The sequence below is a fragment of the Colias eurytheme genome, chromosome 20, assembly GCF_061535395.1.
Source record: "Colias eurytheme isolate Ceu_HAF_F1 chromosome 20, ilColEury1 Martin Lab GWU primary, whole genome shotgun sequence".
NCBI lineage: Eukaryota > Metazoa > Arthropoda > Insecta > Lepidoptera > Pieridae > Colias > Colias eurytheme.
Genome location: NC_142999.1, coordinates 1,036,822 through 1,289,680, shown reverse-complemented (window position 1 = coordinate 1,289,680; position 252,859 = coordinate 1,036,822). Strand labels below are relative to the sequence as shown.

At 34.4% G+C, this 252,859-nt stretch overlaps 15 protein-coding genes and 1 long non-coding RNA gene across 18 annotated transcripts; 6 read left to right on the top strand and 10 right to left on the bottom strand.

Annotated features, from left to right (window-relative positions):
- Positions 1 to 11,798: 11,798 nt before the first annotated feature.
- On the top strand, positions 11,799 to 17,035 carry BBS5 (Bardet-Biedl syndrome 5 protein). The gene is made up of 7 exons (XM_090113990.1): positions 11,799 to 11,921; positions 12,566 to 12,714; positions 14,465 to 14,642; positions 14,890 to 14,980; positions 15,146 to 15,292; positions 15,937 to 16,128; positions 16,817 to 17,035. Exons 1-7 carry the CDS (start codon positions 11,857 to 11,859, stop codon positions 17,033 to 17,035), a joined length of 1,041 nt encoding a protein of 346 aa, XP_089970116.1. The 5' UTR covers positions 11,799 to 11,856.
- A 434-nt stretch (positions 17,036 to 17,469) lies between these two features.
- LOC149899468 (uncharacterized) lies at positions 17,470 to 27,588 on the top strand. Its single transcript, XM_090113870.1, has 10 exons — positions 17,470 to 17,735; positions 17,930 to 18,073; positions 18,593 to 18,776; positions 21,292 to 21,461; positions 21,784 to 22,102; positions 22,378 to 22,503; positions 22,867 to 23,033; positions 24,329 to 24,735; positions 26,074 to 26,209; positions 26,388 to 27,588. The coding sequence occupies exons 1-10, from the start codon at positions 17,700 to 17,702 to the stop codon at positions 26,694 to 26,696; spliced, it is 1,998 nt and encodes a 665-aa protein (XP_089969996.1). The 5' UTR covers positions 17,470 to 17,699; the 3' UTR covers positions 26,697 to 27,588.
- An 8,438-nt stretch (positions 27,589 to 36,026) lies between these two features.
- Positions 36,027 to 38,243, bottom strand: LOC149899467 (THAP domain-containing protein 1 B-like). Its single transcript, XM_090113872.1, has 5 exons — positions 37,902 to 38,243; positions 37,428 to 37,602; positions 37,200 to 37,262; positions 36,919 to 36,978; positions 36,027 to 36,599 (listed from the first exon to the last, which is right to left on the bottom strand). Exons 1-5 carry the CDS (start codon positions 37,970 to 37,972, stop codon positions 36,483 to 36,485), a joined length of 486 nt encoding a protein of 161 aa, XP_089969998.1. The 5' UTR covers positions 37,973 to 38,243; the 3' UTR covers positions 36,027 to 36,482.
- A 29,775-nt stretch (positions 38,244 to 68,018) lies between these two features.
- On the bottom strand, positions 68,019 to 79,563 carry kra (basic leucine zipper and W2 domain-containing protein kra). Its single transcript, XM_090113702.1, has 11 exons — positions 79,408 to 79,563; positions 78,993 to 79,064; positions 75,589 to 75,765; positions 75,126 to 75,226; positions 74,493 to 74,558; positions 74,308 to 74,380; positions 72,748 to 72,913; positions 71,257 to 71,500; positions 70,052 to 70,198; positions 68,875 to 69,070; positions 68,019 to 68,338 (listed from the first exon to the last, which is right to left on the bottom strand). Exons 2-11 carry the CDS (start codon positions 79,051 to 79,053, stop codon positions 68,310 to 68,312), a joined length of 1,260 nt encoding a protein of 419 aa, XP_089969828.1. The 5' UTR covers positions 79,054 to 79,064; positions 79,408 to 79,563; the 3' UTR covers positions 68,019 to 68,309.
- Positions 79,564 to 81,195: 1,632 nt separating this feature from the next.
- Positions 81,196 to 87,409, top strand: mRpL45 (mitochondrial ribosomal protein L45). The gene is made up of 4 exons (XM_090113733.1): positions 81,196 to 81,382; positions 81,463 to 81,706; positions 85,751 to 86,139; positions 87,091 to 87,409. The coding sequence occupies exons 1-4, from the start codon at positions 81,359 to 81,361 to the stop codon at positions 87,382 to 87,384; spliced, it is 951 nt and encodes a 316-aa protein (XP_089969859.1). The 5' UTR covers positions 81,196 to 81,358; the 3' UTR covers positions 87,385 to 87,409.
- Positions 87,410 to 89,301: 1,892 nt separating this feature from the next.
- LOC149899464 (regulator of G protein signaling loco-like) lies at positions 89,302 to 167,008 on the bottom strand. The gene is made up of 14 exons (XM_090113471.1): positions 166,408 to 167,008; positions 162,709 to 164,219; positions 162,329 to 162,505; positions 100,503 to 100,595; positions 99,854 to 100,008; positions 98,523 to 98,727; positions 97,822 to 97,950; positions 96,469 to 96,579; positions 93,826 to 93,999; positions 93,300 to 93,542; positions 92,268 to 92,330; positions 92,127 to 92,198; positions 91,589 to 91,751; positions 89,302 to 90,880 (listed from the first exon to the last, which is right to left on the bottom strand). Exons 1-14 carry the CDS (start codon positions 166,811 to 166,813, stop codon positions 90,774 to 90,776), a joined length of 3,609 nt encoding a protein of 1,202 aa, XP_089969597.1. The 5' UTR covers positions 166,814 to 167,008; the 3' UTR covers positions 89,302 to 90,773.
- Positions 167,009 to 167,253: 245 nt separating this feature from the next.
- On the top strand, positions 167,254 to 184,936 carry Noc3 (Nucleolar complex protein 3). Its single transcript, XM_090113473.1, is given in 14 exon segments — positions 167,254 to 167,416; positions 167,492 to 167,772; positions 168,040 to 168,233; positions 168,770 to 168,987; positions 170,402 to 170,567; positions 171,507 to 171,627; positions 174,581 to 174,794; positions 181,327 to 181,515; positions 181,851 to 182,032; positions 182,729 to 182,934; positions 183,269 to 183,441; positions 183,865 to 184,082; positions 184,731 to 184,801; positions 184,804 to 184,936. Coding segments are annotated over 14 exon segments (2,352 nt in total). The 5' UTR covers positions 167,254 to 167,410; the 3' UTR covers positions 184,917 to 184,936.
- A 1,395-nt stretch (positions 184,937 to 186,331) lies between these two features.
- On the bottom strand, positions 186,332 to 204,684 carry LOC149899462 (uncharacterized). Its single transcript, XM_090113470.1, has 14 exons — positions 204,525 to 204,684; positions 204,177 to 204,360; positions 203,597 to 203,698; positions 202,731 to 202,816; positions 201,651 to 201,834; positions 200,240 to 200,374; positions 199,473 to 199,561; positions 198,654 to 198,769; positions 197,077 to 197,287; positions 192,245 to 192,383; positions 190,826 to 190,959; positions 189,745 to 189,886; positions 188,380 to 188,594; positions 186,332 to 186,695 (listed from the first exon to the last, which is right to left on the bottom strand). The coding sequence occupies exons 1-14, from the start codon at positions 204,575 to 204,577 to the stop codon at positions 186,548 to 186,550; spliced, it is 1,938 nt and encodes a 645-aa protein (XP_089969596.1). The 5' UTR covers positions 204,578 to 204,684; the 3' UTR covers positions 186,332 to 186,547.
- Positions 204,685 to 206,307: 1,623 nt separating this feature from the next.
- On the bottom strand, positions 206,308 to 212,507 carry LOC149899461 (calcineurin-binding protein cabin-1-like). Its single transcript, XM_090113675.1, has one exon. The coding sequence runs from the start codon at positions 212,422 to 212,424 to the stop codon at positions 206,398 to 206,400; it is 6,027 nt and encodes a 2,008-aa protein (XP_089969801.1). The 5' UTR covers positions 212,425 to 212,507; the 3' UTR covers positions 206,308 to 206,397.
- A 1,600-nt stretch (positions 212,508 to 214,107) lies between these two features.
- On the top strand, positions 214,108 to 215,400 carry mRpS26 (mitochondrial ribosomal protein S26). The gene is made up of 2 exons (XM_090113834.1): positions 214,108 to 214,630; positions 215,084 to 215,400. Exons 1-2 carry the CDS (start codon positions 214,163 to 214,165, stop codon positions 215,255 to 215,257), a joined length of 642 nt encoding a protein of 213 aa, XP_089969960.1. The 5' UTR covers positions 214,108 to 214,162; the 3' UTR covers positions 215,258 to 215,400.
- Positions 215,401 to 215,571: 171 nt separating this feature from the next.
- On the bottom strand, positions 215,572 to 219,225 carry Polr3D (RNA polymerase III subunit C53). 2 transcript variants are annotated; one of them, XM_090113832.1, is made up of 9 exons: positions 218,947 to 219,225; positions 218,677 to 218,804; positions 218,475 to 218,587; positions 218,124 to 218,256; positions 217,562 to 217,645; positions 216,971 to 217,077; positions 216,771 to 216,869; positions 216,216 to 216,323; positions 215,572 to 215,814 (listed from the first exon to the last, which is right to left on the bottom strand). In XM_090113832.1, exons 1-9 carry the CDS (start codon positions 219,102 to 219,104, stop codon positions 215,656 to 215,658), a joined length of 1,089 nt encoding a protein of 362 aa, XP_089969958.1. In that variant the 5' UTR covers positions 219,105 to 219,225; the 3' UTR covers positions 215,572 to 215,655. The 2 variants fall into 2 exon arrangements, with proteins under 2 accessions (XP_089969958.1, XP_089969959.1); XM_090113833.1 differs by lacking the exon at positions 217,562 to 217,645.
- A 269-nt stretch (positions 219,226 to 219,494) lies between these two features.
- Positions 219,495 to 221,934, top strand: LOC149899458 (uncharacterized). The gene is made up of 4 exons (XM_090113524.1): positions 219,495 to 219,736; positions 219,818 to 220,069; positions 221,137 to 221,286; positions 221,645 to 221,934. Exons 1-4 carry the CDS (start codon positions 219,649 to 219,651, stop codon positions 221,701 to 221,703), a joined length of 549 nt encoding a protein of 182 aa, XP_089969650.1. The 5' UTR covers positions 219,495 to 219,648; the 3' UTR covers positions 221,704 to 221,934.
- A 760-nt stretch (positions 221,935 to 222,694) lies between these two features.
- Positions 222,695 to 224,322, bottom strand: Trs20 (trafficking protein particle complex subunit 2). Its single transcript, XM_090113525.1, has 3 exons — positions 224,138 to 224,322; positions 223,845 to 223,994; positions 222,695 to 223,246 (listed from the first exon to the last, which is right to left on the bottom strand). The coding sequence occupies exons 1-3, from the start codon at positions 224,225 to 224,227 to the stop codon at positions 223,067 to 223,069; spliced, it is 420 nt and encodes a 139-aa protein (XP_089969651.1). The 5' UTR covers positions 224,228 to 224,322; the 3' UTR covers positions 222,695 to 223,066.
- A 6,765-nt stretch (positions 224,323 to 231,087) lies between these two features.
- On the bottom strand, positions 231,088 to 235,971 carry Unc50 (Unc50 RNA binding protein). The gene is made up of 6 exons (XM_090113740.1): positions 235,584 to 235,971; positions 235,216 to 235,281; positions 234,790 to 234,910; positions 234,258 to 234,394; positions 233,349 to 233,450; positions 231,088 to 231,390 (listed from the first exon to the last, which is right to left on the bottom strand). The coding sequence occupies exons 1-6, from the start codon at positions 235,813 to 235,815 to the stop codon at positions 231,254 to 231,256; spliced, it is 795 nt and encodes a 264-aa protein (XP_089969866.1). The 5' UTR covers positions 235,816 to 235,971; the 3' UTR covers positions 231,088 to 231,253.
- A 1,760-nt stretch (positions 235,972 to 237,731) lies between these two features.
- On the bottom strand, positions 237,732 to 252,651 carry LOC149899454 (proclotting enzyme). 2 transcript variants are annotated; one of them, XM_090113580.1, is made up of 7 exons: positions 252,329 to 252,651; positions 242,169 to 242,226; positions 240,914 to 241,903; positions 240,567 to 240,759; positions 239,700 to 239,860; positions 238,949 to 239,205; positions 237,732 to 238,249 (listed from the first exon to the last, which is right to left on the bottom strand). In XM_090113580.1, exons 3-7 carry the CDS (start codon positions 241,746 to 241,748, stop codon positions 238,094 to 238,096), a joined length of 1,602 nt encoding a protein of 533 aa, XP_089969706.1. In that variant the 5' UTR covers positions 241,749 to 241,903; positions 242,169 to 242,226; positions 252,329 to 252,651; the 3' UTR covers positions 237,732 to 238,093. The 2 variants fall into 2 exon arrangements, with proteins under 2 accessions (XP_089969706.1, XP_089969705.1); XM_090113579.1 differs by having other exon boundaries at positions 242,173 to 242,226.
- Positions 244,132 to 245,645, bottom strand: LOC149899455 (uncharacterized). The gene is made up of 2 exons (XR_016457912.1): positions 244,886 to 245,645; positions 244,132 to 244,811 (listed from the first exon to the last, which is right to left on the bottom strand). It is a non-coding gene; the product is annotated as an uncharacterized LOC149899455 (long non-coding RNA).
- Positions 252,652 to 252,859: the final 208 nt, after the last annotated feature.

The window sequence follows — 252,859 nt, the reverse complement described above, 5'->3', positions numbered from 1 at the left end:
AACATGCAGAGCGCAGGTGGCTAATCAATCGTATAGTTAAGTTCAATTCTTTAGGCTATTGTTCCGCTGAATAGAGGATATAGGCCAATCACCCTTTGTTAGCTATTAACCAGGCTTTTGTTGATTCTACATTCTAAAGTGGTTTAATTAGGAAAAGGAAAGCCTTTTATATTTTGTTGTGAACACTGAATAGGTTATAAAGAAAAAATTAAGGACTTCCCACCGACTTTGGCAATATTTGCACATCTAGTGGTTCAGAAATAAAATCATAAACTCATGACGAACTAAAATCCATTAATTCGTGAACGCTATTAACTTGGCAAAGAAACTAACATACTACCTTTAAAAAGAATAAAAAAACATAATCGAACCTATTCGTATCTTTAGAAATCCGTTCGATATATTTGTTCAATTCAGGAAGGCATCAAACTTTAACACCTCCACATGTATGGGTTAGGTAAACTGAATAGATATCGATTATTTCTATAAATACACACACTTTATAACCTTGGTATTGGTGAACGTATCGTTACAATCGATTTGCAGTTCTTGCTTAACCTTTATGTAGGTAAACCTAGAAAATTTAGGACATGGTGAAAGCTCGATATTTTTAACACATACCTATTTGAATCGATCTTTATTATTATAATATACAATGTGTAATTCTTTATGTGTACTACACAATTCTAAGCACAATTTAATCAATAACATCTGTATACTGTTTTTTAAATAAACTTAACACTCATATTTTAATAGCTTTAACACTAATCAGGAAACCACTTAAATAGGAAGGCATATGAAGGTGTACCTCCTAATTTTGACTCTTTATATGTCAGTCACATCTTTATTATTCATTTTATGTACAGTCTACATCGTCTGTTATTTCGCCTGTATATTGTGTAGAACTACAGTCAGTACCAAAATACGACTTACCAAAACAATTCGCAAACAAAATCGAATTTAGTCGACAATTGAAATCGTTTTTGCTGACGCTAACGGACCACAAATCCGCGCCCCGATATGGGGTATCGTCCTAACCCATCTAGGAGCAATATGTCCAGATGGTTCATAAATTGTGGGCCGTGGGACAAAAATGATCGAATTATTTTCGCCGACATTCCGCTAGAAAGGGATGCTAATAAAAGATATTGATATAAAATATTGCGTTATGAACGAGCTTTTTCGGTTTAAATGTTTCTTCAAGGTTTTCGTGGATCTGGCTTTTGGGTTGAGTTATTTCAAACTATTCGTTATATTCTTCGGTTGTAATTTATTGTACAATATTTATAGATGAATATTAGAAATACTTTAACGTACAACTGGAGTTGAGAGCTTCGGCCACGGTGCTATTTAATTATTTAGGTACCGTAGCACCTATTAGTTCCATGGTGAATTGGGATTCCCAAAGGTAAGCCGAGGCAGCATTTCTTGTATTATTAAAAGCCTTTTTTCATTATAAATATGACGTTCTTATATATTTTTATTTTATTGTTTAACAGCATGTCCTCAATTTTCTTCAAATGCTATTTAAAACTAAAATAAAACACTATCAACTGCTCTATATCTTTTATTATTCACATACCTAATTGTTCCGTCCTTACCCCATTTGCTACGCTTGATTAACCGAAGCAATGCAAGTAAAACCGCAGCACATCGCTAGTATCGCAATCCCACTAGTGTTACTGCTAATTGGCATTGTTACTGTTGTGCTTGGGACACGGTTTATCGTCCTGTTTGGGGTTCCTTGGGCTAGTTAGTCAGTTTCTTGTACAAGATTAACTATAAGCCCTCTTTCAAACTCAAACTCAAATTCAAACTCAAACTCAAACATTTATTTATTCAATTAGATTTCTTATAAAATCACCACAATCACATTTTTAATTTAATTAAGGTTGAATGTCGATGGTGACCACTAGTATTGAAAATAATAAAATAAGTATTGCAATGAACCTTCACGATAATCATTTTTCCGTGAAATTACTTTTAGAAGTGCCAACAAGTTTCTTGACGACTCCTCTAAGAAGGACCAACATTCCGAAAAGGAGGAATTGATATAAAATATTAATCCTTTAATAAACACTTATATACATAGTTTTCTAGAAACTTTTTCGTAATTAATACAGTTAGAATTACGCAAAAGTTTTGTTATAAAAGATTTCAGGACAATTTTCACACACGGCACGATACTAAGCTGTCCATGCTGGTCCCATACTAAGCTTTGGCTTGTGTTATGGAAACCAGATGGCTGATAAACATAGATAATTAACACCCAGACACAGAGCAAACATCTATGTTCATCACATAAATATTTTCCCTGGGTGGGAATCGAACCCACGACCTCTTACTTGGAAGGCAGGGTCACTACCAAGCCAACCGGTCAGTCAAGACGAAAGAAAATATGTAATTTCAAGGAAATTCGTGAAAATATACGGAACCAAAGTTCCCAGAGGGTTTTCTTAAAATTACTGCTTAGTTTTATTCAGAGAAAGGACTTTGATAGAACACTTTAGTTTCGCACTTCTGCAACCCACTTAAGACGAACCGCCTTTAGGTATTTTGACGATTTACTCGTCATTTGGACATTGTGTTCAAATGTATATGTTATTAACTGCTTATCTGGGTTAGCCAGGATAAAATATGGCCAATATTACGCGGTAGTGTTCTAGCTTTCAAATGCCGTAAGAATATTAAAAATCGGCCAAATAGTTTTTGAGTTATAAACAAACAAACAGAACATCAAATCTACTGCTAAATACTTGAAACTAATAAAAATGAAAATTCGTTTATTATGGACACAAAATTATAAAAAAATATACATTAGAGATTTATAGAACACACATTTTTAATCATTCCATGGTGTGCATTCCTTTGTGTTTTGCTATCATAATAATTTATTTAATAAAATATTTTAGCGTTCAATATTTTTGTCTGCTGATGTTTTCCATGTACTTACATTAATTTCTCTTTGCAAAAGTGTATCCAGAATCAATTCCCGTAACAGAATGTCGAATAAACTGCGTTTCCTTTATAAAAATGATATTAAACATCAAACATGTGTGTTCCTTGATCATTTCCCTTCAAAAGAAATCACATCATGGATTTTGTGTTATTTGCAAAACGTATTTCTGAGATATTAGGCTGTCTACACACCTGCGATCGCACAATGCTTGTCTTGTCATTGCAATGCCTTTATTTGGGGAATTAATTCGGTTGTTGAAATGTGTTTCATATCGTATTTCATTATATATTTTCTGCAGCATTTTCTGTTTGAAACGTTTTTATTATTATTATAAAGTAGGTGACGCGGGTGATTTCGATTGCCTTTAATTTTTTCTTAGCGGAAATTACCAATTCGACGCATAGGTTACTCTTCAAGCTTCAAACTAGTTATTTTAGTACATACAGCGTTTTTAAGGTTATTTATTAACTAGCTTTTCACCCGCGGCATCGCCCGCGCAGACAAAGAAAAACCCGCATAGTTCCCGTTCCCGTGGGATTTCCGGGATAAAACCTATCCTATGTTCTTTCTCGGGTATCAAAATATCTCTATACCAAATTTCATGAAAATTGGTTCAGTAGTTTAGGCGTGATTGAGTAACAGCAGACAGACAGAGTTACTTTCGCATTTATAATATTACTGTGGATAGTATGGATTTATTTTTCAGTATAAATAGACCGTGACCATATTAATTGTCGCCGACATCTGGTTGAATCATGAAAAAATAACTAGAAGGCTAGTCATTCAATCAAATAGCAAATTAAACCATTAGACCACAGATATTCATTGTCTAACAATATTACTTCATAAAGTCTATTCAGTATTAATAATTACAGACAAACGACAATAAATAGTAATTGATTGTAGCGTGTTGTAGTGAACATCAAACTGCATAATCTAGTTCTATTCTTGGCCTAAATAAAGTTAGGTGTGTAGATTCAACATCATTCGCTTGATTTGATTGAAGTTTTATAAATAGGTTATATAGGTTTTATACACGTCAACTATTTATATATTTTAGGCTATTTAAGGTATGAAAAAGTATAGAAATACATATTTCGCGTTGCTTTTACAAATTCATTGAATCGTAGGGTTCGTATGTTTTCACTAATTAGGATAACATTAGGTATATCAAAAACTACTTAGCCATAATACCCATCTACTTACACAGTAATTTACCTACCGAAACTAACAAGTCTAAACCTAAACACCTAAACACATTCATAAATCTTAACCACACGTTACGCCACATTAGCTCGATAATGGCGTCAAAAAATTCCAAAGTTTCCAGAAGTTTCCATTGTTACAGCTAACTGCTGGTTTTAAGAATAAACGTATAATAATTACGTTGGTCGCCATCAATCACCGCGCCATCTGTAGGCGGTGGGGAAAACAACGGGCAAGTGTATTTATAGACCAGGTTAGAAAAAATAAAGTGGAAAATTTATTTATGAAATTACATTATAAATAACAAAATTGTATACCCGTTAACAAATATCTTATTATACTGTTTTGTTTTATGATCATAAACGGAGTACTTAACTGAGTTTTTTTAATCCTTTCCTCTTGCCCTCCAGTTCTTTTCAAAAGTTGATTAGGTCTGTTTCTTAAGTTATATAAAAACAATAGATAAAAACAAAGATTCTGAAAACATGCCAACAATCAATTTATTCAGTCTCACAAGCATCTACATTCTCCATCATGAAGATTATAATATGACAATGTTATCTAATTCGATAATACAAACAAATATAAATAAAATATGGTGCATTGATTTTTAATCATAAAATTATATTTCAACTTTTATGTTTAAATATCTAATAATTTTAAGTAAATTATAAGAATAGTGATTGATAGATTTTGATATTGTCATAATAATTGATACTGTATGTTATGTAACCTAATTTTAATCTTCGTATGCTGCTAAGTCCATCAATTAATATGATTAACTAAACTAATTCAGTCCGTGTCTATAAATAAGAACTGAAAGGCAAACAACGTACTCAAAGGTAACTTTTGTTAGGCGTATTCGTATAATTGATTGTTCCCGTGAATTTTAAGCGTTCAATTATTTAGTCGTGTTATTCGTAAGCTCTATAAAACTTAATCTTTAGACAAAAATAGGCTATTTTATATGGTGTACCTTTATCCAGGTATTATTCCACAAATTAAAGAGTTAATTTACTAAAATAAAAAGCTAATAGTTAAGCGTTTTCAGGTTAATATCATCATCGTCATCAGTCCATATACTTTCCCACTGCTGGGGTGTCCCAGGGCCCTGCAGGGCCTCGTATGAGGGCAGGTTAATATAAAATTCTTTTACTCCGGAGTAAAATCATTTATACGTATTTTATTGAATCTAATAAACACTTACAGTCTATTGATACCTACATAAAATTATAAAATAAATATTGTAGCATCATACAAAAAAAATATATTAATTTTCTTATTAGTACTTACAATTTACGAAATTATCGTTTAAGAACTACACAATTTTAAGTTTTAATTTATTATTAAGAATTATAGTAGAGCCATTTTAATAGGCAACATTTGACAGTTCAACAAAATTCAAGAACGTAACCTAGTAACGACGACATAGAATATCATATTTCGTTTTGTTAGAACTGCACATTTGCTTGACTTTTTTCAATTACGACTACATATTTATAATAACAATGACCGATACAAGTAATTTTAAGATTTCATTTTACTGATAAACCATTTTAAACATAATAAACAATTTCTGAATTGAAGAACTGACGTCACTACAATTTTGTGTCAATAAACCTTTTTTCTTTTTAAATACCAGAGACGTTACTCTAAAAATCGAAATCTGACATCTAGAATCGAATGCATTGATTACTTGTGAATAAAAATTATCATAATCAATAAATTCGATTGACAAATGTTTCAAATCCGTATCGATTAATTCACTTTAATCGATGTTTTTAAGCAGGTTACCTCTCTTCGAAGATAAAATTGATAGACGTCAAATGTTGCCTATTAAATTGGCTCGACAATAGTCTCAGTATTAAAAAAATATAACAATAGCATAATGATTACGGCGTACGTTTTTAAATTCCCAAGCAGATCCAAAAATATAAGGGAATTTCTTAGAACAATTCTAAAATATTAATAAAATCCAAATGAAAGTTTTAATTGCGTTCAATATTAGGGTACATAATCGAGTCCGAATTAACTCAAGGGACGGCAGATGCGTGAAATTACTCAATTAAAAGTATTAAAGAAATTTCCATTTAGCCCTTTCTATTGCTAAGAAATGTTGGCTAAAATAATTATTAGTTACTTTCGCGTAGATTCGAAACATTGTAGAGTAAGGATTATTTCAACGTCTTTTGAAATATTGCTGTTTTCTCTATGCTTAGATAATAAACTAACAAACAATAAAACATTAAGAAATTAAATTATTTTTCCTGAAACAAAAAATTCATATTATTTGTGAATTGGAATTCTAATAATTCAAAGCCAGAAAATAATTCCTAATTTCAAAGTAAATCTTACTAGAAATTATAATTAAGTAGTTTCGCCATATAAAATCCAAAATGTCGCCCACATAACACAATTTATTTTATCTAGCTCATTTCTTTGCGAAGTTGTGTATTAAATTTTGAACTTATGTCTCACAAGTAATGTATTATGTACTAATAAGTTGGTAAAGTTATACCACAGATAATATTATTATTATACCATACCAGTAGTAATACCACAATATAGAGATATAACCAGTAGGGAATCAATGTTCGAACCGGTACAAGCAAGCGTGTTTACGAGAATCCTAAGCGGTATGCAGTAATAGTGTTGTGGGGGGATTTTTTGGCTGTCAGAAGAGTAGTGTCTTCCGAGTTCCAGAGGACAAAAAACACCGTATCCTCGTGTTATTTTAGGTACCTACCTATCTTATAACACGCCACTGTTTGCCCTTTGTCATAAAAATTCATCTATTAACAACAGAACAAAGATTGTATATTGAAAATTAAAAATGCACAGCTCGCGTGTAGCACACACACAAACCTAATTGTTATTTATTACAAACGTAAACGGAAGTTGGAATTATGGAACCGATGTGGCTGAAATTGGTTTATTTTTTATTAAAAACTGAAAGAAGTTATAATAACTAAAGAGGCATAAGGCATTTAAATTAGAAATATTGTTTACTAGCTGCGCTTCGCATGGCTCCGCTCCTGTTGGTCTTACCGTGATGATATGCCTATAGCCTCGATATATGGGCTATCTATAATCTAACACCGAAAGAATTATGCAAATCGGGCCAGTAGTTCCTGAGATTAGCGCGTTCAAACAAATTCTTCAGCTTTATAATATTAGTATATAGATTACTTGTTTCCTGCTCAAAATTAGTAACCCATAGTCATAGGTATATTTACCAAAAAATTATAGATAGATATACGTCATTGTCGAATAACTTCAACTTGCACATACCTAACTGCATGCAAATGCATGTGTTATATTGCATGCATATTTATAAACTTTGTATCAATCAAGGAAAGCTACATTAGTAAATAATTAGAGTAATGTAAATATTGTAATTAAACACCTTTAACCTTTTTTTTTAAAGTGGGGAAATCTTCCTAAGATACCCACGGCCCCCGGGGAAGGAGCCGTGGGTTATGTCGGATTCTTACCGACTAAAACCCCACTGTGTTCCGTCGAGCCGCTTTAATGATGGGGCCGCGGGTATTGGTTAGAATTCTTCCGTGACAAACACCTTTAACCTATAACCTAAAATGTACTAATTCTGCAACTAAAACATGGCAGCTAAATTATGACAAAATGATAAAACTCTCATGTTTTGATTTCTGAAATTTAATAAGGGGCTTATCCATTCTTATTACTCGTCGTAATTTCTATGAAATTTTAGCAACAAAAGCTTAACTATTTCACCCAGACGAACTACTTCCTACTTATAACACTCGTAGTTAATTTAACGTAGATTCGAGACTACTTTAACTACTTGACTCTAAATAAAAAATCCACTTACTATTTAACAAATTTTAATGATATTAAAGGTTCAGGAACATGAATATCGAATGCAATACAAGGTGAATGGGATACAAATAATTAGGGGGTTAATGTTGGTTCGTAAACGGAGCACTTATGTGAAGAGCCTGCAGCGGCCGAGCCTTAAAATGTAGGAAGCGCGTACACTGAACGTTGCAGTTGTAGGGAAATTAGTAGAAATAATCCATACTAATATTATAAATGCGAAAGTAACTCTGTCTGTCTGTTTGTTACTCAATCACGCCTTAACTACTGAACCAATTTGCATGAAATTTGGTATAGAGATATTTTGATACCCGAGAAAGGACATAGGCTACTTTTTACCCCGGGAAATAGGATAGGTTTTATCCCGGAAATCCCAAGGGAATCGGAACTATGCGGGTTTTTCTTTGACTGCGCGGGCGAAGCTGCGGGTGGAAAGCTAGTATATAATAATATAATGAATAATTGAAATGTTTTTGTTTGTATTTGGTGTTAACAAAAATGTTATAACTTGTGTGATGTGTATAGATTTACATCTTTTATCATTCATAGTGGATAACGTCAGCAGAAAAAGAACATGCTTTTATGCTTTACTAGCTGCGCTTCGCGGCTTTTCCCGCGTGGCTTCGCTCCTGTTGGTTTAAGCGTAATGATATATAGCCTTCCTCGATAAATGAGCTATCTAACACTGAAAGAATTTTTCAAATCGGACCAGTAGTTCCTGAGATTAGCGCGTTCAAACAAACAAACAAACTCTTCAGCTTTATAACATGAAGTAGGTATAGATGACGCACGTAGCACACGCTCCATTTGATTAAAAAAAATTATTCACTTATATCATTGAACAAGCTGATTTTGTCAATTATAATGAAGAGCAGAAGACCATCTCAGTGTCTGTCCATCCTATAATTACAAGCACTTGAGCTTGCACGGTTGTTATCCATTGGAGAGGCAATCACCAGGTCTTATGGCGTATTCACAGATAGGTACGAGCACAGTACGAGTATCAATGCAAAATATCGCTTCATTCATTGCTTTAAATTCCTTGTTGTTTGGAAGTGCCGCAGCCTGCGTAATTATGAATGACAAATTAAATTAGTATTATATTGGAATAAACACTTTAAACTTTTTTTTTTAATTGTACTTTGCATTGCTGGCACATACAAAGCATGTTTGACTTCAATAAAATAAAATAAAATTCAATTTCAATCAGCTTCTATTTAAAGTTTTAGGTGGTCTGTAACATGTATACCTAATAACTATCACGTACCTTCTGTTTTTTTATGAATTTTTGCTAAGGTTATCTGCGTTAGCATGTACATGTTAATAGACATTGGCATCTGTAGATTTATTGTGGATAGTCCCTTTGTTATTATTACATGTTATTACTAATGATAAGCTTTGCAATTATGTACCTATTATCAATCTACCCCGAGTTAACAATTAATGACGTTTATGTTGTAGGTACGTTTCATAGGATACTCCTTTACCTCCATATCACAAATCCTTATTTGACAACTTTGAAATTACGTCTTAACAACAAGGTATAGCAGGCAATATTAGAATGTGTTGAATTTAATATCACACAATTAAGCAGGAACTATGCAATAATGCTATATCTGAGGACGATGTTAATGTACACGAGATTTTAGGCCATATATCAAAGGACTAAGGTTTCCTTTACCATGCAAGAATAGGTCTACTAGGAGATGTAGGTAATGATATCCCAGACTTGTTAAAAAAGCTTAACGTAGTGATATCAAAGTACAAATTACGTTTCTCAAAAGAAAATAATGCACACTAATATTATGTATAGTGTATACCTACCTAAGTATGACTTAATTTCTGCGTCGTTATTAAGCCCAATCCAACAATTTGAATAGAATCTTTATTACAAAATTAAACACTACATAAAACTTACGATAAAGCAACCGCAATATTCGAGTTTTCAGCTTTAGATTTATACTGATTAAGATTGGAGCTAAAATAAATAATAAATATCCATCCAAAATTCGGAAAACAAACTGTATTCTCTACAGCATTATAGCAACATTAACCTCGCTAAAATTCATATTTTATGCAGTGGCAACATATTTATGCGAAACTCCTAACCTCAAAAGTACATTTAAAATGTAGGAGTAACGCGAACTTTACGAGGACTGTAATCGTTCGTAATCATGATAAACCCGACAGTAAAAACATTTTTACGTTCAGCCATATTTAATATTTGTACTTCGTAATATTTAATTGTTTTCCTTATAACTTTAGGTCAAAGTTATTCCGCCCACTTGCATGATTATTTTTTTGTGATCGATCATTTTCCATTTTGAATAATGTACATAAATAATTAGAGTAAATGTTAGGAAATGTTATTTTAATCACTTTAATGTGAAATACCATCTATGAAAATGAAAATAATGATAATTAATAATATGTACTTAAAATCTATTTCATTCATTGATGAAAAGATCGAAGAAGAAAAGATGCTACGAACACAGACCTTGATACATGTCTGTGGCTACGAACTATCATAGTTCGTAGCATCTTTTTATTTTCGATAGAGGTTCATAAAGAACCTCTATCGCTTTTGGGATTGAGAGGCAGTTAATAATGGATCAAAAGACAATTGAGTGAACACATAAATTATACAATAAAGGCGTTAATTAAACCTTAGGAGCATACAAAGGATATTGTAACAATGACTTTCATTACAATTCTATATTGAAGAAGCCAAAGGTAACCCATCAACCCGTTGACTGCGCCTTCGCTTACTTTACCTACAAATCATTTACTACTGTTTGTCCAGTCAGAAGTACCTACTATCCACTGAATCCTGCCTTCTAAATTTTGTTACTAGATATTTTATTCGGAAAATTTCCATTCTAATTTCCCTACAAACACAATATACGACTGTGTTATTGTACCTACTGCTAAAATAATAACCAAGTTAATCTTGTACTTTATGTCCTTACTTTGAACATCAATGACAAATATATTTCAACACACTCCACGTTTGACGAAAATTACCATACCAAAGACCGTAATTAAACTTGCCAACTTTAAATGTAGCATTTCCTCATAAAACGTCAAAGGAACAATAAACTCCCCTCCCCTGTACAAAGAAGTTGCCAGTTGTCAAAACAATTACCATTAATTCGGGCAAAATGAAATCCTTTGAGACACTCACTACGGGAGATGACAAATCCGATAATGTTTTGATAAGGCTTTTAAGATATTTTAGGCGCCAATAAATCTGTCAGAAACTTTGACCGATCTGACATCGTTGAGAGCTGAATGACTATTTAATTATTCCATTAGAAAGAGATGGAAATTAAATGTAAAAGCTTTTGAAAGTGTTACTCATTTTATTGTTCAAGTTAGAACTAAAAGAATTTGTGTATAAAATAATAACAAATCAATAAACTATTCTTTTATCGTAGAAGTAGACAGAGTGAATTAAAATATGTACTTCTGAAGCTCTGAAGTAATAATTATAAATAAAAATAGTCGAATTTACTGCATTCATTTATTTTCATAGCTAAAGGAAATTAGAAATCTTATAGGTTATCTAGTATTAGAAATTTTCTTATTGGTTGCTTCAAGAAAATAATCTTTACAACCTTAGCCATACATAAAACCTATTATAAAAACAGAACGAATATAATATTATTAAAAAATTACGCTATATAGTAACAACTAACAAGACATTAAACCGTATTTTATTTACCCTTCCACATAGCCAAGCACATAGCGATACCTTTCGCTCGAGACTTCAAACACTGGTTGCCATAGCAACCGATATAATAACAAGAATATAACCTCTTTAGTGTCTGAATAAAATGTCCAAAAATAAGAAAGGTATAATGTGGGAAGACAGAGAAGTGCTATTTGATTTGCCGTTTGAGTATGTACATATGTTTTTTTACCTTATATTGAAATATCTGTTCCCCATTTTATAAAAGAGCTACCTACTCACGACAGTTAGGTATACTTACTCCAGTAGGTATAACTGGGATGAAAAATATAAAAAGTTGAATTTAAATATAAATAGTAATTTTTCTCTTTAAAGTATTGTTGTAGAAATAGATACATGTTTATTGTTTTAATTAAATTATTAATTACATCTACCTACTGATTTAATACTCTATGGTAATTAATTTTAATAATTAGGTAATATATTTTTGTTTCGAACGTTTTATTTTAATCACTTGCCTCACAATAGGTAAATCCTTACTAATATTATAAATGCGAAAGTAACTTTGTCTGTCTGTTACTCAATCACGCCTAAACTACTGAACCAATTTGCATGAAATTTGGTATGGAGATATTTTGATACCCGAGAAAGGACATAGGCTACCTTTTATTGCGAAATATGTACCACGGGCGAAGCCGGGGCGGACCACTAGTGTGAAATAAAAGTGAAAATTAAAAAAAAATACTCATTTCTTGCCAGTTCGTCTCTACATTAATTCCAAACTTTCTTTAATATTACCAAATTAAACCTATATTTAAACAAACTCTCTTTAAAAAAATAGTTCAATTTCTCAGATACCTAAAACTGCGTTCCGGCGAAAAGATTTTCGACAGAATCGAACCCATAGAAGATACAAAAGGAAACTGCGGGGTTAAAGGTCGAATGGTGGTAACTAACCTGAGGGTAATATGGCATTCTTTGTCGTCACCTAGGATTAATCTATGTGAGTATTAACAGAAAAACTATATTGGAAATTTTGACAAAAGTTTTTTTTTCTTTTAGCGAAGATAATAAAAGTGCTAGGTAATAAAAGTTTAACATTCGGATCAATAATATTATATATTACTGAATATAAATAGTATCTACCTATTCATTTACATAATTGCAAAAATGTGTTTTCTCTCAATAATTTTATATTATTAAATCAATATAAAACGTTTTCTTCGTCGTAGCGTAGTCTTCTGTCTTATATTATAGTCAATATCCTGCTCATCAATGCATTATTATAATAATATGAAGTACCCATATTATATACATTTTTTTAAGAATATAAAAAATGAAGTATATTACTTACGCTGTGTTAGTTAAATGACGTGTTTTTTCACCGTAAAATAGATGTAACCTAGATGAACTAACTCCATTGTTTTCTTTGAAACAATAATTCCTAAGACTAGCTTCTTCACGTCTTAATTCTTACAAAGAAACAAATTCTACAGCTTCTCAATATTTAGTATACATGTCTCCAATATCGAAGTATCCCCATGCCCCACTAGTATACAGTATTCATGCTATGATTGCCCCACGGGATTACGGGGGATTGAACTAATTTCACATCCCATGTAATTGTCTCTTCATAATTAATTCATAGAGATTATTAATTTCATGTATGAATAAGATTACTGTTTGCACAAGTATATTATTATTAGTCTGTGCTGTTTGAAACTAGTTTATAGCCGTGCGTTGCTCGGTTCTCCTTGACTCTATTGATTTATGTACTGCGTAATAAATTATATATTAAAGTAATTTACTTAGTTAATTAAAAACTGATTGCCCACAATTGTACAGATGTTTAAAAATTTATAATAAAGAGAAACAATATCCTTCTTCATAAGCTTGTTTAAAAAGTTTGTAAGTTTATCCATCACTACAAGAGCATGCGAAGATATATTAGACAACAATAATTAACAAAAACAATTATGTAATAAGAAAGTTGTAGCATATATACGTTCGTTAATTTAGTCCAGATATCCAAGTTTATATTTTAGAAATTATTATTCCAAAAACCTTAAATAACGCACTCAAAGTCGCTTTAGCTAATGCTATACCATTCTTGGAAATATTCCTTGCCTATGAAACGGCCTTAGGCGTTTATAAATGAATCCCCAAAGGCACAAACATTCGGTATAATTTCAGTAATTTGATCCGAATAGATGTCATGTGAGTCAAAACCGATTTATGTGATATGGGCTTACCGGGCTTACGATATGCAACGGTAAAATAGGGTTCTTCTCTAATTTTGAAAGGTAATATTTTATTCTCTTGTTTTTTTTTCATGATGAAATAGGTACCTAACTTCGCTAACAACAATCGATGAATATATTTAAGAAATGAAAAAATTGAAAACGGGGTATCAATTTAACGAATATATGCATCATCCACCTTAGAAAGAACCTGAGAAAATAGTTATATGATATAGGTAATATTGTGAAAAAAGAGAGCTTTTATTTTTTAGTATCATGCGCTGCCGCACTTTTTATCACATACTTTAATACCACAACCTATTGCTTATTCTTTGAAAGTAATGTTTAAGTTCTGATATATATTTTATAGACTGTCATACAGTGCTAAGTATAGTACTTTAGACTAAATTATAGTACCTAAATCTAAAGAAAATGGAATAAAGGATACTTCCAAAATATTTCTTCAACAAAATTAACCCCAGTAAAAGTAAAATGAATATTTTCTTCTTCCAGCAATAGGTTTCAACTGCTTCATAACAACCAGTACTAAAACTGTAACCTCTGGTCTCCGAGGCAGTACACAGGCGCTGCACGTTCAAGCGGGGTTCAAGAGGAACAGATATGAGTTTGTTTTCACCAATTTGTCGCCGAACTGCGTCCGCCATTACACCACTGTGACTGCTGTTCATAAGTTAGAGGTTTTTCTTTATGCCTTCTACCTAATAATGTTGAAAATTCAAACATTTTAAAAGTTAATTTATGATTACAAATACCTAGTCTTCTTTTGGAAGTCATCTAGGATCTCATTTTTAGTCGCTTCAGATAGATTGACAAGACTATTTCAATTCATATGAATTTTTAAAAAATTAAAATGGTCCTTGTTAAAATTAAGACTCATTAATAGATGTTTGTTACGCTAGTTGTTTTCCTAACTTCAGAGCTTATGCGGGGTCAAGGCTGTACAGGGACTTAAAACTACGAAGCGCTATAATTCATAACAAACAATTACGCATTCTACCCTTAGAAAAGGTAGGTTTTTAACCATAAATTATACCTAACTAAAAACTATACTATGATCGTTTAGTAAATTAATAAAAAAAATATATTTCCCTCCAAAATAAATGTCATAATTGGATACACGTACTTGCATTTTTTAACGATGAATAATCTAGATAAGTAATCATTTAATTTCAGATATGCCTAAGTGAGTCTGGAATTTGGAATTTATCAAGTGAATCAGGCAATTTGGGTACAATGGTGGTAAGCAATGTTCGGATAGTGTGGTACGCGGATATCAATGAAGCTTTTAATGTTTCTATGCCGTACATAACTATTGACAGTGTAAGTTTTTTCATCTTTTTTGAATAGAATTTTGTTGGTCTAACTATTACTAAACCAAAAACCTTCTAACTTCTGATCTTGAAAACTTTTAACCGACATATTTAAGTCGTTCCAGATACATGTTAATGTAAATAAATAGATTTGAAAATTGCAATATATTATGATAAATGAATACAATTAGAGCAGCGGTGGCTCAGTGGTGAGACCTCGGACTTCGAATCGATAAGTCCGGGGTTCGAGACCAGGCGAGCGCGCAGGAAATAAATTGATTTTTCAATTTATCTGCGCATGTTGTAACATCACCACTGCTCGAACGGTGAAGGAAAACATCGTGAGGAAACCGACATGTCGAAGAATCAAAAGTTCGACGACATGTGTCATCCGCCAACCCGCACTTGGCCAGCGTGGTGGATTATGGCCTGTACCCTCATAGGAGGCCCGTGTCCCAGCAGTGGGAACGTATATGGGCTGATGATGATGATGATGATGATGATGATGAATACAATTTTTTTTTATATACTATATCCTCAAAACTAGTTACCTACATAGATTTGTTTAAATTTTTTTTATTAATTTAAAAGAAGATAATTTAGTAGCTTCATTAAACGCAGACCAATTAAAATAACATCATAAAACATTTTTAGATTTCAATCCGTGATTCAAAGTTCGGCGATGCCTTAGTTATCCATGTGCGTCCTACATCTGGTGGTTATGTACTCGGCTTCAGAGCAGATCCTAAGGAACGACTGCCAGCTCTTCTATCAGAACTGCAGGCTTTACATCAAGCGTATAGTGAAAAGCCGGTCATTGGTGTTGAAATGAATTGGAATCATGAGGTATTTTTACGCATTTCATTGAATTAAGAAGAGTAACCAACCGACACTTTTCTTGAATAAATGTAATATTCAAATTTGAAATTACGTTACGATACTATTTTACTGCATTTTTGGGAACATCCATTATAAAATATAAAGTATATTATGTCAATTTTAACAAAAATTATTAGGTACGCATGTCTAGAATTTTTTTTAACTGATATTTCTATAAATGTTTTTGATCTGCAAAAAATATTCCATGTTTCCAATATGGACAATAACCCAATAAACCGAGTAAAATCGGCCATAGTTTAAAATTCAACCTGTTTTCTAACAATTCCCACTTGGGTTACGTTCCACTTCACATAACACGATGTAGGTAACGTACATTCGAAATGCATTGAAGGTAATACGAAAACAAAAATATCATCGCGATAGTGAAAACATAAAAATATGTACGAGAAAACTATCTACTGCATAATATGTTTATTTATATTTTATACTTATATATTATAATAAAACTGTAGAAAACTTGTCTGTTTACCAGATTTTCCGTAAAATTACTGAACAGATTTTGACGAAACTTTTTTGTTATAGGTACTCCTCGGCAGTATATTTTTGAGAATTTAATTTGAATTCGATTTTGCGCGAACGATGTCGCGGGCACGGCTACACTCACTATAGTCATACATTTTTTATCTGTTTTAAGGAGCCACGACCCTTGAATGAAGATATTGACGAATTGGAAGAAATAGGAGAACCGCGTGGAGAAATGGGACCAACTCTCTATCTAGCTTCACATTTAGCTCAGAACAATGAAGATTCCAGTGTTCAACCAGTGTATAGTCCTTATTTGGGGCTTGCTATCGAACCATTGAAAGAAGGAATTACTTTGAAAAGCTTATTTGAAGTTCAAACTACCACATGAATACTAAAATTATTATATTAATGAGAATAAACTGTAGACTAAATAAGTTTATTTTGTTTATTCGTCTTCTTATGACCCTACCTAATCTCCATAATATTATATAATACATAGGTACAATGTGGGTACAATCAATATTTCATGATACCGCATAGAATAAGTTCTCTTTTACTGGAGAAAATAAGAAAACCTGATTCCTTGATCATGATAAAAGTAAGCAAAAAGTCGAAATTCGAAAAGTATTACTTTTTACCAATGTTTAATTTGGTTTAAACCGTAATGAATAAACAATTATCTTGCAGTATTCGCACCAAGTTCGCACGTATTAGCTTGCCATGTAAAAAATTTAAATGTCAGAATCAGTAGTTATTTTAAGTAAGTATGTAATGTCAATGTAAACTTCAAACGTCACTACACAATTCACAAATCCCTACGATCTACATTCTACAATATGTTCAGCTTGCAAGTTTAAACTTGAAAATAAACAAGTTATTGTTTATTTTGTGGTTTTACAATCTGGAACAGCATTAAATAATACATTTATCTTGATATGTTGCTTAATTATAACAAGATTTGCATGTACAATACGTCCAAAATCTTATAAATTTTTGAGAATAGTGTTGTGTTGACTTTTGTGTATAAGATACAAATTAATCGCTTTGCCAATATGAATAAAGAAAATAATAGGAGTGCTGCTGGATTGGTAAGTATATTATTTATTGTTTCACAAACTTACACAGAGGTCATAATTTACTGGTCATAAAATACTGGAATGTTAAAAACGAAACAGAAACTAAGATTAGATCATATCTACTGACTAGACTAGACTAGACTTTGTTACTATTCATCTATTTTGTCCAAGGAAAGCCTTTATACTCAAAAAATTTAAATTTTCAGAGACGCTCAGCCATCGCTGAAAGGTTAAGACTCAGAGAAGAATGGCTTGCTTTAAAGGGTGTGGATGATAACAATAAGCAAAATAAATTCTTGACCAAGAAACCAATGAATGTGCGGACAAATAAACAACCTCATACAAGTAAAGTAAGTAATAATTTTAGTTGAGATTCTTCTTGTGTATATTATTTCATACTTTTCCTTACAAAATGCTAGTTAATGAGCTATTGTAAATAGCCTAATATCTTCATTTTTATTGACCATATTAAATCTTGAATATCAAATCACTAGCTTTCCACACGCGGCTTCGCCCGCGTTTTCAAAGAAAAACCCGCATAGTTCCCGTTCCCGTGGGATTTCTGGGATAAAACCTATCCTATGTGTTATTCTGATGTATAAGCTATATTGTGGTAAAGTTTCATTCAAATCCATTCAGTAGTTTTTACGTGAAAGAGTAACAAACATCCATACATCCATACTTACAAACTTTCGCCTTTAGTAGTAGGATCACACACAATCATGTTAAGTTTAAAATTAAAACTTTTTGTTTTTGAAACTGAATACAATAATAAAATTACAATCAGTCTCAATAAATCCTACATACTCGACACAATCACCTAAAATCTAAAATTTTCATCAACATTATCATCTCAACATTTATTTCAGTTGCCATCAAAACCCCTGAAATATACGAACACAATAACGAGTGAAGCGCTACGCGGTGTGGTTGCGTACGTCGATGTGGGGGCGGAGTCTCGAGCGCTATCGCTAAGGGCTGCTCTAATGGCGCTCGGCGCGTCTGTGGTGCCGGCATGGAGCCCCCTTGTTACGCATCTTATTTGGACACAGGGTGAGATAGCTGTTTAATTTATGAACTTGACAGAGACTTAAAAATAATGATGATTTTTTTTTTGCTAAGTTATCCAATTTTTTGATAAATGTTTTAAAATAAATTAAAAATTCCCATACTTTAAATTTTGAAATAGGGATGTAACGATACCGATACCGATACCGATATATCGGCCGATATAATCGGCAAGCCGATATATCGGTATCGCCGATTATAAAACAACCGATACCGATATCAAACAATTCAAAAAACCGCGCCCAAATAACGATGCGGGAGGCCGCCCGCGCGTGCGCACTTTGTTTCCTGAAAAAACTCTACCAAAAGTAAACTTTTATTAGGTACTGATTGTATGTGTATAACTTAAAGTTTAACTGACTTTGTAAAATAATAATACTTAAATAAATGGTTTACTTTTTTTTGATTCGGCATTGTTATTTAAAAGAATACGATTTACAGTTGAGTCTCTGTTAAATGTTAGTAACTTTTATGCATAATTCACTATTTATTTTTCTGCCAAGCCATCAATATCGGTATCGGTATCGGTATCGCCGATATTTTATTACAAATATCGGTATCGGTATCGTATCGGCAAAATCATGTATCGTTACATCCCTATTTTGAACACTATGAATACAAGATGTCGAATATTGTTCAGAAGCTATTTAAAGAAAAAAATTAAAATAATGCTTATGAGCTATAATTAAAAATTTGTATAAAAATGATAAATAACTAGATAAAGTACATTTTTGTTTCTTGTCTTGTTTGCTTGCATCTAGGACTCCTTTATAAAATAAAAAATAATACAACAATTTATCTTATAACACACCCTCTTTGCTCACACATTGTACGCATAATATAACAAATAACTTAGTCAATGATATTTTATGTATAGATACGTTATATACTCACAATATATCCAAAAAAAATGCTTCATATGCAGTGTCAGGCACACACAAATACAATTTTCATTTTACTTAATTTATTACATTGACAGACTGTATAAGAGAGATGGCTCTAATAAAATGATATAAATAAAAAGGACAAAGATAGTTTGTCACTTCCGCGCAGGTGTAAGCAAAAGTCATAAGAATTCACCAATTAAATATAAATAAACAAATAGTTGCCATGGTAATTGGCATAGATAAACGACACAGAAGGTTCAATGTTATATATGTTAGGTTTCCTGCACAAGTAAATAAATGTGACAATTTCATTTACTATTTTATGATTATTATGATGTCGTATTAAAATGATAAAAAAAAAAATAAAAAACTTTTTTGGAGATATAACTGTATTAAGTATTTATTACTAGCTGTGGTGTTCGTTTAAGTCATCATCATTTCACCCGATAATCACCCACTGCTGAGCATACTGCATATAGTCCTCCTTATAGAACTCCATAAGGACCGATCTTACGCTATTCGTTTCAAGGCAGTTCCCGAAACCCGTACAAGGTCATCACTCCAACTTGTAAGATAATTATAATAATAGTGGTGCCTAGATGAAAAAAAAAGGATGAAATAAAAGAAAGGAATTAGTATAAGCCTTTTTTTATCTAAAACACAAATAAAATTTATGTTCAATAGCTATTTACAGAAAAGCAAATAGCCTTTTTCGTCAGTAGCGATAATCTTTTCTTCAATGTATATTCAACATCATTTTTGCAAACAAACATTTTTGCCATCACGATTTCATTGTATGTAATAAATAGATATATTTGTTAATTATATGCACTGTGTGGATTTAAATATAAAATTAATCAAGTATTTACCCAAATCGAAATTAATAAACTAACCGTTCTATTTTCAATAATCGTATCTACATGATAATCTTTGAACACAGTGTACGCTAGCTTTGTCACACTAGTGATTGAAGCAATGTTTTATCCCTTTCATTATTTCAATACACGTGTCAAGCAAGTGTCATTAATAAAGAATTGTAAATTGTTATTCTTACTCTTAAACTGTAATAATTTAATATATTTTGCTGTGATATGATATTCCTTTATCTTTCTTTATTTTTTTGCACGAATACGTGCACTTTCTGAACACACAGGAAGGCATTTTCGACAACTTTAATGTACCTATAGGCACATGCGCTCACTGGGACCGGTGACAATCTGACTGATTGCATTGGTCTCAAATAGGACCAATTCACGGAATCAGTTTTGGTGCGTTGATGACGTATCTACCTCTTGTTTCTATATATAATATCATTGAACTTAGTACAATAATTTTACTTATTATCATCTCATATGTGATATCTCTCTTCTATATCTTACTAGATTTCCTCCCCCGGCTTCGCCCGCGTTTTCAAGGAAAAACCCGCATAGTTCCCGTTCCCGTGGGATTTCCGGGATAAAACCTATCCTATGTGTTAATCCAAGCTACCCTCTATATGTGTGCTAAATTTCATTGTAATCGGTTCAGTAGTATTTGCGTGAAAGAGTAACAAACATCCATACATCCATACTTACAAACTTTCTCCTTTATAATATTAAATGCCCTTATTTCAGGTGGTTGTCGCAAGGTCCGTGCACGGGGCAGAGCCCTAGCCTGCCAGCTCGTTTCCCCACTATGGGTGGAGGCCTGCGCGGCGGAGGCCCGGCGCTTACCTGAAAGATTGTTCCCTGCACCCACTAGGCCTTCGGACTTACCATCGCCGGCTACATTACGGCAATTATTGGTTAGTAGTTTTTAAGTTGGCAAATGAAAAACTTATGATTATTATAATTTTATTAAAAATTATCTCTATATATTTTTTTTTATTAATATTTTATCTCCGCTACTTCGTTGCGTGTGAGTAGACTACATGGCGTTGTGGAGATGATATACATATTTGAATATACATAAATATACCTATTTTTTGTTGCTTTGAATATTTTATAATCAACACACAGATGAACTTTGTTGTTGAAGTAAATGATATAACAAACAAATCGGGTTAAAAATCCATTAAAAAGTATATTTTTAAATTATTTACACACTTCTACGCATTAATTTTCCAGAAAAAAGCCGAACATGACAACATACCATTGGCAGATCTTCTCTCAGATAGTAGAGATAGTGACGAAGGAAGACCCGCACGATTAAGGATATCTAGTGAAACTGAAAATAGTCTTGAAATTCGCAAAAAGCCAAACAAGCCCAAAGACAAGTCTTTCGATAAGTCGACGGATAGGTCGCGAGATAAATCGACGGATCAATCGCACGATAAGTCCACGGATCAATCGCACGATAAATCGACGGATGGATCGCATGATAAATCCACGGATCAGTCGCACGATAAGACCAACGCATCTATTGAATCTCCAAATGAAACGGCTAGTATGTATTATTTATTTATGTTATTCAGTACAAATTATTATAATGTTCAAGTGTGTTTGTTTTTCGTTCACGTCGCAACGGAGCGATTCTATGATATAATTTTTCTGTATTTTTTCTTTGACTACTCTTGACGACAGACGAAGCTACGTACACGGCCTTTTTTATATTTCTTTTATGATGTATCATAAAGTTAAAAAACTTTTTAAAATTTTAATTGTTGTTTAGGATAAAAATCATAAAAATGAACTCATTAAAATGATAACAAAAACCCACAGATCGCGTAAACACAGCGCCCCGTAGAGCCCTCCCTGTCACACCCACCTCCCCGCCACGGACTAAATCTAGAAGGAAATTGTTCACCCACAAGGAAGCTGAACTGATCACTGATGATGATGATAAAGGTATTTTTAAAGTGAAACTTTTATTACATCGTCTCAAACTTTTTGGTCTGTGTAGCGCATGTCGCGTGACGGTCGGCTGCCGGGTAGGTTTAGGTTTTAGGTAAGTTTCACTTTTACCGTGGTTTCATAAAACCACACAACATTTTTTTAAAACATATATCATCTTGTAAGTGGAGTGAAATATTATAGCAAACAAAAAATCTACTTCTTGAGTTGTTATGTACCTAACTAAGCTACTCAATATTGAAGTAGTTTTATTGGATAATTTGAATAACATATAACTAATATTCTCGCTTATTCTACATCACACAATATTAAAGTACAAAATTTCAATAAAACATTTTTTTTTTCAACTTCCAACAGAAACCCCAGCACCCGCTAGACCGAAAGCGATGCAACTTACGCAGCGAGGTAGGCAGGAACTCGCGCGCGCTGAGAGAATCGCAAGGAAGCTGGTGACGTCATTCAGCAAACAGACACAGATACAGACACACAGACAAGTGCGGACACACAAATTTGTGCCGAGGATTGTGAGTGTTGAAGTTAAATATTAATTTTGCTAGCTGTGACCCGCGGTTTTACGCAGAGCTCCGCTCCTGTTGGTCTTAGCGTGATGATATATAGCCTTCCTCGTTAAATGGGCTATCTAACACCAAAATCATTTTTCAAATCGGACCAGTAGTTCCTGAGATTAGAATGTTCAAACAAACGAACTCTTTATTTTCTTCCCTACCATTGAAATATATGTTAATATGTTAATTGTGCATTAACATTTAAAAAGGCGAAAAGCTATTTATTTATTACTATCAGCATGGACAATGTTTAATTATTTCTAAAAAGTAGGGATGAAACGATACCGATACCGATATATCGGCCGATATAATCGGCAAGCCGATATATCGGTATCGCCGATTATAAAACAACCGATACCGATATCAAACAATTCAAAAAACCGCGCCCAATGAACGATGCGGGAGGCCGCCCGCGCGTGCGCACTTTGTTTTTTGAAAAAACTCTACCAATAGTAAACTTTTATTAGGAACTGATTGTATGTGTATAACTTAAAGTTTAACTGACTTTGCAAAATAATAAAACTAAAATAAATGGTTTTCTTGTTTTTTGATTTGGCATTGTTACTGTGGGACTAGGTCGATTTGTGTAATAATGTCCTATAATAATATTTATTGTTATTTAAAAGAATACGATTTACAGTTGAGTCTCTGTTTAATGTTGGTAACTTTTATGCATAATTCACTATTTATTTTTCTACCAAGCCATCGATATCGGTATCGGTATCGGTATCGCCAATATTTGATTACAAATGTCGGTATCGGTATCGTATCGGCAAAATCATGTATCGTTACATCCCTACTAAAAAGTTTAACTATGTTCATTGTCTACCAAAACAATATTATGTTAAACTACATACCAAAGTTTAAATATGTTCATTAGTTGTCACTATACGTTATAATTTACAGCTTATAAACATTGAGATGATATTACTACGTTTGGAGAAGACACCAAGAACAAAATCTGTGCGCCATTTTTTGCTCTAACTAAGTTTTAAAAATTATTATCTAGTTAGGTACTTACCGATGAAAAGTTATGTTAGTCACTTTTCCGTATTATTTGTGCAATATTGTAACACACACGAAGGCATATTTGATGCGTTTCACTTTAAAACAAATAAAAAATGAGCGTGCAGTTAAGCCATATGGCTTATGTTGAGCGGAACATAAGTGATGTAGGCGGTGTCGTCTCCATATGTATTATGTATATCTCAATGCTTATAAATGTTTGATAACATAATAATTCGAAATTTCAGGTACTAACAGGCATGTCGAAATCCGAAAGGCACGAAGCTTGCAATGCCCTAAGAAAACTCAACGCGAAAATACAATCAAAAGTGAACAGAAAAACTACCCATGTATTACTTGGTTCTTGTAAAGAAGCTGTTGAAAATAACCAAGATGTATCTATGTGTAATCAATGTAATAAACCAGAGGATATATTGGAAAAAATGTTTTCAAATATAAACGTTTTGGTCGACGATCATTGTAATAATGTATGTAATAAAATAAATGTGCCGACTGGAACTAAAGTGGTTTGCAAGAATATAAGTGGTGTTAGTGTGTTGTGTAATAGTGATTTAGTTATTAATAATGTGAGTGCGAATAATGGAGAAGGGAACAGTGTTATGTGTAGCGCTGATGCTGTTAATACTAAACCAAGGTAATTATGTTTATTTTTTATTTATTTTTGTCTAGTGGTTAGCGTATGAGTTTTTCAATTGGATTAATACAAGATTCTTCCATTTAATCTATAAAAGTATGTGGTCCCATTCTGCATGGATGTGAAAATTAACTTTTTTTCGATATTGTTATACAAATTCTCCATTCCATTCAAATAGCACACAAATTTCATGTCATACGCAGACAACGCGCATGTGAAACTAAGCACAAAGATTTGTAAAAAAAAAATGTTGTGTGGTTTTATGAAACCACGGTAAAAGTGAAACTTAGGCAGTGAAACTTAAAAATTATCGTATTTGTACGATAATGACTCCGAACACTGCTTTATACCTACTCGGCAGCCGACCGTCACGCGACATGCGCTACACAGACCAAAAAGTTTGAGACGATGTAATAAAAGTTTCACTTTAAAAAAAATGTTTTATCTGTTTTTGAGTGAAAATTTTCGTTCGGAGTGAGTTTCTAAAGTGTAGGGGTAATAAGAGTTGCTTCTATAAGAAATATTTCTTTTTTTACCTAAATGTTGGCAAGGTTTGGTCGCTTGATGGTAAGCGACTAACACCGCCCATAACAATTGCAAATAATTTGGAAAATCCAAAAGTGCACGCCTCATAATTTTTTTTTAATAAATATTTATTAATTATTATTTTTGTTTATTTAATAACAATTAAACCACATCGAATCAGACCCTGAAAAATGAAAGGGTTCTATTCCTGAGCATACTCAAGCGTAAGAGAAAAAAAAAGACTTGATTAGTAAAGTATTTCGGTCGCTATCGTGTTAACAAGAAAAAGGATCCGCACATACAGACACACGGACGTCCAAGACAGAACTTTTTTAAACTGTTTTTTAACTAGTTTAAATAACAAAAATGACATCAAAAATATCATGAACGTTAAAAATAGTGTTTTTTCTTAATATGTGTGTGTATGTATTATCTTACAAGTGCAATGTATGATACATAAAGACAGTTTGAAAAATCAGATGTTTTGCGCGAAGTGACAGTAGTTAGTACCCACCTCAACGCTTCGCTTATGAGGCGTGCAATTTACCTTTTGTCTCATGATAATATAATTATGACGTCGTATATGTAATTTATTCACTTTATATAGAACTAGCGGTCCGCCCCGGCTTCGCCCGTGGTAGGTACATATTGCGCAATAAAAAGTAGCCTATGTCCTTTCTCGGGTATCAAAATATCTCCATACCAAATTTCATGCAAATTGGTTCAGTAGTTTAGGCGTGATTGAGTAACAGACAGACAGAGTTACTTTCGCATTTATAATATTATATAGTATGGATTTTCTATTATCTTCAGGACGGTAAACGCACTGTTAGGCGCGGCGCGTGGTTGCAGAGTGTTGTATGGACAGTGGGCGCTCGATTCAGCTAAAGAGGGGAGATTGTTACCGCACTTTGGTTATGAAGTGCCACATTTGTTGAAGATTGCACAGGTTTGTTCAGTTGTTGTTAAAATCATTAAAATGGAAGATTACTTTTCGGTATTTGTATATGTTGCTTTTGCATTGAAATTAAGATATTTTAACTTCATCACAATAAATATTTACTAAGTATCAGTATTACCTACCTACTTCTTAAAATTGTATATCTTTATTCTTATTAATCTTCCAGAAAGCCCGCGTAGAACGTTCAGCATTAGGTCGGATGCGTTCAGAATACGCGTACGACGTATTTAGCGGCATAAAAGTACGCGTACAACCGAACGCGTTTCAAAAACCCGCCATAATTCAACTTTTAACACTCTGTGGCGCGATAATACAAGATGGCGGCTGTGACGTCACGATAGGAATGGCGGAGGGCGAAGTCAGCTCGAAATGGGTTTTCGATAGTGTTGCCGCGGGCAGAATGAGGACAACTCGACGATATTTAAATAAAAATATTCCGACCGAGGTTGTTAATTTGACACAAGAAAGCGTTTAGAGTTTGACAGTTGTTTTTTTTCAAACCCGCCATTTTGTTGTCGTTCGTTTTGACATGTACATCATTCAATATGGCCGCTGTTATGTCAACGCTAAAAAATATTTCTGTTTACATGTAAACTGTAAAGTAATTTAAATTATGGATCTGATTATTTATATTGTACAACGATAATGAACTTTATTTATTTTGTTTTAGAAGTTTGTTTTCACGGTATATTTTTTGTTACTTTAGTAAGTGATCTCTTTTACAATCAATCTTTCTTGTATCCACTACTTACTGCACTTCCTTTTCAATTTCTTTGTAATAATTTTTGGAGCAAACTGTAACAATCTAGAGATACTGTTTATAGTAATTTATCTATCATATACTAATATTATAAATGCGAAAGTTTGTGAGGATGTGTGTGTGTGTTTGTTACTCTTTCACGCAAATACTACTGAAGCGATTACAATGAAATTAAGCACACATATAGAGGGTTACTTGGATTAGCACATAGGATAGGTTTTATCCCGGAAATCCCACGGGAACGGGAACTATGCGGCTTTTCTTTGAAAACGCGGGCGAAGCCGCGGACCGAAAGCTAGTCTATCATATTCATTTAATAATAAAGGTAATGTGTTTTTAATTTTCATATTATAAATAGATACTTATATATTATGTTATACTTATTGTGCATGCACCTTAGTAACCAATTTGTAATAAATAATGAAATGAAACATATACATTGTTTTTACAATGTATATTTTAATTTGTTTGAAAGAAGTGTTGTATAGCTTCAATAGAAATGTTATGTCGAACAGAGCATTATCATTTCAATGAATTGTACCAAAATTACCAAATTATTTTTGTATGCATTTTTGTATAAAATTCTACAATAAATATTTATGAATAATTTTTGTTTTATTACTTAATTCCTTTGAACCATTTGGATGGCTATATTTATTAATAACTAGCGGTCCGCCCCGGCTTCGCCCGTGGTACATGTTTACGTTTTCTCTACATAAGAACCATCCTCGTACTTCAAGGAATATAATAAAAAAAGAATTATCGAAATCGGTTCAGCCGTTCTCGAGTTATGCGCTTACCAACACATTTTGCGATTCATTTTTATATATATAAGAATAACATGGAATATTATACTAATCTTGAGGCGAAATTTTGTAATAATAAGCCATAGTTCTTCGAAATTCGAATACGTGTTTACTTTGATTTACTACTAACTATTGCCGTACGGTAATCTTTACTAATATTATAAAGCTGAAGAGTTTGATTGTTTGCGCTAATCTCAGGAACTACTGGTCCGATTTGAGAAATTCCTTCGGTGTTTGATAGCCTTATTATCCGGAGCCACGCGGGTGAAACCGCGAGGCTTCTCCGCTTCAGCCTATTAGCCTGTGTTCAAATATAAATGCACGACCTTAGAATACATATATATACGGATTTAATTTAAACCGTTCCGTTTCCTGTTTGTTGTGTACTTAAAATACTTATACAGGGTGTCCCACTATTGGTATACTAAACGCGAAGGAACTTGTAGTTTTGCATACACTGATCACGAAAAAAATACTTAAACAACAAAATTACGTCAAAAATGTTTTGTTAAATTTTTCCTGAAAATCCATGTTTTCTTCTCTAGCTTCGCGCAGCCGGCATATACCGCTTCGCTAATATGAGCATTTTGTCTATGAAAACATAATCCTAAATTCCTAAACGATAGATCACGTGCTGGTGGCAAAGTTGGGCGGGTTGCTTGTTATGGGTGTACACATAGAGTTTTTAGAATTATTCATCTTTTTGAAAAAAAATGCGTCTGGAATTTTATAAGTATTTTTTACGAACTCAGCGTATGCAAAACTATAACCTACTTTGAGCTTAGTATACCAACTTGATACCAACAGTGGGACACCCTGTATAAACTCAGTTTAACAACAGGAAACGGAAAAAGAAAACAAAACAAGTGCTTGCAAAATGGCTGCCAGCCTGCCACTCGGCACATTTTTCACGTAGATTTCCACATCAGCTGCTTCTCATATATTTATTTTTAAATAACCTCTCGACAGTGGCAGGGTCTTAGATTCGGATAAATCTATCAGTAAAAGGGATTGGAACTGTGCATCTTTCCATGGAAACAGTACCTAGGTCTCCACTTTCTATCTTATTGTTTTTTTTAATCCAACTTAAAGTTTCAGGGGCTAAGATCGAACCTAAGCAATAATATTAAAAAAATAAGGAAATAATAAAAAATAATTTGGAAAATCCAAAAGTGCACGCCTCATAATTTTTTTTTAATAAATATTTATTAATTATTATTTTTGTTTATTTAATAACAATTAAACCACATCGAATCAGACCCTGAAAAATGAAAGGGTTCTATTCCTGAGCATACTCAAGCGTAAGAGAAAAAAAAAGACTCGATTAGTAAAGTATTTCGGTCGCTATCGTGTTAACAAGAAAAAGGATCCGCACATACAGACACACGGACGTCCAAGACAGAACTTTTTTAAACTGTTTTTTAACTAGTTTAAATAACAAAAATGACATCAAAAATATCATGAACGTTAAAAATAGTGTTTTTTCTTAATATGAGTGTGTATGTATTATCTTACAAGTGCAATGTATGATACATAAAGACATTTTAAGTTTGAAAAATCAGATGTTTTGCGCGAAGTGACAGTAGTACTTGTATACGTAGTATATTATTATTAGTCTGTGGTAGTACCCACCTCAACGCTTCGCTTATGAGACGTGCAATAGATACGAGTATTTTCCTGAAAACAATAATGGAAGCCTGGAAGAGATCACTCTTTAGTCTTTAGTGATAAGGCCGCCCTCTGTGCTAGTTTAGCTATAAGTTTTAGTTTTAAGTAATTTGTATAACTAGCATAGTAAAGTGTTATAAATAAATAAATAATGCATTTCAAGTAAAATGTTCCAAGTGTCACTAGATGGCGTGCAGTGTCCCTTTATAAAGCCGTTACAGAGAAAGGACCTTAGGAAAGGACAGATCACAGAATATAATGTATTAATATTAAACACATCATTTCACTTATCAATGTGATAGAAGAAAGTTTATATTTCGTACGTATATAACTACTTTATCGATTTTGAAAAAAACTTGCACTAGTAGATACGCATCACTGAGGCTATTTCCTCTTGAGCCACCGCATATAATTCCATTGCGTAGTTTTAAAGATACATACGTAAAGACAGACAGCGGTGTAGGTAATCATAATCTATACATATAATAAAATCGTAGGAAAGTCAAAACTGTACATTGAATATTTTTTTAAAAGAATACATAATCCATGATCTATAATCGATATAGAAGCCAAAAATATAGTTTTTAGAATTTTTGTCTGTTTGTCTGTTTGTCGGTTTGTCTGTTTGTCTGTATGTTTGTCCAGGCTAATCTCAGAAAGTACTGCACGGATTTACTTCAAATTTTGCATGAATATTACTAACAGGTCGGGTCAGGCTGTTATATACATATTATCATGCTATCACCTTCGGGGGAGGAGCTGTGAACCTTTATTTTTCTTACGTATTCCGTGTACTACGACAGCGTACAATATAAAGACTCATGTTTAAATGTTGTTTTTGAGTAAGCCATGCTATTGTCTACCTTTACACTATAAAAACTACATCATTTAAGTAATTTTGGCAGAGAAACAGTATAATGAATCTTAGTAGTATAAAGACAAATTTAAAACAGCGCCATCTATGAGATTTCATTAAAATTAAATCAATTTACATAATATTAACGCTCCTTGGAAATTCATAATTTAAATATTATGATGTTGGTGAGTTTGTTTTTTTTTTAAAGTTAAATAAATAATTCATATCTTCCCAGAGTAAATTTCAGGTGCGCTTATATTTCATGTGAATATACTAAATTTTTATAAGTGAGGGTAGATGTTTATTATTTGATGTTAGTTACAGTTATATAGGTAATAGACGTAGTATTTGTATTCTCTTTGGGTAATAGTAGATAACAGTGATTGTGTTCATTGGTTACATTTTTAAAAATCTTCGGCTTTTTTTTAATTTTCGCCTTCTTGCGTTCCCACAAAAGGTAAGTTGTAGCTTTTATATTTATTGTTTATTATAATTATATAGTTAGACTCATGTTTTTAAGTTATGACAAAATAAGAAAATGATGAAATTTTATTTTTATCATGTATAACTTTTACAAGACTATATTATACGCCCAAAGAAGGTCACTTTAGTTCTTGATAAAACTTTATTTGTTAGTAGCTTTTTATTAAAATTAGGTACACTTATCTTTTGATTTTTTTTTATTTACAGATTCAATGTTCATAAAAATTGACGATTTGCGTGAGGATGTAGTGGAAATTAGTAACCTTGCGCGTGGTCAATCATCAATCATCAATCATCAATACTTACATTGGGTAATAGTAGATAACAGTGATTGTGTTCATTGGTTACATTTTTAAAAATCTTCGGCTTTTTTTTAATTTTCGCCTTCTTGCGTTCCCACAAAAGGTAAGTTGTAGCTTTTATATTTATTGTTTATTATAATTATATAGTTAGACTCATGTTTTTAAGTTATGACAAAATAAGAAAATGATGAAATTTTATTTTTATCATGTATAACTTTTACAAGACTATATTATACGCCCAAAGAAGGTCACTTTAGTTCTTGATAAAACTTTATTTGTTAGTAGCTTTTTATTAAAATTAGGTACACTTATCTTTTGATTTTTTTTTATTTACAGATTCAATGTTCATAAAAATTGACGATTTGCGTGAGGATGTAGTGGAAATTAGTAACCTTGCGCGTGGTCAATCATCAATCATCAATCATCAATACTTACATATAATAAAATTCTAGAAAAGTGATGTCTGTACAATGAAAATATGTAAAAAAAAATAGCAGGGGTTATTATTAAATTGATCTCAAACCCAAAACTGTAGTTATAGTTTTTTTGTCTGTTTGTCTGTATGTTTGTGCACGCTAATCTCAGAAACGGCTTATCCGATTTAGATGCGGTTTTCACTAATATATTGTGGTAATCTTCATTTAACATTAAGTGTTTATTTCATGTTAATCGGTTTGTAAATAAAAAAGTTATGACCATTTAAGTATTCACGGCGAACATTTGAAAAGGCATTCTATTGTACACTATACAGTGTACGATAAAACGTAAGTTATCTGTTATACGCTACAGTAATTATTCCTGTAAGCTGAGGTAGTAGGGGGGGAAGGGGTCAAATTAGAATTATGCTTACTTCTAGGTAAATTTTATACATAAAATGTCCTTTAAATTATGTCGTATTATATTTTTAACCCCTTTTAACCATTTTTAACCATCAAAAAGATGGGTGATAAGTGTTTGACCGCTATGTTTGTCTGTTTGTGCCACCGTAGCTCGCTAACAGGTAATACGAATTAGATGCGTGTTAGGCAGCATATTTTCCGACGCTGGTTCTTAGATAAAGTGTATCAAAATCGGTTCATCCATTTATTATACCTTAGTTATATTTTTATCCAATTCGGTTTATCCATTTATTAGATTACAGCGGTGAAAGTGGGAATGAACAATAATCGAATGTGGTCAAATAATATACTCAAGCGGCATATCAAAATATAAAAGAGCAACGTGTTTTATCGAAATCGGTTCATCCGTTTATTACATTTAGGGGTGACAGTGGTTAGATAAATAAACCAAATGGAGCATCAAACGACAGGATATGACGTGTACATATAGGTATAATTAGATAATATGGTTTACATCAAAATCGGTTCTGCCATTTACTAGGTGTGGAAAGAGAAGGGTTGAAAGTCTGTGAAAGAAGAGGGGGATATGGGAGCGAGAGGATAGCCACATCCTGGAAATTTTGAACTCTACTCAAAGCCACATAGGCCTGGCTCTTGGCAATTTTTTTTCCTAAAGATACCACTTCTTTTGCCACTGTGATCCATTACAATTTGTGCACGGTTACGGCCCAACTTAAAAGATGTCAAGGAGCAACAAACTTATAGATATCAATATGATGTAGGAATGTAATATGGAGGTAGAGGTAGGTCTCGCTCACTTGAAAATATCACATGAAAATAAGAAACCGAAGTTAAAAATTTAAAAATTAAAAAGAAAAACCCAACGCAACGAAGGAAAAGGAATAAATAATAATTTTACAAACTTCCCGACGATCTTTAAAATTAAGTACCATTATAAAAAAAATATATTTGTATATGATAATATGATAATGATGGTATGGCAGCCCCGATGACTTTGTTTTTTTATTTTTATAAATATTTAAAATGGTATTTATTTTTAAAGATCTTCGGGAAGTTTGTAAAATTAGTGAAACTTTTATTACATCGTCTCAAACTTTTTGGTCTGTGTAGCGCATGTCGCGTGACGGTCGGCTGCCGAGTAGGTATAAAGCAGTATCGGAGTCATTATCGTACAAATACGATAATTTTGTGCCTAAGTTTCACTTTTACCGTGGTTTCATAAAACCACACAACATTTTTTCCTTTTTCTATGCACTTTTCTTCGTTGCGTTGAGTTTTTTTTTTATTTAATTTTTATTGCACGGTCTAAACGGTTTAGTTACTACGGCGTGAGACAGGAAAGATCTGAGCGCTGAGACAAACGTCAAAACGCAAAGGAATAGAATCCGCTATCGATACTAATAATTATTGTCTTAAGGATAAGGATTTGTTCACCTTACCAACGACGACGACGACCACGAACAAAATTTTCATCCAGTCGTAATTTAACAAAATTGTGCAAAACACAATTAAAAATAAATTATTAAAATTTCCTGTCGTTCTGGTGATTGGAATTTTTATTTTTGAGATCAACGAATGAAAAAATAGATTTTTCGTAGAAACGGTTATATATATTGTCAAAAACATCCATACAAGGAAGGAATTTATTTTTATTTTTTAGCTCAGTTTAGTAATAAATTTTACTAACAGTTCGTTTAATTATTTAAGGTAGTACGTGTTTATTCAATAAAAGTTAAGTAGTAACTACCTACTATGCAGTCACTATTCCACGCGGACGAAGTCGCGGGCACAGCTAGTATGTACATATATAAAAAAATAATATGTAAGTAAGTACAATAATACATAATATTTCTTGAAATAAAACAAGCAAGCAATTTAAAATTTTTATCACTCAATTTACTAGAACGCTGTCAACAGCACATTGTTCTATATTAGTAACTTGTAAATGATAATGCTATTGTGTTGCATAATAACATCACTTGAATCCATACTAATATTATAAATGCGAAAGTAACTCTGTCTGTCTGTCTGTTACTCAATCACGCCTAAACTACTGAACCAATTTGCATGAAATTTGGTATGGAGATATTTTGATACCCGAGAAAGGACATAGGCTACCTTTTATTGCGAAATATGTACCACGGGCGAAGCCGGGGCGGACCTCTAGTTATTTATATATCTATTAAATTATAATTTGTGACGTGTTTTATTAGATTTGGTTCTATCATTGACATAAGTCTGAAATCTTGTAATTAATGTCTGGCGGTCATTTTAAAGTATGGTACATATTTCATAAGGTATATTGAAATAAACAAAAAATAATTTATATCACATTTAATACAATTTTTTTTTTCCAACCAACGGGAATCGAACCCATACCCTCTGGCGCAATTCACTTACCAATATACTTACGAATTGTTTTCGTTCCGTTGTTTTATTTATTTTTATAATTTATAAATAAACAACTATAGCTTCTTAGTACTTCCCCGATGACTGTCAACTGAATCATAAGAGCTTATCATAGTACCTACATAATCAAGTTTAATCTACGCGTTTTCATACGTAAACATTATTTCAATAAAAATTAATCGTGATCTTATTTCACATTTTTAACAAACTCAAAAGGAAAATATTAAATATTGTGAGTATGTATATGCCCTTATACTCATAGCAAAATGCAAGGTTATTTTATGTAACATACTTGTAATAAATACCTAGTGACAACAATTCATACAAAATTGGTTCGGTATAATTTTGAGAAAGGTTCATAATAATATATATATAATATATATAATTATATACCTATATTATTTATCTATACTATCTATACTAATATTATAAAGAGGAAAGGTTTACAAGTATGTATGTATGTATGGTTTTCACGCATAAACTACTGGACCGATTTTGATGAAATTTGGCACAGATAATCTTTAGATCCTGAGGAAGAACATAGGCGGTAGCGAAATACATATGTACCACGGGCCAAGCCGGGGCGGACGGCGCGGCGGACCGCTAGTATTTTATATGTTAATATTGTGGTTAATCGTAGAGGGAGAATGTACTAGAGATCACATCGGCGTATACCCGAACGAGATGGCGAATCCTTACGTCAATGTTGCCAACTATTACAAAAACTTTTTATCCGAAAAACTGGCAAAATATCTATAAATGTTTGGGTATTTTTTTGTAAGATAGGTTTATGAAGAAAAAGACAGATTTGAAAAGATTTTGTTATTTATTAACTTAACTAGCGACCCGCCCCGGCTTCGCACGGGTGCAATGCTGATACTAAATACACTACAGAAAAATTATGAACGTTGTATATAAAAACATAGCGGCCCGCTCCGGCTTCGCACGGGTATAAAATATATAGCCGGGCGGCTGGCCGGTACCGCGGCAAACGCTACGTCCCGCAATTTTTAAATCTATACTAATATTATAAAGAGGAAAGGTTTGTATGTATGTATGTATGTATGGTTTTCACGCATAAACTACTGGGCCGATTTTGATGAAATTTGGCACAACCTTTTATTGCGAAATATGTACCACGGGCGAAGCCGGGGCGGACCGCTAGTATATATATATATATTCACTGTTGTATTGTATTGGTTCTTTTTCCACACCACCTGTGAGGTAAGAACCTTAGGTGCGTTTTTTTTAAAGAGGTATCCCCAGTAGGCCTAGTCCTCCTTTTTGGCATGCATCAATATCTGGAATAAATCGGACATAAGGTAGTTTATATTATATCTTATTATATAATTATTATATATAATTATAATATCTATTTATATTATATAGAAAAAAATTTGGACTTTGTATGGAAATCTGTCAGCTGATTAGCGAAGTTTCCTTACAAAGTCCAATTTTTTTTTACAAATTCAGCAAAGTTGTAGAACAAAAGTTGTTCAGTTTCATGAGTAGAAGCTCCTGTCTAAATTTTTCAAATGTCTTACCTTTCACCTTGTATATCTATATCAAATGAACAATGTATTCAAGGTATTTAATTGGTTAAGTATTAATGCTGTATTGGTTAAAATCGCTTCGAAAAAGTATTAAAATAATACAGTTTATATATTTGGGGAAATTAAAGCATGTATTAGTTCAAACTTCAAAACTATGTTACAGGCTTTAGATTCCCCTCACAATTATAGTAGATTTGATTCCTTTTCCAACTTAAATAATTTTACAATTTTAAAAAATATAAGACCACACAGATGTACCTAAATAAGACAAAATATACTACTTATACAAATAACTCTAAACAGTTACAGTGCTCCCACGGTAACTCTTCAAAATATATTTTTTGGTCACGCTATAAAACCACGCTGTGGCAACATTTCCTATACGCCATTAAAGATATCACTTCGGCTGTTCTTTAACATTTGCTACGGTTTTAGTTATTGCGCGAGCACTATATAGTTTCACAACGGCGGCTCCTGCTCCTGGCCCCGTGATCGGCCACAAGCGCTGTCACCATGCGCTGGCACCGGCGTGATGAAATTATTACTATACTCTACTTCATTGTTTCAGAAATAAATGTATTCATTCATTAATTTATTGTTGTATATGAAATAATGATATACCTCAAAACTTGGTTCAGGGGCTTTCGACTGTTTGCTAGTACTAGGTAGCTCAATAATATCCTGTAAAGATAAAGTTTAACTTCGGTAAACCAGAAAATTCAAATAACATAAATGTACAAAATGTACCCAAATGAAATTATTACTAACTAGCTATGTCCCGCGGTTTCACCCGCATTGCTCCGCTCCTGTTGGTCTGTTGAGATAATATATAGCCTAAAGCCTTCCTCGATAAATGGGCTATCTAACACCGAAAGAAATTCTCAAATTGGACCAGTAGTTCCTGAGATTAGTGCGTTGAAACAAACAAACAAACTCTTCAGCTTTATAATATTAGTATAGATATATATTTCACCATAATTTTATAATATAATCAATTTACCTCAAGACTTGGTTCAGGGGTTTTCGCCTGTTCTCTTGTATTAGGTAGCTCAACAACATCCTGAAAAGATTAAGTTAGTTGAATCAGATAATACTAAGAACATCCATGTACAAAATAAAAGGTGTAAAAAACCGGTGACTAATCCAGGCTTCACACATTCATATGAGCCGTGTACATACACAACAACACCTCATAAACTTCCTCTCCACGGTATGTCGTGCAGTTCTAAAATAGTGCAGTGTTGTTGCTCGTGGGAAAGTGCAATGGAATTATTAATTTACCTTAAGACCTGGTCCATGGACTTTTGATTGTTGGGCAGTACTCAGTCGCTCAACAATAATATCCTAAAAAAATAAAATTTGATTTAGTATAAATAGAAAATATACCCCTATAAAAATAAATTAATAACTTGTTTTGTTTATTATGTAGACGTAGCAACAAAATCGGTCTATGAATATTTAAACTACAACATTTAAATCCAAACTAAATGCATCACAAAAATTACTCACTGTTGTAAAAAGTGTTGGAATTGCATTGGGCATCAAATAGGTTTTTTTTTTCGTTTTTCGAAAATAACGCGACTCAAAATGTATAGAACATATTCTGTGACTTTTTCCTGGTAACCAGTTCTTCCTTCCGGTAGCTCGAATCCATCTGTTTAATGTACTTGTTTCTTTTGGAAACCTAAAAAACATATTTAATATTAAAAAAACATTTCACGATTTTGGGGAAAATTTTACCCTGTACTGGTATCCCTAATGTTAATCACATGATTATACCATAAATTTGAAACTACGTAAAAACAAATGGCGTCCTGAACAACAAGAACACTTCGTAATTTAGTCGGATAACACAAAAAAATGTTTACGTCTATTTCGATGAAAATATTATATATTTGTAGATAATTTCACATTAGAGTTAATGAAAATGTATCAACTATATCCAGTTCTATAAAACAATATACTTCAAATAAGTTTACTTACGTGTGAAAGGTAATATTTGGTAATCTTCGTTCCGGCCGATTTTTACAACCAATCACACTACAACGCACCATATTTTCACTTAAAGTCGGATTAAAACAGATCACTGTCAACGTTTATTAAACTTTGAAGTCACTTAACAGCGAGAAAAAACAGAAAACTAGCAAAACAATGGACTGTAGCCGCTTGTTTGGGACAAACTGCCTTTGTCCCCAACAAAAGAAATCGCATAACATGAGAGAAACAAAAAACAATGTTTCTGTCTCGCTTGCTCTTAGCTTTATAGTCATAAGTGTATTTCTCTCACGCATTACTTGTCATTTTAGTGCCTCCTCTATGGTTCATTCTCACTCTACGTGGTTAATATATTGTTATGAAAAACCAAAACAAACATCTTTTTATTTTTTCAAATCGTGATAAACACAATAATTTTAAGAAATAAATTCTTTATTCTTTCGGCTGTAGATTGATTCTTATTTCTTAATTCTTACCTTCGTCTCCAAGTTCTCCAACCGCCATCATCAGCTCAGACCGATGGAATCATATCGTAACTTTAGGAACTTAGAAGCATACGAATTAGAAATAGATGAAAATAAATAAATATATGCACTTATTTCTCATAAAAATTTTATTATTTAGCTACAATTATTATTATATGTAGTTAGTACAGCAAAGAATAAAAATTACATAAGTAGTAAGTTTTAATTTGTGTCATAAAGAATAAAATTAAAAGTTAAACAATCATATCATTTTCTTAACATTAGCACGAAAGGTTGGGTCATCCCGATCATACAAAAAAGTATTTGAGCATTTTAAATAATTATTTCTAATCACACAATACTTATTAGATAGTTAGGTCCCTCAATTAGATCTCAAACGACGAAAACGACCCTAAAGACAACACATGCGCCATTGCCGCCAAGCGCGAGCGCCTATGTTCGCTGTGCGCAGCCTTGACACCGAACCAGCGAACCGGAGACACTTCACTTTTATCCTGTAAATGCTTATTAACATTTTATATGGAACAGTTCACTTAACTGGCCGTAGAAAAAGAAATGTTATGTTTTCACCTTTCTCCGTCTAGAAAACGATAATAAATTATACATGTGACAACTGTGTCGTTACATTTAAATTTTAAATATTTCTATTTGTATTGAATGAATTAGGATTATTTTTGACACATTATAGACTAGCCTTGAACTTGAAGCAGCCCTGGATAAATAAAAAAAGTAAAAAACCCTGTAAAATGGTAACTTTATTTTGGTAGAATTATTTTTAAAATGAATCGAGGTGTTTTCCTGTTTAAACATAAAAACATAAATAACCTAATAAAAAATCATCTTTTTGCAATATTATAAAGAACGTGGGTCTATTACCTTAAGTATCTAATAAATTATTTTTTCATCTAGGAGCAAAAAGTTTTGACATATTGTGACATTTCGCAACTCGCACTTTTCCAGAGAGGGAGTGGCCGATCCGGCCATTCGTACGAGTCCCGCTCTTCCTTCGCTCAAGTTGATGATTATGATGATGATCTGAAAAAATGTGATTATTATAGAAGTTACACAACCAAAAACTGGATACATAATACATGTTATATTTATATACTAAATTTCATCATGTATATTATATGCAGTCTCGTATGCAGTTGAATGAAAATGATTATAGATAATATACAATACCACGGACACGTAAACGATACATAGACGACAAACCACAGATTATTAATAGTTACATTTCAATTACCAAGAAGTTTGATATAATTACTAGCGAACCGATTACAGTGAAATTTAGCACACATATATATAGAAAGTAACTAGGATAGGTAATAGGTTTTATCCAGGAAATCCCACGGGAACAGGAACTGCGGGTTTTTCTTTGAAAACGCGGGCAAAGCCGAGGGCGGAAAGCTAGTTTAATATAACACAATTCTTAATAAATATTTAAATACATACATATAAGCATACATAATAAGAATTTGAAAAAGAAATGGAACACTGAGGGGTTCTTGCTTCGAACCCAGGTGGTCAGATAATATTATTCTGTGTTGATAAGAAACCAAACTCCTTTTAGTGTTTATCACACGTTTATCAACATATAAATAAACAAAATAAGAATCGTAACAATAAAATGAAAACAAAGTTGCACATAAAACAAAAAAAAAATATTTTGTATCTTCACTGTAAAAAATGAAATTATAGGTTTTACACAAATACATCTGATTAACACATTTAAATATCGTTTTATTATGTATAAGTATGTATTTACATTTTATAATTATTTATTTATGTACATATAATTGTACACAACATTTACTAAACTTTCTTCACTCTTAACACCAAATAAATTAATGTGTGCACTGAATTTTATCAAAACGCATGCAGCCGTTTCTTTATAATATGTAAGCTGTGTCGCTGCATGGTTCCATCCGCGGGTAAAAGAGAATTTCTATAACTTAAGTGTTATTCTGATACATAAGCTACATCACTGCTTATTATCATTAAGGGGATTACAAGAGCTAGCTGAAATTGAGTGACTCGCGCACACATTAACACAATCGACGACGGTTAGTGGTTAACAGGCCTCGGCCGGTAGTGTCGGTACACAGGCGGTTCACGCACACATGCGTACGTTTTTGGTTTGGGAATAAGAATTTGCGATTTACACGAAATCTATTGATTGGACTAAAAAAATAAAACGAAGTTTTTTTAGTATGTTGCTTGTAGAATTATTTGCCATAAAAACAGAATGATTGCATGTAGTTTAGTATGGTTTTTAAGTATCAAAAGATTTTTTTAGAGGTACCTTTGTGATTTTTTTCTATCGAGTAAAATAAGTTGTATTGTGTTTTCAGCACGATATCTAACTAGTATATATCCTGAAGAATATCATATATTTGTCTGAGATTTTTTACTACAGTTAATCATATACTTTACAGCATTATAAAACTCGAGTTTTGCCTCGTTTAGCTCTTCTAAGCCCCTTGTTCAGTTAATTTCCCAACAAATATGTAACAAACATCCATTTGCATTCTTGCCATTGCAAAATATACATATCTACCTAATCGATATTTTTATTTTTTAGTGCCCAATTACGCAACTGTCCAAAAATCAAACTATTTATGTACATAAAATATTATTTACGATTAATCTAGCTCTTTAATTTTGAAGGAATGAATGTAAAAAATAACTTTCCTGTAAAATAAAATAAGCATTTGATTGTGATTTTTATTTATTATTTATTACATTATTTAAAAAAAATGAAAAAAGCATATAATATACCTAAATACTTGGTATTCAAAAATCAAAACCTACGGAACCCTTAGTTTCGCGATCCCGACTCGCACATTTACCACGTCACATTGCATTGGTAGAAAATACATAAAACACACGCTTTTAGATTTGAATATCGTTTATGAATAATTGGGTCACATAATGGTTTCCTTAGTGGCAATAGGTATAATTAATTATACCTATTGTAGTGGCCGAATACCTAACTAAGTATGTAGTATGTTTTTAATTTTTAATTGAGTGCGTGAGTTCGTAAAGATTGTGTTTATTGTTTTGACTAAAAATTGAAATATTATTAGTAATGGTTGTATTATACATGGTAAATACTAAATATGTATGTAGTTGGCATAAAATAAAGTCCCTCCGTGCCATACGCAGTCAGCAGCCTGTCTTTATCTGTCCGTACTCCTTCTGTATGTAGATCATGATGTAGATATGCTTAGTATTCGGCTGTAGAGGTAATATTTTAATTTTTTAAATAGGTAGGTATGCCTAGATAGTAACTAGTAAGTAAGTATCGTTCTCGAGAAAGTTTTCATAAGAGCAAACAAAAAATAGAATCAATATTGCAAAAAAAAAGGTTTGTTCTAAAGCTAGTTTTAAGTTTATGGTTTATGTGAAATCCTGCAAAGATTGTCACATAACACATTGTATTGTCGAAATTAAGTAATATTAGATTGAAACTAGGGATGTAACGATACCGATACCGATATATCGGCCGATATAATCGGCAAGCCGATATATCGGTATCGCCGATTATAAAACAACCGATACCGATATCAAACAATTAAAAAAACCGCGCCCAATGAACGATGCGGGAGGCCGCCCGCGCGTGCGCACTTTGTTTTTTGAAAAAAAACTCTACCAATAGTAAACTTTTATTAGGAACTGATTGTATGTGTATAACTTAAAGTTTAACTGACTTTGCAAAATAATAATACTAAAATAAATGGTTTTCTTGTTTTTTGATTTGGCATTGTTATTTAAAAGAATACGATTTACAGTTGAGTCTCTGTTAACTGTTGGTAACTTTTATGCATAATTCACTATTTATTTTTCTACCAAGCCATCGATATCGGTATCGCCGATATTTAATTACAAATATCGGTATCGGTATCGTATCGGCAAAATCATGTATCGTTACATCCCTAATTGAAATTTATCCAATAATGTACCTACGTATTATTATGGCCTATGTTTCTTACATAATATTTTGACACCATGAATAGTTTCGCGACATTCCGGCTAAACTGTGGCAATTAAAAAAAACTTTTGTTTAAAATTAACATGGATAAAAAAGTTTATGAGTTAAAAGCCTGAATCGTAAACCATTTTATTTTCTTTTTTTCTGTGAAAATATCCATATTCCACATGTTTTAGTCTATAGTCTATACCTATACGGAGAAAACACCACGTTCTAAAGTAATCCATCTGTCATACTTGACACTAGCAAATAGACATCTTCTTGCCATGAAGAAAGAAAAAAAAAGCATCTGTCATAACTCATAATGCACATCTCACAAGTTCTTCACTTTTCCATCATAATAAAAATACAATTAGCATCGCCGAATACCGTTCCTGCTGTCATTTATTTAGTACATGTATAACTATAGAACCAGTTACTCGACCTTATAATATTACTGTTACATGATTTTCGCGTATTTACCGACAAGCCGACTAACCAGCGCATTGAACTTGGACAAAGAATAAAAAATGACAATTGCGCGCAATTTCAAAAAGGGAATGTCAAATATTGAAAAGAAAAACCGATGAAATATTTAAATACGTGAGTACAACAGCTTTTATCAAGATAGCCAGTGACAAAACGCAATCTAAAATCAACAACAATATCTAGGTACCTATATGCTATAGGTAAACGCCTTGAAAAGCAAGGAAATGTGAGTATTCAACGCACCTACATAAATAGACATTTTCCTTTGTTTAAGATTTTGAATCGTAACTGCCATTAGCAAAAAATATTTTAACAACAATGAATGCAGGTAGATTTAAAACAATGCATGTTTTTACAAATCTTGAAAACACCACGTGCTTGTGGAATAATTAAAAAATTGGTGAGCTTGTAACAATCTACACAATTGAAGGTTTAATTTTCAAAGAATTTTCAGAACAGCGTTGCGCGAACAATAACCATTCACTCATGCTTGCTTAAAAATGGAAAGATTGAACATCGCCGACAATTTATTAAGTTAAAATATGCATTACTCATAATGGCAGCGCAACAAGTTTCATAATACCGTTTTGGCGCCAAGATCGTCGATCTTTGGATAAGGTAGTTATGTAGGTACCGCAATTCGTGCTATGACAGCTGTAGTAATTTAAATCATAACGGTTGTACACTTCTTAGTCCGCGATGAATCATATTTCCGCCCGATTCAGGATGCCTTATGGCTTATACTCAGATATTACGATAATATATGTACACATTGCGACAATGAAGAAAGAATTTGCTAATTCCACCATTGAATACAAATTGGGGTAAAACTGTACATTATAGGGCGTGGAATTTGGGGGTAGTGGGGGGTGGAGAGAGGGGGGGTGGGTACTAGGAACTTCCCCTGTAAAGGGGGGGGCGCGAAAATTAATAGTTTTCGAGATATTTACAAATTAAGTTTTGGTCCGCCTAAAGCAAAGGGGGCGCAAAGTAAGGACTTAGAAAATTTTTGATCTAAAGTGAAAATTGTATAGGTATCATAAAATACATAATTTTTATTCAAAACGCTAAAATAAGCATGTTTTATAAAAAAAAAACTTTTTCTCCAAAATAAAAAATGGCCGAGATATTCGCCCTCAAAGATTGATGATAAAACCTAACCTAACCCTTTCCCTATCTCCTCATGTCTTTTTTATATTGTCTCAGACACTGCCTTAGCTCCGGCGCTACGGGAAGTGCAGCCCTTCCGCCCTTGCGTGACAAAGCACGGTCGCCCGTACTCCACTTCGCAGCTTCAGCTTTTTGGTCGCCTTCGGCGACCAGCCTCAGCCGCTCCGCTCCGCACGGCTCCCGAGCTTTGTCACGGCGGGCGAGGGCTGCTCTCCCTCCGCGCCTCCGGCTTTTTACATACACTCTAGGGGTAGGGCAGACAAGACCACGTGGAATTCGGGGTTGACAGCTTCGGTTCTGTGGCAAGTCTTATGATAATGCAATGCTTAGGCGCTGACTCCACGAGCGAGTGAATCGCGGCGATATTATCGTCGTGCCACGTATTTCTATACACTCTCTATGGAACCGTCTCCACACGGCGATATTATCGCCGCGATGCGACGAGTGGCAATGAGCGCGCGAAACGTCATTACATCGTCGCTAGCCCGCCGCGACCAGCAGCGGGCTAGCGACGAGCGCGCGGCGGGCCCGCTGTCAAACGCAGCGTCATTTCAGCGTTGCCTCTGGTCTTCTCGTAGTTCTCTTCAAGGAAACGTGGCGATACCGTTACGAGTCGCCGCGGAAACGCTGCGATTCCGTTACGACACGCGACGATACGCGGCGGAATTATCGCTCGTTCGTGGAGATTGTCCGACGATATAAGGGCAGACTCGTCGCGATTCTCTCGCTCGTGGAGTCAGCCCCTTATTTTAGCGTAACGTTTTTTAGCTAGATTCGGACTTTCGCAGCTTAATATTGAATACATAATATTCCATCATTGAAAAAATTTACATTTTACAATCCGTCATGTATCTTGGTAATTATCAAGTTTAGAGAAAAGTTGCCCCAACAAAACATGCTTTTATTAGCGTAATCTTTACGATAAAACAATAATAAATAGGTGTTATAATGATACCAACTCCATCAAAAATTTTCTAAGTCCTGCGCCCCCTTTGCTTTAGGTATTTTTTTCCAGTTCCACATTGATCTGAAGCAATTAATATTAATTATTACTTTACAATAATATTTTTCAATACTAGTAATATTGCATTAGCTCTTTGATTTGAAATATGACAGATTTAATGTAATAGACATTAGTATGACCTGTAGTTTTTTTTTGTTTGAGTGGGAATCGCCCTAAAGTCGCTTCTGGCACTCGCCGGCCGCTGCCGCGGGGCCGCTGCCGCGGGGCCGCTTCGCGGGCCGCTTCGCGGGGCTCCTATTTCTGTGTAGTTTTTTTTTAAAGAAACCTAACCTAACCTAACCTAACAGCTAACCTAACCTAAACTAGATTTTTTTTTGCGCGTCGACGGAGCCCCGCTTCGCGGGGCTCCTATTTCTGTGTAGTTTTTTTTTTAAGAAACCTAACCTAACCTAACCTAACGGCTAACCTAACCTAACTTGATTTTTTTTTGCGCGTCGACGGAGCCCCGCTTCGCGGGGCTCCTATTTCTGTGTAGTTTTTTTTTTAAGAAACCTAACCTAACCTAACCTAACGGCTAACCTAACCTAACTTGATTTTTTTTTGCGCGTCGACGGAGCCCCGCTTCGCGGGGCTCCTATTTCTGTGTAGTTTTTTTTTTAAGAAACCTAACCTAACCTAACCTAACGGCTAACCTAACCTAACTTGATTTTTTTTTGCGCGTCGACGGAGCCCCGCTTCGCGGGGCTCCTATTTCTGTGTAGTTTTTTTTTTAAGAAACCTAACCTAACCTAACCTAACGGCTAACCTAACCTAACTTGATTTTTTTTTGCGCGTCGACGGAGCCCCTATTTCTGTGTAGTTTTTTTTTAAGAAACCTAACCTAACCTAACCTAACCTAAAGGCTAACCTAACCTAAACCTAACCTAACGAATTGAGGGTGAATATCTCCGCCATTTTTGATTTTATAGAAAAGTTGTTCCTATAAAACATGCTTATATTAGCGTTATCTTTACGATAAAACAATAATAAATAGGTGTTAAAATGACATCTATTTTACAAAAACTATACTTAATAATAATTATTTTTAATGTTGTTGTTAAAAAATATACAAATATCATAAATAAAATTTAAATTATAATATTTTTTTTGTTAGATAGAAATGTTTTACCTGAAATGAAACGCGTTTGACAATCGCTGTAGGTCAATTTGACACTGTCATAACAGTAAGTTCGCGTTTCAAAGATAAAATGGAGTAAAATTTTCCGATTTTCAAAAATTCGTGACTCAAAAACAAAAAGTTTTCGCGCTGTGAAATTTCAGATTTAGGTTCCATAGGACAATAGCTAACCACAAAAAAAATTACGACTCTCAACTCCACGCCCTATAATGTACAGTTTAGCCCAAATTGGTCGTATTGTACTGTGTGCGTTGCGAATATTTTATTAACGAAACGCTTTGCTGCATTTCATCAAACAAAGGAATCAGCTGTTAAATCATTAAATTACATTCAACTTTTAGATCTAAATCGTGTCCTTCATTTCGGCAGTATGAGCTACATATATCGAGCTATATGTGATACAATTTACGATGGAAACCGGTCCGTGCCGTCTACTTCGATTCAGTCAACCTGAACCAAATTCACATAAAATGTTAAATGAATCGTTAAAACGAACTTTCCATCGACTATTTCGTTCTACCTTCTAATTTTGAATTTTCTTTTCGAACGGCGATAACTTCGTACTGGCCTAAATTATTGGAGTCGACAACACAAAGAGATGTTACCTGTGTCACAAAATGCCACGTGCAAACTTGATCTAGCACAACACTCGGGACCGCATGCAGGCCGGGATTGGTGCAATTTGATAAAGGCACAAACATTTACACCGAATCACGTCCTAAGCGTGGCCACCGCTGTGAACGACCGGCCGGGTAACGGGATCGCGCGCCTCGGATGCTGAGTAGCGGTCTTCGAAGGCCGGGCCCGCTTGGATAGGCCGGGACTGGTGCAATATCGCTCAACAGAATATAGCACCGGTCACCGCCCAGCCACACGGGCCTCGTACGAGCTGCTGGGTTTTCCTCGGTGATCGCGGTTTCGTGTGAACTGAGAGAACTCGCGCACGACCGAGTCGCGTTGTAAGCGCGCACTGCACTAGTTGCCCGCGCGGCGGTCGACGGCCGAGTGCGGCGGCGCGGGGAGAGAGTCGCGCGCGCAGCTGTCGCGCCACACCGCCTCCCCGCGCACCCCTAGCCCCGGCCCTTTATCGTTCTGGGAAGTGGTTCCTCTTCCCCACTGTTTTGTCCTTAAAAAATCTCCCCGACACGTGGGAAAATCGACGCGATACATTATTGGAACGAAAGTTGTAAACCTTGACATGTAGCCGACGTAGAGATGACGTGCGCTCGAGTGAGCTTTTCGTACGAATACGATGGTACCTCCGTGGTGATTACGTGAGGTCGCTCTCAATGAATCAATGACTTGACTCGATATGTATTCTAAACATAGCTAGTTTAGACTAATCAGATCTGATAATGCTAATGTATGTATGAATAGTTACAGAATAACAATTAATCTATTGATACGACTGTTAAATTGAAAACTTGTATAAAAAATTAGACAACGCGAACGATACGCATATAAATGTTGTGTTGACTATTTTCAGTAATTGGGTATCATTACAAGTTGTACATAGGTACCTATTGAATTAAATAAGAACTAACTTAAAAGTTTATAATATGTAGGTAAATAATAATAATAATAGATTCATCCCTCTTAATTAACCTTTAACGTACATGATACTAATAAGTTAAGACCAATAATTCTACTAATACATACGAAAAATTAAATATCTTACCACCTTATTAATAAAACAATCAGTTCAATTTTAAAAATCCACGGCTGGCAACACTGATGTTCGAAATTCGAACGAGCTTGGATGAATCTTCCATCCCGCCCGTTCCTACCTGCGGTCACAGACTATACACCTCAACAGACCCTCAATCATCTATAAAATACCACGTGACAAATTTTTATTTAATTTGACATTCAGTAGGTACTAGCATCTGCGATGATGGAATTTATGTCTGTATGCATTATCGAATAAATTATTCACAATAAATTATACAATTATGAACGGACGTTTTTATTATAACGTAATATTGAGAAAGTTGTGAATAACAGTTATTATTGCCTATTGCTATTAAAACACAGTTATCATATTGACCTATCGCAGCCTATACTTGTAGAGCGACAGATTGAGATTCCTCCATATTTTTTTATTTACAAATCTAGCCAGGGAGTCGATTCTTAAATAAATATAATATGATCTACCTACGTAAAATTTTAATTTGTTATATTAGGCCATTTTTCAGACAGTAACAGATTAATTCTAATTTAGTTGTAATTAAATGTAGCCTGGGTCGCTCTAATTTGTAAAAAAAAATAAGTGAAATAAATGATTTATTTATTTATAATTATAAATAACAACTTGAGTTAAATGCTAGGTAAATCATCGATTGATTTGTAAAGTAACATTACATAATATTATGCAAAATTATAAACGAAATTTTGACGTGAATTAATTTGTTTTTAATATACTTAACTACAAAAGTGGAATATAAAACGAATATTTCAGGTATTAAAAGATATGAGTTATTAAAGGGGGTAATAATATTTAGTTTATTATTGTACTTGATATAGCCCGCGGCTTCGCCTATATGGCTATAATTTTTAGTAATAACTTTTAAGTTATTGGTGACATTTATGTTGTCTTTCACCATATTCATTCATTTAATATTGTGTGACTGAACGTTCATAATGCAGGAGCGGCTGAACCAATTTGAATGCAACTTTGTAAACGCGGACTTTATATTAAACCTACCTTGTTATGTTATTATTTTAACACCATTTAAGTTTTTTTGTATATTTTTTTTATTTTAATAATACTAAGTAGTTAGTTATATATTTTTTATTCAAAAGAATAAAAAATTCGAGGCTTGATTCGAGCAAATCCAATTAATGCAAAATCCATTTGTATATAAACATGTCAGCTTAGCAGTTCCTGTGTGATCGAGTGACAAACATACGAAATTTGGTTTTATTGAGATGCATGTTCTTTGACGCGAAGCTATTACGCAATTTTTATTTGTATCAAATTCTTTGGATCAAACCAAAGGCGTAACCTTGAATCCTTAAAATACAATAGCTTAAACATATAGCATAACTTAGGTATAAGCTTTGTCTTAGCAAACTTAGACATTTATCATGTTTATAAATTATAGGATAGGTACTAGCGGTTCGCCCCGGCTTCGCCCGTAGTACATATTTCGCAATAAAAGATAGCCTATGTTCTTTCTCAGGGTCTAAAGATTATCTCTGCCAAATTTCATCAAAATCGGTCCAGTAATTTATGCGTGAAAACCATACATACATACATACAAACCTTTCCTCGTTATAATATTAGCACAGTAGGTATTACCATATTGTAATACTGTGATATTAGTATAGATAGATAACAAAGTGATAAATTTACTGAATATTTTAAAACTTTATTTAATATTTTCAACCCACTACTTTGACTGGCCGGTTGGCTTGGTTGGTAGTGACCCTGCCTTCCAAGCCACTGGTCGTGGGATCGATTCCCATCCGGGGCAAATATTTGTGTGATGAACATAGATGTTTGCTCTGTGTTTGCTCTGTCTTGGTGTTAATTATCATTATATGTATGTTTATCAGCCGTCTGGTTTCCATAACACAAGCGAAAGCTTAGTATGGGATCAGATCGTGCCATGTGTGAAAATTGTCCTGAAATATTAATTATATTAACCACCAAAAAGTAAGAAGTTAATTCGATGTTTTTTTTTGGTTTGATATCTCAGAACTTTCGATTCGGTGAACCAATTTTGATGATTCTTTTGTTTGAAAGCTGGTGCCTTCCGGTTGAACCCATTTAAATTTTGTGTAGGTCTGATAAATTGAAAGCGGTTTAAGTAGTTTTTATTCAAAAATAATTACATACCTACTGATTTTGTTACGAATCTACTAGACGGATTTAAAATATTTATTGCGTTAAATCCGTGCGATTAGGAAAAAACAGAATTAAATTATTAAATGAAAATGTTTTCTCATTGACCACTAGGTACATCTTTATCGAATGACTAGCTGTGCTCCGCGGTTTTACCCGCAGTGCTCAGCTCCTGTTGGTCTTAGCGTGATGATATATAGCCAATAACTTTCCTCGATAAATGGGCTATCTGACACCGAAATCATTTTTCAAATCGGACCAGTAGTTCCTGAGATTTAAAAATTTTGTATCGTGGGATAATCCGCACGAACACCGGAAAAGCGGCATGTTTATATAATACTAGCTGCACGCCCCGACTCCGCCCTGTTGGTTCTATCGTAATAATTGACTTATATCCTATCCACTAGGTAATACTTACAAAATACGAGAACATATTTGATATTATAATGTAGCCTGTATGTGTTTATTATGAGTACAATATATTACTGAGTATTACTTACTCACTGGCTAGCTCGATCCTTTGGCTTCACTTGGATGGTGTCGGGAAAAAAAGCCCATGTGCTTATCTATCTCTGTACCCAATATACAGGTAGGTACGATCAGCTGCTTTTGTGTGCAAGAGTTACAAACATTCATACACTCTTACCTTACCTCAGTTTATTAATAGGAAGAAGCCAGTAGGATTAGTAAAAGCACAGATAATATAATAGGTTGCCTGGCAGAGATTGCTGTGTAGCAATAAGGCCGACTTTTGTGCAAAATTTTTGTACCTCATTAATTTGTACCACGTTTCCTACATTGTTTTGTACAATGAAGTGTTATATAAATAAATAAATAATATACAAGTAGTAAAAGTATCAAAAGTCAGTTCCCACTCAATTTTTGCAAATTTTCACGATCCCATGTTATAAACTTTACTGATATCTGTTCAGCAGTTCTTGCGAAGCTATTCCATGCAATAAATCACCACAAGAAACCTGTTGCTCATTTTTTAAGTCGGTTAACCAAATCCAACTTATAAGCAATACAGCTTGCATATTTGAAGTTCAATCACCTCGCATACAAACTCGTTCCGACCGAAATCGATACGTTCGATTGTTTGTTCGTGCGTCACGTGTGAAATGATGTATCGTTTTTGATGTGATGTTGCGAAAAGATGTCCTACTTGTTTTTTATTGATATCTACCAATTTGCATGTTTGTTTGTCACACTAAAATGAATGCATACCTACCTATGCAAAAATAATCTGTTAACAAACAATAAAAAATATCATTTAATTATTATCTTTATCCTAAGGCATTGTTCTATTATCCCCGGTTAAATAAAAAAAAAAAACAAAATTGCCTATATTATTTCGAGTGAAACTATTCATGTTATCAGTCTTTTTTTTCTTCCCTCCTTCTAATCGGCCATAAATATTACCTGACCCCTTTTGGTAAAAAGTAAAGTAAAGTATAGGTACACTGAACATAAACTTTAAAATAATCAATAGAATTTAAGAGTTTACCCACCTTACTTCCAGGAAAAAAAACACGGAATAGAATTCATAATAATGACTAACTTTCTGCCCCTTCATAGAATGTGTCTTATCAGGATAAAATTTTTCGCAGTTCAAAATTTCATCAAAATTGTTTTAGCAGTTTACGCGCTAAAGCGCAACGGACATGAGGAACTCTTGAGCAAGTACATTCACTTATGTATTTTATTTTTTAATTTGAATAACATAACAATTCTAAAGCCCTTTACAAATTTTCACAAACTCGTCCAAAAGGGACATGTACAGTTCTTTCTTGGAAGTCACAAGGCCACAATAAGTGTTTTATTTTAAACTTTATTACAAACGAAAAAAGTTCAAAATGCAACAAACGATCCCTTTTGTATGGAAGTATCAAACCCGATTAGTAGCAAAAAGATGGTCGAAAATAGAGACACCACGGAATTTCGCATAGCTATAGAAAACATTTTTAATTTTATTCGTATATAGAGGAAAAGCTCCATACAATTAAGATAATTCCTATCACCTTTGTTCTTAACAAATTAAACATTCATTTAATATTTATGTTATTTTCTGTTTTGACGTTTCAGTAAAAGCTGGAATTTACAAGCTTTCGAAATTATAACCTACTAGCTTTCCGCCCGCGGCTTCACCCGCGTTTTCAAAGAAAAACCCGCATAGTTCCCGTTCCCGTGGGATTTGTGTTAATCCAAGTTACTGTGTGCTAAATTTCATTGTAATCGGTTCAGTAGTATTTGCGTAAAGAACAAACACACACACACACACACATCCTCACAAACTTTCGCATTTATAATAATAATATGTAGTAGTAGATAGGATAGGATATTTCCTACTTAATTATTCGATCTACAACTAGCATCAAATATATATATATTCTTTATGACTATAATAATACTAAGGGCCGATTTTTCAATGCTTGGATAAAACTTATTTGTCGAATAATGTATAAAACCACCATTTTAAAAACGTATTCTAATTGCCCGTAATTGACAGTTTACGTGACAGTTTAATATTATTGTGTAATACTTTATTGGACGGATAAGTTTTATCCAAGCATTGAAAAATCGGCCCTAATACTTATAACTTTTTGACCATAAAACAAAATAAATAAATTTATTTTAGGGTTGATGTACCACTAGTTGACCATTTAAGCGGTTTTATCTTTAGCTATATAATAAAAACGGGTTATTTGTTTTACGTTCAATGTTATTTTTGGGACACAGATAATTGAATAGTCACTGCAACTATTGTTCTTAGTATCAATTTGATAACCTTTAAAGGTTTTATGAAAACTACTCTGAAAGTTACTTCTGCTAAAAACACCATTACCTGACCACTGATCACCAATATCTGACCATCATTGCTCTAAAAGTTGACCATTTTCAAAATGGACAAAATGTCCTTCTTCGAACATTAGTTTTGTTTAATAAATAAAAAAAGGCTGTATTTAAATTGAAGTTTTTTTTATTAAATGTTATATTCTATCAATAAAAGGATCTCTACGCCAACTTCAGTCTCCAATGTAGGTAGATTGCATGACAGGCGCAACTTTTCTAGTTTCGTGGTCCATACATCTCATAAAGTCTATTGCAGAAATGTTAAATGGATAAATTCCACACTGCCATGCGTTAAAGATCTTCAGGTCTGTAGATAGGTTGATGAAATCAAACCACTTGGTCACGGAAATCAAGGGGACAACTCAAGGTTAATAATATTCTCGGTCCCGAAACCTGACCAACTAAGTTCGGTACAAAATCTTACGGTGTTCAGCTTTTGGAAATATGCAACATAAAGCTATGACTTAACTACGGCTTATATGGTTTGTTAAATTAGGTATAAGCACAAACCAAAGCAAGTCTTTCTTAGCAAAATATAAAGAACCAAGAGCTGACCATACTGGTCAACAATAGGCGAAAAGTTGTTTTCGTTGCTCCAAAAGATAACCAGGCCGCTAAAAATCATGAAAAACTGTTCATGCCAAAAATGAAGCCGAAAGTCTATAACAGAATGGTTTAACATTATGCCTATATCAAGAGATATAAAAAGTAATCGATTGCATTCAAGATTAATTTCGATTTTCCAATCAACTCCCGATAAAAATCTCTTAGTAAAAAATGTGATAACTTACGGGGCGCCACCTTCGTGTTGAAAAAATGTCAATATTTCTGACCAATGGCAGCAAGATTTGTTTTTTTTTTATAGATGATGTTGCTATACAGAAAAAAACAACAAACTATCATCTGGGGCTGCCGTATTTTCTTAATTGGCGCGTATATTTCAATTTCGGTCATGTATTGGCGCTTGGTCAGCTAGTGGTACACTGACCCTACAATATCTACCATACAATTTTATAATATGTTTTACTAACACAGGTACAATTTTACAATTCTGTCGAAAGTCAATTATTATTTATTACTTCCCGTACCTCAAGTTTTAAGAAATCCTAATCTATTCACAAAGCCAGACCGCTTGTCGCTTCACTTGCAAATTTTTTGCAAAACTTATTATAATATAAAACCTTTGTTAAATAAATTAAGTATTGAATTCAAGCTCCATTGTTCCGTTTAGCTATTGTAGTTTTTTTTGGGTTTACCTGAATTCAGTGAAAATTACCACGTCGTATATTTAGAAAATTAATTAGTTTGACTGCAGTTTTAGAGATTCAAAACTTCAATAAAACAGAAAAAATAGGCTTTTTAGGAAAAGGAAAGTAAAATTGGCGACTTTCTTAGTTATAACTTGAGGCAATCATATTGCGTACTGTATAATCCCATATTAAACTTTATTACACCTTGTCTTACTTATAAAATAATAATTGACCCATCCATACTGACAAACATAACTATATTTCTTTCTGATGGATTATACATTAATCGAGGAAGGTTCATCACGCTACGACCTGCAATAGGTAGGAATGGAGCACCAATGAAAAATGTTACATACATATTCCTTACTAGCTGCGCTCCGCGGTTTCACCCTCGTGGCTCCACTTAGCGTGATGATATAATATTGCCTTGATAAATGGACTATCTAACACGAAAATAATTTTTCAAATCGGACCAGTAGTTCCTGAGATTAGCGCGTTCAAACAAACAAACAATTAATTAGTACAGATATTGTATAGATGAATGCAGACAAAGTTGCATGGGTCAGTTAGTATTATAAAATAGTTTATACATCCGTTAGACCAAACATCCTGACGCGATTCAGCATTTTTGAGCATATCAGTTACGGTACCTAGTGATAATATTGGCGTGGGCCGCGGAGTATGCATTACTGTGAACTTAATGATTTCACCTTTATTATAATTAAACTAAATATTCCCCCTGGCTTTGCGTGTGTACAACGATTGATAGTCAATCAGGTTATAAACTAATGCGCTAAATTTTATATGTACTGCTTTACTCTTATCACGGGGTAAATAGATATTCGCCGATTGTCAGACCTTCCCGATATGCACAGATTTCATGAGAATTTGTCCAGTTTTGGTTTGGAGGAGTATGGTAACTAACATTGTGACACGGGAATTTTATATATGTATTAGATTTTTTTAAAGACGTGTCCTTATGTAACAGCGATAAGATGTTGCATTCTATTCATTCTTCCAAATATATGTAAGATAAAAATGTCTTAGTATTAACATTAAAAATAGACGAAGTATACCTAGATGTAAAATAAAATCAAAATAACTTTTACTTGTAATAAAAACATATTACAGATCCAATTCCATCTTACAATAATTCAAAAGTTACATTTCGCACCCTTACCAATTCCTTCGAACGCACCATCAGCATACTTATAATAATAGGGTTGAAAATAAATTGTAATCGATTAGATCTCGATTGCCGTCTCTCACGATAGACACACGATTAACCTGTCAGCTGCATCTGTTATTTTTGGGGTTCCGTAGGTGAAAACTACATGCGAAGGATGTAACTTAATCTGTTAACTACAACTTGTTTGAACCAATCTTATCGAAAAATGAAGAATTTTCTATGCAGATTTTTTTAAATATAAAACACACATACCGAATTTCGAATTGAAAAACCTGAAATATTTATGCGATAACTATTTATTTATATTATTTACTATTTATTAAAAAAGAACTACGGAACCCTCACCACGGAAGACCAACTCGCGCTAAAACAACTTGACCATCAGCATGTGCGGTTTTTCGCGCTTTTTTAAGGCGCATCCTTTGGACGTGTGGTTAGTGGTTTGCTTTATATGAGGTACCGGGTTCAATGTCTGATATAGAAGTTCATGTCGAATTTAATTGGTAGGTTTTATCAATAAAACATATAAATTTGATTGTTTAATTATTTATTTTTGTATACTATTCTAAATACTCCAAAAAATAGATAGAATATCATAAAGATTATAATTTGTAACTTAATTTACTATTCTAACATTTACATGATACATTTTTTTAATTTATTCATCTAGATTCTTGATTATCTCATTATAACATGTACTGCGCCATAAATTAAAAGACTTCAATAAATAGGTAGCTCATTTCCGCCGTCTAGCGTAGCACCTGGATAATATGAAGGCTGTATTTACTAATCTATACACTAGTCTGCATACTAAAAATAAACCAAATCCGTTCCATAATATTATAGAACTAGCGGTCCGCCCCGGCTTCGCCCGTGGTACATGTTTACGTTTTCTCTACATAAGAACCATCCTCGTACTTCAAGGAATATAATAAAAAAAGAATTAACGAAATCGGTTCAGCCGTTCTCGAGTTATGCGCTTACCAACACATTTTGCGATTCATTTTTATATATAAGATAGTTTAAACGCCAAAGAGTAAAAACATCTGCATGCACAACCTTTAAAATAGAAAATCTTGTCCCCATGTAGATAAGAATAAAAAGTCAACCAAGGGATGACCAAGGGTAGGTATATATATAAAAGTACAGGAGAAGGTGTGAATCTTTATCTGAATCGATTAGCTGCAAAATAGCAATAATGTGAATAAACATCCTACTACTATTATAAAGGCGAAAGTTTGTAACTTGTATGGATGTATGGATGTTTGTTACTCTTTCACGTAAAAACTACTGAATGGATTTGAATGAAACTTTACCACAATATAGCTTATACATCAGAATAACACATAGGATAGGTTTTATCCCGGAAATCCTACGGGAACGAGAACTATGCGGGTTTTTCTTTGAAAACGCGGGCGAAGCCGCGGGTGGAAAGCTATTAACAGATAAAAAGGTCCTGTCGCCATAACCTAACACTATCACACTAAAACAATGTAGGTACCTTAATAGTCTATAAGAAATGAGCTTATACCATCCAAGGCTACAGATACTTAATAATTGGATGTAAAACTTGGGACAGCTGGCAGATGTCATGGCAGCTGCGCGCGTGCCAACATGGCCGCCTTCCCGCCTTTTTTCTCTTTGTTCAAAGATTGATTCGTTGGGAAATGCGCATCTGCAAGACAATTTCTTATTTACTTACCTGAATAAACATTTATTGTTAATTACGCAGCAATAAGCAAATAATTATATCGATATTGTGTCAACAGTTTTGCATTGGAATTTGATGTTCACAGCTGACTGCTATTTATGGTATATCTGGTCAATTAATTTTATCTTTGAATAAATTATTATAGAAATACAATTGTGTACCTGGGTAGGTATAATTTATAGGGAGTTTGGAAATTTATTCAATGTTGTATTGAACTGTAAAACTAAAGTACAATCAATCAAAAGCAATTGTGTTTTATCAGTCATTAACATTTACTTAGTGTAATCATTTTGAAAGGAATCTTTTCGTATTTCATATTTTCTCAAATTTTAGTAACTACATAGAATATATATTCTTAGAGCTTATTAATAAGTTGTGATAAAAGAACATAAATCCTTACTCATATTATAAAATGTTAAAGTGTGATTGTTTCTTTGTTATTCTTTCATATCGCAACATAGCCATTTTATAATATATTTTTTGTGTTTTGATTTTCTTAGGAATCTAGAAAGTGACATTTGGCTTCATATCTTCTTGATCCTTCACTAGAGAATTTCCTATTCATTTGAATACGCGGATGCGGACCAAGCCTGGGCGGAAATCTAGTTATACTAGCTTCTTTGAAGAATTAACGAAATAGACTTCATGTAAATATTGCCTGAGTATACAGTATTAGTAATATGTATTTCAAAATAGTTAAAATAACTAAACTCGAAAGCTAACGTTTATTTTTAAAAAGTAAGTGCGTATTTCATATTTTAAAATGCAATTAAATATTTAAAAAGTAAATTATTTTAAGAACTGAAAACAAATTATTGCTTTTCACTCGTATATTCTTATTAAATAAGTAACTTAATTATAATCGTTATCAGAACCGCCTTATTTTATTTATTTTATTCATCTTTTCGATTTATCATCGGCTACTGTCCACAGATCACCTGTCACCTAATTCGAACAGCATGAATCCATCATTTTCAGTGTTCGACTAATAAATGTCAATTTAAATACAATAAACCCGGGGCCAGGTAAGCGGGTGCATACCGCCATGCACCAGATGGCGCGACATCTGCCAGATTGGACATCTGACCAACTTTGCCGCGCTATTTGTGGCCAATCGACGGGCTGTTATCTTTCTTAATATAATCTGTATAATATAGCCTATATTTACAATGGATTAGCTTTGTCTGTAGCGTCACGCGTGCACTATAAACTGAAACATACATATACCTTGGCATTCTTATACTGAAAAAACCTCACTCTCCTCTCTGCAAAGTTGGATAAATTAACCAACTTATGAATGAATTGCCAATGCAGCTATACAACATATTAGGTATAGGCTTTATAATAGAGCCTTTCGCGATAATACGCCAAATAACCGTTCTTATTTGTGATCCGTTACAATCGTGAGCGACCTCTTTGGTCGAGTGTTGCTACATATTTATAACTAGCTGTGATCCGCGGTTTTACCCACAGTGCTCCGCTCCTGTTGGTCTTAGCGAGATGATATCATATTATAGCCTATACCTATAGCCTTCCTCGATAAATGGGCTATCTAACACCGAAAGAATTTTTCAAATCTGATCAGTAGTTCCAGAGTTATCAGGAGTGGAGCCACGGGGGTGAAGCCGCGCGGAGCAGCTAGTGTAAAATAAGAGTCATCAACTCGCCTTATTACTTTGCACAATAATACCTACACATATACATGTCAGCTTAAATCAGGCTTTCAAGAAAATATACAACATAAGCTATCTTTTTGGATAGTGTATTTGTAAATTAATAACAATAATAATAAAATATTAAAATCAATTCAGTAGTACCAGACTTTACGTGCTACGTAATCATTTCTAAGTTCTAAGTATTGAGTTTGTACGTTTGTCTTCCTGTAGCTAAGAAACAACTGTTGACAGAAACATAATACGGTGAACCAATTATGATGTTTACATTAAGCCCAGTGTTCATTGTATAGGCACAGGTATAGGTGTCTAATGTCACAGGCGGCAATATTGACAGTTATAAACAAATGTAAAAAAATGTTACACAAATAAAAGCCGACTTTGTAGCGTACTAAATATAGTGAATAACAACATATGCACACATAAAATGAATGTTAAATAATGTTTTAAGTAATATAGTATTATATTATCTGTGGTAATACGAAAAATCTAAAAAATAATTAGTCATATCACCGTAAAACATGTGAAACCGAAACCGTGAAATCCCCTACTCTCTTGAAAAAAAAATATTTTAACAACTTGATTCGCTTACCTATATCAGTTTATTAGTAACGAATAATTTATTCTTTGCTTTGTTTATTTATGTATCCTACATCTAGGTGATAATTGTCTTCTGTGCTTTGATAAACGGACGAAAGCTCTTGTTTTAAATAGAGTATTCAAGAGGAAGGTTTACTTTATATTTTTCTGTTTTCTAAGTGGGCGAAACCGCGCGCGGGGTGCTAGTTAAGTAATAAAAAATTATAAATTTGGTACCTAATATTTTTGAAACATCTACTTATCCATACAAAATAGAATAACCGCACCCAAACCAGAGTACTCCAATTAACAAAATTAATTTCTCTAAACTCGTGTAAAAATCATTATAATAAGGAAATATGCGTCTAAGCCGATGGCTAACCGGTCTGAAGCGGGGCGACCGTTACCCACCATACCAGTGTGGCCATTCGGCTTCGTTTGTGCTTTATTTTTATTTACATATGCGAGCTAATCGCGGAATTCGAGCGTGATGTATTATAAACTATCCTTATAGATAACTATAAACATTAAACCTATAGATGCAGTAATTTAGGAGGATTAATACGTGCCTAATTTCTCGTAAGTTTTGATTTTAAAACTACGAATTGCTTGGAACTTGGAAGAGATCGCTGACTTGCAAAAGACCACTCTATACATCCATTATTTTAATATTTTCAAATACATTGTATTTTTGGTGTTCATAAAATGTTTATTTATCACTACATAAAGATATTTAAAACTCATCATTCATGCATTCCTTTCCTATCCCATATCTAAATATTGATACAAGAGCATGGTTTTAATAAGGGCCGATTTTTCAATCTTTGTTTCAATCCTTGGATAAAACTTACCCGTCCAATAAAGTAGGTATTACACGATAATATTAAAATGTCACCTGTAAACTGTCAAATACGGGCAATAAGAATACATTTTTGAAATGGTAGTTTAATACGTTATTCGACGAATAAATTTTAACCTCGAATTGAAAAATCAGCCCTAAACCTAATTTTTTATGTCATTTAAGTGTCAAAATAAAATATCTCTATCCTATTAATATTATATTTGTAGAATGTATGAATTTCTTCTACTCTTCTTTCACGCGAAATCAGCTGATCGGATATGTATGAAATTCGGTACTCAATTAATAATAATTATGATTGCAGTCTGGATTAGCGCGTGTGAAGCCGCGGGCTCTACCTAGTTTACGTATACAATTACTTATTAGTAAATGTAACCTCTCCTCTTTACGATTGAGTATTAAAAATTTTCACATCTATAGAATATTCCATTTAGGTAGCCTAGCTACTATAGTTATTATTCTGTGATATAGGTAACATGCTATCTTCAGTCCTGAGTCCACGACTCCACTCGCGTGCTCCCGAGACTAAAAGTAGCCTATGTGCCATGTGGTAATCCAGACTGTAATCCATCTATACGCCAAATTTCATACAAATTCGATCAACTTCTGAGTAATGTAATCCAAATACATCGTCTTTATAATATTAGTAGTATAATCAAATAAACTCATCTGCCCTAGATAAGATTAAAATCAATTAACTTTTTAAACATATTATAACTGTAGCATACTATAAATTATTTATTTACGTTCGGAACGCGTTCAAAGTTGGCCATAGACACACCAAAGAACATACTTTGTGACCCAATTCTAGTGTCTATGATTTGATGACTCATTGAAGTTTGTTTACAAACTACGGTACTTTTAGGGTCAAATATTTTACGAGGCCCTGCCGTTGTGTTTTGATGGTATTGATAAGGTACTTAATATCATAAAATATATGTTATTGTTGTAATAACTATGACGCTTTATCTTGTTTTTAACGTGATAATACTTTGACTGCAAATGTTGATGTTATAGGCTGAGCCCACAGACATAGATACATGTCTTGATACATGTCTTGATACATGTCTGTGGCTGAGCCTCTTGTTCTCGATTTTAAGAATAAGTATTAAACTTTTAAGTACTAATTAAAACTTTAATAAATTTTTCATGAAAGTTAGAGATCTGAACGATACCACTTTTTAACCAACTTATAAAAAGGATTTCGGATTATTTGGGTTTGTTGCCTCTAAACTTTCGCCTGGCTGAACGGATTTTGATGATTCTGTTTTATTTGAAAGCTGGTGACTTCCGGCCCTTTGTAAATTTAATGTTGTCGTTGGCGGTTGAGTTTTTTGTTAAAAAATAATTATTACTACCTGTAACTGAGTACTTTAGTCATAAAATAAATAAAATAATACAAGTACCCAAGTAATCAAACCTAGGGTTTGGTAACGACAATCTATATTAGTGCGCACAATAACGAACCAACAGGCGGAAATCTAGTTTATTCTCCACGTCCCCTCTTTACAGGCTCCCTTCACCTTGATCTTGAAGGGTTTATACATTTTTCAATCACAAGTACACTTTGAGTACAGTGTGATTATCGAACAATATGTAAACAGAACTCGTTTTGTATAAGAGTCGGATAAAATCTGTGCGACTCCAATGATATTCAAATTAGTTTGTCGTATTCGTATAGATATAAAATTGTAGGAAAACCTACAATGTTGCCAGTTGCATTTAATAATATGTAGGAACATAATCTATATCTATACTAATATTATAAAGAGGAAAGGTTTGTATGGTTTTCACGCATAAACTACTGGACCGATTTTGATGAAATTTGGCACAGATAATCTTTAGACCCTGAGAAAGAACATAGGCTACCTTTTATTGCAAAATATGTACCATGGGCGAAGCCGGTGCGGACCGCTAGTGTGAAATAAAATTAATTATATTTTAGAAGAAAATAAAACAGGTGTTTTTAAAAGCATATATTTTATTTATATTATATGTACTAGAGGTCCGCCCCGGCTTCGCCCGTGGTACATATTTCGCAATAAAAGGTAGCCTATACCCTTTCTCGGGTATCAAAATATCTCCATACCAAATTTCATGCAAATTGGTTCAGTAGTTTAGGCGTGATTGAGTAACAGAACTAACAGACAGACAGACAGAGTTACTTTCGCATTTATAATATTAGTATGGATTGAACTTTCAGACCTATGGATGTAGTTACGTACCTAAGTAGGTAACTAAGCATAATTTCAGTTATTTTTTCGTGATGAAGAAATAAAGATAAAGACTATATCTAATTTATACTAATACATATTATAAAACCGAAGAGTTTGTTTGTTTGCTTGAACGCGCTAATCTCAAGAACTACTGCGCCGATTTGAATACTTCTTTCAATGTTAGATAGCCCATTTATTAATATTAGTTGTTTAATAATCGGAAACGTTTCTACACAATATGGTAGGTTCATACCTATATTGAAATTATGTACCTACCTACTTATACCTTGACATTAAACATCCTATAGTTATTTTATAAATATTCAAAAGCTCCAACTAGCGGTTATTCGAATTTCGTAGTGACAACAAAAAAAGAACCTATCTATTCACAAAATTGTCTTTGGGGAAAGTACATTTCGAAGCTGCACAAAGAGCTTTAATTCCGAGAACCTCAGGTACAGACAGACGGACAATGCATTTTTGTTATATTTTATGATTTATTCGTGTTTCCTTCGAGAAAGTTGTCAATGGTAACCGTAGTATAGTTAATTAGTTATGGTACCTACGTATTTAATACTAGCTAATCGCCCGTGTTTTCAAAGGAAAACCCGCATAGTTCCCGTTCCCGTGGAATTTCCGGGATAATACCTATCCTATGTGTTAATCCAAGTTACCCTCTATATGTGTCCTAAATTTCAGTATAAACGTACTTATACTTGTAAACGTGCTATTTTTATATAATATTATGGTGGCATAACAAACTATCTAAACCTTATGTTTCAAATTCAAATTCAAATTCAAATATTTTTATTCATGAATATGGGTACAATTCAGATCATATAGAAACATAAGTCCCGCTATAATATCCTGCCTGTTAGGCATATGAAATTACAAATACAATGTTTAAAACAAACAGTTCTTAAGTATTTTTAATGACAACAAAATTTAATAACAACTGGTAATTTTATAATGTTATTAATTCATACTAGAAATATAAGGAACTATAAAGAAAATTATTAGAGGCATAAAATATGAAATTTAAACTGTGGAGGCGTAGCTCAGCCAGGTCATAGGTGTGCCTAGATCTAGGAACGGTACTATGTGGCTATATTACCTCACAGTAACCGTCGTTTAGGAAATAATACCGTTTTACTAAAAGTGTAGGCTGCTATTCAATATGGACTCTTCATTTCAAATACGCTTGCGTGGTTCTTGTATTTTGTAGATTGTATAGCAAGTCGCTTTACAAAATTTTACATTATTATGCAATTTATAAACAAAAATATGTAGAGAAAGAGTTTTTGTAACTGATGATGACTCTATTTTAACTTCCCAGGATAAAATTTGTTTAAAGACAAGAATTATAATTAAATTACTGGTTTTAAGTAAAAAAATTGGCTAATAATATTTAAATAAACATTTCCGAGTTGAATGAATACTCAACATATTTAACTTCTAAAAATCCATTTGACCAGAATAAACACAACATTTAACAAGCATGAAATCTGTTGCTAGTCATAGCCATAGCCCATAGTACATTCGCGAATTTAAAAAAAGAATCGTTGTAAAGACAGCTGCGTAGGAAATCTTTGAGCAAGGAGGCGTACATCGCATGAAAAGAGTGCGCACCTGGCTCTTTGTAGCGCTCAATACGACACACACATACATACCTTCACTTATCCCAGAATACAATGAGGGATAAAGATTTACTCGTGATATAATATACCTGAGAGCAAAAAACTGAGGATAAGCTTCGGTCTAATGATCGATGTCTGTGCTTTTTGGTAAAAAAAGTACCTAATTCAAATATGGTATCCCGTTCGCGCCAATGCTTCTGTTCGAAATTAAGGTTTTGGATTTCGAAATTTGAAGCATTATGGATATGTTGTTACTTTTAAGATTGGCTGTAATTTGTTCAGGTAAAAAATTCATCCGATTTTAAATAAAGAGTTCAATTAAATTATTGGTATAGCGATAGGGCGGAACATAAATTCATAGAATTTCACTCGTAATTTGCCATAATATTTCTTTTATTTACTTAATACTGTTTTCTGAATAATTATTAAAATGCAATGTAAGAGAAGGAGAAAAAAAGTTTCCTTATTATGTAGTAGTTGTTTATTTCTTTGTAAGTAATAAGGGGGCCTATCGACTTATCAACATAATATTCATACGTCTTCTTATTCCCGATATTCTATAAAAGAATATAATTATAAGTAATCATATTCATAACTTATAATCCCATAACGAGTAATGTAAATGGTTATTCATTATATTGTATTCATTTCCTAATCATTCAAATGCAAAAAACGTCACACGGCACTTAAATTTGTATTTCATTCGAAGGTAACCATTCTGATAATTTGTCCCTTTGATAAGTAAAGCTGGTCACTCTTAATCCACTTGTGTTATTATAAAAAGAAATAATGGTGTTATAAGGTGTTATAATAAAGAAATACATCTAATACATAATTCATCATTTATATATTGCATTTTTTTGAAGAAAAACATTCACGAGGAAAATTATGTCGTCAATCATTTACAGTCATACATATTACGCAAAAAACACATCATTTTTAATTTAACTTTTTGCAATTGAACCTTTTCAACGGAGTCGACACGATGACAGCTAGAGCAACAATGTTGCAGAAGCTCAATGACATAAAAAGTAATCAACTGCATGATGCCTTTGCCTATTTTATTTAAAAAAGTTGCGTAAGAAATTGGCGGGCACCTGACAACTGACAGCTCTGACCTTGGCAGCGCAGTCCCGCGGCCTTGAATCGCGAGGGGTCTCACAAAAGCCACAATAGCTAGCCGTTAAACCCGTCCGATGAATACTCCGGAAACCCTCCCCTTGCCGTATTATGCGTGTGCGAAATTCACGACGGTTAACGATTTTACTATTTATGTTATTAATTCGTTTATAGTCTATTTTGGAACTATTTCGTATGGGGTGGGCTATTCGAATGCCGTTAATGTCATCTCGATGGCTATTGGCGGCTTGTTTGATATCGATTTCGAAAGGTCGAAAATTTATGACTGGAGAGGTAGGTACTTTATAGAATGTGGATTATGTAACTATATTTTTGATGATTAAGTAAGTACAGAAGTAGTCTTTAGATTCGACGTTTGCCTTATTTCGAAATTCGATGATACACAAACATATTTGAATCACTTATTGATAAAATTTTATTTATGGTACCACACAATACTTTCTCTAGGTATTTTGTGATAAAGCTATTTGACAAAAATCGAGATTCTCAGTTTTATTAATTTTAATAAATTATTTTAATTCTGTTCTTCTTTATCCCGAAACTTAAGAATTATTAGCATGAAAATGAAATCACGGTTCGCTGATGTATGAAATCTACAATTGAAATTTGTAGGTCTAGAAACTCAATCGCGGCAGTGCTTTAGGTTTATAGCCTAAACTCTAAAGCGGAAAGCCTTCCTACTTTCCTCAATTCCTCAAATATCTTGGTACCGGTATGATACGATAAAATAAACTCAAATAAATTGATGTGCAAAAATAAAGATCTCTATCAAATTGTTTGGGCAATAACGTATACGAATATAGTTTGTATTTAATGGTCCATGATAAAACTTAACTGATTTAATTATAAAAATACTGGAATTTCTTCTTAGATAGCTATGCAGTATGCTCCAAAGTAAACTTAGCATTTCAACTACATCATTATTAAGCTGTTTAGAATCCAAAAATGTAGACTTACATAACAACAAAGCAACATTTTTTCCGCAATAAGGTTTAGGGTCCTAGGGACCTTTTGTTCGAGAGAGGACTATGAAACTTAATAGCACATAAAGGTAGGTATAACCTTTTGACTAAAATACAAAGCGCACGTTTTCTATTCATTTTTAAAACGAGTGTTTATTGTGAAGCCTAGGCAAGCAGATGGATTAGGGTTGATTTTCCATATGTAATTAGTTTCTAGAGGTTTTGGACTATTTATAAACAATTAGTGCTCTGTACACAGATAACAGGCTCTGTATATATAACATCTGCTCATTATTCTTTATGGTATCTCATATGCCCGTTTCTATTCCGTAGTATGCGTAGATGTAGCCTACAGCGGTCTATAAATATGTAAAAATATACCTAGATCATTTTTACTCAAGCCATATTGTTACCTATACAAGTATTCCTGTGCTTATTCTGCGAACAGCCGTAGTTTGAATGGCCGAACGGATTTTTTTTTTGTTATTAGAAAAGTGTATTTGATAGAACACCATAACCTCGGGAACTTGTGGTTAGATACTAGATTTTATAATAATATTCCTTTCGAGAACAGGCGAAGTAACGTGGATCAAATAGTAGAGAATGAAATGCATACAAAAAGCTTAATTATATTATACTTTCGCACTAGTGTCCTACTAAGTAAATAATGTATTTTTTAATTTCATTTGAAAAGAAGCCTACAGTACATATTTCGTACTACTTTCTGTGATATAACCATTTGATTTTCTCCCTTTCCACCAGGTTCGAATTTATTCGACAATACTAAAAAAATACAGTTAAAAATCTTTGAATGAAATAGGTATTTCACTAATCATTATGTACAATGTATGTACCTACTACGAATAAATTGGTAATTTGTTAGTTCTACTTAATATTTGTGTCCATGCATGATAGCTTCTGCTTTCCGAAACTATTAAAACGTTAAGTTAGGTATAACAGGGGATGAAAATTCTTGCTCGTGTTTTCCCCCAAGCTCACCGTGCTCATAATTTTGCTAGTGAAAATATTGTTATATCCAAGTCCAACCCACCAACCGTTCGATTCTGCAAGTACATTTTTTGATGGAAATTATTTTAAACGGTACCTATCTTAAATGAATGTTGGGAGGTATTTGAAATAACGTATAGTATATTCAATTTGCTAATATACATTGTAGTTATTTTCTATTATTGATAAACTTTTACGTCATTTTATCAGAAATCGTTGCCAGTGTTTATTACCTAGTATTATTTTTTCAAAACTATATCTACCTGTTAATCTTCGGTTGATTGCCATTGGCCATTGCATTACTCTCTCAATTTTCGCTACAATTTTATAAAAAAAAAGAAGCTTGCAAATTCAAGGAATGGGATATTGTATACAGGGTGTCCCACTGTTGGTATACTAAGCTCAAAGGAGGTTATAGTTTTGCATACGCTGAACGTAAAAATACTTATAAAATTCCAGACACATTTTTTTTTCAAATAGATGAATTCTTAAAACTCTAGTGTACACCCATAACAAGCAACCCGCCCAACTTTGCCACCAGCACGTGAGCTATCGTTTAAGATTATGTTTTCATAGACAAAATGCTCACATTAGAGAAGCGGTATATGCCGGCTGCGCGAAGCTAGAGAAGAAAACATGAAAAATTTAGCAAAAAATTTTTGATGTACCGTTGTTTTAAGTATTTTTTTACGTGATCAGTGTATGCAAAACTACAAGTCCCTTCGCGCTTAGTATACCAATAGTATATTTTTAGACTAGATCTTTTCGTTTTCACAAATAAACTACATTTCTGGTTGCTGTTAATACATTTTTTCAAAATCGGCTAAAATTCAAAATCAAATCAAAACTAAGTTTGTAAAATCTGCTCTGATGTAGTTTCTGTCCAAGTATGATATAGGGAAGGCCGCAAATAAAAAAACCGCTGATGTGTCACCACATTTATTTGAAATTTTACTAAAAAAATTGAATAAAAAATATTGTATTTCATCAACATGTTACTTTAGAAATGAATAATATACAGTTGTAGAAAAGTTCGCTCGCTCCACGCGTTAGATTATTTGTATTATGCGTGTGGAGCGGCGGTTGTCTGTTGACGCCGTCCTGTTGCTATTGTTGCTATTTGTTGCTATTGTTGCTATTGTTGTTGTGTTGTTCGGTTGTTGATTATGCATTGTTGTGGAACGGCGCTGTCAGTCTCACTCGCTGCGCTTAAATTAATCCTCCTCCTCACCGCTCTCAGACTCTGTTGAGAATAGAAACAAAATTAAAAATATTGTTGCAAATAAACAAAATCAGCAAGACTCAAAATTTAAAAATGGTTAACAATATTATTACAAAATATATTCTCAGTATTCTGCGTAAATTCCTACATTTCAAGTAAATAAACTATGTGTAAGGGGTAATCTTGCTTATTATAAACAATCTGCAAGTCTATTTGATCATAATAAAAATTACCTGGTGAACATGTGGTTGACCAAGGGAATTTTTTTATATTTTTTTGAATCAAAGCGCTTCTAAAGACAGTCTAGCTCAATAAAGAAACATTTAAATTCATAACTGTAGGTGCAAAATAAACCTTTCTATGTTCTTGCATGCACATATAACCGGGCAATCAATTTGTCTGTACGTATGTACGTACCCTCCTCCGCACTCTGCAGCCATGCGACAAACTTCTTCATCTGCTCGAGGAACATCAGCTTGCCCTTCGACGAGTTGGGGTCTCTGTACCAACGGAGTATCACCTTCCAACATGCAGTTTGTGAGTCTGTCTGTACGTACCCTCCTCCGCACTCTGCAGCCACTCGACAAACTTCTTCATCTGCTCGAGGAACATCAGCTTGCCCTTCGACGAGTTGGGGTCTCTGTACCAACGGAGTATCACCTCCTCCGAGAGCACGTTGCTCTTGTACAGCATCACCACTAGTTTGCTGAACGCTCGCATAAAGTTCATGTTCTCGTAGCAGAACTCTTGCACCTGGAGACGATCATATATATTAGTTATTTATATGAAAAATGCCAAATTGAATCACTAATAGCTTGTTTCACAACTTGTGAATAAACTAAATTTTTTAAATAACTTATGTTTAACATTTTATAGTAGTACTAGCGGTTCGCCCCGGCTTCGCACGTGGTACCTACATGTTTACGTTTTTTTTCATAAAAACTATCCTGTCTCTCAAGTTGGATCGAACTGCACATGGTGTGCGAATTTTATTATAATCGGTTAAGTAGTTTAGGAGTCCATTGAGGACAAACATTGTGACACGAGATTTATATATATTAAGATGTTTATGATAATATACGTCAAATGTGTTAAATCTTGATTGTATGATCTAGTTTCAATGAACAATTTACAAATTGAAAAATTAAATATGTATGTTAGTGCGATAGAGATTAAACTATCATGTATGTATATTCTAGTAACAATATGCCTCAATATGTCTTTATGAAATTCATAAAAGGAATGTATAGATTTCATAACAAAAATGTAGTGTTTGCATGTCGATTCCAGCGATATACTGAAGCAAGTGACAATCCACGCATTCATGCTTTAGCACAGTTTCCACACCGACGCGACTTTGTTTTATTCGTGACGGTTCTACTTGTGTGCAAATCTTTATTTATTATTTATTTAACAGTTTTATGTACCATTACAAATTCTTTTATCCTACTACTATTATAAAGGCGAAAGTTTGTAAGTATGGATGTTTGTAACTCTTTCACGTAAAAACTACTGAACCGATTACAATGAAATTAAGCACACATATAGAGGGTTACTTGGATTAACACATAGGATAGGTTTTATCCCGGAAATCTCACGGGAACGGAAACTATGCGGGTTTTTCGTTGAAAACGCGGGCGAAGCCGCGGGCGTAAAGCTAGTCTCACATAAAATCTTGTTCCACTTCCTACCCAACATCACGCAGGAAGACATCTAAAAGCAAGGAATACGAACCTTATGTAACAGAGCAATCTCCGCCTTGGCAGAATGCGCAAACGCAGCCAATAGTGGTGTATACTGGCGCAAATGTTTCGCCGCTTGTTCCGCAAGTAATTCCTCCTTCTTGTTCCATTCGCCGCGCGACATAACGCACTGCCATATCTGAAAGTTTTGGAACGCTATATATTTTGTGGAGGAAATGTTTTTTTGGAGTATTTCGTGTGATGTGGACTATTGTTTAGGGGTAAAAGCTTGTAGGACGTTGTTGAAAAATCATCAAGTTGTAATGACAAGTTACAATTTTTGGCATCAACAAAACTATTTTCTAAATTGAAAGTTAAGTTTTTTCATTTTTTAAGTGAAAACTTCTTTAGCGGCGTTGAGCACTTTTTCTGTAATGGGTATAAAATCTTAAACTCGCGTCAGGACACGTGACCTGATCGAAAAAGCGTAAGACGGATACCATTCCAAAATATCAAACATGCTCAACGTTAATAATCAAGTTTTCACTTCTGCCGGCACTCCCCCAGTGCAACCCGTCTTTTTTTTTTACAACAAAGAAAACATTTTAGATGTTTTCTAGCGAACAAAGCAAAGAGAGCCTTACAAAACATGACTAACAATAACATCGTACAAGCGTTTACCACAATAGTTCACTAAATCAGACTGCCATATCGACACGGCAGCACAACCGCTGTGCTGCAGCTGTGTAGCGCCCGAAAGACTCAGTAGCCACCAGCCGCAGACACTTGGTTGTGCCACTCTGACTCGTCATCAAGTTTCATCATTTGGTATCGTCGGTTTGGGTTGTGTGTGAAGCGGTAAAATGTTTGACTAGGTGTATGGATTGTATTATTTGCAAATTGTGTTTTAATTTTTTTCTTATTTTTTGCACTGTCTGGAAGTAACAGCAGTATAATTATGGTCATTTTAAGTTTGTTTCTTGTATGTTGATTGATATTTTTTCAAATACAACTAGACTACATACATACTTTTTGCAACTATTTTTTTTTAAACATGACAAGATACAACAAGAAAAATATAAATATAGGCATTTGACAGCATCCTACTTAATGACAAGTAGTGACAGTCTATGCCTGCCAGATAGAGCCTATTCATTTGTGCGAGTTAATATGCTGTGTATCTAGTGTCTATATATTATGTAGTGTGTGTTGTGTATATGAACAGCAGTTCACTACATCTGTATCTAGTATACTCACAATAGCGACCACCTCGTGGTCAGGTATATCGTTCTTCAGTGCCATATCCCTCAACTCCGGTATGATATCCCGCACCGCTTTCTCATCAGCCAGTTCATCGTCCAGTACCCGAGTGAGTTCCCTCCGAGCTTCCTGCGAAGCTTGTGCCCGGTGCAATCGGACCACTTCACCGAGACCACGGGCACCGAACGCTGCAGCTAACGATTCTTCTGAACGACGGTTTAGTGGGAGGAACTCGAGTAGTCTGTTGAAAAAAAATTTAATTGTCTGTAAAGTCGGTTTACTGACGATAGTTGAACGTGACAACGTCCGATTGTGCTTCTTTGTCGTTCGTTCCGCGCTCTCGCTCGCACTTCAAGCCTTACATGGAACGCCTCAGAGCGAGGTAACGCCGCATGAGTCATGTTTTTTCGTGTGTGCAGGCGGCTCTATCGAATTATAAGACGTTGTCACGTCAATAATGGACAATATGCAACATGACTCTATTAGGTACTTTGGCCGCATAAATTGTTACATTAACAGCTAGTATGCAATGGTAGGAGTATAATATGTAAAGCACGCTCAATGTTCGACATTTATTTGCAGCAGACATAACTTTATAAATATTATGTACATGTATAGATAAAATGAGATTAGAATAGTTCATCAAGCAACTATAGCAAAAATCCGCAAACAAATCATTTTTTCATTATGGAATACACAATAACTTTTATTCCTTCATTCTAATTCTAACCCATTTGGTAATAATTAATGAAATCAAATTTATCTGTAGCCACACTTATGACGCCATTGCAATAATACAATGAGCCAGTACATGTCGCATTTATCTACCCTGAAGTCTTTTACTTGATCTTTACAATAAAATCATGCAAATTAAATAACCTCAGGATATTATTATTAAAACAAGATTAGAAGTTGTGGCTTTCATAAAGTCCAAATTCAAAGTAGCACAACTATAATATGTTTTACCAAGTTATTATCTACATGCTAATTGGAAACAACAGGAAAAACGACACCTAACACCATGAAACTATTCGTAAAACCTATTCATACCAAATACACAAAAAAAAAAAATAACGTAAAAATTCAACCATTTCCCAGAAGTTTAGTAACAAACATTGAGTTTTATTTAATAAAACCATATTATAAACCATAATGCCCCCTTTTCTACATTCCTTAGTTGCTTCTATGTTAATTGTCTTGTATTTTTACTTTTTAGTAAACATTTGATGGTTATTGAACTGTGAATACATTTCAGCTGTTTCTATATATATTTTTTACATCACTACATAGTATAAAACAAAGTCGCTTTCTCGGTCCCAATGTCCCTATTTCCCTTTGTACGCTTAAATCTTTAAAACTACGCTACGGATTTTGATGCGGTTTTTTTAAATAGATAGAGTGATTCAAGAGGAAGGTTTTAGTATAAAATTTATTAGGTTTTAGACAAAGCGGGGGGAAAACTAGTTATCATATAAAATAATAGCGCACCTGCCCTCCAGCTGGCCCTTCTTCAGCGATGTGACCAGCGAGGCCACCCCTCGCTCAGCCTTCATGGTCACAAACACTTCGAGCACAAACTCAAGTGCTACATTCTCCTTGAGCAGGTGCTCGTTCACGAGAACAAGTAGAACCGATGGTGGGACACAGCCGTTGCCTGAGGAACGGGTTGGTTAAAATATTGTATAGTTGGAAAATTTCTATGGTATTGCCAAGTGACAATGTGTTAACAAAAGTGTTTTCACTTGTTAGGGCATTATTTTTCTATTTTGAAGTGAAAACTTCTTTAGCGGCGTTGAGATCTTTTTCTGTAATGGGTATAAAATCTTAAACTCGCGTCAGGACACGTGACCTGATCGAAAAAGCGTAAGACGGATACCATTCCAAAATATCAAACATGCTCAACGTTAATAATCAAGTTTTCACTTCTGCCGGCACTCCCGGAGTGCAACCCGTCTTTTTTTATTGTAAAGCTTGGTCTCAATCGAAAAAGGCCTTGTTTGGACAATTCAATAAAGTAAACTACATATATTTATTTGTCATAACGAGATAATGTAAATTGTAATTAATCCAGTGTATATTGACTATTAACTTAGCTAATTATATCTTCACATCTACGCAAAATTAAATATAATAGATGCTATAGACTCTAATATTATCCTTTTAAATATAAATCGATAATAATTTATAAAAAAAGACGGGTTGCACTCCGGGAGTGCCGACAGAAGTGAAAACTTGATTATTAACGTTGAGATGTTTGATATTTTGGAATGGTATACGTCTTACGCTTTTTCGATCAGGTCACGTGTCCTGACGCGAGTTTAAGATTTTATACCCATTACAGAAAAAGTGCTCAACGCCGCTAAAGAAGTTTTCACTTCAAAATATAAAAAACTTACTAGGAGGGCCCTACTACTCCAAATTTTGTAAAATTTAGAAACGAAATAAACTATTCTTTTTTTTTATAAAAAAATGTACCACCGCCAGTGTAACGAGCCTCGCAAAGGCGAGGTCCGAGAATAATCGGCGCACTTCAATATTGCACACTTCGACACCGACTCGACTAGAGACAGTCGAGCCGGCTCTAATCGTGTGCCAACAAGTATAATATTTGAATAAGGGCCGATTTTTCAATCCTTGGTTAAAATTTATCCGTCCAATAAAGTATTACACGAACATTTTAAAATGTCACCTGTAAACTGTCATATACGGACAATGAGAACACATTTTTGAAATGGTAGTTTAATATGTTAATCGATGAATAAGTTTTAACCAAGGATTGAAAAATCAGCCCTAACATTTTTTAATTGTAAACAACAAAATCAAAGTGTATTTTTTTCTCAAATATAATATGAAATTATAAGTACTCAAATATAAGATAAACTTTGAGATAGATAAAGGCTTTTTCAAGGAAGTCTATTTGCATTAAAAATTTTTTTTAAGTCCGTAAAAACATGGATTCATTGAAAAACTTTGTGTTGAGTTACATAAAATATATTGTCAAAATAATCATTTTTTTTTTAATTTTATTAATTCATACATTATACTTACAGAGCCAAAGGGCCGTCATCCTAGCAAGCTTGATGCGCTGCTCTGCATCAAAGCCCTTTATGTAAACGAGCACCTGCAGAATAAATAAATGTATTAATAATTTATTTTTCCATATTAAATGAAAAAAAATCTAATTGTGTTGAAATTGAGTAAAAAAAAGTCATGCAATTACCATAATAATTTACCTTTTTCATTTCCTCTTCAAACATTTTCTCCAGATATTTATAACGTCGCATCAATTTCACGAATACCTGCACAAAAATGTTATTTTAAATGGTGTATAAATTACACGGAAATTAATATAATATTGCTTCATATCATTAAAACTAAACTTAGTGTAAGTAACTATCTTTTTGAATTTAAATTAAAAATGGCTTGCAATCGAAATTCAATATTTCAATCTACAAAAAAATAAAAATATACAAATGAAATAAAATAGGTATGTATATTCCAAGTAGAATAAAAAATAACGATATACACAGTAAAACCTCACAGACATATTAACAAACAAAAACACTACATTTTGTTAAACCATAAAAACATTCTAGAAAATTCTAGAATGTTCCAGAACATACCTGAATTTATATTTTTGGTTTTATGGCATTCAAATGCTTTATAAATATATTAAATTTATAAAGAATAGAAAAAATTCGATCACGAGGCGAGACTCGAACCCGCATCCTTTCGATTGCTCTGGCGGGTCACGAGTGGCTGAGTTGGTCAGGCATCCGCCCCGGAATGGCGCGAAAGGATGCGGGTTCGAGTCCTGCTGAGTGATCGAATTTTTTCTATTCTTTATAAATTTATACAGAACACACCTGTTCAAAGTTGCGCATCGTCTCCATATCCTCGCTCGCGCTGAAGATACAAGTGTTGGTCTTCGGTGTCTCCCCGTCCATCGACACCGAGCCGCCGGGGACTGGCGGACAAACACACACATTTTATATATATTTCCTATATAGACAGGTTATTTTTGAAGGTAATGATGTGTTGATCAGCAGAAAAACGAACGAGTGAGGAGTTCTCATCAGATGTCAGGACTCTAGCCAGTTTTTTCATCATGTCAAATGTACCGTTTGTACAAACTTTATTAAAGAAAAGTAAAATTTTAATTTGTACCATTTAAAGCGATTTTTATTACCACTTTGGATCAAAGTATAAAGACTTGTATATATGTATTTTTAATAATAACTCAACTGTGAAAAAAGCTAAATACACCATAACATGTGCATTAAATATTACCTATCAATTTTTTTTTTTATAATTTATTAGAATACTCACGCAACAGCCCCCCGGCGATAAGCACGTCGAAAATGACCTCGCCATATCGGCGATAGTCAAGCTTGGAGCCGGCCGCGTCTAGGAATTTATAGGCCGCGTCCAGGTCTCCGCCCGCGCGCTCAAGCCCTTGGACGAGAGCGTCGCGGAACCCGTTCGGGTCGTACTTCTCTTTCTCATCTGGCGGGAACGGGGAAAGTTCTTTTTTAGTCTGTGGTGTCTGTTGTCTATGGCCATTTAAATTATCAGGATTGGTTTTCTTATCTATGGACTGTGTTCATATTAAAAAAAATCAAATGTTTGAATATTGCATCGTTTCGTTTTGGAAGGTTATTTTTCATGTTGTTTTCAGTCATTTAGGAACGTGACTCAGTTATTTTGAATGTTTTGTTTGCTTTGAGGAAATTCTACAATAAAAGAGTGATTACATGGTATAATTGCTATAATTGTGTGGGATGCGATTCATGAAAATAATGAAGTCATTTCCAAGAGAAAAACAATATTTACAGCAATATAATGAAATATTATAATACTTAATTGTTATGAATTTGTATAAGATAAAAAAAGCTTCATTTCCTGACTAGGTACCTACTTATTGTGTTTCAGTCACATTTTATTTGAATCTCTCTATTCTCTATCAGTCTATCTCATAGAATTCAAAACCTACAATACCTATTATTCTCAGCTATGACATAGATTATAAATAAACATGTTTATGCATTCCTATAATTACACATTCCGGTTATTGAAAATAATAATCTATTAATACCTGGTTATTAACATCACATTAAAGCTTTTATTCATTTCACAAATCTCAAAACAAATTGAGTTTCAAAATTATTGCGCGGCATGCACAAACAAGGAAAATAATAAAATTTCAACAAACACCGAGCCATAAAAAGCTAATGGCTCAGCATATTTATTAAATACGAGAATACACAATTGAAAACAGCCATTAATTTATAAGCAAAGTGACGATATTCGTTCGAGCCGGCATGCGCGAGGCCATCGTGATTCATAACTTAGCGGCTTGTCTTGACAGTAAATTATATAAAGGAAAATTACTTGCTGCCCTTATACATCTATTTATAGACAAGTTAGAGAGCCAATTAGCATGAAATATATCGTTTATAGACTTTTATGCTAAGCAATAAATACATAAAAGCTAGACAAAGATTTTATTACTTCTATAGCCAAGTGAACTTTTTTGGATACAAGTTGTCTATGAGTAGAAGAATATTAGCCATTAAAATGTTAAAAAACTTTTATATCTGATCTATTCAGGGGAAGACAGGGCGCACAGCCTGTTTGTTATACATATATATATTATGTACTTAATTCAGTATAATTACAGAACAATTAAAGTAGGTAAAGAATCAAGTATAGTAAATACCTTTAATTGGTCTTGATAAGGGATATTATAAACACGAATATTTGTGTTCATACACATCATTTTCATGAGATGAAATGGCATTAAATTGTTCTAATACTTATGTTTTTTTTTTTGACATAACAAAATCAGCAGTTTTTAAAAAATGTTTTATAATTAATTACCTATTTGTTCATAATGTACGGACAATTTTATTCTTAAGTTTTGAAGTTTTTTTTTTTAAAAGAAGTTTCTTTTTAATAAAATAGTGAAATATACTGCACTGACGATTTTATAGCAAATAATACTTTTCTCTACCAAGCGTTTAGTGCAGGAAGAGATGTTATATAACACATTTTGTGCAAATAACTATAAAGTATGGGGCTCTAAATCTGATAATGATTACATTATCAGTATATGGGGAAGTGACAGAAGGCCATTTTCATGGTCACGAGAGTCGTGTCTCAAAACATAATAAATTTGACAACATTTTAAAACAATTCACTATCAAGATAATGTTAACTTGTTATTTGTAAATCAATTATTGAGATATATTTTGTCTGTTTTAATACTATTGATTCTTAACAAAAAATAATAATTTTTATGACCAATAAACATAAACTAATGCATGTATACTTAGTTTAAATTTTTAAATTATTATGTTAAGTCTGTAAAAAGAATTAAGTTTTATATTTTGATAAAAACTAACACTAGTAAATTTCTTTTGGATATTACTGAAAACATGTAAAATTTATATCAACTGTGTTCATAATCATAAATTAAAATACAACCTTAACATATTTACCAACATGATGTTAACCTTATTTTTTAGATAAGTTAATAAAATTGTGAGAACATTTATTAATTAATATAGAATAAGCAATTAATAATTGTATTTATAATGTAAAATGCGAAATATATTTCATGTAATTATAAAATCATGAAAGCAAGATAGTCTTTGTTCAAAAGCGTTCAACCTCCATGTGGCTAATCAAACAATGTGTCAACAAAAAATTGAGGTTAACTCGAGTCACTGTACAGTTATATGTTGAATGTTTGAAATACAGTTATGTACCTACTACTTACCAAGTATGAAAATTAAGAGACCATCTGAATAATACTCATGTACCTATACAAAATCTGTACCTATATAAATGATTCTCTTTTAAATAAAAACCTTTTAATCAAAGGATTTGGAAGCGTCTAATTTTGTTTGAAATTCTTAAATATTTAAAGGTTTGTGAATAAAATATTTGGTGTAATCAATTGGTTAAAATGTTTTGTATGAAAGGATTATAAAATTAGCAATGCGTGCTCTCAGCAATAATGTTATAACAGAAATAAGATAGATTTATGAAAACCAATCATGATAGTTATTCAAAAACTAGGCGATATAGGTTTAATTATTTCATTGATTTAGTAAATTTTTAAATAATATAGTTGGAGAAAATATCAGTTACTGAGTGTCCAGGATATGAGTAAAGTTTTCAATTAAATTATATGGTATTTGTCAACATTTACCTAAATAAAAAACTTTATGGAAACTTGCTATTGGAAAGTAGAGATTATAATGTTGTTTTTTCAGGAACAATATACCAATATCATTTTTGACTTGATGCAATGTACCTTGAATTAAGATTTGAAATGTGTATATTAATTATTATTAACTGATTGAAGTATAATCCAAAAATATAGAATTTATCATTTCAAATGTATAGGTAATTTGTTCTATAGACAAGTAACTTAATATTCTTTGACTCTTTGTTGACAGTTGATATCAATTAATTAGCACTTGCTACTTTCACAAGAGAGTATTAAACAAGCACATGACCTACTAAATTTGTTAACATTTTATTGGCATTTTGCAAGGTGAAGGCCAAAATATAAAACAATGTTTGATACGTACATCAATAACTAACCTAATGATACTTAGGTATAGGTACTTAAAATATATGATGAAGATGCATCTAAACCAAGCGCGTAATTCTATGGCTTATGAAATAAAAATCAATATTATAGAATATCAATGATCACTCACCTCTTTTTCTGGTCTTGATCCGTTGACCCGATAATACTGGTTTTTCTACCTTCTGACTCATACAATATATTGCTGAAACAAATACACGTGGCAATAAGTACAGGGCAAAATGCGGACCCACTCATGAAAGCGACAGGTCATCGCCCCGCACTTCACATGCTTACATATTATGTCTTTTTATCTAACTACACTTTTATTAATTAAAGATTCACATGATTCGAGGCGACGCCTACTTACCACAAGAAGGGTAAGGCACCGCCAAGTACAAAGAGGGGGCTTTGGTGGAATAACCGAAATACAACCTTCACGTATGACTCAGCAAGGATAATTCAATATATATCAGCAAAATACTAATAAATAAGCTTTGATACTAGTTAAATACAATTGATCTACTAGACTATACACTGATACTTACGTAGTGACAGGTTATGTAGGAGCCTTTTACTCCTTTTGCGAGTTCTCTCGGACTGCGCCTGTTCAGAAAAGAAAGAAACGCTGCGACGATCTCTGTTCGTTCGAGAACTAGAGACAACGTGTATGGAGTCGCCGGATATCCGGTTGAAAAGCACCCAAATATCGATTTAAATTAATTGTAAAATACTTTATTTTCAAGGAAAACGCAATTTTTACGGAGAAATAAAATTTTAAAATGAAATAATGCAATATATAAGGAAAATTTCAAGAATATCTTTGTGTAATAGGTAGAAAACAAAAAATATGTTACTTAATGAAAAATGCGTATACAATAATAATATGAAAAAATTTATCGTAAAAATTTAGTTTTTATATTTTAAAAAGACAACACAACAATTTATTGAATTTTGTAACACTTAAATAAAAATCACAATTTGAAAGGAGAACATATGACTAAAATATTTTATTAAAATAATAACCATAGACAATGCTTTTTTTCTTTTCAGGACACTGAAGTTTCCGTTAGGACGAGTGTACATTAAAAAATTAAACATACTATTTAAATATTGATTTAGTTTTTTGTTTCGTATCATTTTTTTATATAAAAAAGCAGGCAAACACACCTAGTGGGTCGCCCGGTGGCGAGCTATCACAACCACCCATGAGCCTTTTTTATTATTTTTATTTATTGAAATTATTCTTACAAGTTATTACAATAACTTAAGTCTAAGTCCCACAAAACTGCACAATATCTAATCTTTCTGAAGGAATTTCCAGCTTTTGGAAGATGTCCTTTTTTAAATTGGTACAAATTTACTTGTCCTCAAACAGCGAAAGCGATGATGAAAGACAAGACAAGCCCCCCTAGACAAGTGGCTTTCTATTAGCGTAAAGTTGAATAGAATAGATTATGAATGTATGAGATTGACGTAATCAATCGTCGTCGTCGTCGTAATCAAACTTAACCACTTGTCTTAGGTGTTTAAATGGTGTCTACTTGAGAATGTTATCTTCTTTGCAACTCAGAAATATAAAATAAAATGAGAAAACAATAATTTATCGCCCAAACTTGAAAGTAATATTACTTCATGCAGTGCATTTATTTATAATTAAATTGTAATTGTAATATCAAAAAGTAAGAAACTATTGTCGAGCCAATTTAATAGGCAACATTTGACGTCTATCAATTTTATCTTCATAGGGTGGTAACCTGCTTAAAAACATCGATTAAAGTGAATTAATCGATACGGACTTGAAACATTTGTCAATCGAACTTGAAACACATGTCAATAATTTATGATGATTTTTATTCCCAAGTAATCAATGCATTCGATTCTAGATGTCAGATTTCGATTATTAGAGTAACGTCTCTGGTATTTAAAAAGAAATAAGGTTTATTGACACAAAATTGTAGCGACGTCAGTTCTTTAAATCAGAAATTGTTTATTATGTTTAGAATGGTTTATCAGTAAAATCAAATCCTAAAATTACTTGTATCGGTCATTATTATTATAAATATGTAATCGTAATTGAAAAAAGTTAAGCAAATGTGCAGTTCTAACAAAACGAAATATCATGTTATTCTATGTCGTCGTTACTAGGTTACGTTGTTGAATTTTGTTGAACTGTCAAATGTTGCCTATTAAAGTGGCTCTACTATACTTTGCCACTACTATGCGATCTAAGACTTTGCGTATCGATTATTATTCGCACCAAAAGGCTAAGATCTGTAGCTACGATTCTAAATATACAAAAAAAAAAAAATTGACGTTGACAATGACGGAAATATGTTTTGAAATTTGAGGTTAGAAAATAGAAACTCTCAAAATAATTTCTTCTTAAAAATAACAATTATAAGACCTAGAAAATCAGCTATGTACAAATGAATAGATTCATGAAATTAACTTGAATTTGTTGTATTATATTAATAAGTGAAAAAGACTTATACCAGGATGGCGAATACAGTTTTGGTTAAGGTATAAATTTCTCCCTATTCTTTTCACTTAAATTAAATAACAAATTTAAAAGACGGTTATCATTCCTTTTTAATTTTTAGTTTAACCAACTGCGGCTCTTGCCCACCGCGGTTTATTTGCAAGCCAATCGTACCACAACAACGAAACACTACAATCCCAAATTCAAAAAACTGCGTAAAGAAAAGTATCTGAAAGTAGAGTTACCGGATTTTAATGAAGATTTTGAGAGTATTTCGCAAGAACGTATGAGGCAGAAGATGAAGGAGAGAGGCGTGGTGCCGCCGAGGCCGTGGAGTGATCGACCATTCTATATATCAGCTACAGGTAACAATAAATAACAACATAAATCTATACTTATACCATTCTATATATTATCATCTACAGGTAATAATAAATAACAACATAAATCTATACTTATATTTATTATATTATAAAGCTGAAGAGTTTGTTTGAACATGCTAATCTCGGGAACTACTGGTCTGATTTGAAACATTATTTTGGTAGATAGCCCATTTATCAAGGAAGGCTATGGGCTATATATCATCACACTAAGACCACCATGAGCGGAGCAATGTAGGTGAAACCACGGAGCGGAGTTAGTAATAAATAAATAGTATCAATAGATGACTGTAGAAACCATTGAAATCTATAATCTGACTAGATTGTACTAGACATACTTATTTACTCTTTTTATTAAATAGCATTCTTGGAAAATCTTAATTTTTTTATTTATTCACAATAACAAGTATGAAATATGAATGTATGTTATTTAAAATAAAATTGAAGAAGCAATTTTTATTTTGAACTAGCGGTCCGCCCCGGCTTCGCCCGTGGTACATTTTTCGCAATAAAAAGTGGCCTATGTCCTTTCTCGGGTATCAAAATATCTCTATACCAAATTTCATGCAAATTGGTTCAGTAGTTAAGGCGTGATTGAGTAACAGACAGACAGACAGAGTTACTTTCGCATTTATAATATGTATTAGTATGGACTATGGATGTGCTATTTATTAAATAGGTTTGAAGTTGGTGCCGAACATTAAGCATTAAGCACTTAGTATTAAGCCCGTGCACCGACATCAAACCTTTTTAATAAATAGCACATATAAATAATAATGTCAAATCTTTTTTATTTCTTACTTTTCCATTTTTGAAGTCGGTTGTTTTTAACGCAGTTAATTTTATTAGTGAATATTAAGCTTTCCGTGCGATAAGAGCTTTTTATGAAAATTAAGCTCTCCGTGTGATTAGAGCTTCTTGTGAAAATTAAGCTCTCCGTGCGATAAGAGCCTTTAATGAAAATTAAGCTCTGCGTGCGATTAGAGCTTTTTGTGAAAATTAAGCTCTCCGTGCGATTGGAGCTTTTTGTGAAAATTAAGCTTTCCGTGCGATTAGAGCTTAATGAGAAAAATTAAGCTCTCCGTGCGATGAGAGTTTTTTGTGAAAATAAAGCTCCGTGCGATTAGAGTTTTTTTGTGAAAATTAAGCTTTCCGTGCGAATAGAGCTTTTTGTGAAAATTAAGCTCTCCATGGGATAAGAGCTCTTTGTGAAAATTAAGCTCTCCGTGCGATTAGAGTAGGGATGTAACGATACCGATACCAATACCGATATATCGGCCTATATAATCGGCAAGCCGATATATCGGTATCGCCGATGTTGAGGCCGCCCGCGCGTGCGCACTTTGTTTTTTGAAAAAACTCTACCAATAGTAAACTTTTATTAGGAACTGATTGTATGTGTACCTATAACTTAAAGTTTAACTGACTTTGCAAAATAATAATACTAAAATAAATGGTTTTCTTGTTTTTTGATTTGGCATTGTTATTTAAAAGAATACGATTTACAGTTGAGTCTCTGTTAAATGTTGGTAACTTTTATGCATAATTCACTATTTATTTTTCTACCAAGCCATCGATATCGGTATCGGTATCGGTATCGCCGATATTTTATTACAAATATCGGTATCGGTATCGTATCTGCAAAATCATGTATCGTTACATCCCTAGATTAGAGCTTTTTGTGAAAATTAAGCTTTCCGTGCGATATGAGCTTTTTGTGAAAATTAAGCTCTCCATGCGATTAGAGCTTTTTGTGAAAATTAAGCTCTCCGTGCGATTAGAGCTTTTTGTGAAAATTAAGCTCCGTGCGATTAGAGCCTTTAATGAAAATTAAGCTCTCCATGCGATTAGTTTTTAGTGAATATTAAGCTTTCCGTGCGATTAGAGCTTTTTATGAAAATTAAGCTCTCCGTGTGATTAGAGCTTCTTGTGAAAATTAAGCTCTCTGTGTGATTAGAGCTTCTTGTGAAAATTAAGCTTTCCGTGTGATTAGAGCTTTATGTGAAAATTAAGCTCTCCATGCGATTAGAGCTTTTTTGTGAAAATTAAGCTTTCCGTGCGAATAGAGCTTTTTGTGAATATAAAGCTTTCCGTGCGATTAGAGCTTTTTATGAAAATTAAGCTCTCCATGCGATTAGAACTTTTTTGTGAAAATTAAGCTCTCCGTGCGATTAGAGCTTAATGAGAAAAATTAAGCTCCGTGCGATGAGAGTTTTTTGTGAAAATAAAGCTCCGTGCGATTAGAGTTTTTTTTGTGAAAATTATGCTTTCCGTGCGAATAGAGCTTTTTGTGAAAATTAAGCTCTCCATGGGATTAGAGCTCTTTGTGAAAATTAAGATCTCCGTGTGATTAGAGCTTTTTGTGAAAATTAAGCTTTCCGTGCAATATGAGCTATTTGTGAAAATTAAGCTCTCCATGCGATTAGAGCTTTTTGTGAAAATTAAGCTTTCCGTGCGATTAGAGCTTTATATGAAAATTAAGCTCTCCGTGTGATTAGAGCCTTTAATGAAAATTAAGCTCTCCATGCGATTAGTTTTTAGTGAATATTAAGCTTTCCGTGCGATTAGAGCTTTTTATGAAAATTAAGCTCTCCGTGTGATTAGAGCTTCTTGTGAAAATTAAGCTCTCTGTGTGATTAGAGCTTTTTTGTGAAAATTAAGCTTTCCGTGCGAATAGAGCTTTTTGTGAATATAAAGCTTTCCGTGCGATTAGAGCTTTTTATGAAAATTAAGCTCTCCATGCGATTAGAGCTTTTTTGTGAAAATTAAGTTCTCCGTGCGATTAGAGCTTTTTGTGAAAATTAAGCTCTCCGTGCGATTAGAGCTTTTTGCGAAAATTAAGCTCTCCGTGCGATTAGAGCTTTTTGTGAAAATTAAGCTTTCCGTGCGATTAAAGCTTTTTGTGAAAATTAAGCTCTCCGTGCGATCAGAGTTTCTTGTGAAAATTAAGCTCTCCGTGCGATTAGAGCTTTTTTGTGAAATTTAGCTTTCCGTGCGATTAGAGCCTTAAATGAAAATTAAGCTCTCCATGCGATTTAATGCGGTTATTAATTCGGCCGGTATATATTTTTTTTATGTATGTACACCGATTACTCCGAGGTTTCTGAACCGATTTACGTGATTCTTTTTTTGTTCGATGCGGGATGGTGTCGAATTGGTCCCATAATTTTTTTTTTCGGATAGGCCCAGTAGTTTTTATTTTATGAGCATTTTTGTCTGTACTCGATGACTAAGTTGATATGTAGCAAGTAACTTTGATTCACTTCCCGGTAACCGATAGAGCTGAAATTTTGTATACGTATGTAAATTTGATAGCGATGAAACATTATCATGACATGAAGCTGATTTGATGATGGAATCGAAAGGTGGCCATAGGAACTCAGTAATATATTGACTCAACTTTATCGAGTTTGGGCTCGTTTGATTCGTGTTGAAAAATACACTAAAAAGTATTAAATACAAATAACTGCGTTAAAAACAACCGACTTCAAAAACGGAAAAGTAAGAAATAAAAAAGATTTGATATTATTAACTACTACATAATATTATTGTACATATTTCGCAATAAAAAGTGGCCTATGTCCTTTCTCGGGTATCAAAATATCTCTATACCAAATTTCATGCAAATTGGTTCAGTAGTTAAGGCGTGATTGAGTAACAGACAGACAGACAGAGTTACTTTCGCATTTATAATATTAGTATGGATTAAACTCTCTATCTAGAACTTAATATGTACTTGTTACTTGTTATAGGTGTAATAGTTTTAAGTTTTTACCTAGCCAAAACTAGTTTTAGGAATATTTGATTTTTTATTTTACCAAATTCTTAGAGAAAACAATAAAAATTAATAATCTGCCCTGGATTGTACAATTACAATCCAGGACAGATTCCTGACCAATTCAGCCACCCGTGTAATCAAATTTATTATTTCAGTTTTATTTAGTTAAAATTCAGTTATCACACAACATATTTTGAATATTCATTGAAAGAGAAATTCTAAAATTAACCATTATACACTTTAATTTACAGGTGGAGTTTTCGAAGGCTACGTGAATCCAGAGGGCGACGGCAAAGCGTCCCTCGTGTCCACAACTCGCGCGAAACAAGCCGTCGAGTTAATCGAAAAGAAGTCCAAATCAATGATGGCAATCCGCAAAATTAAATCTTTCGACGAGGACTTCGATACGAAAGCCTTCTGTCAGCAAGCGCAAGACATTTACGTGAAGGCGCACGAATGTTTGATTAATAGAGACAGAAAAGTATTAAGGACTTTGGTTACTGAGAAAGCGTATCCGGAATTTATGCACAATACAAATGGAAAGACGATAAGATGGAAGTTTCTGGAGTCATTGGAACCGCCAAGGGTTGTGCATGCGAGGTGCACAGATGTTGTTAGCAAGGAGAATATATTTGGACAGGTATGGTTTTGATGTATTCTTATGAGTGGTTTTATTAGATAGGACTTTTTTAAAGTAAATATGTAGTAAGTAGTGAAACATATTTTGTTTGTAGTTAGTTGTGCCAAAAAATTTTTTATAGGCACAAATTGCAAAAAATGCACAAATTGAAAAAAATGTGGATAATCCATAAAATCGATATATAGAATAAAATACGATTTGAAGATTTGACGATTACTACGTATGTTAAAAATGACTGATAAATGGGCCTAGAGGTTAGCAGTGAGAGGTTTAGGGTGGATTTAATCATGTGCGAGGATGGGTAACAAGGAATGTGTGTAAAAACCAATCATATTGCTTCATTTATTAAGTTTGAAGCATTAAGCGTTCGAAGCGATACTTTTGGTTATTTACTTACACATTCTTCGCTACACATTGTTGCACATATTTGGTGGAAAAGTACCCTATTAGTGGAAAAAAATATATTCGTTTGTAGTGATAGACATGACTTTTAATTTAAAATCGGGTTCAAAGCTCAGATAGCCTAAGATATGTGAAGTAACGTTTCCAATTCAAATTTGATTGTTTTTTATTTGAATAAGAAATTTGAATAAGAAAACCTATAAACATTTTCAAAGGTATTTTATGAGTATACAATTAATGTTAAGCAGCCCCATTGCAATTAAATAATTTTTGTAATCGAATTCTTATATAAGCGCTTTCAAATAAACAAACTTCAGCTCTATATTACTATTTAGATATTTCGTTTCACTTTCGGTGAAAATCTCCTAATTTATAACCGTAACACAGTACACAGTACAGATTCACACTAATCGGTTCAGTAGATTTTTGTGAAAGAGTAACATACATACATCCATCCATACATTCTCACTAACTTTAGCATTTATAATTTATTAATAAGATTACTTTAGACAAGATAACATTTTCATATATATGTATATTAAATTTCAGGTAACCGTTCGCTTCCACACGCGCCAGCAGCTATCCGTATACGATCGCTTCGGCAGATTACTGCACGGCAGTGAAATATTAGCAAAGGATGTACTAGAATACGTGGTTTTTGAGAAGCATTTGTCCAATTTGTACGGAGTATGGCGAGTACACGATAAAATTATACCAGACTGGGCTCCGCCAAAGGACCCTTCGAAATTAACAAGGATAATGCCAGAAGAAACTCCTGCTGAAGAAACTGCTTCTGAAGTTGTTGAAGATAAGGATAAAGTCGCTGAGATCGCTGATAAATAAATGTAAAATAAATGTATAGTTAGTGGATTTGTGTTTTATTTGGGTACGAGCTGCGGTTTCACTTGCGTTTTCCATAAGGATAATTCCTGTGGTATTATATCATAATAGACTAAGTTACTCCTTATAACATCAGCTATTTGTCAGTGAAAGTCCCGTTATAATCGGTCCAGTCGTTCCAGAGATTCCAGGCGGAACAACTTTTATAACAATTAACAGACAGACAGAAAATAATTTTAAAAATTACTATGTATTTTGGTATACTTATGTACATTATACAGGGTTACCTATCTTAATCAGGAATTTTAATATTACAAATATAATCCCGAAAACGTTTAAGGATATTTTTTCATTTTGTAAATTCCGAAGTTTTGTTTGCCATATAATCCTATTTCTTCATTTGTACGACGTTTTACAATCCAGACTAATGAGTTCAATGCACAAAATCCAGATAACAAAGTAAAATTAAAAAAAAAATGTTCTCATAGTACCTACCATGTAGCTACCAATACCTCATAAGAATAAAATGTCGCTCAGTATAAATCATATGCCCCATATGCGAAATAATGAAAAATATGCAGGAGTCAGGGCGTAACCATGTCACTCAAACAAATATTAAGAAGCTTATAGGAAGCTGCTACTTTTGTATTTTAAATAACTGAAATTAATGTTTGTTAGTCGCTGATCTAAATACCTCATATGAATAAAATGCCGCTCAGTATAAATCATATGCCCCTTATGCCAAATAATGAAAAAAATGCAGGAGTCAGGCCGTAACGTTGTCATTCAAACCAATATTAGGAAGCTATATTTCCGCGGGAAGCTGCTAATTTTGTATTTTAAATAACTGAAATTAATGTTTGTTAGTCGCTGATCTAAATACCTTAAAAATGCCGCTCAGTATAAATCACAGGTATAAATCATATGCCCCATATGCCAAATAATGAAAAAAATGCAGGAGTCAGGGCGTAACGTTGTCACTCAAACAAATATTAGTAAGCTGCTAATTTTGTATTTTTAAATAACTGAAATTAGTATTTGTTATTTGCTGATCTATTCGTCGTTCGCTTAGTAATTCTGTAACCCCATTTCAATATTTTTGTCACCTTAAACATGCCTAAAACTTTAATTTACAGTCACCATGCCCTAGAATCTGACTATAGCACAGAACATAATATTATATACTCAGGGGAGGACTATAGCCAGAAATGCTGATTTCAGAAGTAAGTACGAAAAAAATATGACTAAGTATTAAGTTTTTAAGAATTAAGTATATTTATCTAAGATCATGGAATCTAAAATTTTTATTGTATCATCTACTAAGTTTATGTGTAAACATCCCTTCACTTCATTTTCAAAATAAGACTGTGTGTGTATATTTTTCGTTTCTATCTCAGTAAACATTTTATCAACTGACTTTTTATGTGCATTTGTAGTCGATTGTAGAAATAATTGTAGGTTGTAGTTAGAATCTCAGGGGCCGTATTATGACCTCTTATTTCCAGACAGATAACGTCGTGAATTGAACTGATTGGCAAATTCATATTATTATCGCAAATAACGCAATAACCAGCCATTGTTAATCTATACTAATATTATAAAGCTGAAGAGTTTGTTTGAATGCGCTAATCTCAGGAACTACTGGTCCGATTTGAAAAATTATTTCGGTGTTAGATAGCCCATTTATCGAGGAAGGTTATAGGCTATATATCATCACCCTAAGACCAATAGGAGGCGGGGACAGCTAGTTATGGTATAATATGAATTTTCTCGTCAGTTCAATTCACGGCGTAAACTGTCTGGAAATAAGAGGTCATAATACGTCCCTAAAGCGTTCAGCAATGTAGCTGGTAGCGTGGTAGTTACCATTGATAGTGTTGTATATTTGAGCGTATAAGAGGATAAAATAAAACAAACATATTCATATAGCACTTCTTTTATTATATAAACAACAACTCACTGAGTTGGATCCATTTTACATATTTTGTATGTGTTGATACAATTTCCGTTAGTAATTCGCTTGTGTAGTTGCCTTTACAAAGTCATCAGAAAATGTGCAAAATTAATCACAAGTATATGATAAAATTTATGTATTTTACAAGGCACAAACACATGTATATTTACAATTAACTAATATATTTTGTACAACAATAATACATTTAGTCGCCGTAGTTTCCACGACCGAAATCACTAAATCAATAATAATTCGATTCGTACAAAATCTACGATTAATTTTAATCATTATATTTGAATATCCACAATTACTGAATTATATTAAATAATTTATGCATATAATAAGATCTATAATAAGGCTTGATTTACAATGAAGAAAAATAAGTAATATTTTTATGATTGTGATTATTTGCGTTGGATTGGAACAATAGCAATGTTTCTTTTAGATTTACCATTTATTACAAAAGGTGTGTGCGTGTACTAGTGTACACACGTAAGAAGTGAAACTTCTTTATGACCTTATTTTTAAAAAAATAATTTACTATATGCAACTTTACAGAAATACGTCAATCACGCGTGATAGGGATAAGAAAAAGATGGCGCGTAACGGAAAAATGTCACGCGTAACGAAAAAATGTCACAATAATTTTTTTTCCAACCCCGATAAAGAAGTTTCACTTAAAAAAAAAATAATTAAAATGTTACTTAGTTTTCTTCAATATAAATATTTTTCTCAATAATATTTCACTTTAAACGTATATAATACGTATTTCACTGGTACACCACTCAATCTTTTGGAATGGACATAAACAGTTAATCTCTTCTCAAACATTAAATTATCATACAATCTCTTAAATCTAACACAACTTTATATTTTATGACTTCACAATATATTTACATCGTTTTATTAAAATTATCAAAATTTTAATGTCTTCTAAAATATATTTTTCATTCGTACGATTTTGGAACTCATCGATAAACGCGCGTTTAACTTTTGTAGTTCCAAAATCTGCTACTAGATGTCGCACAGTTATTTTCACACAACACATTTTAATTAACAAGAAGTACGTCGCATTACAGGAATTTCATTGTGTAACGCAACACATTTACTCGAAGACATCATTTCATTGAAATGCGTTAATTTCCATAGAGCATCCTTGTCTAATGTGTATGATTCCATTTTCCAACTTCTTCGATTTGTCTATGCTCTATGGAACAAAGTGAAAATGTTGTCTATGGTCACACACGTGCCACAATGTTCTATCTTGTCCCTGGGCACACAACTAGCGGTAAGTTCACACAGTTTGTCGGTTGGAGCCGCTGGCGTTGCCTTTTTTATGAAATACGAAAATATATCGTACAACTTGTGTTTCTCTATGGTCACATGTGTGCCACAATGTTCTATCTTGTCTCTGACCACACTACACTCATGTGTAAGTTCACACAAGTGTGGGTGCGGGTCGGTGTGTCGGTTTGGGCGGTAGGGGCGGTGGTGTGCGCGGTTGGAGCCGCTGGCGTTGCGTTTCGCGCAGGTTTTCTAGGAAATCTGTAAAAATAATTCAATTTTTATTTATTTATTTATTCAGCTAAGCATAGAACAAGTTGAAAACTATTGGATGAGGAGAAGCAGCTTTGCGATGATTATGAACTTTTTTATTATTATTTAATTTATTTTTTGTTTATTGAGAAGAAGATATATAAAAAAAAGTCGGTTATTCAACAATTTTAAACAATAAAAAATTGAGTAAATTTATTCAAATTCGATATCTTTAGCATGATTAATAAAGATAAGTTTCAAAATAAGCTAAACAAATATTTAATATTATTTTGTAAAAAAAATAACGGTTAATTTTTTTGACGTGACAACGTCTTATAATCGATAGAGCCGGCTGCACGCACGAAAAAACAAGACTCATGCGGCGTTACCTCGCTCTGAGGCGTTCCATGTAAGGCTTGAAGTGCAAGAGAGAGCGCCGAACGAGCGACAAAGAAGCACAATCGGACGTTGTCACGTTCAAATATCGCCAGTAAACCGACTTTACAGACAACCGATTTTTTTATTTATTTTTTGTTTATTGAGAAGGAGATACATCAAAAAGTCGTTAATTTAACAATTTTAAACAATCAAAACTTATCTGAATTTATTCAAATTCGATATTTTTAGCATGATTGAATAAATATAATTTCAAACAAATATTTAATATTATTTTGTAAAAAAATAACAGTTAATTTTTTTATCTATAATACCACTCACCAGGTGGGTGATGATGTAACGGGGGCCCTGGCCGTAACGTAGCGCGCACTCTGTTCGCGGGGCCCTGCGCCTGGGGCCCCGGGGGCCCTGTGGGGGGCCCGCTGCTCCTGTTCGATATGTTGTCGGGGAAACCGCACGAACTGCCCGAGTTTCGGTCTATGCTCTGTGGATATAGATAACAACGTTTTATTTAAGCCATTTTTTGATTCGATTGATCTATAATCTGTGGGCGAAGATAGCAACGTTTTATTTGAGATATTAAGAAAAGTGTGCAACGTAAGTTAAAAAGCAGACACATTAACAAAAAACTATGGGCAAAGTCATAGATAAAAAACAAAATTTTTAAAATTACTTTAGTACTCAAAAAAAATAATTTATTAATTCATTAAAGCCACTTTTTTAAGTACAATGTCTCTCTTCATTCATGATAAAATAGTACGAAAACTCATTATCCTTTGAAGCAATTTTTTTTTATTAAACAAATCAAAAGCTTTCAAAAACGTGTGTATAATCTGTTCTAAATAATAATAATACTAACCAAGGTGTCCTCATCGTGCCGTAACGCCAGGTCGGCGAGCGAGTCGGCGTCCCCCTCCCCGCTATCCTCCCCCTCCCCCACCCTCTCTCCCCCCACTACTTCACCCTCCCCCTCACTCCCCTCCCCCCGCGGCTCGCTCACGAGTATGGCTTGCCAGTCCCCTTCACCGACTTCAACGATCTGGAGTCGCGCGCCGTCTAAGTCCTGTAAAGAAGATAAGTTACATTTAGTGATTGTTCATTTTTTGTCAAAATTGGGTAAAAACACATCTATGATGCGGTGTATTGAGGAATCTTGTCCAAAGTGCGATAAAATATTATCCATATTCTTAACAAAGGTGTTATGTCTTTCGTACATTAAATTGTACGACCAAATTATTCGAACATTAAAAATTCAGGGCGCTTTAATTGCAAGTTTGTGGTCCTTCGAGCCGGATCTGAGCTAACAATATTGAGCATTGCTCTGCAGCGAAATTCGAATTCGTTAACAGCATCGTAGTAGGCAGTAGCGTAGCGAACTTAATGCCATCGTTTATGCTTAAGGCGGCACGTAGCGTCTTTCCGCATGTTAAAGCGCATATATCTCTAGCAGTAGCGCGGAACTTCTCTACACGTTAAGGCGCATATTTCACTTGCAGCAGCGTTCAGTCTCTCCACGTGTTAAGGCGTATACTTCTCTAGCAACAGTCCACCTCGTGTCCGCACGTTAAGGCGTGCACACACACTTAGTCCGGCTCGTGTCCGCACGTTAAGGCGTGCACACACACTTAGTCCGGCTCGTGTCCGCACGTTAAGGCGTGCACACACACTTAGTCCGGCTCGTGTCCGCACGTTAAGGCGTGCACACACACTTAGTCCGGCTCGTGTCCGCACGTTAAGGCGTGCACACACACTTAGTCCGGCTCGTGTCCGCACGTTAAGGCGTGCACACACACTTAGTCCGGCTCGTGTCCGCACGTTAAGGCACGCACACACACTCGCAGGCGGCGCGCGGGCCGGCAGCTCACGGCACACACACACACTCACCTGCAGCAGCGTGTCGGGCGGCAGCGGGCGCGCGCGGGGCGGCGCGCGGCGCGGGGCGGGGGGCGGCGGGTAGCGCGCCAGCAGCGGCCGCAGCACGTGGCGCAGGCGGCGCGCGGGCCGGCAGCGCACGGCACACACACACACTCACCTGCAGCAGCGTGTCGGGCGGCAGCGGGCGCGCGCGGGGCGGCGCGCGGCGCGGGGCGGGGGGCGGCGGGTAGCGCGCCAGCAGCGGCCGCAGCACGTGGCGCAGGCGGCGCGCGGGCCGGCAGCGCACGAGCACGCCGCGCGCGCCGACCTGCACGCGCACGACGCAGCGCCGCTCCACCACGGCGCACTTGCCGCCCAGCACGCTCGACGCCGCCTCCGCCTCCACCACGCGCGTCGTGCCCTTAACACGCACACACAAACATTACATATAGTCACAAACAACATAATGTACAAGTGACGTATAAAGATATAAAAAATCAATCAATCAACAAAAAAAATAAAAAATCAATCAAAAATGCTCAATTTTGAGCATCTAATAAATAAAATTATTTTTACCAAAAACTCCACATAGCATATAACCTCAAAATATAAACCACATTTATAGCTACATAACGATTTGAAAAACAACATCAAAAAAAAAATCATGTCAAAAAATTAAAACAATAAAAATAAGTAAACCCTACCTGCTCTTCAAGCAGAACATCGTACGCGGTGCACAAGAGATTCCTCTTCTGCAACAGTCTATCGACCAGCCGCCTGACAGTCAGGTTGTTATCCACTCCCACGACTGTGGTAGCGCCACCAGGTAATACCACCCGGCATAAAGAACATCCGTTCGTTTGACTCGCTGTTACAACCTGGCAAGGAATATAATTCATTGATATACGTGTGCATGTATAAGAATGAAATAGATTTTGGCATGGCGTTTGATTATCTGCACCATGAAATTTTCCTAGTATTTTTTTTATGGGTATTCAAAATTCTTAATATCGTTGGTGCGCAATGGATCAACAAAAAAATTGTACATAAATTGTTAATATTCAAAGATTAAACAACACCCAAGAAAATTATGTTCCATTGGGAGTTCCCCAGGGATCTTATTAGGAACCTTTATTTTTCTTTTGTTTGTTAATCGATATCACTATTACAAGCGCAATTGCAAGGCGTGCGCAATTGAAAAACGTTTTAATATAATATATGTATTTCGATATTTAAATTTTGATATAACAACAGGCAAGAAGCCACGAAAATAACACGAAAGTTGCATCATCATTACGCTAAATATTTAGCACAACACATATATAATATTGTTCAGGACGTTGTTGATCGAATTTGTTTGATCTAGAGATAATATACACGACTGTTACTCGCTCGTGTTAACACATGACAAAGCAAATACTATTGTAAATTATTTTATCAGCGCAAATATGGAGTAAATATATGACTCTTGTAAATAAGCGATTGAATGATTGATAGGTGGATTTAATATTAATTTATTTCAGATAAAAAATAATTTACAGTTTTATTAGGAGTACTCTTTTAATCGTGGTGTTTTGCATTCGTTGGAAAGGTCTCGGGCTCCGTGAGGTTTATAGCAAAGAAAAGGTGTCTCTGGTGGCGAAACGGAGTTCACCCGGTTTGCTAGTTTTTTATAAATCAGTTAATGTGAATATTAAGCTAAAACGCATTAAAGGCAAACATGCAATTTTATGTAAAGATCTAGCCAACGTACATATTTACAGTTAATACAATGTTATCATTTTCCTTGCAGCGAACCTATTTCACAATAATTTAACGTATTGTACAAGGAAATTGCTTGTTGACTTACAAAACGACAACATGATAAAAGCGGGGAATATTTAACTGAGTATTTATAAAATAATGCAATTTTGTTGCTATTTTCTACTACATCCATACTAATATTATACATGCGAATGTAACTCTGTCTGTCTGTCTGTTACTCAATCACGCCTAAACTACTGAACCAATTTTCATGAAATTTGGTATGGAGATATTTTGATACCCGAGAAAGGACATAGGCTACTTTTTATCCCGGTAAAATGACGCAATCCCGGAAATCCCACGGGAACGGGAACTATGCGGGTTTTTTTTGACTGCGCGGGCGGAAACCTAGTATACATATAAAAATAAATAAGTCAGGTTTTCCTTCCTGACGCTAACTCCAGAACGCACGAACCGATTTCCACGGTTTTGCATTCGTTGGAAAGGTCTCGGGCTCCGTGAGGTTTATAGCAAAGAAAAGGTGTCTCTGGTGGCGAAACGGAATTCGCCCGGTTTGCTAGTTATTATGTAAAATAATTTATGAATCAACTACGTCCGTTACCAAAATTTTAGGTCTGACATTTGTATTTAAGTTCCTTATTATTTTTATGTACGAAAACTTTGGATATTGAATAGTTGCAAATTGCGATGATATCTCGTCCTCTCCTTTTGAAGGCAATAATAAATTCTATGATGTTTTTCTAACATTGGATTAATGTATCACGATAAAGTGTTTAACGTTGTTGTGTATGGCTTATTTTATCATTTAGATAGATTTAGTTTGATTCTTGCCACATTATGACGTTGTTATACCGTAGCAAGTCAAGAAATGGTGACAGTAGATTTATTCCACAGTGGCACTGCATTAAATAACCAAAAATAAACGGACTCAGAAAAAGGGAAACGTATATCGGAGAAAAATTGAAAGCTAGAAAAATGTAAAGAACATTTTTTAAAGGAAGTTGTTATGTTTTTTCATTTAGGGCTGATTTTTCAATCCTTGGTTAAAACTTATTCATCGAATAACGTATTAGACTACCATTTCAAAAATATATTCTAATTGTCCGTATTTGACAGTTTACAGGTGACATTTTAAAATGTTCGTGTAATACTTTATTGGACAGACAAATAATTTTAACCAAGGATTTAAAAATCAGCGCTTACACATTATAAAGTGGAAAGATTAGTTTGTTTGTTTGTTTTTTACGGTGTTCGTACATCACGTTGCGCGCTGTCAGCATTTTACGCCGATACGCGACATAACCATCTACCAAACCATACTATTTAATTAAGACAATAAACGGATTATTGTACTTAATTTTTTTATTTATGAACCATTTTAAAATACTCTGTACGGGTCCTACAAGCCCGTAAATGATTGAATAGGCTCCATAGATAGGTCCAAGAGACATAAACACACTTTTACTTCGGAGAAACATTTAATTCCTATTCGGAAAGCTAGAGAAATCTTTTGGATAATATATGCTAGAAAAATATAAAGTACGCTTTGGGAAAACATTTTTTTCAATCATTCATATACTCACATCAGTAACCGGCTGCTCTTCATCAGCCCGATCTCTAGATGCATTCCGTCTCCATGGCAACAGGCCGGCGGAGCGCCGTCGCTCTGACGCGTTCGACGACGACTTCTTTAGCTGCAAACAGTTATTGCTGTAGCCACTGTTTTATAAGGTAGTCTTTTGTGCAAGAAATGAGTGCGAATCTAGAATGCAAATGCAATTTGTGTTTGAATATTTTTATTATTTTTAGAATTAGGGCATTAAAAAAGGTTTATTTAGTAGGAACAGTTTTTATATGAGATGTTTCGTGACTTTCTGGTGTAATTATTTAGGTGTGTAAACTAATATAAAAAGTGTAACATTAACATCTGTAATGTGACAACACGTCGACACATGCAAAAAATTTAATCTATGTGTATGTGTGAGTGTATACACGAACGCGAACCTGTATGAGTGTGATTTTGTCAATTTGTACATGTTTTAGTGACGTGCGTGCTTGCAAGCCTAAGTCTATATGTATGCATATTTCTGTATGTCTATATACTATACCTATAGTGTGTGCATGCGTACATATATACGTGCGTGTATACTTGCGTGCGTATATTCATATTTCTTTGTGAGTACGTGTGATGCGTGTTTATACTCATGTTTGTATTTAAGTGTACGAGCATACTGTATATGTGTTGTGTGTATGTATATGTTTGTGTATCTATGAACGTGTGTTCGTATGTATTTCTGCGTGCATACCTTGGTCGCCTGGTCGTACGGGCAGGGCAGCCCGCGCAGGTCGGCGCGCGCGCACTCCGCGTGCACGTATGTGTGTCTGTGCGTGCATACCTTGGTCGCCTGGTCGTACGGGCAGGGCAGCCCGCGCAGGTCGGCGCGCGCGCACTCCGCGTGCACGTATGTGTGTCTGTGCGTGCATACCTTGGTCGCCTGGTCGTACGGGCAGGGCAGCCCGCGCAGGTCGGCGCGCGCGCACTCCGCGTGCACGTATGTGTGTCTGTGCGTGCATACCTTGGTCGCCTGGTCGTACGGGCAGGGCAGCCCGCGCAGGTCGGCGCGCGCGCACTCCGCGTGCACGTATGTGTGTCTGTGCGTGCATACCTTGGTCGCCTGGTCGTACGGGCAGGGCAGCCCGCGCAGGTCGGCGCGCGCGCACTCCGCGTGCACGTATGTGTGTCTGTGCGTGCATACCTTGGTCGCCTGGTCGTACGGGCAGGGCAGCCCGCGCAGGTCGGCGCGCGCGCACTCCGCGTGCACGTATGTGTGTCTGTGCGTGCATACCTTGGTCGCCTGGTCGTACGGGCAGGGCAGCCCGCGCAGGTCGGCGCGCGCGCACTCCGCGTGCACGTATGTGTGTCTGTGCGTGCATACCTTGGTCGCCTGGTCGTACGGGCAGGGCAGCCCGCGCAGGTCGGCGCGCGCGCACTCCGCGTGCACGCCCGAGCGCAGGAAGCGCGGGTAGCTGTCGAACTTCATCACGTTGAATATCTGCTTTTGGGCCTAACGATAAAAAATACATGTATTTAACTCATGAGAAACATATGCTTTTTTTGTCAAATCAAATTACAATATTATTTATATTGTATATTATTATTAATAAGTTAACCCATCGAAAAAAAAATAATGTTCGAATAGAATTAAATCATATGTTCCAATATTTCAACTATAACCAACCTGATTAACAAACTCCTAAACCTAAATTGTTATAAATTAATTGATAATAATGGATTTAGCTCGAGTTATTCATCGCAATGGAAACCTTAAAATTAATCAATCCATTTAATAAAGGCCAAATTCAAAATCAACACTGTTGCACTGTCACAAGTCAAACAGCATGCGTCTTTTTACTACAACAATATTTACTTTGATATTTTTATTTTGTTCTTTAAATAAAGTAGATTTTAAATTGTTTGTACCTAAACAGTGTTTGTTAATGGGGTTAATGTATTATTTCTTAATTTCATTTCAAAATTTATAGTATGTACATACTAACATTAATTTATAATTCATTTACTAACATTAATGGATCTATCCAATCTAATTGTTTCATATTAAATAAAATAAACACTCACCTGAGCAAACAAATCAGCCGGCAATGGCCTCTGACTGAGCCGCAACGCCGTGGACCGTTTAGCGGCGGCGTCCACGTTGATTGGCTCCTGCGCTTTATCCGCGAGGTGACGTTGCCAAATCTCATTGGCTAGCTGGATGCGGACGTCTTCGCTCTCGCTCCCACTCTCTGAGCACGTGCGGTACTGCTCGCACGACCACCAGAATCTGTGGGTTTAATGTATTCTTATATTGCACTGATATATGCGTAAAAGTACAGTCTTTTTATTATAATAAAAATTATTTAGAATTATAATAGAAGTCCTGGTATAGATTACATAACAGCAATTGAACCGTCGGATTTTTTTTGACGTTATAAATTATAATAACTTGGATTTGTATAGATTGAAAGATAATTTAAGTTTTGCGGCATAAAAATTATCCATTGCCATTTACTCATTCAATGGGAAAAAAATTTAAAGATGTAAGTAATAATTTAAGATGCATAAACACTCAATTATAATAATTATTCGTTAAAGTTATTTAAAAAATATTTTTATAATTAACACTTTCGGTGGTAGCTTGTTAAGAATAAATCTTAATTTTGAAACAGTGAAATCATTAGAACCGTTCCAGTTATTTCTAATTATAAATTAATTGGATCCTCAATTATTTACCGTTTTGCGAAAGTTAATATTTAATTTTAATTATCAATCCATTGAAAATACAGTTATGTTAAAATAAATACAATTTATAATCTTGTAGCTAAATATGAGTAAGTTCGGATATTCAACTTTGAACCTTCTTATTCTACAAATAAGAGTCAAATTAACAATCAATGGGTCTATTATTAATATCCATGTGATGACGTCACTGATAAGTTATATTTGTAGAAAAAGCATTTAATTCGAATCGCATTCATTAACGAGGACGAGCTTTATTTCATTGATGTTATCTTGTAACCCCATTTCTAGATTGCATTAGTCATTGTTCAATGAAAATGTCGCCTCTCTGTTTTGTAATATATTATCATTTTGGATCAGTTTGTTACAATTTATCAAAAGAATTTAAGTATTCGTTTTCAAAAATAAAAATACTTTTAGCGAACAAGTCACTCAGTAGGACTAGTATGACAATAAAGAAGTTACGACATTGATTGAAATCAAATAAAATTTTCACCATAAACCGTATAAAGTACTTTTACTTTAATTTAATTAGATTTCGAAACATAATGTATACACACAAATGTGCGTATACGCATACACGCACGCACGCACGCACGCACGCACACACACACACGTCTAATGTCAAACCATCTCCAACTTTCGTCCATTCGCCGCTCCGAACAACTCACCTTATATTCTCAGCAGCGAACTCCTTGTCGAGGAAGTGCGCGAATGCCGCGGCGCCCGCGCGGTCGGCCAGCAGGTGCTCGAGCCCGAGCGACCAGCGCGCTACACCCCCCCCACCGCCCTTTACCCCGCCCGGGCTCGAACCTTCGCTCATTTGCTGGAATGGGAAAGGTTTCGACTGAAAACTGCGTAAGTAAAATTGTTGATTATTGAACACTGATACACTCGGTATAGCCAAAGTTCAAAAACAAACAGTACAAACCAACGACCTTGCTCAAGCGATAAGTGGAGAGGGAGGCTAACAATACATCAGGCTAAAAAGACAGGACATTACAAACCTTGCTAAAAGATTCTAAAATAAATAAAATATTGAACACTGATACAATTTGGTCATCCAACGCTTTCAGGTTGGTTTCAATGCCTTTTTGCCTGGCCAAATAAAGCCATAGGTACCTACTTTTAACACAATGACATAAGAAAGTTAATAACTGCACCAAGGAAAAAGACGACTTCTTTGAACTACACCAAGATTAGAGCATTATAATATGAATCTTAGATGCAACTAAACACTAGGGAACACATATCAAGGAATATAGTTTCTCATCAAATTTAGCAATAAAAAGATTAAGAACGTGTATGGTCAATCCTTACCTTATTATAAATGTTGCGATGTTCGTGGTGCCTGTAGGAGCTGCCCGCGCCGCTGCCCGTGGTCCAGCGGCGGAACGGTGACGACTGCTCACTCTGTAACAATATAATAAAAACTTATTAATCAAACTGCCTATCTAAATCCAAACAACGTATTACTTAACTAGAATGCAGCAAGTATTACTGATAACACTAATATGGCTAGAGGAATTATTTCTAGTAATTTTATTACCGCTAAACATATGATAATAGAGTATGTAAACTTTTTAAACAAAAATATCGTTTGTGTTTCACTTAAATACATTAGCCTATAATTTCAGATTGACGTAAATTTTCATTTGCTCTTTTATTGCATTAATTTCCGTTTTTCATGAGTCTTTTGTTCACCACATTTAGTCCTTACAACTGACCCTGTACGATAACATATAAATTCAGCAAATCCTGTGTAACACTATATAAATAGTAAACATGTCAGTCTGTTTGCCGAGTGTCCTCTAACGGATACGTCTGACAGCCTGTGTTTGTGCGGGAAACCCGTGATCATAATGAGTCTATTAACAATTCTTCAATACTATTAGATGTAAGTTCATTATCATTACAGTTATCTGCTTCATTGATATTCATTAAGTTTGTTGTGGCAAATATGATTATAGACTTTTATTTATCTATAATACATAAAATATTTACCAACAACACAGATTTTAAACTTTAGAGTAGTTGTAGTTCATGTATAATAAGAAGAATATCATTTAGATAAGAAAATTACAATGTCCAAAACGACCACAAGCTACAAGCAGAAGTACACAATAATTTGATAGGAATAAACGACATCATATTACGAACGCAAAAATACCAAAAATACAAAATTTACCTCAACATCGGCATCAGTCACATACCAGACCACCATTTTCCCTAACTTCGTTTAAACAACACAACACACAAGCACATGAAGTGATCTTTTGATCAAGCCCAATATTTAAAAAAGCTAATTAAATTTAGACACCACGACCACGTTAAACGACAGTACACCTTCGCAACCAACACTAAATTCAGGGTAAGCGATCAACCAATTACCAAACAAGTCCCACCAGTTATGTACTGTAACACTTGCACGCAATGCACCTGCCTAATTAATGGCAAAGTGACATTCTGAAATTCTTCAGAATTTCTCCTGAGCACCTATAACCATCAGTGCTACTTTAGTCTATGGGCGGTGACCACTTAGCATCAGATGGTCCACCTGTCCCTTTGCTTGCTCTGGCATAAAAAAGGGGAAAGAGAGCAGGACCGTCCGCGGTGACGTCTAAAATCAGACTAGCGTCGAGTCATCACAAATTACAATGACAATCACAACGAGCAAACAGCCCCGTTTCCGGCGGAGCGTGGTGCATGCCACGAGGCGCGGCGACTGGCGGAAATATTCAATGAAACTGGATGGTCAGACAATTGGATGGTCAAGGGAACCCATTTATTTTACTTGGTCAAGGATCTTCGTCAAGATTAGTCGTTAAATCTTTAAAGCTACACAGATACAGAAACATTTAAAAGTTAAGAATGTCATGCACAGGACCTTTCTTGCTTGGATAATATCTGCGGAATAAAAACGCCACCAAAGTTGGAGAGAAGTGCATTTAGTGACTAAGCTTAAATCGGGGGTTTTACAAATTATTCTTGCAGCTAAGTGATATACTGCAAACGTGGAATTTCACAAATTTGTTATTTAAAATTCAAATCTCTCCTCAGTAGTTGACTTCATTCTACTTCTGAAGATTAAAAGGCAATAATAAACAACGATTATGAAAACCAATGAAATAACGTTCGCCACAAAAATCCAGCTGTTTACACGCTAGCATAACTCGATTACGCGTAACACATTCAATGGAATTCAGATAATTTATTAAGGAAACGAGATCAAAGATTTGCGAATAAAACACAACATAAAACGTTGGCCGATGATGGGCAATCGTAATTGTAACAAGGCCAAGGTTAAATTAATATAAACAATTGGTAAACGCTCTCAATTGGCTTGGACTGAATCAATAAAGTTAATTGGGACCTATATTTTCCACCTATATCACCAGGTGACTGCAGTTGCTAACACATTTATATAAAAGACTGCATTTATTGCTTGCTTAAGTTCATCATAAGGAAGATATCTAAGGAATAATCTTTTGATTTCCTTCTTCAAGATTTATATATTCACAAATTTTTATACTGTGTTTTTTGTGTCTTTTAATTGATTTTATGTTTTGTGTTTGTATTATGTATATTTTCTTGTGTTCTATGAATAAACGTGTTATCTATCTATCTATCTATCTATCTATCTAAATTGGATTTGAAAATAGCGCAATTTGTTCTAATTTCTTGGAAGAAGCATAGACTATCCAAATTTCCACGTTCCCATCTTCCACTAAATTTAAAAACTGAACTAAATGGTAAAATAAATAAAAACGTTCCCATCCTTGTAAAAAATAAAACACTACTGAAACTAGGTCGGTCCCTGGTGTTACAACTAACGTTTTAAGTACCTATCTAGTATCTAGTGAAATCATTTTATAATTAATGCTATTCAGAGCGTTGCAACAAACACCGGCTAATAACTTGTAACTTACACCACCCTCTGACGCTAACAAATAAATTGAATAATGAATTTTTCACTACATACCTACCCGTCTCAATGACCACACTTATAAGGATCCCATTGTATTCTGCATTAGGAAACTCTGATACATCAAACGATATTGGACCATATTCCATTAGGATAGAAATCAATTTCAAATTTACAGGCGCTGATTTATTCAGGATTCTAAACACAAGATTAAAAATGTACCTTTCTGCATTGGAATAGGATATAGATTGTAATGTAAGAATTTGCTATTTGCATTAACTCATTGTTTGTGGATATATTTAACTATAGATGAGATACATGTATTTGTAAAATATTGATTATATTTATTCGTTCCTTTAACTTATTCTAATACTAGACTAAACTACAAGTGTATACTCCGAAATATGATTTACACAACATTCGTTTGATTTTTAATTATAACTACACATTACACGTGCCGTGAGCCGTCTGCACTAAGTAGAGAATCAAGAAAACCATCTGAAATAATGTTACTACGGAATTTTAGTAATAGGAAAAATTAAATAAGTACATATTCTTAGGGCCGATTTTTCAATCTTAAACTTAAAACTTATCCGTCCAATAAAGTATTACACGATAATATTAAAATGTCACTTGTACACTGTCAAATGCAGGTAATTAGAATAACATTTTTGAAATGATAGTTTAATACGTTATTCAACGAATAAGTTTTAACCAAGGATTGAAAAATCAGATCCCATAAAGAAATGAATTTATGACACGCGAGTTCACGCAAACCTTGATGCATCAAATGCATGGACGCTACCACAACACTACTTCGAATATCCTACGTTTATTTAGTGTTGTGTAAGGCAAAACTAAAACGCTTAAATTGTAACAGCAGCGGAATATTTTTGTTGTTTATATTAAGATTTAGAATGTAGATACATATTTATAATAATTGTATGAGTAACTCGAATTCAGGATGTTTACCCGCCGGCTTATTTTCAGCTAGTCAATGTAAGGCCTCGATTTAAGGCTCTTAAATTATACTGATTATTATTGTAGAATTCTGTTTTGCGCTCTTTCAACAGATATTAATACTTTTTCCTTATGTTTGAAGTCAAATATCCTTAAATTATTTAATAAATATGAATTTCGAGTTATCAAATTATTCACAGTTCTAAATTATTCTCAGATATTACTAATAATATAATATATTACTAATAATATTAATAATTAATTCCTATTCTATCGTCCTTTTATTTCAATTCCCATTCCATTTTTCAATTATTCTTAGCAACTACCAAACCAATAACAATAATTTATATGTATGCACGTAAATACTCACAAACCAAGCGAGCCTCGCATAAAACTTCTCCGTTAGAAGCGTAGGCATTTGTGCGTCTTATCACTTTCACGTTATCGCCACTGCACTTGTATTTATATTGTTTACAATCTATACACTAAGATTGTCCGGTAGTTGTGCAGCACTCGAATTTACTTTCAAAATGATACAACCACTTATATTTATTCCAACACTATTAACATTTGAAGGAAATTTTCCGTCTACTCCCGTAAATTGATCACTTCAAAATACCACTACAGCATCATTTAATCTAAACCATTTCTCATCAACTTACAACTTTTTTTCAACCTAGTAAAAAATTCAACCATCTAACAGTTTGTTCTAGACTTTTTACCACTTTAACTACCCTAAAGTTTTCAGCACTTATTAGCTCGCTGCGTTATCTAAAACTGAAGCATTCAGCTACCTGTTCAGGCGTTTTATTCAACGCTTCAGATGTGTTATCGTTATCAGCCATGGCGAGCGTGATACGCCCACCGCTTCGCTGAAACCTAAAGCGTATATGAAAATATATTAGAATTAGCCTTGAGTGGGTCGACGATCGAGGGCGTTAAGTATAGAATTTGTGTATCAAGGACTATAATCTATTATCTAATCTAGCTAGATTGCATTAAAATGTCTAAATTAGTATGCCAATTGACGCATAGACCATGCAGGTAAATATCGATGTACCATTTTTGAACATTGGAAGTCGCAAGATTAATTTGTCATGGTAGGAACACAGTTTCTGGACAATGGCATCACAAACAATTTGGTAATACCTAATGTTTATCGTCTCCAATGTAATGTCGTCTGTTGTACGTCCTTTCTTTATCATATTAGTTTATTAACTAAGAAACAACCTCATCTTCTCTTAAATGTTTGAATTATCAATAAAATTATCATCTCGTTTTCATTACTTTGCATACGGTAGGTACAACACGCAAACGGCCAGAAATTACAAAAAATAGAATTATGAATGTCAAAAAGGTGAACATCAAAATTTCACAACGTATCTCCGAAATCACTATTTAAACACCACATGCCCTTTCCTCACTAAAGGACATCTCCAAACACCGTGTATGAAAGTCTTCCTAACGTAATATTGACGCGCTATTTCAGTCGCCGCGTTGATAAAACCTTTGAATCTAAAAATAACGCAACAATAAAATGCAAACGAGAACAATGGGTCACAGATAACGTAAATAGATGTACAGAAATACATCTGTACTAATATGTAGATAAGGTAAATGCAGATGTTATCGCGTGGAAAGATACTGCATGTAAATACGTTATAGTGCATGCGATATGTGCACCTTTATTACGTTTCTGTTATACAACATTAATTTATAAGTCCCGTGTCCCTTTATAGGCCAGATGGTAACATTTTTATGATCGACTAGCTGTGCCCTGCGGTTGTACCCGCATTGCTCCGCTCTTGTTTGTCTTAGCGTGATGAGAAATAATTTTTCAAATGGACCAGTAGTTCCTGAGATTAGCGCGTTCAAACAAACAAACTCTTCAATTTTATAATATTAGTATAGATTTTCATTACGGACCAGTTGGTGATAACTGATAAGCCTTCTGAATTAAGCCAGACTGAGATATTTTTCCCTTACTGGAACTTACGCATAATATAAATAATAACCAAAGTGTTCAAAATTTACGAAGAAGATAATATGTATGGAGCCGTTGTAATTATCTAATAATTGATCAGCCGAGGTATTCCGTCTTAAGAAGTAATCGTTTTTAATGTTTATAAATAAAAAGTAATATCTTTACAGCGGCCTTTCTAGCAGTTATATCATCATTAAAAGAAAACAATAAAATAAATAAAACAAATGGTATCTTCGTGTTTCCTTCCCAATCCAGGAAAATGAAATCAAAACAAACACTCCGAAATGGGCCTATTTATATAATACGGCAAATAAACAATAATAATTAGTTAAACATTTGTGGGAATTCCGAGTACTACAGCCGGAGAATATTGTTGTATTATTAAAAATTACGCGTATTACAAATCTGCGATGTTTCGCGGTATTTTGAGTACATTACAGTTAAACGTAGATTTTGATTTTATATAAATTGCCATTTAAAATATTGTGAGCGAATGAGTAAAGGAGAGGTAATGTTAAAACTGTAGCATTGTACATTTCACTATCATAGATCTTAATGTAATCGCTATACGTTATCTATGACCGCCTCGTTGGTACAGTAGTTGACGCGTAAGCGTAACACCGAGGGGTCCTGGGTTCGATTCCCAGTGGAGACGAAGAAAAAAAAATATGTCTCGGTCTGGCAGGACACTGAAGGCTGATCACCTAGGTACTTGTCCCTAAAAAAAACCGATCAGTGAAACAGATGTATAATTCATCTGCCCCTTACCCCACTAGGGGCATGGGACTTCACTATACGTTATCTATCGGTAATGTGCAATATATTTTGTTTACAATTAGTATGCTTGTCTACTTTGCATACGTTATATTGATAAGTAGTATTAAAGGAGACAATTTTGAATATAAATTGTTTAGTATTAATTTGGCAGACAATTTAAAAATATAAATGATAATAATCAATTTGAGAGATGTAGAACTAGAACCCAATTTTATCATATATCAAATCGCAAGCCTTCAAAGTTCAATCTCTATAAGATCCGATTAAATTATATTTATCTGTTCTATTCTTATAGAGAACAATATAATTTTAACGATAACGTAGTAACCGCATGATCAAGAGAAAAACGCTTTGTCATGGTTTAATACTTCATAATATGTAGTTATAAACTATAAGAATAAATAAACAATTAATGTTTTCCTTAACAACTGGCTGAAAAATATTTCAAATAACAAATCCCACCAAAAACATTTTCATGTAAAATGTTGCCAAGACGAGCCCATTTGACTCGCACTGTAAAAAAGTTATCAGATCTCATGTAGAGCCAAGCTTCTAACACTACACGCCCTAACTCTACAAGGCCTAACTTCACAAACTCTACACCTTAGTCAAAATATGTGGCTTGGCCATTTCGCTACATTCACATCGGCGTAAGGTGAAAAATTAATTCACTGTTCATTACTTTTGTGTTATACAATAGTTCTTGTAGTAACGAACGGCCAAGCCACATATTTAGACTAAGGTGTAGAGTTTGTGAAGTTAGGCCTTGTAGAGTTAGGGCGTGTAGTGTTAGAAGCTTGGCTCTACATGAGATCTGATAACTTTTTACAGTGCGAGTCAAATGGGCTCGTCTTGGCAACATTTTACATGAAAATGTTTTTGGTGGGATTTCATTTCTTTTTGTAAGTTGTTTGTAACAATTTTTTTTTTTATTTTTGTCTACTGTGTGGACGTAAGAGGCAGGAGACGTTCGCAACACTTCTATTCATTCATATTTATATGATCTGATCTGAAGTATATGTCTCAATATATGTCGATTAAATTTTAATTTTTTTTTAACAAGGAGTACCTATACATATACATATATATCTAGGGGAACCAAGTTTCAGATTATTAGATTAGACCTCTAGCGTCATCAAAAATTTAATCTAGCCTTTAACCAGTGACGTGAAAAATGTATAACACTATACGGGACATGACGTCTGACAGACTACTACTTTCAAAGTAAATTTTAGGCATAAAATGTAATATGTACCTATCAAAATTGTGTTGATATTTAACCATCGGTATGTAATAAAAGACACAAAACTAAATACAATCAGCTTTTATTATAAAATTAAAGAAAAAACAGTCATTAACTCTATCTAGTACTATTCAGCCTTAATTGACTTGAGATCTCCATTTTAGCCTTTTAATTGACAAAACACAAGTAACATTTGAAATTTAACATTTTTTACTTAAAATCTTATCAATAAAGAAACGAAAGAACAAAACAGCACTTCTGAAAACAAAAATATAAAAAATTTGACAACCGCTCAACTTTATATAAATCAGGGGGCGAGAACATTGCAAGCAAACGGGATTAGAACACCCGACACACGTGTAAATTGTCATTCTGTGTAGTCTAGGTGGACAAACCCTACATGCTCTTCGTTTACCCTGACTTGGCTCATGACTTTGGTCACCTTCTTCGATCATATCATCCCCCAGAACTCGCTTTATCACTAGTCGTAACTCCCTTGGTAATTGACTGCTGATGACACGTCTTTGCATATGTGGTATCACTAGCGAACGGGCTAATGACTTTAAAAAATCACCTCTATCGGCAACCTTAGGTTGATACATGTTGTATAATATATAGGCGTTCATGCCGCTCAAATCAATAATGCGGTAGAATAAAACCATTGGCCACCTTCTCGTTCGGCGGCTGCTGGAATAATTGGAGCACTTTTTATCAGCTTCGTCTACACCACCTTTGGTTGCATTGTAATAAAGAATAATTGCAGGCTTTTTAGTATCCTCATCAACTTCGTTGTTGTGATGCATTGAAGACACAAATATCACAGCTCTATTTTTTTTGGGTACCTACGTACGAGCACAGGGTCTTTTCTTTCGTGAAATCGTGAAACGTGATATTTTTTTCATTGTACCCACATAAGCCAGTGAATTTGTGGCAGACAATTTACGTTTCCTCTGATTTTCCGCCATTTTGCTGCCATTTTCCGCTGAAAAACAAAAAAATGGTTTAAAAAACATTTGTATGACAACTAGGGACATTTAGCCTGACAGACTCCTTTAGATTTTGTAAGTGTTTTTACTCACGTGTTTTACAACCGACGACAAGTCCGCCTCGTTCCCCGATCGTTTTAGCACTAAAACAGAGGCTACTGAGAAGCGGGGTCGCGGCAGGCGGGGGGAAGTGACCAATTCTGAGAATTTGTAAAACACGCGACGCCTGTGAGACTCCGCGTCACTAGTTAAAGGCTAGAATTACAGGTCTCATACAAACTCCCATCCCCTAGTTTAAGGGGTTGGGGGATGAAAGTTACAAGTTTTATAATTTTTTTGTTGTTTGTGTGCTAATACTAGCTTACATACAAAATTTCAGCTTTCTAGGACATTAGGAAATACCTTAAGAATTTTGATGATCATCAGTGAGTCAGTGACGAAAATAGCGTTTTTTAGATATAAATAAAATCTGAAGTATAAAAGCTAATGTAATTAAAACTTAATATGTTCAATAAGTCCGCTATTGACAATATATTCCGAAAATTTTGTTGATCTAGCATAATCCAAACCCAAGTTATGAGGGTTCAAAAAAACGTCGAAGCGCTTCGAGAAAAGGTAGGTAGTGCCCGTGCGCGTAGTCGCTTGGCTCGTCTTGGCGGGGGCACTACCGTGCCCCCAGATTTAACCTGAAACTGGCTGAAAAATGAAACAACGAAATTATTTAATTTCACAGTAACACAAAAGTTTATCTAAGCACAGAATCGACGAGCATTAAAGATATCTAAGAAAGATGTTTCACCGTCATGTCTAAGATACAAAGTTACTTGTCCATTATACTTAAACCGCTAACAGTCCATTCTAATGCTACTACCTACAGCCTCACAAGTCAAACACAAGACGTACATAGGTATCGTCATAGTCATCTTCATCTTGGCACTTCCTAAGCCAACCTTAGACCGGGAGTAATGACGTCACATACATTGTGAACAAGCCCACAATTGTACACATACTCTCTACTTCTAAGAACCAGCTCGATTCATTCACAACCACAAGGGTATTCAAATATCAACCTTATTACAAGTGCATAGGAACATGGTGTCACCCAGAGACACTTTCACTGGAATTCATTATAATCCGCTTACGTTCATGTTACGTGATGGATTCATGTCGTACTATGGCTGATGGTGGCAATTTATTATTATTTGCCTATCATGCGAATTAGCTTTGTATAAAACAACACGATTGTATCCAATTGCAATGAATGTATTTGTAATTTAATACTTTAATATGTGTTCTTATTCGTCCGAAAGAGAGCTTTTAATTCTGTGTATTTTCAAGACCAATAAAGTAGAAAATTTTAGTTAAGATTGTTCGCGAAATTGCAATATCCAAATAGCAAAATAAATGTACTGATGATGATTCATTTAGAATCCTGTCCTTATCCCTTACAACTGGCACTAACACCAAATATGCCTAACATCAAAGCTTTTCATATTTTACAAATAGTATATTCGGTAAATCATATAAATAACTAATAGGTACACTAACCTTAGCGTGATTCCGTGTCATTCAAACCACCAACCTGTACATCCAATATAAACGATTAACAAAACACGCGATGACCCACGGAGCGTGTTCCAATCATTCTATTACATAGAATCACTTCACATTACTTCAAACACGCCTCTTATACCACTTTTTAAACCACAGATCATTTCTATTAGTTCCTCTATAAACCGTAATTAAAGCTACTTCTATAGAATGATCTAGAAAAGCCACGTTTCCAATACACAAAACTTCGATTATACTCAAACTTTTACTAACAGTCTCTCAAAAAACGCGTGCTTACGACGAAGGTATTAAGCTTTCGTCTCTCAATAGTAATATATAAATCTGTGTCTCTCACACAACATCAAAGCTCAAAGGTATCACCATAACTGAGAGCATGGTGCACCTGATGATGCTATTCCCACGCTCCATCAACACAATTCATAATGGAGAATGTTCACTAATTTTGTTTATTAGCACTCCATATTCTCTGTCAAAAATAAATAATACTAGTGAAAAAATTACTTCGATACGTCAATTAGTTTCCGATTTAGAAGTAAAAGAAGTTGTAAACGCCCGGTGATGGTGTGACGTCACACTACAACACGCTCAATCTGGCTCACTCAGTCCGCTAGCGATCGCGCGCCCGTGCCGTCGAAATTATAATTAAATACTTTTAAAAATGTCCAATCCAAATACCAGAAAATCATGTGTTGTTCCTAAATGTAAAAATACAACTACCAATTCGCCGGATAAGTTGTTTTTTATAGTTGCAAAGGACGTAAGCTACATACATATTAGGTTATAATATTTTGAGAACATTGCAGCTGTTTTGCGTTATCCTTTGTTTTCTATACAAGTTTTAATATACAGTTTATATTTACTTGTATATATTGTTTTGTTTTTATTTACTTGTATACTATATATATTGTTTTGTTTTTATTTATTTGTATACTAGACTGTGCTTCTGCTCTGCTCGTATGGGCTAAGTATAGGTAGATGGCTAGTAAGATTTTTTCTTGTTTTAAGATGAGAATGATATGGAGAACTATACTAAAATATAAGTTGGTCGGGGGAAGAATTAAACAAAAACAGGGTATATATAATATTTATATATATTACTTATTATTATCGCAGATAAAACCAAAACTAAAAGTAATTACACAATAATTTGGAAAATCCAAAAGTGCACGCCTCATAATTTTTTTTAATAAATATTTATTAATTATTATTTATATTTATTTAATAACAATTAAACCACATCGAATCAGACCCTGAAAAATGAAAGGGTTCTATTCCTGAGCATACTCAAGCGTAAGAGAAAAAAAAAGACTCGATTAGTAAAGTATTTCGGTCGCTATCGTGTTAACAAGAAAAAGGATCCGCACATACAGACACACGGACGTCCAAGACAGAACTTTTTTAAACTGTTTTTTAACTAGTTTAAATAACAAAAATGACATCAAAAATATCATGAACGTTAAAAATAGTGTTTTTTCTTAATATGTGTGTGTATGTATTATCTTACAAGTGCAATGTATGATACATAAAGACATTTTAAGTTTGAAAAATCAGATGTTTTGCGCGAAGTGACAGTAGTACCCACCTCAACGCTTCGCTTATGAGGCGTGCAAAATGCTCTGAAAAATATCTTGCAAATGTTTTAATATAATTGTTTATGAAAAAAAAATCATAATAAGTATTACCATGTCAAGTAGAAAACGTAAAAGTGTGAAAATTAGAGCTAACTTGGTGATTTTTTTTTATCGAGTAAATTTTAATATTTTATGTTTTTGATTAAACAGAATCGTTGAACATATCATCTAGTTTGATATATATTTTATTTTTTAGATTTGGTCTTGAATATTACACGTATCATCCAATAGAAGATTGGTAATTTTGCTTTATACACACCGCGCGGGGACGCGGCCGCGCGGTGCGTTGTGACGTGACGTCACAAGCGGTCACGTGACTATTAGCGGGACTCGATATTTTTCGAAACTTTGAATGCGTATAAAATCAAAACTACTTGGTATTTTTGACTACGACAAAAACTAGTGTATTTGTATACATACAGGCTTTACTGAGACACAATTTCAAGGGATTTGGCATACCTAGTAACATTCTTCATTAAACGGTATGCATCGTTACACTCGCATTTATGTAAAAATATGCTGTATATTAAATATGTTATATAAGAATCGTAATAAAGAATTCATTAAGTGGCAATATAACATACAAGATATCTGTATTTCTATGGGCTATAACCAATAGAGAAAGCGTTGTATCTCCTCTTTATCATCTTGTATTACCGAGAACAATTATTTTTGATGTGATGCATGTATGTAGTAAGATAAGAACTAATGTTTATATTACTGTTTTTACAGTATAGAAACTATTATTGATGTCAAGAGCATTGGCATGGTTTTCTTAATTATTTATTTAATCAAACCATATAAGGTTTCGGATTAAATAAGACTTTATATTATTTATGTTCATATCATTAGTAAATTGCCAGTTAAACAAGGATTTATATTATGTCGTTAACAACTCAATCCACTTACTTTTTAAAGTGAAACTTTTATTACATCGTCTCAAACTTTTTGGTCTGTGTAGCGCATGTCGCGTGTATCGGCTACTCGGCAGCCGACCGTCACGCGACATGCGCTACACAAAGCAGTGTTCGGAACCGTTCGAACAGTTTCAGTTTTACCGTGGTTTCATAAAACCACACAACATTTTTTTATTACGTAGCGAAAAACTTTCAACCACACCACATGCCACGCTATCAAAATTCCAAGCTCAATCAATAAACACTAGCATACCTCGCGAATTCAGACGGTTGCCATGTGGAAGTCACGCGCGTCATAACATCTGCCTATCGACATAGAATATATCTAACAGTGCATTTACATCAAACGAACATAGAACTAGAGCTAGAGCAAGAGCATTCAATATTTGTGTGATGAACATAGATGTTTGCTGTGTATGGGTGTTAATCTTCTTATATATAAAAATGAATCGCAAAATGTGTTGGTAAGCGCATAACTCGAGAACGGCTGAACCGATTTCGATAATTCTTTTTTTATTATATTCCTTGAAGTATGAGGATGGTTTTTGTGTAGAGAAAACGTAAATATGTACCACGGGCGAAGCCGGGGCGGACCGCTAGTTATCTATATAAGTATTTATTTAAATTGAAAGAAATTTAATGTTTATCAGCCATCTGGTTTCCATAACACAAGCGAAAGCTTAGTATGGGATCAGATCGTGCCGTGTGTGAAAATTGTCCCGAAATATTTATTTATTCTTTCGTGATCTCTTAGTGTAAACGAAAATTCGTATTCAGTGTTGTTCAGCATTAGAACATTGCATTGTTTTCGAACGCACTAAGACGAAGAAAGAATGCTCCACGCCTGTTAACACTAAAATAATCTGACATAGTGGGGTCAGAATGAGTATTCGCACGTTTGATGTAAACGCACCTTAACCTATCGAGCACTTGAGCTAACAATCCCTCATTATGCTATCGATTGACGAACGATGCCTGAGTTGTGGCGTACGCGTTTTGATACAAGACACTTGTGCTAATATTTTTTTTGATGTAGTCTACTGATAGTAGATATATAGTAGGCGTCATTATATTGAATGAGAAATTGCTGATTATAGTTTATAATAAATGAGTGAATAAATGTTTTGGTTTCAAATAATGAGTTGCCAGTTCAATTGCCTTTAAATGTGTCAATAAAGCTTTATATCAATACTGAAAAATACTGCAATGGAGTTTATAAATAAATTATATCTTATGAAAATTTCAGGAATCATTTTAATATGGGTGTATTTTGTCATTCGACAAACGCATTTTTCATTCTATATCCTAAGTCTCTAAAAATTATAATAAACATCTGGTCACCAATCATTTGTGTATTAAAAAATTTTACAGAATTCCTCGAAAATTAACCTACTATTTTAGGCCTTAAGGTTTATACCAACCAACATTTATGATGGACCAATATACGATGGTGTATATATTGAAATTAATTATACATTATTATTTATAATGCGAATAGATGCAACACACGTTAGTCGTGAGGCAGTGAACCAACACAATAGGCCATAAACATGTCTGATGGTCAAAAAACTCTTGTGTAACATTTTGTTTTTGAATAGTTCGTGTTTAATACAACGGTATCGATAAATAGATTTATAATTATATACACTTTTTTGCTTTAAACATAATAATCATATATGACAAGTAAATAAATAAATATTGAATTTTGGTAGTTGAAATTTTTTTCCAGATTAAATTAAAAATAAATTTATGGCACAATTTTTTCAAATCCAAGATGGAAAATAACAAAAATAGTAGTAAGTAGTTACTAATATACGAGTAACTTTTGTTGGTAATTTCTTTGAATACATGCTAAAATACACCGTTAATATTACTTCATCTGTCTGGCTGTCTTATCAAAAAGAAGACTAAATTCGCGTTTGCACGTGCCTAATCGTGCGTTAACAATAATTAATTTCACTCTCTTGTTCCACTATACTTCTCTATTAAATTGGTTTTCACGGGCGAAATTGATAAGAAAAGTTTTTAATTTCAAAATCGATTTGCAAAATCGTGTTTTTGACGTCTTTCGATAATTACTGTTTAATTAAATGTAGTTGCACGTGTTTCACTCGCGATATTCTAAAGTTAATGAAAAAAAAAGTTTTTATTTGATTTTTAACAAGCAATTTACTTTTTATTCTATGTATTAGATACATGCTCACATATCTCCGTCTAGATCTTAATACTATACTATTATAAAGGCGAAAGTTTGTATGGATGTTTGTTACTCTTTCACGTAAAAACTACTGAACCGATTACAATGAAATTTAGCACACATATAGAGGGTAACTTGGATTTACACATAGGATAGGTTTTATTCCGGAAATCCCACGGGAACGGGAACTATGCGGGGTTTCCTTGGAAAACGCGGGCGAAGCCGCGGGCGGAAATCTAGTACTTAATATAGATACCATCAACCGTGTTAACATAATTTAATTCAATCATAAAAAATTCGATGTTAATCAGATATATTCAAGCTTTCTATTGCCTGGTGAAAGTTATATCTATACTAATATTATAAAGCTGAAGAGTTTGTTTGTTTGAACGCGCTAATCTCAGGAACTGGTCCGATTTGAAAAAATTTTAGGTGTTAGATAGCCCATTTATCAAGGAAGGCTATGGGCTATATATCATCACACTAAGACCAACATGAGCGGTGCAATGCGGGTGAAACCGCAGAACAAAGCTAGTTTTATACTTAGATTGTTAAAGATTTTCTATACTTGCTTTATTTACTTATAATTTAATTAAGAGGTATCTAATGATGTTTGGACTTTGGAGTCCGACAATATAAAACAAGTATCGTGGGAACTTTTATATTCTTAGTAATAATAGCTTCACTAATTCTTAAAGTTAAACATCTCAAGTACAACAAAACCTAACTGCATACAAAAAATCACTTTCTGATTAAAATAGCATTTATCTACGACAGAGTTAAATACGACAGAGTTAAATCGACACTTTTCATGTAAACTTAGCGTTTAGCTACTATTATGTATTCTGTGCTATAATATTATATCTATAATCTATTGACGGTTATGACGTCAGCACTTTACGTATATAGCAATTAACATACACTGTACATACGTCACACCTTTGTTTTGTATGCAAAAATAATTTCACCTTTTGTACAATACAATCTTAGTTGTGGTGCCATAACCCTATTTTGCGTGGATATTTACGTACTTACATACATACATTGTTTTATTTAAATCATCAATATTATAAAGCTGAAGAGTTTGTTAGTTTGCTTCTACGCGCTAATCTCAGGAACCACGGGTGCGTTTTGATAAAGAATTTCACTGTTAGATTGTCCATTTATCGAGGCAGACTTTAAGCTAAATATCATCACGCTAAGTACAATAGGAGCAGAGTAATGTAGGTAAAACCGCGGGGCACAAGTAGTCAATGATAATAATAAATACCACTATCTTGCTACTAATATTTGCATTTAAATCATTTAATAGTGATGGAATAGGAAATGCTATATTTGTGTTTGTGCGCATACTTGAGCTCTATAATATTGCCTATTTGCTTAATTGCTCCGTTTAAGGATATAAATAACAATGAAATATAGCTATATTAAATGTGTTTCAAGTTTTTGTATTAGGTACATGACTAAGAATTTTTTTTTATGTGCTTATGGGCGAACGTACGTTGGTCTGTACCTGTAGATTTACCCAGTTTTATGAGTGACTAATATATATATTTTTTACTTCTAAAACAAATCAATATTTATTCTGCACCTAAATTTCTCCACAGTGACAGCCCTACCGTCTTTAGCAGCATTACCAACAATAAAAACTACAATATAACAGTAACTAATCCACAACAACTGGACAAACAGAACCATCATAAAGCGATCTACGGCTAGACAGCAAAAAGCAAAGAAAGCGGTGTTGAATGTCATTTAATAATATGATAACGGTAGGTGTGACAACGCACTCGGCTTGCACCCACTGTACCGTAATAACAGGCCAGAGGCTAGGGTTGTCACTCAAAATAATATGTACATATTAAACACAAAATATTTGATTCGATTTCGAACCTAAATTATAACTACACTTCATAAGCCAAAATTCAAAGTATATATATATAAAATGTTATTGTGGTTTTTGTGTGAAAAAAGTTTAATAAAGCCTAATATTAATATTAATAATACAATTATTGAATTGTTATCCTTAATACCAGAACCTTAATTAGATAATAACGATTAAACAGAATTCTTAGAAATAAGATAAGATGAAAACATAAAATTGGCAACCCTTATTCAACTTCCATAGAAACGGTAAGGTTTAGATAGTGTCGTATGTCCAAATACCGAGAAAATTATTCTGTATTTATTTTTATAACTAGGTATACGATTTCTATTTCTCACGAAGCTCTATAGTTGCTATAAATGCTATAAAAATTATAAAAATGCTGTGTTGCATTAAAATGTAATACGTACTTATATGCATTAGTAATTAGTATAAATGTGTCGAAAAAAAACAATATCTATACAATAATCAAAACTGCTTCACAATATAGGATGCATTTTTCATAAGTAGTAAGATAAATATTGTAAGGTGTTACAAATGTGTCAACTGCAAACTGCGACGGCACACAAATCCCATTCCATCACTCATATACGATTATCACATCAAAAATTAACACACAATATGCAATCTGCCTACACATAACATCATGTGATTTCATTCACAGATTAAAAATAACAAACCGAGTGTAGTTTTTCTTGTTACATTTATTTGGGTATACACTTTTTAACGGACTTAAAATTCGAGATTCTATTTCGGAATTAATTTCTGATTCGAAATAATGATTTTTTTAGCGCACTACATTTGCGATAAAAAAATTACAATACCTACCTACTACGTCCTACACGTATAAATCTAACTAAGATATATTAGCGATAAAACGGAACGAATAATGGACATGTATTTCAACTTTACAATGTTATTTAGATATCATGTCTAATTTCCCATCAAATTAAAGAAACTATTAGCATCCATCGGAAGTAATTCGTCTCCATACAGATAGCTAATCGATAGAAACGTAAAAGCTCATCAACGTGCAGCAATAAGTCGCCCACACGCGCTGCCTTATCATATGACAAGCATCATGGAGGTGGCAAATACAACAAACTAGCTTTCCGCCCGCGTTTTCAAAGAAAAACCTGCATAGTTCCCGTTGGATTACCGGGATGAAACCTATCTTATGTGTTAATCCAAGTCATATGTGTGCTCAATTTCATTGTAATCGGTTCAGTGGTATTTGCGTGAAGGACTAACACATCACACATACACATCCTCACAAACTTTCATTTATAATATTAGTAGGACTAGTAGGATACAAATAGAAAAGTTCTATTAGTTTGTAGCTCTTTCTGGAACATTCTAGAACAATTTGGTTCCGTTTTATTATGATTGAATGAAATAGATAGCCGTTGAGAGTTTTCTTGAAGACCTCCAGAATACACTCGTCGGGAAACAATGTTCCAGTCTCATGCGGTTCGAATGAAGAAAAAGTATGTTTAGAAGGCATCAAATAATTGTGACCGCTTAACAATATATTACTGATTACGATAAGAGTCCAGTATAACAACAGAATATTGTATAAAATAAAAACAGATAGGAAATAACATCATCACGGAGTTCTCGAAAGAAAAGTCATAAACGTTAGTTGTTTATGTTATCTATCTCTACTTTGTAAGGAATGATAAATTGGTTTACCTTTTTGAACAATGTAATATTCTTATATATAAAAATGAATCGCAAAATGTGTTGGTAAGCGCATAACTCGAGAACGGGTGAACCGATTTCGATAATTCTTTTTTTATTATATTCCTTGAAGTACGAGGATGGTTTTTACGTAGAGAAAACGTAAATATGTACCACAGGCGAAGCCGGGGCGGACCGCTAGTAGAATATAAAACTGTTATATTTGAATGTCCATTTCTTTTTAACAATAATTTTGGCGTTAATAAGATGCTCTCTAATGATAAATTTCAATCTATCATACCCGGAAAGATTGATTATTTGCCTGAAATAAATAAGACAAGCATTTTTGAATTCACCCTATATCCCTAAAGAGGACACAATACTAAGTAATATCCTAAATATTTTTCATTTCGGAATTCCTCTAAAACTGGGTTAAACTTATCAATCGGACAGTTAAGCTCAACCATAACAATTAGTTAAACCTAGTCTAAACAAACGCTCAAGGAAGGCAAGATATTCGCCACATCATGTAACTAAACGAGACCACAAACAACTAATTGTGTCAAATGATACTGACAAAATTAAACGTTGACTCAACCAGCCGTTCTGCGAATGTATTGTTTGTCAGTTTTCGTTTGTCAAAACTACCATAAATTACATTTTATTAAGATAATTTACAACGATTCTTACAATTTTCACGATTTATCATTTTCCTAAAATTATTTAGTTCAGCAGTGGTTAAACGAGCATAATACTACGACCGGGACCATAGACAAATAATTTCTTTAACAGATTATCAAGAAAAAAAAATCAGAATGTACACGATAAAGCTTCGATATCTTTATGATTTGAAAAAAGCATTAAAACAATGAAATGGCCACAATTAATTTATAGTACTTTTATCCGATAACCAACAATAACAGTCCTCAAACCTTGATCTTTTTATTGCCGCCCTAATTCATGATTTCCTCCCCGCAGTCGGGTTATGGTGTTAGTCACAGACATGTGTGTTAGTATATCAAGTTATATCTTAAGAAGAGTTTGTTTGTTTGAACGCGCTAATCTCAAGAAGTATGGTTCGATTCTAAAAATTGGTATTAGATAGCCCCATTTATCGAGGAAGGCTATAGCACAGGCTATATTACGCTAGACCAACAGGAGCGGAGCAATGCGAGTAAAACCGCAGGGCACAGCAAGTCGTTTGATATTTTCTTAAAGTCATTAAAATAATAAATAAATATTTCAGGACATTTTTCACACACTGCACGATCTGATCCAACACTAAGCATTTCGCTTGTGTTATGGAAAAACCAAACGGCTGATAAACATAAATACACACATTCTTATATAGGTAGAAAATTAACACCCAGATGCAGAGCAAACGTTATTATATAGTAAATAGTTATTAAAATAGTAGTTGAGGTTTCGAGACGAAATAAATTAAGTTTATTTTCACATTATTCACATCACTGCTCGAAACGGTGTAGGAAAATGTCGTGAAAAAACAAACACGTACTTGGCCAGTTTTGTGGAAGTTGATTATGACCTGCAGCGGGAACAATTTGTTTTTAATTACGTCCTTCAATAGTATGTAATTCTAATTAACAAACTGTTTACCTACGTCTAGCGACGAAACAAAAAAATGAAAATTTTGATAAAATTCAACAATTCTTATTTAAATAAAATAATAAACATATAAAAGTAACAATTTCCATTAGAAATGAAGACACAAAGAAACTAATTAAAAATATACATAATAACGAAGGTGATAAGGAGAAATTAACACAATTTACAAGCTTCAAGGAGACCGCAACCAATACATTTGCAGGCGAGAAAGGTCATAACATGAGTTATTGATATCGATGCGTTTATTGATAAATACAAAAGCATTCCTTGGCAATAAAATGTAAACAATTGCAATATTTTTAATTTATTTCATATGTAATAATAAAAAAAATTGTAAATAATAAATATAGCAATGGTAACGAAATTTTATTTAAAAGCAAATTTTTATGTAAACAAAACTTAAAAATACTCAATTGCTACTTATTAATTCGGTGAATGTACAAATGATTGCTAAATATAATTACATAATTAACAGAATATAGAATTGCACTAACGTTCACGATTGCAAAAGTAATACCAACATGAATATGTAAAGGTATTGGAAAAGAAAGAATATAAAATATTAGCGAACATTGACACACCACGACCGGAATAATTTAATGGCGGCTATAAATTTTATTACTAGATAAAACTTTGTATATCTTTAATTCGAATAAAACACCTCTGTCTGCATTCTAAACCTTCTAATTTTGAATTTGTCGAGTCAGCGCCTAAAATACTTCAATTAATTATTATTAACGAAATAGGACGGACAGTCTTTAGAAGAACAACAGCTTACTAAAAACAACTTTTAACTTACAGTATTTAAAAGCGAGAAGATAATTATAAAATTTGCAAAATCAGGTAACCTACCTACTGCATGCACTTCAGTTTTTCTTGACCAAGGAATTGTATTTTAGAATTATTGAATTCATTTTTCTCACGTCTATTCCTTGGTTTCACCAGAGATATGTATATAAAAAATTCCCCTCCATATGATGAGAAATAAATTCATTTACCACGCGATAATAGTTTACTTTGATCTTAGCCTAATTAAGTCTTAAGTTAACAAACACCAAAAAATAAATAAAAAATTCAACCTGTTTTCCCGGCAGTAAGAACTTCTGTGGGTACATCTCCTGAAGCCGCTGACACAGTTGCACAGCGCTCGTTGCCAATCTAGCCATTATGCCTATTTAATCCATACACAAAGGACACACTACATTCGTCCACTAAACCACAAACACTTCACATATTATTTTCCTCAACACGATTTCCCAGTTTCGTCTCAAAAGCATTAACTCAGATTTAAATGTCTGACGTCTGTCTCCTCCGACGTTCGGAATTCGACTGAAGACGCGAGCGTTTACTATTCAGAAATCAGACCTCTTGTATTATCATCTTAACAAACATTGCCGATGTGTGGACGTGCACTATTGTAATTAGATCGATGTATTGAACAACCGATTCCATAATCAATGTTTACGTACACGATAGGCGACCTTGAGATTCTGTAATTAACCTGATGCGTTACATGGAAAATGAATCTAGGATTTAACCATAGATTTGCGTAAAAAGTATTGTATTTTTTTATAAGATTTATTAGGAATGTACTGACAGGGTCAAACAGAATTTAAACATGATCTTAATCTACACATAAATAATTCATTTACAATACTTGCTAATGTTTCACTTTTTCTCACACAAAATAGCGATATAATTAATCTATTACCCTAATATAATTTACCTTTCATTAAATTACTAATTGACAAGAAAATCCAAATCCAACAGGACATCGATTGGGAACTTTCTAGATCGCAAAACGAGAACAATGCATTGAAAATCTAGGAGAGCCTTTTATGTTTGGTGACTGCATTCGAGCAAATATGGACTACAATGAGCCAGAATCCGTGACGCATATCCTAATAATTCCATCTGATAGCATTCAATGTAATAATCGTCCCTGTTCCAAAATAGACGACTGTCTGTAATCCCTCGATATCACTGATAAACTGATAACAGGACTCCCACACGTTTCCTTCAAACGACACCGATGCCATAATTAGAAAAATGCAGTAAAACCGATATATTCCGTAATATAATACTGCAAATAAATTACACAACTGTTCGTATAATAATTATTGTATAATTTATTGCCACTCGAGCGACCAATATTGACACATGATTACTTCGGTAGCTTATTATTACGAACAAGGCAGTAATGTATGTATGTATTAGCAATTCTTTTCGTATTAATATTTAATGCAACTTCAGCATTTTACTGTTTCAAGTTACGTTTACCAAATGCAGTATCAATAACATTACCGAAACCAAGATTTCATACATGTTTGGTGCTAGCCAGAATTATGCATCAAATAATTTTGTCCGAAAACCCGATGAAATCACCATAAATATACAACCTTCAAGTTCCATATAAATAAAGCAAACTAAGTTTAAATATGGAACGCGGAATTCCATTTTCAAAAATCATTCGAGAATACAACTGTCAAAAATCCCGCTGAAACTGCTTCGCAGATCCAAACATGGCCGATCAGGCGGTTCGCAAATAACCGTCGGAAAATCTACCGCGGCTGGAGATCGAATTAGGATGTTTCCGCCAATTACATTATCGAGAGAAGTCACGAAGCGAGGGGCTTTAGTTAGCACCTCATCTGTGTTGATACCAGAATATGTCGTGGTGTCGATGATGTTATGTTTGCTGAGGCAATAACCGGGGCTTATCTATTCAGGACATAGCTATCCTTGAAATGGATGTTTATTGATTAAGGCACTATTTAAAAGCATCGATTTGGACAAGGAATTACGTTCGTTACTGAATGTAATTCCTGTTTAAAGCGATAGACAGAATATGATCAAATTAATCCACGTCTCATAGTTTTTATTAGTTCATGATTATTTACGCCATATATTTGAGACATGTTGCCAAAAAAAGTAGTTATAGCATAATAATCTCTATTTTGTGATAACCTCAGAGTTCAGACCAATAAAAAAGTATTTATTGTTCGCACTGAAATCTTTACGTTGTTTTCTTGTTAGTGACGATATACGCATATTGGGTGTAGGTATCACGAGTATGTAAATATTTTGTTGTACGGCATGATGCGTAATAAATACGAAGAGTTAAATGAACAACACTTGTGTTACGTTTAAATAATTTTATAAGAAAACATAATGTTTCCACTCATATGCTCACTACACAGCATCATGAATGTGTAAGAAAAATTTTGGGCGTAAGGAATATTTTTACTTCAAATGTAAACAATACAACAATAAATTATTTTTATAACCCGTTACTGTTAAATGTGAAGCCTCCCTAAATCATGTAAATTGAGTATTGTATATTTATGACATATTGTTAGCAATATTCGGTACTTTAAAAATATTTGTGTATTAATTATCACATTCGCAGTTATAACAACAAACGAAAATATTTAATCCCTACGAAAAGTACTTCGAATGACTATGTTTTTTTTTTTTTGTATATTCTGTATATTCATCTCCATTGTATGTTTATCATAGACAAGGTGTTCCTAGTTAGACTTAAAATTTATTAAATATCATAAAACAGCGGGCGGAAAACTAGCATAATATAACACAGTATCAAAATGTCTTGAAGTATACCTTTCCATAGCTGATAAAAACAAGTCAGAACTACTGGACTTTTGAACCTACTACATAGGCAACAATCGATCACAAACTATTGCGCCAATCGCGTGTCCTTAATTACCGATGCCCCTATTCATTCAACTTCGATACCAGCATTGTCTCCAAATACGAGTCTGTTCATTGCCGATACATGTTTGGTGTTTGACGTCAGTGAGGACAATGAGTGCAATAGTTTTGGTTCTTGTTCGCTACTGCTAGTCACGTAGACTGTGTAATCTGTTGAGGTATTGTGTTACAAGCTTATTGAGTGGTATGAGACCATATTCTACCACCCTGGACAGGTGTGGATTAGTCAGCCTGTTTTAAAATGTATTTCACTGCGGTGATCACATTAAAGTTATTGCATAGTATTTATGCACTTTCTACCTTTATAATGATTAATTATTTTTCCTATATCCCAAGGTTGCCTGGAAGAAATCGCATTTAAGCGATAAGGCCGTCAAATTGTCCATTTATTTTAAGTTACCTATTATTTCTGTAAATGTTATTTTTGTGTGCATTGTACAATAAAGTGTATTCTATTCTATTCTAAAGTGTTAAGAGAAGTTTCCTAGGAAGGTACTGGGAACTATTAGATCATCTTGTCCTTTCTCTTGAAAAACAATCACAGCCTTCGGGAAAGATTGCACCGTCATTGTCTCATATTTCAGATACATACTTCTCATTGATAAACACCACGCCCTTGGCATCGTATGTCACACCGGGAAATACGAATCACAATATTATAAGCCCTTGTTTCAAGATACCACTTGTCAGACAATAGATCCTTCTCGCCTTATGATAAGGATTGGCCGAGAGCTACTCTTAATACTAGTGACATTGTATACATATTACATATCTAAGGCCAACAGAAGATTGCAGTTTGAAAAACCTTCAGATGCAAGCCGATTTTTTTTATGATTATCTCACAAAACATTGGACCATAAACAGTCATAGATGCTAGAATTTTAGTAGTATCGACAACCTCCCAAATCCCAATATATTTAGCGAATTTTCTTTGTCTGTCCCTGATAATGCTCGTTAAATAATATCCAAAACTGTTAGCAGCAACGCTCTCCTTAAAACTAATCAAAATGAGGGTACTTTTCAAAAATTGTAAGCACGCTTAATACCATAAACACAAGAAGATCATCGTCATGTTTACCGAGTCTCTGTAACGTAAACAAACCCGTGGCTCTTAGAGCTTTGTTTGTCTTTGGAAAGTAGGGGGTGTTACCGTTTTGACAGCTGACTTGCATAACCTGCTAATGCATTTGTGTTACTTAACATAAAAGTAGTTTAGCTATTTGGGGAACTATCTGTAGTAACAACATGAAGAAAGATTTGTGTTTTGTTGTTTATTCAAAAATCACTGGGACGATTACCAAAATTCACGCAATAGCAATGTTTATTATGTACATCTATGTACATATATTTAAAAATAAAATACTCAAATTTCGAATTCGAATATTTTTCGAAACATCTACATCTGTTTAGTAAGAATATTGAAAAGCAGTGAGTGAGTATCTGCACTCTTAAAATTACTTTTGAATAAAGTTACTGATTACTGCATAATATAGGGATGATGTCCTTTCAACATTTAAAATTTATTGTTTACTCCTTTCAAAATTTAATGTTTACTTTAATAATAAGCTAACGGTTATACATTACGAATAACATTACAATTTAATTGGTACATTCCTCTCCAAAGTACCTCCAATTTAAAATGTTTACCACGGTCTTTAGACTTGAGACCTCTTCATACATTGCAACGGTAATGCATTGAGACTGCACTGCCACTAACAAGGCTTCATTAGGTGCACAAAAGGTTCACATCGAGACGGTACGGTCAGTGACTCGATAAGATAATCCAGATCAAACAAGATGATGTGTATATTTCAATACGGTTTTGGTATAGCTGTACATAAAAAGGTATGGTCTACCGTTGAGGAGTGTAGACTGATACGTAATCAGAGTCATGGCTAAGAAAATTATGATTTAGTATCATTTAAAATAACACATACTTAAACATAACATAGAGACTTTGAAACCGCACATTATTTTTCCGCACTATATTTAGTAGTACTTCATAAATTGTTTTTATTAAGTTATAACACGTTGATTATAAATAATTAATAGACCCTGAGTCTAGTGGTTTTATGAATTTATGAATTTGAATTCACTATGTAACATTCCATAATATAAAAATGAATCGCAAAATGTGTTGGTAAGCGCATAACTCGAGAACGGCTGAACCGATTTCGATAATTCTTTTTTTATTATATTCCTTGAAGTACGAGGATGGTTTTTATGTAGAGAAAACGTAAATATGTACCACGGGCGAAGCCGGGGCGGACCGCTAGTTCCATATATTCATATAAGGGATGTTACATAGTGAGTTCAAATTGTGAAGATTTAAATAATTCTTTCAATGATATGAAATATTATTATCAATGATATCTTATGCATTATCGAAGCGTTAACACAAATAAATATAAATAAAGTAACGGCTATTTTTTCTTAGGTACCTATGACTAGACGAATTCCACAAATATCATTTTTGAACGACTTAAATTTTAATGATCGACATAAATTACGTAATTGTATCGACTTATTATTCCAATATACGTGCAAAAGAGCATGATTTTACCATAGAACGATCGGACTTTTAATTATTACCTACTCACTTTCCCACAATCTCATTTTTTCAATCAAATAACGTAATAACTTTTTAAGTATAGCTGTATGCAATTATTTCAAAGAATCAATTATTATTACAGTTTATCTTTACATAGAATGCGAGTGAAAATCCAATTGTCTAGTGATCGCTCTCTTAATTGCTAGGTATAGCATTTACAATTAATAAGCGGAACAGTTGCAAAAAAAAAATATATTAGGTTGATGCGAAATTCGTATGCATCTTTTCGTGATAAAACTATAAATTATTGATAATAATGGTCGGTCCCATAAAAAAGTGTAATAATTTAATGCACTTAAATTTTGACTAAATATTTATTTCTTACAGTATGTATTGACTTTACCATCCGTAAGTTTTCGTCCTTTATAAAAGGCTGTAGATACAAAATTTTTTGATATTGATGATAATGCATAAAAGCAGCATAACAAGCAATTGTATTATCTAATAAATAGTCTACTAATCTCTGAATCAAATCAATCAAACGTTCAAGACATAAGGAAACACGCAAATAGTGCTTGTAATCTATCATGTTATTGCTTCGAGATTACAGACATCCTTTGTCCCTACTACATGTTTATCAAAAACAAAATATATACACGTAGGCAGCGTAAGGCTGAAGACGCATTATGTTTTTTTTACGTGAGCGGTTAGCCGCTCTAAGCGCAAATCCGCTAGAGCTGCACACACTACGCTAAAAAAGCTGTGTCGTCAATAAGTTCTATGAAATTTTGGCGTGGATTTGCAATTTTTATCCACGAGTATTTTGTAACAATCCACGTCTTTAAAATTAGTCACGAGAAGAAATCGTAAGTGAGGCCGCTTGTATTAATTTGCTTAAATCACAAAATAACGTTGTTAAAAACCGTGGCGATTTAACCATAGTGCGGCCTGTGCTTAAGTAATCCACGTGCTTATCTAGACAGATTCTTTAATCACGTGACATAGAACTATTTTAGTAAACGGCGTTTGCGTATCTGCGTATCTCGTTTATCTTTAGATGACAATCTTAGTTATTAGATCTTAGAAATTTGACCACTTGACAAAATATGTGCACGTATATAAACAATGTGAAGACACAGTGCTATTTTGGTATGCGTTTTAAACGTAGAGAAGATAGATAAGGGACTGTGGGGTTGATAACAAACAATGATGCAATCGATCGCAAGTGAATGAAACTGACCATAACAAAATCGCTAAAAGCCAACAGATTTTCTAAACAAAGTAACAAATATTTCTAAAGTCTATAAAATATGATAATAACAAACACCAAGTCACTAAGAACATCATGCAACATAAAATCCACTAACAGTGCAATTCACAGTTACGCCTACGCACCTCGCGATTATCACCATGACAACCAAGCAGTACTTAATCACAAGTTAATCACTACACATTTCTGTTTCCAGACTCTTAATTAAGAGCGACGACGCTAAAAGCAGTGCGCTGTATAATTGAAAAGCAGCAGGAAGCGCTCGACATCTCCACGCTATTGACGTGGCTTAATCACTTCCTGGTCTCTATTGAGCCCTATTTACGTCCACTGGTATAGTTTTTGTAGTCTGTAGATTGGTGTTTTTATTCGCTTGTAATCGCTCTATAACTTGACAACGTTGTTGCAGTCGTAACAATTTTCAGCAAAAAGATAGAGGTTGAGTGGAATGAAGATACGTCTGTATTAGTGTACTACATGTTACATACTTGCTGCTTTTAGAATAGGAAAAACATTCATATCTCTTTGACAACTTGACGCAGTTACAGAATTTAAAAAAGTTTGTAGTTACAGTTACCCTTAATTCGTTCAAGTGTGAATAAAACATAATATTTACATAATGTTGATGATGTATTAATCATATTCCCGTTTAATAACTCAGGCCCCGGAATCACAGACACAATAGAAAATCTATTGTGTCGTGGACCGATCGGGCCGTCCGGGGCTCAATGGGTTAATATCAGAAGCGATTTCTTTTAATTTAACTAACCACAACAATACAAAACTTTATTTCCACTCGAAGCTGTCTGTCTATAGCCTAAAGTAGCTCCTTGCCTTTAAGTTTCTTACTTTATACTCAGCATATAAGAATATAATCGAAATAAAAGCCCATTGATACATTTTTATGTAAAAAAAATCTGGCACAGAATCCCAGAAAGGTTCTGTATGACATACATATCTGAAAGGAATTATCAGCAAAAACCCCCAACCACTCGATTTGCAGTGGCACTTGTTATTGATTGATAAATAATGCCATTCATACTGGAGCACGTGCATTGACGCACACGGATTCAATTAATATAACCTATACAATCTACATAATTTACATAATAAGTATATCCTTTCAAAGGGTACACTCTTTGTAAGGATCCTTCTTACCACATTCCAAAAGAAACGTATCTATTACTTCAAAATCGATTGATATTTTTTTTTGAAACGTAATAAAAGAATATCCGTTATTTTGAAGGGAAAACGTGGAACTATAAATAAAGCCTTTCTCATGTATACGCTGAACAATACAAATAAAAATAGACAATCTCGATATAAAGTCTGTCTGTATAAGTTATGTGACAATCTGGAAATGAGAAGTAGAAGGAAAATTTTATTGCTGCATGGTGTTCCGGAAAATAAAGATGAAAATGTGACTTCTCAAACCTTGAGTATTTTGTCCACCAATTTAAAGTTACCAGATTTGTCCATCAATGGAGTGAGTCGATGTCACAGGCTAGGAAGCCCCAAGGAGAACAAGCCACGACCTATTCTCATCAAACTCCGTAACCTGTCCGATAAGGAGCACATTTGGTCATCCAAAATCAATCTGAAGGGTACGGGGATCACTCTCTCCGAATTTCTTACCAAGAGCAGGCATGAGGTTTTTATGGCTGCTCGGGAACAATTTGGCATCACTAAATGCTGGACGAGAAATGGGCATATTTTTGTCATTGGACCTGGAGGTGTTCGTCATCGGGTGGAGAACATTGCTGACTTTAAATCTATCTTGGCAGCTCAGAACGATAAACCTAATCCAGGTATCACTGCAGTATCCAATATTCCTTCCAAAGATAGCAAAATAGTATCTCGTTCAAAAAGGATTGTTAAAGGGAAGTAGTGCACAATAGTATTATGTATTCCACATCATAGGACCTTCACAACTTCAATTCCCTTCTCTGTTTTCTTAAATTGCGTAATTTTTGTTAACTTTTTGGCTTGAACTTGCTTTAAACACAATTTATTTATGACCTTCATAAACTGTTGTGACGTATTTCATAGTTATGTATAACTTTTCTATTATTTTCCAATCTACCTTCTACTTTAATCTATTTTTGCTACCTCCAAGCTAAATTCTTTCACTTTCGTTGTTTACTAAACATTTGTAATTGTCATTTGTCAAGTGTCAGTTGTCATTTGTAAACTGTATGTCAAACGTCTAATTATTCCTTGTTAGATATACTTGCCATGTGTAAATTGATTGTGATCTACTGTTTTTGTTTTAAATATTTTTTATTTATTTTTTTTTATTTTTGCGTTGTGATTAATATGAATTGTATATTAAATTGATGTATAGTTAAATTCCGGAGGGTACGAGGTGTTAAGTATAGTTTTTTAGTATCTGTAATATTATAATATTTGTAATTAGTATATTATATATATATATATATATTTTATTGTGTTTTTTATATCTTATATTTATTTATTTTTGTTTCAAATTTTATTATTATTTTTAAGTAGTTTATTTTTATTGTTATTTATTAGTACTTTTTTTTTTTTTATAATGTCTAATATTAGTTCTGAGCATTCCGAGTATCATGATTGCAGTCATTCAACGTCTTTCGATTCTTTAAACAGCGATGAGAATAGTTTTCATAGTGCTTCCTCTCCTCTTTCCCTTGTCCTCCCTACGTTGTTTAATGATGTTCCCAAAAATTTTAACGTCACTCACATCAATGCACAGAGCATTCCGGCTCACTTTCCTGATATGCTTGCATCATTCGTATCTAATAATATCCATGCTATCCTGGTGTCCGAATCATGGCTTAAGCCTTCCCTTCCGTCAGCCAATTATTCCCTTCCTGGTTTCCATCTTATCCGAAATGATCGTATTGGCAGAGGTGGTGGTGGAGTTGCGATATATCTTCGTAGTTTCATCCCCTTCAAGTTGATCCGATCTTCCTCCCAACCCCCTCCTAACAATACTACCGAACATCTCCTTATCGAAGTCCAACTACCTAACTCCAAAATTCTCCTTGGTGTATTCTATAGCCCTTCCCTAACCAATAATTACTTCTCTTCCTTTGACCTCCTCCTTGATGACCTCACTCCTGAGTATAATCATCTTATTTTTATGGGTGACTTTAATACATGCCTACTTAAAGACGACCACCGCAGTAAGAAATTATACTCTCTCCTAAATTCACACAATCTCCATATTCTACCACTTAATCCTACCCACTTCTCTCCCGGCTGCTGCCCTTCCCTCCTTGATATCATTATTACCTCCTCCCCCCTTTCCGTATCCAAGCATGGTCAGTGCTCCGCGGATGCATTTTCCTATCACGACCTCATCTACTTATCCTATAAACTCCGTCCTCCTAAATTCAAACCCACCTCTATCCTGCTGCGTAATTTTGCCGGTATGGACCACGACCAACTTCAATTGGATGCCTCCGAATGTGATTGGCAAGCAGTTTTTGATGCTGAAACAATGGACCTAAAAGTGAACATATTTAATGACATTATGCTTGCTTTGTATGATAAGCATGCCCCTTTAAGGCCCGTGAAGAAGAAGCACACTCCTGCCCCTTGGCTTTCGCCAGAACTTAAATCTCTTCTTAGCAAAAAACATCGTGCAAAGACTAAACTGAAAACGGCCAAATCAACCGAGATGCAGGACAAATATAAAACTATCCGTAATCGTTGCAACGTATTGTGTAGGGATGCACAAAGACGCCATATTCATGAGTCGGTCGAAAACGGCGACCCTGTTAAAATATGGAAATTTTTAAAATCTCTAGGAGTTGGTAAATCTTCCCATACGTTCCCTTCTTGCAACATCAATATTGACAATTTAAATTCACACTTTGCGTCTTCATCTATTCCTAACGATACCGTAAAAAATGCCTCTACTCTCAAAAATCTCTCTACCGTTTCTACTCCTGATTTTCCTCCCTTTATTTTTAAACAAAGTTCTGTTGATGACGTTAAGAAGACAATCCTGTCCATATCGTCGAATGCCATCGGTACTGATCTTATCAGTCGTAATATGATCATTCCTATCCTTGATATCATTATTCCCATCATCACCCATATCCTAAATTTTTCAATTGTCTCCGGAACATTTCCTAGCGCCTGGAAGGACGCTCATATCATCCCTCTTCCCAAAAAATCGAATCCTTTAAGTTTATCTGATTTCCGACCCATCTCCATCTTACCCTTTCTTTCCAAAGTACTTGAGCGTCTTATCCACTCCCAGCTTAGTACCTTTCTCAACACTAATAATATCCTTAGTCCTTATCAGTCTGGTTTCCGTCCCGGTCATAGTACGACCACTGCCCTTGTCAAAGTTACTGATGACATCCGCCACGGTATGGATAACAAGCAACTCACAGTTTTAGCACTTCTGGATTTTAGCAATGCTTTTAACACTGTAAATCATAATATACTGCTTAGTTTGCTACGTCTTATTAACTTTTCATCAACAGTTCTTGACTGGTTTCGAAGTTACCTGGGCGATCGGCGGCAGCGTGTTTTGCTTGATGAAAAACATTCATCTTGGTGCGCAGTCTCCGCCGGTGTGCCACAGGGTGGCGTCTTGTCACCTCTTCTTTTTGCCATTTTCATTAATAATCTCACATCCTTATTAACTTCTCCCTACCATATGTTTGCTGACGATTTACAGATATATGTCCAGTCAACGCTTGATGACCTACCGCATGCTGTTCGCTCTATTAATAACGAACTGGCTAACATAGTTAGTTGGTGCGATCAATTCGGCCTTAAGTTGAATCCATCAAAGAGCCAGGTTATCGTTATCGGTAGTCCTTATCAACTTTCTGAGGTTGACTGGGGTATATTGCCTTCCATAAATATCCACGGCGTAATCATACCCTACTGTAAGAATGTAAAAAATCTAGGCATTCACTTGGATCAGACTTTATCTTGGTCCCATCACATTCAGGAACTTGGTCGGAAATTTTACGCTGCGTCTAGTTCTCTACGGCGTCTTCGTAACTTCCTACCCATATCGACAAAAATTATGCTAGCACAATCCCTACTCCTACCCATTATTGATTACGCTGATGCATGCTTTCCTGATTTAACAGTGGAGCAATTAGACAAACTTGAGCGTCTTCAGAGTTTCGGTATCCGGTTCGTATTTGGTCTTCGCAAATACGACCACGTCTCCTCCTTTCGCAAGAAGCTCAAGTGGCTCCCAATCCGTCTTCGCCGGAATGTGCATTATTTGCAGCTACTATATCGTATCCTTTTTGACCCTAAGACCCCTTCCTATCTCAAAACTAAATTTAATTTCCTGCATTGTGAAAATTATTCTCTTCGTTCTGTGGATAGGCTTGTTCTGGGCATTCCTTTTCACCGCACACACTTCTATGGCGATTCCTTTGCGGTTACTGCCATTAAACTCTGGAATGCCTTGCCGATAAATATCAGACAAGCCCAAACGCTATCCACATTCAAAAGCCTTGTCAGGAATCATTACTTGAATCTTGCTTTTGACTCGGGATAGTATATTTTGCTCATGATCTCTCCTTCGCTGTAATTTGCCTTTTTATACATATTATATTATGTATGTACATGTATTACGATATGTATTGTATGTATTTATTTTACTTATGGTATGTATATATAATTATAGGTATATACGTATGTATATATATATGATATCTATTATTATTATATCTAGGTATTATTTATAGTATATTTATTAGTATTTTTTTTTTTTCTATTAGTTTTATATTACATAACTATTGCGTTTACTTTTTACCCACCTCCTTTTTTCTATTATGTTATCCCATCTTCAGTTGGTTGCCTGGAAGAAATCACTTATAAGTGATAAGGCCGCCATCTGTGCTGTGTCTTCTTTTAGTATAAGTTTCCTTTTTGTAAGTTTTTTTGTTGGCAGTACAATAAAGTATTTAAATAAATAAATAAATAAATAAATAGGAATTCATTTTTTCCTTATAACTTAATAATTAATCAATGTTCACTTATTTATACATTTCAACGCTTTTCATAGGTACACGAATAGATATTAACAGAGACCATCCACGTTTAAAAGGATGAAGAAATAAGCAACCAAAATAATCATTTTACCTGCTATTAATTCCACTTAACAGGATTTTTTTTTAATATAAATAATAAAAAAATAAAAAAAGAAGGATTCGAACTCATGTCTTATATACCTCTAACCTCTTCACTAAGAACAATCATTAATGAATATTAACATATCTTTAATATATTCTTTTGAAAGACACCAGTCGCTTTGTTGCAGCTCCATTCATTCTGAACGGCACAAAAGAGGCATTGAGCCGAACAATTAAAGAAATATTATCCTGATAGGTTTCAGAACATAAAAGACAAAGAGACGGAGGGATAAAAACACGTGAAGCTATTACACGAACGTTGATATTTATTTTTATGTTGTGTTATAATATTAACTCCTTCAAGAGGTCTTAAATTATTTGGAGATTGAAATTTGCTTTTCATGAAAACCTCAAGTCATTACACTTCTCAATTATGCCATCAACTTAGAAAAATGACGTATTTTGACAGCTGAAAAAAAAACGTCATAACATGGAATAATTTTTTTAAACGTAAATTAAATATTTTATTTATTAAGTACCTTAATATTATTTTAATTATACCTAAAATATACCTAAAATATATACTCTTAGGGCTGATTTTTCAATCCTTGGTTTATACTTATTCGTCGAATAACGTACTAAACTACCATTTCAAAAATGTATTCTTTAGCCGTATTTGACAGTTTACGGGTGACATTTTAATATTATCGTGTAATACTTTATTGGGCGGATAAGTTTTAACCATCGATTGAAAAATCGGCCCTTAATCACTTAAACGAAATAAACAACTCAAAATTTCGACCTCAAACCTTGCATACATTTATTCCTATAGCTCTTACCTAAGGGTCGTTACACATCAGGTGGTAACACACCTGCGACTGTCACGGCAGGTGCGCACCCCTGTGTGATAAGCCTTGTACCTTGTAGTGGTACGATGCTCTTTGGCAGGATAATTTGAACAGTACATTACTAATGTATTAACTTTATGCTTCGAGTACGTGTGGTCTATGGTTCAATGCGTTCTGTGTTTAGCTATAATGGTGCATGAAAGGGTAAAGTTATCCTGAACTATGGCTTTTAAACTTACAACTTCTCATATTTTTCTATATATCTATTAAGAAATTTTATCCACGAATTCTTATTCGAATTCTAAACTCATAATTTTTCAGTTAATCAAATACGCATGTGATGCAATTTGCATGACGTGAATGATTTTTTATTACTTTGCACCGTCACAGAAGGGAAAATATTTAAATGATTATAGAATATTAATCAATCGTTATCTGAAAATTAAAAATATTCCAAAGTTTATTCTTACGCTCTAACATGATCGATGTAGTGTGCTTAGACGACATTTATCTCAAGTAAAATTATATAGACTTAGGCCGGCTCAACAAAGTAAGATAAAATAGAATAACAGCTCGAAACTAGTAAATCAATTTCAAGTATTACATCTAGTTTAAAATGCAAATTGAACGATTTCAGTTATTTTTTATAAAAATTATCAGATGCTTAGTATAAACCTGTTATTATATCATGTAAATTATTATTACCATATTGGTCATCTTCGTTGTACATATCCTAACATACGTAGGTAAGTAAGTACTAAAAATGTGTTTAGGTACTTACTAGTACCTAAACACATTTTTAGGAAATAAAACGTTATAATTATGTTAGTTATAATTATAATTATAATTATGTAAGTTTATATAATGTGAAATAATTATAATTACCTTTAAAACACTTACTAGATTTAGTTTTCTTGATCACTATCAGACTCATTAAAAGTTTCTTATTCACCTCTACACGACTATAACAGTCGCCCTGTCTGAATCTAGCCTAAACCTAAAACCTATCCACAAACAGTGCATTGCAACATTCAAACATAACCCCGTACATACACCATTAAAGCAAACTTTAAACAAAGAACAGCAATATATTGGATATAAATAACGGCCGTAAAACATTGCCATGTAACGTTTCCGTTGTTACGGATTTAATTATAAACAATAATGTCGGTAACGGAGGTTGTTAAAATAAGGCTGCTTACAGAACAGGCGGTAACGGCTTTGTGTGAAAAATCTTTAAGTTTTATTATGTCCTCTTTTGGTATAGGTACTTGTCAAATATTTTTGAGGTCATTTTAATAGGTAGTTATTTATCGCATAATTTAACGAAGGTGTAATAAATAAGAAACCTAAAACAAATGATAAAAAAGTACCTAAGAGGATGTTTAGGTGTAGATCCGGTACAGAAATCCCAATGCAAATAGGCTATATCCTAATAAGATCTGAAATACCCATATCCAGACAAACATGAACTAGAACCAATATCTAGAACCGACTGCAATTCAGTTAAATATTGATGATGCATAGTTCATTAGTCATACGTGACACAATTGCTTACAATATAAGTTAGACTGTGCAGACAGAAGGACACTATGTACGACTTTATTTAAATACATACAAATTCTAGAAGTTAAGCGTATATCAATTTAATTACAAAAAAAAAATATCAATGGTGAACCCCAAAAATCTAATTCAGGCGAACCCCTAAAATAGGAAGGCCAACAAGAGTATGCAAACAAATTCGTAACAGTTTTCAAATATAAAAAATAGTTGATTCAATCGAATTAATTTTATTTAAAAACCAATTTTTCGCGCAAACTGAATTCAAACTTACAAAAAATATTATCAATTTTGAATGACCCTTTTAACCGACCGAGTTGTTTCACAATGCAAATTAAAAGTATCAAAACTATTAAAAAAAAAATACGTAAAACAATCAATACATATTATCCAAAACACGTGCCTCAACAGCTGTTTATAAACCTCCAAGTACCTACCGTGGTGGTCGGTTGAGGCTTGCGCGCGCGCAGCGACATATACGCCCTGTCCATAGCTGCCACCGCGCCGTTCGTTGCACACAGCATTGTTAACATAAACTGTCCTTTTGCTTAACCACTTTTAAAGTCGGGTACACTTTAGATTTCCATCACAAACATAAAAAGTTAAGTTATCCAACTAACTTTATTTTTATAGGTCTCTGTTTTGTTTCTACTAAAACTTTTCATTCAAAAGTTCACAGCATACACAAGATGTTGTTAAAAACAACATCGAAAATAATTAAATCTAATGGACATAACAGCTCGATAATCGTCGCGTTACTCCAACGGCTAAACCATGACTGAACGTTAAGCCTGCGCGCACGCACTCCCCCATGCTATTTTCGGAGCCCTATATTAGAAACGTAATAAATGACAGAGCGTCCGCTCGTTTTATGACAGGACTGTTTTTATATGCGTGAATGATAGCTTAGATTTCGTGTTCACCATTGAATGTGGATATAAAACAATCATTCAATGTTTTTTCTCAAAGTCCAATATAAGAAAACGAAGAATCTCTGCCAAATGTATGAAAACATGTTTGCTAGTGTGAGGTTTTAAAGCTATAAAACAATGTATAAAGGTCAAGATTTAGAGACCAGCTTTATTATAATAACAAAAGACATAATTTATTACCTGTGAAAATCAACAACGTTAACAGCAGTATTTCATTAATTCGATTCAAAGATTTTCAAACTACGTCGGCCTTGTTGTTCGTCAATATCTACACCTCAGATGTACAAAATTTGGCAAAAATAAGTGTATAACTTATTATGAACGCAAGCAAGGACTAACATAACAATTATATTTTGTTAGTAGGTACTCATCAATGCGCACAAAAACTTCCGTAAGACTGTGACTAACTATATGAACCAACTGCCTTTAGCAATTTTGTTCTGCCTATAAATTTCTCCGTTCCTAATCAATTAGTGTTCCAGCTATAGTGCTAACTGCACCATAGTCTGTATTACATAAGCTGTTAGGAGCTAGTGAGAACACTTCCTGTCCAGTCCAATTAGAGAGAGCAGTAAACGCTTAATGGGCGCTCTGGCGCGGCTACATTACTCGCAATTAAATGCTCGAATTTGTATTTTATCACGCTCCTCTGGCAATTTGGAGAACATTTAATTATAGGTTGTTGCCATGGATACGAAGTGATATAGTTGTAATTAAAAATTTCCAGAACTTTCTAGAAGGGGCTGATTACGAAATATATGCACAAGTCATAGACGAAAGACGAGACTAAACTAAGACCCTTCCCTTGAGGTTAGTCCAAACTGAATCCTCACAGATCCCGTGTTCAATGAAATGCTGGCAATAAAGACAATTTATGGCACTGATGTTTACAAACAAGTCTACTAAAATAATATTATGTATTTATACTATTCGTTCCAGAGGATTCTGAGCGAAAAACGACAACGATTTCGTCGTCACACCAATTAGCGACAATTTCTGCTATTATTTAATTCCTGGTGCAACTGTAATTGGACAAATTACTCTTCGAGGAAACGGTTCGTTGGAGTTTGAAGGCCTCGTCAGGTACCTATATTGTTTTGCCAAAGCTTTATAGTCTATATAGAAAAAGGTACCGCTGCGCAAAACCATTTGACACGAACAAAGTATATCTGGGTAGCCCAAAACCCAGATCCATTTATAAAGAGGTATCTGACACGGGAATAAAGGAAAATTCACCACAAAAAGTACAATATAATATTAATATATATTTTTTTTTTCGTAATATATCGAACTGCGTACACCATAACGTCCGTTCTCTGAGGCAGGTAAGATATACTCTTCACACAAATCATCAGGTACCTCGTTCACCTTCCCCATCATATCACATTGCTATCCATTGCAGACTGTCCCCAAGCCCATACACACAAACACACGCACACACACACACACTACAATACAATCATACGCTCCAATTCGCAGCATATATTCACAAAACGTAACGGTGCACGACACCACGCCGCTCCGGTCCGTGACCCGTAGACCTATGATCGTTTCAATTACCAAACAGTTATCACGTGCTTTTCTTTTTGTTAAAGCAAAACACCAATTTCGACAATAAGCAAAATTGGTACTACGTATGAAACTATAAATACATATATATTTTTTGGTTTCCCGGTAGAACCCTCGTCTATGGAGCAACTTCGAAGTGACAATCGCATCTTAGCATATTCTATTAGGAACTAGTATTACAGACCGCGATAGAGAACGACAACGTAGACGCAGAATACAAGCAAGCAAGGCGATTAGCCACAGACGTAGATTACTAAAGAATTATTCTTCTTTTTCGTTTACTTGAGAAAGAAGAAAGCGAGTACTTATAAAACAATACTTCGTCTTAAACACGACGATATTATATTCTGTTAGGTTAAGGTCTGTTTATTTAGGCTAAGCTACTCTAAGTAGGTGATGTACATTGTTTAATCAAATGTCCTTGAAAGCTATCAAGACTATCTGAAAATCTTAAAATAACTTGCGTATATGATAAGTTATTTCTTATAACAAATGTAGGTTATTTGTTACAGCCTTGTATTATTTATGCAATATAAAAAGAAAAAAAATATAATGCGCATTTCAAATTTTATCAATGTGTCACTTTATAAAAACCTTTTAGTTTCGCGTCACACATTGAAAAACAGATTTTGCAACAGTAATTTATTTTTGCACGTCAATATGTAATTTGGGGGTAAAAAATCTTCAAATTATAAATAACAAAAACTGAACAATAACTTATAACACGTGACTCACGTGATGCATTTTGCTAAATATTTACGGAGTGCTAACTCCATCTTTAACAAAATAAACTTTGTAACATTTTAAAGCGGAAAAAAGATTTGTTTGAAAAATGAGTAATGATGTTCCAATTTTCATTCTTAAATCTTAACTTATGCTGAGAAATGACCTTATTAGACTAGAGTAGAAAATTTTTGAAACAAAAAAAAATCGCAGTCGGATGAAACCCATTAGAAAAGGAGGGGAATATGATGAAAATAAAAGGAAAAATAAATTACGGTCAATCCGAGTTCGGGAAGTGGGAGGGGGGAGCTTTTAAGAGAAAAAAATGGTTTCTCTCGATTTCCGACAAAACTACAAGTCCTACGGAAAAAAGTTCAATGGCAAAGTTGTACATAATAAAAAGATCTACAACTCTTGTTTTCACAATTTTTTCACATAACCTCAAAATTTAGGTGAAAAATTCAAAAAACCAAGTTTTTGGTTTTTTATTTTTATCTACTTCAAAATTTATTGTTTTTCTACGAAATTTGGTGAAAACTTACTTTATTATGTCCCAAATATACTGTAATTTATTTGATTAAAAATATTAATTTTTTCGCCTTATTTTGAATTAATACCAAAAAAACAACCTAATTTTCAATCGAAAAGTCACCCGTCAAAATATCAGCTTTTTTCAAAAACTTGGGGTGCCTTTTATTCATTGAAATCTCAACTTTCATATGGTGTAAAAAAATAAACACCACCATAGTAAATGTTCTCAGGAAATGCATACAAACAGTGCGAAAATTAGCTTTTACTAAATCAGGCACACTTCTCGAACTACCTGAAATGTTTTTATCGACATCATTTGGCTTTTGAATATGCTGTAAAATATTAAACTTAGAACAGATAATTATTTTTCTTTTGAAATATTACCGAAAAGCCGATACAAGAGAAGATATAGAGTTCTAGAAGTGTGTGTAGAATGTTAAAAATAGTGTTTTTTCTTAATATGTGTGTGTATGTATTATCTTACAAGTGCAATGTATGATACATAAAGACATTTTAAGTTTGAAAAATCAGATGTTTTGCGCGAAGTGACAGTAGTACCCACCTCAACGCTTCGCTTATGAGACGTGCAATTATCTTACTGTGAATTCTTTTTGTTATTTAATAACTTTGATAATACTATAATGTAACTAAGGCACCATCCTGATGGAATCTTCTTACTTCTATTTCTATAGTATTAACTTTCGTACCACGAATAAAGGCCAAACGCCTGCACCTCTTACAGCCAACATATGTTCAACTACTACACAAATAACATCGAAATCGATTTTTTAATCAAGTCCTCGACACACTACATTGTTCCGTCTAATTGTGTACCGAGACAGTATGATTCAACTCTCAATTAGTTGAACTAGCGGCGCGCGTGGGAATCTCCCGATCGTCACAATAACCACTGAGATATAACATAAACATCCTTCTTTTCATCGTCTTAATAGTATTCTTCAGAGAACAGATAAGTCCTGACACCTAAATATGAACTTATATTTCTACTAATCTCGTAAACCATTTCTGTTTCTAGTATACAGCCAGTAGATTAATGAAGTTGTAGACTGGCAATGTAACTTCAACTAGGTATATCGACTCCTATATCTCCCTTTTCAATCGTTTCTCTTCAGTCTTGTTTATTGTTTTTCTCAAATATAGATGTGGATGCTAGAAATTATGTAGTGATCATTCTTCGTCTCAACGGATTATTAAGTTTCATATTGCTGTTACTTGTTAAGTATTTACTACGGAATTTGCTATTCATGAACATTTTGTGGGTATCACCGATATGACCAGCGACAGCTAAACATACCTACTTCAAACTGACATTGTAGTCTTATGTTTACCTTAAGCCGGGTATCCACTTAGGTTCGCCGTGGATCGCGAACAATGTGTGCTCCGCGAACGTGAACGTGTACAGTGTACACACTTAGGCTGCAACATCAGTGCTCCTGTCGGAGCGCTAAATTCCGCGCTCCGGTCTCCAGTAGACACACGACAGACGGTCGGTGCAAACATGCCGCCTCCAGAATTAGTAGGAAGTGCAGCTTATATTTTGATACATTATATTGTGATGGAATACAAACAACCTCCTCAATTTTGGCAAGGTAATATGAATAAGGGAAGAAGAAATAATGAAATAATGCATATATTCATCGTTTTATCGGACCACTCCATGTTCGCGAACTTAACAAACACACGCTCGCGTCCACGAACAAACTGCGCTCCCCTTTGAGTTCGCGCAAAAAACCGCTTCCGGAGCGCTCCGCCGTGCTCCGATCGTGCTCCAGTCGCGCTCCGCGATCACGACGTATCCATTATGTTTGGTTTGCGGAGCAGGCGCGTTCGCAAACCACGGCGAACCTAAGTGGATACCCGGCTTTAGATAGCCATAACCTTACATAACTACATGAAAATCTTAAGTAAGTATCAAATATCAATCGTATTACATCCGCCGATGAAACAGATATCCTGTTTAGATATTTTAATTACTTCCTCTATTAATATCCCAATTTAAAATAACTCTTATTTAAAAAGGAACGCTCACATTTTTGTTTAAATCTATGAAGAAATTTAAAATCGTTTAGTGTTATTACGTTGTTTGTTTCTGTTTTAAAGGTATCATGAAATATTTAATTATGCTTTAAATTTATCCGTCTCCTATGAACCAACAGCGCACAATCTTAATATATATATCTCGTGTCACAATATTTGTCCTCAATGGACTGCTAAACCACTTAACCGATTATAATAAAATTCGCACACCATGTGCAGTTCGATCTAACTTGAGAGATAGGATAGTTTAAACATGTAGGTACCACGGGCGAAGCCGGGGCGGAACACTAGTTGCATATAAAATGGTTATAGAAGCATCATCTATTACAGGCAATTAGCATATCATAAAAATATGAATAGTGAATACATTAGACACTCACCCACTGTAACAAAATAGGTACCTAAGTTCGCTTCTATACACAATGTATTAAAATATACAAATACAATAACCAACACTATGCTATAAAATTCACTAATAGTGAGCAAACCAAAACAAAAAAGACGACTTATCCACACAACCACAAAAACCTTAAAATCCAGTGGGCATACAATTCCATTCATGTATTACCTCATAGTATTTAAAAATACTCAAGCGTCAATGATTAGGGCAAAGGTGACTCAGTAGTGACGGTTGCATGCACATTGTCATAGGCGCCTGCGCGCGTTGAGTGTTCAATGTGATGTAGGGTTGCCAACTGTTTGCTTTAATTTTAAATTAAGTTTTAAATTTTCGTTAACATATTTAATTTGTATATTGAGCTATTGTGTTTGGATTTTTTGTAATTATAGTATAGTATGCAATTAATCTTTATAATAGATGCTGTTCCCCGCGGTTTCACCCGCATTACTCCGCTCCTGAGTCCTGTTGGTCTTAGTGTGATCATGTATAGCCTATAGCCTTCCTCAATAAATGGGCTATCTAACACCGAAATAATTTTTGAAACCGGACCACTAATTCCTGAGATGAGCGCGTTCAAACAAACAAACTCAAAACTCTAAATGTTAATCAATCTGGTCTCTATGAATTTTACTACATATAAGTAGGTTCTAAAAAAAAGTTACATTCAAATTAATAGATACATGAAGCAACCCTGACAGTAGGTACATTACTGAATTGGGTGACGTGTTGAGATATTTTATACAGACAACGCCATAATGCGATTTTTACATTGAATGAATTCTATACCATCAATCAAAGTTTGCATTTTTGTGATAAACAACCTTGATGATCCTGAACCTTGATCTTTACATCTCGGGAAAATAAAAGTATAGTATACCTAGTACTAAAATAGATTAAAAAGTTCAAACACAATAAAAAGGTCTACATCTGATTGCTTTTAGAATCAACAAACAAACATAAACAACATCGACACAGTTTTGTGTTGATAAATATTAGCACAGGCATAAATACGTGACCTTGTTAAATCACTCAGTCTATATTTCAAAAAACAGTTCATTGCGTCCTCTTTCGCGTTCACTGACCAAATAAACAGGAAAAACATCGAAACGGTACCTGCGATAGTATATTTTTATTACCATTATGAAAATTGACGCAAGAATGTAGAATATGTAGGAGCAGGTCAGGGGTTTTAGAATCTTTACTTTCCGATTTAAAAAAGACCAATCAAAGGAAGAAATATACATTATGTAGTAGCTGCAACAATACACTATAACTTTGAACTTTGAAGGTCACTTTGTGAGTCTGATTGTTACGTGTAACACCAAATACCCTGAAATAGTTTGATAGCTTTGAAACGGAAGAAAAAAATGATAGAAAATGATGAAAATTTGTAATTATTATGGATACATATAACTTTTTATGAAAAAGGTAATCCGAAGCAGGAAATATGAGTGCACAAGCAAGTACAATGATGTTCACATTTAAACGATTACAATAAATTAAAAAAAAAAACATTTACACGAAAAATGCAAGAGAAATTCTTGATCCTATACGGTGAAATAAAGATCGCTTCACGAACACGTTTTTCGCAGAACATTATCAGATAATTACAGTCCAGACAAGTTTATAATTTCCCTCTATCCCATATACAATCAGAGATGAAACAAACAGGCTAAAAAACTCAACATTCAGCAATACCTGGTCCAGATATTTGGTACAAAACGAACCTTAATGTTGAGTTCATCGAATAATATAAGCAAAATATTCTGGACACAGGAATCATGAATATATTGAGGTGAAGTAGATTTAGGACGACACACGGCTATGACCGATAGTCCTCATTTTAGTCATTTCAAACGCACCAGTGGCCTAGATGGTACCAGGGTATCGAGTATATGATGATAGAAGAATTAACGTATAAATTCTAAGTCATAACACGTTATAGTGATTTAATAAGGAGGTATAAAATGAGACAGCGTTAGAACTAGAAGAGGAAGCAAATGTTTCAGATGCAAAAAAAATATAAGATATACAGAGAAGACGAATGGACAATAAACATTTTTATGGTAGTAGAAATTTTAAATTATTAAATTCCGGCAATAGTTAATAAATGAATAACTGCTCCGGAAAGTAATATAGGTACATAATACTTCTATCAATGTTGAGAACATATAAAGGAATAAATTCTATGTCGTGTAACGTACGGCTTAAGCCTAAAACATTTTTGTTCAAGATAAGATAAAAATGTCCATACAATGCCATACATTGTCAACTGCACTATCAGAGCACATTGCATCAAAACATTACATGCAACAGGTGTTCAAGATAACCTGAGTAAACAATGGTCTTCTCGCTCTAACACATTTTGGTATAGATCTATCTGTGCTTCTTTAATGTGCTGTTCTTTGACCTCAAGTGCCATACAGTTTTGTCTAGCGGTGTCACTTTTTACCTCAGATGGTGTATTTACGAACTGTTACTAGTGAACTTATGAGCTATTTTCCTCAATATTTTTGTTTAGAGATCTCAAAGTTTATTAATTGTTTAAAATTTCGTTATATTAATGTTGCAATAACCTTAAACTTTATTCATAGTGGCCTTAAGTTAAGGACAAATTTGAAGATAATATTTATATTGGGGGGAAGTTAAATAATGTTTACCGTCAATACCCCTTTACGACCGATAGATAGATTGCAATATTGAATTTATTATTTTAATTTTCCTATTTCCTACGCTTGTTAAATATAATAATAATAATAATAACCCCCCGTCGTATCCTTACGTTGCCGTCGTGGTGGGGCTTGTGAGCCTTAATGAGCGCTAGAGCTATGCCGGTAGAGTTACTCATGTCGGACAGGTCTAGGGTGAAAGGACTGACCAAGAAGGGTACACCAATGCTTTTGACCCAGTCACAGGCCAAAGGTATTTCTTCCTTCTCCCTCTTTAACCATTTCTAGTTAACTCTCTCCTTATATCATATTACTTTCTATCTTTTCAACATACTCTGTTACTGTATGATTCTCTTCTTCATCCATTCACCCAAGCCACGGTGGAACAGCATACGCCAAGGGCTGCGTGGCTAAAGGAGTGTTTAGTCGTTAGTATGCGAACTCGGAATACCAGGGAATCTTCCGTTTTAATTACCCTTACCGCGGTGAACGCAGGGCTCTGCCGCGGTTGACGATTATGTCCCTAGCTTCTAAAAATACAACATGATAACCAGGTCTAAATCAAAAAGGACCGCGCAAAGAATAGAAAGTGAAGATGTTGGATATAAACACGTTACATCCCCATCTTCTTCATCATCAAAATCACAATTATCATTATATTCATCATCATCATCATCATGCTTCCGATCTCCAACCATATCATTATCATCATCATCATCATCCAACTTAGGGCTAACGGATGTTGCACAGGAGGCAGAATCTGTCCAAGTACCTGTGCCCAACGTTAGTGCTGCAGAGGTGCGTAAAAGATGGAGTAAAGAAATGAATGAGTTCATCTTGCGCACATATCTTCTACTCACAAATATGGAATCGGACACCAATGCATACTTACCACCACTACACACTAAATTTTTAGAAAAGTATCCTTATATGGAAGTAAGCAGACAGAGAATTGGAGATCAGCGAAGAGCAATCATTCAAAAAAAATTATTACCAAAAACTACTATAGACAGGATTTACGAAGAAGTTAGAATAGAACTACAAACGAACAATAATTATCACTCCGCGCAACTATTATCGAACACGGGTACACAAATAGGGCAACGCATGAAATGGACGAAGGAATACAACGAGTCAATATTGAAAATATACTTAAGAATTACACAATTGGAATCTAATAAGACAGCGTATAGAAAATTACTACATGAAGAATTTATAGCTACACACCCGGAATTAGGTCACTTATCAGAACAACGAATAGCGGATCAAAGAAGAGCCATCACTAACAATAAGTATATAACGGACAACAGACTAGCAGAAATCAAACAAGAAATCTCCAATGAATTAAAGATCCAAAATAGAGAAAACAATTACTCACAGTCACTAGGTACACAGCCGCAGCAACAATTAAAAGCAGCAAATATAAACAATACATGCCACGAGGAAGAAAACATTCACACCGAAGAACAAGCCTTGTCTGGGGACAATACTTTACAGGAACTTACTGCCCCGATTTATAATACTACTGAAACTACTGTTGACCTGAACCAAAAAATAGAAAGCACCTTTCATGAAGCAGAACAACTCTTTGCTAACACTGACCCTACAAGTAGACCCTTTATCCGACGACAAAAGCTAACCAAAAAGTTCTCAACTATAGTACAATACATTAATACAACGATATTACCCACCAAATTGCACCCAGATATAGAGTTTAACACTTTACACAACATACTGTACTGTGCGGCGTGGACTGCGGCTAAGTGTAACGGGACAAAAATAGAACAGCAGTTGCAAGAGATTCACCACACACAAACTAAAAAAATCCCATCATGGCAAAAAAGACTCGAAAAACAGATTACAGATTTGCGGGCAAGTATAGGTAGAGTTACACAATTTATAAATGGCAATAGAAGCCGAAGAATTATATCAACAGTCGAAACAATTAAATTGAAATATGCAACACACGCTCAGCACGAAAATAGCAACTCAGATCCTAAACACTTCTTGGATACACTAAAACAAAAATTAAGCGCAAAATCAGCTAGACTTAAACGATATCTTAAATGTACAGCACGTAAAAAACAAAATGCAATATTTATAAGTAATGAAAAAGGCTTCTATAGAACTTTGAATTCATCGGAAAATAACACAATAAATCGTAATAATAATATACCTTCAAAAGAAGCATTACGTGAATTTTGGGCGAATATCTGGGAGAATCCTGAACAACATAGCGACAATACAGAATGGATTAAAGAACTGCAACAAGAAACTAGTGGGATTTGCGACATGGAGTTTGAATTCATACCAGCAGATATATTCATAGACGTTATCCAACGAACACACAATTGGAAAGCACCCGGTACAGATCACATACATAATTATTGGTACAAAAAGTTTACTTGCTTATACCCTTATATACACAATCATATAAATGCATTCATCCAATCACCACATACATTACCGACATTTATAACACACGGAATTACATACATGCTACCCAAAGATCCTGATGACACTTGTAACCCAGCCAAATATCGACCAATCACTTGTCTGCAAACATTCTACAAAATATTAACCGCGTGCATAAGCCGAGTTATTAACCAACATTTAACTAAATATAATATTCTGGCAGAGCAACAGAAGGGCTGCAGAAAGGATAGTCAAGGGTGTAAGGAGCAATTAACAATCGATGCTATTGCCATGAAGACTGCAACAAACAAAAAAAAGGATATATATTCTATGTTTATTGATTACCAGAAAGCCTTTGATTCCGTACCACATAGCTGGTTATTAGAAGTCTTAAATTTATATAAAATACATCCAGTACTCACAAATTTTCTAAAAACATCTATGACAAATTGGCAAACTGCACTTAAAATAAAATCTTCTTGTGAAACTCTAACTACTGAACCTATTCAAATTCAACGTGGCATCTTTCAAGGGGATGCCCTTAGTCCTTTGTGGTTTTGTTTAGCCCTCAATCCCCTTTCGCAACTATTAGACAAATCAAATGAAGGATTTTTATTAGACAACAACAATACTCATTACAAATTAAGTCACCTTATGTATATGGATGACATAAAGTTATTCGCAGCAGATAAGAGAACATTATTTAAATTAGCAGATATCACACAAACATTTTCACAAGATATAAGAATGAAATTCGGAGTGGATAAATGTAAAATATTATCCATATCTAAAGGTAAAATAAGGGAGGATAACTATACATTAGAAAACGGAGAAATTATTGAACCGATGACTGAACATAATAGCTATAAATATCTAGGATTTAAACAATTAAAACAGATAGCTCATAAGGAAACCATATTAGATTTAAAAAAAAGATTCACACACCGCCTAAGACTAATATTAAAAACCCATCTTAATTCTAAAAATACAATCAAAGCCATTAATACTTTTGCCATACCTATTTTGACGTATTCATTTGGTATTATAAATTGGTCGAAAACAGATTTACAAAGCTTACAGAGAACCGTAAATACAAATTTAACAAAATACAGGAAGCACCATCCGAAATCTTGTGTACAGAGATTAACGTTGCCGCGCTCAGAAGGAGGGAGAGGATTGATAGATATACAAAACCTCCACAATCAACAGATCCGGACACTTAGAAGCTATTTCCACACGAAATCGGAACACTCACTACTACACAAACACGCAACCCAGCTAGACAAAAAACTAACTCCACTCAACCTTCACGACACTAACCCTCAGCAAAACGAACACAGCGTAAGCATACAGCAGAAGCTCTTGGAATGGTCTAGTAAGGCCCTGCATGGTAGACATCGATCTCATCTGTGCCAGGCTCATGTTGATAGAGAAAAGTCGAATGAATGGATAAGAAGAGGAGATTTATTCCCAGAAACTGAGGGTTTTATGCTAGCCATCCAGGATGAAGTTATTGCCACACGAAATTACATAAAACACATCATAAAGGATTCTAATCAGACTTCAGACCAGTGCAGACATTGTAACGCAGGTATAGAAAATATTCAACACATTACCGGAGCATGTAAATCATTGGCGCAAACTGATTATAAGCATCGTCATGATCAAGTAGCAGCAATTATTCATCAATTCTTAGCTCATAAGTACAATTTCATCAAAAAAATAGAGCCATACTATAAATATAAACCCGAAATCATATTAGACAATAGTAATTATAAAATTTACTGGGATAGGACAATCATAACCGATAAAACAATTCATTACAATAGACCGGATATCACTGTACACGATAAATTTCAACAAAATGTTTACTTAATAGATATAGCTATACCTAACTCACATAATATACAATCCACTATATCAGAAAAATTAAGAAAGTATCAGGATTTAGCCATAGAAATCAAAACACAATGGAATGTGAAAACAGTCCACATAGTTCCGATAGTTCTATCAGCCACCGGTATAATCCCTAAAACACTTATACACAATTTAAACACTCTAGAACTACCATCACACACATTCAACATGCTACAGAAAGCAACCATCCTTAACACATGCCGAATAACGCGGAAGTTCTTAACATCATCCACTTTATCATCAACATACACAATATAAAGTATTCCGTTGCACGCTTGGCCTAGGCCCGCGTGTAATGAGTATCCCTTTCAAGTAAAGGAGAAAAATAAATATAAAAAAAATAATAATAATAACTTTATTGACATAAATAAATAGGTACAGCTTAAATATGAATCCATAGGCTCCTGAATTAGTTAAATACTGCATTGTACAATCCATCGAAAAAGGAAGAATCATACTTCCAAGTTTCAAGTATCAACACAATTGTGACGGTGAAGACTTATGTGTTTATTTACAGAAAAGTGCTGAATCAATTAAGCTAAAATTTGGACTTCTTTGTAAGCTCATTGTCTTCGTCTTATATGAAATTAAACCACCTTACCACGACCTCAAAACACTGAAAATAATTCTTGTACCTACATATAATATCCTCTTACGAATGTTTATAAAAGATAATTAACAAATCTAAACTAAATATACTGCGATGTAATTTCAGATCCAAGATACATTAAATTGCGAAAAAGTAAAGGATTTCCGTTCTGTATCCTTTGAAGTGATTTAACGATAAAAATTCACTTGTACATTTTAATAGTAGTCTTATTAAAGCACTGAGTGGAATATGTTTTTATTTTTTAAGTGAATTAGCCTTTAATAAACTTTAATAGTAAAGTAATAACTTTAATGCATTCGAAATTATATTAAGTAAATTTAGCATCACGTGGAAACCGGGAGTAGAAAGTTAGCTAATAAAATTATTTATTTATTCAAAAACACACACTAACATTACAGTTTCCCAATACGATAGTGGTTAATAAATCTTGAGAATCTTGAGAACGGCTGAACCGATTTCGATAATTCTTTATTTATTATATTCCTTGAAGTACGAGGATGGTTTTTATGTAGAGAAAACGTAAACATGTACCACGGGCGAAGCCGGGGCGGACCGCTAGTGATTAATAAACGTGTATGTAAAGTACAACCAAATATCACCCTACACTACGCACTATCTTCTTCTTCTTCTTCTCTTTTATATAAAAATGAGTCGCAAAATGTGTTGGTAAGCGCATAACTCGAGAACGGCTGAACCGATTTCGATAATTCTTTTTTTATTATATTCCTTGAAGTACGAGGATGGTTCTTATGTAGAGAAAACGTAAATATGTACCACGGGCGAAGCCGGGGCGGACCGCTAGTTTAAGATAGAAATTTCCCTGCGGGCCTGCTCATTAACCATCCCTATGATTCCCAGACAGAAATTCGTGTGAGACGTAGATATTATATACATTGTAGACTGTATAATTATGTTCTATATCCCACTAGTGACCAGACTAATCTCACTGAACCAGGAAGCAGTAAATAGGCTCATCCACTAGACCTACAAATTACGCTCAGCCGTAAATCAATACAGTATTTAAGGACATTAGCTGATAGTAATAAGTGCTTGTCATGTCGGTCACGCAGTATTGAGCGTAGGACATCCTGCCTTTGATCACGTTGTAGCGATTGTGTAATATCCTGCTCAAGAAGTGTCTTTATTTAGCAAGCAATTATATCCCGATTAGCTTTACATTGCGACTTCGTTCGCGAGTACGAGTAGTTCGCGTTATAACACAACAGCCCACCCCATGTTTGAACACCACACTCATTTCTCCTCGTGGCTTTACTCTAGAATCTATTTCTTCTTCTTTTTCAACAAATACGCCAAAATTGTCCGACATCGGTATAAAAGCATAAAACACAGAAAAAACATATATTTTATTGTCACGCTCAACAAGAAGATATAATAGCACTTTTACAAAAAGGAACATACCTATGTCGAAAGCACGGTTTTTTTTTATTTTTCGGCACACGCACTGCGACATATAAAAAATATATTCGCTACAGAAAACTACCTCCTTTGAACGGTAGCGATCAATATAAAAAATCGGCGGAAATAACTTGCACAACTATTTAACAGTTAAATAGTACAATATTTATTCGCACTAGAATCACAGTCCATCCGTAAATCCGTTCGTCACGATTCGGTCACACAAACTGATCATGTGACACGGGATTAGAAATATTTAACGAGGATAAATATTATAAACTAATTTAATATTACTATATAAGGTATTCCTTGTTAATTATTATTGTGGCTCGAAAACCTTAAAAATAATAAACCTTAAACTATTTTCAACGAAATTATTTATAATTTCACACCCCTTCAAATTCAGTGTGGTTTATTTATTTAAATCCAATGACTATGACAATGAAGCAAAAAAATAAATAATACAGTATTATGGTCTTATTCAATATAATTTTATCAATTTACAATATAATTTTATCAATTTAAACGTTTAACAATCCATACTAATATTATAAATGCGAAAGTAACTCTGTCTGTCTGTCTGTTACTCAATCACGCCTTAACTACTGAACCAATTTGCATGAAATTTGGTATAGAGATATTTTGATACCCGAGAAAGGACATAGGCCACTTTTTATTGCGAAATATGTACCACGGGCGAAGCCGGGGCGGACCGCTAGTTTTTATATATACGCAGAATCGTACGCACGCACGCAAAACATCTAAATTAGTACAAACATTTTCCAGAAGGTGGCGCGCAAACAAAGCCCGCTAAAGCACTGAGAAATTACATTTAAAACCGCCTGACGCAAATTCAATGGATTTAAAATGATCGATTAAAATAACAAAGCTTGACGTAATAAGTGCGAGACTCATTCATACTCCCAATTCAGTTTATTTCGGGATACAACCGCGTATTTTGTGAATTTTATCGATGAAACATTGTGGTTATTCTCGGATGTTTTGTTTGAACCAGGAAGAATTTCGAACAATTTCATCCAACAAGATAATCAATACTGAGAACTGAAATAAAGATGAAAGTTGCTGAAATTGTTGGGATTTAGCATTCCTTTATCATAGAGTAACACTACAAAAATATGATATATCCCTATCCACAGTTCTCACTAATTTATTCAATACGCCTATACAAATACATACACAAATCCGTTGATCACTCAATATATAATTAATCTATGTGTGGTGTATGTTTATCAAAAATGTTTATAAACATACTGTGTAAGTGACCTATTTTACCTCTTCATCCGCATGCTTATTTTGTATCTAGTATTATAACATAATTATTAGCTTATATTCATAATTGAAATATATGTCTATACACTTCGTTCTTTTGTTTTTCTTTCAGTATCCGATACATTCATAACTATAGTATTGTTTCTCTTCATACGAGTATGATATTAATTAAATGCCTAGACGTAACATATTACATCAATTGCAATATAACGACCCTCGACTGAAGCATTTTTAACATGTATATTTCTTACCACTTACATCTATTCTATTAGGAAAATACTTTACCATCATATGGACTATATTTTAATAACCATTATCCAAAACAACATATCTGAAGCATTTACTCCGAATGAACTACCCTTAAACAATAATCTTAGAGCGAGCGCGCACGAGCAACTTTGTCTCCGCAACTATTTTGTCTCCGCAACTATTTTGTCTCTTCACCCATGGGCTAGTATGAAAGTGCGCGCACGTAGCGACGCAACTCCCCATACAAACTGATGGGAGAGACAAAATAGTTGCGGAGACAAAGTTGCTCGTGCGCGCTCGCTCTTAGACATCAATTAGCATTACAGTCATTTTCCGCAAACTGCGAGTAATTAATCAGCTAAATATAACATATATGTAAACACGTATTATTGGTGACGTTGGGCAGACGCCGCCGGGTGATTCATCTATAGGCATATAACATGCCATGCCTCATCACGATAATACATTGCTCATAATTATACTCATATACTCCTGTGTTTTATCAGCGATGTACTATTCCTTGGAGTATATGGAAAAGTTACAAAAATTCACGTAATAATTTATGTATTTTAGAGACGCCATATATTTATTATATATTTCTCAATAGGTTATTCTGTAACCATCAACAGTGGTGTTTATATAAAGATACATTGATACTTTTAAAACATTTCGTTCGTCTGAAAATTGGTTAGAAATCTCAAAATGTTTTGTTCATCACTTAGTAAAATATTGAAAGACAAAGTGGATAAAATTGGTAGCTTTGAATATAAGCCATGAAAAGAAAGTATTGCACCTTAAAAAATAAAGAAGACATCTGTTTACTTATACGGCTAATATTAATGACTCTCAAGTGATTTTAGACCGACACATTCGCGAGGCGTTTTTAATTAATCTGACCTTCTGTACACAGGAATAAAATTCGTGGAACGCGCGATCGGATACCCAGTGCGGGGTTGTTAAACTCGCGTTAATATTGTACTGTGGCAATTTTAATTGCACTACTGGTATTGATATATATACTGTGGCACTAGTGTCAATTAGTTGTAATTATTGTTTTCAGGAAGTGTTTACCCCATTGGTAGGAAAGCTGTACCTTCCCGTATACTACGTATGGGTAGGTTATATACCCATCTATATTCTCTTGAGAAAAGTGTGTAAAACAACAGTTTACTAAACAGTTCTTTGGTATAAACTTAAAGATGCTAAAAATAGTAGGTAGCTTTACGTGTTTGTGTTCCTTCAAAATAACTAGAATGAGATTTATATTATAGAAACGGAAACACTGTCGCATCGTCTAATTTTAGATACCTACCTACACGAAATATTTTCGTTAATTTTAGATAACGTTAATCATACGCTTCTCCCTATTTTATATATTTTATTTTCGACTCTAATAATATTCATTTATTATTTTTGGAATAACAAATTAGAAGAAATGACAAACATTTTTTATGTCTACAAAAAGAAGAAGAAGTTGTTTAATGAAACATACTAATTAACATAAATTGCGTTTGCTATGTTCCTATGTAATATAAATATGATAAGGACAAAATTACTGAATATGTATTGCAAGTAAAACATGACCTTCTTATGTGAGGAAAATAAACACGAATAAATCTTAATTTTAGTTGTTCTCGGTAATAACGCAGTTGTATGTTTGCGAAGCTGTCGCCAGAAATTATAATATTGATTTTGTTAAATAATAGCTATGAATTTAAGGTTATTAAAATGTTCGTATGCAGGAAGAGGGAAGTTCAATGAGCTAGATAGTATTGGGAAAAACTTTAAGAGCCAAGTTTCACTTGCTTTTAAAGTCCGTAGTCACTGACTCGTCACTGACTATAAGTCAAAGTCTACGTAACACTTTGACTAAGGGCCGATTTTTCAATCCCTGGTTAAAACTTATCCGTCCAATAAAGTATTATACGATAATATTAAAATGTCACCTGTAAACCGTCAAATGCGTCAATAAGAATACATTTTTGAAATGGTAATTTAATTCGTTATTCGACGAATAAGTTTTAACTGACGATTGAAAAATCAGCCCTAATAGTTTCAATTCAATTTTTTCGAAGGGTGGCAATTTTGTTTGAGTACAATTCTGCCAATGTCACGTTGGGAAGATAATACACGCTTGAGAAACTAACATTAATAGACGACTAATAGTTTCAGACAATACGTGTCATTTGAATTGACAGATAAGTTAAACAGAACATATCGAACAGTTAAGCAACAGATTAGATACCTACTAGGTTAAGCGTCACAAAATGCCTAAAACCTATATCCATTCTTATTTATAAAAGCCTATATACAGATATAGAACGCTAAAATTCTTCTGCTATGAACATTATATCTACCTAAACATCGACTAGAAAAAAACTATTGTTTGTAAACTATAATGCGCTAACTCGTAAACAAATCACAAGTGAGAATCAAGCGCCGGGTGAAAACTACAAAAAACGTCTATAACATGAAGGAAAGTATTTTCTTGCACATACATAAATTTTCCGGGGCTTTTCCATGTCTATTGTTCGTAAACGGTTGGTGCTAACTGACGTGTAGTACTAATTATGGCCTGGGCTCAATAATGAGTTGCAATTTAACCGACTTGTAGGAAACAAAGAGTGTGACATACCTGTGTGAATTTTTTGAAGAAAATTGATGAAAATTGAACGTAATATCCATAGCTAGTGTACCTTGTATTAAAATATTGTTAGCTGAATTCATTTTATTATTAAAATGTTTACTATTTAGTTACTAAAAACAATATTAATATAGAAAAATATAATGTCGATAGGGGGAAATAATGAGTGGCTCTCATAGATTGGATAGTACAATGGATTAATGAAATTCAATTGGCAATCGTTAGTACCCGCATCATTTTTCAATTACCACTTAATTGTTGCTTTGAAGTGGGCTATGTACATTGATATATCTCTTGTACAGATATCAGTAAATGTTACTAGTTAGTGCATTACGTTTAAGAAATGCAGTACTTCTATACTGTATGTAAACTTACAAATATGAACTTGTAAACTATTATCCGTATCCACGCATGAATTATTGTCACATCTTGAGAATCGATTTAAACAGTTTATGATTCTGATACACGTAGAAAAAAATATTAAAACATTACCAATGTTAGTACACCGGAATTTCGAGATGACTTCGAGCTTATAAAACAAATTATTTTTAGATAACATTTTAATGATAACATACGTTTTCTTCAGCTTCGCAAACCCAATTATTGTCTATTTCGGTCCAGTCAAAAATAGATATACTACACCCAACGTATTCATTCGAAATATAACATTATAATACGAGCAAATCAATTTTTTTGTAATATCCAAATCATACAGTACCTATATGTAAACAAAAATTGCAACTGTTACATTACGAGAATCACTTCTTCGATAATATGAAGAAAATCCTCTCTGTTACATTAATTTTACAGTACTCACCGTCAAATTATCCATAGAATTGTAACCGCATATAACGTATCCCATCATCTTATTGGCCATTGTAGCACTCGACAACCGTTCAACTTATCACCACACACAAGAAACAATTACATTTTCGACGCACTTCTAAACGCACATGTCTAAATAAGTTATTTCTGATTTACAAACACGGCATCGTTCGCTGGCAGCACATGAGCGACTGATTACTTTAGTCTTTTATTCCCATCGTGTGTATGGGATGGGTACTTGGTAGTCCGTGGTCGGTACGTAATTAGTTCAAATGTTTTAACTTGCGGTCAAGTGACGAGACCGTCGAGTCTGCTGTGAAATCGACGGCTTTGAATATTTCATCGCGTTACCCACTGTGTAGTATGTAGGTCGAATTTGTTCTACGATCGAATGACAGTTCGTAGATCAATATTGTATTTCTATTTGCAATACGAGTGTTACAAAAAATTTCGCATAGGTAGTAATCTCATCATGTTGTAGTCATAGTTTTGTATCAATTGTATGTATGTATATGACTAGGGAGGACAAATTAGCTAAATATCGTGAACCCGCTCTAATATACTTAGTCAAACTACTCGTAGAACTTTTAAAAATAAATCAAGGTTTGAAATTACGCTCATTTATCAAAAGGTAAGCCAGAGAACTAACCAAAGAAAATACTATTTTCTATTAAATATAAAAAAAATATTATATCAATTAATAGAATCATCTTGTTGCCTTACTTGAAATGCTAATGATCATAAATATTGCCCCAGAGATAACTCCTGAAACTCGGTTATAACACTTGAGTTACCGTATCACGTCACTGCCAAAAATAGATCTATAAATTAAAACAATGTGGGATGATAATCTCCTGTATGTTATTATAGTAACTATGTATCTGGTAACTATACAGAATTGGACCCTCAAAGTTTATTTTAGTAATAAAGATTATAATTTTGAAAAAAAATTAGGTAAATTGAAATTTAAATCTGTCTTAAAATACACCCGAAAATTTTGCCCCCATTTCGAAGAATCGGTTTTACGCTGGGAAGCGAATAATTGAGCTTCTGAAAGAAATTTAGATAAGATAAGAAAATCATGTTTAACTAGAAACCTAAGGGTTTCGTAATACTTCACAGACCCTACGTTAAATTCTATCCAAGTCAATAAACAGAACAAATTGAGTTCCATCTAACGATGACACATTTTATCAAGATTCCAAACCGTCGCATAATTTAATCTATCGAGCCACACGCAATTCGGTCACCAAGTTTATCAATATTACCATTTATATTACAATTTGGACGGGTTATCTGATGTCAGTAGCCAAAACAATACACATAGCTTATAAGTATGTAAATAATTGTCGCCGAGGTAGTGGACCATTTTGCTTACATTCTCCAGTTAGTATGGTCGTTATGTCAGGAAATAAGGATCAGATGCGGAATTTGATATGGCATGAAGGGTTACGTCATTTTATATGTATAGGAATTACTGGCACACCCAAATAAGTGTTGAGGGGAGAAAGGACATGATCCATATCATTGCTTTCTTGTTTAATGTCGTAAATGTGATATATTTACAGATATTTCATCCTAACACCGAGGATTGCAGGATCGTATCGATGTGTTTAAACCGATACACACATTCGTTTTTAGTTATACAATGGACTTAGAAGTTGGCGAGAAATAGTGGACATCACATAGGTTCCAGCCGTTGGGATACAAAGTTTGTTTAGAAAAAGTTTCCACATTACGTCGCAATACAGATTACTAAATAGGTACTACGTCGCAAATTTAGAGAAACTGTTAGTTGATACAAGACACAAATTTCACTGCTCTAAGAATCCTTACTTTAATCGCTACTTTATCTAAACTGGGTAAACAAAATATTATAGAATTCAACGTAACGGCTGAACACCTGTGGAATTAGATAAGAATAGACATTTGTTAATACTTTCAAGATATGTTTACTTGATGGTTTCAAATTTAAATAGTATTCGTGTTTTATCAAATCTATGATTAAAGATTAGTTTGAAATATATAATCCTACAAAAAATTCATTGAAACCATATTTTAAAGATTGTATTAATATGGTTAAAAGAAACATAGATATACTACAGAGTAATAAATTAGCATTACGCGACAAGTTATTTCCGAATTTTTCGAGGTACCTTGCAAAACATATTACTGGTCAAATAGTCAAAATGTTTATGGAAAAATATACCATAGTTAATAAGCACTAACATTATCACAAATGAATTCGTGACCGTTTACTTATGTTTGTTCGCAAACACTTTGCTTTGGTGTCAATGTTTTGGCTTCAGGGACGTTCGTCGTTCGTCTATTTATAGAAATGCAAATATTGTATTTAGTGTAATAAATAATACAGATAAAAGGCTGGATACGTGGATATGACAGAGGGTGTTTAAATTAACAAGCATTTTTTTTAATGCAATAAATTGTTAAACACCTTTTAAGACTATCTTTGTGTTTCTCATTCAGAAGTACCAAACTATAGAACTTAGTAGCATAATGAGCTTTAAACGTAATCCCGAATTTTTATTTTTAGCAAAAAACTTTTCTAAATTAGAATATTTTTTGCCCCGAAAATAGAATAAGAAGACGATCCTGACATTTTTTCTTCACCCAAGAAATGCTATAGGATTAAAAAGGTTAACAAAATCTGCAAAATATAATTTATGCTCAACTAGCACACCGCTCCCACTTCTCCCAAACATATTTTATGAAACAATAAAACAGCGACTTGTTGATATCTTCGTCTACGATATTTGGGTCACGCGCCGGCCTCGATACAACGATCAATTCGACGCCTCTGCTACATCGTTTAACCATTTATTGGCCTATATCTGTACATTCGTAAATAATAGTTACAAATAGACCTTTTGGATTGACACTTTGGTTTATACTTATTGACGAGCGGGCTAAATTTATAACGCAGTTTTGGCAGAAGTGACCAAAATTTATCCAATATAATTTGAGAAGTTGCAACTCTACCTATAATATTATGAATTAATTAAAAGAAATGTTATTAGACTGAACGTACAAAATTCCCTGGGGTTCCCTGACGATTAATTAAAAATTCATTGACACCAGGAAGCTACATTGTCCTTAATTTTAGTATAAACTATTTATAGTAACTAGGTACAGAGAACAATAGCAATTGACATGGTCAGACGGTCAGACCACAATGGAATTACCTTCGAACCATTTAGTGCAGTGTTTCTATTAATATACTATAGTATCATATTAATCAGAAATATTTCGCATATATTACGGGTATATAAAAAAATAAATTAATTAAACACTTATATACAATATACATTGACATTTACATAATTCACTGTGAAATTATAATGTCCCCTAACTTCTTGTGTATCAATTATTGCACCTTTGGTAGTGACCAAGGACCTCTGTTCTATTTCTACTAATAACAAAACAAAAAATATGTCTGCATCTTTCGCGAGCCGGACACAGAAAGCATCTACATACTTATCCGTAAAAAAAATACGATCAGAATAACAGTTGTTTCTACAGCAATAACATTGTTCATCTGCTATAAACTAACCAAAAACATACCGCTTCTATATTACCTTTACTTAATTAAAGCTAACACTTAACTCTATTTACAAAAAGATAAACATGCATGAACCAAATAAATAAATACACGTTAAAGAAAAAATCAAACACAACCGACCTTCCGAGCTATATTTAGCGGCCCTTGCATTGATAAGATAAAGATTGGGAAACCTATAAATACACATTGTATGTACTTTCTTTTAAATGAAGCAATAGTATAAAATGTTAGGAATGTAATGTTTGGAATGTAAGTATTTTGGGGTTACGTGAAATTTAACTTCTAATACCGATAGATATAGATGATTCTATAACACTACGGTGTATTTGATATTATGCAGCTAAATAAAGATTAATCTATATATTACTAGCGGTCCGCCCCGGCTTCGCCCGTGGTACATATGAAAAATAGATGTTGGCCGATTCTCAGACTTACCCGATATGCACAGAAAATTTCATGAGAATCGGTCCACCCGTTTCGGAGGACTATACAGACTAACATTGTGACACGAGAATTTTATATATAAGACTAGCGGCCCGCCCCGGCTTCGCCCGTGGTACATATGAAAAATAGATGTTGGCCGATTCTCAGACTTACCCGATATGCACAGAAAATTTCATGAGAATCGGTCCACCCGTTTCGGAGGAGTATGCAGACTAACATTGTGACACGAGAATTTTATATATAAGAAGATGTACATAAAAATGATACGCGTTTCGCGTTGTCACGGCATCACGCGTGAACGGGTGGACCGATTTCGATAGTTCTTTTTTTATTCCTTGAAGTACGAGGATGGTTCTTATGTAGAGAAAACGTAAATATGTGCCACGGGCGAAGCCGGGGCGGACCGCTAGTGATTGATAAATATACGGTAACTATGTATTAAAAAGTAGTAGTAATTTCTATTTAATTTTATTTCTTAAAATATATTTGACGAAATGAAATAATTAATTACCAATATTTAAATTTAAAATATTTAAAATTATATGTTGAATTTTTTGTTGTGCAAAGAATTTTTTTTTTATGTTGTAGTTCTATAAATCTATAAGATGAAGTACCTATGCAATATACATGATAATATTTCATCGCATACGTAAAAGCTACAACCTAGGCTATGTATTATCACTGTTATGTAATTCAATAGAATCTATACATATACAATACATTGACGAATAACACTTTACATTGTTATACAGTGCGTTCACATCACTCAAAGTGATTTTAAACTCATGAGAAGTTTTACCACCGTTAGCCAAACAAAGACTTATAAAAACAGTGTGCAATTGATAAAACATAATTATGTGAAAGTCTTCAATACGGCAGTTATCTTATTGACGACATTAAGGAGGTAAAAAATATAGATTCACGCGTTTTATAATATTATATGGTAAGCTATTATGCTATACATATACAATAAATATATGTATTGTTGAAAAACGCATGCAAAACTGATATGTTGAAGTCAAGGTTGAAGTCATAAAAAATCATGTTTTGTTTTGTAGCCTAAATTGTTTGTCTCTGAAACTCTCCAACCAGAGAAAACGTTTAATTATGATAAAATAAAGGGAAAACGTATAATTATTCACTAAATTTGCAGATATGTTTTTATATGGAAGGATACGTGCTGTGGATGGTCGCGAGAGGTATAGCTATGAGCATTGTACATAGCGGAGCGGAGCCTACTGGTTACTATCGATTCATCACATAGCTTTTCAAAACATAACTTCACAGCATAGCTATTACATTTTCGCAGCATAGCTGCATATCACATCTTTAGTGGAAAAGCACCCTTAAAATCACTTCCCGATCGATGTGACGTCACCGACCCACGCGGGGGTCACGTGACGTCACCACCTAAACTCATGACGTCACTAACCTGCGTATCTCTCAAGTCAGGCTCGCTGGCAGCAGCCGGTAGTGCGTCATCAGGCTGCGACACATCCGCACCCGCGCTAAGAGACCGCCGTCTACCGTCTTTTGACTTTTCACTCTTCCCTGTTAGTATGTGCTTCGTTTTCGATATTATGTTGAGCGGCTTGAGCGATTTGCGCACCTGTGGAGTAGGTTTTCATAGTTTAATATCAAATTATTTTATTTTAAGGATTTGTGATTCTATCACGAGAATTTTTTGTTATTCGGTTATGCGGTATATGCGGTTTCGGTCTTTGAGCGTAACACATACATTGTTAAATGACAACAAAATATTATATGAACAACGTAATAACTAATAAAATAACAATAAATAAAAATACTAACCTTACACTTCACATTCGCAGGATGCAAGAACTTCCCTTCATCCTTATCCTCAGCAGGTTGAGGATCGCGCATTCCGAGAACCAGCATATCGTCTAAAGACGCTTGCAAGTGTTTCCTTCTAGATGGCCTTGCTTCTTCATGACTTCTAGAAGAATACACCGACACAGAATCCACACTCACTTTACTTGTACCAGATATAACCGTCACATTCTCAACAGATTCGTTCGAATGGTAGTCAGGATGTCGCGCCTGCTCTTCATATATTTCTACAGAGTTAAACGTCTCAGCTACTCTATCTATTTCATCCATATCCAAGTTTTGCGGTATAAACTCGTAATGCCCTTCGTTCTCTGTGTAAACCTGATCGTAAACAACACCATTAAATCGAGAGCTGGATGGTACATTTCCGTAAATATTGTTGTAATTGTAGTTATCGTCTTCATTGCGCGGGCTCACGTGTCGCGCAAGATCATTCGCGTTCAAGATGACATCGTCTAAATTCAATGGTCTGCCCTGACCACTGAAACCATCTACTACAGGTGTGGTATTCGAAAGAAATGATCCGTCAGCGTCGAAGCTGTTACAACCAACTAAACCAAGAGGCCTTCTGGGCATTTCCTGTCGAAACCGTCCAGGCGCTGGTTGGTTAGCGAAATCTACCACCAGAATTCTATCTGCAATGTTCCTGCAATCATTGTGGAACCCGATACCGGAGTCACTGTTACTTGACGTGGTTGTTATTTCGCTATGATTACTTGGCTGCGGAGAATTAGCTACAAATTCCGGTTCCATTCTTACTTCTTCATGTCTACACGGTCTTCTTTCGCGCAACGGTCTAAACACGGGTCGATTGCCTCTAGAGAAATTTCCTAATGCTGGGCTGTCACCTTTCACTGCTAATTTTGATATCTGTTGTAATGCAGGACTCGAACAATCGTCAGGTGGAAGAGAATACATTCCTCGTATCACGCCAACTACATATTCAGCAGACGGTGGAAACTCTAAACATCTTTCTGCAACTGGATCTCTTGTACAGGCAATTTGAAATTCCCGCGCTCTACTAAGGTGGGCTTCATGTTCCGCAACTCTTGGATCAACCACAAACACGTGACTGGAGTGGGATGCTTCAGCTTCCAAGTCTGTTATTTCTGCAGATGTCACTAGACCGAAAAATCGTCTATCGGCGTCAGAACCACAACCGGCGTAAACTATTCTCTCTCGCTGATACTGGGCAAGAACTTGTCCTAATGGACGTCGGAGTAAAAGGGCGTTTGGAAGAACTGATAATAGAACGGGTGTAGCTGCTCTTCTCTCTTGTCGAAGTTTCCTTACAGCATTTCGTACGTTTTCAGGCGCGCCACTGGCAGCAGCTTGTGGAGTTTCAATGGTCCCTAAGTATCCAACAACTGCTCGACATTCTAGACGCGCCGCTTGGTTGGGCACAAGTTGAGCTCGACTCAAGTTTTGCAAAATTTCCGTGATTCCAGATGTACTGGGTGCTGCATGACAACCTGTAATATATAAAAAATGTATGTAGAACATAATATGTATTTGTATGTGTTAATCATGTTACCTTTATATGGAGATTCCATTTTATATTTATTACAAAAAGAAGTTATGCCATTCATTTAGTTGATGTAAGTAAATTTAAGTTTTATTTATATAAAATTTTAATATAAAAACAGAAATCAGTAATAAACCAAATTAATTCTGAAAATTATATGTGTACTTACTTACATTACTTACAAGAAAAAAAAAAGGGTCTTTCCAAGCTAACTTAGAATAAAATAACCAGTTTACAGTTAATTTTGTGGTATGCAGTATATACACAAGCATTATTTAAAATACAAATAAGATTGTTAGTGGCTATAGTTCAATCAAGTTCCCATTATTTTAGTGGTACTAAAACAAGGTTTGAAAGCGAAGCAGACAGTAGTGTTTACTAAGAGAGAACAAGGGTTTCTGGGTCCTACCAGCTTGAAAGAAACATTTGATTCTAATATTTTTTAGTACTTTTTGAGTTAGTAGTTAATTGATTCAAAACTATGAACCATGCACATTAGAATGAAAATTATTCTAATAACTAGCTTCCGCCCGCGACTCCGTCCGCGCGGATGTCGGTCTTCGCGTGGATGGTTTATTTCTCCATTTTGAGTAACTCTGACAATAACATCTTATAAATATCTATTGGACCCAAATACGGCTAGGCCTATAGTAATACCCAACGTGTGTTCGCGGTTCTACAGAACAACGTCTATGGATAAAACTGAAAAATTAAGATTATTTTTTTTCTACGTATTTTTCCAGGATAAAAAGAATCCTATTTTACGCCCAGGATAATAAGGTATAATTATACCAAGTTTCATCGAAATCGAACCGTTAGTTTTCACGTGATGTCTTCACATACTGACAGACAGACAGACAGACAGACAGACAGACAGACAGACAAAAATTTTTTTAATCACATATTTGGGTTTGGTATCGATCCAGTAACACCACCTGCTATTTATTTTTTCAATATTTTCAATGTACAGAAATGACCCTTCTACAGATTTATTATATGTATAGATTTTAAGCTATTGCATAGCTTCTATTGCGGGCCTTGGACCGAATCCAGAAATTCCGTTACGAAAAAAACCTCACACTCCCCACTCCAACGGGCGCGGAGGAGTGGCTTGCAGGCATGCTATGAAATAGCTTTACCGCGGCAGTCCCCGATTGCCACACGTCTTTTTTATTATTATTACTATAGGTATAGACCGTGATATTTTCTGGTATATGGATTGATAGTTCAAGTTATTATAAGTCAAATTAGAATAAAAATAAAAATTTCGAATGCAACAAATTGACTTAAAAATTATATTAAGCGACCAACCAACAATAATTTATTAAGCAGAATTATTGATGTGTAAAATAAACAATATTACATAGGCTTAAATTCAAACCTTGGGATTTGAAAATAGGTAGGTAAATGAATCCTCATTATATAAAATGGTGTTTGAGTGAAAGACATACAATTTATGCAGTGCGTTTAAAGCAGTGAACATTAATGGCGAGCCGTTAAAAACAAGGAATTTGTTTTAAATTAATAGTTAAAGCTTTGTATCCACTTGAGCATGCCCAGGCGAAAGAGCGGCTCATTTGGCCACACATTCGCCTGAGCATGCTCAAGTGGATTCAAGGCTTAATAGGTACACATGAACAAAATATAATACAAATGCTTGTCTGTAACAATATTTCAGTGATATTATGTGAAAAACAAACAAACAGTGCAATGTGAGTACAAAAATAAATTGTTACGTCGCTCACATACCTATCAACTTCCTTTTGCTATGCTTTCTGAAAAATAACATTATATTATAGATAGTTTAAATATACAATAATTATATTAGTTTAGATAAAGATTATCAGAATATAACAGTATAAAGTCATTAATTTATTTAAGTTAATAACTTTCTCTCATATGTTTTTATTATTTGTATACATTGATCAAACTTTGCTGATAACAATTATTTCTACCTCTTAAGTTTCTGTATTCTTCAAACAATACATAGAACAAAATTTTTTCATAAAGTATATAAAATGTTAACTTAATTGTTAAAAGTAATGTTATTAGTAATTCAATAGTCAAATATGAAGCACCAAACTACACCTCTCCCAAATCTACCTTTATTCATATGAATAATGAATAATATGTACCTGGGTGATGCAACACTGCAGGCTGTGGCCTCCGGCGGGGAGGTGGGTACCGCCTGCGTGTTCTTGCGCGTTCTTCAGGTTCAGTGTCTTCAGTATCAGTTGGAGGTGATTCCCTTGGAGCCACAGTCAGAGCTATCGGCCCGTCAGCAGCCGCTATCATACGAGCCACAGACGCGTGAGGCGACCGAGCGACACTCGTCCCATCCACGGCTATCAACGCATCACCAGTTCGCAAACCCGCTCTTTCAGCGGGACCACTCGTCGCTACAGCTGAAACTACACACGGCCGCTGTCCTGCTATCGTAAAACCAAAGCCACCAGCGCCTCTCGCAACAACCACCCTTTTTTCAGCATTTCGAGACAAAACTGCCCGTCGACGCCTTCGCCTTTGCTGCTGAGGCACCATCGTTTATTTTGTTTAGAATTACTGTCGCATCAATAGCATTTCACTCAATCTTTAACATTTAATTTTATAACGTTCACTACACATAATTTATGCATTTCATCTGTCACATCTAAAGCTAGAAAACTAGAAAAACTTGAATTTAAAAACGCAAGAAAGTTTCGAGGTCTTTGTAACTGACTTGACATTTAGAAAGTTTGAATTCGTTTAGAAACTGGTTTGTCTGGTTTTTCTTTCTGAACTTTTTGTATGTGTGTAAAGGAAGATTCTAATAAATCTGTTAATTTTAAATTTGTATATTTAGGATTATTTCTATAATCCGGACAAATATTTTCCTTAGGTATCAATATAATTTAATTATTCTTTATAATTATTAAAAGTATTACATAAGTTATTGAACGAAAGCTGTAAGCTTCCTTCTTTGTCAAAGTCACACGCCGTGGTCCATTTTAAAAACTGTCACTGCAGACATTTCACGTCATAACAGAAACATGCGGTTTCTGCTTCTGTAAATTGTATTTTTAAAGGAATAAGGACAATAATTATCCCCTGTAAATAAAATTCTATAAGGTTTACAAAGTTTTAAACAAATTCTTCACAATGGCGGTAAGTATATTCAATGTTTTTACTATTCACATTCACGGATAAGTTACTCGTTCTCATTTTAAAAATGTTTTACAGAAAAAGGGGAAGATAAAGATTAGTAAAATTAAGAGAACTAACCACACAACGAACAAGATGAAGAAGGCTGGTAAATTGAAGCTACAGCGTCATAAGCCGAAGACACAGCCAAAGAATAAGCAGCACACGCAAATGCAGCCGGAGTACAGTAGTGATAGCGAATCGTCAAGCAATGAATGGGCGGACATGTTAGACGAAGAGGAGCAGCAGTATATTATGAGCCGTCTTGCTAAACAGCCACAGTTGCTCTCTAACGTCCCTGCAGAGGAACCGACTAAAAGGTACATTGTATTTTAACAGTACAATGATTATCTATTACTTTAAGAAATTATTACAGTACAATTTCTAAGCAATTTTAAATTAACGGAAACTTATTATCAAAGCAAGCTTTAATAGTTTTAACAAGCTTCCATACACATACCTAACCACCAAAACATTGTAATAATGCAAAGCTTGTGCGTTGTTACATTTTCTTTAATCTTTATTAAGAATCAAAGTACAGATGTCAAAAGCTCCATTTAACTTTACAATTATTTGTAACTTTATAGTCAAAGTAAGAAAAGGAAACGCGGTCGAGAAAAGGCACAAAAGCCAGTTAGCGGTGACAGTGGGGCTGAAAGTGCTAGTGATGTGGAAGAGAAGTATGAACAGGAGATGGCTGAGAGGCCTGTGAAGAAGATGCGGCCGTTGCTACCGATCAAAACTAAGGAAGGACTGCAGGAAAGAGCTGAGGAAGTGGAAAGTGAGTTGTATGACAATAGCTAATTCAAACAAGTATTAAAATTTTTCAAAAGAAAACTAAACAATATTTTTCAATACTCATATTATCATGGCTTCATCAAACTTAAAATACTAATTAATTTTTATAGGTTATTTATTGGGTATAGTTGTAAACGTGAGGGCATAAAAATGAAATACCTTGTTACAAATATTAAAAGCTTACAAGCTAATTATAATCAAGTTTAATTTTCTATATATCATAGTTCAATTTCACTTATGGAAGTGAAAACTTCTTTAGTGGCGTTGAGCACTTTTTCTGTAATGGGTATAAAATCTTAAACTCGCGTCAGGACACGTGACCTGATCAAAAAAGCGTAAGACAGATGGATATCAAACATGCTCAACGTTAATAATCAAGTTTTCACTTCTGCCGGCACTCCCGGAGTGCAACCCGTCTTTTTTTTATATTTCCTTTTCTTTGATGCATAGAAATTAGTATTGAATATTGTAATATCTCACATTTGCTTAAAATATAATATTTAACACAAACACTTTCAGTGTCAGACAATGAAGAAAAATCAGACGTCGAGCAAGAAATAGAAATGGAGGATGACGAGGAGGAAACAGCATCAGACTCCGGCATGGATCCCGGTGAAGAGGGTGAGGGTGTGGTGACAGCCGTGGAGCTACTGGCTGCGAGGCGGGATAAATTGAGGCACGAGAAGCTAAGGATTGGAGCCCTGTGCTCCTCGCTACTTGAGAGTCCGGAGAAGAAGGTGGGTTTTATTATTACTAGCAGTCCGCCCCGGCTTCGCCCGTGGTACCTACATGTTTAAACTATCCTATCTCTCAAGTCGGATCGAACTGCACATGGTGTGCGAATTTTGTTATAATCGTTTAAGTGGTTTAGGAGTCCATTGAAGACAAACATTGTGACACGAGATTTATATATATTAAGATACTCAGATAAGATTTTTATATAAATAACAATGTGTGCAACTAAATTGTACATTTTGGAATGCAGCAAATATAACTGAGATATTTTTACAATTTCGTCAGTTTATTTATGCATTAATAATTATGATAAACTAGCTTACCGCCCGCGGCTTCGCCCGCTTTGTCTAAAACCTAATGAATTATATACTAAAACCGTCCTCTGGAATCACTCTCATCTATTAAAAAAAAATGTGTGCGTGTACTAGAGTACACATGTAAGAAGTGAAACTTCTTTATGACCTTATTTTTCAAAAAATAATTTACTATCTACACTAATATTATAATGAGGATAACCTCCTCCTTTTTTTTGAAGTCGGTTAAAAACTTTGTTTGTATGATTGTAATGAATAGGCTCATAAACTACTGGACCGATTTTAAAAATTCTTTCACTATTCGAAAGCTACATTATCCACAAGTAATATAGGCTATATATTATCACGCTAAGACCAACAGGAGCGGAGCCACGCGGGTGAAACCGCGCGGCACAGCTAGTAATTGATATATAAAGTTTTTATACTATGAATAGTTAAGTGTATGTTTTCATTGCTTATTGATATAGAGCAAATTCATATTGCATCGGATTTCTTCTACTTAAAATAAAGTGCACAGCAACTGTGAGTTTGTTATTATCTTTTTTAAATTGTATAGAACAATAACTGCCTACCTACATCACTATCACTACATAGTATAAAACAAAGTCGCTTTCTCTGTCTCTATGTCCCTTTGTATGCTTAAATCTTTAATACTACGCAACGGATATTGATGCGGTTTTTTTTAATAGATAGAGTGATTCAAGAGGAAGGTTTTAGTATATAATTTATTAGGTTTTAGACAAAGCGGGCGAAGCCGCGGGCGGTAAGCTAGTAATATTTAAAGTTTACCTAATAAAAAATAAAAACTGCAACAATCATTGTATATTTATATTTTTAAACTAAATATTATGTACATTAAACACTTAATTGATAACTTTCCCACATAATTATAAATTTATTGAGTGACTAGTGGTCCGCCCCGGCTTCGCCCGTGGTACATATTTCGCAATAAAAGGTAGCCTATGCTCTTTCTCAGGGTCTAAAGATTGTCTGTTGTTTATGCGTGAAAACCATACATACATTCATACATACATAATTACAAACCTTTCCTCTTTATAATATTAGTATAGAAGTATAGATTAATTAATTTCTCATATTCCAGCTAAAGAACCTATACCCGATCCTATACCTAATGGAGGAAAAACTAAAGGATGGGTCATTAAATCTGCTGTCAGTTCGGAAGTTAGCAACTGTCTCCGCAGCAGAGGTGTTCAGGGACATCCTGCCGGAGTATAGGATCAGACATCAGGATTATACTGATGTTAAATGTGAGTCAAATAAGTTTAGATAACTGATATAAATGTTATGCAAATATGAAATAAATTCATATGTGTTAAACACATATTGTTACAATTACAGTAGAATCCGTTTATTATGACTCCGCCTATATTGGCCAACCGGTTATTATGACGTAATTGCACTACGAAGTTTGGTTTTCATATAAAATTCTTTATAAAAAGTCGGATATATTGACTTCCCTTACAGTGACATACCGCTTATTATGACCCATTTTTAATAAATTATGTCTGGTCATAATAACCGAAGTGAATTCATTATCACGATTTGTTAACAACAATATTGAAAATGACAATTTGACCATATCTATATATACACTGTATGTATTAGAGACTGTTTTTACAATAAAATGAAAAAACAAAAGCAGACAAAAATTACAGTGTACTTACAGTAAAAATACACTTGTATGTGTTATTCTAATAATCGGCTAATTACGTGCAATTTTGATTTTGATTTAATATCTACCTATACATATGCAAGTATACTATGTTTCTGTATTAAAATACTTAAATACATACATATTTACATAAAAAAGATTTTTCATTTCACATAACGCTTTGTATGACGTCCGCTTATTATGACGTGTTTGTCGATTCCCTTCGATGTCATTATAAACGGATTCCACTGTATTTTAACAACTTGTTTTAAATTACGAAGGAGTATTGGTGAAAGTTTGAAGTTTTTTTAGAGTAAATGATTTATTGTTGCAAATTAATATTTAATGAAAGATTTCTGTGTTATAAATCAACAATCTACAAAACCAAGTATGTAAATTCTTAATTTGAACCATGATCTATTAGTAAATTTAAAAAAAAGGTCTATCAAACAACATATACATTCAGAAAAGAACAAAAGACAGGGACTGTGTTTAGCATTTTATATGAATATTTAATTTTATTTTTAATTTTTAGTGAAAAAGGACACCTTAGCGCTGTACAAATTTGAAAAGGAACTACTCGAATTTTACAAAAGATACCTAGTGAGAATCGAAAAGGCGACGTCCGTTTTGAGGAGGAAGAAAGGTGATAACCGGTAAGTGTTATCTTATTACTTCAATAACTTAGAATCCCATGACCCATCTATTTGTGGCTGTAACATAAATCTCTTAACATAAATGCAATGGTTATTTCCTTGTCTTTTAGTTCAAATTATTTTTTACTATACGTGGGCCACACTGAAAGTTTTGCGTTACTCATAAATAAAACAAGTTATTTGTCTAATATTATATTTACTACTTTTAAAAGTATTCTCCGTTACGTTTAAAACACTTTTTCATCCGTTCAAGCCATTTCTGGAAACATGAGGACCATTGGTCCGAGGGTATGTTTTCTACGTGCTGTTTGAAAGCAATCACGGCCTCTTTTTGCCACGTAAATGTCGAACCACTCATTGAATCTTAGATTTTTGGGAAAACGAAAAATCGCACGGTGCTAGGTGAGGACTGCGTGCGGCATGGGTCACGTGCTCTTTGTTTTCAGAAGCCAAAAATGACTTTGTTTTGTTCGCGGTGTGCGCCGAAGCACTGTCATGGTGCAACAATACGCGACTTCTAGGTCGGTTTTCCCTTATTTTTTCTAAGACATTGGGCAAACAAATAGTGGTGTACCACTCAGCATTAACAGTATTTTGTTGCTCAAGTGGGATAGTGCAGACAGGATTCGTCTTAGAGAAAAAAAATGCAATCATTTGTTTGCCGACCCTTCTCGCCTGCCTCAATTTTGTTGGTTTTCTGTCACTTTCAAACACCCACAAAGAATATTGGTGCTTTCTTTCTGGAATATAACAATATATTCATGTTTCATATTCTTTCACGATATTATACACAGCATTAGAATGCCCGTGATTGTACTTTAATAGGATTTCTTTACACCAATCTACTCGATGTCGTTTTGGTTTTGGAGTGAGTTTGTGAGCAATCCACTGGCAACAAAGCTTCCTATCTTTGAAATGTTCATGTAAAATTTTCTGAATTTGAATCATACCAATCCTCAAATGTCCTCGAATCTCCTCATAAGTGATATGACATTTTTCTTAAATTAGTCGTCTGACGGTAGCCATATTTTCCTCCATGATCGCAGTTGAAGGTCGACCTTCACGAATTTCATCATGGAGAGAAACTCGGCCGCGATGAAATTCAGTATATCAATGCCTTACAGTGCTCAAATGAGGTGCTTCCCTCCCAAAAGTATTTTGAAGTCGAGCAGTGCAAGCTTTCGGAGAAAGCGAACTTTTAAAATCATAAAAAAATCATCGCCCTAAAATTGTTTCGTGTTAGTACCATTTTTGCTACGGACAACGGACTTCAACTTGAGATAAAAAACAATTGACAAGCGCTACCCGCCAAATTATTTTTTTCTTCAACTAATGAGACTTCATTTGTTAAAAAAATATAACATTCGAAATTCAAACATTTATGGAAGGCCAGAAACGCAAAACTTTTAGTGTGAACTAGGTACATACAGGAAACAAAATCAGATATAATAATTCACAGTTCATAAAATATTTATCTACCATGCCCATAAAAAATAAAAAACACATGTTAAATGTGTGAAAGGTCTGTACGTCTTTTGACTAATAATATTTGGTCATTATTTCTTAATTTATAAACAACTAGCTTTCCGCCCACGGCTTCGCCCGCGCAGACTAAGAAAAACCCGCATAGTTCCCGTTCTCGTGGGATTTCCGGGATAAAACCGGGTCCTATGTCCCGGGGTAAAAAGTAGCCTTTATCGGGTATCAAAATATTTATATACCAAATTTCATGCAAATTGGTTCAGTAGATAATGCGTGATTGAGTAACAGATAGACAGACAGAGTTACTTTCGCATTTATAAACTATACTACTAATATTATAAAGCTGAAGAGTTTGTATGTTTGTTTGTTTGAACGCGCTAATCTCGGGAACTACTGGTCCGATTTGAAAAATTCTTTCGGTGTTAGATAGCTCATTTATCGAGGAAGGCTATAGGCTATATATCATCACGCTACGACCAACAGGAGTGGAGCCACGGGGGTGAAACCGCGCGGAGCAGCTAGTATTATAATACAGGGTGTCTCAGAATGTTTTTCGTTTTTCAACTGACCGTTATGCGTCAACCACTGGTAGTGGGGGGAGGGGAGAGGTCTCAAACGCTTGGCAGGTTTCTGTAGTTTAGGAGTGATGAGTAATTACATGGGATCGCGGCGAGCATTTTGAGTGCTAGCGTTTTACAAAAACAACGATTCATACACTATTGTTCGGCGTATATAGGATACAATTCAATATAACAACATTACGAAATGTGCCAAGTGCTAATTTGATCAAGCATTGGGTGCGTAAGTTTGAAGAGACTGGGAACACAATGTCGGATAAATCAACGGGGCGCAAAAGAACATCGAGAACGAGCATGAACGTCGACCGCGTTCGCCAGTCTGTTATGGGCGACCCGCGACAGGCACTACGATTGCGCACAACTTCCTTAAATTTGAACAAATCCACGGTGCATAGCATTATTTCCCAAGATTTGCATTTTCGCCCTTATTAAATTGTTATTGTTAAAGAAATGAAGCCCGATGATCCTGCTAAACGAGTCGAATTCTGCAGGACAATGAAATTCAGGAGGAGACATCTCTTGGCCACCAAGAAGCTCAGATTTAACAACTGCTGATTTTTTTCTGTGGGGCTATCTAAAAAGTAAAGTTAACAATCCATTGCCACCCAACTTGAATGATTTGAAGCAAAGAATCACTGAAGAAATCGACGCTAATCCAAGAGCAATGCTCCAGCGAGTGATTTAAAATTCTAACTCCAGGCTAAACGAGTGTGAACAAGCTAATGGGGCACATTTGCAAACGATCGTTTTTCATAAATAAAATTCATGAATTGCCCTTTAATTTGATGCTAAATAAAACTAGTTTAAACTGACTTTTCTTATTTTTATTTCATATTAAAAAACGAAAAACATTCTGAGACACCCTTTATATAGTATGAACAATTTAATTCCAGAAAACCAGATGCCCCCACCACAAACCTAGGACTCATATCGCTCCGATCAATGTGCAGTCTCCTCGAAGCCAAACCAAACTTCAACTATTCAACCAACATAGCACAAAGTGTGATACCGTTCCTCGATAGCAGGATCCCGGAAGTAAGGAACATTGTGACCGAGTGCTGTTCTAATGTGTTTAAAGAGGATAGGAAAGGGGATGTTACGCTGTCTGTAAGTATGGCTTTTTAACCTAGTTATTTTTTTCAGTTAGATCAAAAATTAAGAGTATGTCATAAGGTTTAGCCAAAATAATATTGATGTGATTAAGTTCTTACGAGTAACAAATTCTTTTGCTTTAAACTCAAACTCAAACAATAATGTATTCAATAAGACTTCTTTTAGAAGCACTTTCGAATCGTCATTACATATTTTTAACATTTACCACTTATAATATTAGTATAGAAATCATTAGAGCCGGTTCTTCTGCATAGATACTGCTTTCCGAATCGGTGGTAAATGTTAAAAATATGTACCTAATGACATTTCAAAAATGCTTCTAGAAGAAGTCTAATTGAATAAATAAATTTTTTAGTTTGAGTTTTGAGTTTGAATTAGGAATAAGGTTTTATTGTTAAAGAAATTGGTTAAGTTATGATTGACGCAAAAAAAAATCTTTAGGTTGTTAATATCAGTTATTAAACTAAAAGAAAACTGTTATAAAATGTTTTAACATCACTCACATCAACAAATGGAAGGTTTTGTAATAACCAGTGGCAATAATTTGTTACTACTTCATATGTGAATTAAAAAGATTCCAAATTGGGTGCTTAAAAGAAAGCGTGTAGCGATTAGGTCCGTCCATACGACTTCATTTTATAAATTACGTGGTAAAGCTATTAAAATTTCTATTTTTTTTATGCTATTGTCATTTATGCTTCAAACGCTTAATTTTATCGTGGTTCTGGCTCATCACTACATAGTATAAAACAAAGTCGCTTTCTCTGTCCCTATGTCCCTATGTATGCTTAAATCTTTAAAACTACGCAACGGATTTTGATGCAGTTTTTTTAATAGATAGAGTGATTCAAGAGGAAGGTTTTAGTATTTAATTTATTATGTTTTAGACAAAGCGGGCGAAGCCGCGGGCGGAAAGCTAGTTTAATTTATATTTTTGGTTTTATGGCATTCAAATGCTTTATAAATATAAATTTATAAAGAATAGAAAAAATTCGATCACGAGGCGGGACTCGAACCCGCATCCTTCGCGCCAATCCGGGGCGGATGCCTCACCAACTCAGCCACTCGTGACCCGCCAGAGCAATCGAATTTATTCTATTCTTTCAGTTTTATGTGTCTGAAGGGACACACCGCGCGCCATCTATTGAGATGATTAACAACCATTTCAACCAATATGAAGCACTTTTCAGTGAATACAATATTGTAACGATGGAACACGACCTTTTTTGTTGAATTTATATTTTTGGTTTTATGGCATTCAAATGCTTTATAAATATAAATTTATAAAGAATAGAAAAAATTCGATCACGAGGCGGGACTCGAACCCGCATCCTTCGCGCCATTCCGGGGCGGATGCCTGACCAACTCAGCCACTCGTGACCCGCCAGAGCAATCGAATTTATTCTATTCTTTCAGTTTTATGTGTCTGAAGGGACACACCGCGCGCCATCTATTGAGATGATTAACAACCATTTCAACCAATATGAAGCACTTTTCAGTGAATACAATATTGTAACGATGGAACACGACCTTTTTTGTTGAATTTATATTTTTGGTTTTATGGCATTCAAATGCTTTATAAATATAAATTTATAAAGAATAGAAAAAATTCGATCACGAGGCGGGACTCGAACCCGCATCCTTCGCGCCATTCCGGGGCGGATGCCTGACCAACTCAGCCACTCGTGACCCGCCAGAGCAATCGAATTTATTCTATTCTTTCAGTTTTATGTGTCTGAAGGGACACACCGCGCGCCATCTATTGAGATGATTAACAACCATTTCAACCAATATGAAGCACTTTTCAGTGAATACAATATTGTAACGATGGAACACGACCTTTTTTGTTGAATTTATATTTTTGGTTTTATGGCATTCAAATGCTTTATAAATATAAATTTATAAAGAATAGAAAAAATTCGATCACGAGGCGGGACTCGAACCCGCATCCTTCGCGCCATTCCGGGGCGGATGCCTGACCAACTCAGCCACTCGTGACCCGCCAGAGCAATCGAATTTATTCTATTCTTTCAGTTTTATGTGTCTGAAGGGACACACCGCGCGCCATCTATTGAGATGATTAACAACCATTTCAACCAATATGAAGCACTTTTCAGTGAATACAATATTGTAACGATGGAACACGACCTTTTTTGTTGAATTTATATTTTTGGTTTTATGGCATTCAAATGCTTTATAAATATAAATTTATAAAGAATAGAAAAAATTCGATCACGAGGCGGGACTCGAACCCGCATCCTTCGCGCCATTCCGGGGCGGATGCCTGACCAACTCAGCCACTCGTGACCCGCCAGAGCAATCGAATTTATTCTATTCTTTCAGTTTTATGTGTCTGAAGGGACACACCGCGCGCCATCTATTGAGATGATTAACAACCATTTCAACCAATATGAAGCACTTTTCAGTGAATACAATATTGTAACGATGGAACACGACCTTTTTTGTTGAATTTATATTTTTGGTTTTATGGCATTCAAATGCTTTATAAATATAAATTTATAAAGAATAGAAAAAATTCGATCACGAGGCGGGACTCGAACCCGCATCCTTCGCGCCATTCCGGGGCGGATGCCTGACCAACTCAGCCACTCGTGACCCGCCAGAGCAATCGAATTTATTCTATTCTTTCAGTTTTATGTGTCTGAAGGGACACACCGCGCGCCATCTATTGAGATGATTAACAACCATTTCAACCAATATGAAGCACTTTTCAGTGAATACAATATTGTAACGATGGAACACGACCTTTTTTGTTGAATTTATATTTTTGGTTTTATGGCATTCAAATGCTTTCATCACATCACTTTCAGCCTACACTTGTCCACTGCTGGACATAGGCCTCAGTCATGGCACGCCACTGAGCCCGGTCGTTTGCTCGCTGTCGCCAGTTTTGACCAGCAACCCTGCGGATGTCGTCACTCCACCGTGTAGCAGGGCGTCCTACGCTACGTTTACCGAGCCGCGGTCTCCACTCTAAGACATGTGTGCCCCAGCGGTTGTCCGTTCTGCGGCACATATGACCGGCCCACTGCCACTTCAGCTTGCTTATTCGTTGAGCTATGTCGGTAACTTTCGTTCTCTGGCGAATAACTTCGTTTCGGACCTGGTCCCTCAGAGAAATACCGAGCATAGCTCTCTCCATAGCTCGCTGAGCGACTTTAAGTTGGTGGACCAGTCGTACTGTCAGTGTCCACGACTCGGCTCCGTAGGTCATAACTGGTAGGACGCACTGATTAAAAACCTTGGTCTTAAGGCATTGTGGTAGTGACGACAAAAAGACTCGACGGAGTTTACCAAATGCCGCCCAACCCAGCTGTATCCGCCTGTTGATCTCGCCTTCGAAATTGTTCTTACCTAGTTGAAGCATTTGCCCTAGGTATACATACTCCTGAACAATTTCTAGGCAGACTCCGTTTATTACTATCGGATCCGGTAAAATACGGTCGTTGATCATGATCTTTGTTTTGTCTGTGTTCATGCGGAGACCGATTCGTAAGGAGGATACAGCTAGGTCGTTCAACATCTGTTTAAGTTCCTGCAGCGATTCAGCCATAATGACAATGTCGTCAGCAAATCGTAAGTGTGAGATGTACTGGCCGTTGATATTGATGCCTCGTCCTTTCCAATTCAGCGCCCGAAACATTTCCTCTAACGCGTTGGTGAACAATTTCGGTGAGATAACGTCACCTTGTCTCACCCCTCGCCGTAGTTGGATACGCTTGGTACGCTGGTTTTGGATGTGGACGGACATGGTTGCGGCATCGTACAGAGATCTCAACACTTCGATATATCTCCAGTCAACCTGGCAGCGCTGCAAGGAATCCAGAACAGACCAAGTCTCGATGCAGTCGAAGGCTTTCTCGTAGTCCACAAAAGCAATGCACAGGGGCTGATTGTACTCTTCTGTTTTCTGCACAATCTGCCGCACAGTGTGGATGTGGTCTACGGTACTGTAACCGCTGCGAAACCCAGCCTGCTCCGGAGGTTGAAACTCATCGAGTCTTCGTGCAAGACGGTTGGTGATGACCCTTGAGAACAGCTTGTAGGTGTGGCTCAAAAGCGATATGGGCCTGTAGTTCTTTAAGAGGGTTTTATCCCCTTTTTTAAAGAACAGCACCACGACGCTTTCGCTCCACGCCCTCGGAGTTCTCCCAGTAAAGAGAACAGAGTTGAATAGGTCCCGCAGTTCTTTTAGGACAGGAGCTCCACCTGCCTTTATAAGCTCCGTGGTTATTCCGTCCTCTCCCGGGGCTTTTCCGTTTTTAAGTTGTCTCAGGGCTAACTCCAATTCGTCTAAGCTGATTTCGGGAAGCTCATCGGTATAGTGGCGAGTTAAGGTGGATCTGGGATCTTTATTTGATGGTGCCGGCTTGGGTGTTTGTGAGGTGTACAGGCGGCCATAGAAGTGTTCAACCTCCGCGAGAATCTTTATAAATATAAATTTATAAAGAATAGAAAAAATTCGATCACGAGGCGGGACTCGAACCCGCATCCTTCGCGCCATTCCGGGGCGGATGCCTGACCAACTCAGCCACTCGTGACCCGCCAGAGCAATCGAATTTATTCTATTCTTTCAGTTTTATGTGTCTGAAGGGACACACCGCGCGCCATCTATTGAGATGATTAACAACCATTTCAACCAATATGAAGCACTTTTCAGTGAATACAATATTGTAACGATGGAACACGACCTTTTTTGTTGAATTTATATTTTTGGTTTTATGGCATTCAAATGCTTTATAAATATAAAGGACATGTCCAAAAATGTATGAACCAAAAACCCAGAATCGACAGGAATGAAACGTGTACCAATGGATTCGCATTGAAGTATAATATAATATTACCAAGGGGGCAACTCCGAAATCGTTATAGTATAGGAGCTAGGAGCAAAATAAAATAACTAAGAAATTCCTTAAAAAACATAATATACATAAGTTTCCGTTATGTTGTGGCTTAATATGACGATGTTATAATGTTTTGTCACTTGTGTTACTCTTAATAAATATCATATTTTACAAGAAACGAAACAAAAACGTTAAAGCACAACATAACAAAAACTCGATTTTGTAGTTTTGTTCTTTTATTTTATAGATACTACGATTGTTATAGTACTATATTATGTATTATTGGTAATTCTATGGCTAAAGATTGAAAAAAAAATCTGTATAGTATAGGAGCTAAGAGCCAAAAAACAAAGTGAAAAATCGTTTGAAAATAATAAAAACTCGTTATGTTGTGTATTAGAATATCGTTGTTATTCATTTATTTTTATAATTAGGTCTAATTTTATTAAGTTTTAATGATATTATAATCTACCTATCTATAATAACAACTACATTCGAATCTACAACAAATTGTGTTACACATGAATATACCAGCAAAAGCAATTAATCAATTAAAAATTAAAATTATAATAACAACGATAATCTCATCCACATCATAATAATTTTCAAATGATTTTTTATTCAGTTCTATTGTCTTTTAACTCCTATACTATACCTATTATTTTTTTTTTATTTCCAATCCTTAGCCACAGAATTAGGCACCAATAATACACACAGTACTATAGCAATTGTAGTATCTTGAACCAAAATAAAAACTACTAATAACGGAATCTTTAGTCAGTTATGTTGTGATTGAACATGATGTTATTATGTTGCTGTTGCTTTTAAAATGTGTTGATGATAATTATCATGTATAAAAGAAGTGATACAACATTATTATAACGTCATATTAAGCTACAACATGACGTAAACTTATTTTTTGATTTTTTAAACGAATTTCTTACTTATTTTATTTTGCTCCTAGCTCCTATACTATAACGATTTCAGGATTACTGCTTTTGCTACATTATATTATAATTAATTACGAATCCATTGGTACACATTTCATTCCTGTCGATTCTGGGTCATTTTTTGGACATCTCCTTTATAAAGAATAGAAAAAATTCGATCACGAGGCGGGACTCGAACCCGCATCCTTCGCGCCATTCCGGGGCGGATGCCTGACCAACTCAGCCACTCGTGACCCGCCAGAGCAATCGAATTTATTCTATTCTTTCAGTTTTATGTGTCTGAAGGGACACACCGCGCGCCATCTATTGAGATGATTAACAACCATTTCAACCAATATGAAGCACTTTTCAGTGAATACAATATTGTAACGATGGAACACGACCTTTTTTGTTGAATTTATATTTTTGGTTTTATGGCATTCAAATGCTTTATAAATATAAATTTATAAAAGTGCTTCATATTGGTTGAAATGGTTGTTAATCATCTCAATAGATGGCGCGCGGTGTGTCCCTTCAGACACATAAAACTGAAAGAATAGAATAAATTCGGTTGCTCTGGCGGGTCACGAGTGGCTGAGTTGGTCAGGCATCCGCCCCGGAATGGCGCGAAGGATGCGGGTTCGAGTCCCGCCTCGTGATCGAATTTTTTCTATTCTTTATAAATTTATATAAGCTAGTTTAACATAATATTCTAAACTATATTTTTTACAGATAGTACGTCTCATAAACCAGCTTGTAAAGCGACGCGGTGAGAACTTGCAGCCGAGCGCTTTAGACTGCTTACTTTCCTTGAGAATAGAACATGTGCATTTAGATGAGGAAAACGAGCTCAAATTGAAGAGAAAACAAGAGGAGAAACATAAGAAACGTATTGTTAACTTATCTAAGAAGGAAAAGAAGGTTGGTATCGTTAATGTATTTGTGGGGTAGTTGTTTGAGAAAGTTTCTATACAGTAAATTGTTTTTTAAGCAAAGAAGAAATAAATAATGTTTAATACCTATTAATAAATCAGATATTAAAATTCGAAAACATTATTTATTTATTTAATTTCATAACAACGTACAAAATATAGTTTATAGGATCACTAAGGTACTTAGGTATGGGATAGTAAATTTTCTAGTTTCTATGCAACTGATGAACTATCTTAACAAGAGGTTAGATGCTCAAACTTGTGTCTCACAAAGATTTTTCTGCCGTTTCTCGCCGAGCATTTAAATGTCATGTTAATTTTCAGCGTGCAAAAAAACTCAAAGAAGTAGAAAAAGAGTTGCTGGAAACGGAAGCGAAAGAGAACGAAGCGGCGCGTCTCAAACAGCTGACGGAAGTGACGAAACTCGCCTTCCACATCTACTTCCGGTTGTTGAAAACCGCGCCTAGATCGCAGCTGCTTAATGCTGTATTACAGGGGCTTGCTAAGTGAGTATAAATAAAAATCAAATTCAAATTCAAAATTTATTTATTTTTCTCAAAATTTTACAAACTTTTACATAAAATGTAAATCCCTGGTTAACACACTAGGAAAACCTGTGCGAGGTCAACCAGTGAACTCCGTCGGCTTTTTTAAATAGCTGTTAATTTTGAGTTACAATGGAATAGGAATGAATAAAATGTAACTCAACTAGTGAAATCATTTTTAAAATGGTTTTAACGGTTTTAATAGTTATGGAAAAAAACAGTTTCGCTACTTTAAAATATGTACTATTGTATAGATTCGTTGACTTTATTTTCAGTTATTGCAATAATCCATATATTTTGAACCTGTAACTTCATCTGCAGTTATTGCCACAATCCTGCTTTTGTTTTACCTGTAACTTCATCTGCAATTATTGCCAAAATCCTACTTTTGTTTTACCTGTAACTTAATTTGCAATTATTGCAACAATCCTACTTTTGTTTTACCTGTAACTTAATTTGCAATTATTGCAACAATCCTACTTTTGTTTTACCAGTAACTTAAATTGCAATTATTGCAGCCATCCTACTTTTATTTTACCTGTAACTTAATTTGCAATTATTATAGCATTCCTAATTTTGTTTTACCTGTAAATTGCAGTTATTGCAATGTATCTTGTATTTACAAATCTTTATTAGCAGTTATTTGTAACTCAACAGATTCGCGCACGTCATCAATCTCGAATACTACAGCGATCTAGTAGCGATACTCGGAGCGTTAGTTCGCGATGAGTTAGTACCGCGCAGTTCGCGGTTACGTTGTGTGCGAACTGCACTAGCTCTGCTCGCTTCAGCGGATTCGCTCAATGTGGACCCGGGGCATTTCCACGCGTACTTATATGCAGCGGTTTTGGAGGTGCATGCGGGTGAGATGCTTTCTAGTCCTTTTATACTGTTTTTTGAAGTGAAAACTTCTTTAGCGGCGTTGAGCACTTTTTCTGTAATGGGTATAAAATCTTAAACTCGCGTCAGGACACGTGACCTGATCGAAAAAGCGTAAGACGGATACCATTCCAAAATATCAAACATGCTTAACGTTAATAATCAAGTTTTCACTTCTGCCGGCATTCCTGGAGTGCAACCCGTCTTTTTTTTAACTCAGCTGATTGCTTAGTGGTCTATGCCTACTTCTCTCTTTACGCTGCTTTTTGCTTCATGGTTTTGCATTTTTAAATGTTTTTTTTTTTTATGATTTTTCAGGATCAGACGAGTCAGATATCCGGCTGGTGTTAGAAGCCATCAATGCTGTGTGTGTTCGAGCTCGACGTATATCCCGTTCAGTGGTGCAAGCGTTCAGCAAGCGTTTGGGTACGCTGGCGACGCAGCTGCCGCACCACGCCGCACTCGCCGCGCTGCACACGCTGCACACGCTGGTGGGTGCTGTGTACTGTGTGTGTGCTGTATAGTGTACACTGTGTACTGTGTGTGTACTGTGAAGTGTACACTGTGTACTGCGTGTGTACTGTTTAGTGTACACTGTGTACTGCGTGTGTACTGTGTAGTGTACACTGTGTATTGTGTGTGTGTAACATTCAGCAAGCGCTAAGCCTGTTCTGGGTGCGAGAATTTCGCGCAAACAGGCAATCCCCTCCAAATTACCCACCTATCTGCTCACAATCGCCACGCCTCGTCACTTCCCCCCACTTGTCACCTCTTTTACCGTTAACAAATTTATTAGCCCCTCAAGAAATCGAGTTCTATCGAGGCTCTAGTATATTATAATATTTAAAGTAACTGAAACCCACCCTCCCCTCACCATTTTTCATAATCATAATATTACGTTATTACTATTTCAGTGCACACAAAACAAAGCAGTATCTTCCCTGCTCGATACAGAAGAAACAATGGGTTCGGGTCGTTTCGACCCGCACGTGCCTTCCCCAGAGCATTGTAACGCGCACGCAGCAACGTTGTTTGAACTGGCAACACTGGCGAGACATTATCATCCTACTACGAGGAAAGTGGCGGTGGCAATACTGGGACAAGGGCAGTTACCTGTGGAGTTGACGAAATTGTGGGTAGTATGAGAAATATGTTTAGATAAAAGTGACTTTTCATAAGGTTAGATAGGCTTGAACCGGCAACACAGGTCATCCGACAACGAGGAGTGGCGGTAGCAGTACTGGGGCAGGCGCAATTACCCGTGGAGCTGACGAAATTGTGGGTAGTTTAAAAATAAATAAAAATTCTGGCAACTTATTTATTAAAAAGTGGGCAATTGATCTGGTGGTCGCCCGGTAGCGAGCAATCACCACTGCCCATTAATCTGCCCAAAAAAAACTTGTAAAGGTATTGCCGACCTAATTGAAAATAATTTTTCAATAAATGTGACAGAATAGTTATATTTATCATAAAAAAAACAACTGATATTTTCAATATTTTATTGAATTTAACCTTTTTTTTTCAAGAACAAATTCAATTCGATTTATAATAACAACAACTGTTGAAAGAATCATCTTTAATATTAATTTTTCCTACATCCAATTAATGATTTATTTTCTCTATATTCCAAGGTTGCCTAGAAGAAATCGCTTTTAAGCGATAAGGTCGCCGCATTGTACATTTATTTCAAGTTATTATCACAATAAAGTGTTTTGTATTATATTCTTTAAGATGAAAATCATAATATACACCTAATTATATTAATTTAATTTATTTCCAGATCATCCCTCCAAATCTACTCCGAGTACGACGGTTCCCAGATGGCATTCAAACCATCCATCCCCCCTCCCGTCCCCCCACTAAGAGCAAGTTAGGCCGCGACCACACGTGGACACAACAAGACTTGTACAAACACTGCCTTAGTGTGGAAGAAGCTGTAGATTTGAAACTGCCTAATGTTAGATAAATAAAATTGTTTGAACGTGATTGGTGTGTTTTATTTAATACCTTTACTAAAAAATTCACTAAAAACTATAGCATGTGTTTTTTTATTCTTTCTGGTCCTATAGATCTAACAGTTGTGTTACAGTCATGTTAATACCCTATTGAAGATTACCTGTTCAAAATAAAACATATTTTTCTTATGGTCTCAAGACCTTTGGTCTTCAAGATTTAGACATTTAATATTTTATACACGCTAAACACATATAAACACTTATTCATAAAGCAAAAATATCCGAGTTATATTATGCAGACGGTCAAATAACATCAAAAATAGGAGTGAATGTACAACAATTCGCATCCATCTCAAAGTAGAATAATAATTGTTCAAATCACTAATATAAAAATACCTGGGAAAAAAAGTACATTTTCACAATTTTTAGAAAAACTAATCATTAAATTATTTAGGACAAAATCAAAGAACCGATTATTACCTGTACAAAATGCCAATACCTTTTTTCCTTCGAGCCACCATTTCTGAGATAAATACGTTCTAATGATTCGAAAATTTGTTATCATAGGTACATGCACTGATATCTATTTTCTACGCCACCTTTGAGGTAACAATAATAATTGATACTCTTTCATTTTTATGTACCACGCCAACTATTGAGAAAGTTAGTTAAAAATATCTACCAATGTAAAAAACAATTTCAATGGCTATCGCATCGATGCAAGTTACATCCCAGCCTAATCGTTTGTTAGGTTTATTTTAACCCGTTCGGTAGTTCTGTGATTTGAGTCAGAAATATTCTCATTGATATAAGTATGCGACATCGAAACTTTTATTGTAATAAAACTGAGCTATAGATGAAAAGTTTTCTTTTCTAAAAATCTTTACCAAAAGTTTCTAATGGGAATGTCATTTCGGAAAATATGTTATGACGATTCAAAAGTGCTGAAGAAGTCTAATTGAATAAATGAATGTTCGAGTTTGCTTGAGTTTGAGTTTCATAAAATTTAGAATACTTGATGCCACATGGCTACAAACTATTTTCACGTGTATTTAATTATGAATATGTATGAATTAGTATGAAAGATTGTATGCCTAGGTTCTTTATATAGTTTTGACTTCAGTGTTTAGCTTTGCGATAATACATAGTGGCCAAGATATCTGATAATGCATAGCAAAAAAAGTGGGAGACGTTGTGAATTAAATAATTGAGAAAAATAAAAGAAATTTCGTTCTAAACTTATGTACTTTATTTCTATAAAATGCTTAATACTAAATTGACAAATATCGTCATACTACTAAAATAACATATTTATCTGAACCAGCAGTTAAAGCTTTATAATTCTCTTCAACGTACTTCTTACAGATTTGAAAAAGAAATACAAATATGAAAAAAACAGTAAAATCTTATTTAACGATACAACACGCGATTTATTGATAGTTAAAGTACCTTAAACAAAATTTTAAAATGCATTTATTATGAGGTATATTTTTCGTAGATTGGCACAAACTAATTAATACATGTTTTCGTTTATTTCTCAATAAGTGTATAAAACAATGTGTTTTTAACTATCCTTTACACGTACAAATAGCAAATTCTAGTCTATTTATCCTCTTATACACATATTTTTGTATGTCTGTCCTCACATCATGTCCAACCTCTTGTTCCAAGCAACTATCGCACTTCGGGCTTGTTCCAATAGTTTATGTTTTGTATCTTCTATCAAACGATTTGCCTCTTGCCTTTGTTCGACGACGTATTCGCGGAGAGTTGATAATCTTGATTGCCAACTGTAATGTAATAATTACAATAAATTTAATTTTAATATGAATAAATTGTAGACTTTTGAGTACAGTAAAAGCTCTTTATTCGCGGGTAATAGGTTCCATAAATGTGCCGCGGATAATGAAACCGTGAATGGTAATTTGTATGGGGTTATATTATAGGGAATACGTTCCGAGGTGACGAAATAAAAAAAGCAAATACCTACATAAAGAAATCATTTTAATTGAAGTTTTTGATCAAACATCATTCATCATTCAAATTAATTAACATTTAATTAGGAGTAATGACTTCCGCCCGCGGCTTCGCCCGCGTTTTCAAAGAAAAACCCGCATAGTTCCCGTTCCCGTGGGATTTCCGGGATAAAACCTATCCTATGTGTTAATCCAAGTTACCCTATATATGTGTGCTAAATTTCATTGTAATCGGTTCAGTAGTATTTGCGTGAAAGAGTAACAAACATCCATACATCCATACAGATACTTACAAACTTTCGCCTTTATAATAGTAGTAGGATTATTTTCAGGTTTAGGCAATGGATTGACACTTTTTACTCGTTTTTTTATTTTCACCGATTCGATCCGCGAATATAGGAATTAGGTCGCATTTTAACAATCCGCGAATTGTGAAAACGCGAATATAGAGCTTTTAATGTACTTTATATTATACATAGGTAGGTAAATGGAATAGAACGTTTTTTTTTATATTTCTGCATTAATTTAAGAAAGAAATTCGATAAATATTAAAGTATTTTCTATCTACATATTACATATTATCCTAATAAAGATCGGGCGTGAAACGAAACACGCTTATTCATATTTTTACACACTAATCTATACTAATATTATAAAGCTGAAGAGTTTTTTTGTTTGTTTGATTGTTTGAACGCGCTAATCTCGGGAACTACTGGTCCGATTTAAAAAATTCTTTCGGTGTTAGATAGCTCATTTATCGAGGAAGGTTATAGGCTATATATCATCACGCTACGACCAACAGGAGCGGAGCCACGGGGGTGAAACCGCGCGGAGCAGCTAGTTCAAAATATGTATAACCTAAAAGTAAACTTTGAGAAACCATTGCGAAATCGGAAATTATTCTTCCTTCACGTACTAACTTTATTTTTGAAGTGAAACTTCTTTCAAGCGCGTTGAGAGTAAAATTTCAAGGTCTCGTCATGACAATACCGTCACGTCATGGAGTAAGGCGACGATTTTGTTATCTTTGAATCTTGACAAAGAAGTTTCACTTCTGAGTTCTGACACGTGCTCGAAACTCTCTTTTTTATTTTTTACTAGCTGTGCCGCGCGGTTTCAACCGCGTGGCTCCACTCCTGTTGGTCTAAGCGTGATAATATATCTAACACCGAAATAATTTTTCAAATCGGACCAATAGTTCCTGAGATTAGCGCGTTCAAACAAACTCTTCAGCTTTATAATATTAAGTATAGATTGAATAAGTTAGGTTAAAATTGATATTTTTGGTTTTATGGCATTCAAATGCTTTATAAATATAAATTTATAAAGAATAGAAAAAATTCGATCACTCAGCGGGACTCGAACCCGCATCCTTTCGCGCCATTCCGGAATGAAGGATGCGGGTTCGAGTCCCGCCTCGTGATCGCATTTTTTTCTATTCTTTATATATTTATAAGTTAGGTTATTAAATTTTCTATACATATATTAACCAACTCACGTCTTATCCTGTGCCTCCCAGAACTGCAGGTCATCTTCCACCTGCTTGTACTGCTGCTGGTGGACCCTCAGATCCTGGATCCTGTTCATCATCAGAACTTCCTCAGCATTCCACTCGGCTGCAGCGGTATTCTCTTGTGCCGTTTCCATTTCTAACGCTTGCTGTTCACGCTCTATGGCCGATTTGAGTTCGGTTAGTTTTGTTCGCGCTTCTTCCTGTAGTAAGACAATAATATTTGAATAATGAGGCTTACGATTTAAACGCTAGTTTGTTAGTTAAAACGGCAGATGTTGTGTGTGATATAAGAACGATTAAATGTTTACTTTACAATCGGTTTTAATTCAGGATCCTTCGCCCATTTTTGCAAGTGATTACTATCAAGGTAATTTTCCGTGAATAGCTTTATTTTGATGAGACACCCAATAATTTTCTATACGAAACTCTCGATTGTGGTAGCTTATAGAGGTAACAAGGATAAAATGTTTTGATTTGATGGTTCTCAAATATTTATAACTAACTGATTTTTTTTTGGTTCAATCTCAAGATAATTTCTTTAAATAAAAGAAGCAATAAATTTAAAAAAGGTATATCACGTTAAACAAAATATTCAACAATAAGTTTAAAAAATTGATTTTTTGCTAGTGTATGCGTAAACGCAACTCGATTATTTTGCCTAAATATAATGTGTGAAATTGCGTGTAAATATATGTGTTTGTGTTTGTCTGCCAAATTATATATTGTCACAAACTGCCCGGCGCTTCACTATACTTCGCTTCACTAAATTGCTGTTTAGCAATAAAGCCGCCAATTGCTTCTGATATCCTTGTATTGTAAAATTAAAAATTTGTGTGCAATAAAGAATATATAACTATAACTATACGCATAAGCAGTGTCAATTCAACCTGTTGGCTACTAGCTACGTGTATATATCCGAATCGGTGGTAAATGTAAAAAATATGTATTGACGTTTCAAAAGTGCTTCTCAAAGAAGTTTAATTGAATAAATATGTATATATAATCTTATATATAAAAATGAATCGCAAAATGTGTTGGTAAGCGCATAACTCGAGAACGGCTGAACCGATTTCGATAATTCTTTTTTTATTATATTCCTTGAAGTACGAGGATGGTTTTTATGTAGAGAAAACGTAAATATGTACCACGGGCGAAGCCGGGGCGGACCGCTAGTGTAATATAATATAATGTTTGAATTTGAGTTTGAATACGTACGTGCATATTCGACATCTGCGTAGTCTGTGGTCCTGCACGCACTCATTACGTTTCGCGGAAATACCGTTTTAGCTCTAACTTGTGTGTCTGTCTGTGTATAGCGTGTGTCTGTATGTATGTTCGTGTGTCACTCACAAGCTGCGCAGCCCGTTTCCTCTGCAGCGCGGTTCTGTCTCTGGCTCTCTCGTTGCGTTTCGCGGAAAGTGCTGAAAGGTGCCGTTTTAGTTCTTCAGTTGCACGAGCTATGTGGACTCCGCATGAGACTTCCATTAACTCCCTGCAAAAGATATTATTATTAACTTTTATCAATTACTTATGATTATTTTTGAGCGCGTTTATAGTAGGTACGTCATTGGACGACGCCTGCGTCCATCGACGAAGACCCGGCAGACGCAGGCGTCTTTACGTCCAGCAACAGGACTGAAATATTACACGGATTGAGGGATAATCGCAGGGGGAGGGTTTACGTAGAAACGCACATATTGTAGCTATGCTCACTGCAAGTAAACCGGCCCCCCCTGCGAGATAAGGAGGATAGCCTGGCAATAGGGCGGCGTGATCTTCTGATACCGACGTCTATTGCCACCTTACGGGCTGGGGTGAGCCGCCAAGTCGCGACTAGCTCCACGTACGCGGCGGGGGTATAAGGTCTGGCTGTTAAGTGTTAACCCCTGCCGACGAAGGTGAGGCCACAGTTGGGTTTTAGTGGGTGTGGCTTCATGCGAGTCCCACATAACCCTCTCACGCAGAAAAACAGCAGAGGGGGATGCGTAAATGCCTTTCCCAACGTTAAAAAAAAGGTACGTCATAGGAATAAGAACAATCATATATTATGCTTTAATAGGTAAATGAATAATTAAAATCCGCGATGTTTTTCGCCTTGCCGTGACGAAAGTATCATATAATTAACGAAGCATAAAAAATGTATAAATATCCAGCTCTAAGGGCCACTAAATGTATGAGCTCCTGGTAGCTAGAGTACACAAAAAATATATGAGATGAGACAAGAATAGAATACGGTTAATGGCAACAATATCTATAATATATTGTTCGAACCATCGTTCGTAATTATTAATATAATTTTTTATTTCTGAAGTTCGTGTTAACTTTAACAAAATAACAATAAAAATATATACCAAATGAACTGAGGACGTCCTCCTTTTATTAAGTCGGTTTATACAGTAAATTGATACTCAATATTACTTAAAGCACTCACTTTTCATCCACAACAAGGCTACCAATCTGCGGGCAGTCCGGAGCCAAATGTATAAGCATCTCTTTATATTGCATACAACTGTCTAGAGTTTTCTTCTGCCAGACAGCTAACTCGTTCTCTTTGGCTATTATCGTCTGAAAGCAAATATCTAATATAATATATAGATCTCGTGTCACAATGTTTGTCCTCAATGGACTCCTAAACCACTTAGGGCCGATTTTTCAATGCTTGGATAAAACTTATCCGTCTAATAAAGTATTACACGATAATATTAAAATGTCACGTAAACTGTCAAATACGGGCAATTAGAATACGTTTTTAAAATGGTAGTTTTATACATTATTCGACGAATAAGTTTTAACCAAGGATTGAAAAATCAGCCCTTAACCGATTATAATAAAATTCGCACACCATGTGCAGTTCGATCCAACTTGAGAGATAGGAAAGTTTAAACATGTAGGTACCACGGGCGAAGCCGGGGCGGACCGCTAGTATCTAATATAATTAAAAATGTTTAGCTTAAATGATTTACTACTATTATACAGGGTGTCCCACAGCCCACTATTGGTATACTAAGCGCGAAGGGACTTGTAGTTTTGCATACACTGATCACGTAAAAAATATTTAAACAACAAAATTACGTCAAAAATTTTTTGCTAAATTTTTCCTGAAAATCCATGTTTTCTTCTCTAGCTTCGCGCAGCCGGCATATACCGCTTCTCTAATGTGAGCATTTTGTCTATGAAAACATAATCTTATACGATAGCTCAATTGCTGGTTGGGCGGGTTGCTTTTTATGGGTGTACACATAGTTTTAAGAATTCATCTATTTGAAAAAAAAATCCGTCAGGAATTTTATAAGTATTCTTTCAAAACTCTCCTTTGAGCTTAGTATACCAACAGTGGGACACCCTGTATTTTAAACGTCATAGGTGAGATTAAAGCCCAAAGACTCCGATGGCTCGGCCATGTGGAAAGAATGGGGGAAGATCGAGCAGCGAAACGAGCGTACCTGGGACAGCCATCTGGACGCCGCGGCCGTCCGGTTGGACGCCCCAGGTACCGCTGGAAAGACGAAATTGCCAAAGACCTGCGCAGCCTCCAGATTGAAAACTGGCAAGAGATGGCGCAGGATAGAGTCAAATGGAGGCTCTTATTGTCGGAGGCCAAGACTCACTTTGGGTCCCTGCGCCACTCTAGTAAGTAAGTATAAGTTATAACTTATATGCCGGCGTAATAAAAAAAAATCTCATGGGATTTGATCGCTCGTGGTAAAAAGTAGTCTCACTAGACTACTATATCTGGAGACAAAAATCTGTGTTCGTGTATCACAGAAACAAACACAAATATAAAACTATTATATTTGTGTATGTGTTTGTTTGAGTGAGCGAGTGGGTGAGTGAGCTCGTGAGGTGTCACCTTGGCCACGTTGTCGGCCAGGGCCCGCTTGGAGTCGTGCACCCGCAGCGAGTAGTCCACCTGGTCCAGCAGCCGCAGCCGCTCCTCCACTGACAGCGTCTGATTCTCTAGTTTCGCACGGAGTCCCTCGAGCTCCAATCTGCGATAATATATGTTTAAATTAATTTTAACAACAATTTTTGTACAGATTTTTTTTAATACGGAGTAAATAACTAACAATAACGCTTCTATACACAACTATACACAGTATAACCCGCACTCGTACACAACTGCACACAGTATTAAGAGCTTATTTGTCCATAAAAGGCCGGCAAAGCACCTGTAACACTTCCAGTGTTACAAGTGTTTATGGGCGGTGGTGACCACTTAACATCAGGTGGCCCACCTGCCCCTTTGCTTGCTCTGTCATAAAAAAAAAAGTATAACCTGCACTCGTACACAACTGCACACAATCACTTTACACGGTTGATATACGCGAGCAGCACACAGAACATATCCTTCATACACTACTTCATACTACTTCATACTTCATACTTCCTGGTTTAACACAAGAACAAAATAGATTAATTCATTATATGAATTTAAAATTGTATAACCTAACAAATCATCATCGTGATGCATTTATTTACTTTGACATTAACTCATGTATTAAATCTTTTACTTTGACAAAGAATACAGTGTATCTGCCATATAGATATAAGCGTGAACTTGCTATGTTAATAGCATATAATATTAACCAGTCTGGTACATGTTCGGTATCAGACCATCAATCTACTATAATTTTATGTAGTAGTAATTTTATACATCAACCTAGATTAAGTGTAGACAGACAATCTAGCCCTAAGCTAGATTTAAACTAGTATATAAGACAACAGCTAAGCAGTCTTTTTCCATTGTGCATCAAAATATTCAAGGCTTGGCTAGCAAATTGTTAGAAATAGAATTGTTTCTGAATGATAACAATATTAAAATATTTTGTGTAACAGAACATTGGCTTAAACAATGTCAGTCGTTAGTAAATATTGAAAATTACAAATTAAAAAGTATATACTTTAGGACACAGGCTATTCACGGAGGTTCTGTTATTTTTGTACATGATAGTGTAAAATGTAAAGAACGAACTGACATTGTTAGTCTTTCTGTAGAACGGACCATTGAACTGTCCTGTGTGGAGCTGGAGCGTTATATTATTGTTTGCGTTTATAGACCCCCTTCCAGTGACTATAATATGTTTGAGACAGTCATGGAAGAAATATTAAAGCGTCTAGGCAGGAGTAAAAAAAAAGTTATAGTATGTGGTGATTTTAATATTGATTTACTCTTACAAACACAAACGGCTACACGAATTGTTAATCTATTTCAGTCATTTAATCTATATAAACTTTTTAACGAACCCACACGAATAACAACTACTTCTGCAACCTGTATTGATAATATATACTGTGACTGCATCTGTTTAGAGAAAAATATTCTCAATACATTGACTTCGGATCACTGTGGCCAGAAAGTAGTTTTTGAATGGGATTGCATACCTACATTTAAAAGGATTAATGTTAGGCCTATAACTAAAAAAGGCATTAATAAGTTTAGGAATAATATTAATAAAAACCTGCCCGTACTAAATGATCAATCCTTTCCTAATAGTCCTTGTGAAATGTTTAATAATCTTTTTAATTTAGTACATAATGAATTTGAAAAAATATTTAAAGTTAAATCTTTAAATATTACCAAGGATTTACCATTTAGTAAATGGGCGACAGCTAGTATACATAGGTGCAGGAACATTCTTTATGAATTATATGGTATGAAGCAATATAATAAAGACCCATCTTTTCTTAGTTATGTTAGAAATTACTCAAAAATTTTTAAAAAAGTTTGTTTTACTGCAAAGCGATTATATATCAAAGAAAAAATACGCGACTCTGATAATAAAGTTAAAACAGTTTGGTCAATTATTAATGGTGAAATGGGTAAAAGCAAATCAAGTAATACCATAAAACTTGTAAATAATGACAGGGTTATTGACAAAAGTGCTGATGTTGCTCTTGCTTTTGAAGAATTCTTCAGTAGTGTCCCTGCTACTATTACTAATAGTTTAAATTCGTCTTCAGCACTTGCAGAAACCTTTTTGAGGGACCATGTTGCGGGGTGTAGTACATTATTTGAATTACGACACGTAACTGCTAGTGATATTGTTACTGCCTTTAAGACGCTTAATCTAAAAAATACTTGTGATCTTTGGGGAATGTCCGTAAATCTAGTTAATAATAATATAATAGAAAATATTGCGAAAAATTTAGCTTTCATATTTAATAAGTGTTGTGACTATGGTACATTTCCTAATTTACTAAAGCTTAGTAAAGTTATACCTCTATTTAAGAAGGGCGATCAAGAAGACTGTAACAATTATAGACCTATCTCTATTTTACCAACATTAAGTAAGGTATTCGAGAAGTTAATTTTAAACCAATTGAGTAGTCATTTTGCATCTAATAATTTACTGCACACCAAACAGTTTGGTTTCACAAAGGGGCGCTCAACCACAGATGCTGGAGTTGCACTTCTAACACATATATATAAAGCATGGGAAAACTCAAAAAATGCTCTGGGGATTTTTTGTGACCTCTCCAAGGCATTTGACTGCGTTGAACATTGTACTTTGTTACGTAAACTTAATCACTATGGAATTAAAGGAAAAGCCCAGAACCTCATAGCGTCATACCTGCATGATAGGATACAGACTGTAGTTGTTAATGGAGAACGTTCTAGCGGTGCGTCAATTAACATTGGTGTTCCACAGGGGTCAATTTTAGGTCCCTTCTTGTTCTTGGTATATATCAATGATCTTCCCTTTTATTTGCAGGATAGGTGTGAAATAGTTCTGTTTGCAGATGATACCTCATTAATTTTTAATGTGGATAGGCATAACCCAAATGTTGACGAAGTGAACAGTGCTCTTTTACACATATCTAAATGGTTTACTGCCAATAATTTATTATTAAATGCCAAAAAAACCACTTGTGTTGAATTTTTACTTCCTAATGTAAAAAAGTTGAACAGAGATATTACCTTGAACGGGGAGGTATTGCATCCTACTGAGTCTACTGTATTTCTAGGGTTAACATTGGACGAGAAACTACAGTGGGGAGCCCATGTCAACACCGCTGCAGGTAAGCTCAGTTCAGCTGCATATGCAGTCCGAAAAATAAGGCATCTCACCGATGAAGATACAGCTAGATTGGTTTATTTCAGCTACTTTCATAGCATTATGTCCTATGGAATTCTACTGTGGGGCAAGGCTGCAGATATAGAAACTATATTTATCTTACAGAAAAGAGCCATTCGCTCTATATATAATTTACGTGCTCGGGACTCACTAAGAGATCATTTTAAGAATACTGGTATCCTTACTGTACCATCACAGTATATATTTAATAATATTTTGCATGTACACAAAAGCTCCGACATACACACAAGAGTAGGAGATAGACACGATTATGGCACAAGGAACAGGAATAGAATTGAAATGCCATTTTTCCGATTAGCTAAAGTTAAAAATTCATTTATGGGTCAAGGTATACGCTTATATAATAAAATTCCTCACAATATTAAAGAGTTTAGTAGTTCTAAATTTAAAACTTATATAAAAAATGTACTAGTTCAGAGAGCGTACTACAGTATTCAGGAATATATGGACGATAAAGACCCATGGAGGGTTGTCGCGTAAAAACCACAGGACAGTTCTTTGGCATATTATGATATATTATTATGTAGTTAGATATAAGTTACATATTATGTAATATTGACATGATTTAAAAGAGCAACTATGGAGTTTCTTGCCGATTCTTCTCCATAGATACTGCTTTCCGAATCGGTGGTAAATGTTAAAAATACTTATGTAATGACGATTCGAAAGTGCTACTAAATAGTAGTCTAATTGAATAAATGAATGTTTGAGTTACACAGCAACCACATTTTATCAAAATCTGCACACACTTACGTGGATCTATTAACATTCGAACTTAATCGCAGCAAGGTGAATGTAAATTTAGTGTGTGTATGGCAGCGAGTGAGTGAGTGGGATTAGTGAGTGTGTATTTGAACACATTTACTTGGCAATTTCTAGATCTGCACTAAATCTATCATCAATGAATCGTGGTTAACCGCGCTTCGTCTTACAGCAACCACATCGAGGAAGACTATATAGTACATATCATTACGCTTAAACCGATAGGAGCTGAGCAATGCGGATAAAAGTGCTAGGCACAGTAAGTATATTATACTAACTTGGCCTTCTCTATATCCGCGACCAGCACCCGCAACAACTTATTGAGCTGCGGCGTGCGGGCTTGCTGTGCAGCCCGCTCACTGGCAAGCTGTCTAAACTTCACCACACACTCAACACACAAAACACTCACAGCGAGTGACAATGAGTGAGCTAGTGAATTTCACTTCATACTCACCGGTAGCACGCTGTCCCTGCTTTACAACATCTCAGTCATGACCATCACTAGTAGACCAATCAGATCTTATGTCCGCATCCATACTATACTATAATATACTATAATATATACTATAATCCATACTTATATTATAAATGCGAAAGTAACTCTGTCTGTCTGTCTGTTACTCAATCACGTCTATACCACTGAACCAATTTTCATGAAATTTGGTATGGAGATATTTTGATACCCAAGAAAGGACATAGGCTACTTTTTATCCTGGGAAAACGACGCAATCCCGGAAATCCCACGGGAATGGGGACTATGCGGGTTTTTCTTTGACTGCGCGGGCGAAACCGCGGGCGGAAACCTAGTATACAATATACTCACTTGGCCCGCTCAATATCGGCGAGCAGCCCCGTGCACAGGTCCCGCAGCTGCGGCGCGCGGGCCAGCAGCGCCGCCCGCTCGGCGCCGAGCTGCCTCCGGCCGGCCCGCGCGCTGCGCACAGCTCCGCCCAGCTCGGTGCTCAGTGTGCGCACGCGCTGTTCTTCCGCACGGGCCGATTGTTCTTCCTCGTCGTCGAGGACTTCCTCGTATTCTGGAGATAACAAATTGGTTGTTTGTAAAGTAGGTTTACGATCGAGATGTTTACGTCTTATTGGCGGCAGCGCTCGAGATGAGACGGGAGATCGGTCCGTCTCTCTCTCGTTATACCTGCGATCGCGCTCGTGAGGTTTTGGTGTGACACAAGTTTCGGAACATGTCACCCGACTAAAACGATTTTAAAAACGTTATCACGTTAAAAATAACACTCATAAATGTAATCCTTCTAAATTTTCGGGTTGTCTGGCAGAAATCGCTTACAGCGATAAGACCGCCCTCTGTACATGTTGTTACTTGTATGGCTCTTAGTTTATAATCCTGTATTAAGTGTGCAATAAAGTATTTTTCATTCATTCATTCATTCATTCAACACTCACGTAAAGCGATTTCCACATGTTGTGCATACATCTATACTAATATATATTATAAAGCTGAAGAGTTTGTTTGTTTGAACGCGCTAATCTCGGGAACTACTGGTCCGATTTGAAAATGTTTTCGTTAGATAGCTCATTTATCGAGGAAGGCTATAGGCTATATATCATCACGCTACAACCAACAGGAGTGGAGCCACGAAGGTGAAACCGCGCGGAGCAGCTAGTTAAAAAAATATACACCGGCCTCCACCATTTTTGGGAGTCGGTTAAAAAATTCAAAATTCAAATTAATATTATTGGTAAGGCTTATATCGTAAGGCACAACAACAACTATTCATTAATACAATTTTTTTTTAACGCTGTATTTAGCTTCACTTGTATGTTTGTATGTTGACACGCTATAAACAGACAGATTTAATTCAAACTACGTGCACTTATCGAGGACCAATCCTAAGAGAACGATGACACTTTTCAGTTTTCCTACTTTTATTTTTTTATCGATTTTGTTTTTTAATTATCATTTTTTGACGTGAGAACGTCTTATAATTCGATAGAGCCGATTGCACGCACGAAAAAACATGACTCATGCGGCGTTACTTCGCTCTGAGTCGTTCCATGTAAGGCACGTAAGGCTTGAAGTGCAAGCGAGAGCGCGGAACGAGCGACAAAGAAACACAATCGGACGTTGTCACGTTCAACTATCGTCAGTAAACCGACTTTACAGACAACCAATTTTTATATTGAAACTAGCGGTCCGCCCCGGCTTTGCCCGTGGTACATATTTATGTTTTCTCTACATAAGAACCATCCTGATACTTCAAGGAATATAATAAAAAAAGAATTATCGAAATCGGTCCACCCGTTCTCGAGTTATGCGCTTACCAACACATTTTGCGATTCATTTTTATATTATAGATGAAACTACTACTTGTAGTAGTAAGAAATAAATTTCATAAAAATAATACGATATGTACTAGAATTACTCACTCTTTATAACCATTTGTAGTTCAGCAATCTTTTCTTCATCATTACCGAGGTACTTTTGTAAATTTTGAAGATATTCCTCATCCAAGTCTTCAAATTCATGCCCTGGCATTTGGAAACTGAGAAAATAGTTTAAATATTAATTTTAGAGCAATTTTTTCTTTTGCAAATGCAAGGAAATTATTTTTGTGAAACAAAATTTTTGTGTGATTTTTAGACATAACTTTAAAAGTAAAACAAACAAAACATCTTGAGGTCAATATTTTTTATTGCATACTTTATTTTTTTTATTTTAGGGCTGATTTTTCAATCCTTGGTTAAAATATATCCCTCTAATAAAGTATTACACGAACATATTAAAATGTCACCTGTAAACTGTCAAATACGGGCAATTAGAATACATTTTTGAAATGGTAGTTTAATATGTGTTTTGATGAATAAGTTTTGACCAACGATTGAAAAATCAGCCCTAAATTTACAAATTTCCCGATATATTTATTTATTTAAACAATTAGATGACAGAGATCCATTAATGTAGTACATGACTTATAAGCAAGTTATTGTAGTAAACATACCTATAACATAGTTTAGAAATTTGTCTCTTGTAGTTTTTATACCATTTCCCTTTTTAAATTACCTATAATCTATTTGTTAGTATATTGATAACTCTTTATTTATGTGTAAGCGATTGTAATATTTTATAGTCAACACATGTTATTGCAATAACCATTAGTCATTAAGGTTTAAAGTGAAATAAGTATTGTACCTATATTATTGTTATATGTGTTTGTGTTGCAAATAAAATAAAATAAAATAAAATACCGAAGCCAGCACTTGGTGAAATAATCTCGACGCATACAAGACAGCTCATCTTTTTCAACAAACAGCCAGTCATTGGAAACTGGCCTTTCCTGAAAGTGAACAAATAAATCAAATATAATATTCATTTAAGGGCCGATTTTTCAATGCTTGGACAAAACTTATTCATCGAATAATGTATAAAACTACCATTTTAAAAACGTATTCTAATTGCCCGTATTTGACAGTTTACGTGACATTTTAATATTATCGTGTAATACTTTATTGGACGGATAAGTTTTATCCAAGCATTGAAACATCGGCCCTAAATAGGAATTTAGAATTCATGTTAACAGTACATTATTTAAATAGAAAAATTTAAGTTCTTCATAATATTATTTGAATGATACATTTTGATATCCACTTTATTAATGGATTCTCTTTTCTTTCTAATAATTTTTCTTTCTTATTTGTGATTTTTTTATGTAGAATGTAGCAACTACATATTTGCACATATCAGCTGGCAAATTAAATGAAAGCAGTTTTGCGTTCATATTATATGGATGAAGAAAATGATCTTTATAACAGACTATCTGCGTTCCGCGGTTTCACCCGCGTTGCTCTGCTCCTGTTAGTCTTAGCGTGATGATATATAGCCTATAGCCTTCCTCGATAAATGGGCTATCTAACACCGAAAGAATTTTTCAAATCGGACCATTCGTTCCCAATATTAGCGCGTTCAAACAAACTCTTCAGCTTTATAATATTAGTATAGATAAACCAATACTTACTATATGCGTAACCAAATCGAGTAAATACGATATAAGTGCGAGCGCATGTGGGAACGCATGCAGCGTGTTGACTGTACGGAGCCACGACTTGGATACTGTGCCCGGATAGAGCAGCCGTTTGGCGAGGTGCGGTAACTGCAATGTTTGTTTGTTTGTTAATAAATAAATAAATAAATAAAAAGACGGGTTGCACTCCGGGAGTGCCGGCAGAAGTGAAAAATTGATTATTAACGTTGAGCATCTTTCATATTTTGGAATGGTATCCGTCTTACGCTTTTTCGATCAGGTCACGTGTCCTGACGCGAGTTTAAGATTTTATACCCATTACAGAAAAAGTGATCCACGCCGCTAAAGAAGTTTTCACTTCAATAAATAAAGCTTTATTTGTTCCATAAGAATATACAATTTTGGTTACAATTACAGTTTGAGTACATTGTAGAACAATTTAGATACTAATCTAGTTTATATAATTTAGTAAAGTTACTGACCAATTCAGCCACTCGTGACCCGCCAGAGCAATCGAATTTATTCTATTCTTTCAGTTTTATGTGTCTAAGGGACACACCGCGCGCCATCTATTGAGATGATTAATAACTATCTCAACCAATATGAAACTCTTTTCTGTGAATACAATATTGTAACGATGGAACATGACCTTTTTTGTTGCACGAGTCCCGCCTCGTGATCGAATTTTTTCTATTCTTTATAAATTGATACTTATGAAAAATTTGAATGCCATAAAACTAAAAATATCAATTTCAATAAATAGGATTTCTTAACAAAACTTCTTTTAAAGGAATTAATACTTAAATTGATAAGAATACAAACAACATTTTACTTTGTGATTCTGCTGGCATTGTTCACAGCGAAGTCCCATGTCCCCAAGTGGGGACAGGGGCATTATATGTACATCGTTTCACTGATCGATTTTCTTTAGGGACAAGTAGGTAATCTGCCGTCTCGCGTCTGTGTCCTACTAGACCTAGACATTTTTTTTTCTTGGTCTCCACCGGGAATCGAACCCAGGACCCCTCGGTGCTACGCTCACGCGTCAACCACTATGCTAAGGAGGGGGTCAGTTAATTGTTTGTTAATAGGTTTTTATTTATAGTTAAAAATAAAATAAGCCTTTATTACTGTAAAAACTATGAACTACAAAATAGTCTTAGTCTTAGGCTGCAGTTACCATGGCAACCGTTACCATGGCGACAGTCGTTACCAAGAAGCTTATATCCAATACACTGGAGATTGCACTATGACCATTAACTTGTAACAAGAAAATATGACGTTGAATGACGCCTGTATGTTTTTTTATCCCTTTCGATTCACACCAACTTGCCAAGTTCTTGTTACAAGTTAATGGTCATAGTGCAATCTCCATTGTATTAGATATAAGCTTCTTGGTCGTTACCTTAGCAACGTAGTTATCATTGTTCAGCGCATCTTTGAACACTGGCGCCAACAACGTGCGCACAATGTCCACAAACCGAGCAATTGTGAGCGGCCGAATAAGTGCCCCGGGTTCACCGCGAGCTCCTAGAGCTTCAGCCACTCGAGCGTTTTCAACTCGCTGCCAGGCTATGTTTGATATTGGCCTGGAAATGTATTAAAAAAGACGGGTTGCACTCCGGGAGTGCCGGCAGAAGTGAAAACTTGATTATTAACGTTGAGCATGTTTGATACTTTGGAATGGTATCCGTCTTACGCTTTTTCGATCAGGTCACGTGTCCTGACGCGAGTTTAAGATTTTATACCCATTACAGAAAAAGTGCTCAACGCCGCTAAAGAAGTTTTCACTTCAATATTATGAGTTCATTTCCACTTTCAATTAACGACTGAAAAGTGCTAATATTGATTTTGAGTTATATTAGTAAGCGAAATAAGGACACTGGCTTTAATTCTGCAAGCGCCAAATATACTGACCCAAATATCTGCTCATAGTCAACAAATGATCACAGATCACAGAAACAATAGCCAACGGTTTTAAAAATTTTAATCATCAATCAAATCAAATCAAATATATCAAATATCAAATCAAATCAAATCAATCAATCAAATATCAATATCAAATATATTATAAAGGCGAAAGTTTGTAAGGATGTATGGATGTATGGATGTATGGATGTTTGTTACTCTTTCACGTAAAAACTGCTAAACCGATTACAATGAAATTTAGCACACATATAGAGGGTAACTTGGATTAACACATAGAATAGGTTTTATCCCGGAAATCCCACGGGAACGGGAAATATGCGGGTTTTACTTTGAAAACGCGGGCGAAGCCGCGGGCGGAAATCTAGTTAATCATTATAAACATGCTATAACTACTCACACTGAATGTTGTTAATTCAAAATATTCATTAGCCAGTTAATGATTTTTGTAATAATTTATTTATGATATTTTAATTGATTGTATATTATCTGTTATAAAATACTTTAGAATGCAAATATAATGGCAATACATAAAATACATGTAAAATAATCCTCATACCTCTGATCTTTAATAGTAACAAACGCAACAGCCCTCTCTAAAGATGCCTGCCAACTTCTATTTGCTCTTTCTTGAGATGGTGTTCTCTAAAAAGAAAAATTAAATATAAATAGTTTAGATGCACAATAAATAATACAATAAAAGTGAAGTCCCATGTCCCCTAGTGGGGTAAGGGGCAGATGCATTATACATCTGTTTCACTGATCGATTTTCTTTAGAGACAAGTAGGTGATCAGCCTTCTGTGTCCTGCCAGACCGAGACATTTTTTTATTTTTCTTCGTCTCCACCGAGAATCAAACCCAGGACTCCTCGGCCTACGCTCATGCGTCAACTACTGTACCAAGGAGGTAGTCAAAAATAATACAATGGTTATATGAAAATTAATAGAATCTTTGATAATTCGTCTGGTATTATATCTATTGGCCCTCTTCATAATGGGCGTTGACTCAACAAATGTTTGCCGCTATTATGGATATACATCTATTATGATGGCCAATCATAGACATATGGGTCATCTACACTTTCGTGATTGTCTCTACTCGCCCAATGCTGCCCATTATGAAGATGGCCCATATGATAATTTTCAATTCATATATGTAGATTTTATGAAAAAAAAAGACGTGTGTCACTTGGGGACTGCCGTGGTAAAGCTATTGCATAGCATGCCTTCAAGCCACACCTCTGCGCCCGTACCTGTGGGGAGCGTGAGGTTTTTCGTTACGTAATTTCTGGATTCGGTCCCCGCGCTCAAGGCCCGCGATAGAAGCTATGCAATAGCTTAAAAATAATAAAAAACAAAATAATTAAGATTAATTATTGTTAGTACTAATATGTTATATACAATTTAAATAATAATACAACATACCACAGGTGTAATAGTTGGTTGTCTACTGTAATGGCTTCCACGTTTAGGTGTCACCGCTAGCTGATCATAATATCTCCCTTCACCAGTTTGTGAACGAGATCTCTGAAATAATATAGTTTTATTTCAACTTGCATTTAATAATTACTGTTTTATTATATGTATAGATTATTTATTTTTAGTTAAATACATAAACTACTAATGTATGATTTGCTATTGAATTTAGCAAATTTTTTGAAGTGAAAACTTCTTTAGCGGCGTTGGTTATAAAATCTGATCGAAAAAGCGTAAGATGGATGGATATCGAACATGCTCAACGTTATTAATCAAGTTTTCATTTCTGCCGGCACTCCCGGAGTGCAGCCAATCTTTTTTTTTACTCAGCGAAGCGCTTCACCACTATCACCCCTGATGTTAAGCTAAGATGGTAAGCACTTGTCTCAAAGTTACCTATATTCACTCTATGCTTGAAGGCAAAATATGTTTTGGATTATGTTTTAATGGAATATTCTAAAATGCAGTTACATTCAGAAGTAATAACAATATAAAGAGTGAAATAAATATCGTTCCTATATTAACTTACCCGATTCAACGGCAATTTAGAAGCAGAAGCCTCTCTACCATAATGCGAACCAAAAGTACCACGGCCAGGTTCTGCACTGCTAGAACGGTGGCCAGTGGCTGAAGGCCGCCGAGATTCAGTCGACATACGATCCGTGGAGCTCCCTTGACGAAGTTTTGGTAGCAATGATGGTTTACCTTCAAGTCTAAAATCGTGGAATTCCAATTTTTATTATCATATTTTTCACGTTTTATAATACGTATATTAGACTAATATATATATTTAATATACTTATTTCGTAAATATCTTTGAATTGCGCACGAATTGGTGATACTCCAGTATCGGATATTAAAATTATATCTATCTTACCTTGATTTTTGCATTTTCATTGCAGATGACTGGCTAGGAACGTATCTATTCATTTTGGCTGTTTTACAAATCCAATACGAAAATATATAATAAACATATAAAACAATGCGGATATTAAAAGGTTCTCAAAATTATTGGTAAATATTTGAAACAATTTGAAATCAAAATAACGACACATCACACAACGGTGTTGACAACGGTTGACAATTGAGAAGTCAGTTTTTTACTGAGGTTTTTTACTAAGTTTAGTTCATTCTCCCTCTACGGTTTTTTATGAAACCAAGTATGAAACTCAATGACGGCAGACATGTCTTTTTGACGAATATCGTAAAAATGTGGTAAAAACACAGGGTAAAAATGATTTTTTATTTATGTAATATAAATAGGTTTTAATAAAATAGAAATATTTTAATGAAACAAACATTACATTAAATCAAGTTGAAATGTACAACATTACAAAATATTTTTCAGTTCTTCTTACTCAACACGTCATTATCGATAATTTTTTGAGTTTCAGAAACAATTTGTGGAAATAATGGATCCAATAGGCATAACTTGACAAAATTGCTGTAGGAAGCAGGCAGGGATAAATTAAGACTTTCTGTAATATTAAACCTTGCATTAAGAATAAAGAAATCAAATGAAATATTAAATAATAAATCCTATAGCAAGTCCTTACCACCATCATTTTTATCTAAAGCATTTTGAAATAATTCATCAATATTACGATATCTCAAGTTAGGTCTTTTCACCGAAGATTGGTACCTCGCAACTGGAAGGTGTTGGGAAAGTAGTTGTAAAACTTGAGCAGTGTTACTTTTTATCTGAAACTTTATTTTTCTGACCTGTAAGAAAATTATTATTAATATTTTTAATAAGTGTATTATTCTTTGAGTATCTGGACCCGTATTATTTTACATTTGTCTATGATTCTTGGCGGGTAATTTAAAATTAATTTTCATCGATTATGTAATTCTTTCTGTTTGGTTAATAACTTGATAGTAATATAATTTGAATTTACATTAAAACTATAAAAAACGCATAACTCACTTCGTTTGCACTTTCTGTGATAACTAGAACCAAAACATCTTGTTTATATACGCCTTTAATTTTGCCATTCATATTTAATGTTTCTAAAATTTTTTCTTCCGAAGTAATAAGAAGTTGTTCATAATACAAACGTAGTGTCAACTTGGTTGATTTCATTTCGTATGGCATCCAATTACCAGCTTTCCACAATCTTAAATTATCTATTGTAGCTAAAGCCTTTTCTAATAATATGGTTAGGAAATAGCATTATCTAATTATAATACCTATTATAATATGTAAACTACCTAGCAATAATGTTGAAAATAAGAAAATAAAAAGAATCTTACATACTTTTGTTCATTTTTCACACGCGAATGAAGATTGATCTATATGTGCCAACTATTTTAGAATTGGTTTGAATTAATTATAGATAGTATACATATAAACTCTAAAGTATATTTTTCTTTGAATATACATATTATAATAGCCAAAAATGTAAGGAATAAATTTAGTAAAGCACACTTCCAAATTTCGAAATTCGAATATCTATCTATTAAAATAGGCGGGCAGTTACTTTTTTTTTTCGGGAAGTGCATGCAAAGGCTTGATGTTAAGTGGTCCGCCTTCCGCACCATTCATAATTATTAATACTCAGAGCATTATATTATATTTTTATATCATAAAATTCGAAAAAAATGAAAAATCAATTTATGTAGTTTAGATTTATACTTATGTATTAGTTATTTTAGAAATAAAAAACCTTGAATTAACGTATTAATTATATTTACAATAGAATATCATACATAAATAGTGTGACAAAACCATATAATATGTAGTGTATTAATTAATCATCATCTAAAATTATTATTTCATCTGACGTAATAGGTTTAGGTCTTTCAGGTTCATTGAATGTAAGCGTTTTCTTCGCTTCCGGTTTTTTAGCAGGTAAAGTTTGTTTCAATGTTTTAGTAATCGTGAGCGACGACGGCAGTCGACTGATCGACGCACTCACATCAGCTGCTACATTTTTTGAGACAGAAGGGTTGATCTTTTGACGTTCGGCCAATTTTTCCTGCAATGTCTTACCAGGGCTCACCTGTTGATGTGGTAACGGGGGTTTTGAGTGAATAGCGGTGTTCACTGTTGAAGTTGTAGACATATGTGCTTGAGGAACACTACTCGTAGTAACATGAGAAGTGAGTAGGGAGGAATGACCAGTAAAAGCTGGTAAATTCACGGTCATCGAAGCTGGTAAGGTTGGTAGCACAGTTCCCATACTTGGTGCCAAAGAAGCTGATGCCGACTTTTGTAAACTTGTGATAACCGGTGTAGGTGTCGCTTTAGTTGTGGGCATAACTCCAGTGAACGATTTATGTTTCAATTGCGATGAGACAGTCGTTCTTGACGACCCTGGCTTGGGTCCCCTTTTTTGCTTTGGCTTTGGTAGTTGTAAGTTATATGATGAGAGACTCTGGCCCAGAAATTGCCTATAAAATTCAGCTTGAAATGAATTTTGTATCGGTAGAGCCGGTAGGGGGGCTTGTAGTGAAGAAATATTTTGTAGAGCACTTAGGTAATCAGTTATAAAAGGTACATAATTTTGGAACGCCGCAGTGATATCATGCGGCGACATTTTCGGTAGAGCAGAAGATGTTGAAGCAGTAGCTGTAATTGGCTGCGATTTCGTGTCCGTTCTAATCTGTGGAGTTGGAATAGGTGCACTCTTTGTGTTTTCAGCTGATTTAATACCTTGTTTTTTCTGTAAATTCTGACTTTTCTCTAAACTCGCAACAGCAGCCTGTTGTTTTAATGAATGACCGTACTTCAGAGCTAAATCTAGTAAATTCATATTTTCAGTAACTGGTGTAGTTCGTAGTAATTTATAAGCATCAATTAAGAGGTTAGAAAATTGTTTAGTGGAAGTAGAATTGTTTGTGGAATTGGGTAGTTTTATCACACGTTGATACGCACGAAAAATGTCGAACATCAAACTTTTGAGAGCTGCACGTTCCACATCATTACTTTTTAAGTCAGGCTGTTGGCTAAACTTAACCACTTGTCCTCTTAATGATTGTACACATAATGAAATAGCTTGCTGGGCGAGATCTTCTCGATCTGAATCTCGTAAGTATTTTTTATCTGCATCGGGTATTTTTTGTAAATTAATGCTCAAGTCGAGTAAAGTTTTGTGATCATCTATTTCTTTCAGTATTTCCATTGTGAGTAAAACAGAACGATTCATATGAAAAGCAAAGCTGCCCGCCCTATCTACTTCTTCTAGTTTTATTTTCCAAATGTTGTTGAAAAAATTATTGTTTCTTCTCTCACTGAATAAACCACTTAACTTTTTACCTGATCTACACGTGAACGAAGAGAGCATCAGATCACGACACCTCTCGATATTCTTACCCTTTTTGTAATAAAAGTGATAGTGGCCAAGTCTATAAATAGCTTTATAATGTGGCGCGAAACGACTTGCACAATCCTCTAAAGCATCTTGACATCCCAAGACTATTTTCATGATTTCTTCATCTGTAAGCGGTTTTGATTCTTGCGAAGACTTACTTGAAGTATCACTATCTTTACCAGAATCAGTGCTACTATCAGATGAAGAATCACTACTACTCGAATCTGAAGATGACGATGACGAGGAACTGGAGCTTTCCTCTTTTTTGTCAGTTGTAACTTCAATTTGCTTCTCAGTGTTAGGTTTTACTGCATCGACTTCGACAGTTTCTTGTTTCTCTTTGTCTTTTACGTTCACATCTATTGTCGGTGCTTGTTCACTATTTTGATGTACTGGATCTTTAACCGCAGCTGGATCTTTAGCAGTTGTGCTCTGAACTTGCATCTGCGCCGCCTCTTTAATGCGCTCCGTATCACATGAGGCTGATCGACGTACCTTTGCAGCAGCGACTTCTAATTTTAATCTTTTCCCTTCTTGGTTATCTTCTTCTCCTGCGTCGCTAATCGAACGTTTTAAGATATTAGCTGCGTGTAAAGAGGGTTCGTCGGACTTTTCGTTCTCTCCATCAGTGTTATCTTTTTTCGATCTTCTTATAAAAGGTCCTTGTTGCCATTCCTCAATACATCTTAAGAACACTTTTCCAACAGCTGCTGGTATAGGTTTATTTTCGTGTTGTTCAATGTATTTAAGAATAGAGGCGTGTATTCTATAATGCAATTCAAGAACTTCTAAACAGAAATTTGTTGATGAACTGTAGCTTATTTTTGATGGATATGTAGCACCAGTTTCTTGTAAACTTTTAACACCTTTCATGTAATAATCCAAATAAACGGAGGGGGGCTTGTTTCGTTTTTCTGCAACTTTACCTAACATGTAATAAAATAACCAGTATTCGTCATTAGCCTTTTCAATTATATTGTCGTAAAGAACAGTAGTGAAACATTTTTGTGTGGTATCAAGCAAATCTTCTTTCTGCCTCTCGAGAGCTTCGAAATCTTCCATACTTAACAATTCACTGGCTTGTTTTAAGAGTCGCGAGCAAAACGAATGCACTGCGTAGGCAAAGTTACCATATTCTGTCAATATAGTACAGCTATCCGGCTTTAATTCTAACGACCGTTGATAACATCGCAAAGTTGATTTAGCAGGTGTTAGGAACTCCCTTTCGTTATTTAGATTCTGACAAGAATTTAGAATCCTGACTAAATTTAAAGCTTTTGCTAGTGATATTTGTGCCCACGATTTAAATCTATCTCTATTTATTATTATATCTAACATGTTATATTTAATGCACATATCGCGTTCTTCTTTTTTAAAATGGTGATCGCCAATTAGGAAATAAATATCTTTCATTTTAAAAGGTAAAAGTGGAGGAAAGATTGGTAGTTTGCTCTCTATTCCTTTCATGTATTTCTCTAACTGTGGAATATATTTTTGTGGATCGCATTCTGGAGGTAATAAGCCCAAAATACGATGAAACAACAATTCTGTATCAGCCGATATACCAGACAATTTTCCTTCTAAAGCAGGTAGTTGTAATGGTCTGTAAATCTCATATATTTGTTGTGCTTTAGCCCAATTTAATGTTTGTGCAGTAGCATTGTGGTCTGCAATATATTTTATTTTTTGCTTCCTCTCAGGATGCCCATACAGACAATAAACACATTGCTCTAGGTATTGTCTAACTTGTTCTAAGCATTTAGATAGAGCGGGTGTCCGCAGAAGTGGGACAATTGAATCCAAAATAAAATGTAAGAGTTTGCCATCAGATTTAGTGCACCAACCTCTAGTTCCCAACTGTTCATGAGCAATGAACAATAACATTAAAGGATCTGAGACATCTTCTTCTAGTTCAGCTTTTTCTTTGTCAGTTGTTACTCTCCCTCGACCTTGATCTTCTTCTCTTTGTAAAATGTAGTGCATTATGATCCAAGGAGAAGTTGTATCAAATGGCATGTCAGAAGTATTTGTTTCCATTTGATGGCCTATAATTCTTATAATATCTTCAAGTCCCTGACTCAACTCCTTTTGGGATACGGCTGATAAACAATAATAGCCTTCTGTTTCGAGTATATGTTCCATACAAGTTAGTATTTTAACAATAGTTAGAGTCCATTTCTCATAATCTGCTGAACCTGATGTGTATCTAAAGTAATGTTTTAATGCTTCATGTAAACATATAAATGACCAACGGAAACAATCATCCACTTTATTAAGAGCCCAGTAAGTTTCCAAGATGAGAGTTAATTGGACTGCAAAATCCAATGACATTTCTTCCTCTTGTTCTTTAGCAATTATTTTACAATGCTCAAATGAATCAGTAATAATTGCCAGTACTTCTTCATAGCACTTCCGATTGTATAAATCATTAACCGTTGATAACTTTTTATTCCGTTCCAAAAATTTTATATACTCCACTACTTCATTTTCATTTATGATTGGTTTAAAGCTAAAGTTAATAATTTCCAAACGGTAGGAACTTTTGTGTTCGCCCATGGCTTCAAATTGATCAAATAATTGGTACAAACAGTCTAAAGCGAAATCTTCTTCTTTGTTTAGAATGTAGATGTGCAATTTTATCCACAACTGCCTTAGTATTACTTCTAGACATTCCACACTTTCGAATATTTGAGGTTTAAAAGTGAGTATAATTTCTATGTGGTTTATAACACTTAAGCAATGTGATATTGCTTCTTCTGATTTAGTATTCAATTTTTTATTTATGCAAAATTCTTCAACTAGTAAATTAACAGTTGTATAATGTAGGAGATCTTCAGTATTGTCATCAGTACAAGCTGGAACATCTATGTGGTGATTATAACACTCATTGGCCTCTATAAAATATTTTATAAGGTTCTCTGGCCATTGTAATCTCCATTTCTGCGAGAGAATTTTTAAATAATCCTTCAACATGTCAATGATATCTCTTCTATCTTCCATGTACTTGTTAATAAATGCGTTAACATCTTTTTGTTCAGCTTCTGTATTGAAGTATTCATTATTTTCAAAGGATTTCTCTTGATCTTTATCTTTTTCCTCAAACAATTTCGTTAAGTCAGTGGGAGACGTGTCTCTTGTTTCATTTTCTTTCTTCTTAATCAACTCTGGTACTAAAGATTCAGGAACCATTCTGCGTAATATATCATAAATTGTATCTTGCTTCGTTTTTTTGCGGCCAGACCTGCGTTTGTTGCACCACACCCATTGTTCTAGAAAGCTTAGTGCACTGCCTCGTCTTCTGACTGGTGCCTTTTTCTGTGCTTTCTGTTCAGCTGTAGTCTCAGCTGACTGTTCTACATTTATTATTTCAATATCACTCTCTACTTTTTCATTATCCGTTGCTGGTTTTTCTTTATCAGACATATCATTGTTTTCATTTTCAGATGTAACAACATCTGTATTTTTATCTGTATCTGTGGCAGTTTCATCTGGTTTATTATCTGCCATTTTGGTGCTATCACTCTCCTGTGCTTCTTCACATACTTCCATTTTCTCTTCTTTTACTTCTTTCTCATAAACCAATTGAATGAATGCAGCATGACTCATCGCATTCTCTGTTATGTACTGGTGCATGTGAACTAAAGATTCCCCGACTGATTCCCATGTTAAATTTGATATAGGCTTTTGCAATGTGAGATCAGGCATTTTATATGTAAATTTTGTCTCTCTCTGTTGCTCTATAAATGTTTCATATATTTCATCAGCTTCTTTTAATAATTTTTGTGCAATTTCTTCATCAACTGGCTCATCTTTGCTTAGATCCCACTTGTAAATGGGATGTAAGTATTCCATATAATCTTTCATGTGGCGGAATACAGTATAAATATGCCGACGATAAACTATTCCCCTCAAATAACCAGGATCAAGTTCAAGAGCATCATGGATGACAGCAATACATTGTTCTTTAAAATCTAATCCAAGGAGGAGTGTAACAATTTTATCGATACATGGCCAATGTCGTGGATTTATTTCCACACCCCGTTCGAAAGCGTACAATGCGCGCTCAAAATGTTTTGCACGTAAACATACTAAGCCCAGCTTATGCCAAAGTGTTACATCCGTATCATCGAGCTCTGATGCCGAGGTATACGCATCCATTGATGCTTCTAACTCACCTGAAGCACTGAGCATTCCAGCGAGATTCTTGTAACAGACATACTTTAAATTGTATAATGGTCCAGTTATTTTTTCACCAGGCGCTGGTTTCTTGACATCGTATAATAATTCAGTGTCCAAAAGATCTTTGATGAGTTGCGTAGCATCGGGCAGGTTACCATTCCTTTGTAATTCCAATGCCTTGGCATACTGCTGCAATGCTATTTGTTCTAAAGCTTCTCTGGAAACCTCCTCTTCTGAACCGCTATCTTCTTCCGTTTCTGTATTTAATGCTGCTATTTTAATCATTTTCACTTATTTTTATCTTCATGTATTCTCAATTTAATAATAAACACCGGCAGATTGCCTAATTTTTTACAAAAACAAATCTGCATCTGTCAAAACTATTAACTGTCAATATACATTTTACAAGTCTCGGCAATCGGTGTTGCTATGAAAATACGTAATGAAGAAATGAATATTATATGGATTATATTATATGGTTTTTAAAGATTATTAATTGCACAGGGATCTTGAATATAAAACTAATTTTAGTATATTTCTATCTATACTTTTAATGCAAACAATATAATGTAGGTTTTAATATGTAACGAACTATTAACGAAAGGAAATAATATAATACTAGTGGTCCGCCCCGGCCCCCGGCTTCGCCCGTGGTACCTACATGTTTAAACTATCCTATCTCTCAAGTTGGATCGAACTGCATATAGTGTGCGAATTTTATTATAATCGGGTATGTGGTTTAATTCAAGAAGCTTATATCTAAGACTGAAATCTCCAGTGTATTAGTTAAAAGCTTCTTGGTTTAATTGTATACAGGTGATTAGAGTAAAATAATATAACATATATGTTACCGGAAATGTATGAAATCAAGGAATTGTATACAATTCCTAGGAAATGTGTACAATTCCGATACCATTTAGGAAATGTATAAAATATTGTTTAAAAAACTATTTAATGCATGCATATCCTAGGAAATGTATAATCTTCCTAGGAATTGTATACAATTCCAATATCGTATTAGGAAATGTGTAAAGTAAATGCTTTCTGTAATAAAACACGTTGTTATTTTTTTATTATACCTCTTATTGATACAATCGGGTAACGTTCTAGGTAGACATGATTTACCACCATAGACCGCGTCACCGCTTTCCATCAGGTGGGACTGTGGTCAAATGTCTACCTATCCTAATGTAAAAAAAAAAAAAGTCATACCGTAAAATTGTAATAATATTATGTTCTTATTATCTTACTAATTAACATTTTAAAAATCAACTATCTAACTTTTAACGTAAATATCACAAAATCAACTTATATTTATTCTTATAAAATCAAATTTTAATTTGGCAAGTAATCAGTCCCCTCGTCCCGCTGTCCTCGCGTATATTTAGCGCAGTCGGATTGTACAATCCGCCGTATTACATTACGGCTAGCTGTTTTAATATGCCTAAAATTCGTCCAAAATTCTACAAAAAGACGGTCGCGAGCCGACGGAGCCCCACTTCGTGGCGCTCCTATTTCTGTGTTGTTTTAAAAAACACGAACCTAACATAACCCACCCCCTTATCCATACCAAAAATTTCTGATTATGAATTATCGGCATAGTTACTACAAAATGGCGACCGTTTGTAAACGGCCAGATTATATCATTATATATTATACAACTTGCCTGCGACATATATCAATATCTTAAATGTTTTACATTTCCGATAGCTATTTAGGAAATGTATAGATTTCCTAGGAAATGTGTATAAAATAATTTATTTCACACATTTCCGTACGATTTTAGGAATTACATATATACATTTCCTAGGAATTGTATACAATGACGGATTACATACATTTCCAGTAACATATACAAGCTTTATACAAGACATCAAGACATCTGACATTGGTGAATTTGGAGGTTATGTTGTGATTTTTGACAGATGGTGTATATTTATTTCATTAAATTTTAGTCTCGGAGATTTTAGTGGTTAAAATTTAAGTTATTTCAGAATAGTCCTTATTAAGTTGAATTGACAAAATGATATCGCAGAAATATTTATTAAATCGTACATTGCCTATAGTCATCCAACGTGCTGAGGCTCACCGCAAGCCCCGTTGGTTACCAGTGGCTAAATCTAAAATATATCGTATTCCAAAACGACCAGAAATCTCAGAGGATGAACGTCTGGAACTGCGCCGCATAACAAATAACTATAAAACACAAATGCGCGCAGTAAGACGATTCTATGTTGAAGATTTTCTACGAGAGAAGTTAACTTTAGAAAGTGCTACTTCTGAAATGTCTCAGCGTTTAGAAGCAGAAGAATGGCAGCGTTGTGAAGAAATAAACGATGTATGGAACGCACAAGTTGCTGCTGAAAGAGAAGAGAGGAGAAAGAAGGAGCTGATGGAAATGGAAGAATACTCTCTGGCTCGTATGGAGGCTAAAGACCGCGAAATGAGGGAACGACTTGCTAAGGCATCGGCTAAAATAAAACGAGAAAAGGTTTGTTAATTCATTTAGCAAACAATTCCAGCTTCAATATGTATTTATCATGCATATAAAATCTTACATAAAAGTTTGTTTGCTATTAACTCAACAGCTTGACTAATTTTTAATTTTCATGTGTATTTGGTAGCTTGTATTTTCAATTGATAAAGATGTCCTAGTAGAAAAATGTTTGCCAGGTCAGCTAATGTTAAGATATATCTTGACAAAAGTAAATACTTAAAGAAAATATGTGTGGCACTCGAGGACTGCCGCGGTAAAGCTATTGCATAGCATTGCATCGCTGTGCCGGTTGAAGAGGGGGTGTTCGGTTTTTTCGTTACAGAATTTTTACATTTGATTGCCGCGCTCAAAGTCTGAGATAATAGCTATGCAATAGCTTATTAATTGTACTTCTAATACTTCTCAATTTCTTGTAATATCTCTTATAATATATTTTATTGTTTTTAGGAGCTGAGTTCAACATTTATAACTCCAGAAAACTTGGAAGCAACCATAGATAGTGTTTTAGCCAACCAAGTAGATTATAATTTCGCGATTGACTTAAGCGGAAGACAATTTCCCGGCCGAGATACTAAGATACAATATGAAGACAATAAAAAGCAGGCACAGACAGCAAATTGAAATATAAGCATTGAAAGATATTAAAATATTTCTTATGCATCACGACGGTGGTAAAATTGTATTGTAAGCCAAAAACCTTGGCATAGGAAATTAATCTGTGAAAATTGTTAATAATATGTTAGAAATAGATAAATTTAGTTATATTTAGTGTTTTAATTATACTCTAAAAATTGCCCATTAATTGTGTAAACAGTATTGTGTAAATTATTTGAGATGGATGGATGACAAAGCTTCGCTTTTTTTTCTGACATGTTCTATAAATAATTGCTAGATGAAAAGTTTAAAATGTTCAATAGAAGAAATAAAACATACAATGAGCTGTTATAAATTATATTCTTATTAGTATTGGCATATTTAAAGTTATGTACAGTTTCATAATAATGTTTAAACAACTATAGTTAAATGGACATTTCATCAAACATAGCCTGCCAGTGTGGAGTTATATTTAGCTTGTGCTGTAGAGGTCCCAGCGACACTAGGTTTGCAGACCGGCTTGCATCGTTCACATTCACTGAGACAACTTCTTGGTAGAATGATGCTTTTGTGCCGGAACATACCTGTGAATGAACGTACATGATATCAAAATTTGTCTTTGTCAACTCTTCAACATCATTGAAGTAATTTGATGCTTTTTTAGTGGCTATTATGGTAAGAAAAGTCATTTTAAATATGTAGGTACTTCTTTTTCAAATTATTAACCATTTAAGCATGTTTAAAAATATACAAAATCATGCATAGGATTTATATGGGGATTACATGCATTACAAAGCTGTTAAATTAATTGATTTCTTGATACTTGATAATATTTAAACTACAGATGTATTAATATAAAATACTTATTTCTAGTCATATAAGATAATTACATGAATCTTATAATTAAAAATTTAAAATCCTATAAATTACACTGATGCTGATTAAAAATATACATTTTTTTGCCATATATCATGTAGGTACTTACCTCAAAGATAGTACTGCCCAATGCGAGTGTGACCCTTCCCGACCGGTGCACCCTTAACTTTCCGATTCGACCCTCTTCTAGATCTGACAAGTGACATCGCGTATCGACCTGAAAAAAAAAGAAGAAACTCTTTTGTTTAATTTCCATATTTTATAAATAATGTAAGATCATATGTTTAAAATTAGGTACTAGTTGTCTCGCAGTTTCACTCGCGTGAAATTTCATTCGCATATTTTGATGATCGCTTTTTTTTATTTGCGATGATTTGCGTGTGAACATCTAGCATTAGAGCTAGCGCGCACGAGCAACTTTGTCTCCGCAACTATTTTGTCTCTCCCATCAATTTGTATGGGGAGTTGCGTCGCTACGTGCGCGCACTTTCATACTAGCCCATAGGTGGGAGAGACAAAATAGTTGCGGAGACAAAGTTGCTCGTGCGCGCACTGTCTTAGAAGTTTTTGTGTAAGACAGTTAAATTTAAGTTGAATTATTTAATTTTAAAATGTACATCTGCAACTGTGTGAGTAACAATAATATTAAAAAGTGTAATATTACCGGTTTTTGCTCAGTTTCCTCACTAGATGAAGGTAAGTTGATAGGCTTTTTGCGATCTTCATCTCCACTCCCGCCTCGACCAGGTAATGTATCAGATAACTGGAAAAACGAAAGAAAAATTAATTATTTACCAACTAAATTAAATATGCCATCTGAATTTTTTTCATTGTTGTAATTCTAAATTTAATTTGGAATTTTACCTGTAAAAGTATGAGGGTAGGTTTATCGCTCTTCAATAAATTGGCAACATTTGTGTCTTCGAAAATTTCTTTAACATCTGGAATCGGCTTTTCCTCTGATGCTGCCACTGAGAAAAAAATATTTACGCCATTTTCATTCAACGAAAATTATATAAAACAAGTTACTCGCAAAGTTAAGCACTTTTTATAACAACTATCCATCGAATGTATTAATATGAGAATGTATTGATGTTATAAATAAAAGCACAACTGTGTCAAGGAATAAATAATATTCCAAATGAACATAATAACCCAATACTTAGCTCCATAAGTAAAACAAACTAAATAAAACTAATTTATGTCGACTCCCGAGCGAAATGTGCGAGCAGGATAGCATACTATTCCCTTATATTTGCAAGCAAGACAAATATACTCTACATGTTAGACCCTCAATATAAAAAAAGCAACAAAGAATGTTCCGATAACATATTATAAACGTTTCGGAACTTCGTAAGCCTTATTTGCTGTCTCGTGTTCTTTTGCACCATTTACACTGAATTGAAATTATTCATACAGTGTTCTTTGGTGCTTGTATTATTATCATGGTCTTACATGGTTCACCGTCTTCAGTTGGCTCTTGTTTGACGATAACTTCCTGTTTGACGGTGACTGACGGTTTCTGGTTAATCAACCAGCCTATAAAAGAGTTGGCTTGAAATATATTTATCAATTAGAAAATTTTTAAAGTGAAACTTTTATTACATCGTCTCAAACTTTTTGGTCTGTGTAGCGCATGTCGCGTGTATCGCGGCTGCCGAGTAGGTATACCTACTCGGCAGCCGACCGTTACGCGACATGCGCTACACAAAGCAGTGTTCGGAACCGTTCAAACAGTTTCACTTTTACCGTGGTTTCATAAAACCACACATTTTTTTTGATGTGATAATAATTGTAACAGATATAGTTCGATTCAAATTAATGGCGGCTCGGTAGATAGGTGCAGGTGCGAGTGCGCGCACAGGTCCCTTAACGTCCCGCTAATACCTAAAATTGTTTTCTGTCGGATCGTACAATGTTCCGAGCCGCCGTTAAGTTCGATTCGTACTGTAATAATACCAGGAACTTATAAATAATGAAATAATCAGAATTTAATCAGAAAATAAAAAATACAGACCTCCATCATCCATAGGCAGTTTAACAGGAGCATCAGCGTCAAGCACTGTTTTGAAATCCTCCGCTTCCTCTATTTCATTACCATTTTCACTGAGAATGGCTTTTATCTTCTGCTCTTCATAATCTTTATCGATCTATAAGCATATTTTTAGAACCGTAAAACAATAGTATAGGAGTTTTTTTTTATGAATTCTTCAAATTACAAGGATTCACACAACATTTTAACCTTTAAACGAGAAAATATTGCAAGTTTAGTTTAAATTTATCAACCATAGCTTTTTATGGAATGCTGTGAAACATATTTAAGCAGACCATATCACAACTTAACATAAAACAATATATAAATACATACTCTAACAGCATCCTTGATTCTAATGGTTGGTTTTTGTAATGTGGGTGCAGTGTTAGCTTCTCTTCCACTCCCATATGAAGCCCGACTTGAATGCCTCTCCGCACTACCAATACCTGAAACACCCAACATTCAAAAATATCACCTTTTCATAAATCTTTTATAATGTAAGATATTTTCGTTTAGCTGAGAATGCACTTTTTACCTTCAGAGAATACACCTGATGATTTTATAATATTTGGACCGTTTTTGAAGTTTTTATTTTTATCATTTTTCCGATCCCTTTTGTTTCTTTCATCTTTTTTCTGTTCACGGGTGGCTGCGGTTGATGGACTGTAAGAATAAATTATTAGAATTAACCTTTACCAAATATTTTTTTTTCGAGAAATAGCAACAGAATATTCATTTAAATATTATATTTTAAGCATCATAAGGAAGACCTAAGTTGATAAATAGTTCAATAAATTAATCTTACCCTTTATTTTTATTACGTGCTACGTTCAGATTTGGTGTGAATACTTTTTTATTTGGTTTCACACCGCCCAGCAAAAGATCTCGTGGTGCCTTTAAAGAGGCAAGTCTTTGTAGTGGATTTGATTCAACACCATTAGGTTTATCGTTTGAGTTGGACATTCTATAAAATAAACTGTGAAATTGTAAATAAATAAAATAACGTGATTCGTACGTAAACGATCGAATAATTGGGATGTTTACAAAATGCTTGTTTTGGTGGTTTTGACATTTAACAACAGCTCACAGCCACACAGCTGTCAATGACGACTGTTTATAATTTGGAGTTACCATTTCTCATAATATGTGGGATAGTGGGATAAGAACAATTTCCTAGGTGCACTTGTACTTTAATGAATCATTAAACTGCAAAAAATACAGATGAAACTGTAATTCATAATTAGATAAGTAATTAAATAATTTCTGTATTGATTATTCAACTGTGTAGATTACGTGTAGATGTTACAATATATTATTTTTATTATTGGCAACTGTATTAAGCACAACTGGCAAGTGGCAGCTGCTTCAAGTTTCAACCGTTTTCCGTTATTTTGTTTGAGAAAAGTGAATTGGGTCCGAATTTCGAGATAATCGTATATTTGAAAAACTCTTATAATATTCTTTGTGTTCAAATAATTAATTGAATAACAACTTTATTCCGGAAGAAATGGCTGAATCACTATTCGACATTTTCGGCGATTCTGTAACAAGGCAAGCAATCAAAAATGTTACTCGTCAACCGTTATCCAACATTGGTAAGAAATTTCAAAATTAGTCATAAAGCATATTGTATTCTCCAAAAAAAAATATGTAACGTTAAATGCTATTTATTTAAGAAAACATGGGAAAAACAAAGTCAGCGGGACCGTTTAAACCCAACGAGCCCACAGGACCCACAAAGAAAAATATGGAAACAAAGAAATCATTTCTTTCGAATACGGGCAAAGCTCTGCACAACACGCCTATGCGCCAATGTACTCCAGGAGCTATCAACGTCGGGTCTCTCATATACAATGACGACGAGAAAAAGGAGAAAGGATATTCGTTTGAAGAGCTAGAGTTCACAAAGCCTACTTACGGCAGATATGGTAAATATCATTGCAAAAAATTATAACAATGCACATCTTGCTATAAACATTACAGAATCTACTATGGGGAGTGCTCTGAGGAATTGTTCCACCTTTTACTAGTCGCACAGTTCCACCACCGGACCACACGCCGTAAAAACCAGTTCCATCCGCACTACCTGGATGGTTGGCTCTCCACCATTGTCCGCTTCACCCGCAACTTCCTTCCGCGTACGGTGAAACTGTGGAACGACTTGCCACCTGTGGTGTCAACGAACAACTACAACATTGGGGCCTCCAAGAAAAGAGCTTATTTGTCCATAAAAGGCCGGCAAAGCACCTGCAACACTTCTAGTGTTACAAGTGTTTATGGGCGGTGGTGACCACTTAACATCAGGTGGCCCACCTGCTCCTTTGCTTGCTCTGACATAAAAAAAAAAACAACTTTAATAACAACAGCATTGTTATTGTTAATTTGTTTATATTATTATATTTAATTAATAAAGGCATAGTATATAATACTTTGTTTCCGAACTTATGAAATTGGAATTTAATATTATATGCTATTGGGACTTTTACAAACACAGTATTTTTACAAACTGTAAGCTGCTGAACCAAAGTAGTAGTGTGTAAACTACAACCCATACAAATTAACTTGAGACCTGAGCCCATTACATTATTTTCAATATTATAGGTACCTTTCCAAAATTAATAAAATAATAGGATAAGCAAGCAAGTATGTACCAATTTTACTTACTTTGTGTAGTAATATTTTAATGAAAAACTAATATATCACAAAAGAGTTTTCCGCTTGTGGCTCCGCCCGCGTTTTCTAAGTAAAACCCGCATAGTTCCCTTTCCTGTTGGATTTACGGGATAAAACCTATGTGTTAATCCAAGTTACCCTCTATATGTGTGCTAAATTTCATTGTAATCGGTTCAGTAGTATTTGCATGAAAGAGTAACAAACACACACATCCTCACAAACTTTCGCATTCATAATATTAAGTGAGTCTCAAGTTAAATCGTACAAGTTATAAGTATTGCTTATTAGGTTGTGGAAGCATGTAAGCTTGATATTATTTCAGACAACTTTCACGCGGACTATTATGCCTGCCTGCTGCCTTTAACAGAGGATCAGATTGCTAAAGATGACTCACTGTCCGACATTCCACCGCCACCCACTCGAAGATTCAGTCTTGAGCTAGACTGCTCATATCAAGATGATTTCTATACAGGTATAGTTACCAATATTTTATATGTTTGCTTCTTTATATGTATAATTGCTGTAATTATTTTGATTAATTTTAATATGATAGATCCCACTTGAAAATGGGGGGTATATTTATTGTTAAAAAATATTTAGAGAGTAAAATAGAGAGTAGAATTTAACAAGGGTACTTACTCTATGTTAAGATAATGCATTGAACACACAACAAATGGTCTGCTTTTTGACAATTATTTAAATTAAACATTTTTTTAAATACTTTTTAGTTATCAGAAGCTAACTTGCTTTTACTTGGTATTTTAGTTTATAAAAATCTCATATTATTAAACATAGCAATTACATAATATATTGTGATTTATTTTTTCCAGATGAATTCTCCATTGACAGCATTCCAGAAATGGAATTAAATTTACCTGATATATTTTAAGAATTATATTTGAAGCAGTCTTAAGCATTTGTATAATTTTTTTCAATAAGTTATAGGATAGTTTTTAAGTTATGGGAATTCTGAATTTACTGTGGAAATTCAATTGGTCACATTTGACCAATAAAAAAATAGTGAGAAAAAAAGGTGTACATTTATTTGTTGACTTTAATTTGGTCAGTTTCAATTACTGGATTTTTAAATCCACAAAACTAATATTTAATTTAATTCAGTATTATTTAAAATGTAGGACAGCTAAATTTTTAGTAATGGGTAAATAATTAAGATTCAGTGTTAAATTGTAATTTGTTTATTTTTCAATAAATAATTGCTAAAAATAAAAGTGTCTTTAAATCTAGTTTATATTTTCATAGCGCAAAGCTTGGTTTTTAACATAGTACAATGATTGTTGTTGTTTTTTTTTATCTGAAAGGAATGATATTTATAATTAAAAATGTTCTCTTAATGTTTATAAATAAAAAGGCAGAAGACAAAAGAACTGACTATTGCAATGTATTCATTAATCAGCATTGTATTATTATGAAAATTATTATTTGCTTTAAAATTACATAAATATACACTAGAGATTGTCTAATCTAAAAATGAACGCCCCTCCACTGTGTTTACGCTCACATTCAAAGTACGTGTATAGACGCAATACACACAAATTGGTCTGCCTCATTGGTCGTTCAGTCCTCCAGTCCCGTCCATGCCCGAACGACAGGACCAGTTGGCCAACTAGTGCATAAATGACGCGATGCACGACAGAACGGACGTGTCATTCCGTACATAGTGCGCTCTCCCCGCCATACAATGCTAGGCACCTGAACTGATCGCCCGATTAGTTGACAAATCAGTGCGCGAGTGTCAAAGTTTGCAGTAGAATCGACGCGCGCACACATATAAAGTGGTTCAATAATTATTTGTCCTCACACATTGAAACAATTAAGTTTAGTGGAGGGGCGTTCATTTTTAGATTAGACAATCTCTACCATATCCCTATTAGTTACATGTTTTACAATAACAATGGTAATTTTTGCAATAGTTTTATATTATGCATATCTAAATATACTTTAAAATATATATTACAAAGACTTAGAAACAGAGACAAGAGTTAAGTAAGTTTTTTAGTTCTACATTATTCAGATTATTGATATCCACCATTTCTTTATTTCTTTCAACTATTATCCGAATATTTACATTTATAACACTTAAACTTATTTATCCATAATACATTATAGCAATCATATTTATAACCATTATTTTATATAAAACCTTGTATTATAGTGTTCAGTCAATTATAAAAAAAACACTGACACTTGCACTATTAGTTCATCAATAATCCTTTGAAAACATCAAGCTTGGGCTATGTCAAGTACTTCTTTCCCAGTAATTGCACCTTCTTCTCAAACGCGGGGAAGTTAATCACTGTGTCTTCTTTGTAGAATGGATTTAGCATTAGTTTTATGTACGCTTCATATACATCTGTGAAAAAGTTCTTGATCCCATCTTCGTTTCTCGGTTCATGCACCATTATGAATCTCATCTGTGGAATATGAGTAATTTATATCCATACTAATATTATAAATGCGAAAGTAACTCTGTCTGTCTGTCTGTTACTCAATCACGCCTTAACTACTGAACCAATTTGCATGAAATTTGGTATAGAGATATTTTGATACCCGAGAAAGGACATAGGATAGGTTTTATCCCGGAAATCCTACGGGACCGGGTTTTTCTTTGAAAACGCGGGCGAAGCCGCGGGCGGAAAGCTAGTATTATATAAATATAAAGTAAATTTAAAGAAGTAACCAGTTGAATTCCTATGTTGTTTTGCTTAGTGTAAGTTATTAAATTTTACTATCTTTGATTTGATGCTTTGTTAAATAAAATTATATTTATTTATTACACTTTATTGTAATACAATCATTAAATAATAAGAAAGAATAAAAAGAAAATATGGTACTAGAAAGATGTAATACAATTGGCGGCCTTATCACTAAGCAGTTTGATCTCTGCCAGGCAACCAATTATATATGTTATAGCTTTTACAAATAAACCATGAATAAGCCTTTACAATCTTAATTTAATTGATAAAGAGTAAAATCAATACGATATTATGATGAAAATAATTTCTAACATACCTGACTAGCTGTAACAAAAGCTGAGACAAACCATTGGTTAAATTTGTCTACAGATTTTAAATATGTATTCGTGCCTTTCCACATGTGTTCGTTGACTAGATCTAATGCTGCATGAGCTATGAATTCATTCAAGTGTCGATTGTCCTCTTTCTGAAAAAAGGCAAAAAGCTTGGTGAAAAAATACCTACGCGAATGAATAGTTTCGCTATGCATTGTTGTTGAATATTGTTTATTTATGTACAAGGGAAATGCTTAATAATTAAAATATGCAAAGAAATTAATTTGTAAAGCACCTTAACTTCTTTCGTTACAGGAATGAATTCCATTTCGAAAATAGGTTTATCAGTGTGACCTACGATCACGAAATAATATATCCCTGCCATGTCTAGTAAGCTTTATACTTTTCACCAATATTAAGAATTATTTTTTAATAATTATTGTTGTTGTAGAAAATCCTCCCTTTTTAGTTTCTGTCATCAAACGTCAACAACTACAAATGTCATTGGGAGATGCTCGGGGAGATGGCTATCAATATGTCATTGAAATGTCAAATATCCACGTCATGCATAACAGAATATATATAATCACTAATCATCCGTCAGGTGATTTTAACACAGATTACCTATTCTTGTATTTTTTAGTGGTCGATAAAATATTTTATTTTTCAAGAGCTAAATAGGGGATGAAAGTGATTACGGACACCGGTTACGATGTGTTCTCATCCATTGCTATCTATTGTATGTAGATGATGTGTGTTGTAATATTACATAGAAAATATATTTTATAAAAACTGGAGATAAATCTTGTTTTTTAAGTAAGGGTGATTAACTTAGAGTATAGATAGTATCTATACAGGGTGTCCCGTAAGTAGTGGACCAACAGGTTATGGGGAGTAGAGGGACTTATTATCTAACAAAAATACTAAAATTTATTGTCCTAGACCATAAAGTTTTTGATTTATGCTTTATTTTCAAAATTTGATAAAAATATCATCCACGTAAGCTTAATATGAACTTTTACCATTTCTGTTTTTATTTTATTCTTAGTTTTTTGTTCAAGGTTGTTAAGAATACATAAGTCTTCCTAATTAAAATGATACTCAAGCATAATTAACAACAACAACAAAATTAGACCAAAAGATAGGTAAAATTTTACGTTTTAAAATTTTACGGACTGAAGTTTGAACAAAGCTGGTGTAAAAAAAATGTATGGTAACCCTGTGGAACTTTATTTTAAAAACTTCTACATCTCATACAGATTACAAAAAGGTATAATTTTGTGGTATAAAGTATTAAAAAAAATGTTAAATTGGCGTAGAACATTCAAATTAGAAATTATCAGGTAGTCAACTCATTAAGTTATTCCGAGAATTATTGCCTTTATGGGCGCGCGCTGGAATTCTTTTGTATTGTTTCTGGCCAATCATAGACGATACTTGAACCCACTATTATTTTCTTTGACTTTCAACTATTTTAGTGACTTGCTTATAGCTCGGAACTACACGCGTATTTAGCTTGAATCCGTCATTACGATATTATTCTTTGTTGAAGTACGCTTGAATTGGACACTGATTTTGCTTGTGATTTGGATATTGTTCGACTTTAGTTTTTTGAAGGAAATTGCCTAATACATACACTCCACGTGAATATGCAGAAATGTTAAAAAAATTATTGAGTTAAAAAAATTTTGATCCAATCATCAAGCATCTCTCGACAAAAATTAATTCGTCGTTGATAATCACCTGGTATTAATGCTTGCTCACTCGTACATGATACGGGTGTAAATCACTTCTCTTCAATATGCGATGCACTGTACTTCTTGGTACACCAGTGCGTCTAGCAATACGGCGAGTACTAGTTGAAGGATCTTCTTCTACTTCTGTCAATATTAGGAAGTCCAGGAATACGACCTTCATGGTATGCGTTATTTACTCTGAGATAAAATCGGTGATCAGGATAGCAATCCCGATTGGGATAACGCTCACGATAAACACGTGCTGCTTGTCGAGCATTTCCATCACTGAGTCCATAAATAAAAAACATTTTTCTGCATATTCACGTGGAGTGTATGTATTAGGCAATTTCCTTCAAAAAACTATAGTCGAACAATATCCAAATCACAAGCAAAATCAGTGTCCAATTCAAGCGTACTTCAATAAAGAATAATATCGTAATGACGGATTCAAGCTAAATACGCGTGTAGTTCCGAGCTATAAGCAAGTCACTAAAATAGTTGAAAGTCAAAGAAAATAATAGTGGGTTCAAGTATCGTCTATGATTGGCCAGAAACAATACAAAAGAATTCCAGCGCGCGCCCATAAAGGCAATAATTCTCGGAATAACTTAATGAGTTGACTACCTGATAATTTCTAATTTGAATGTTCTACGCCAATTTAACATTTTTTTTAATACTTTATACCACAAAATTATACCTTTTTGTAATCTGTATGAGATGTAGAAGTTTTTAAAATAAAGTTCCACAGGGTTACCATACATTTTTTTTACACCAGCTTTGTTCAAACTTCAGTCCGTAAAATTTTAAAACGTAAAATTTTACCTATCTTTTGGTCTAATTTTGTTGTTGTTGTTAATTATGCTTGAGTATCATTTTAATTAGGAAGACTTATGTATTCTTAACAACCTTGAACAAAAAACTAAGAATAAAATAAAAACAGAAATGGTAAAAGTTCATATTAAGCTTACGTGGATGATATTTTTATCAAATTTTGAAAATAAAGCATAAATCAAAAACTTTATAGTCTAGGACAATAAATTTTAGTATTTTTGTTAGATAATAAGTCCCTCTACTCCCCATAACCCGTTGGTCCACTACTTACGGGACACCCTGTAGAGTGCGAACAACCAAGTGGGAACAGTAGGCACAGGTGGGAACAACACGACGTTCCCGCCGCGCGCGCTCGTAGTCGTGGTTGAGTGCTGACGAAGTGCGTTGCTCTTGATTTTTATTCATATCTAGGAATAAACATGGTGAAATGTGCAGTTATATCTTGCAAAAACGATACTAGAAAATACACAAAATTGAAATCCAGTTTCACATTTCATCAGTAAGTCGATTGTTATACTTATTTTTATGAAAATAAATCTAGCATCGCGGGGGTGAAGGGGAGGTGTGAGGCGGACACGCGCAGGCTTGCTCGCGCGCCTCACTGCCGCCATGTTATCGTAGTGATGTGACCTGACCAACGCTGTACTCGATATAAAGTTTACTAGAAGAACTATATTTTAACAAATTATTTATTTAACTTTAAAATTAAAACTCTTTTAAAAATGTATTATAAATAAATTTGTGGTGTGTTTTGTATGATAGACTTTCTAATATTATGAATGCGAATGTATTATAGTGTAAATGTAAAGTATGTAATGTTACGATATTATATTTTCTGAACCGCTAAATTGATTTTGAACATTTTATAGTAGAATGGATAAAATTAAATAAAAAAATTATTTATATGATTTATTATATTATCATTTTAAATTACTAATTATTTCTTATTTTTATTTAACATTTTTAAAACATTATGTATCTCAATTCCATAATACTCGGGTACCATCATAAGGAAGGTACCCGGTCCTTTGGAAGGCTTACGTGGGGACATGGATCCAACACGCAGAGGCCCTTTCGAGAACTTTACTGTGTTGTGGGACACCAGCCGCAGCCTGCCCATGACTGCACTATAGAGATACAGCCCTGGGCAGTCCGCGGCCGATGTAGGACTATTGCAAGATAAGGGAATAAAATAAACTGGGCTATAGAATGGGATGTTAATGGACCGGAATTAAGGACTATGGAAGACTATGGCACCTGCCTTTCTACTAAGATATAGCAAAAAATTGTTGGCAGGTGGTGACTCGCCCTCTCACTGTATGGGCCCCCGAAATAAGTCGCTGCAATAGTGCGACAAGGGGGCAACATATTGTGAGCAGCTAAGGGTGGAGAGGCGTCCCTGGACTTTAAACTACGATCACGCGCTCCCTGAGGGTCCAGCATCACGTGCCCACTCGCCACTTACGATTCGCATCCACCCTTCGAGCTAAAAGCTCTCGCGACTCCACTCTGGCCGGCCGGTTAAGGCAAGCCAGAGGTGGGGGTCCTGTCCTCGTCAGGCTTCACTCCGACCGGCCGGTGAAGGCGAGCCGGAGATGAAGACAGGGGCCTCCCCCGGGAGCACTCGGTTCCCGCGGGGTCGCTACTCCCCGACACCCCGCCACAAGGTGTCCTGCGGGTTGACTGATTGCACGGGTGGAATATCTATTGTCAAGTAAACAATAGATATTCCAACCGTGGGCGATGGGGTCGTCACATCCCTACGCCCTTATTATTATTGTTTCATTTATTATTAAAGAAATAGCACCAAACCCAAGAAGCTTATATCTAATACACTGGAGATTGCACTATGACCATTAACTTGTCACAAGAAAATATAACCTTGAATGACGTCAGTGTTGTTTTTTGTCTCTTTCTGTGGGTGACCACACTGGTTTGTATATTCAGGATTTTTCGAAATAAAAAAAACTAAAAATATGGTCTATAAATAATAACGACATATATTTTTAACAGTATTTATATTATAATATTACTGGTCAACTTACATGAATAATTATCATCTCTATAGGTACATACCATATTAATTGGTAGAGAATGATAGTTTTAAATAACGCTTGATAACTTTTGATCTCATACTACGATTTTTTAATTAAAATGAGTGCTACATACATTAAAACATCGTTTTGGTTACTCAAGCTTCAGTCTAAAACTTTTCAATATTCCAAAGGGAGAGTTGCATCGCTAGTGTTGATGTATGGTAACGATATTACAGTTCTCAGAAATTCGTATGTCTTTCAGGAGCTGTACTTACGGTTACTAATGGTTTCATGGTGGTTAATTATAATATAATTAAAATTACTTTATCAGTTGAGACGCAGTAACAAGAATGTGGTAAATAAAAAGGTATAGCACTTTTCAAAAGGTATTTTTTTTCTGGACCGTAATCCTCAGGCTTAAAATGCAAACTGCATATTCTGGCATGTTGATAAATTTTACCCTTGATAGGCACTATGGACAGCCATTTATTTCTTTTTATTTCATTTTTGGAAAGCTGAAATACGTAAAACAAAAAAATATTAGGTTAAAAAGTATAAATTTCAATGTAAAAAAGAACAAACCACAATATGTGAGTGCAATACCGATGTCGTGTGTTGTTTCATTACTAGTATAAAAATTTTTAAAATGGTGTTCTAAATGTTCATCATAATATTGTTTAGCAATATATTATCGTCGCTATCCGTAAAAACCCATCATCATGGTTACCTTACTTGTTAAATTTGTTTGTTGAAAACTTGTTGAAAAATGATGAAAGTATTAGGAAAAGAACTTATTTAACATGATTGCTTAGTAAAATGATGATAAATTTGACGATTTTTGCCATTAAAATGATTCTAAACAGGTAAATGCATGAGTATTGAGGAATATTGTAAATAACGTTAATATACACTTGCCTGTGAAATTATAGGCTAGAATTTGGTGTCCAAAAACTTCTGCAATTTTTCACAATGCAATACATTATTAATATTCGGAAAATATTTATTAAATACGCAACAATATTAACTTAAATATTCGAAGCGACGCAATTTTTTTGACACTTATGCCATACAGTGCGACACAAAAGAGATGAAAATAAATGAGGGCGCCACCGTCGCTCATATAGCAACACTGATACTGCGACGCAAGCGATCTTGATACTATAGAATAAAAATCCAAAAATCTATATATATGTTATAGTCAAAGTCCGATACACAGTCTCTTCGCGGAAGGACTGGTTTATCCTAGGTTTGGCCAAAGCCATCAGGCAATCCCCGAAATACATTTCAATTTCGCCCTTTGCCTGAAGTATTTTTAGTCAAACCCAGGAGCTCCTAACTTTTCAGTCAAACGTCGAAAGTAAATTATTCTGTTTCGGTTTTGGCCTAGTCAATCCTAGAAGCGACTGCAATTCTCGGTCAAACGTTGAAAAATTTCTTAAGATCGAAGATGTGCCTGACGTTCGGCTGTCTCTTAGAGAAATCAGTGCAAAGGATTCAAAATTTGGTGGCCAAGGCTTTATAAAATGCCACTGCAATAAAAAATGCTCTTCAAAATTATGCAAATGTAAAAGGTCTAATGTATTGTGCAATTCTAAATGTCATAATGCCTCACCATGCCAGAATAAAGATTAATTTTTCATTTTAATTACTTAAGAAATTATTAAAACAATAAACATCAAAATTTTAAAAATGTTATTTTTTTATACTTAATCTTATACAAACTAACCTCCGTATATTCCAAAGCATTTATTTATTTATTTTATACTTTATTGCACATCGTACAAAAGGCGGGCCTATATTGTCAAAGTGAGAGTTGCTACAATTTTATTATGGTAACTACCCATAATCAGGGAATATCGCTTTTTAATAATTGGTTCAGATACTTATTTTATTTAGCATAAATAATAATTGTCTCATGCAACAATGCTTCTGAATGACGTTGTTGGCAATTTATCAACAAACTCATGTACAAAAACTAACCTTTTGCACAAAATATTACAGCATACATAGGAGCCTTGGGAAAACTTCGTATTAACAGTGGCAATACCAAGTTAGGTGTGAAAGTGATAGAACACAACAATTTTCTTGTTACACGTCAAATGCTCATACCGAAATCTCCAGTGTATAAGATATAAGCTTCTTGACCAAACCCGAATTTTTATTTTATTAACTTTAATATCGAACTCGTCTTTCTGATATTCATAAACATATTTTTTTTAAGTACTTAAAATTAATACAAGTAATATTCAAATGGAATAAACACTTTATTCTCTTGGCAAACAAATTTAAAATGACATATTTATACTTTATTCATACATTTCTCCTTAAATAACCTATTGAACATAAAATTTACAAAAGATACATATTTATTTACATAACTTATCGATAGCTCGGCACGCAATTGATACCTACCCATCCCTATTTGTCACACACACATCTATATATTATCTATAGCATGTCTATAGCTCATCTGCCTACGATGCGCACTGAGGAATTTGTGCAATTTACACTCGCTCTATACTACTGTAATAATATATACTCTAAGGTGATTAATCTTAGCAGCAGTTTTTAAAAGACTGAAAAGTAGGTTCGCCCTATTAGACAGATACACACTGGTAAAATAAAAGAGAAACGAATTTATTTGTTAAATATTTATTATTATATAGTATGTACAATTCAATAACATTAGCAATTAATATCATTTGCTTATAAAATTTTATTACATAGGAGTTGTTCTATAAAAAATCTAATTTTATTATTATTTACTTTATTGACAGGTGTGTTAAATTTATTAATTATTCAAGTATTTTACAAAACTCTGTAATGATAGAAGTCCATCAACATATGGCTTAGATTCCAACTGGCCATTAGGGTACCCAAATAAAATAGGCACAAAATTGGAAGTGGAAAGAGGAAGATTCGCGCGTTTTTTATCATCGGTAAATCTGAAACGAGAATTATTTATGATTATTTAACTATAGGTTTAAATACATACAAAGAAAACATAAATCCAGAAAAAATAGAGAAAAGAGATGGTTTTACCACAAAATAAAAAAAAGTTTCATCAGGGTTGAAAATAAATTAAAAATACTTATAAATTCATAAAGAATAGAAAAATAATAGACCGGGAGATACTGACACAAAATTTCGAGTCATTTGTAACAGGATGGCGGTTCTACAGGGGTCTTAGTACGCAATGACAAAAAGAAAAACGATGGTGTGAACACTGGTACCGGCGGCTTAGTCGCGTGGGCGTTAGTCGAACTCGTCGTAAAAATAGCGAAAGTCAAACGATTTGTAACACAAAAATTTTAGAATTTACCGATAGCCCATAAAAAGAAGTAGGCGGTAGTGTCATGCCATACTTTTCCGGTGTGACTTACAGCCCACCATACCGACGCAAATGTGTTGATTTAAAAAAAACAATTCAACCATTTGTACCAGGCTAACTTTTGCACAGGTAACCATCGTCGTGTAGCCATTTACGAAAATCACCATACCATACTTTTCGGACGATTCCAAATGGTCGCCATACCTTCGAAAATCTGCAAAAAATTTTTTTTTTCGCCAAACTTTTTGTACCAGTATTGCATTTGGATTTTTGGTGAGTATTTAATAAAATGTGACCATTATTATATTTGCCATACTTCTAGTAGGGGGAAAAAGTGCTGCCATACTTCATAAATAAATTTATTATTAATTTTAGGGATGTAACGATACATGATTTTGCCGATACGATACCGATACCGATATTTGTAGTAATGTATCGGCGATACCGATACCGATACCGATATCGATGGCTTTGTAGAAAAATAAATAGTGAATTATGCATAAAAAGTTACCAACATTTAACAGAGACTCAACTGTTAATCGTATTCTTTTAAATAAAAATGCCAAATCAAAAAACAACAAAACCATTTATTTTAGTATTATTATTTTACAAAGTCAGTTAAACTTTAAGTAATACACATACAATCAGTACCTAATAAAAGTTTACTGTTGGTAGAGTTTTTTCAGATAACAAAGTGCGCACGCGCGGGCGGCCTCCCGCATCGTTCATTGGGTACGGTTTTTTGAATTGTTTGATATCGGTATCGGTTGTTTTATTATCGGCGATACCGATATATCGGCTTGCCGATTATATCGGCCGATATATCGGTATCGGTATCGGTATCGTTACATCCCTAATTAATTTATAGAAGTGAAGATTTCTACCACCTAGATCTTTGAAATTTTGTATTTATATTTGTTGAACCTCAAACTTATAGGAAAGATTAATGCCATACTGTTACAAATCGTTCAAAATACGAATAAAATCATACAATAAAAAAAAATCTTATACACATTCGCCACCTCCCACAGGTATGGCATTATCACACTTCTATTTATAATCATTCAGGAGTTGTTGAAAAAAAAAATTTTGAGTGTTACAAATGGTTCGGCGAAAAAAAAAATTTGCAGATTTTCGGCGGTATGGCGACCATTTGGAATCGTCCGAAAAGTATGGCATGGCGATTTTCGTAAATGGCTGCACGACGATGATTACCTGTGCAAAAGTTAGCCTGGTACAAATGGTTGAATTGTTTTTTTTAAATCAACACATTCGCGTCGGTATGGCGGGCTGTAAGTCACACCGGAAAAGTATGGCATGACACTACCGCCTACTTCTTTTTTATGGGCTATCGGTAAATTCTAAAATTTTTGTGTTACAAATCGTTTGACTTCGCTATTTTTCCGACGAGTTCGACTAACGCCCACGCGACTAAGCCACCGGTACCAGTGTTCACACCATCGTTTTTCTTTTTGTCATTGCGTACTAAGACCCCTGTAGAACCGCCATCCTGTTACAAATGACTCGAAATTTTGTGTCAGTATCTCCCGGTCTATAATTAAAAATACTCACTGCTATACCCTAGGAACGTGATGTAGATATAATATATGAATGACGCAAGCCAAAATGTATTGGAAACCAGACATGATAGAAAACCTCCATGTACTAGTAGTTCTGTAACAGAAAAAATAAAGTAAAATAAATCTTACTTTTCAACACAAAAGATTATGCTATTCTTAGTATGGTACAGATTATACCAAGATACATAGTTCAACTCATTTATATGGCTTCCTATTATTATAAAGCAACAAAGAAAATATTAATCGTGTTGTTATCTTTTGAATGAAATTTTTTAAAAATATAATAATATAGCCTTTGATTTTCGGGGATGATTTAATCTTCTAATATTGAAAGAAATTTTTAATTTGGTCTCGTAGTTTTGGAGATTATTCAATGAAAACAAAATAGAAAATCGTTCCTCTTTAAAAGTAAAGTTGAACTCCACTCAAAATGATTATAATAAAAGACTATTGAAATACATATTTATCATTTTTACATAAACATTAGCAACCTTAGTGCATATTCAGAAAGAAAGCTGGAAAATTATAAGTGCTTATCGGCGCTTTTCAGCGCTGGTTATCCGCGCAGGAAAATATATGATCCGGCAAGCTTCAACACGCGCTGGTCATTTTGGGCACTGCTATATAAAATTTGTCTTGGTCTGCTTCAACCTGCTTCCTTTGTGTAGAACGAACCAGCGCTGACAAGCGCTTATAAGTTACTAGCTTTCTTTCGGAATACGGCCTTATGCAGGTATTGCAATAGTAATAGGTCATATTATATCATTATAGGTCATATTAAACTATTAATGTGAGGGTAGATGCATCTGCTCATGTTTCAAGACACCATAGATAATTTAGTAATTAATTATTTTAGTACTTTACTAGACAATACAAAGAGGTGATATAGACAAATACTTACTATTAAATAAAAGTATTTGAAAACAATGCAACAGAGACAGTGGGGGGAACATAGCATTTATGTGAACGTCAAACGCGTAGCCCCACTCTATGTCTGGGGATGCGATGTCCACTCGCAGGTATTTATTGCTTACATACCTGTGAATAAACAGTTTATAATATTAAAAGTCAATACATAGTTCTGTCAACGTGAACAATGGCTAAACTCTATTGCAATAATAACACTTAAAAAAATTATATGAAATTTTTTTTTTATAGAGAACATTTGTGGAAATTGCAGACACATAACAAATGTGTAAATGAGTGTGTGAAAAAATTCAGAATATTGTCATTAGTTTAATTTGAAAAGGATTTTGAATGTGAGTTGTTCAAACTGCACTGTTTATATATGCGTGTTCTCTATTGCTTTTAATGTTTGCATTGAAACTTTTTTTTTTATATTTTTTGATCATAATTCTACTTAATTATAAATGTGTCACCATGTTTCTTATTTTTTCCAATATTAACTATAAAGTTAAGTAAATTGAACTTACCACAGTACTGTGGACATAATTAACCCGGACCCTATGAAGTCCACAAACACAACATATAGCACAAACAGTGCTGTTTGTCCCAATGTCAGACCCATCGCTAATGCAAAACATACTGACGATACTGGAAATATAAAAGGATATAATATTCAATTAAGATCCACAACTAATCTATACTAATATTATAAAGCTGAAGAGTTTGTTTGTTTGAACGCACTAATCTCAGGAACTACTGGTCTGATTTGAAAAATTATTTCGGTGTTAGATATGCATCGAGGAAGGCTATAGGCTATATATCATCACGCTAAGACCAACAGGAGCGGAGCCACGCGGGTGAAACCGCGGAATGCTGCTAGTATAAGGTTCAAATTAAAATAGGTATTAGTTCATTAATTTATTTTAGTTTATCTGCCTACTTGAAATACTTACAGAAGAGCCAGACACTCAGTAAAACAAGAAATGCAGGATCATCTCTTGCAAATTGTGATTTTGTATCTGAAAATGAGTAAGTATGATGTAATAATCTATGAAATTAATTGCCAAACTTTTAATCTTTAATAAGTTGTATGTTAATACCTTATTTATAATAACAACTAAAGCCAAAGCCTTGTATGAAATAATACTAAAAGTTTTAATTTTACATAACTAAGTAAGGAGTTAATATCAATTGTGTTATTGCAAAATTCATAACTAATTTTTACTTGTATATGTATCTAGTAGACAATGCAATAGATAAATGAGATAACCAATTTATCCTGTGCTTTGAAGTTAACTTGCTACATAAGAATGAGACTTACGTTTCCTATAGTTAAAATTCCGAAAAACTTTTTGAGGCGACACAAATAAGTAAACCATTTGCCACGCAGCGAATTCAAAGTCCATTTGATTGAATTTGAACAATCTTCGCAAATATTTGTATCGTTTCACTGCTGCACTGGCTGTTGTGGGCTGGTAGTTGGCTGGTGCAGGCAGTGGTGAAGTACTTCGAGGATAATTCGTCGGTGTAGGTGATGTTGAATATTTCATCATTGCTTTTTATTCTTTCACTTGGAGAGGATTAAATGCAGGTTCCCTTCGCTACATTAATTGATTACTATTTTATTGTGTTTATTTATTAACTTTTAATTCTAATTACATCTTATTTACTAAATTTTATCAACATTGAAGGCATCAGTCATCACGTCACGCGTGTCAAATATTTGTGTCATTGTCATAATATGACAATGTCATATTCAAAATTTCGTTTAAAAATGTAATCGTGGCATTGACACACTCACGGGAAACGGGAATAGCGAGGCGATTATCGAACACTCATCGTTTTATACGAGACTAGCTGTTCCCCACGGTTTTACCCGCATTGCTCCGCTCCTGTTTTCAACATTGCAATGTGCATTGCAATAATGGTCTTATTGTTTCCATCATGGTGAGTTATTCATAATGCTGGATGGGTGAGCATGAGCGAGATCAACGTGTCGATGATTCATATAAATTAAATGAGAATTTTATTGAAATCTCGGCTTGTATATAATATGATATTATCATTTATGTTTATTAATAAAAAAAATTAGTTGTTTGTAAAGTAGGTTTACGATCGAGATGTTTACGTGATAACATAATGCAGTGGCAGCGCTTGAGATGAGACGGGAGATCGGTCCGTCTCTCTCTCGTTATACCTGCGATCGCGCTCGTGAGGTTTTGGTGTGACACAAGTTTCTGAACATGTCACCCGACTAAAAGGATTTTAAAAACGTTATCACGTTAGAAAATAAGAAGCCCTAGTAATGATTATTTGAAGAATTTCAGTAAAGCTTACTGTAGACAGGGAAGGGTACAGAAGGAGTTCATGGCGCTAAGAATATCGCGGGCATATCGGACTGTCTCTTTTGAAGCAGCCTGCGTACTAGCCGGAACCCCCCCTTGGGAACTTGACGCTGCTGTACTCGCGGACGTGTACCGACGAATTGCTGGGTCCAGGTCTTCGGGGCTGGAACCAAACCCCGAAGAAGTCTCGCGCTGGAGGGCTTCGGCTCGCGAGCGTCTGATGGAGGAATGGGTGCGGCGTCTCGAGAATCCAACTGCAGGTGTAAGGACGGTGGAGGCCATCCGGCCGGTCCTTTTAGAATGGTGCAGCAGACGACATGGGGCTCTCACGTTCCGCTTGACACAGGTACTGTCTGGACACGGGTGTTTCGGACGATACCTGTGTCGAGTCGCGATCCGGGAGCCAACCATGGCCTGCCATTGGTGCCCAAGCGAGGAGGATACAGCGGACCACACGCTGAGTGTGTGTCCTGCGTGGTCCGTGGCTAGACAGCGACTGGTCGCTGCTGTGGGGCCGGATCTCTCGCTCCCGTCCTTGGTTCGCGCCATGGTTGGAGGCTCCAGGTCCTGGCGTGCGGTGGTCGCCTTCTGTGAGGAGGTGATGGTGCGAAAAGAGGAGGCGGAGCGGGTTCGTGAGGGGAACCCTCTCGCGGACCCGATGCGACGCCGGCGACCCTTTAGGCGCCGACGCCGAGTCGCGGTCGCTAGCGATCGCGACCTGCCTCCCTAGCGAAGGGCTCTGGACGATGGACCGGGGACATGCTCCATCGTCCGGGGCAGTGAGGTGACATGAGACGTGTTCCGCTCATGCCGCCTCGCAGAGGAAGGAGGAGGCGCGCACGCGCGCAGCCGTAGGTGGTAACGGAGGTGGGCCCGTAACCGGGCGTCCGCTGCCAGGGTCGTGGACGATTTCTAAGAGTACCCGCGGCCCCGGCTAACTGCGCGGCTCGACGGAACACAGTGGGGTTTTAGTCGGTAAGAATCCGACATAACCCTTGGCTCCATCCCCGGGGGCCGTGGGTATCTTTCGAAGATTTCCCCACTATAAAAAAAAAAAAAAAAAAAAAAGGGTACAGAAGGAGTGGACTGTGGAGGTAGCGGTAGGTATCAAAAAGAAACAATAATTTAATATCACAATTTTTTATTCGATCAAATTTACAAATATAGATTACACCGTAAAGAAATAATTCTAATTCTTAGATTTTCAGTTACTATCGTCATAGCTGATGACTGTAAGAAGGTAATAAATTGAAACATAGATTAGTTAAATAAATTAAATATCAGCCTAAAATATGTATTAAATTTCTTAATTTATGACTTCTGGGTGAATATTATTAGATCTAATCATCTAAACTTATTGATTATAGCGGACTGTTTCTTATTCCTAAATTCTATAAATTATTATCCTTATATTAAAAAGCTTCCACATGAGAAAAAAAGAAAATAAAGTGCATATAATTTAAAGTTTAGTGTTTAAATTAAATTTTTATGTTAAGTTCTGTTGCAGCCAGCTGAGGTAGTGTGTCACACGCGTGTAAACGCCGGGGTATCCGGGCTCGCCGCACTTGTTTCCGAACGAAACAACGCCGATTTGAGTCCAGCGACCATTTGCTTGCAACATTAGCGGGCCGCCCGAGTCTCCCTGTGAAAATAGTAAAAGTAAATTAGAAAATTTAGCACAAAAACTAAATCTCTGCCTATATTGTCTTGTCTATATCTTCAAAAATTTTATATCGCTACTAACGCTAATAATTATAAATCTACTGTTTAGGCAATGCTACATACATATACAAACCTAAGTATTTAACACACGGACGGAACTTATTGCACGCCTCATAAGCGAAGCGTTGAGGTGGGTACTACTGTCACTTCGCGCAAAACATCTGATTTTTCAAACTTAAAATGTCTTTATGTATCATACATTGCACTTGTAAGATAATACATACACACACATATTAAGAAAAAACACTATTTTTAACATTCATGATATTTTTGATGTCATTTTTGTTATTTAAACTAGTTAAAAAACAGTTTAAAAAAGTTCTGTCTTGGACGTCCGTGTGTCTGTATGTGCGGAGGATTTTCTTGTTAACACGATAGCGACCGAAATACTTTACTAATCGAGTCTTTTTTTTTCTCTTACGCTTGAGTATGCTCAGGAATAGAACCCTTTCATTTTTCAGGGTCTGATTCGATGTGGTTTAATTGTTATTAAATAAACAAAAATAATAATTAATAAATAATTATTAAAAAAAAATTATGAGGCGTGCACTTTTGGATTTTCCAAATTTATTTATTTCTATTATGTGTACAAAAACATTAAAAAAATCTTCAAACTAACCTGACACGCATCAACCCCACCTCTCGCGTATCCCGCGCACAGAAAAGTATCTGTTATCGGCTGGAAATACGCTCTGTCACATTCCTCATTCCTCCATACTGGTAGTTTAGCCTCTAACTGCTTGGAACTCTCCCCCCCACCGTACCGCGTGGTCCCCCAGCCCACCACGGTGGCTACGGAGCCGTCGAACTGCTTGCGGGCAAGGTCGCCGTACGGGAGGCAGATGGGTATCACGTATTTTGATTTTTGGACGTTTTCTGTGAAGAGTGGGATTATGTAAGTTCTTTGTAAGTCAGAAGCAATGCATGTAAAGAACATAAATATATACATTATAAAGAGTTCAAGAATTTTAAATAATTTGGCAAAGTGCGCATGGCAAAGTGCGCATAAAATGGCTTATTTAAAAAAAATGTTTAAATTCTTCATGTAGGGAAAATTCTAAGGGAAAATAATTTTAAATTTCAAGTGTCTTCTAGTGGCTATGCACTAGCATTAGCGAATTTAGAATACGCAAACCCACTAGGGTTTGCGTATTCTTGTAAATCCTCGTTACAGTGGCAATAGCGAGGTTTTATAAAAAATGTATTCTGTACTGATAAACATTCGGAATGTTCATTTACAAGTTTGACGAAAAGAAAATCGACCAGTGAAATAAAGTTACCATATTTTTAATGAACTACTCTTGTACCAGCTAGTACCCATTATTATATTTTGTTTTGATTATGATTATGATATTATCGAAATAACTAACCAGCCAGAACCAAAACAGCGATATCGTTATAAAAGCCAACCCTCGAGAACTGCTCGTGCGCGCGCACGGCTGTCACCCGCAACGTCACCGGGCGGGAGGGTTCGTCGTCACGTGACAGGTCTACGTCACCGAGACGCACGCTGAATTGGCGGGCGGGGAAACTGAAAATATTAAAAACTAGCTTACCGCCCGCGGCTTCGCCCGCTTTGACTTAAACCTAATAAATTATATACTAAAACCTTCTTCTTGAATCACTCTATCTATTAAAAATAACCGCATCAAAATCCGTTGCGTAGTTTTAAAGATTTAAGCATACAAAGGGACATCGGGACAGAGAAAGCGACTTATTTTATACTATGTAGTGATACAACTTTATTTTGATATGGGAATATTATGTTATATGGAATAGCTGCTAGCTGATCAACGCAACTTCCCTTGCTACCAAATTTTACAACACTTTTCAATTTGTAACGGCAGTTCCTTAGACTTATTTAATTTTATTTAACAAAGAAATATTTTTAAAGCGAAACTTTTATTACATCGTCTCAAACTTTTTGGTCTGTGTAGCGCATGTCGCGTGACGGTCGGCTGCCGAGTAGGTATAAAGCAGTGTTCGGAAAGTTTCACTTTTACCGTGGTTTCATAAAACCACACAACATTTTTTTGAATCTTTATGATATTATGTTATGTACTACCTAAATGTTCTGTAAATGTTCCGTAAGATGAAGAAATAAGAACTTCATCAAGTCTAACTGTTCCTTATTCGTACTGTCTGAACAATACGAACAACTACTAGACTCTATAACAACGACTACTCACTATCAACATCCAAAAAAATGTTTAATTCTAAATCAATTTAATTCTTACGGCCTCTGTTTCGAGTCCCTTGTACAATGAGCGGCTGTGAGCACATGTCGTCGCCCCACCAGAGTGCCTCCACACCAGAACTCTCTCCTCTTGTTCCCGTGGAGGTAGATAGCTGCCATCCACGGCCAGGCGCCAGGTTTGGATTCTGTTCCACCAACTATACGACCTCCTTCGTCTTCGCGTTGACCGCAATCTGGCAAATTAATAATGAAAAAGGTAAATAAAAGCTACGTAAAAAGAAGAAGAGCAGCAGTTTATAATCATTAGGCAGTTTAAAATCATTAAACATAAAATTAATACGTTATAAAAACTATTCGTAAAAAATCATAGTAATAAAAATAGCATACCGTTAACATCCACAATGTTGGAGTAATTAGCGATAATAGGTGGTGCTACTGTGTAAAAAGATGTAGTAGACGGTGGTCGGGAAGTAGTGACCGTAGTTGTTCTAGTCGGTTTCGGCGTAGTTACTTTTGGCGTAGTTGTTTTTGGTTTCTTAGTTGTTAGAACCAAAACAGCTGAAGGTTTTGTCGTTGGTTTCTTAGTTGTCAAAGTTACAGGCCTCTGAGTCGTTACAGGAACCAAGTAAGTAGGTTTACTAGTTGTCGTTAAAACAGGCTTTTCCACCGCTGGCGTTGAAGGCACAACTGCGTCACGTGGACAACACACTCCGGGCACAAATAGGTCTTTGAAACACAATGATTCTCTGAGATTAATAAGGTTTAGCAGTAATTGCGGACAGTTACTCAAGTCTTCACACACGCCATCCTCTCCTTCAGGTGTCGTACACGACTTGGCATCATTCTCATTGTAATTTGCTGTTGCTATTTTTGTTATAGGAGCATCTGGTAGGACTCTAGGTAAAGCTTTCTTAACTATAGGCGCTATTTTGTCAGTAACGTTACGACCTAGAACATTTTTGCTGATCGTGTATAGAGCTTGTGGTAACTGCTGCAGATTGGAATCGGTTTCTGTTCGATCATTATTATCATTGACCACATCGACGAGATAATGTCCAACAGTGTTTATTGCTCCCAGAGTTTCAGATATTCGTGTGAATGCAGAGTCGGAGAGTAATCTTCCATCGTTTGGATTTTGAATACTTTCAGAATGAATTAAATCTACAGATGATCTACCATCATAATATTGAGGGTATTGTTGGTTGTTGGGTACTTGTGACATGAACTGTCTTTCATGGTAATATGCTTGACTATAAGGATTATTTTGGTAATATTGTGTGGAATCTGAAGACCTTTTTCTTGGTACGGAATATTGATCCCAGTGCGTATGCCTTTGTAGATATGGGTTTATTTCATCCGTTATCCGTCTGAAGGGGACTGAAAAATAATTTGAAATTATCATTAGGTACATATATTATGTGCAGTCGGTAGATTGTTCCATTGGAAAGTTTATCGTTATGTATGAACATTGATTTGTTATTGTCTACTATTACGTACCTAAATTTTCCATTTTTTGTAATTTTACATAGACATGATATTATATTATGTCTGGTAAACGAGTAAAGTGGATAATTTATAGCTTTAAAATAAATAAATTAGTGTTGGAATAAAAATATATTTGGAAAGTAAAATTGATGCGTACCTACCCGGGTGGAGAACAGTCTGTTGACATGTTATTTGTGTTGTGAAGATAGAGGTACCTGAAAAAAGAATAAAATGAAGTTAGAAAAGTAATTCCTTACACTATTAACATAGTATAACAATCAGCTCATAAACATTTGCAGAAGTAGAGCCTCTACAAATGAGTTATTAAGGGATAAGGAATGGATTGACGACGGGGAAAAAATAAATAGACTGAGAAGGGTAAAGAAAAGGGCCTTACATAATATTGTAAATTTTAATTTATTTTACATGCATATGAATTATAATATAGCTTTTATCGTACTTTTGTAACTGATGATGGCATAATTCAGGAGTTGGATATACATAAGTATTCGGAACCCAAGGTCTAAAATAACGAAATCATAGAGTAAAGTAATATATAAAAGGATACTATACAGATTTAAACAATTAATGATTGTTTAACTGACAAATGGAGTAAACACGTTCCATTTAACGGCAAACATGTGAAAGTTTCGACCATTGTTACACGGCACTTACGTCTTGCGTAATTTGAAACGTTAAAATTTTCTTCTTATTGTTAATAATGACTCTGTGACCAAGTGGTTATATATTTAGAAAATATACATATTTTATTATTTTTGAATCGCTATTGAAACGTTGTATTAGGTAGAGTTAAAGTTCATAACTTTTTGGGATAAAAACAATTTTATCAAATTAAATTTATTATATTATCAATTAGTAGGTATTGATGGCAGAAATAATCCGAGTATTGCTGTTTGATATGCAATGCGGTAAAATTAAATCAAGAGAAATACTAATGCGTACTAATTCGTCTAAATAAAACAAACAACTTAAACTGATGTCTTTAGTGCTCAGGGAAAACACGTATTGAATAACGATTTATGAAAAATAATTGCGCGTGCCGGACCATCAGAAATGGGTCTATTTCATAATCTGTGACCTCGGGAAAATACGCATACACATAATATATTTTGTATGCAATTCGCGTCCTACTTGCATGCGTAATATTGGTAACTCCATTCATGAGTAACCGTTGTGTAAATATACAAAATTTATTGTGCCTACGTGATTCTGCAGTACTGGTTTAAATGGTCATAATATATGAATCCAGATGAAAAAAATTTTTTAACAAAGATGCATAATATAGATGCATAATATAATAAAAGATGAAAGTAAAAGTAGGTACTTAAGACGATACACAAAAAAAAATCCACTGCTTGGCGGGCGGAGTCTAATAGCTCGCTATCGCGAACGCCGGTGTGCGCGAAGTCATTCTTGCAAACTCGCCGCGCTGCCGCTGGCCGACTCGGGACAAACATGTATGGAGTCGTCATACAGTTATAATATTGTTATACATTTATTCAATTGTTGATTTATTGGTTTTATTTTCTTGCTTATAAACAAATAATCTTCTTTCCAACAACTACTTAGACATTATTAATAATTATTATTATTTCGTAATGTTTACTTTATTACAAAATAATACAGGTTATAAATAATCTTTAAAATAACAAAAAATATTGTTACTCTGAAAAAATGAAATGGTACTCAATAACGCGGACTACTGAATTGATTTAGATAGAATTTGATGCTGACGTAGATATTACATCATGCCCAGAAATGAAAGGTACTATTTCTGAAAGAAGTTATAAACCCTAATTCTTCTCAGTCAAAGTCAAGAGTGGAAGATATCACTAATACAGTAAAACTGATGCGAAACTTTGGATGTTAATTTGTATATTTTTTTGTTAGTTGTTACTTAATCACGTCAAGACTACATTACCAATTTTGATAAAATATAGCTAATTGCCTGGATTTACAAATAGGATACTTTTTATCCGAACTGAACACTTCTGTGGGATAAAACAGGATTCACGATATAACCTAATTCCACGCGGGCAAAGCCGCGGTTGGAATGATATTTTTTTAAATAAAAAAATTGTTTAAAAAAAAACACAAAATATATTGACGCATGTATTTATTTTTTGCACTCTATTATAATTGTAATTATTCATTACAAATAATCAAAATAAAATAGCCAGAACAAAGTTAGGCCCTGGTAGGGTAGGTAGGCAGGTACAGCAATGTGAGACGAACACTGGCTTATTTATACCAATAATAATGTATTATATTATAAACATTAAATTAAGTTTACTTTCTAACAACAAAAATACATAATATTAGCTAATGTGAAAGCGAATCAACCAATCATCCCACAAAAATGAAATGTGCACACAAATATTCATCCAAATCGGTTCATGTCATTAGGAGGAGTGACTGCAGCGCCATCTTCCGGGCCCAATTGTGTTTCCAGATCACCCAGGAACTCAATTTAATATACTTACACAAAATTTTTCGAAATGAAAACTCACATTACTATGTAAATATGAATATAAACCTGTTTTATTACTAAGCAATTTCCCGCACAGGTGTAGTAAGTATAAATGAAATAAATATCAACATCAAATTCTTTATACAACATACTTATCTACCACCTTCTAAGAAATGTAATTCTTGAAATTATTTCGTATTTTTTTTAAATATAATACTACTCCAATGAGCTCCTGTTCCATATTATGTCCGCCATACTTCCACTAAGTTCACCATGATTTTTTATTTCTTTGCACTTTGTTGCTTTTTGCTAAAAATGGAATCATGCGATAAAACCAGTAAAACGTTGATAACATACATTTTTGACTGAATAAAGGTACTTACGAAGGAGTGGGTTCACATTGTGAACAATCAGTGGGTTTATTTTCCTTCTGGATTCCGGATTTCTGAAAAGATTATCTATGCTATAAATGAAAATATCTTACACATTCGTTATGTACTTAAAACAGGGGTACATATCAAACATCGTCTATAATACAATTATCATCAAATTTAAAATAAAACCAACTTACTTCATTAATTTGTTCCAATTGTAAGCATTCTTTTTCCTCCAACCTTTATGTTTCTTCTTCTTATTTTCTTTATTGTCCCCATTTGTCTCATTTTGTCGTATCGTGTTGTCACCCTTTTTTACGATTGCGCGAGCGACACAAGTTCCCCGTGTGACGGCCGTAGCGGGAATGACTCGTGCAGCGATCGGGGTAGGAAGGTACAGGGCGGCTCTCGCTATATTGGCTGGTCGCGCGCTAATTTCAAGTATTTCTTGTTTATTTCAAAACCATCGCATATTTCAAAATTCTAAATCGGTAGACGTATAGGTTGTATATTTTATAGTTAATATCCAAAAAGTCGTAACTTTACGTTTGTTATTTTGAAGATGCCAGAGATTATAAAAAAATAACAATGAGAACTTTGTATTTTTTTTCTATCGAGAAAATATCATGGAATCATGTTTCTAAAACGGTAGACGTATTGTGTTACTATTGAACTTTCTTGTCAAGAATTTTCATCACGACAACTTTAATAATATAAAAATTACGAAGGTTTAAAAAGGGCCGTAAATGTTAGAAAAATTAATTCATCACCTTAATAGGAAATCTTCCCAAAATTAGGAATTATTCTTATATTGGCCCGTAAAATATCAGAATTTGTATTGTACATATAAAAAATTGTTTGTATATCTTCCGCTATATCTTATGCCATAACGTTTAAATAACACTTTCGTTAGATTAACCGTCTATTATAGTTAGTAGCATAATAAAATTTTAGCGTACAAAAACACATTTCAAGCCATTTTTTATTGAAGTACATAGAACTAAATATGCTGCGTTCCTGTACGCAAGAAAATATTTCAGGAAATAGTTTTGGGAACAAGGAATAATAACATATAATGCTTTAAAAATGCTTTTGTTTTATTTTGTTTAATGGACTTCAAATATGGGGTTTGGTCCGTAGTGACTAAGCCTTAATTACAGCAAAGGTTTTGTTCTTATAGTATGCAGATTTCTCTTTTATTAAGCATTTAAGTGAAACTTAATGGATATATCTGATTGAGCAAAGTACAATGCATCATACATTATGTATTTTATAAGCTTTCGTTTATATTTTGCCTAGTGACTACTCATTGGAACGGTACATTGTTGTGAAGTTGTGATCTATGTAAAATTAGCTTTTTCGAAAGCATAACTTTCAGTGGATTTTTTTTTGGCAGAGTTTGAGAGACACCCCGATAATCGTAATTAATTATTATTGTTAAATTACGTTTTTTTTTAAATAAGTAAATTTTTACCGAGCTAGTGGCTAAATGTTATACAATTTAATGAATGTTTAAAAATTATTCATATTCAACTGAACAGAACAATCCAGAGAAAAACCTATAGCAAAATTAGAAATTTCTCTCTGAATATTGATCCTAGTCAATAAATGTAATGTTATTTTCCTTTAGACATTCTATTAGCCTAGTTTTTATATTGGTTTAGATCACTCGGCTACCCAGGTCTCTGCAAATCGAATCTCTTTTGTTCTTTCTGTTATATAATATCTGTCTATGGATTTCGTAGTATCACAGATAATATAAAATTAATTAAGTAATTATTATAGATACATAACGATTACGTGTAATCTGTGCTATATTATTGTCACTTTGTTTTAATATTATTTTCAATGTGTAAATCGATATTATTATAATAGTTGATAGAAATTGGAAAACTTATACTGGATTTGTTCTGCGATTATGGCAAGATTTTCTTGAATTTTCTTTATGGTATTTTATTATACTACTTTACAAAATTAAGTTACAAATAAATTGTCAATGAGTGTCGTTTAAACGCCACGTGCTGATCGTCGCTTGTCAACCGTTCGTGTCTAAACAGCCTTATCCCCTGACTCATTGACCGCCATAAGTGAAAGTGTGTGATGTCACTGCGTTCTAGCGTACCTACTAATCTGCGAATCTTGGATGTCGTTAGATAAGCGAAATGGTTTAGAAACTAAGTAGGTCGTTCGGCTCCTTGTTGTTATTAGCTTAGGCGGGCGATACACGATCTCAAATATAGAGTCCTTTCTTTGTAATTCAGTTCTTTAGTTGCAAGGACCTTATTGGTTTCATTCTAATTATTGAGGAAGGACGCACATCTTTCCATTAACATTTGGCCAGCGTTGTGGGTAATGGCCCAAACTTCCATAGGGGACCCGAAAATAGAGCCTGTTTGTTAGGATTAGTTATTATTATCTATTGTTATGATTCTGCAAGATTCAAAGTGCAATATTTCAAATACGAATTTGAAAAATGTTGTATCAATTCAAATTAGATTACTACTACAAAGTACAAACTTACATTGTTTAAGAATTGTGACTTTAATCAATATGTATAAATAAGTGACATGATTTTTTGTATAAAAACTGTTTAAGAATTTGCAGTTTGTGTATTGATAGTAGAGACTAGAGAGAGTATTATAATGTATAAATAAAGTCCTCATTACTCTGTGTAGAACGGAGTAAAATCGATAAGTGATACGAAATGCATCTGCATACTTTATTACACTCAGTTATGAAACATCAATTACGTAAAATATTCTTGGGATTTACACGTCATGGTATACATATTATGTAGTACATCGAATAACTTTTAGTGCTTTTTAATTCCTGGAAAATTTAAAGTTAGTTATGAAAATAACGGAAGATTATTGAAAATTGCTTCAAAAATAAAATTAATGTCAATTTAGTTTTCGCATTGAAAACTAAATTAACATTTATTTTATAATCAGCTAAAATTTTATTCAATTTAAAAATAAAAAAAAGTTTTTCAGTCATTGGATTAGAATAATATGGGATGGGAAATGGGATGGACCTAAGGATGGACGTCGCGTCGTCTTGTCACTAAAATCCTTAAATAAATAGAGTAAAAAAATATCATTTATAAATTTAATTTATTGGTCTTTATAGATCATTAATATAACATTTAATCGGTCACAAAGATTGACTACAGGATAAGAATTAATTCTTCCATTTACAAAATTTGGACGTCAAAATAAACATAACTCAATGGTTAAATCACAAGAATGCTCTTACACAATATATTTCAGGAACTTACTCGGTATTGTGTTTATGTTAATCGAATCTTACATAACTGAGACAATGTTAACGGATGTGGCATAACTTTTCTTCAATCCGGTTCAATATAATGACACAGTCATTTTAGTGCGTATAAGAGTAACCTTAGAATTATTATAAGAAAGTGCACTAAAAGTTTGCTTATTACCTATTTAATTTTTACAATTTGAAATTGATTTCCACAGTTATTGTGAAATGTAGAGCTAGAGCTTCTCAAGTAAATGTAATTATTGTGATGATTAAACATTTATTTAAGTAGAAATCTGTTATTTATAAATTGACATGAAGTTTTTTTATAAGATAAGAATTTTATTGTTCTAAATTATCGCTTGGTTTTGAGATCAAAACATTAACATTATATAAAATCTTAATCTAATGATAACGTACATATTTACATAATATTTTATACATGTTAAAAATAAGCATAAAATAATACCATTACAGAAGGTTCAATAACACCGCGTAAGTGAACCAAAAATTACGAACACGAAAGTCACACTTAAATTATGAATATGCAAAGAAAATAAATAAACTCCCTGTACCGTACGCTGCAATAATTTCGAAACACCAAATTCTCACCAGGTGATTTTAAACCGGCTTGATCATTTCTTTTGTTCCCTTTTCGAGTCAACGAACCTGGCCTAAATTTTAAGCTTAATTTGAGGAATCGAGTAACTTTACGAAGGCTTCAGTAATGAAGACTGCATTACTTTTGCACAGTTAGTTGATAATAAACTACGTAATCCATATTGGTATTTGGTACTGTATTTTCGCTAATTGGAATCATAAGGTTTTGATAAAACGGGACTCTGAAGGCAAAAAATGCCCTTAATTATGCCCGGCGAGAAACATATTGTAATACAACTTCTTCTAGATAAATTCATCTGCTGTTTTTATATTTCATACAGGATTTGTTTATGAAGGAAATTATAGGGTATTAACATGGACGTATAAAAAAAGACGGACGCCGTATTACGAACAAACAACGTGAAGCCACCATAGTAAGCTAGCGATCGTGTAAAGACAATAAACACGCACACACTCTCACCATAGTAAGCTAGTCGGCCGCCATTACGTCGTGAACTACCGACTGATTAACTGCGTCACTGTTTCACAAAAAATATTTAAAATGCCGTCTTGCGTGGTTAAATGGTGTCGCAACAGTACAATTTTAAATAACAAAACACAAGGGATTACATTCCACAGGGAAGCAAGTTATTTCTTTTATGTTTTAATGACAAAATTATTACGGCAAAATTTATAGAAAAAAATACAGCCGCCATTGTCATCAGGACAGCAGCTGTTGCCATGGCAACATGGCACACACACATGGATGTTTCGCCGCCATTACTAGGCTTCACTCAATGTTTAGGCGATATACCGTCCGTCTTTTTTTATACGTCCATGGGTATTAAATATTAATTAACAAAATTGACCATTGTAGTTTGTGTAATTATTTTATTGACAGTTTTAGAAATACACATCGTAAGCAATGTAGAGGTAGGTCACAATGTTGTCATTGGGGTTTTACGTGATTTTCTTTAGTATACGGGTGATATAGTGAAATTAATTACGAAATAATAAATGACAATTATTACTGGATTTTCTTCTACTCTTATGAAAGAATGAACAGAGAAAGGAGCTTTGCTTTTTCAATTTTAATAAACCGCGAAAAGTGTAGAAACAAGGTTGTTAAAACTTTTCTTCGTTCAAACAATAATACTTTTGAATATGTTACTCAATCTATTGATTAAAGGATATACAGGAAATTAAGTACACTGGCGTAGATCAGAAAATATTTGTTCGTTCTGAAATCCTGCATTGTCTTTAAATCTAATAATACATTTGTCAAATTATAAGATGCATATTAAACACAATAATAATTATCGATGAATTATTTATGAGAACGCATCTCAAATTGTTGATCAATAAATCTAATAGCTCGCCTTTAATTGTTATACACGACATAATCGAACCGGTCAGTGACTCACTTTCAGGGTTGCCAATGTAGAATTATTTTTTTAGGAATTACATATATTTATTTTTATGCTATTTACTGTATACAAAGGTTAAGGACAGTAAGCTCTTTTTAGAATTTATGAATATCTTATAAGTAAAAAAATCTGCACGATGTACCTATACAAGAATAACATGTGTTTGAGGCAATTAAAAATTAAAAACATTTAATTTGTGTTTTCTTTGGAAATTTTAAACTTATGATTTTTTTAAGAAAGGTCACATTCTATGTTGAAATATAAATGTTGAATTTTTATAATACCAAAGTATCTGGTTACTAAAACGACGTTTTATTAGGTATCAGAATTTAAGAAAAGTAATGTTCGAGAACCCTGTTTGACTAGCCAATTTGCTACTAAATCTTGCAAGTGACATAATGTGTTGAGTCGATCACGCGAGGTAAGTTACGTTTTGCGGGTCAGCGTTTGGATGGGTTTTATTTATTGCCTATTAATTTTATAGTCTATAGATATTTTATTGCATTATTTATTTTTATTAGTATATATATTAGTATACATTACCTATGGGTAATGAATATTTTAATGAATACTATATTTCAATATCATACTGTCTTAAATGTATGAAGGTTTTTTCATTTTTGAATTCAAAAATTTGGTTTTAATTATGTATAAGTAGGTGGGTACCTAGTACCTACCTAGTCAATAATCATTACTTAAAAAGTTTTTTCTTAGAATTTAATTCTGTATAGTTCTTTTGTCGAGGTTTGAATTTTTTCTGTTAAATATATCTTAGTTATATTTTAGTTTTAGTCAGTACCGCATTGGGTTAATCCTGTAAATGTAATTGATATGTGTGTGAATAAATAAATAAATAAAAATAAAATAAATAAATAAATAAATAAATATCGTGACAATATAAATACTTTGGCCTAGTCATCAATCCTAAAAAGTCTTGTGTAGAAATTTTCTATAATAGAATTAGTTACATAAAAACTGGAGCTCTCACTAAATTAGGCTTTCTTCTTATTTGGCAACGAATTTGGACGAAAAGTAGGTGTAACTTTCACTGCAGTGTTTAATTACAAAAATGGCCAAATGGACAATGAGCCAAGTTATTTCGTAACGAAGGAAAGTTATACCTATCTATGGACCTATTTAGTAAAACTACTTTTTTAACTAACTTAACCAACTTTAAGAAAAGAGGAAGTTCTAAGTTTCTTTGAATAGATATTTATTTATTCAAAGAAAGAAGAATGAAGAATTACGTGTTCTAAATTTTTTCGGTAGTTGATGTTAACAAAGTAAGGGCATGTAATGTTAAGAAGAAAAAAATACAAAATATTTCCTACTACTTAATTTAAAAATAGACAATCTTATATGATGTAGCGCTATTGGGTTTCTTATTAATAATACAAACAAGAAATTCGTATGTTTATCACGCAATTACAGAATATTTTTAGACGCTTAATTGGCACACTTTTTTGTTACTTAACTGTTAAAATAAAATGATAGACATAAATATTTTTCAGTTCAGGTGAAGTCAAAGCAATCTATTGTGTTCTTTATAAGGTAGTTAAAAGGCATAAAAGGTTAAAAAAAAAATTATCAAAGAGAAGACTTTGTAGCGGTATGTTATCTTAACTTCTGCTATGAACATACGTAAAGACAATTTTAAAATTATCTAGAGATTTTTATATTGTTTTGTTTTAATATGTGGGTTCTTATAATAAGACGTAAAAAATGCACTAAAACCACTATGCAATACATACAACAGGTTTTTTATAATACAGAAAATAAATTAATAATACCAAATATTAAACCATCAATATGTTATTCAAAGCTATAATATTACTTGAATAATTTACGTATTTTATCATAAGATATTATAATTATAATTACATAAGTAATGAAATTATGCATAAGTATTATGTATGCAGTATATGCTCATCCAAAATTGCGGAGATTTAAATTATGCTTGATCATAAAAAGTTCTTAAGTTTACTCAAGTTTTATTTGCACGCTTGTTTGCGTGCCTTGTTTTCTTTGGAGTTAAAAATTTCCTCGTACTTGGTCTGTGACAAAAATATTTTTCATTTTAAGGTTTCTGGTAACATAAAAGTAATTTAGGAATTCATGTTTACGTATACCATAAATTACAGATGCGACAAAATCAACTTACCAAAAACAATAAAAAAAATTATATCTATGGCACGGCACTTCCCTAAACGCACAATGTCCGCCATAACGTCTGATCTAATGTTTACGTCACTACACTTTCACTACGAACGTTTGTAACATCGTATAATCACTTATGAAACGGGGGCTCTGCACTCACAGCCAAGTTCAACGCCACGACCAGAAGAAATATTAAAAAAAAAGTTATGTCAAAAATGCACCGTGTGGTTTTGGAGGGAATGTTGAAATGTCAGATGGAATTTTTTTGAATTTGAAAAAAACGTGTTTCGCGCTCACTTTCATGGCGCGTTATGCGGCGCGCGCGTTTTGGTTCTTGCTTTTACTTTCAAACAATCAGAGGGGAGCGCATCAAATCTTTGATGGTGATGATATTCAGATTTAAAAGGGCCATTTCTATGATTCATTGCATCGTGGTTTGGACCATCCGTAAGTGCATAATACGTCCCAGATTGGGAGTCTGCGTTATGAAATACGATAACACGAATTCACATCCTTGGTACAGGCTGGTAAAGAA

Bases quoted from the DNA above. Each gene is read 5' to 3' on its own strand.
- LOC149899467 (XM_090113872.1), bottom strand. From the start codon at position 37,972: ATGGTGCGTTGTAGTGTGATTGGTTGTAAAAATCGGCCGGAACGAAGA. The intron at 36,979-37,199 runs GTAAATTAATAA...TAATCTTTTCAG, and splicing joins TCCATGGACCAGGTCTTAAG to GATGTTGTTGAGCTACCTAA. The intron at 36,600-36,918 runs GTAAATTGATTA...TTATCTTTACAG, and splicing joins CCCCTGAACCAAGTCTTGAG to GATATTATTGAGCTACCTAG.
- Polr3D (XM_090113832.1), bottom strand. From the start codon at position 219,104: ATGTCCAACTCAAACGATAAACCTAATGGTGTTGAATCAAATCCACTA. The intron at 218,257-218,474 runs GTATGTATTTAT...ATATGCTTATAG, and splicing joins GAATCAAGGATGCTGTTAGA to ATCGATAAAGATTATGAAGA. The intron at 216,324-216,770 runs GTAATATTACAC...TTTTTTTTTCAG, and splicing joins AGGAAACTGAGCAAAAACCG to GTCGATACGCGATGTCACTT.
- Trs20 (XM_090113525.1), bottom strand. From the start codon at position 224,227: ATGGCAGGGATATATTATTTCGTGATCGTAGGTCACACTGATAAACCT. The intron at 223,995-224,137 runs GTGCTTTACAAA...GCCTTTTTTCAG, and splicing joins CTGTAACGAAAGAAGTTAAG to AAAGAGGACAATCGACACTT. The intron at 223,247-223,844 runs GTATGTTAGAAA...CATATTCCACAG, and splicing joins CTTTTGTTACAGCTAGTCAG to ATGAGATTCATAATGGTGCA.
- LOC149899461 (XM_090113675.1), bottom strand. From the start codon at position 212,424: ATGATTAAAATAGCAGCATTAAATACAGAAACGGAAGAAGATAGCGGT.
- LOC149899468 (XM_090113870.1), top strand. From the start codon at position 17,700: ATGAATAAAGAAAATAATAGGAGTGCTGCTGGATTG. The intron at 18,074-18,592 runs GTAAGTAATAAT...CATTTATTTCAG, and splicing joins AACAACCTCATACAAGTAAA to TTGCCATCAAAACCCCTGAA. The intron at 23,034-24,328 runs GTGAGTGTTGAA...TCGAAATTTCAG, and splicing joins ACAAATTTGTGCCGAGGATT to GTACTAACAGGCATGTCGAA.
- Unc50 (XM_090113740.1), bottom strand. From the start codon at position 235,815: ATGATGAAATATTCAACATCACCTACACCGACGAATTATCCTCGAAGT. The intron at 235,282-235,583 runs GTAAGTCTCATT...ACTCATTTTCAG, and splicing joins GAATTTTAACTATAGGAAAC to ATACAAAATCACAATTTGCA. The intron at 234,395-234,789 runs GTAAGTTCAATT...GTTTATTCACAG, and splicing joins ATTATGTCCACAGTACTGTG to GTATGTAAGCAATAAATACC.
- LOC149899458 (XM_090113524.1), top strand. From the start codon at position 219,649: ATGGCTGAATCACTATTCGACATTTTCGGCGATTCTGTAACAAGGCAA. The intron at 219,737-219,817 runs GTAAGAAATTTC...TATTTATTTAAG, and splicing joins TCAACCGTTATCCAACATTG to AAAACATGGGAAAAACAAAG. The intron at 221,287-221,644 runs GTATAGTTACCA...TATTTTTTCCAG, and splicing joins TCAAGATGATTTCTATACAG to ATGAATTCTCCATTGACAGC.
- kra (XM_090113702.1), bottom strand. From the start codon at position 79,053: ATGAGTCAGAAGGTAGAAAAACCAGTATTATCGGGTCAACGGATCAAG. The intron at 75,227-75,588 runs GTGAGTATTCTA...TTTGTCCGCCAG, and splicing joins TATCGCCGGGGGGCTGTTGC to TCCCCGGCGGCTCGGTGTCG. The intron at 74,559-75,125 runs GTGTGTTCTGTA...ATTTTTGTGCAG, and splicing joins CGATGCGCAACTTTGAACAG to GTATTCGTGAAATTGATGCG.
- LOC149899464 (XM_090113471.1), bottom strand. From the start codon at position 166,813: ATGGTGCCTCAGCAGCAAAGGCGAAGGCGTCGACGGGCAGTTTTGTCT. The intron at 100,596-162,328 runs GTTAGTGACGTC...ATATTGTTACAG, and splicing joins CTGACTTGAGAGATACGCAG to AGTGAGCAGTCGTCACCGTT. The intron at 91,752-92,126 runs GTTAGTATTATT...CTATATCCACAG, and splicing joins GGCACGATGAGGACACCTTG to AGCATAGACCGAAACTCGGG.
- mRpS26 (XM_090113834.1), top strand. From the start codon at position 214,163: ATGATATCGCAGAAATATTTATTAAATCGTACATTGCCTATAGTCATC. The intron at 214,631-215,083 runs GTTTGTTAATTC...TATTGTTTTTAG, and splicing joins CTAAAATAAAACGAGAAAAG to GAGCTGAGTTCAACATTTAT.
- LOC149899454 (XM_090113579.1), bottom strand. From the start codon at position 252,392: ATGGCGGACATTGTGCGTTTAGGGAAGTGCCGTGCCATAGATATAATT. The intron at 241,904-242,172 runs GTAGGTACGCAT...ATTATTTTTCAG, and splicing joins ACAGACTGTTCTCCACCCGG to TCCCCTTCAGACGGATAACG. The intron at 239,206-239,699 runs GTTAGTTATTTC...CACTCTTCACAG, and splicing joins CGCTGTTTTGGTTCTGGCTG to AAAACGTCCAAAAATCAAAA.
- BBS5 (XM_090113990.1), top strand. From the start codon at position 11,857: ATGTCCAAAAATAAGAAAGGTATAATGTGGGAAGACAGAGAAGTGCTA. The intron at 12,715-14,464 runs GTGAGTATTAAC...TTCTTCTTCCAG, and splicing joins GTCACCTAGGATTAATCTAT to CAATAGGTTTCAACTGCTTC. The intron at 16,129-16,816 runs GTATTTTTACGC...ATCTGTTTTAAG, and splicing joins AAATGAATTGGAATCATGAG to GAGCCACGACCCTTGAATGA.
- LOC149899462 (XM_090113470.1), bottom strand. From the start codon at position 204,577: ATGAATAGATACGTTCCTAGCCAGTCATCTGCAATGAAAATGCAAAAA. The intron at 197,288-198,653 runs GTGAGTAATTCT...TGTTATCTCCAG, and splicing joins ACTACAAATGGTTATAAAGA to AATACGAGGAAGTCCTCGAC. The intron at 186,696-188,379 runs GTGAGTTGGTTA...ATTACATTACAG, and splicing joins TGGGAGGCACAGGATAAGAC to TTGGCAATCAAGATTATCAA.
- mRpL45 (XM_090113733.1), top strand. From the start codon at position 81,359: ATGGCGAATACAGTTTTGGTTAAG. The intron at 81,383-81,462 runs GTATAAATTTCT...TTTAATTTTTAG, and splicing joins CGAATACAGTTTTGGTTAAG to TTTAACCAACTGCGGCTCTT. The intron at 81,707-85,750 runs GTAACAATAAAT...TTTAATTTACAG, and splicing joins ATTCTATATATCAGCTACAG to GTGGAGTTTTCGAAGGCTAC.